Here is a 262,550-nt window from a genome sequence, read left to right on the forward strand (position 1 = left end):
GCAAGGTCTGCCTGTTGCTTCTTATACTTCAGGCCTTGGGGACACGGTCAAAAGCCACCTACTGGGGCAGCCTGGCCACATGAAACCTCCATGCCCTCAGGATGTGGTTTATGAGACAGCAGAAGAAAGTGCAGACCCTGGGGAAAGGCCTCTGAGCGTCTCCGTGTGGCTGGGGGGACATCAAACTAACCTGCCTGGCCTCAGAGCTACACAGGGGAGGAAGCAACTGATGCTGAGGGCTGAGGGCCTGCCCCTGCGCCCTGCCTTATAGCTGAGCCGCTGTCCCAGCAAAGGGCAGCATAAAACCAGAAAGAATTTCCAGAAATTTATTGGAAACAGGATACAAATTGATTAGTAGATGGCATCTACTTACAGACAGACGGTCCACACTGTAATATCACGCTCTGAGTGAACTATCCTGGGTAAGTACTCATGAGCACTGATGCATGGTCTGGGCTGGTGTTCTCTGGCAGGGAAAACCAGAGATTGGGGGAAGGGGAATGGGGAGGGGTGGGCAGAAAACTGGGATGCAGCTTTCCTGAGGGGAATGGTGAGGTGGGGCTGCTAAATGGCTAAACCCCCCCAAAGGAAAACTGGGACAAGTGTTAAGAATAAAGTCCCCCCGCCTCCCCAAAGCACTTTCCTGCCTAGGCAGAGCGAAAGAGAATCTACAAAACACATCTACCCTCACCAGGGTCTTAGGACAGCATGGGACATAAACACCAGGCTCGGACATGACACAGAGAGGACCAAGGCCATGCACGTCCTGGGCCTGTTTGCCCTCTGACCTGTGCCCCCCACCCTCCCCTGCTCTGCTCTGAGTGGTGGGGGGCTGACCACAGGTTGCCTGTCCCCAGCTCCCAGGTCAGCTGGCTTCCAGCTGGGTTTAGCTAACAAGAGGCAGCTGCAGAGATCTGGAGGGCAAGAGGAAGGGAGAAGCCAGGCTATTTCTGTTCCCTCTCTGCCTCGGGGGACCAGGCAGGGACCTGTTTCTGGCACGGACCATGCCTCTTCATGGCTCCAGCTCCCACCACATTGGCCCTCTGTGGTCCCAGGCCTCCACAAGTGGCCGTGACTCCTGAGATCCAGTAACATGGCCTCTCCCCTCTGTCCTACCAGCTGTGGTTCCCCATCTCCGGGTTGCCCCTCACGCCCCTGTCTGGCATCTCAGCTCTTCTTGTTTCTGTATTAAACGATTCACTGATTAAAACCCCTCTGGGTTTTTAAAAAAATTTATTTTATTTATTTATTTATTTTTGGCTGTGTTGGGTCTTTGTTGCTGCCCGCGGGCTTTCTCTAGTTGCGGCAAGAGAGGGCTACTCTTCGCTGTGGTGCGCGGGCTTCTCATTGCGGTGGCCTCTCTCGTTGCGGAGCACGGGCTCTAGGCACGTGGGCTTCAGTAGTTGTGGCACACAAGCTCAGTAGTTGTGGCGCACGGGCTTGGCTGCTCCGCGGCACGTGGCATCTTCCCGGACCAGGGCTCGAACCCGTGTCCCCTGCACTGGCAGGCGGATTCTTAACCACTGCACCACCAGGGAAGTCCCCAAACCCCTGTTTTAAATACACAGACTGATTCCGTTTTCCTGGCTGGAGGCCGATAGAAACCAGGCTGGGGACTAGGTACAGTTGTGAGAGGCAAGCTAAAAACCGCTGTGTCCCCCTCCCTTGCACCACCCTGGGGATGCAGGGGGGTGCGGGCGATGACGGGGGGAGAGGGAAGATGGCTTGCGGGCTTCTGCATCCTTGTCCAAGGGAGCACAGACCAGGCTCAGCACAGCACCACTGTGCACGTCTGCTGGGAGCTGTACACACAGGTTCTGCATGTCACCCCACAAGCTCACTGCTCACAGTGGTGACATGCCACTGACACTTACAATGGTGACACTGCGGCCCCAAGAAAGGGGGTGGCTGGGAAACCCTCTCCACACCAACTGCTCAGGTGGCAAAGGCAGATACTAGAGGCTCCCTGGCGTCCCTCCTCCAGTCCCTGGAGGTTCAATCCTGGGGGACTTCGCAGAGGTGAAGTGAGAGCGTGAGATCTTTAGCATCCTCCCTGAAGGAGGATGGGGCTGCAGAACCAGGAGCTTTTACCACCCGGTGAAGGAAGAACTTCCTGTGGTTCAAAATGAGCTGCACTTGTCCCACAGCTAAACATGAACTGGAACCGGGCTAGGCCTCCCTCTTCTTCCTTCAGACCCGGCCTGACCCCAGTCTCTAAATCTCCTGGCCTGGGGAAGGAGGGCCTCCCCCCAAAAAGCTGACAGCAGAGTCACGGGCAGCTAATTGCTCCTTTAACCACGAGTCACCATTTCACGTGGGTCAGGAGAGGAAAGGGAAAGGGTGAGGGAGTCATTCCACCTTCTACGTCCATGTGCACAACAAATCCAGGGCAGGGCACAGGGACACAGCTTTGTCGTGTCTCTTTCTTTAGAGGAGAACGTGGCACATGACAGGTGATGCGAGAGCTGGTTGCCTTCTCTCCCTGGATCTTTTCAGAAAGAGCTTCTCTGTGAGACCCCGAGGGCAATGCCTGCCACCCTGCCCGGCTCACTGAGCACCTCTGACACAGGCCCACCCATGGGGCCCCAAGCCAAGAGCCGGAACAGCTCCAGGAGTTGGCAGTGGTGAGAATGTCCCCAGGGTCACCCCGCCAAAGCCTAAGATGAGAACCGACCCCTCCTGGGAAGAGGAGCCACGACGACTGCAAGACTGGAAAAGGAAAAGGCGGCTCAAGCCCCGAGAGTCGCCCTCAGCCATCACACATCACATCCTCTCTGCTGAGCTGAACCCACCCTCTGAGGATCTAGACATCTAGAGTGTCATCGTCATTTTAGGGATACCGCACTCGGCTTGGGTGGCGGTGGGGTGTTCAACTCAATTGGAGCCACTCTGTCCTGCAACCACCTGGCCGTGTAGGGCACCTACTACCAGCCACCCAGCTGTCTCCCAGCTGCAGACTCGAGGGATGGCTGGGAGGCCAAACTCCAGCTGTCTTCCACTCTGCTGGGACCCTGTGCCCTGCAGCCTGAACCTGCAAACAGAGGCAGGGGAGTGCCCAGACTCACACCTGCTCAGGGAGCCAGTGGGGCACTAAGTTATTCCTGTCCCCGCGGCTGTGTACACAGAGCCGCAGAGCACTCTGCCTGTGATGCCAGCAGGGCCAGTGCCGAGCGCAGACACTGTAGAAACCAGGTCGCAGGCAGGTCTCCCGGGGCCTAGGCACAGGGGCTCACAGATATGTTTGGGTTGGAAGGGTCGGGGGCGCTTATGGTGTCACACACACAGACTCACCCGCAGACACAGTTCTCTCACTTCACCCTTCTAGGCCACACAGATCCCATCTGCTTAAAATCCACCTGGGTGAATGAGACTCACAGAAGGGCCGACCTGGCTGCAGCTGCTCGTCAGCTGGTTTGGCTGTGAAGGAACAGGGCAGGACACGATGGCTGGTCACAGCGATACCCACACTCAACTCAGGCTAACACCTGCTCTTGCTGGAGCTGCATGGAACCGAGCAGAAGGCCAACCGCTCTCCAAAGACAAGTACAGAGGACATGAAGAGTGCACAGGCTTCCCAAAGATGACTTTCTTATGTTTTGTCAGAACCGCAGGTAATTCTGTACCTTGGCGGGGGCGGGGGGGGTGGTGGTCAAATACAGGACGCAAGGGGTGAAGGAAAAAATTTCCCCATTAAAAAAATGGGGAATGAAGCCTCTTGACAAAAAGCTGAGTGACAGTGACAGCAAGGATGTGGGGAAATATCGTGAACTGCATAAACACTGGCACATTTCTTAAGAAAAATCCATTCAGAAAGATGCCATGTCCCTCGTGTACACATCCACACAGCTGATGACAGAGCTGAGCTGGCACATGCAGGGCAGCAGCGGCTCTGAGCCCGCAGCAGCCCCACTGCCCCAGGAGCCGCAGTGCCCAGCGTGCGGAGCGCCGGAGAAGCGGGGACGCGGAGTGGCTCCCCGAGCCCCTCGATTCCCCAGGCAGGTCCCCCCTGGGGCAGCGAGGTCTCTGAGAAGCAAGCAAGGTGACACTGATTCACACGAGGAGACACAGCCTTGGGGACGCACACTCCTGCAGTCTCTTCCCCTGCCCCATCGAGTCTCCATGGGGCGCGTGGAGGTCTCCCACTGAAATGCTCTGGGAAAGGGGCTGCCTCGTGGCATGGCCGTAAACATCAGCAGGACAGAGTAGCAAGTCTTGGATTATAGGATTAAACAGGGATAGCTCAGTCTGACACGCAGCATGTGAATTCTGGAAAAGGAAAGAAACAGGGTCGAAGTTAAACAGGTTCCGATGGCGGAGGCAAGGTGAGAGGAAGGGTGGATCAGGCCTCCCACCACCATCATCACAACCTTCAAGGAAAGGAGGTTGGGCATTGATTCAAATGAAAGCTCGCAATGTCGTTTAGGGGTGGACATAAGGAAAGTTTAATTGAGGCCAAGAAGATATGTGAATGACACTGAAGTACCTTAAAAGCTGGGATTTGGATGGGCAGGTGTAGTGGTTACCGGCAAGGCACTGCAACACACCAGGCAAGTGCTGACATGCGTATCAGAGCAACATCACGGAACCTCTCTGACCGGATGCTGAGAAATGGGGAACACAACTGGCCTGTAGGAGGCACACCCTGATCCTAGGTAACCACAATTAATCATATGATGTGGGCACTCGGAGGCTAGGGACATATTTTTCTGCAGAAGGGGAGTGAACTCAAACACCCACAGTGTCACAGTGTCTGTCATTCCCACCCCCTCCACTTGCCCCCAAACCTTCAACTCTCCTGTCCCAGAGCTGGGCATCCAGACACTCTCAAGAGAAACAAGTAAATGCAAAACAGAAGTGCTGGCAAACTACGTCACCATCTGGTGTTACACAGTAGGTTGTGAAAACTTCTGCTCGGTTATCAGGAAAGTGGCTAAGAGGGAAGTGCGGGGTGTCTGCTGAGATGGGATCAGCTGCTCGGGCCAAGGCAGGGCTCAGATACTCTCTCTCATCACACGCTCTGCAACCAGGAGAGGACACAGGGTTAGGACACAGGGACGCTCACCTTCACAGCCTCCCGCCATCCTGAGGAAGGTCTGCAGGATAGAGCAGAGCTGCGCCTTCACTTCATGAGCCTTTCTAGAATAGGGGAGATATATGCACACAGCCTGGTATTTGATAGGGCTCAGCACATATGTGTTAAATTAAAACCCAGACAATTCAGTTCAGGACTGGGCTAACTTGCTTTACTGATAGGTTATGGAACTGCCTTATTTAACTCTCACCAGAACACTGTGAGAGTCAGAAAGGTTAGGAACTTGCTCAAGGTCACAGGGCGAGTAAGTTGAGGAGTCAGGGTTTGAACTCAGATCTTCTTAATTCAGGTCAAGTTTTTCCTACTACTCCAAGCCGCCCCATTCTCCATCCATCCCAGTAAGAGCATACTGCTCTCTTCAGTGTCTAAATTAAGGGTTATGTGTGTGTCAGTATCTCCAGTATCTCTCAGAAGCCTCTCTCTTTTTGTCCACCCCCCTATGGAATTAAGCCATCTGCCAGAAGAGTCGCTTGTAAATAGTTTTCCAAGTTTCTGACCTGCCATGGCAAATTATGCTTTCTTCTATCTGTGCTAAACTTACCTGCTCCAGGTTCAATAGCAACCCTCTCCTCCCAGCAGCTCGGGATCTGGCATCCAGGATCTGGCATCGGGATCTGGCATCACACCTGCCTTCTCCACGCTGGCCATGGTTTTAAGTTGAAATATGCCACCTCTTTGCATTCTGGGCTGAAGAATCCCAGTGCTTACCACCTGCCCTTGTACCGCTTCAGGTCTCCCTGCTCAAAGCTTCCTCAGCCCCACTGTGTTTCCATGAAGCAAGGAACCAGAGCCACGTGCAGGGTCCCAGATACAAAGGTCCCCAGCATGGCAGAGGGCCCCAGGAAAAGATCTATACCCATTCTCAGGTCTCCTTCCTAGATGATGTAGCCCAAATCATTTCCCTTTATGCTTATAAATAAATTCTCAAATGTATCAATCTGCATACGCTACTTTTGTCTATACTAACCCTGATTCATAAGCACTTTTTTTTTTTTTTTTACAAAATTCTCCCTTTTGGTTTGACTATTCAGAAGTACATAAAGTCCATGGACTTGGAGATTCTGTGCTCTAACCAACTGATGCAATGGGAACAACCTTTTTTAAGGTTTCCAGCTACTGGTGTCTGAGTTAATTTCCCTCCCTTCTAAAACCCAGAGGAGAAACCATTATCAGGATTTTGGAGCCCAGAAAGCAGATAAATAAGTGACAACAGACTAGGCACTCAAGAAAGCCAAAGCTGAAGCTGGCAGTGTGAAAAGCTGAGATCCCAGTTTATACAAAGGAACTGACACCAGACACCTCTGGAAGTGGGGGAGGGAGACTGCAGTAAGGGTTAGTTGAAGGCTGTTTGAGAAGCTGCTGGACTCCTAGAAGCTCTCCTGACTCCATACCCCCAGGCAACTGCCCACCTCCCATAAGTCTGGATGTTTATTCTCTAAAGAGGACCAAACAGAGGGTCTCAGGTCTAAGGGACACAAGGCACCAAGCGCAGTTGAGGGCAGAGCTACCGATCCCCAAACTGAGGGATCAAGTGAACATATGCCTACTGAATGGTGAGACCGCCAGCCTTCTTCCCCTTGAGTTCCCAGAAAGCAGGTAGCCAAAACTTTATTCTCTGGAAAAGAGACTGCGCTGTGGTCTGAATGTCCGTGTCCCACAAAATTCGTATGTTGAAATCCTAATGCCCAATATGATGGTATTAGAAGGTAGAGCCTTTGCGAAGTGCTTAGATCATGAGGGTATAACCCTCATGAATGGGATTAATGCTCTTATAAAAAAGACCCCACATGCTTCCTAGCTCCTTTCATCACGTGATGACACAGCAAGAAGATGGCAGTCTGCAACCTGGAATAGGGCCTTCTCCAGAACCCAACCGTGCTGGCACCCTGATCTTAGACTTCCCTGCCTCTAGAACTGTGACAAATTTCTGTTGTTTATAAGCCACCCAACTGTAGTATTTTGTTACAGCAGCCTGAATGGACTCAGATAGATGGGAAGAATCTTCTCTGGGAAACTTGACCAGTCTGTAGAAAAAGACCTGAAGATATTGACATTTGGGCCACCCAACAAACAGCTCAGCCTGATCACCATACTGTGAAGTGCACTATAGGCTCAAGCACAGAGCTTTCATCTTATTTTAGTCTCCTACTCTTAAACATTATTACACAACCAAAGGTCACCAGGAAGAAACCTCTAACACAAATATTAGAGACCAAAACAAAGAGAAGAATGCAAATTGGATGAAATAGATTATTCATGGAGAAGAAAACTCAAGAAATGAAAAACACTATCATTAATATCCTCAAAGAAATAAGGAAAGATACAGTATCCACAAAACACAAACAGTATACTATTAAAAAATAAATTGAGGGAACCAAGGGATTTGGTAGAGAGCCTGCAGAAGAACTGAAGAGTTCTGCTTCCTTTAATCGTGGGCTAATTTATCTTGGACTAACCCTCCAGCCAAAAACAATGATAAACTCTGTATAAAATATAAAAAGTAGGTACTTCCCTGGTGGTCCAGTTGTTAAGAGTCCGTGCTTCCACCACAGGGGACACGAGTTCGATCCCTGGTCGAGGAACTAAGATCCCACATGCCATGTGATGGGCCAAAAAATATATATATATAATATATATATAATATATATATATTTTATATATATAATATATTATATATATTATATATATATTATATATTATATAAATAAATAAATAAATAATATATATATATAAACCACTGCTTGAAGGTACTGGAGAACAACCAAAATCAGGCAAAAACTGGAAGAAATATGACTCTTGAAAAAAGGTAAGACTAGGTGAGATCCACTCTTAATCGTACCCTTGTGAGCATTTCCATGCAGTACAAGAAACATATAGTTCAAGCAGAAAGCTGCAGTCTGATTGAGCTAAGGAATCAGGGAGAGATCAGAGTTCGAGGCTGCCAACACAGCTGGAAATTGAGGGAGGAGATCCTGGAAAGGAAGGACACAGGGAAGGGGGAGTCCCTAAATCAACATACACACTCCCCTCAAATCACTGACTGATTTTGGAACCACACATGCACAAGGTGAGACTCCAAGGAGCCCGTTGGAAAACATCAGCTAAAAGGCTGAAAAAGGCTAACCAGCAACCTCAGCAGCTGTCCAGTGCTGGGAAGACAGAGTTTAGAATTCAAGTTCTGCCAAGTTAGAAGGAAGTGGGCAAACACTGGGCAAACAATGTGGTCTTGTTTCATTGAAATCTCATGGAAGTAGGAGCAAAATTGAAATACACCAGACCTAATAAAGCTTTAAAGCAAAACTCCACAGAATTGAGGTGATCTGCCAATTTAATTGCTTGCTAGAATAAAACTCAATACAGAGGAAAAATAACAGAATCCAGAGTCTCTACAACTTATCACCCACACTGACCAGTATTCATTAAAAATTATTAGACACGGGAAACAGGAAAATGTAACCCATAATCAAAAGAAAAAACAGTCAGTAGAAGATGATTAATGGATGATTCAGATGTTAGAATTAGCAGATATGGACTTAAAGTATTTACTTTAAGTATGTTAAAGAATCTATAGAAAAAGATGGATGTAATTGGTGACAATATGGTACCTTTTAGGAGAAATATAAAAGAACTAAATGGGAATTCTAAAACTGAAAAATACAAAAATACAAAATCTGAAATGAATAATTTACTGGATGGGATTAATAGAAGATTCAGCACTGCAGAAGAAAGAATCAGTGAACTTGTAGATCTCTAAAAATTATTCAAACTTACAAATAAACAGTACATACTGCATGACTCCATTTATATAAATTCTAGAAAATGTAACCTAATCTACGGCGCTAAAAAGCAGATCAGCAGCCACCTGGGGATGAAGTGGGGAGACAGGGAGGACAGGAGGGTTGATTATAAAGGGGTGCAAGAAAATTTTTGAGGGTGACAGATAAGTTTATTATCTTGATTATGGTGATAGTTTCCTGATATATAATATGTTAAACTTATCAAATTGAATATTTTAAATATGTATAGTTTACTGAATGTCAATTATGCCTCAATAAAGCTGTTTTAAAAAGAAATGATATGGCTTCCCTGGTGGCGCAGTGGTTAAGAATCTGCCTGCCAATGTAGGGGACACGGGTTCCAGCTCTGGTCTGGGAAGATCCCACGTGCCGCGGAGCAACTAAGCCTGCGCTCTACAGTCCCCATGCCACAACTACTGAAGCGCATGCGCCTAGAGCCCGTGCTCTGCAACAAGAGCAGCCCCTCCTCATTGCAACTACAGAAAGACTGCGCACAGCAACGAAGACCCAATGAAGCTAAAAATAAATAAATAAATAAATTTATTTTTTAAAAAAGAAATGATAATGGAAAATAGCTTTATAGGGTTTTTAAAATCTCTGCTGGAACAACATGTGCTGGCTTTAGAGATGCGATAAGAATCATTCTGAGTTTAATAAAAATAGAAAAATTCATTTATAAAACTAAAAACAGATTGGGACTGACATATACACACTACTATATATAAAATAGATAACTTGTAAGAACCTGCTGTATAGCACAGGGAACTTTACTCAATACTCTGTAATGGCCTATATGGGAAAAGAATCTAAAAAGAATGGATATATATATGTATAACAGATTTACTTTGCTGTACACCTGAAACTAACACAATATTGTAAATCAACTATAATCCAATAAAACTTTTTAAAAAAAACTTATTGTTTTCCAAATTATATATGAGGAGCAGCATAAAAGAGGAATTCTAGGAATTATGTATTTCCAGACTCAGTTCTAAAATAAAATGTAAACTTTTCTCTCCATAAAAAAAAAATGCATGCATACATACATGTACGTGTATGTATGTCTGTGTGTGTCTGTGTATGTGAAAAATAAAAGGCTATTTTTAAACCTTAAAAAAAAAAAAACTAAAAACAGGAGAAAAAGAAAACTGGTGTGTTCATATTAATATCAGACAAAATAGATGAATTTAACAAATAAAAAGGATCATTTCATAGTGATAAAAAGGTCAAAAAGACATAAAAATTCTAACTACATACCCAATAACAGAATTTCAAAATTACATGAAGTAAAAATTGGCAGACTTAAAGGGAGAAATTAGACAAATCTGGTTGGAATATAAAGTTGAGTAAAGTAGTACTCTCCAGAAAGTAGAGAAAAAAGACGCAGGGAAAGAAAACTGGAGAGAAACAAGAAGAAAATTAGAAGAGCAATGCAGGAGGTCCAACATTTTGCTCCTTTTTTCTACTGTCTGGTCCCAGATGCCTTAAATGTAATCAGCCCTATTTCCCCAGACCTCGCTCTTGGCCTTGCTCACTGACTGCCCCAGAGGGGCTCCTGTAGGCGCTCAGTGCCGCTGCAATCAGACCATCACGGAAAGGGTCTTCTCAGATACCTTCTTAGGAAGCTCCATCTAATAACAAAGCTGCCTTCAAGCTTGCTCTTCAGTTTTACATTAATTACTTTTCATATTCATGTATATGTAAATAGTCGCTGATAAAAATAAATATTTGGTTGAGGGAGGAAAACGCATAAATTATAACTCAGATGTTTTCTGAGCTTAAAGAGTGCTCAGTCATCTGGAAGGGAAAACAGGAAACACTGAAGGAAAATAATGAGCAAGGTTGGGAAGCTTAAAATAAACCCAGTGGGAGTCTCCAGATCAACTAGGCTGTGACAAATCCTTCCATTTTCATTGCCCCTGGGGCTCTGCAGAAGACTTCTGCTCACTTCTTCACTGGGATCTAAAGAGACTGTGGGCGGCCGCCGGCGCAGGGAGGGGATGGGGTGGGAGGGCGCAGGGAGGGGGAGGGGGAGGGGGAGGGGGAGGGGGAGGGTGGGAGGGGAAGGGGGACGGGGGAGGGGTGGGAGGGGGAGGGGGAGGGGGACGGGGGAGAGGGGAGGGCGCGATGCCGCCGGGCGGTGCGGTGCCTTCCGCCCTCTGCAGCCGTCTGCGTCTTTTTTTTCCCCTTTTCTCAATTTTGAACATTTTACAAGACGAGGGGTTCGAGGCAAGTGAGAGCATCCTGCACGTCGTGGAGGAGCCCGCGGGCACTTGGCGCGCTCCCTGGGGACTGCATTGGGAACCCGAAAGTTTTTTGTTTTTCTATTTTTATGCAGATGTATTTATAAAGACATAGGTAATTTTTTTCCCTCCCTTGTCTCCACCGCCTTGAAAGCGAGAACTTTTGGCAAAGGACGGAGGAAGAAGCTCAGCAACATTTTGGGGGGAGGTTGGGGTTGTTTTTTTTTTAAGAAAAAAAAAAAAATTTGAGTGCATAGCGATGGAGAAAATGTCCCGACCGCTCCCACTGAATCCCACCTTTATCCTGCCTCCCTACGGCGTGCTCAGGTCCTTGCTGGAGAACCCGCTGAAGCTCCCCCTTCATCACGAAGACGCATTTAGTAAAGATGAAGACAAGGAAAAGAAGCTGGATGATGAGAGTAAGAGCCCGGCGGTCCCCCCGTCAGCATTCTTGGGACCCACTTTATGGGACAAAACCCTTCCCTATGACGGAGATACTTTCCAGGTGGAATACATGGACCTGGAGGAGTTTTTGTTGGAAAATGGCATTCCCCCCAGGCCGTCTCAGCATGACCACAGCCCTCACCCTCCCGGGCCGCAGCCGGCTTCCTCAGCTGCCCCCTCCGTCATGGACCTCAGCAGTCGGACCTCTGCACCCATTCACTCTGGGATCCCATCCCCAAACTGCATGCAGAGCCCCATCAGACCAGACCAGCTGTTGCCAGCCAACCGCAATACTCCGAGCCCCATTGACCCTGACACCATCCAGGTCCCGGTGGGCTATGAGCCAGACCCGGCCGACCTTGCCCTCTCCAGCATCCCCAGGCAGGAAATGTTTGACCCTCGCAAACGCAAGTTCTCTGAGGAAGAACTGAAGCCACAGCCCGTGATTAAGAAAGCTCGCAAAGTCTTCATCCCAGATGATCTGAAGAGCACTGGACGAAAAAGTACCTGGCAGATTTAAGTCACTGCTGTCATCCAATACCTCAGATTACCTTCAGTGATGCAGAATCATAAAATGTCCAGGTTTGGGGACCTCCCTGGTGGCACAATGATTAAGAATCCACCAGCAGGGACTGCCCTGGTGGCGCAGTGGTTAAGAATCTGTCAGCCAATGCAGGGGACACGGGTTCGAGCCCTGGTCCGGGAAGATTCCACATGCTGCAGAGCAACTAAGCCCGTGCGCCAGAACTACCGAGCCTCTGCTCTGGAGCCCGCGAGCCACAACTGCTGAGCCCGTGTGCCACAACTACCGAAGCCCGTGTGCCCTAGAGCCCATGCTCTGCAACAAGAGAAGCCACCACAATGAGAAGCCTGCACACCACAAAGAAGAGTACTAGCCCCCGCTCGCTGTGACTAGAGAAAGCCCGAGCGCAGCAATGAAGACCCAACGCAGCCAAAAAAAAAAAAAAGAATCCGCCTGCCAATGCAGGGGACACAGGTTCAAGCCCTGGCCGGGGAAGGTCCCACATGCTGCGGAGCAACTAAGCCCGTGTGCCACAACTACTGAGCCTGCACTACAGAGCCTGTGAGCCACAACTACTGAAGCCCGCGCGCCTAGAGCCTGTGCTCCGCAACGAGAGAAGCCACCGCAATGAGAAGCCCCCTCACTGCACAGAAGAGTAGCCCCCGCTCGCCGCAACTAGAGAAAGCCCACGCGCAGCAACAAAGACACAACGCAGCCGAAAATAAATAAATTTATTTTAAAAATAAAATAAATAAAAAATAAAGAGACTGTGTAGGGAGATGCCTAAATCAATTGGTTTCTGGAGTTGGTCTTTACTTCCCTGGGGCATCAAGATCTAATACTGATGTCCCAATGGCTTTCTCAGACATTTGTGCCTGCTCTTTGGATGAATGAGTCAAACCTCTGCTGAGGAAGAATTGTTTCTCAGGGACCCAATTCCCTCCCTCTGCTGTCTTCTTCCCTTTCCTTTCCCAAGCATCTACCCTTCCTGCCAAAATTGGGACCCAGCTATCAAGTCAGAGGTTCACTTTCTTTCTCAGAGGTTCACCCTCTACATCACTGAGAATGGGAATACACAGGGATAGGTTGGTTAAAAAGGTTTCCTGTAATGACCCTTGCAGGTAAACAGAGACACTTATTGAGGAGGCCAGAGCTGGCTCTCACAGTTGACGGCCCTTGCGTAACTACCACGGACTTCAGTCACTCTTCTAAGACCTCCATATTGCTGAGAGGGTCTCAAACCTAGACCTCTTACAGGCTCACACACTAGCATTTTCCTCAGGGGGCAGGACAAGAGTATTCTCTGGAAGAAACTGTGATATTTATCAGTAAACCCAGCAATGGTCCCAGGGGTGGCCAATTTGGCATCCTTCCAGAATGTGTCAAAACACCAAGGTGGGGGCTTCCCTGGTGGCACAGTGGTTGGGAGTCCGCCTGCCAATGCAGGGGACGCGGGTTCGAGCCCTGGTCTGGGAGGATCCCACATGCTGCGGAGCGGCTGGGCCCGTGTGCCACAACTGCTGAGTCTGCGCTCTGGAGCCCATGGGCCACAACTGCTGAGGCCCGCGCGCCTGGAGCCCGTGCTCTGCAACGAGAGAAGCCACCGCAATGAGAAGCCCATGCGCTGCAGCAGAGAGTGGCCCCCGCTCACCGCAACTAGAGAGAGCTGCGTGCAGCAGCAAAGACCCAACGCAGCCAAAAAGAAATAAATTAAAAATAAATAAATTAATATATCTTTAAAAAAAAAAAAACACCAAGGTGTTGATTATTCACGCCTAAGGTACCTGGGCCTGTCTTCCTCTACAACCCTTGCTCCTATGGCTTCACAGTGTGAGAGAACATCCGCTGCCCTCAGAAAATGCTTCAGCAGTCCTTAAACTCTCCAGATATATTAGATAAGCTTCTATAATTGCTTCACATTCAATAAACTCTGGGCCATAACGATCCATTATAAAAACTGAAAAAAACCTGTAAGTGGCTTCCCTGGTGGTGCAGTGGTTAAGCATCTGCCTGCCCATGCAGGGGACACGGGTTCGAGTCCTGGTCTGGGACGCTCCCACATGCCGCGGAGCAACTAAGCCTGTCTGCCACAACTACTGAAGCCCGCATGCCTAGAGCCCGTGCTCTGCAACAAGAGAAGCGCCACAACGAGAAGCCCACGCACCGCAACGAAGAGGAGCCCCCGCTCACCGCAACTAGAGAAAGCCTGCACGCAGCAACGAAGACCCAACGCAGCCAAAAATAAAAAAAATAAGAACCAATAAATAAATTTATTAAAAAAAAAAAAAAACTCCAAGGTACTTTGATATATTTAATCAGGTTATAACATTATACCTTGGGACAGGAGACCAGAGGTGAGTCCAGGGGCACTCAGTGTTCTTCCATAAAAAATGGTTTAGTCTTTTGAAATGACATAAAAATTTTGACAGAAGGCAGCCTGGGCCGAAGCATGCCTAGGAGCACCATCAGCTGCTCCTGGCAGTCTATTTTTATTGGGATTTGTGAAGACAGCAGATGCATTCCCAGAGCTCTCTCACTGGTACAATGGCCCTCACCACCGCCCATTTCCCAGGGTGGGAAACAAACAGTTGGAGCTGCTGAATCACTGATATCAGAAACAAGTCATCAAAAGGACAGTCTTCACACACCAGATCATAATATTATACTCAGAGGCGTCCACATTAGATACCCTCTTCATGGTATAAAGACATTGAGAAATGATGTTACTCAATGCAGAAAACGAATAAGAAAAATAACGATCTGCAGTATACTCACATACCGCAGGGGAAATAAGCCAGAGGAGAGCAGATTGAAAAGAAGTTTATTGTACAATTCATCAACTTCCTCGCTCAGATGACCTGACTCTGTCCCACTGAAAACTCACCTCTCTTCTGAGCCTGTTCCTTTGGTTTTCCTGACACACTGAGTCCTGCTTCAGTAGTACCCTTGGGACAAAAGCCATGCCATCTCAGAGAAAGGTTAAGAGCACCTCCAGCTGATGCTCCCTTGGTCTGTATCACTACACAGCAGAAGCTATTCTCAAGGGTCCCCATTTGATAAAGATGGAGACATAGCAGGAAGTCCCCTTGTCCCTGTGCAGTGCAATGGAAGATCCGCTGATTGACCAAAACTCAAGCATCTTGACACCGGGTGGGGAGGGGGTCCCAGGGCATCTCCTTAGGGGGTCAGGAGAAGGTGAGAGATGCCTGTACAGCCCCTCTGCCCCTCTCCTCTCTGGAGTCTTTTCTGACCCAGCCTTCACTCTGAAAAAGATTTCGCTGCCTCAGGGTGATGGTGTTCCATCCCCTTTGCTATAGGGTCTCTCATCACAGGAACCTACAGGAAGCTGAGTGAACCCTCTTTATAAACCTAATTTTGTCTTTAATACTCTTCTAAATAACTTAAGGGCAATTTTTCTTTATAGATACTGGCCCCTTTTATGTGCAAATATACATTGGAACATACCCATTTACCTTCAAGGAAATCCAAGAGTCATTTTTTTGAGAATCATACTTTTAGGTAAGAAATCAATATAATTATAAGGAAAGTACTGACATTTTATTTATATACAATTCACATATGACTACAAAAACTTTGGTTGATATTGTTAACAATTTTCAAAATAGAACATTAATAATAGTTCTTCGTTAAAGAGGGGATGGAATCTTAACACTTAATGAACACCTACTATGTGTCAAGAGTCAATGCTGGGAATATCATATAACTTAATTAAAACACATCTCACCTTTAAGTGATTGTGGCTTTTCTCTATTTCTTTTTTCTCCCCTCTCTCTGACACTAATATAGCTCCTATCCCCTAAGTTCCAGAAAAAGGAGGGGGTACGATATGGGCAGAGGAGCTTCACAGAGGCAGGAGATGGAGGTGACGGCTTTGATTAGACAATAATGGCTTACGCTTCGCAGTCTGAGCAAAGAAAAATACCCTCTACATTCCTCTCTATATTTGCAGACACAAACCCGTCTCCAATACACACAAAACAGAAACATCTCCCAGGTACATGCTGCACTCAACACACAGATCAGCGGTGCTTATTTACCCGGTGGAAACAACCTTAGACTTGGAGTTTATATCTCATCTCTGCTACTTGCTAGCAGTGTGACTTTGGGCAAATCCCTTCACCTCTTTGAGCTTCAGTTTTTCTCATTATTAAAATGCAGGTTATAACACCTACCTCATAAAGTGTTTGGAAGATCAAGTGGTATAAAGTAGGTGAAAATTTTTAATCATTATAACAATACCGTTAAGGCAAATGAAATCTGTACTTCACAGAAGGAAAAAAAAAAAAAAAAAAGTTAAGGAAACCAAGTGATTTACCCAAAGCCACATAGGAAATAATCAGAGAAGTCAGCAATTAATCCCTTCTGACTCTGAACAGTCAGATGTGCTTTTTTCCATGGCACAAATTCCATCTCCCCTGCTGCCCTCCCTTTTGGGCTCTCAGACATGCAAAGTAATGCCTCTTCTATCCCCACTGATCTCAGGGCCTTCTCTCTTCACAGCCACCTGGTGCTAGCCAAGTCAGCCAAATGTGGTAGATACTTGGTTTGCTGGCATTAGGAATGTCATCAAAGCATCTGTAAGTCAGAAAAGGAGACAGGATTTGGAAAGCACCACGATGGCATGTGGCACACCACTGGACCTACAGCCTGACAGGAAAGGCTGAAAGTAGGGGGACTGATACGGATCTGGGTAAGTCTACACTGACTCCAAAAAATGAGGCTTCTTATGTATGCAGGTTTTGTTTTTTACCCTTGGAATTTAAGCTCCATTAGGACAGTCACAGAGGTCTGTGTGTGGCTGGGTGCCACGGGTTAAGAGGACACAGAGTGCTGACTTCCAGCCCCCAGTCATACCAGGGCCTTTAAAGGACCAGGGCCAGGGCCAGGTGAAAGACAGTGACTTTCAGAAGATAAGAAGTAGCTGTCCGTCCTTTTTTTTTTTTTTTTTTTTTAATGTCAGGTAAAATCCTTTCTACCAGCAGAAATCCAGAGACTCTTTCCCCATTATGAAGAACCTCCAACTGAGGGTAGAGGCTGAGCAAAGGGGGCAAGCTGCTAAGAAGGGGACAGCTAAAGCTGAGAGACCTGGATATTTCAGTACAATCAGGCTTTGCTTCCAGTTAGATTAGTTCTGCCCACCAACATCCTGTTTGGTGTGCCCATCTGTCTGACATGCTGATAATTACAGCAGTGCTAATTGATTTTATTATTGGATCACACAGGGCAAGGCTCTTCCATGAATTTGTACCTATCAATTCCAGTGTATAATGGTATTAACTCTCCCATGAAAACGCACTATTAGCCTAACATTTTTTTCTAGTACTTTGAGTTCACCTTGGAAACTCACGCTAGTCAGGATCTTATATCCTGAGGAAACAAGAAACAGATGCATTATCCCAAGGAAAAGGTCCACTGGGAATACAAAAAATGGGGACATTTTCTAAAATATGTGTTTCTGTTCCACTGTTGCCTCTCAGCTCCACGTCCAGCCACTTAAACTCAGCTTTGTGATTCTGGGTGGGGTTGGGACTCCGTAAATCCATTTCAACTTTGCATCCAGATCCCCGTTGCACCAGCAGGGGGTGCCAGAGGGCACCTACAAGGCTGGGGGACGGCAAGAGACTTGCTCCTTCCTGTTCCTGCCAGGAGCAGCAGCAGTGTGTTTCAGGTCCCAGCTGTACTTCACACTCCCAGAACCAGCCTCATCACACTTCCTGAGTGATGCCAGCACCGACAGAGCGGCGCCCTTTCCTCGAGGGTCTGAGTTCCAGCTCCTTGGGCTTCTAGCTGTGATAACCCCAACTTGTCCCTTTTGCTCTCGCAGCTCTAGTGATGGTGGCTGTTTCCTGTCCCCCAGCCCATGCTCCCCATTTACCTATTCTGTCCTTCAATATCTGTCATATTGATTTCTGATATTACAAGAGCTGTTAAAATAACTTATGTAGGTTCTACCTTGCTGACTAATACAGCACGTTTGAGAGCCTCAACTTCATTTACAACAGTGGTTAAAAGAGCAGACTCTGAAATCAGTCACACCTGGATGGGAACCCCCAACCCATTTACGCAGTACTTGGTAAACTCTGGAAGATTTAATTCACCTCTCTGGGTCTCATTTTTCTTAATCACTTTCATTTATTCAACTAACATTTATTGAGCACCCCCCAAGTTCCAGGCACTGTGCCAGGCAGTAGAGATACCATGTTATGCAAAACAGTTAAGTCCCCTGACCTGGAACCTTCTGTCAACGGAATCAGATGAGATAATGCAGGTAAGGCACATGTCATCAGCCTTCCTCTCTGTACCATGACAGGGGAGCAAAGACAAATGGGTCTTGAAAAAAGTGTAACAGCTAGGTCTCTTCAGAAAATGAGACAAGCGTCTTTTCCTCAACAAGGCTGAAGGTCTCAGTCAACATAACACCAGGGATTCGTTGTGTGCCCCCTGTCCATTCCTCCTGTTCAGAGCAGAGAAGCAATGACCTCGCAACAGCATTCTTTCAGAAGGAAATGGGACAAACAGCCCTAGAGAGGAAACACTACATAGTAGCATTTTTTAGAAATTCCAAAGAGACAGGTTCCTGTGATACAAGGAAAGAACAAAAGGAGCTGCAATGCAGGAGTAGGACTGGGGCCCAGAATGACCATGACGATGGGGTGTGAGTGGAGAAAGATAGTAGAAAGCTGCTGTTCCAACATCAGTCACAGCGAGAGTCTTTTTACCATAAAGAATATATAAATATCAAATAAACCAGAACTTACTTTCTGCAGTAGGACTATATATCTAGACAGTCCAGGGAGGTGATAAGATGGAAAAGAAAGATTCTTTATTCCATTTAAGCCTGAACCTAAAGGTCCCACGCTGTGGGCAAGGAAAAGCTGGAAAGAAATCCAATCTCCACAGTTTGACACAATCCTTCCTTGGACTTCTTCTGACTAGACATCAGGCATGTTGAGGCAAGGATGGCCGATGTTCTCATTAGCAAGGAAGTATTTCTGCAAGACTACTGTGTAGCTAAATTCTTGAAAGCACAGTGCCTGGAACATGGTGGGTGCTCAATAAATGTTAGTTGAATAAATGAAAGTGAAAAGAAAAATGAGACCTAGAGAGGGGAATTAAATCTACAACACATTGGTATCCTATAAATGCAAACTAAACTCTTCACCCTCAATTTTTTATTCATTTTGACATCACCATGACTATCAAAAGTCATACTGAAGGAAAATAACCATGGGAAATTATTACTAGAATGTCTATTCCACATCCTTGCTCTAGGGCTTCATTATAAATAATTTACTGTCACTGAAGGAATTTAGAGTCCCACAAGGCATGAAAAGCCTGGAGACAGTTTGATTCATAAATAAATGCCAACATTTAAACAATCAAGACAGCTTCAAACTCCAGGAGTTGAAATCAATATTGAATATTGAAATTCAATATTGAATATTGAAATCAACAATATATACTGCCTGGATGATTTGTTACACTTGTGTTTATAGTCTGAATGGGAAGATAATTCAGTTCCACCTGAAGAGCCACTACATGGCCAAGCCCAAGAGAAGTACTTTGGATAAGAGGTGATATTTCTCAGTTTTTCCATTTCAAACAAATTATTATCTTTGTATTTAAGACATCACCCATGCAATTCTTTTCATGACTTGTAGTACTCTTGAGCAATTAAGAAAATTTATAAGGTGAAAGAAGTCAGGGACAAATGCCAAATTCAAAATGATCCACAGAACACCGAAGAACCCCCAGACAGCACTGCTGTCTCAGACATAAGGCGAAATAATCCCTTCTGCTCAAGAAAACATAAATGAGCAGTGAGTGTGCATCACAGCAAGAGCATTATTACCCAGAAGAGGCAACCTGCTAAATACAGACTTCATTTCCAAACAAGCCTCCTAACAGGAAATGTGAACCAAAAGGTCCCTTCTGAGGAGATGGAGAAATGTCACTTGGCAACATGTCTTCCCTGTGGCCCATGGCAGCCTTCCCTCATATCTCCCTTCCCACACCGTTCAATCAGGGCGTAGAAGAACCTGTTTGTTACACATTCCTGGATGTGGCAGACAACACTCCGGAGCAGGCAAGGGCAGAGAAGCCCTAGCCTATGGGATCAGCCCCCAGAATTCCTGGGCTTACATACCATCCAGGCCATTGTGATGACTGTAGTTTCTTTTCCCCAAAATGCTCAGAGACGTGTGATTCGGGGTGGTTAGCATCCGCTTGGTAGTTGGGGTTTGTAGGCTTGGTGTAGATCGAATTACATTAGGTTTCTTCGAAGGATGGATCTCTGACAGGGGGAAGAAAGGTTTCTCAACTCAGAACATGGTATTAAAAATCTGTGTGCACTTACATCGGCTAATAGGCACACATCTTATCTTTACTTCTTAATGAGCTAAGAGCCAGTTCCTTATGAACCAGCTTATTTTCCCAAGGACTTGCATAATGAATCAACTTCAAGTGCTGTTACCATGGCTTTATTTATCAAAAGGGAGCTGGTTCTGCCCCTGCTAGCTGAAGCTCTGAGCTTCATGTTGTGAGTACAAGAAGAAAAAAAAAAAAAAGCCACTTAAGAAGGTCACTTAAACATGAGATTTATGAGGGGAATAAGGCATCTGACTCTTCAAGGAATTAGATATTCAAAGGCTATCTGGAGAGGTAGCCTCAAAGAAAACTACCCTTGTGCTCCATCAAACCAAGAACACAGATAACATGTAGCACATCTGGTGTGTGAGAGCTTTCTGAAAAAACAGGATTCCTCTGGCTCTGCAACTAGGATATAGGACCAGGGTCAATCACTCCCAGCCAAAAACAATTTGATATAGATGAAATCTGACACCAAACTCCAAATACTAGAGTTAAGAAGTAGCAGAAGATGGGACTTCGCTGGTGGTCCAGTGATTTAAGACTCTGCACTTCCACTGCTGGGCCGTGGGTTTGATCCCTGGTCAGGGAACTAAGGTCCCGTGTGGCATGGCAAAAAAAAAAAAAAAAAAAAAAAAAGCAGCAGAAGAAAAACTTTGACGGAGGATATATCACAAAACTGTAATGTGCATGTGGTACATGTGTGTTTATGTGAAGTATGTTGTCAGTAGATGGACAGAAATTGCAACACTATAGAAATCGGATTTAAGGACCTCAGTCTATTACTAATACCAGGCAACCTCTTCGCTAAAGCTAAACCTGCTCACTGATTCTGAGTCACCACCCAACATGACAATCATGCACAAGCCACCCTGTCTTCCCAGGTGAGGGCCAGGATATTAGCCTTATTTACTGAAATTTAGGAAGGGCTGTTAGGAGTATTGGTCTGGTCAAAATCCTACACTTGCTGAAATTTAGGAATGGATCAGGTACTAACCAAAATACAGTGCTGATTTTTTTTTCAACATGGTATTGAAGGTTTGCCAACCTCATATTTCATCACAACCTCCATATGCTATGCTCCATCGGGACCAGAAAACCTGCCTTCCCTGATCCAATTTTCAAGAGCCTTTGTTCATCTAGTTCTCTTGGCCTCATAAGGGGAAAAACATTCTTTTTCTATCTATTCAAATACTACCTATTTTTCAAGCTTGAGGTCAACTATTACTTTCTTCACATAAGTTGCCCTAACTCCCATCAGAAATAACTATCCCTTCCTCCAAGTGCCCAATGCTTATTACCTGTAATTCTTTTATAGGATTTAATCCTTTGCTCAATTGTTCTTACCTGTGTGCCTTCCCTGCTAGCTGAAGATTTTTGAGGGCAAGGTTGTATTCATCTTGGTGTTCCCCGAATCACTTAGTGAAGTGTCTTGTACATAGTAAATACTCAGAAATATGTTATATAGGGAAGTGGTTCAGTTAGTAAGGACAGCACTGCTTTGGGCTTATCTGGTAGAGACAGAAACCAATTTGCCCATAGCAGGAACCCATAATTACCTATGGAAATGCTGACTAATATGCAATTATATTCTATTTTTTATGATTATAAACTTGCCCTTGCAAGGTGGGAGGGGCTTCTAGGATTAGGCCCTGCAAGGGAACACAGATAGCAAACTTCAAGGATTTGATCACCAAAAGCTAGGTCGTCCCTGTGATAACCATGTGATATTTTGCGGGGCTATCAAAGCAACTCCTTAGGCCCTGAGGAATAAAACAGGAAATAAGGTGGCAAAGTAACATCAAAGAAGGAGCTATGAACTTCTGACTCCTAGGATGCTCTGATGAGGACCAGATAATATAGCAACTTTAAGGCTACACTTTGATTTTTAAAAGACTGGATGTCTTCAGTCTGAACACTTCACAAATATAAATCTTTCTGACAGAGTAATAAGGTTCAATGCAACTCTGAGAACATACTTCACTTTTACTGAGAAGATGAAAAAGCAAGAATATTAGAAGCATAAAAACATGCCATTATAGCTTCTAGGTATAGTAGGAACCATTTTAGAAGTCATTATTTTGTAAATTATTTATCTTAAAACTTTCCAAAAAAAAAGGTTATTGCCTAGTAATTTTATATTCTTAATTATGATATTTCAAAATGTAAATGGAACCATCATCTTTGGCGACTTCCAAGTTAAATAACATGATAAAAACCAGAAAGCAATACTAATGCTTTCCTTTCAAGTAACCTTAATTGGCACATTAAAACTATAAATATTGTTTAAAGGTGGGTTAAAAGCCAGTTTTATCTGTTTTTTTTTAAAAAAAAGTAAATAAACCAATCTTTCTCTATTTAAGGGAAGGGGTGAGGTGGGTCTGAAATAGTGGAAGGATCTAAATAAAAATAATAAGAATATTCATCCTTAATTTTATAATAACCTAGAATGGTGACAGATGGTAATTAGAATTATCACGGTGATCATCCTGTAATGTGTATAAATGGCACATCACTATGTGGTGATCCTGAAACTAATATAACATTGTAAGTCAATTATACTTCAGTTAAAAAAAAATATTCATCCTCTAATAATTTAGTGATTCTTATTTTCCTTTTTGCTTAATCTGTATTTATATCCATAAATATACATTACATTTTTATTCAATGATATTTTTGGAAAAAGTAAACCTATCTATAACTCTGTATGTTTTGTGTGTGTTTTGGTAATAAAAATAAGTTTCTGAAATAAAATAAATTGACTATACATATGAAGGTATCCAATTGCAGCTACTTGAAAGGCTTGCATTTAATTTAGGTATGTCAATTTTGAATAGCCAATTATAAGATACAGAAATTGTTGAGTTTTTCTTCTATTAGGAAATACCCACCTAAATACCCAATGATACATGCCAAAGGTTTCCTAGTGCTTTTGCTTTTCAGTGGACTTCCAGATAGGTCCGCATGTCTGTCTGCATCTGAGGAGAGAGAGAAACACGGAGACAACCAATGAGGCTGATTTCTCTGCCTATGCTACATACACCGCAGAAATAAAATGTGCAAGTGGAAAACAGTGCAAAAAATCCGCCAGATTCCTCCATAATTTCCTTTGGGGCTTAAGAAAACCGTTTTTAGCTCTGGTTCAAATTACTGAATGGGATTTTACCTGGAGAATACTCACTTTAAAGTCCCTTATGAATGTAGCTAACACACATCTTACACCCACATGCTTTCTTTCTGTGTGAGATCATCTGTAAAATAGCCATGGCATTTCTACATTATAGTAGAAAAACTTCCATAAAGTATGAGGTGTTATCAGTCCTAATGGAAGATAAATCTGGCATGGAAGACAAAAATGACAGCTGACAAAGGCAACACACTTGACCATCCCTGACCTAGATGAGAGTGGGTCTCTGTGGAGGAGTCTTCATCTATCGCGATTAAATTCAATTCCATTAGATTAGAGCTTCCCAAAAGTAAAAATGGGTCATTTGGTTTTATCACTAGTTTTCTATCCTTCATATCCTACTATGATGTCATTAGTGCTGAGATTTAAAAGGTTACCTGTATGCAGACAGGTATTTCATCCAATAGTCAGAACAGTAAAATACTGTGATGGATATTAGTTCATAGAGGTCACATCACATTCCTCATACCCTACCATAAAACAGTTCAGACAGAGAAAAATAAAGCACACAACACAAACACTCTCTGCGTTTTAATTAGCTGTCATTAGATGGAAGAGTAGATGTGAAACATGGCTGCCTGTCATACCAAAGGGTTAAGCTGCAGAGTCTGAAGCAACAGAAACAATGTGTATTGAAATGTGTTTTAAATTTGCAGATACTGTCATAAAGCTTAACAGAGTAGCTTTAGCAGATATGATTCTGCTATGTTTATGCCTTTTCCCACCTTCACATTTTTGACAAAAATGTCCTACAGATTTTCTGTGGCCGAGACCACATTTCTAGGCCTACATACAGGAAATTTTCTTTGACATCCACAGGGATTCTCTGCACTATTAATGTTAAAATGTATAATTCAATCTGGAACTTCAAATGATTTAAAATTAAAAATTAACTTTTTCATTAGCTCTAGCCCTCTCAACAAGGAAACTCTTTTCCAATAACTATTAAACAGGAAAAGGTGGGAAAGCAGCATTTAAAAATATTGAAATAGACAAAGCACAAACTGCAGACAGCCTGGAATCTGAATATATATCCCAAGCACTGGCTAATTACTATGCAACCACTGACAACTATAAATGGTCCAGTTTCTTTTCCGCCTACTCAGCTGATTTCCTTTGAGCAAAACAAATTACTAAGCTATGAAGCTTTTCACCTGTTGTTGAATAATAGTGAAGATACAGTCAGAAATATAATAAGCATATTTTGGAGGAGCAATCTAAACAAACATTAAAAAGCAGCCCAAACCCTGCAAGGATCAAACACCTGTCAAATCACTGTGTGCTAACAGTAATAATTCCTTCCTCATATTACTAATTCACCTAAAATTCAAGTTCTACTTAGGAAGAGGACAAGAGAAGAAATTTCTTTTCTATTAATAAAATAAAGCTTGAGTGACTCATCTTAGTATTTGCTCAATGTTTTGGACAAAAACCATTACTATATTACTAGTAATAAGATTAACTTTGCTCTTTATTCCACTCTATAAGGCCCAAAGGAAAACTGCCAATGTGACTTCAAGTGATGAACTCCCACATGACTGTTACCTTGACAATAATCAACAAACCCATCAAAGGAGTCACCAACACAATACCCATAGACATTTCACTTTATATTAATCTGCTTTTAATTTCTCACTAAATTAGTAGGATTAATTATGTAATGTTCCAAGTGAGAATTTACAGAGCACTTGAGTGGGAGATCAAAGCTTTTTAGAAGGATCCGTACTTCATCAATCTTCATTATATTTTCTAGGAAGTAGTTGGTGGCAAGAACTATCAGTCTCAACTGTGAATAAATTAGGATGAAAGGTGGATGCTAAGACTACTGCATGACTGTTTACAATAAAAATGGCATCCCTTCAGTGATTATACCGAATATAAATAGAAAAAAATAGTTTCTGTCCGGAGGAAATGATAATAAACATAGATGATCAGGTCCACATTTGAGTTGGTTAAAAAGAATCCTGGTCTGTACGCAAGACCAGGCCAGTGGTACCTTGCTCTCAAATTATTCACCTAACTATATTTAAAGAGATAATTAATTAGTACCCATTAAAAGCACACAGGTAAATAAAGCAACCTGAGAAATGCCCGAAGAAACCAGAAGGAATCAAAATCTGGCCAGAGGGAGAGCATTTTCACCTCACTCGAATGGCTTGACTGAGCACGAGGCGTATTTCCCTGGCCTCCCAGAGGATGAGCCTGAGGTAAACCTGGAAAAAGTTACCTTTTTTTTGCAACTCATGGCTATCTTTCTAAAATGTTTTGGAAATATTAGAGGGGAAAATAAAACAGAAAACTTGCAAAAAGTACATACTGAATTAAAATTCATAAAAATATCTCACATGGGCCTTCAAAACTGCTATCAAAGTAAAACCATCCATAGAATTTTCTTATAGGAATTATAAAGGCATTTCTAAACAAGACATAAGACGCATGTGCCATTAAAAAATTTTTTAAAAAAAGATAAATTCAACTACTTAAAAAAATCTGCTTGGCAAATACATCATCGACAAAATCAAAGACAAAATGGGGGAAATATCTGCATTACAGATCAAGAGCTAACTTCCTTAAAATATAAGAAGTTCCCACAAGTCAGTAAGACTTTTAATAGAAAACAGGCCAGGGGCAAAAACAGTTGACAAAAGAGGAAATACAAATGGTTGTCAAATATATGCAAAATTTTCTACCTCATTCAAAATGAGAAATGCAAGCTAATATAACTTACATGTCACCTGTCAACTAGTTAAGGGTTTCAGAGATGGATAACACTGCTGGCAAGGTTCTAGAGAAACAGGCACTCTCTAGACACTGTGGTAGGAGTGTAAATCATAGTTTTTCTGAGGGCAACTGGGCAGTAACTATCAAAATTCAGAATGGAAGTTGCTTGACACAGATGTTTTACTTTTAGGGATTTAACCTGTAAGCTACATGCACATTTCATACATCAGTCTTAAATGATACCTGTATATTTGTTGCAACATTACTTGTAATAGAAAGGGATTGGAAACAACCTAATTTTTTTTTAAATAGGAGAAGTACTGGCTCAAGTACAAAATAGACTATTATGCAGCTGATAAAAAAAGGAGGTGGGACTTCCCTGGCAGTCCAGTGGTTAAGACTCCGCGCTTCCAATGCAGGGAGCACAGGTTCAATCCCTGGTCGGGGAACTAAGATTCTGCATGCCACGTGGCCAAAAATAAATACATATACTTTAAAAAAAAAAGAAAGAAAATCACCCACACAAAAAGAGGATGTATCTCTCAATGTACTGGTATGGAATGGCCTCCAAGATACATTAAGTAAAAAAGGCAAGGTGCAGAACAATGTAGGCATTAACGTCTGTACAAAAACAAAAAATACACCTACTTAGTTTCTTAGAGATACACAGGATGTCTCTGGATACTTTAGACACTGATGACAATGGTTACCTCTAAAAGAGGTAGGAATGGGAATGGCGTTAAGATCTGTAACCACTTTTGTACCTTTAAAAACATTTTAAGTATCCATTCAAAGACAAATTTTTATTAAAATAATAAACTACCAAAATAAACAAGCCAAAACTGTTCTCCTAATGTTAGAACTTAAAATTTCACAAAACTTTATACAATTATTAACAGTAACTTTCACTGAGAAACCTCTAGAAAACTCATAAAATATATAGCAAGTTTCCTTTGAATATGGGCCCTTGGGATAATACTTCTGAAGTCGATTTAGCATCTTCAAACAGAAAAAAAGGGCTCCAGGTATCCCTTGAAAACATTCATACTGGGGAATGGTGCTGTCATTCAAGTCTCGTGTGTTATCAACTCAGAAACTACTTAATTATCCATGCAAGCTACAGAGGGGGCAGGTAAGTCATTTGGATCCATTTCTCTGGGGACTTTTGCTTCATCTCTGAAATGCTGCTAATATACTACTTCTACTTAACCTCAGTCTCTGGATCTTGAGTTTCAAATAGAAGCCCTGTGCTCATCAGGTGTTGGGTGATTTTACAGATCTTTGACAAGTCAGTCATCCAGTAACTCAGTGGTAAAGTCTCATGATAGTAACAAAGGAGGAAAACCATCATTATATTATGGCTGTTTTTAATGAGGGGAGGGGTGTCAAGGGGAAGCAGGGGGAGGCTGTCTGAAACCTGATGCTGTTACAACCATGCAATTGGTCTGCAAATCTTGTCAAGGACATCATACTTTTCTTTATGCAACGTTTTGGGTTTTGGTCTAGCAATCCATTTTTATTAAGCACTATCTACATGGTAGAACTGGCTCAGGCACTGTACTGTTAGCAATTTTTAGCATGGACTTACATATTTACATATAAAGGTATATCATTCAAATAAATAGGTATTTGGGATTTGGTTTTAACAGTCATTTTTTACATCTGTATCTATAAAACACATGTTGGTCATAGTGTATAGTTATTTCAAGTTTAAAAAAATTTTTTAATAGGAAATATATTCCCATGACTTTTTAATAGGAAATATATTCCTATGACTCAAAATTGAAAAAGTTTAGAAGGATGAATAGTGGTAAGTCTCCTTCCCACCCTTTTCCCTCAGCCTCCCAGTTTCCCTTCCCAAAGATATTACTTCTTACATTTTCCTGCGATACTTTATGGATATGCAAACAAAGATTCCCCTGCGTACTATACTGTATTCCTTAACACCAGTTTCTTAATGAAAATAAAGGCCAGAGAGTGCTGCTGTAACAAATTAAAAAAAAAAACTTCCTCTAAACAAGTTATGACTATGCTCTCCCCCATGTAACTGAGAATTTATCTTCTCAGCTCCCCACTTCTTCACTCTTCTGTAGTCTGACACCCCATCAACTCTGGCTGTGATACTGGCTGTGATGTTGCTGCCAAGGCCAGGAGCCATGGAAGGGGTCAACTTCTACACTTCTTATAAGAGGAAGAGTCTCAAGTTCACAGGCAAAACTAGTTTCCTTTTCCAATATTATAAAGAATTATTCTAAATGCATTAATTGGAGCTCTTGATCCATCAATATCTTTAGAATTACAAACTTTCACCTGATCTGAAAGTCATTCATCATCACGGTGATTCTCAACTTTTTGGGGGAGGGACAGGGTCACCACTGCCTTTGAGAAACCAAGGAAAGCTTACCAAAAAAAAACAAAACAAAACAAACAAAAAAACAAATACAGCTTTAACCTCCCCCTGGACCATAAACACGGTTGCATACAGACATTGGGTTATTAACACCTAATCTTGCTAACAAGCCAAGATCTAGGAATCTGCTAAAGAGGTTGTGACAAGGTACAAATATAAGAAGGGAGACGATAATGCAAGAAGCAATTAGATGCTAGGAAAAGAGTTCATTAGCTGCTTGCTGGGTGAAGGGACTGGGACTGAGTAGGTGGCTGCTGAAACTTTATAGTTTTAAATTTCAAGGTAAAATTATTCTGAGAATCTGATTCTATGTGTAACTTGACCAATGAAGCTAAATACAAAATAAAATATGCTCCTTGGCTCTCATCACAACAAAGGAGTCTGTTCTTTTATTATCATTATCATTATTATAGCTATATGTTTGTAGAAATAAAATACAGGTAATTTAATCTCGACCCTTTTTTAGTAGCATGGCCTTTTAACTGAGAAAAATTAAAATAAGGTGACACAAAAACATACTTCATTGAAGAATCATCAAAATAAAGACAATTTGCAAATTAACTGAGAAATTAACAGAAGCTTAATGAGAAACAGAAGCTTCCTCAGAAGCCAATTTAGTTGGTGATAGTTTCTTTTCCATTCATAGCAACAGAGATGATCCTGGAGCCTGGCCAATTTTAACGGAAGAATTTCATTCACTTTCTTTCTCATTTCTCATGTTTTTTATTTTTTATATTTAAGAAATTATATATAAACGTGTATGTTTTAAATCAGCTAAGCCGTTTATTCATGGATATAAATATTTTCTAGTTCCTTAAAATGGTAAGAAAGTGATAACATAAATCCATGAACTCAGAAATGCTAGCACAAAACCTCAATATACATGCCTAAGTTCTCACATATACATGAGTTTCATGTAGCTAAGTTTCCCCTCCACGGGACGCAGAGATTACTTCCAATTTCTACTCACTTTACAAAGCACTTTTCTTCTTCTTATAAAGCTTTTACCTGTAAATTTTAAAGCCCTTCAACTGTTCTGTTGAAAATTATCTTTAGGAACAAAAAACACTTTTCAATCATCACTCCTTTTACAGATACCCTCTTTAAATCAAAATGGAACATCTCATAATAAGAAATTTCTTATCTCACAGATAGAGTTACCTACTGAATGTCTTTAAGATTTCCTACCTGTTAAGCCAGACAGCTAGTTTTCTCATCCCATAGGGAAAAAAAGTTGCATGGCTCTAACATGCTAAACAGGAAATGTAACTAAAAGTAGCAAGACTAGAATCAGAGTTCACACACAAATTATGGACACATTTAGGGGTACATGGTAATAACAGAACAACCTGCAATTCATCGGTACATATGACCTTTGTTCTAACAACAACAAAAAAACATAAGCAAGACTGAATGTGTTGATAATGAGTAATAAAGTCATGTAAATGTTATGTAGTAATGTATATGATTATGAAATGGAAACCAAATTGGACAAATAGAAAGAATGCTCAACCACAAATTCAGACACTAGCTTGCAAAAATTAAATGTGTTTTTCAGAAAATTCACCCAGAAAACTTTAAAATTCATTTATAATTTGCTAAATCTTCTAATTTGTTATGAAACACTGTGAATTTCCAGAATATTGTATGATAATTGTAAAAGGTTTGTGGGAAATTGAGAAGTTTACAAAGACATACAATTTCTCATTAGTGTAAATTGGCAAATTTTATTCTACCTTATAGGTAAAAATCCCTCTTTGATAAGGGCTTTCAGGTAATTCCATCACAAAACCCCACTGGATAGGATCACCTCCCACCAATCTTTTGCTGAGCACTACTTTCTCATAAAGACTGCAGAAGTTTCAATGTTTTCAGGTTGGCATTATACAAATGGCAGCAGACAAAACAATGTTAAAAAAAAATAAACCAAATAAAAGGCTGTACACAAGAACTTATGTTTATTGCAAACAAAAACAAAAACAAAAAGAGAGAGAGAGGGAAAGAGAGGAAATGGTCAGAAGCACAACATATAAGGTTAAGAATTTAAAAGCATCTTACATTCTGCCCTAATGGCAGCATAATTAATAGGAACAAACGGCCGTCTTGCTGCCTGCCGCAGCCGGAGGGTATTTTTGCAGACCTGACGAGCAAATTTTGTGAAATATGTAGTGTGAAGGAAGAAAGCTTGACGGGTCTTCACTGCAGACTTTGGGCTCCCAGTGTTTCGGACCGGCATGCCCTGCATGGCCTGGCGAGACATGTGACTTCGAACTCGAGGGTCCTATAAAATCAGATACCAACAAACATGTAAAGAACAGAACTTGTCAAAATACAATACTCCTTGCATCCTGTTCAAAGAAAAGCGCAGTTTTTAAGTCTTTCAGTGAAGAATCGATAACTTATTACGGGGGAGAGAATTTAAAAGTATGTACTTTGGAGTAGGAGGTGGGGAGTAGAGAAGGAAACTGGGTGGAGTAAGGGTGTCTGTGATCCTATATTTTTCTTCTCCTAAACTGACCTTAACAATCCAAAATCACATTCACAACAGTAAAAAATTGCCAGGGGAGAGACTATTTTTAAAAAAAAAATATTGAAGGGGGTCCTTAAATCTTGTTAGCTTCCAAAAAGAACAACCTCCCTCTGGTAGACATAGGTGCTTGATATCTGCCACCTATGAGAATTTTACCAAAATCATATTTTAACTGTTGTTCACCTCAAGATTGAGTCCATGCCTTCTTGTCTCTCCTATGATAGCCCAGGGACAGAAAGAATGCTCAGTTTGTACTTATTACCTTATGCAATAAAACACATTTTCAACAGTACTGAAAGGTTGCAAACTGTTTCCAAAAAAGCCGTTAAAACCAGTATTTAATTTGTAAGCTCTCTACTCATGCTAACACCTCCCACACACATTATTCTTCTTCTGAGTAATCTCTCAAGACCGATATTTTGAATACCTGAAAAAATTGGATTTGTCCCTGCCCCTCTCTCCATACCCACCCTCAACGTTTCAGTACTACGTTTAGCTATAATCGTTTTGTTTGTTTTTAACTTATCCTATACTGTACTTCTGTTTCCAAGGAATGATCCAGGCGCTGAAAAACACTGCATTTCTCAACACTAAAAAGACTATTGCTTGTGTACCTCTGTAGCTGGGCTGGGAGGTAACTTCTCCTCTTCCGACTGGGTGGGCATTTTCAGGCCTCCGTATTTTTTCCAATAGAGCCAACAAGTTGCACATAACCTACACTGCATATTAGGTGGGCCCCAAGAATACCACTGATGAGACTGTGTAGCTAAAGATGGAGGAAAAATAAGAAAAAACAAAGAATGCGACATAACTTGTAATATCAATACACATATGGTCAAATATTTCAAAAATATTCCAAAGCCATCTTTAGTTTACAATGTTATTTTTCTTCTTCCAGTTTACCCGACAAACAGGAAAGTCTAATACATGTATGTATTTTTCAAGTGAGAATTCATTAAACCATTTATTTCTACAGATATCAAGTGCCTGTGGCCCTTACTAAGAGGGGCCATTAGGTGAAGTGCCCTATATTATACATTGTGCTGCTGAAGGAGTTTTTGTTGGTTCATTAAAAACATTTTGTACAGTATTAAATATTAAAAATATTGTGTACATTTCTGGAAATAAGTTATCAGAAAGGTATTATTAAACTAAATCCAGGTTTTCAAACCTGTGGTTCAGAAACTACCTCAGGGTTTAAAGTGCTTAGAGGGACCCCTCAGATAAAGGTAGAAGTCTGACAGAAACAGGTATCTGTTTCCCATTCCTTTATTTTAATCAATAGATAAAATAATTATTTTACTTTTTCTCTCTTTAAAAACAGAATCCTTTTCCAGACTGTAAGTCCCCGTCAAGTGAGCATGTGTAGCCAAGATCACGGCATGCTTAAGACCTGATAGCTCGATTGATTGATTCCTGAGCTAAACACTACCAACCTGTGTTATTTTGCTCCGAAGTTTAAAATACTGCCATATAGCATTTAAAAGTATTCCCACAATGGATCTGAAGTTTAAGACAGAAAACACTGATGATGAACACTAAGTTAATAAGGTACATGAAATTATGATTCTGTAAGTTTGCCTAGGAATATCCTTCCCTTGATCTGTACGTTACCTTTATCAGGCCAAAACGTTCAAACAGCACATCAGGGTGTCAACTAACACTTCATAAACCAATGTCAAAAAGAGAAGATATAGTGATCATTGTAGTCAAACTATCTCTTAGTTTGTTGAAAATGATACTGTGACCCCATCATGTATTATTTTGGGAGGACTCCTTGCAAACAGCAGCCTAAAAACCTTTCCTCTTGTAATTTAAAAACAAATAGTAAAATAAGTTGATTTTTTTTAAAACACAAGTTTTAAGAATCCTAAATATTAGGCATGGGCTTATTTTGGATTCTGAATAAAAAATTTCACTCATATTTAAATATACATTTTCACCCAAATTAATCATGACATGTCATTTTAGTATGTCAACAAATGCCTTTCTCTTTATACAAATAACTCAAATTCAATTAAAGTGACAAATAGAAAACACCAAATTCTATCTTTCCATAAAGATAAATCTTATATGTATATTATAGTAAGATACACTTTATAATAGATATTTAATACATGGACCTAAAATACTATAAAATTAAAATTGCTTATTTGTCACACACACATAAAAATGGTGAAATAATTATTTAAAGGGATATGTGAGACTACATGTAACATGAAAGGGGTTTGTAAGGCAAAAATAAGACACATTAAGCCACTACCACTTGCCTGCAGGATTCTTCTTATTTTCATTTAAATATAAATGAAGTTCAAAATCTAATTGCCAACTCAAAAACAGTTATGCAATCCATGTAAAATTCTGACCAAAAGAATCTAATTTTCGGGCTTCCGTGGTGGCACAGTGGTTAAGAATCTGCCTGCCAATGCAGGGGACACGGGTTCGAGCCCTGGTCTGGGAAGATCCCACATGCCGCAGAGCAACTAGGCCCGTGAGCCACAATTACTGAGCCTGAGCTCTAGAGCCCGAGAGGCACAACTGCTGAGCCCGCATGCCACAACTACTGAAGCCCACGTGCCTAGAGCCCTTGCTCTGCTCCCATCCACCACAATGAGAAGCCTGCACACCGCAACAAAGAGTAGCCCCCGCTCGCTGCAACTAGAGAAAGCCCGCGCACAGCAAGGAAGACCCAACGCAGCAATAAATAAATAAATACATATTTATTTATTTATTTAAAAAATCTAATTTTCCACAGAGTGTTTCCCTTTGTTCTCCCATAGTGCAGAAAATGGTTAGACATGTGCTATTTCTACGAAGATAGCAATCTCCCTGGCTCACACCTTCCTTGGTTGCAGGAAAGATAATTATATGATTTGGCTTTAAAAGCCTTTTCCAATGCTGTAGCCTGGTGTGGAGTATGGAGCAGAGTCAAAAACGCCCCTCATCCCTATGTCCTTAGGGCAGCAGGCTACCCGCCCCCCGCCCACAAGAGCTGCTGAGAGACAAAAACTGGGCACCAAGTAGACTTTTAATAAATATGAGTGTCCTTCCCTCTTCCACCCCGGGCCACTTTGATTGGAAGGAAACATAGATGACTGTGTCACCAATGTCCCATTTAAGAGATTATACTATCGTTTGAGGTTTTAAATAAATATAAAAAATGCATCTGGGACTTCCCTGGCGGTCCAGTGGTTAAGACTCAGCATTTCCACTGCAGGGGGCATGGGTTCAATCCCTGTTTGGGGAACCCCACATGCCTCGAGGCGTAGCCAAAAAAAAAATTGTCGACTACCTAGCAGTTCATCTCACCAACCCAATTTAACATCCAGAGCAAATATAATACTGCCGGCACTGGGTAGTTTTTTTACATGGATAAATACTGATAAATAGACTGGGGCCCTGAGGCCAAAAGTATCATAAAACAGCATCTCCCAAGCCAGTGCTCTAAGGGAACCTCGTCTGAGGATTATAAATAGCAGTTTATCCACACGCAGGTCTTTCCTACAGAATTATTTGGAGCCTTTAATTTGTCAGAACATACTGAGAAACACCAAAAGGGGGTTTGGTATATTTCGTGGGACCATGGTTTGCACAAAGCTAGTAACAGCTCTGAATACAGCTTAGCACACACTGCTCGACAAACCCAGGACACCACAGAAGCAAATCAAAGGAAACCCAATACCTAAACTCAGTGTCCAGGTGGAAGGTAAGGATGGGCATCTGTTCACTCAGAGGCTACGTTATTCTGCCCTCTGCGCAGTGCTGACCTCTCGCACCTCCTGCCCGGCAGTGCCAGCACAATTCCCTGCCCTTCACCCACAATTCCCTGCCCTTCACCCACAACAGGCATCAAAGGAGCGGGGGAAGCCCTACTGGAGAAAACTTACCATAGCAGCTCTCACAGGCTCGCCCTAGGAGAGGGTTCTGCGGCTGGAATGCGGTTCCCACGGCTCCATTCACAGCACCAGGTTTGCCATTGCTGGTGGATATTTGGTTGGGATTTGGTTTGCTGCTTTCAATGAAATATAAAGTGAAGTGATAAAAATGACTTGCATAACCAGGTAAAGGCTCTATATTTCATTATTGATTTATCTTAACTACACGTAAATAAACATTTGAATGTTTGGTAAGAAGAAATAAACTGGTAAAAGTAAGGTGTTAAAATGAACCCAAACCATTTATCTTTACAAACCAACGTTATGTAAAAACCAATCTCTTAAGCCTGACACTCACAAAATAAATACACCGTATCTCTTCTCCACCCAAATACAATTTCCTTAGGACACCCTCTGATAAATTTGAAAGATACAACTTATTAAACTTTATCACCTATCATAAATTCTCCTGAGAATATAATTTTTGGATTAAATAATTAAGCCAAGGGTAGTGTGTTGTGTTTAGAGAAAACCACTGTCCCATTCCTGCTGCTGGTGTGACAGCTGCTGACTCCACACATTGGCTCTCAAGGGAACTACACGAAAGCCACATGCCCAACAGAGACACTGTGGATATCAGCAAGGCACATCTCGAGAGGTAAAAGTTAGCATTTCAGGAGATTGTGACCACTCGTGATTTCTATTATGTTTGAATTTTTATGACGAAGATTAAGTAGCACTTGAAATTAGAAAAACCAATAAATGTATTTGAGGCATTTCTGTTTAAGAGGAAAAAGTTATATCTATCAGATTTCCAGAGGCCATAATTCCTCACAAACATGCAACCCAGATTGTCTTGGTATTCACTGAGCAAACATGGCTCACTTTTTCCCATCTGGGGTAGCCTAACTCCCCTGCTTATCAGCCATGCCTAAGAATACTGTACAGGTGTACATAGTATGTCCTCAATACACTCATAATTCATTTAACATATATTTATTCAGTGCCCAGTAAACAAAAGTGCCGACATCAAGCAGCTTGCATTCTAGAGGAGTTTTCATGTCTATTTGCTGGGCAAAAAATAAGCAAAGTAAATTAGCAAATTATTTGTTAGTAATGAATGCTGAATGACTAAATGCAGACCATACTCTAGCTTCCTGTGGCTTGTGAAGTAATGAGAGTTCACAACTATTAAGACACCTGGAGTTTCAGCACAGAGTAGGCTCATGAGTTTCCTTTTTGCTGTTTCTCATTCCCACACTTACATTTACCAGTGAAAGCCTAATATGTAAACTTGGCCTGACGACAAATTAAGATTTCTTTCTGGGCTTCCCTGGTGGTGCAGTGGTTAAGAATCCACCTGCCAACGCAGGGGACATGGGTTTGATCCCTGGTGCGGGAAGATTCCACATGCCACGGAGCAACTAAGCCCGTGCGCCACAACTACTGAGCCTGCGCTCTAGAGCTCACGAGACACAACTACCGAGCCCGCGTGCCACAACTACTGAAGCCCGCATGCCACAACTACTGAAGCCCGCACGCCTAGAGCCCATGCTTCACAACAAGAGAAGCCACCGCAATGAGAAGCCCGCGCACCACAACGAAGATTAGCCCCCACTCGCCGCAACTACAGAAAGCCTGCGCGCAGCAACAAAGACCCAACACAGCCAAAAATAATAAAAATAAATAAATTTTTTTAAAAAATAAGATTTCTTTCTGGCATTGCTACTGTAATTCTTAGCTGACGCCCCATCGCCACCCCAGAAAAAATCATTTAACCTCTGTGTGCACTGAGGGCCCTATTCTATAAACAGGGCTATTATTTACACTTCAAATCTGCGCCAGCAATGTATTTTGAAGACAAATTGGTTTTAAAGACACATTTTAAACCAGACAGAACGTATTTCTCCTCTTACAGTTTTCAGTTGGAAAAGTACAAAGTTAAAAGTGGTGATTCAGAATGACTAAGATTTCCAAGGGTATGTAAAAATATTTGATTTTTAAAATCTACTATACACAGAAAGAAGTGATAGCCCCTTGAAGTCAAATGGCTGATAATGTCAGAAGGCTTTCTCCAAATATGAACATTTCTGACATTTAACACAGGGCAAAATATATGTGTTAAGAGAGCTAATACAAATTTACAGTTGAGCGGCCTGAAAAAAGAATGAGAGTAATAAACACAACTTCAGTTGTTCAACTGAATCTAGAATGTTATTTGACTGAATAAACCACTGACCTTAATTCTAATAATCACAAAAGGAAAATGAGTGTGCAAAGATGGAATATAGACAGGTGAACCACTTAAAACATGTTTTGCAAAACCAAGTACCTACAGGTTACTTCTCAGGGGACAAATGGTTAATGTCAATGTGACCATTTGAATAAAGACAAACATTTTTTTTAAAGTTTTTAAAGCTGCACTATATGAAACTGCCCTTCCTTTATCTAATGCCCAAACCTTTCCTCCCCTCATCTATGCTCCAGATTGCAGCCCTCCTGCCCTCTTGAGAACTTTGTACACTTGATTCTCTTTCCTGGACCCTCCTCATTACCATGGAAACATATTTCTCCATTTCTCCATATTTAAAAAACTCCCCCATTACTCTATCCAAACTCACCCCTCAATGCCAAGAACTCTCTCGACTGCCTTTTCCAGCCAGTTTTCCTGAGAGATGCTAATCTTCACTGTCTGCAGCCCTTAGCACTCTATTAAAGATTACCATCGACCTCCATGTTGCTAAATTCCCTGGCTGTTTTTCATTAGCATTTGACACCGTTAACCTCTTTCCCTCCTTGAAAGACACTCCTCTCTCAGGTTGTGTGATAATGCACTCACCTGGCTACCCTTTTTCAGCTATCATACTCTATCTGATATATTGAACAGATTTCCTCAAGTTTGGTCCAAGGCTCTTTTTTCTTATTACTCTAAGAAATCTCATCCATAGTTTCAACCACAATATTATATGCTGATGAAGTTCAAATATGGACCTCTAGCCCAGAACTTTCTCCTGAGTTTAAGACCAATATATCTGACAGCATATTCAACACCTCTTTTTGGAGAAAACAAACTCAAAATGACCCAACCTGGCTCTCTGCCGCAGTTTCTCATCATGGTGAACAGCACAGCAATCCACCTAGTTAATTGAGCTGGCCAGAAACCTGGGACTCAGCTTGACATCTCCCCTCTATCTCTCCATACAAGTCAATCACCTCTAAGTAGCATACCATTTCCAGGCCACAGCTCTAGGTCAAGCTACTATCATCTTTCTTCTCCAAGAACTTCATAATTGGTGTTCTTACATCCACTCCCCTGTTTCCCCATACCATTTTCCAAAATGTAGCCAGTAATCTTAAAGTACGTAGAAATTTAATCATGACACTTACTTGTTTACAATCCAATTCCACTGTTTATCAGATGGCTAACTCCTGGCCCTTGCCTACCCTATTGGCCTCCCACGGCTCACCACTCTCTTCATACCAGCCACACTGCCTTTCTCTCACCTCCTTGACTCTGTTCTGCCCCTTCCCATCTCACAATCCCATTGGCCTGGAAAGCCTCCATCACCTGACTGAGCCCTCCTCTACAGTTCACTCAAACTCACCTCCACAAGGAATCTTTCCTGACAGCATCAACTGAGTGTGGTCCCCAGAACAAACTGTCACACCATCTCTTCATCAGAGTACTCAACACACTGGGTGACTAGCTGTTTGGCATCTGTCTCCCCCACAACAGAATGTAGGCTCCAGAAGACAACGTGTCTTCTTAACTGATCTACGTCTAGTACTGAACAGAGTGCTTTGCATATATAGGAGACTGCCAGTCTCAAAAGAATGACAGTATAAAATAATTCTTGGGGATTTGCTGGTGGTCCAGTGGTTAGGACTTGGTGCTTTCACTGCCATGGGCCTGGATTTGATCCCTGGTCAGGGAACTAAGATCCCACAAGCCATGTAGTGCAGCATCCCCTCCCCCCAAAAACTTAATCTATTATTTGTTTTAAAATAATATTTCAGAGTTAATTGGGAAATTCTTCAGAGAACTCAGATTCTTATCCAACTCAACAGTACAGATTCATAACAGAATTTATTATGAATAATAAAATCATAATAAATAGAATTCATATATTCTATTTATATACATGATTTATGTAACGTTTTTAAAAAGTATGATTAGAAACTCTGTCTTGATCTTCAAAAATCATTCACTTGGATCAGGGGTTGGCAGAGTAAATGTTTTAAGCTTCGTGGGTATTATTTCTGTTGCAACCATTGAGCACTGACATTGTAGCACAAAAGCAGACAGAGACAATACATAAATGAATGAACATGGCTGTATTCCATAACACTTTATTTACAAAAACCGGTGGCAGGTCAGATTTGGCCCACATACTGGTCTTTGACTTAGTCTTTGACTCAGATCAAGGCTTAGATCAAGACCCCAAAGTCAATGCAAAACAGAATAGCAACAATTATCTGGGTTATTTGCTGAAAACTGGCTAAATGTACTTTTCCTTTGATGTGACAGCACTGCAAAGTATAAGAAAGCTGGTATGCCTGTTTTTGAAAACCTAAGACACGTGAATCACAGCAGTGTTTTCTTTGGGGAGTTGTTCTTTTATAGACGAGTCAAATAAAATATGTAATTTTCTAAAATATTAGAAACCACTCTGCAGGAAGGACATTACAGCTCTGAATAAAAATTATGGACCCTGTAAATTACATGTTATCTATCTTGAGATAAAAGATTAATAAGAAATGTAACAATTCAGTGTCTATGAGGCCTCCTGTATATAAAAATATGTATTAATATATCAAAATTCAGTAAACAAAAGGCTAGGTATAAAAAACTGTACTGAGCTCAAAGAGTGAAAAAGCTTGAATCAGTACACAGAACGCTGTAGTAAATTTCATTTTAATCCCGAAAGAACCTAGGATAGCACTATATACATGGTGCTCAATAAATTTTCCTGAACCAATGAACTGTCAAACTCATGACCTCAAAAAAAGATAATTCATTTAAAATGTAGCAAATGAAAAGAAAATTGGCATTCACTTTGATATGACAATTATTTCTAAACCAAAAGGACAATAATGATAGAATGCTAGGCATCTGAAACAACTGAAACCTATTCATTATTTATCCAATATTTACAAAGTTTGGTTCTAATTACAACCCCTAACCCTTTCCCCAAGCAAACAACGTAAAATCCTCAAGCAAATAAACAACATACCTCAAAAGGGCAATGCACATTACCCAAACAAAATACATTAAACAATACAGAAGCTTCAAAAGTTGCTAACTTTCTGAAACACATTTGCTTCAAATAATATTTTCATAGGTTAGTTTTCTAACACTTTCCCTGAAGCTTTTTATTTATTTATTTATTTATTTTTATTTTTATTTTTTGCCACGCTGCGTGGCATGTGGGATCCTTAATTCCTGACTAGGGATCGAACATGCACCCCCGTGCAGTGGAAGCGTGGAGTCTTAACCACTGGACCACCAGGGAAATCCTCCCTGAAGCTTTGATGGCATGTTTCCTCTGGTCCTTTTGGTAGCTGACTTGGGGTTTCCCCCCCCCCAGCCATTTTTCTTTCTAAAAAAGGTCATTTAAGTGGCACCATAATGGAAAGCGAACAAACAGTGCTTTGTAGTGGAAGAAAATAAGATACATAAAGAAATTCAAATTTCGCTGAAACTGACCAAAATGTACATATTTCGTTTTGAAGAGAATTAATACCATGGCAAATATTTTAAAAGATTTCCATTACTTACTAAGTTGGGATATACACTTGTTTCAGCTTACTCTCAGCTTCTGCTGCTTTTAGACGTTTCTAATTCAAAAGATAGATAAAATATTTTACACACGATGTCGAATAATTATTACCACTTCATCTGCCTTAAAAAATTCACAAGAAAATAAAACATTAAAGTATAATTCAAAAATTGCCTTTTTAAGATGAGCTTTTCTTTCATGCATGTCAACTGCAGTGATTTGTACGGAAAAAATCACTAGATTCTGAGGTACAGAACTACAAGTATTAAAAACATTTTAGACACAAATTTTAAAAATAAAGCAATGAACAACTCCATTTCCTATTCCTCCATGAGTAGATAAACAGGACTTGTAAGTAACTATTTTTACTTTTTCACATTTAGTTTCTATTTTATTTCTTTTTTGCCTTTCTCAGAGGGAAAAAAACCATACATAACCTTTGCTTTTAGAAAATTATTCAGAGACGATTAGTTTCCAAAGTCCATGAAAGAGAAGGAGACAGTAACTAATCTAAGTCCAGTTAAATAAGCATGTACCCTCGAATGTTGGGAGACATGCAGTAAGCTTTAAAGCTTGGCTGAACTCATGTGAGATTTTTAGGAACCGATTAGGAGCCAAATGCAGGGAAAGGAACGGGGAAAAGATTATATAATCACATCCAGAGAGTGATCAACACAATAATAAATGCCAGTAGGGAAGGAAAATAATGTATGGTAGATACTCAAAATGAAGACAAATCAGAATATAAGACAACCCTCCATTTGCTCAATGAGAAGGAAACAAAAACATTTAAGGAGACAACTTAAAACTTTTAAAGAAGGAGTTCAAATTTTTGGAAATAATTTTATCCAAACACTTTCAACCATCCTTGATGCCATCATCGCCACCATCTATCTTTAGGGACTCTTTTCACTTTGAATAACACAGGTTTTCCAGAGCACATGGTCTTCACGATACCTAAGTTGTCTGAAGTAAGTATTGGGGGGGCGGTGGCGGGGGCGGTGGCGGGGGGGCGGGAGAGCAACTTTATTAGGAAAGCCAACAGGTGAGAAGATGGCAGACTAATGTCCTAAAGAACCATCTTGCCTGGATTTGGATGCTAGTTTGAAATGAGCACTTTCTGAATTATATATGATGTGATTCTGGGAATTTTTCAACAAGCCATGGGTATATATTCACTGTTCACAACCTCAACAACTCACTATGGTAATTTTTAAAGTGATCTTTAAATTAAATTTTTATAGCATCTAACACTTGCCATTGGGTGATCATATACTTAGGAAAAATAATGTCTGTGTTAAATATACCTGCCCCTTTCCTTACCAGTTCTGACACGTTAACTAGAAGAATATAATATACTGACTGAGGTCACTTGAGGAAAATGTACCTTTCCCCCAAAAGTAGTATTACTCAAAATAGGTAACTGAGAGAATTACCTCAATTTGGGACATCTGGGGAGAATTTACAAATTAAGTGATTCCCTGCTTTTAGAGATAATTTTGGGAAAAAAAGTTGTGTGCTTATGTACGAAGTATCAAACTAGTTAAAGACTAACTACTACAGTTAAGGTCAAAGACTTAAGGGGTATAACCACAAAAATGTCTAGGAGGGTTCAGAAGATCTTTTACACATTTTAAGTCATTCCTGTCACCTATATTCACAAAGAGATGAAGCACCAGGCACCTACAAGGAAAATAATACCTCTCTATTGGTATCTTTCCCTGTTGTCTGTCCAAAATATTTATCATAATGGAATCTGAAGTAAAGAAAATATCGAGACTAAAATCTTAAAATAATATGTTAAAGATATGAAATCACGTACTTTAAAATGGTCTAGAAAAGATAAAGCAAACAAAACAAATTTAAAACTAAGCATATTGCTAAGAAATATTAATGTATAAATAGAAAGTTCATTTTAATGCAATTGTATTGGTAGCAATATGAAAAAATTACCTGCTGCACATATCTGTCAGTAGTTTTCCACATGTAATAATATTCAATGATGCTAGTCAATGATTTCCAAGGGAGCTGAAAAAATATTTAACATGATAATGAAAACAAGCTACCGTAGAAACTCTTTTCCTTTAAAACCACTTCTTAAAAATAAGCAGGTAATAATCCACACGGAAGATGCATTCTAGAAGAAATGTTTGAAAAACTGAAATTAATTCTGAGCAAAAGGGTCCCCAAACAAGTTCTATTCAGCCAGAGATGCTGATACAACACATTCCATTTCTCAACTCCCATTTTGTTAAAAATTATAAACCTTACGACTGAAAATATTTCATGACTTACTCAGTTTTTCTCGGGCTATAGGTGGGGTGGAAGTACAATTTTTAGAAATGATATTTTAAAGAATCTGGACTGAGTTCTTCAACTTCCAAAGATGCCACCTACAACTGGGGGTCATTGGTCTCTGGTATAATATTTCTCATCCTTTCCAAAACTGCTCTATTCTGATCTATTTTGTTGTAAATAAAATGAAAACCTAAATCTCTGAAAAAGAACATAGCCAAGTGCGGTACATATTAGAAAAATAGGAAGCTTGTCTGCTATTTTATACAATTATTCAAAAATGGCCAAATGAGCCTTTACTTATGAGACCCACAATGAAAGAATATATTTAATATGTCCCTCTGTAAAGGGAGATCTGTTAGTCTTCCAAGATATGTAAATCAGGGCAGATCAAACAAAATGACTGATCACATTCGATTTTTAGCTGTTGTGGCAGATTTTACTGATACGTGACTCAGCACCCTCTGACTCCCAGCTTGCCCTAATGCACTGCTGGGGTTAGAGTTAAAATAGTTCTTCCCAGACCCCAGTGCAGCTAGGGGTCTGTTTATGGACCACATGTACAACATCCATGCAATTCCTATCATCTCCACATTTAACTCACCTGTTTGGTCTGAAGAGAAAAATAAATGGAGTTTAGAAAAAGGACGTTATTTTAAAACTTAACTGGGTGGCAACTTCAACAAATGTGGTCTCACTTACAGGAACAGATTGGCACAGCTGGCATTTGGATTGCAGTTAAAGCAAATATAATTTTCTCCAATTTAACAAGCAATCTAATGGAGCTGAAAGTGTCTGAGGGATGGTGTTAAGGAGCCAACTACGGCAACACCTCACAGGACAGCTGAGGCATAGTCTCCCAGGGTTTTAAGCAAGCCAAAACCTCTTATCCCCTAATTATTCTTCTTCTGGGAAAGAGGCCCGGGCATGCAATTTACCTGGAAGCCTGAGGAAAGAAAACCAAGTGACCCTGTAACCTGAGCTTCCTCACGAGCCAGATTTTATCTAAGCCATAAAGTCCTAATCAGCTGTCCTCAGCACCAGCACACTCATCAAGGAGTAGTGTAGGTCACATCTCAGTGCGTCTACTCCTGATGTAGTATCATTTCTCCCTCAACCCTCACTCAGCCTTCATGGGAGTTCCAACACGTCAACTGAAGAGGAAAAAATCCGAATGTGGCAGATGGCTCCGCATGATGTATTGGCACCGACTGGAATTATACTGCTGCAGCATTTCAGCCCCAGGCAGGAGTGACTGTGAAGCCCAGTGAAGACGGGAGATCCTTTTGGAGGGCAGAACATTTGAGTGGACATCTGGTTTTCTACTTTGCGTTGCAAGAGAGATGGCCAGAGGTACTAATCCATACCCATCCGTGGACAATGGTTATTTACTTGTCACAGTGATCAGGGACTTGAAAGGAATGAGATTAGAGGACTGGTAACAATGAGGCTTATAAAAGAGGTTTGTGGGACAGACATCTGAGGGTGGGCCTGGCTGTGAGGATATTTGAGCCCCCATGTTCACAAAGTCTCCTCTACAAAGGAGGTTTTTCACTCGTCTGCTGGATAAGATGATCCCTCTGGCTATAAGCCAGCCTCTTTCCCTAGTTACCCAATGACTGCTCAAAGGACACATAAACAAAAGGGACACACATGTGGATGCCACCACAGGGATGTCCTCTCACCCACTCTGATCTGATTACTCCAAGTGTCTAATCTGCAAGGAACAGAGTACACTGGGCCTCCAACATGGCACCATTCCTGGTAACATGTCAGTTAGATTAGACTCTCAGCATACTGGAATAGCAGTTACCTGTTTTTATTGAATGGACAATTATTCTAGATATGATTTGCCTTTTCTGTGCTATTGGCTAGCAATAGCACACACAGACTTATGAATGACTTACTCCCACAAAACGTTGCTTCTAACCCAGGGCCCAGAACCTGCAAGAATGAAGGTTTGGGTCACCCCACCAGACTAAGAACTCTGGTCATCTAAGATACGGAAGGGAGAAGAGAGAGAGAGAGAGAGAGAGAGAGAGAGAGAGAGAGAGAGAGAGAGAGTGTGTGTGTGTGTGTGTGTGTGTGTGCGCGCGTGTGTGTGCGCGCGCTGTTCTATCCTGAATGACAATGAAGGCATCACGAAGAGATTCACAAAGGGAGAACGGAAGACTAACGAAGCTATCTATGTTTTCTTCCTTGCTCAGTGTAATTATTTTCCTTCTGCACCCAATTCCCTCTCTATTTTTATATAAGGTCTGTTGGTGGTGGTGTTTTCACCTTTATAATTTAATGCAGAAGTTACAAGCTATAAAGACAGGGCTGTGGCTAAAACCAGAAGAGGAATAAACAGCAACCAGAGATGGATGCCGTGATATTAAATTTAAGCCTCCCCATTTAAGGAAATAGTACCATATTTTCTAATGATTCAGGGATAATTACTATTGTTTTAAAGTTGATGTCTGGAAAGGAAGCATGTAGAGACGGCAAGGATGGATGTTAAGTAGTCAAAGAAGTGGGTGGTGGCAGAAACTGTACACCCATTTCCAACCTACTTCCAGCTTACCTTCCTTGAAGCTCTAAATACATTTTCCCCAGATACTCTTGAACAAGGATGCAGACATACAGGCCAGGTTTAGCCAAGCTGACAAATGTGAATGACATTTAGATATAGGAGTTAGCAACATCAGAATAAGGCTGCATGCAGGGAGACTGGATAGTTTGGCAAGAACAATGGCTGGGATATCACGTTCTTCTGGGGCATGTGTGTTGACTTTTCTGCCATCCACGTTTGACATCATGGATTCCAAGCAGCAGAGGGCATGGGTCTTTCCACTGTTTCTGGAAGTGCAGCATCCAAACCTGGTTCTCTAGTCTTCCCAGAGATTTTATGAGAACCTAATATCCTATATGCCTTTCGGTTTAAATTATAGTGAATTCTGTACTTACCAATAAGAACCTTGACTAATATAACCAAAGTATCTATCTTTTATTCTAAACTAGATGAGGTTGAGTTTCTCTCACTTATAATCAAAAGTACTCTAATACAAAAATTGGTCTATTCTAAGAATAGACCCTAGATACATGGCACTTACTGACAGAGTCAAGGTAGAACAGAATCATGCAAGATTGCTGAGTAGAGGCAGCAGATGTTGTAGTGGGGTTCCTGCTAGAGCACTGCCATTGTGGGGTTAGATACTGCTCTTAGCTTCACAAGTCCTGTCTGTGAAGCATCGAAACGTGGATCCCTGGCTAACGTCTGTTAGCCTTCTGACACTCTTTAATAAATTTCTTTCTCCTCATAATAGCTCACTCGAATGGATTCTGTCATCTCTAATTATGACTTGCTCAGTATCCTTTCCAACTTCCCTCTAGTTCACTTGCTTATGTTACAAAGGCTAGAAATCCAAACGTCATATTTCCAAGACCCCCTTGGATTTACTTCTGCCAATCAGATGTATGTGTATAAGACAAATTCAGAAGTGAATTAAGCAGGCATAGAGTGGATGGTGCACAAGGGATCCACTTTGCTGCAGTAGAAGTAGGAGGCACAAAATTGTTCTAGAGCCAATGACGTTGCTAGAGGTTTCCTGATCTCAAGATCACGGCTAAAGGAGTGTGATCCTGGCTCAGAAGTTAACCCAGCAGCTTCTCAATTTCCATATGGGGCAGAGGTTAAGAGCTCACTTGTGGAACCATTTCTGTGGGACTATTCTGAGGTCCAGCTTGAGCCTACTTCTCCAACCCTATCAATGAGTTTAAGCATCTAATTTCTAAAGTTAAATCCCATTCTGTTTAAAACAGCTCCAATATTTTGTTATCTGCAACTGAAGTCTAAATGATACAACAGCCAGGAAATACCCTTTGCTGAAAGGAGTTTCTATGGCAAAGGACTCCACTGTACGAAGGGGGAAAGACTTTGCTATTTTGCACTTTGAATTTTTCAGGTTCCTCTGCATATTTCAGGTCCTGTTTAGGATGTAGAAATCCACAAGAGAATGTCATCCCCACTCTAAAGATGAGGAAAGAGAAAATTTATAAACCCACACCAACTCTTTAGTCCATCAGAGAGCTAAGATTACAAGACAATCAACTGAACTAAATTCCCAAGTCACTCCAAGGAGAGACAGGACTCTAAGTATTTTTACTTTGGCAGAGCATAAAACAGGTGATGAACAACAAAACATTTACCAGATTATTAAAGGTCAACAGTGGGCTAGGACAACTGTTTAGCATCTGTGGAAGCTCTAGACACAAGGGGAATCCAAACACATTTGCCAGAGATCTCTATCAGATCTTCATCAGAAAGAACTGAGCCAGTGGAGGAGACCTGAGAAATCCATAGGTGGTGGTGGAAATTTGAACGTACACAAAGAAATGAAGAGGGGCAGAAATGGTAAATTTTTAAAAATAAGTAACAGTAAGTAAATAAACATGGGGGGGCATTAATCTTTTTAAAAGATGACTGATTGCCTAAAGCAAGAAATAGTATAATGCACTGTGGGACTTAGAACATGTACAGAAATAAAATGTATGACAACAAAAGCACAAGAATGGGAAGGAAGAACTAGAAGTGTACTGTTTCATGGTTCTTATAATCTATGTGATCTAAGCAGAATTTGATTGAAGGTAAACTGTGGTACATTAAAGATATATATTGTAAACCACTAAACAAAACAAAAGTTTAATTAGTAAGCCACCAGGAGAGATGAAATGGGCGTCATAAAAAATTAATCAAGAAAGGGGGAAGAGGGGCTTCCCTGGTGATGCAGTGGTTAAGAATCCACCTGCCAATGCAGGGGACACAAGTTTGAGCCCTGGTGCAGGAAGATTCCACATGCCGCGGACCAACTAAGCCCGTGTGCCACAACTATTGAGCCTGCGCTCTAGAGCCTGCAAGCCACAACTACTGAGTCCGCGTGCCACAACTACTGAAGCCCGTGCACCTAGAGCCCATGCTCCGCAACAAGAGAAGCCACCGCAAGGAGAAGCCCGCGCACCGCAACGAAGAGTAGCCCCCATGCAGCAACAAAGACCCAACGCAGCCAAAAAAATAAAACAAATAAATTTTTTTAAAAAAGTGTGTGAGGGGAATAAAGAACAATGGGACAAATGGAAAACTCATGGTAAAATGATGGATTTAAACTGATAATTATATTATTAATAATTATATTAAAGGCAAGTGGTCTAAACACTCTAAATAAAAGGCAGAGATTGTTAGATTGGTTGGGGGGGAAAAAAAGATTCAACTGTATTCTGTTTACAAAAAGCCCACTTTGGAAATAAATAAGATAAAAGTAAAAGGATGGAAATAAAATATATCATGTAAACAATAAATCCGGAGTGATTATATTAATAGGAGAAAAATTAGACTTTGTCCCAAGGAATATTACCCATGGATAAAGAAGCATGATGTAAAGATAAAAAGGTCGAATCATCACAAGAGTATAACAATCCTAAGTATGTACGTGCCCACCAACAGAGATTCAACATATTTAAAGCAAAAACCTAATACAATTGAAAAGAAAAATAGAAAAATCTACAATTATAAGCTAGAGACTTTTAATACTGCTCTCTCAACAAGTAACACAACAAGTGGGCAGAAAATCAGTAAGGCTCCAGAAGACTTGAACAACATTATCAATAAACTTGACCCAAGTAGCATTTATAGAATATTATACCTAACAGCAAAATATCTGTTCTTTTCAAGAGCACATGGTGCATTCACCAAAACAAACCATATACTGCGGTAGAATCAATCAAGTCTTCAAAATGTAAAATTTGTGTGTGTGTGTGTATGTCTGTGTGTGTGTGTGTGTATTTAACAAAGTACGTTTTCTGAACACAATAGAATTAAACCAGAATTCATAACCAAAAAATATATGGGGGAAAAAACCTACAAATATGTGGAACTTACTTCTAAATAATCCATGGATCAAAAAGGAAACCATAAGGAAAAATGAAGGAATGAAAATGAACACACAACTTATCAACCTTGGTAAGAAGATGAAGCTAAATAAAGCAGTGCACAGAGGGAATCGACACACCCCCTTTCCTCCATCAGATGTCCAGCAGAAAGAACTGGGACAGGGCAAGCAACCTGCCCATTGGTGGTGGTGTGAGTGTGCACAATGGTGATCAGCTGCCACTGGGGACCAGGCCAGAAAACCGCTTCCCAGATCCTTCTCTTAGATCCTTCTCTCATACAAAGCAGAAGTGTCTGCCACTGGAGACGGACTAGAAACCATCCCACCCCCAAGTCCCAGGCAAAGTGCAGTGGCCAGTGGAGGGGGACTGGAAATTTGCTCACATCCAAAAAGCCCTGCTAATAAAAGGCTACACAAAGCAGAGACCGGTTGCGACAAAGGAGCTGGGGGAAGAACAGAATTGCTGTGGGAGCTCCACCGCTGAGACTCAGGCACACAAAGGCTACCAAAGTCTGGGCAGGAACAGGACAACTAAGAAACTCCCTGCGCCCTCACCATGGACCTGCAACACCATACTACCACAGGCGGAAGGGCAAAATGTGGAGAAAGGCTCTGCAGTGCAAGGCCTGCTAATAAGGATGGGACAGGAACACAAGAAAAAAACCCTTCTGCTTTCCAGGCCCTACATTAAGCATAGGTAAGACTATGAAGTCTGTGGATGCTCATTTCACCTCCTATTCATCCCACCAGAGAGGGAGGGACCCGCCCCTCAAGACAGTGGAAGGTGGTCAGACATACAACACATGACACCGGAGACAAACCAGATGAGACTGACAGCAGTTTATTAGTCACTTATACTCACGGTCCGGGGAAAGAGGACACTACACACCATGTAGGGCCACACAGGGGTTGTACTTGGGAATAGTGAGCCCAGTAGGGGCTGTGGAAGTGTGGCTTTGTGTAACAAGAGGGTGAGGTATGCCCTGGTTCTGGAAAAAGGTTCCCACAGGAGGAAGGATGTGACTGGCTTGTGAGAATAATTCTGCCTGCTAGCAAGGGAAGTGAAACCCATTAGGTTCAAGGCTGGGTGGGGTGTAGGTGAATTAGCCAGGCAGGAAAGGATTTTGCATATCTGGCAAAAATGGGGAGATTCAGTTAAGCTTTTGGGGCCCTGTGAGGCTCAAAGATATAAAGGTCATACATGAAATATTAAGCCTTCCAGTAGAGTGGTACACTGAAGGTAACCAGAACAACAATGAAATCCAAACCTGGCCAACTAGAGACTATATTAATATACTAAAGGATCTAGTTGAAAAGGTAGACAATGCACATGAATAGATGGGGAATTTACATAGAGATAAAAAGCATAAAAATAAAATATGACTGTTAGGAAAATATGCTATCATATTTGAAGAATTTCTTTAACAAGTTTATCGGTATACTGGACATAGTCGAGAAAAGAGTTAGTGCACTAGAAGACAGATCAATACAAATTATACAAACTAACACACAAACAGCAAATCTCAGCTCTAGGAAACTCAGTGAACTACAAGTAGAATAATTATAAAGAAAAGCCTGCCAGGGCTTTTGGTTTACTACTACAGGTTCACACTGTAGTAGTAAACCAAAAGAGAAAATCTTGAGCACAAAGAAAAAGAAACATGCACATACATAGGAACTTCTCATCAGAAACTACGTAAGCCAGATAGAGAGACATCTTTAGAATACTGAAAGAGGAAAAGAATTTTTAATGAATTCTATAAAGAATGAAATATCTCTTCAAAGGGGACAGTAAAGTTTTTCGGACAAGGCAGAAGTCATTCTCAGTCAAAAGCTGAATTCATTGTCAGCCAAAAGTGTATTAACAATAAATGGTTACATGAGAAGCAAAGTTTCAAATTAATGATCTAAGCTCCAACCTTAAAGAAATACTAGGAAAAGACAAAAGCACATAAGCTCAGCGCAAGCTGAAGGAAAAAAATAATAAACATAAAAGCAGAAATCAATGGAATAGTAAACAGAAAAATCAATCAAATCAAAAACTTGGGATTATTGGGGTTCTTGGGAATTCCCTGGTGGCGCAGTGGTTAAGAATCCGCCTGCCAACGCAGGGGACACGGGTTCGATCCCTGGTCCAGGAAGATCCCACATGCCACGGAGCAACTAGGCCTGTGTGCCACAACTACTGAGCCTGCGCTCTAGAGGTCGTGTGCCACAACTACTGAGCCCGTGTGCCACAACTACTGAAGCCCGCGCGCCTAGAGCCTGTGCTCCGCAACAAGAGAAGCTCCCGCTCACCACAACTAGAGAAAGCCGACGTGCAGCAACGAAGACCCAATGCAGGCAAAAATTAATTAATTAATTAGTTATTTTTTAAAAACTGGTTCTTTGCAAAGATCAATAAAACTGATAAACCCCTAGCCAGACTGATGAGGAAAAAAGTAAGAAAAGCTAAATTACCAGTATCAGAAATATCTGAGGGGACATCACTACAAATCCATCCCACAGAACTTAAAAGTATAATGAAATTATGAACAACTTTATGACAACAAACTAGACAAAATGGACAGGAAGAGATATGCCAGCAAGAGAGAGGAGGACATAGCAGCCTTTGTAACCCCACAAAAAACAATAATTAGATAGCTATCAACAAATGAAAATTGCCCTGGGAAGATGCAAGAGTCAAAGAAGAACCTACAGCAACACAGTGCAGCAAAAAATGGAGAGTAACTGCACAGAGAGTACACAGAGAGGATCACTGAGGACACGGACTGTAGCTGAGACATCTGGAAACAGCTAAGAACAACGAAGGGTGGAGGCTACCAGTATAAGCCACACACTGGATACCACTGCAGTCACCAGTGGCCTGCTCTGCAGACGAGCCTGGCAGCCCTGGTCACTGAGGACCTCAGCAGCACCCGAGACAGCTGCTGAAGAATCCCTACAGCTCGCACAGTAGAGGACTCTGTAGTGTTTGTTGGAGTGGACCTCAGCAGGCTCCTGTGCAGAAGAAACCGGCAGCTCCTGCCACCGAGGTAACCAAGAGCCACTGCTGCTGCTGGCCTCCTAGAGAAGGAGATGCTGCTGCACTCCTTGCAGAAGATGTGCACACCCCAGACCCCAGAGCCCTGGCTGCTCGACATGCACTCACATCACAGGCACCAGATCGTATGCTTCAGTCACTGTGTGAGCACACACTCCACTCCCGGCTCAGGGGCTGATCCAAGCATGCCCACGCCTCAGGCACCACTGCCACCATGAGGGCACTCCAAGCCAGACCCAGAGCCAAGAGACATCCCCTCGCCCATGACATACGCTGTGGGAGAAAGAGAGATCAGGAGGTCCCCAGCAGCCTTTGCCACTGAAGACCCCAACAGCCCTCTCTGTTGCAGCAGACACCTGCACCCTTGGCCGTTGCAATCTTTACTGACACTGACCTCAGCTGATAAAGCTGAATGTGCGCTATGCCAATGGGCCTTCCCAGGAGCTAGAACCAATGCACTCCACTTGCCTGGTACCCTTGCACCCACCTGCAGGTGAAGGTCTTTCCCCACTAAAACCAGTCTGTAAAATCTGCAATGTCTGCTCAGCCAAATGCACAGAGATTAACACGAGGTTATGAGAAACATGAAAAATTAAAGAAACCTGACACCCGCAAAGGAACACAGTAATTTTCCAGGAACTGACCCCACAGAAATAGAGATCTAGGATTTCCCAAAGAATTCAGAAGAATTGTTTTAACGAAGTTGAGTGAGCTACAAGAAAATGCAGATAGAAAACTCAATGAAATTAGGAAAACAATATACAAACAAAACAAGAAGTTCAACAGAGAGAAATTATTTTAGAAAACCCAAACAAATTCTAAAGCTGAAGAATACAATGAATTAAATGAAAAATACAATGCAGATCATCAACAACAGACCTGATCATGCAGAAAAATCTGTGAACTCAAAGACAGGTCATTAGAAATTATCCAGTCAGAGGAGGAAAGGATAAACAAAGAATGAAAAGAGAGTGATTCCAATTAGCAGAAAAAGATCACAGCAGAAATAAATGAAGTAGAAACAAGGAAAACAACAGAAAAGATCTATAGACTAAGAGCCGGTTTTTTGAAAAGATAAACAAAATTGACAAACCACTGGCTATACTAAGAAAAAGAGAGAAGATTGAAATAAATAAAATCAGAAGTGAAAGAAGAGACATTACAAATGATATCGCAGAAATCATAAAAGGATCCTAAGAGACTGCTATGAACAATTACATGCCAACGAATTGGATAATCTAGAAAAAATGGATAAATTCCTAGAAATATATAACCTATCCAGACTGAATCATGAAGAAATAGAAAATGTGAACAGAAGACTGAATCAGTAATCAAAAACCTTCCAACAAAGAAAAGCCCAGGACCAGATGACTTCACCAAACATTTAAAGAAGAATTAATGCCAATGCTTCTCCACATCCTCACCAACGTCTGTTATCTCTCATTTTTAAAAAAATAATAGCCATCCTAACAGGTATGAGGCAATATCTCATGGTGGTTTTCTCTGATGATTAGTGATGCTGAACACCTTTTTTGTTTGTTTGTTTTGACCACACCACACAGCATACAGGACCTTAGTTCCCCGACCAGGGATCAAACCCTCACCCCCTGCAGTGCAAGCAAGGAGTCTTAACACTGGACCACTAGGGAAGTCCCTTGAACACCTTTTCATGTACCTGCTTTTCACCAATGAGGATGATGTTAGCTGTAGGCTTGTCAAATATGGCCTTTAGGTTTATACATTACTTTACAAGTGTAGGGTGGTGGAAGGGAGAGATAGTAAGTTAAAAATACCAAAACGGGGTTAGCAAATGCAAACTATTATATATAGAATGGATGAACAAGGTCCTACTGTAGAGCACAAGGAACCATATTCAATATTCTGTGATAAACCATAATGGAAAAGAATATTTTTAAAAATGTATGTGTGTGTATGTGTGTGTGTGTGTGTGTGTGTGTGTGTATATATATATATATATACGTATGACTGAATCACTTTGTTGTATAGCTGAAATTAACACTGTAAATCAACTATATTTCAATAAAAATAAATAAATAAAACAAAGCCTAAAGATCTAAAAAAACAAACACCCAAAACTACACAAAACACAAACCCTCTGAAGAGTTAGCCTCCTGATGGTCTATCTAAGCTTTTTGACACTGGCGGCCAATACCAAGCTCCAAAATACAACAAACCTAATGTGGACTGTCTCATCAACAAGCATTCCAACCACCTTCAGAAAACTTTATCATGCCACAAATTTACAAGAATTTTGTTAGATCATGAAGGTAACAAAAAACCATTTAACAGCATTATGGCTGTTACACTCATTTTCACACCGTTATTTTACCTTCTATGAATGCCAGCCTCTATGTCCAAGTATATTGCACCAAGCTACTGTTCAGAGTTATTTCCTAGTCCTGTATTAAGTGCCCAGGAGGGCTGTCTAAAAGTTTCACAGCTCAGTGTATACCCGTCAATCTGCTGTTCTCTCCCTTTACCATCAGAGGTCCAGCTGAAATGCCAGTTAACTCCGTGAAGACACTCCTGAGTAGACTGGCACAACTAATAGTTCCCTTCCCACCACTTCCATAATACTCGTTCTTACTACTGACAGAAATAATTACATTATATTTTATTTGAGGGCTTATCTTTCAATCTCTTGATCTGGACTATGAATCATTCCCTAAAGTAAGGACCACATTACATTTCTGATGCATGTCTAGTGCACACTTAAGGGCCTGGTATGTTGCAGATGCTCAATAAACATTTGTTGAATTGAACTGAGTTCAGAATGGTGATCAGGGCATAAAATGAGCATGTCACACTCAGTGCAGGGAAAACTAGTTTCATTTTAGTATTTCTCATCTTCTACTCCTTTATCAGGCCTGCAGCCTTTGTTCTTTAGGGGGTTTTGTTTTTGCGGTTTCTATTTAGTGGTGTAGCTATGTTATATTAGTAGCATTGCACTGTTGTGTTATTCTGACCACCTGAAGCTAAATGCCACCAATGCATTTTAAATTCCCAGCTGCACACCCTGTAAATTGAAACCATGACTTATGGGTGTCAGTAAAGTTTTGCCAAAACAAATGCCAGTGACACTAACAGCTTTAATTATCATGTTTAGGATTTAATATATCAACTCATATAGATAAGTAAAATTTTCCTTCAGAAATAATTAAAAAAAGATGCAACAACATAAAAGGCAGGATCCTAGTTCACATTAAATACTTCATAGGCTATAATGAGTCTATTTTCATAATTTTTAAAAAAGAATGGCTGCTGGGGCTTCCCTGGTGGTCCAGTGGTTAAGAATTGCCTTGCAATGCAGGGGATGCTGGTTTGATCCCAGGTCGGGGAACTAAGATGCTGCATGAGGTGGGGCAACTAAGCTGTGTGCTCTAGAGCCCGCTTGCCACAACTAGAGAGCCCATGTGCCAAAACCACTGAGCCCGCACGCTCTAGAGACCATGCACTGCAACTACTAAGCCCGTGAGCCACTAGAGAGAAGCCTGTGCACTGCAACAGAGAGCCTGCGTGCTGCAACTAAGATCCCACACGCCGCAACTAAGATCCCATGCACCACAATTAAGACCCGAGGCAGCCAAATAAATAAATGAATAAATAAATAAATATTTTTTTAAAAAAAGAATGGCTGCTATAGAAAGCTATTTATGAACTTCTCAAATAGAAATTTCCCCATTTCAAAGAGATTGTAAGCTTAATTAAAGCCAGCAATTCCATAAATACAAAGAAAAAGGAAGTACATAACAGTAGACAAGATTACCTAGTATTTAAAATGCAAGTAAGATCCTGCATATCATCAAGAAGAGTAAATATCGAAAACCCATAAAGCAAATTCTTCTGCTCTGCTTGATACAGGTCGTTTCTATAATAGAGGTCTGTATCAAATTCAGGCTCAATGATTAGTAAGATAACTAGAAAAATACTGAAGGCCTAAAGGAGGACAACAAGCTTAAAAAGCAGAGATCAGAAATATTTAGTGCAAATGGTTAGAAAAGCTGTGCATATTTTTAACTTGGAACTCAGAGAGAGGTGAAGAGGATTAATTCATATTGCCAAGGTTTATAGCAAGAACTCAGGGCCTCCTGACCCTGAGTCTTACAATTACTGCTCAAGACAAATGTGAATTTCTCCCTCTACAACACTGGCCTGCATTCTACGTTGAGCAGATGAAAATTACTACATCACAGGCTTGCTATATGAATAGTTTAAGATTTACCAAATTTTTAAAACAGATAAAATATTCCCATCCCAACTTTTATTAAATTCACAATTTTCTACTTACAAAGTCTTGACGTATGTCGTTGAAGTCTTTGCCATACTTTTCCAGTGCCTCTTCAAATAAACTAGCTTCAGAGGCCGACCATTCTTCCATTTCATCTCTGCATAAAACAGGTCCCCCAAGTGGTACTAAGACACTAATTGCACTGCTCAAATCATAGCTGTGCCTATACAATGTATCCATAGCATGAAACTAAAAAAAAACAAAGAAAATGGAGAGAAAAGATCAGCCAGAAATGCAAACTTGCTAGATTATTTAAGAACAGAAATATTAAAATGCATGATGCACTTAATTAGCAACAATATACTTAGTATTTACTTTTTTAGTAACACAATTAAGAAAAAAATTTAAACAATGGATTTATTCAGTTATTTATAACATCACATATTGCTTTTAAGAACATGTTGATTTGTACCTTTTAAGGTATGTATTTTTTTAAATGCATTTGTTTGTTACAGCAACCTAACTATGAAGATCTAGGACCTCCAGAAATTAAAATGGGAACCCAGTAAGTTCCATCATCCTTTTGGTTAAAAGTGCCAGAGTCACTTCAGCTATTGTATAAGGTTGGCACAGCCTTCCTTGACAAGGGAAAAATATGTAGACAGAGGATGTATCAGAGTGAGAAAAAATATTCTTAGGTTGGAGTAAGAGAATAATATACTAAGAACAAGAGATGGATAAAAACCAATGAAACTGAGAATGATGGTTAAGACAAAATTACACATCCATGTTAAACAAAACAAAACAAACAAAATTATATATCCATGTAAAAACAGTAACTTGGTTGAAATTCTGTAAGACCAAGAACAGATGACCAGGCTTGCTTGGAACAGCTACCTAGGCCAGTGTGGATTTCATATATATTTCAAGGGTGAGTGATTTGAAAGGAGGAAAGATAGATTAGGATAATATAAGTGGCTTTTTTCAGAAGTACCTTGGGTCTAGCTTATTTTGAAAAGATCTATTCATAATATGCATGCGTGTTTGTATGTGTAGCAGGAAAACTGCTGAACAGGACAATCAGTTGTGTCTGGATAAGCATATAGGTGTGGTACAGATTTGGTTGGTGATCAAATCCTTGCCAAGTGTGAACTAGTTCTGTTTAAACTTTCTAACATGTGAAAGCCAAGTTTTACACCTTTTACACAAAGTATCTTCTGATAATTATTAAAAATTTCATAAATGAGGATAGAGTCACATCTGTTTCTTAAAAATTTAGCTTATAAGTGATCCCAAAATATCTGGTAGGGGACAGTGGACAGTTCCCTACTGGTACAAAAGCATAAAATAGGCTCCAGTATCAACTAACATCTATTAAAGAGAAAAAAATTATTAGCTAAAATACACATTAAAAGTATGTATTTATACTGTGATACATAAAGCTGCTGAATATGAATTTGCTGACAGAGCTAAAGGCAGGATTTAGGACATGATTAGGAACAGTAACTAACTGCTTTAACAAGGGTTGACATCTCCCCTAAAATAAAGCATTGGATTCCACAAAACAAAAGCAAGTAGGGATTTCATTATCAATTTCCTAGTTATAATCACAGCTAAGACCATACTGACCATGTGCAGTCTTTTGCTATATGTGTCACAATCATGGAATAATAACTTCAACTTTCAAGTGAATTTCTTCTCACCCTTCTGCAGCAAGGGTTACAAAAATGTTAGAACTGATCTTGATTCTTCCCTTATGCTCTGCAAACTTCAGAATCAACTAAATTCCACTTCTCTAGCTAACCTCTCACTTGACAGATTCAGCAGTTTTAACTGCATGTTACAGTTATACACTCTTAACACCATCCCTGAAACTAAAAAACTATTGTTTCTAGATACCTGATCTATGAAAATGCAAAGATCAACAGCATTGAGGGGTCCCTTCAAATAATAATATATTTCCATAAACAACTATTTTTAAAACTCCTAAATTTACAGTGGATAACTAAAAACAAAATAGTATTCAAAATCAATAATTATACAAATTAACTGCTGCTGAGATTCCTCAGGAGATACAAGTAATTTTTATATTGAACAGGTGCTCTGAAACCAAAAGTCACAGAATTAAATGAGCTTTTCTCAGCTGTTGTTATACCAACCACTCAAAGCATGAATGGATTTTCAGTCTTTTGTTCATGTTAGATGAATGCAAATGCCTTCCTTATAGGCACTTTTTAAAATGACGATGGGCTATTATCTAATAAGGCTTCAAGTACCAAAGTAATATCCTAGCCTCTATAAGTGATTGTGACCAAAATCCCAAGTGATCAGGTTGTTTTTAAAGGTTCTGTTCTTTACAGAGTGTGTTTGTGTTACTGAACACTTAAGTAAGCATTTGCTTTTGAAAACTAGCTCCTGCATTGTGTCACAAATCAAATGGAAAGAGTGAGTCGGACTAAGGCTGACCACAGCTATGAAACCTCCATAGCCCACACATTTAGACCACAGCCTAGGGGAAAGTGCAGTAATGATCAGTATGTGTAGAAAATAAACATCCCATGAGACACAGGTACTGTGGAATGCCTAAGGAATAATCCTGTTAAAAATCAATGACCAGCTTTACAAAGGAAACCAGAGGATCACATTGTTTGCTAGGAGTCCATATTAACTCCATCTTTCTGACATACATAGAAGCTTCTTCTGAATGAACTTTTGTATAGTCTAATCCAACCACAAAAAGCTAATAAGTAAGTAAAACACAAAATATAGTTTCTAAAACAAAAGAGACAACATCCAGTGAAGACTCACAGAAATAAGCTAAGAAAAGACATAGGAGTTTGACAATGTAACCAACAACTTATAGTTTATCAGTTAAGATAAAAACTCAAAGAGCCAGACATATAAGAGAACATACTGGCTGATTCCATTTTTATGAATTTTGAGAAAAATAACAATTAATTTATGATGAGAAAAGTCAGAATAATGATTACCTCAGAAGAGGGGATCATTGACTGGGAAGAAGCATGAGGGAACCCTGTTCATCATCTACATCTGGGTGGTGGTTATATGGATGTAGACATAGGTAAAAATTTATAAGCTGTGCACCTAAGTGTACTTAATACACTTTATTATATGTATACCTCAATTTAAAATAAGATAAAGAACTTGAAACTGAAAATCCTCCCTCCAGATAAATACTTTGCAAAGATACCATCTTTTCAATAGAGATATAGATAAACACAAATCCATTCAAATCTAAATTTTAAAAATCATAAGAACTCAGCACAAGCTGTTCTCTCTGCCAAATAGTGGTGAAGGTGTTGTCACATTTCATCTCATTCAAAACAGATGGAGATGACAAACAGAAGTATTTTAGGAGAAAGAGTGACAATGAAATCTTGGCAGTGGAATTCTCATCTTTTGTTCATTAAGCAGAATCACACTTGGGTAAACTGGACCATTGTTTGGCAAAAATTCACTCCCTCTCCTGGACCTCCAAGGGAGCATATTCTTCCACTCTGCTGAGGTTGGGCCTGGCCATGTGACTTGTGTGGCCAACTGGCTGTTAAGATGTGTGACATAACAGAGCCCTGACATGAGTCCGTGCATTTGGACTTGTGCTACTGACTTTTGTCAACAGAGGATGAGAGATACATGGACCAGATGTGGACCTAACCTGCAGCTTCTCACCCGAATCAGCACAGTACAGTTCAGCAGAATCCTAGACAATCTGTACAGGGGTGCATGAGAAATTAATGTTTGTTGTTTATAAGCCAATGAAATTCTGGGCATTGTAAAAGATACTGCATTTTCCCTTTTGAGAATTAAGAGCTTATTCACCCAATGCTTAGAAATGCTGTGAGCAAACAGCCTACAGCTGCTGCTCCTCTTTGGAATGATCTCAAATTAAGAAAGGTTCATCGCGGGCTTCCCTGGTGGCGCAGCGGTTGAGAATCTGCCTGCCAATGCAGGGGACACGGGTTTGAGCCCTGGTCTGGGAAGATCCCACATGCCGCGGAGCAATTAGGCCCGTGAGCCACAGTTACTGAGCCTGCGCGTCTGGAGTCTGTGCTCCGCAACAAGAGAGGCCGCGATGGAGAGAGGCCCGCGCACCGTGATGAAGAGTGGCCCCCGCTCGCCACAACTAGAGAAAGCCCTCGCACAGAAACGAAGACCCAGCACAGCCAAAAATAAATAAATAAATTAATTAAAAAATAATAATAATAAAAATAAAGTGGAAAAGAACAACCTTCTTTCTAAAAAAAAAAAAAAAAACAAGAAAGGTTCATCGCCCAAGGTCATGCCCTCTTCCTGGGGCAGCCAGCTTCCAATGATGCAGGAGTGTAAAGGGTGAGGCCTTCACTCACACTGTATCAGAGCCCACCTTCTCCCTCTGTTCAATCCTGCCTCCTTCCCTTCTCTTCCACAGGTGTTGATCCCAAGAGTACTCCCTAATAAACTTCCAGCATGCAAATCTCCTCTCAGAATCTGTTTCCCAGGAACCCAATCTGTAACATGTAACATTATTTTGGCAATGGCTAACTGATACCCATATATATTCAATACTACTGATTTGCTCAGTTAAGAGTTTTACAAAAATTTTACATGTATAACTCCAGCACAAATTATAGCATTCAGACCATCAAATCTATTTTAAAATTAATGAGCATATGGTTTCTTCCAAGTAGAAATATAAACTCTCATGAGTAAACCTCAAACCACGATCAAGGCAAAAATTTATATATATGAGAAGTATGCCATCCAGTCAACTTTTGCTTCAATGCACAGTACTCAAAGCAAAATCCCTCACTCCTAATCAGATTTGTTAAGACTTGGTTGTCATTCACTCAGATCAATCTATAAGACACCCAAGAGCTATGTTCTTATGTGTACTCATACCTTTTGATTATTATCACGAGAAAGCTCCAGGGGCGGCAGGCCATAGTAGCCCCATGGCCCTAATGTCACTTCCAAACCTACCCTGAGCATAACTGTGGGTTCTTCCCCCCAGCTCTGATTCCAGACACAAACCAGGCAAATATGGAATACAACTATGTGGAGACACTGGAGAATAAGCAATGCAGGCAAGAAGGAGAGGCTAAGATCGTTCAGGAAGAGGAAGTATGAGAGATGAGCTTCCACACTGACCCGAGCTTTAACTTTGAGGTGTTTTCTAAACTGCTACAAGAGAGAACAGACCAAACAGAAAGTTAGCTGTGACTAGGCTGAGGTGAAAGTGGGCAAGACCTAGGGAGCAAAAGCCTCAGGAAGATTATATTCCAGGCCCTAAAGGAAATCACGATATGTTAAAATAATTGGTGTCATACATGTTCTCTGATCACAACCCCCAAAGCAATTTAGATTTATTTATTTAGATAGAACCACATTTCCTTGGAAATTAACTCTCAGTCAAATGCAAAATTATAAAGTAAATTAGGAAATACTTAGAACCAAGTGATAAAGAAAATAATACATATAAAAATATGAGATACAGAGGGACATTTATAATCTTAATTACTAATAACAGAAAAGTAGATAAATGAAATTAATGGGCTAAAAATTGGTCTTGTAAAGCTGGTATAGTTAATATCAGGGTAAAGCCAAAGAAAGGTAGAAGGAAGAAAATAATAAAGAGCAAAACTAAATTAAATAGAAAACAGACATACAATAAAGAAGATCAACTAAACTCAAATTTCATTCTTTTAGACAACAAAAGAGAAATTCCTGGCAAAACTATCAAGGAAAAAATGGGAAATGACACATAAACAATAACAGGAATAAAAAGCTATTTATAACTACAGGCATCAAAAAATTTCCTAATAAAAAAACTATCAGGGAATTCCCTGGTGGTCCAGTGGTCAGGACTCTGTGCTTTCACTGCTGGAGCCCAGGTTCAATCCCTGGTCAGGGAACTAAGATCCCACAAGCTGCACCATGTGGCCAAAAAAAAAAACCTATGAAAAATTGGAAAACCCAAGGAAAAATGGAAAATCTCCTGATGTAACTGACCAAAAGGGACTTTAATAGAATAAAAACTTACTCTAATTATTAATCAAATTATAACCACAACCCAAATGGAGGGACATGCTACAAAATAAATGGCCTGTGCTCTTCAAAATGCCATGGTCACAGAAGAGAGAAAAAATGAAGAACCGTTCAGGATTGAAGGAAATTAAAGAGATATGACAAGTAAATGCAGTAAGTGATTCTCAAGTAGATCTTGAACGAGAAAAAAAAATTTTTTTCTCTTATTATAAAGGACATTACTGAGACAACTATGAATCTGACTAAAGCCAGATTTATAGTACTATAAATTGTTAGTACTTTTAAATCGTTATAGTACTATTGTTATAGTACTATAACAATGTTCATTTCCTGAATCTGCAAATTGTATTGTGGTTAAGTGAGAAAATATCCTTGTTCTTTTAGGAAATACCTCCTCAAATAATACTTAGCGATAAAGGGACATCCATTCTGTAACTTACTCTCAAACTGTTCAGAAATAATAATAATATGTATACAGAGAAAGAATGATAAAGGAAACGTGGTAGATGTAAACATTTGGGGAATCTGGGTGAAAGGAATACAGGAAGTCTTAGTACTATTTTTGTATTGTCTCAAAATACAAAAATAACAAGTTTTAAGAAATTATAACAAGCCTTCATTAACTCACACTTGTAAAATCCAAATCTCTTCACCCTAGACAAAGAAGTTAAAACAATTTTCATTACATTTCTCCATAGTTCAATTCTACAGTGACTTTCTAATGTTTCTTGTATTAGTTGTCAAATGCATGGGAGAAAAGTAAAGTAAAAGGCGACATACACTCAAAACAAAAAATAAAACAAAAACAAATTTAAGCTTAAATTTAAAAGAAAGAGATGGATAAACAGACCTTAACACAAGCAAACAATTCCCCCTAAGACAGTCTGCAGTGTCTCTAAGCCCGTTTAATATCATTTTAAAATTCTTATCTGCAATACATCATCAGACAAAAAGGAAATGTGCCTAATGTAGAATATTATTGCCTTAATGATGTATTTAGAAGGAAGGAAAATTTCACGTTTCATATTTTTTACTGCAGTGGTAGTCCATTTGTTCAAATTCTAATTTTACAGTCTTGGAAACATGGATAGTACTCATAAGTTTTAGCAAACTGAGTTTTAAAAATTATATGAATTCTCATTTAATCAATTTTATATTCATTTTGAAGACTAGATTTTTTTATGTAAGTTGATGCCTAAAATGTTAATCAAAAGATTCATATATTCTGCTGAGTACAATTTCTATAAACGATGTAATGACTATGATTTCCAAACTGTTCTCAATTCCTCAAAGCCCTAAATGAAGTGTGTGATTTGAACAGGAATCACAAATAAAGAGAGTGAAATGCATGGTCAACAGCTGGCATTTTTACAAAGAGTAACTGAAGAATAAAACTATTGTCGGTTAAATCAACTTTCTCTTATCAGAAAAATAAGTTAATTATCTTTTCTAAGTTCTTCTTGATGGGAAAATTTTTATTGTAAAAAGTATAGCTTGTTTTAAGCGGAAAATTTTAAACTGTATAGTGATTTCCTTGTAACAATTATATTAATATGTGTGGTTAATTATAGCCTAATGACCATATTCAAACTTGATAACCTACTACAATGATAATAAATATGGCATGAAAAAACCACTTTCAGACAATCGATAATGCTATAAAATCAGAAGAAAGTAAATGAGACTCAGCAAAGATGTGGGGGGCGGGGAATGCATCATTGTTATCATCAGCTCAACAATAACAACTAATATTTATTGAGCTCTTACATTGTGCCAGATACTGTTCCAAATGATCTACAAGTATTATCTTGTTTAATCCTCAAGTTGATATCACAAGGTAAGTCAGAGACAGACTTTTCCAGAGGCTGGAGGAGGACACTGAGGCACCACCTACTTCCTCTCCTAGTGAGGACGGGGCCTCAAGAGCCAGAAGAGCCCAGTGTTTGCAAACATTACCTTAAATGAAGGTGCATAAACTGCTGAAAGTAATTTCTTCCAGAATACTGATGGAAGCTCAAAAAGACTTGTGACATAGCAGTAAATCAGTTGTCTTCCACCCAACCTGGACAGCCAATGGCACAGGGAGCTCTACGCCGCTCCAGAGAACGCAGGGGCCCAGGCCCAAGGCATGCTCTGGGGAGCCAGTGCAGTTCCATCAAGTTCTATATGCTTGGATACATATATCAGCAACTTATAGGGGTATGTCTGCATACCCTCTTCTTGTCAATCCATAACCTCAGGGCAGATAGATTTTATTTCCACTGCAGATGAGGAAACTCAGACACAGGGAGGTTATGTAATTTGCATAAGGCTATAAGGATCAAAAGCTATAGATCTAAGGGGAAAAACAGAATCACAAAAGTAAATCCATTGGTACACCCAGGTCCATAGCAGCATTATTCACAATAGCCAAAAGGTAGAAGCAACCCAAGTTTCTATTGACAGATGAATGGATAAACAAAATGTAATATACACATACAGTGGATTATTATTCAGCCTTAAAAAGGAAGGAAATGCCGACATATGCTGCAACATGGATGGCCTTTGAAGATGTTATGCTAAGTGAAATAAGCAAGCCACAAAGGGGCAAATATTTTATGGTTCCACTTATATGAGGTACCTAGAGTAGTCAAATCCAGAGAGATGTAGAGTAGAATGGTGACTGCCAAGACCTGGGGACTGTTTTAAGGATCTGGGTTTTTGCCCTAAGTGCAACTGAAAGCCACTAAGAGGATATAAGATAGGGGACAGCAAAATCAGAATGGCATTTTTAAAAGACCGGATATAATACAGAATTAGAGATGTTCCAGCATGCAATTTCCTCCTTACTAATCAACATAGCCTGACCTTTCTTAGAACCAGAATTTAGCATGAGGAAACCTAAGTTTCTAGTCTTATATAAGTTACTTAACCATTATCTCTAATATAGTCTATCCCAGAAGATTTCTAAGGCCCCCAAAAACTCAAAAAGCTTTTATCTAGAATCCTACCCTCCAACCTGCTTTAGTCCTCAGAGTCCAGACAAAAGAGAAATCCAGTATCTCTGCAATTACCTATTCTCCGAGACAGAGGCTTTGTTCCAGCAATAGCTCCCTAACAGTGCACATGGCACTTGGCCCTTCCAGTCATGAACAGGAAGTAACAGGCTAGAAAGGCCAAGAACTACTACTTAAGTAACTACTTCAGGGTTTACTTTGTTCTAAGTAATTTTGTATCCACAATGCAGGGGGACAGGGGAGTGAATGTAAGTATTACTGCACACTAATTTTTTTTTTCTTTGCAAATTGCACTAAGTATACTTCCCATTTTACTGAAACGAAGGTGAAATCTATGAAGCCTCTGTGGCTTTAATGTTTTAACAATTATAAATCTCATTATATGTCTTAGACTAGCCATGTTTGAAATTCACAGCCCAGCTACCTGAAAATGAGGAAGTTATATCCAACAATCCTGCAGTACCTGCTCCCAAAATATTACTGGTGATTTGATAAGTGGCATATATTGTCTTGGATAAACAGATGTGTCAGATAGGAATGATGAAAGCCAACTGCAGTCCTCACAGGACAAGCCACAGAGAAAATCACCTGAACAAGCTACCCAGGTCCCAGCAGTTCCACAACCCTGCCCTCTCCATGGTCTCCAGATCCATGGTCTGGTCACCTGATAGAGAAAAGTACTAACCTGACCTGTGCAGGCCTGTGAACACTGAAAGAAAAATAAGAGCCCAATTCTTCAAATTCAACTAAACAATGAATCCATTTTCATTTAATGGCACAAAACAACTTAGCAGCCTTTCATATGTTGCTCTTAGAAAACACTCTGCAAAACTCATCAACATATTACTAATTTTTAACCACTTCCATTCATTTTTACAGAAATGCCTCGAGATCTTATATTTTAACATCAAATTAGAAGTCATGATACCACCAGACAAACAGGATTAAAGGTGCAGGTCATGGCATCTGAAATAACAAGAGACAATGACTTCTTCCTGCTTTTGACTTCTAAAAGATGTCAGTTTTCTGCAACTGAAAATAATATAATCTCAACACAAGAACATACAGAAAGAGTCCAAGTGAAGTTGAACCTAGAATAGTTAGAGCAGGAAACCAAGACCCATAAATGGTGACTCCCCTGGTGGCACAGTGGATAAGATTCCACACTCCCAATGCAGGGGGCCTGGGTTCAATCCCTGGTCAGGGAACTAGATACCACATGCATGCTGCAACTAAGAGTTCACATACCACAACTGCGGAGCCCGCTGGCCACAACTAAGAGCTGGTGCAACCAAATAAATAATATTAAAAAAAAAAAAAAAAAAAGGACACATAAATGTTGCAGACAAAAGAACAAATCTTGGGGACTTCCCCGGCAGTCCAGTGGTTAAAAATCCACACTTCCACTGCAGGGGGTGTGGGTTCGATCCCTGGTCGGGGAACTAAGATCCTGCAAGCCGCGCGGCGTGGCCAAAATAAAATAAAATAAAATGAATTTTTAAAAAAGAATAAGGGGATTAGGAACCAAGACGGCAGAGTAGAAGGACGTGCTCTCACTCCCGCTTGTGAGAACACCAGAATCACAACTAGCTGCTGGACAATCATCAACAGGAAGAAACTGGAACTCACCAAAAAAGATACCCCACATCCAAAGACAAAGGAGAAGCCACAATGAGATGGTAGGAGGGGCTCAATCACACTAAAATCAAATCCCATAACTGCTGGGTGGGTGACTCACAGACTGGAGAACACTTATACCACAGAAGTCCACCCACTGGAGTGAAGGTTCTGAACCCCACATCAGGCTTCCCAACCTGGGGGTCCAGCAACGGGAGGAGGAATTCCTAGAGAATCAGAATTTGAAGTCTAGTGGGATTTGATTGCAGGACTTCGACGGGACTGGGGTAAACAGAGACTCCACTCTTGGAGGGCGCACACAAAGTAGTGTGTGCATTGGGACCCAGGGGAAGGAGCAGTGACCCCATAGGAGACTGAACTAGACCTACTGGCTGGTGTTGTAGGGTGTCCTGCAGAGGCAGGGGTTGGCTGTGGCTCACCGTGGAGACAAGGACACTGGAAGCAGAAGTTCTGGGAAGTACTCCTTGGTGTGAGCCCTCCCAGAGTCCGCCATTAGCCCCACAAAAGAGCCCAGGTAGGCTCCAGTGTTGGGTCACCTTAGGCCAAACAAGCAACAGGGAGGGAACCCAGCCCCACCCATCAACAGTCAAGCGGATTAAAGTTTTACTGAGCTCTGCCCACCAGAGCAACATTCAGCTCTACCCACCACCAGTCCCTCCCATCAGGAAACTGGCACAAGCCTCTTAGATAACCTCATCCACCAGAGGACAGAGAGCAGAAGCAAGAAGAACTAAAATCCTGCAGCCTGTGGAACAAAAACCACATTCACAGAAAGATGGACAAGATGAAAAGGCAGAGGGCTATGTACCAGATGAAGGAACAAGATAAAACCCCAGAAGAACAACTAAATGAAGTGGAGATAGGCAACCTTCCAGAAAAAGAATTCAGAATAATGATAGTCAAGATGATCCAGGACCTCGGAATAAGAATGGAGGCAAAGATCGAGAAGATGCAAGAAATGTTTAACAAAGACCTAGAAGAATTAAGGAACAAACAAACAGAGATTAACAATACAATAACTGAAATGAAAACTACACTAGAAAGAACCAACAGCAGAACAACTGAGGCAGAAGAACGGATAAGTGACCTGGAAGACAGAATGGTGGAGTTCACTGCTGCAGAACAGAATAAAGAAAAAAGAATGAAAAGAAATGAAGACAGCCTAAGAGACCTCTGGGACAACATTAAACGCAACAACATTCACATTACAGGGGTCCCAGAAGGAGAAGAGAGAGAGAAAGGACCCGAGAAAATATTTGAAGAGATTACACTCGAAAACTTCCCTAACATGGGAAAGGAAATAGGCACCCAAGTCCAGGAAGCGCAGAGAGTCCCATACAGGATAAACCCAAGGAGAAACACGCCGAGACATAGTAATCAAACTGGCAAAAATTAAAGACAAAGAAAAATTATTGAAAGCAGCAAGGGAAAAATGACAAATAACATACAAGGGAACTCCCATAAGGTTAACAGCTGATTTCTCAGCAGAAACACTACAAGCCAGAAGCGAGTGGCATGATATACTTAAAGTGATGAAAGGGAAGAACCTACAACCAAGATTATTCTAACTGGCAAGGATCTCATTCAGATTCGATGGAGAAATCAAAAGCTTTACAGACAAGCAAAAGCTAAGAGAATTCAGCAGCACCAAACCAGTCCTACAACAATTGCTAAAGGAACTTCTCTAAGTGGGAAACACAAGGAAGAAAAGGATCTACAAAAACAAACCCAAAACAATTAAGAAAATGGTCATAGGAATATACATATCGAGAATTACCTTAAACGTGAATGGATTAAATGCTCCAACCAAAAGACACAGGCTTGCTGAATGGATACAAAAACAAGACCCATCTATATGCTGTCTACAAGAGACCCACTTCAGACCTAGGGACACATACAGACTGAAAGTGAGGGGATGGGAAAAGATATTCCATGCAAATGGAAATCAAAAGAAAGCGGGAATAGCAATACTCATATCAGATAACATAGACTTTAAAATAAAGAATGTTAAAAGAGACAAGGAAGGATGCTACATAATGATCAAGGGATCAATCCAAGAAGAAGATACAACAATTATTAACATACATGCACCCAACATAGGAGCACCTCAATACATAAGGCAACTGCTAAGAGCTCTAAAAGAGGAAATCCACGGTAACACAATAATAGTGGGGGACTTTAACACCTCACTTACACCAATGGACAAATCATCCAAAATGAAAATAAATAAGGAAACACAAGCTTTAAATGACACAATAGACCAGATAGATTTAATTGATATTTATAGGACATTCCATCCAAAAACAGCAGATTACACTTTCTTCTCAAGTGCACATGGAACATCCTCCAGGATAGATCACATCTTGGGTCACAAATCAAGCCACAGTAAATTTAAGAAAACTGAAATCATATCAAACATCTTTTGTGACCACACGCTATGAGATTAGAAATGAATTACAGGGAAAAAAATGTAAAAAACACAAACACGTGGAGGCTAAACAATATGTTACTAAATAACCAAGAGATCACTGAAGAAATCAAAGAGGAAATCAAAAAATACCTGGAGACAAATGACAATGAAAACACGACGATCCAAAACCTATGGGATGCAGCAAAAGCAGTTCTAAGAGGGAAGTTTATAGATAGACAAGCCTGCCTTAAGAAACAAGAAAAATCTCAAATAAACAATCTAACCTTACACCTAAAGGAACTAGAGAAAGAAGAACAAACAAAACCCAAAGTTAGCAGAAGGAAAGAAATCAAAGATCAGAGCAGAAATAAATGAAATAGAAACAAAGAAAACAATAGCAAAGATTAATAAAACTAAAAGCTGGTTCTTTGAGAAGATTAACAAAATTGATAAACCATTAGCCAGACTCATCAAGAAAAAGAGGGAGAGGACTGAAATCAATAAAATTAGAAATGAAACAGGAGAAGTTACAACAGACACTGCAGAAATACAAAGCATCCTAAGAGACTACTACAAGCAACTCTATGCCAACAAAATGGACAACCTGGAAGAAATGGACAAATTCCTAGAAAGGTATAACCTTCCAAGACTGAACCAGGAAGAAACAGAAAATATGAACAGACCAATCACAAGTAATGAAATTGAAACTGTGATTAAAAATCTTCCAACAAACAAAAGTCCAGGACCAGATGGCTTCACAGGTGAATTCTATCAAACATTTAGAGAAGAGCTAACACCCACTCTTCTCAAACTCTTCCAAAAAATTGCGGAGGAAGGAACACTCCCAAACTCATTCTATGAGGCCACCATCACCATGATACCAAAATCAGACAAAGATACTACAAAAAAAGAAAATTACAGACCAATATCACTGATGAATATAGATGCAAAAATTCTCAACAAAATATTAGCAAACAGAATCCAACAACACATTAACAGGATCATACACCATGATCAAGTGGGATTTATCCCAGGGATGCAAGGATTCTTCAAAATATACAAATCAATCAATGCGATAAACCATATTAACAAATTGGAGAATAAAAACCATATGATCATCTCAATAGATGCAGAAAAAGCTTTTGACAAAATTCAACACCCATTTATGATAAAAACCCTCCAGAAAGTGGGCACAGAGGGAACCTACCTCAACATAATAAAGGCCATATATGACAACCCCACAGCAAGCATCATTCTCAATGGTGAAAAACTGAAAGCATTTCCTCTAAGATCAGGAACAAGACAAGGATGTCCACTCTCACCACTATCATTCAACATAGTTTTGGAAGTCCTAGCCATGGCAATCAGAGAAGAAAAAGAAATAAAAGGAATACAAATTGGAAAAGAAGAAGTAAAACTGTCACTGTTTGCAGATGACATGATACTGTACATAGAGAATCCTAAAGATGCCACCAGAAAACTACTAGAGCTAATCCATGAATTTGGTAAAGTTGCAGGATACAAAATTAATGCACAGAAATCTCTTTCATTCCTATACACTAATGATGAAAAATCTGAAAGAGAAGTTAAGGAAACACTCCCATTTACCATTGCAACAAAAAGAATAAAATACCTAGGAATAAACCTAGCTAGGGAGACAGAAGACCTGTAATGCAGAAAACTATAAGACACTGATGAAAGAAATTAAAGATGATAGAAACAGATGGAGAGATATACCATGTTCTTGGAATAGAAGAATCAATATTGTGAAAATGACTATACTACCCAAAAAGCAATCTACAGATTCAATGCAATTCCTATCAAATTACCAATGGCATTTTTTACGGAACTAAAACAAAAAATCTTAAAATTTATATGGAGACACAAAAGACCCCAAGTAGCCAAAGCTGTCTTGAGGGAAAAAAACGGAGCTGGAGGATTCAGACTCCCTGACTTCAAACTATACTACAAAGCTACAGTAATTAAGACAATATGGTAGTGGCACAAAAACAGAAACATGTATCAATGGAACAAGACAGAAAGCCCAGAGATAAACCCATGCACCTATGGTCAAGTAATCTATGACAAAGGAGGCAAGGATATACAAATGGGGAAAAGACAGTCTCTTCAATAAGTGGTCCTGGGAAAACTGGACAGCTACATGTAAATGAATGAAATTAGAACACTCCCTAACACCATACACAAAAATAAACTCAAAATGGATTAGAGACCTAAATGTAAGACCAGACACTATAAAACTCTTAGAGGAAAACACAGGAAGAACACTCTTTGACATAAATCACAGCAAGATCTTTTTTGATCCACCTCCTAGAGTAAAGGAAATAAAAACAAAAATAAACAAATGGGACCTAATGAAAGTTAAAAGCTTCTGCACAGCAAAGGAAACCATAAACAAGATGAAAAGACAACCCTCAGAATGGGAGAAAATATTTGCAAACGAATCAACGAACAAAGGATTAATCTCCAAAATATATAAACAGCTCATGTAGCTCAATATTAAAAAACAAACAACCCAATCCAAAAATGGGCAGAAGACCTAAATAGACATTTCTCCATAGAAGACATACAGATGGCCAAGAAGCACATGAAAAGCTGCTCAACATCACTAATTATTAGAGAAATGCAAATCAAAACTACAATGAGGTATCACCTCACACCAGTTAGAATGGGCATCATCAGAAAATCTACAAACAACAAATACTGGAGAGGGTGTGGAGAAAGGGGAACCCTCTTGCACTGTTGGTGGGAATGTAAATTGATACAGCCACTATGGAGAACAGTATGGAGGTTCCTTAAAAAACTAAAAATAGAATTACCATATGATCCAGCAATCCCACTACTGGGCATATACCCAGAGAAAACCATAATTCAGAAAGACACATGCACCCCAATGTTCATTGCAGCACTATTTACAATAGCCGGGTCATGGAAGCAACCTAAATGCCCATCGACAGACAAATGGATAAAGAAGATGTGGTACATATATACAATGGAATATTACTCAGCCATAAAAAGGAACGAAACTGGGTCATTTGTAGAGACATGGATGGATCTAGAGACTATCATACAGAGTGAAGTATGTCAGAAGGAGAAAAACAAATATCTTATATTAACACGTAGATGTGGAATCTAGAAAAATGGTGCAGATAAACTGGTTTGCAAGGCAGAAATAGAGACACAGATGTAGAGAACAAACGTGTGGACACCAAGGGGGGAAAGCGGCGGGGGGGTGGGGGTAGGGGTGTGATGAATTGGGCGATTGCGATTGACATGTATATACTGATGTGTATAAAATGGATGACTAATAAGAACCTGCTGTATAAAAAAATAAATAAAATTAAATTTAAAAATTAAAAAAAAAAGAATAAGGGACTTCCCTGGTGGTCCGGTGGGTAAGACTCCGTGCTCCCAATGCAGGGGGTCTGGGTTCAATCCCTGGTTGGGGAACTAGATCCTACGTGCATGCCACAACTAAGAGTTCTCATGCCACATGCTGCAACTAAGAAGCCTGCATGCCACAATTAAAGATCCCGCATGCCTCAACTAAGACCCGGCACAACCAAAGTAAATAAATAAATAAATAAATAAATATTTAAAAAAACAAAAATAAATTTAAAAAACAAATCTTCACTGCTGCCTGATCCAAGACAGACAACAATGATATTTAAACCCAAGCCATTTTAACAAGAATAAAACAGAAGAGGTAATCTAGTGGAGAGAACTCCTCAGCAGGAGTCAAGATCCAAATCCTGTCTCTGAAACCATCTGTACAAACAAGACAAAACAAAATTTCCTAAACCTCTGAGTATATTTTTGCTTAAAAAAATTTAAAATGTAGTAAATAATTTAAGATAATAATGTAATTAAAAAGTGACTCCAAATTGCTAAGTATGAAAGGAAATAAAACAGAAGAGACGGAAACACTGGAGGGTGTGAAAGTACTAGAAGGAGCATAACAGGCAAGTATTACAAACAACACACACAAAATGATATTTAAACCAATTAAGGTATAAAGGTTGTATGCCCTTTAAAATGTTTCTTTTATAATGGCCTTCACTGACAAAAACAAACACTGATTCTTGAAGACTCTGCCCTCTTCCAAAAGAAATTCATCTGCTGTCCCAGCAGTCACCAGCAGTGGGAAGCAGAGAGTCGCTGCAGTTGTGAACCAAGAGCCAACACACCTGCTCTTAACCTGTCAGGCCCATCTTCAGGCAAATCCCAGCCCCAATTGTCACAAGAGCTCTATCCCATCTCAGGAACAGGCTTTGCACTCTAGCCCCTCAGTGTAGAGGGAATTTGCTGGACTACAACAGAGATAGCACCCCCCTTTATAATCTGGGAAGCATTATCTCTTAAGAACAGTGTTAAGTCACAAGACACTGGCTACATAAGTAACAGTATATACAAGGCAAGATCATGCAACATTAGAAAAAAACTTTGCAGATTCTTATATGAAAGAGTGTTTATATTATACTGTTAGGAAAAACACGGGGTAGAGGGGAGACAAAATATAAAACTCTACTTTAAATAACTTCACCTATATGTTAAAAATAAAGTGACATGGAACTTGTCTTACCAGCTATTGGAATTTATTATACTGTGGTGCTTTCACAGGGACAAATAGATCAATGAAACAGAAGAGAATGGATTAAGAATCCTAAGCATATCTAGGACCATGAAATAAGATAGAAGGGGCATTACAGAATCATGAGGAAACAACAAATTAATAAAAGGTGCTGGAATAATTAATTTTCCATATGGATAAAAACAAAATTAGACCCCTACCTCACTCCATTCTTAAAAATAAAGTCCAGGTATATTTACAGTCTTAAATATGAATAAAACTTTAAAACTATTAGACAAAAATAGAATAATAATGTAAGTGAAGAATGGACAAAGGATACATGAATCTAAAATACAAAGAAGAAAAAATCTGAAGAGCCAATATGAAAATATGCTTAGCCTCATTAAGTAATCAGGGAAATACAAATTAAAATGAGGCAGCATCAGGTTAGTAAAAAATTTTAGTCTCAACATACCAAGTGTCCAAGTGTTGACGACAACGTAAGGAAATAGATGCAGAAAGAAAAACAGTCATTAACTGCTTGTGGGATTATAAATTTCTAGTATGGTGTATAATAGAATAATTTGGCAGCACGTGGTCCAACTGAAAATGAGCACCACCCTACGAATCGCTATGAATAACTATTCCAATTCTAGTTACAGCCTAGAAAGCTCGCACACATGCTCAGAAAGGACATGTGTTAGAATTGCCAATGCAGCATTATGGGTAATAGCAAAGGAAAATGTTTTTAAAGCACTCCAGATGTTCATTGGTAAGAGAATACATAAATAATGTGGTGTAGTAGTCTATGAAAGAATACTACAAATACTACCAAGGAGTTAAAAATGAGTGTAAGAGGTACATATTTATTAACATGGCTACATCTCACTAATAAGCAAATAGCAAAATGTTACAAAGTAGATTTAAACACATGTAAAACAATGTTCATGTTGTTTTTGGAAATATCAATACATAGTAAAACTAGAAAAACACAGACTAGATACACAGCAGATTTGATATAGTGGCTGCCTCTTGTCAGGAGGCAGGGATGATCAGGGCCAGGGGTACAGATGGAGGATGGGGAATAGGATTAGGGAGAGAATATTAGAGATTTCATCATTAATATAGTGGTTGAAAATCTGTTTAATCCAAAGAACTAAAATGTTAACATCTGCTTTAGGTGGCATTGCATAGTATTTTATTATATTATCTTCTGTACTATTCTGTAATTTGCTAGTATATTGTTTGCAATGCACAAAAAGTGTCTGAAAGGAAACATAAAATGGTAAGAATATTCTAATGAGGACAAAACTTTTTTTTTTGGCTGCTGCTGTACTTTACTTTACTTTTAAAATTTTTTCATAATAAGAATACACTAATTTTAGAATTGGGAAAAAAATTTTTTAAACAGGTAGTGATTAGATTCCATGTAGTTCTGGTTCACACAAATATCTGTTGACAGGATTTAAGGTTGTTACAAAGTGACAAGTGTACTCTTGCATCTTCAAAAAAGCACTCTTAAAAAAAAAAAAAAAAAAGCACTCTAAAAGTGCTAAACAACCAAAATACAAACGTATTTTGAAACCCCTAAACTTTCATAAAATATTAATGTACCAACGGAGAGAACAAAACTTGTTTCTACAAACAACATTCTAGTCTTTGAGAAAGGATAGAGAAAAGGGTTCCTTAAAGGCTATAGACTATTAATGCTTTCATCATCATCTATAATTGTACAAAAATACAAGAAAGAGTTATAAGAAACAAATTTGTTGTGCATTCTAGTACAAGTTTTTACATTATCGTGATAAATATTTTGTGGAAAACATTTCAAATTGGAATATAATGAGAAAGTAATAAAACCTATCATTGTATTCCATTCCATCAGAAAACAAAATGCTAACTTTTATTACGAGTAATGAATATCAAACAACTTAACCTTGCCATACCTCAGTTTCCTCATATGTAATATGAGCATCCTACCATGCCTATCTCAGAGGGAGTGGCAATCAATACAGTTAAGGAACTTCAACAGGCAAAAACATGCAGGTCTGCTCTTCTGGAGGGTGCAGACAAGGAAGCAAGTGCCAAGCCCGATGCCCAGCCACAGCAGGCATCAGTGGTATAATTAAGCTGAACGTGGGAAGCCTCATTTGATCACCAAGGGAAGAAAGGAAATAGCCTTAAAAGATAGCAACCATAATATAATGAAATAATTTAAGAAAACAGAACCTCTTTCTAATGAACAGACAAAACAAAACTTTAAATATTTAATACTGACTAATGGCATGACAAAAGAATAACTCCTATAGCAATGGTTTCAAGAGATGGCTACTTTCACTTAAAAAAATTGTAAAGCACTATGTGTGAGCTACAACTATTTATGTACTTTGGTGTAGATGGAATACACCAAAAAAGCACCAAAGTGAAAACAGATGAATCAGAATATTGAATTGTTTTCCCCAAAATATTTTTTATAATTTTGTACCTACTCTGTGAATAGTCATTCTTACTTGTCCCAGCTCACAAACACAAGGGGTGACTTAGGAATGAGACACCGAGTTGAGTTAATCAACCAGCCAAGCCTAATCAACCTAACAGTCAGCAGGGCTTAGAGCCAGGAAGTTCTCACATCTACAACACTGCTATATTGGCTTTTAAATTAAACAAGTAGCAGAAGAAATAATAACTCCCAAATTTCAAAAAGCATCTTACCAGGGTGATGTCTCGAGAAGCTGCAGCTGCACTCATATGCAAACTAGGCTGCCTTACAGAACTGCTGCAATCAAGGGCTCGAGCGAATGTCCCGACAGCACTGGATAAACCACACAAACAAAGAGGAACGATTAAGGCACTGTTGTTTTTTTATCTTTAAAAAAAACACATTTGGGTAGTAAATGAATGGTTGTAAAAGTCAAGCAAGTTCTTTGATGTTTAAGAATCAAATCAAACAAAAAGTATTTTCTTTGCGATTTAAGAATTGACAAGCCAATTCACTACACATATGTGTCATTACAATTAAATTAAGAAAAAGAGGGACTTCCTGGCGGTCCAGTGGGTAAGACTCCATGCTCCCAATGCAGGGGGCCTGGGTTCGATCCCTGGTTGGGGAACTAGATCCCGCATACATGCCGCAACTCAGAGTTCGCATGCCACAACTAAGAAGTCCGCATGCCACAACTAAGACCACTGCAGCCAAAATAAATAAATAAATATATTTTTTTAAAACAATTAAGAAAAAGAGGCTTGTGTGGCATAAAGAATGGGAAGATCTATAATGAAATGCCATGGAATAAACAAGTTGGTTTCCACATGTGCTTCAAAAATGAGAAATAAATTTGATGCAGAATTTGACTATTATTGCAAAGCAAGTTCTGACCACTTTTTTAGCCCAAATGGTGAAATCCCAATAACATTTTTCCCTGAAATGAGATATCATCAACTGCAGCAACCTCTTCCTTCAAGGACTCAATATATAACAGTTTCCAAAAAAAAAAAAACAATTACCACAACACTGATTTTCATTTAATGATTTAGAAGGCCTTCCCATACACAGAGAACCCTAACTTCAAGAAATAAAGTGTGGGCTTCCCTGGTGGCGCAGTGGTTAAGAATCCACCTGCCAATGCAGGGGACACGGGTTCGAGCCCTGGTCCAGGAAGATCCCACATGCCGTGGAGCAACTTAAGCCCGTGCGCCACGATTACCAAGCCTGCGCTCTAGAGCCCGTGAGCCACAGCTACTGAGCCCACGTGCCACAACTACTGGAGCTCACGTGCCACAACTACTGAAGCCCGCGTGCCTAGAGCCCGTGCTCCACAACAAGAGGAGCCACCGCGATGAGAAGCCCGCACACTGCAACGAAGAGTAGCCCCCACTTGCCGCAACTAGAGAAAGCCCGTGTGCAGCAACAAAGACCCAACGCAGCCAAAAATAAAACTAAATAAATAAATAAATAATTTTTTTAAAAAAAGAAATAAAGCGTGAAATGAAGGTAAGGCTTCCCGCTTGTTGTCTGTGTTTTAAACATGTTAGCTGAGGAAGAGATTTTTTTTTAAGGTTTTAATTAAAATATAAAACACATGCAAAAAGCACACATTGTACAGCTATTCAGTTACCACAAAGTCAATGCATCCATGTCACCAGCATCCAGGTCAAGACACAGATCATGACAGCACCCAGAAGACTCTTCCGGTTCCTTCCCAATCACTACTTCCTAGTGGAAGGGAACCAGCATCCCAGATTCTAACATCAAAGATTAGTTTTGCTCAATTGAAAACTTAAACAGAATCACACGCTACGCACACTTTTCATATCCAGTTTCTTTTGTTCAAAATTATGTCTGTGGATTCACCCATGCTGCCGGCTGTGAATGAGCTGTGTTCGTTCATTTCCTTGCTGTGAGCATTACTTTGCACGATGCCCCACCCCCACTCTATTGTTGACGGACATGTGTTTCCAAGCTGGGGCTACTATGGATAGTGCCATTACTGCCATCTGTATATGTATCTTTTTGGCACACAGGTGTATGCATTTCTGCTGCGTATATATTTAGGAGTGAAACTTAAGGGATATGTGTGTTAGATGACAGCAGTTTTCTAAGGCAGCTGTACCAACTTGCACTACAACCAGCAGAATATGAGAGTGCTGGTTGTCCCACATCTTTACCAGTGCTTGGCACTGTCAGTCTTTTAAATTTTTTTTTTATGTATTTATTTTTATTATTTATTTTATTTTTGGCTGCGTTGGGTCTTCATTGCTGCGCGTGGGCTTTCTGTAGTTGCAGCGAGCGGGTGCTACTCTTCGTTGTGGCATGCAGGCTTCTCACTGCAGTCGCTTCTCTTGTCGCAGAGCACGGGCTCTAGGCGCGTGGGCTTCAGTAGTTGTGGCATGCGGGCTCAGTAGTTGTGGCTCACAGGCTCTAGAGCACAGGCTCAGCAGTTGTGGCACATGGGGCTTAGTTGCTCAGAGGCATGTGGGATCTTCCCGGACCACGGCTCGAACCCATGTCCCCTGCATTGGCAGGCGGATTCTTAACCACTGCACCACCAGGGAAGCCCAGTCTTTTAAATTTTAACCATTCTGGTGGGATGTGCAGTGGTGCTTAACTGGGTTTAATTTGTATTTAGATTTTTTTTTAAAAAAACAAAAATTGAAAAAGATACTAGGTGCTTCTCCTTGGTGCCTCTCATGCTGGCTTCAAGAAAAAAGAAAACATGGCCCATCGTAATCAGGAAAAGGAAAAAAAAAAAATGAAAATCAAATCTGAAACTGCAAAATCTACTAAATAATACAAAATCCAGATAACCTGTCTGGAGTCTCTAGGGCAGAGGTTCCACCAATGATTCATTTCTACTCCCGAATCTTCAGTCTCCTCTATTCCACTGACTGGCTCCTCCCCAACAATGTATATATATCAAGTCTCTTCATCTAATCAGTTAGTGGCTAGGCATGTGGGCTCTGGAGTCTAAATGCCTACCCACCGATACGATGTATGACTTCCACGGTGACTGGCACTATGAACAGTGTTAAGGATGGGCTAAGACCCTTTTGTCCTTTGTATTATAAAAAACATTCAACAAAAAATTAGAGACTAGGGCTTCCCTGGTGGCGCAGTGGTTGAGAATCTGCCTGCCAATGCAGGGGACACGGGTTCGAGCCCTGGTCTGGGAAGATCCCACATGCCGTGGAGCGGCTGGGCCCGTGAGCCTGCGCGTCTGGAGCCTGTGCTCCGCAACAAGAGAGGCCGCGATAGTGAGAGGCCCGCGCACCGCGATGAAGAGTGGCCCCCACTTGCCACAACTAGAGAAAGCCCTCGGACAGAAACGAAGACCCAACACAGCCATAAATAAAAAAATAAATAAAAATAAAAAAAAAAAAAAAAAAAAAAAAAAAAATTAGAGACTATAATGAAGACGTTTGTAATCATGTCCAGATCTACCTCATTCTAATATTTTGCCATGTTTGAAGCAACAAGTATATACTGTACAGCACAGGGCAATTTAGCCATTATTTTGTAATAACTTTAAATGGAGTATAATCTATAAAAATATTGAATCACTATGTTGTATACCTGAAACTAATATACTATTGTAAATCAACCATATTTCAATAAAATAAATAAATCAAAAAAAATTAAAAAGATAATATTTTGCCACATTTGTTTTTTTCTTTTTTTTTGGCTGCATCAGATCTTAGTTGCGGCACGAGGGATCTTTTGTTGCGGCTCACAGGCTCTTTGTTGCGGTGCATGGACTTCTCTCTAGCTGTGGCACATGGCTCCAGAGCACACGGGCTCTGTAGTTTGCGGCACGTAGGCTCTCTAGTTGAGGTGCGTGGGCTCATTAGTTGTGGGGCGTTCGGGCTTAGCTGCCCCGTGGCATGTGGGATCTCAGTTCCCCGAGCAGGATCAAGCCCATGTCCCCTGCATGGGAAGGCGCATTCTTTACCACTGGACCAAGGAAGTCTCTTGGTTCATTTTTTTAAGGAAATAAATTTTATCAATACACATTCCCAGAACTCATACATATATATATAATATGCATATGCATATATATGCCCATTAATAAAATAAGACATTGTTTGCACGTTGTAAAATTTTTTTATCAGTGACCATACTGTATGTATTTACTCAACATTGTTTTTGAGGTTTACCTCTTTGCTACATATAGCCCTAATTCACTCATTTTCATTGTTGTAAAGTAATACTCCATTACTAAATATACCTCAATTCATTCATCAACTGCTTGCTGATGTACTTTTAGGTTTTTTCCAATTTTTCTGCTATTACAATGCTATGATAATCTCATTTACTTTCTGCTTTGCAGCAATTCCCCCATGAACATCATTTACTTTTATAATTGAAAAAATAAAAATAAACTTCTGTCCACTCATTTTCTCAAGAAAAGGGGTTATGGGGGGAGGGGGGGATGAGGGGGTGGGCAAGGCAGCCAGGGAGCCAGGCTTAGAACTCTCAAAGGACAGCCTTACACCTAGCCAACAGACATTACTCACACGTGGGTGCAATTAGAGGAGCACATTATTACTGACACCTGAATAATCCCTGACTAGCTTAAAGGAGATCACTGCTTTAATTAAAGATATGGGATTTCAGGTGTTGAGTTTCTACTTTATACTTTTCTGTAGTGCCTACATTTTTACAAGGAGCATTTATTTTCTTAATCAGTAAAAATTAATAAATCTATTTTCACTTTTAAAACAGAAACTAATGATAATAAACCATATTATTTAGGAAGAGGTGTGATATATATTCGGCTTTCTTACACAGTTAGAAAAAGAAAAATACAACCAATGAAAAATAGTAGAACACAAAAAAAGGAAAATTCATAAATTTTCTATAAATTCTTTTATAAAAAGAAAAGCCATCTCTTGACTCCACAGTGCCATACTCACCGTGCTACAACTAAAAACTGGTCAATCTGTCGATCTGTAAGTGGGCTATTTGGGTCCCAAACTTTCACTTCCAATTTAGACTGTTCCCTCTCATCTGATTCTCCTGTCCAAGAACAAAGAAAATGGAGTCTTGTTATTCACAAGGCACATACGTTGTCACATATGATTGATGACTGTGGTCACCACAGCATTAAAAGTATAAGGTAAATGTACATGGTTTGCATACATTCTATCAGACAGCAGATGTAGAACACTCTGTAAAGTGAACGCTGATGATAACACAACCAAACCGACCATATGATGTCTTCACTTAGTCATTAACATGTCTTTCCTGTGTATTTGTATGCGTGAGGCCCCAAGCCTCACTAAGGGATATAGAGACAGAAAAGAAAGATGCTCAAATTATGATAAAACTTACTCATAAATAACTATGATACACATGAAAAGAAACAGATGTCACAGAGACGTATAGATATGACTGTAAGATCCTGAAGATTAGAGAAATCATTTCAGGCTAGTTAGGGAACGATGTCATGCACGAGGTGGCATTCCTGCTAAGAACTGAAGGGTATGAATGCACTGGCAGGGGGAGAGAACTTAAAGTAAGAAATGAGAATGGTGCTCGCTTCGGTAGCACATATACTAAAATTGGAACGATACAGAGAAGATTAGCATGGCCCCTGCGCAAGGATGACACGCAAATTCGTGAAGCATTCCATATTTTTTTGTGACCACCTAGAGGGGTGGGATAAGGAGGGTGGGAGGGAGGGAGACGCAAGAGGGAAGAGATATGGGGACATATTTATAACTGATTCACTTTGTTATAAAGCAGAAACTAACATACCATTGTAAAGCAATTATACTCCAATAAAGATGTTAAAAAAAAAAAGAATATATCAGAACAAATTTAGCAGAAATTATCAAAAGACTGTTGTAAATAATAAAAGGATTAAAAAAAAAAGAAATGAGAATGTAAACAAAGTCATGGGGCTTTAAGATGTGGTAGAAAAGTAGCTAATTTTGTCAGGAGTACATCAAGGGGAATGAGAAGATAGCTAAAAGAAGTGGGTTATGAAAATATTACTGAAGATTCTGCACAGATTTTCTGAATAGATTTTTATTTGGAGGTAATAAGAAGCCCTTGCCTTTTTAGCAGTAGAGTGACAAAACCAGAAACAAATTTCACATCCAACACTTAGCAATGGAATAATTTGCTCTACAGAGATACGTGATACAGACAGGGAGACATGGTATTGACAGTGACAATAAAGAGCTAAGAGAGAATATTTAGAAATGACAGTGACAGACTGGTATAATGGGTAGGTTTCCAGTCTTGAGAACTACATAGATAGTGTTGGCATTAACAGAAAGAAGGAAACAATCAAGAGGCTGAGGAAAAGACTGAGGATAATACAGGATGTTTTGTTTTAGGAACGTCTCACGAGGAGATATAACCAGCAGGCAAGACTCAATGTTAGGATAAAAGATGGTAATGGAAAACAGACTTGGGAGTTGACTGGATTCCAATTTACAGCTATGAATTTCCTATCAGGCTAGGAATTGGTTTGGGCTATGTTTTGGTTTTGATCACTGCATCTATAACATCAGGCAGAGTGTCTTGCACTGACTGACATACTATGAGGCTGAACATCCCTTGGTGACTGATGAATCCAGGCTATAGGCTTATTAATGTGTTCCCTCCTAGGATGGGAGCAAGCAGGTATTAAGGCTCAAAAGGAGAAAGCGGGAGGGCAGAATCAGCCACCCCATATGCAGTCTCCTAAGTCAGCCACTGCTGTCAGGTAGGGGGCCTGCCCATCCTGCTCCTTGCTCAAAGACAGGTAGGTAACGAAAAAGTCAATTGCCACCCCCAACATAAAGAAGCACAAGCAGACCAGAATGAGTACTAGTCCAAAGACATATCAAGTGTTTAAAAGGATTTTGTTTTTCATTGTTTTTGCTTACAATGCATGTGACTACCTAGAGGGGTGGGATAGGGAGGATGGGAGGGAGACACAAGAGGGAGGAGATATGGGATATATGTATATGTATAGCTGATTCACTTTGTTATAAAGCAGAAACTAACACACCATTGTAAAGCAATTATACTCCAATAAAGATGTTAAAAAAAAATTCAATTGGTTCATTTTTAAAAACCATTTACAAACCCAAACGTTTGTAAACTGCATGAAACTTTTGAAAGGAAAATGACACAATTATACTCCCCTGTATCTCCAAGAAATACATGTTAAGTAAGATAAATAGTAAAGTAGTAAAGAAAGAAATATAATAATAAATCTACATTTGAAATCTGCATTTTTAAATAACACAAGATGAAATGATGATGCTATTCGGTATTAAGCCCCTTCTATTATATGTTCTAGAACCTAAGGGTAAAACTGATATTTACTTTTCAAATTTAAGTCAGTTAAATTGATAAACTTCAATCCTATCCATACATTCTGCAGCATACAGAGGAAAGATAATTCAGTATAAGAATTCTAAATAAATTTGCTATAAACAATAATAAAACACTCCTGAATGCATTTCTACTAACAACTAAAACATACAATACCATGGGATGAGAACAAAAATAACAAGAACATAAAAAGAATATAGAATGTTCTATTCAAACAGTCACTCTAGGGAATTCCCCATTTTGGATTCATCATATAATTACATTTATATCAGTTTAATCACTTTTTCACAAGGGAAAAACTTTTAAGAGGCTCTAGAATCTGTATAATGAAATCCTCAACTAAGCTATCAGCAATCTGTAGAATGGTCTTAGGAAATGTGGTATGAGCCAGAGACTGAACCAAGAAGAATTCTATGCTCTGGTCATGTTCATTCCAGTCATTGCAATAATCTCACTTTCCTCCTCCATTTATGATAATCTGGGCAATTACAATCTGCTCTAGTCCCACACCAGCCCATGAAGCTCTCTCTCTCTGTGAATTCCTACCAAATATATTTACCAACTACCTACACGATTATATATGGCATCCAATTTTTTGCTTCATACGTTCCTCTTCATAATTTTGAAGAAATGTAGATTCAACAATGATTTTATATGTGTTAGCCCTAACCCTTCAGCTATATTTTAAGATTTCTAGAAAATAATGGCAAAGTACTTCTTCAGTATACCCCCAAAGAGCACAGACCATTGTTCAAAGACTGAAGAACTAAGGCTGGATGGAGCTGTCATCCTATAGACCCTTTGCTGGACAACTAGAAATATTCTTTGTTCTAAATATAATTCATTTTCTCTGCAACAACCATCAGAGTATATTATATTTAATTCAGAAACACAGAAGGCTGCCATTTATCACCATTTTTATTAATGTTCTGAAAGTTCTGGGCAATGTTTTAAGTGATGCATCAAAGGAATAATACGTTACTAGAAACAAATACTGTATGATATCATTTTATGTGGAATCTTAAAAAGCCAAACTCATTAAAACAGAGTAGAATGGTGGTTGCCAGAGGCTGGAAAGGGGGTGGGGTGGAGGGGGATGGGGAGAGGTTGTTTAAGGGTACATACTTCCAACCGCTAGGTAAGTAAGTTCTGGAGATCTAATGCACAGCACAGTGATTACAGACAATACTGTTATTATAAACTTCAAAGTTGGTAAGAGACTATGATCTTTGTTCCCACCACAAAAAAGAAGTGATAATTATGACACAATAGATAGCTAATGCTATGGTGGTAACCAACCTGCAATACCTGAATGTAATCAAACCAACAAATTAAACATACACAGTGTTATATGGCAATTATATCTCAATAAAAATAGATTTTAAAAATAAATTACAAGAAAGGCACAATAAAAAATGAATATATAAAACCCAATGGCATTCCAAAGAGAATGAAAACAAAAATGTAAAAAAAAAAAAAAAATCCGATATTATGGCAACAAAAATATAAAATACTAAGAAACAAAATTGGAAGTATGTTTATATAAAGAAATTACAAAACTTTCAGAGAACATAAGATGACTTGAATAAAGAAGATTTTTAAATCTTAAGGCTGTCATTTTTGTACAAGTACTTCAAGTTAAATTTAACAAAATTTAGTTCTGAAAGCCCACAAAATAATTCAAATATTAATCTCTACAAATCAAAGAATATTATCATTATTAAAAGAATAATATAAGAGGATCCTCTAAACTGGGTGGGATTATAATATATAGCAACAGTAATCAAACAATGTGGTACTGGCACAAAAATAAACAGAATCAAAACCACAGAAATAGACCAGGTAATATAATTCATATTTGAAAATTTAAATATTACTATAACTATGTAAATATTAAATAACATTTATTTAGTGCTTACTATGTCCCCAAAACCCTTTACAGTAGGGTTCCTCTGTACACAGTGTGCACTGTTGACACTTTGGGCCGACAACTCCTTGCCATGGGGGCTGTCCCGTGCATTGTACTATGCTCAGCAGCAGCCCTGATCTCTACCCACTAGACGCCGGTAGCATCGCCCCCTCCCCCCAGGTGTGACTACCAAAAATGTCTATAGACATTGTCTAACGTCCCATGGAAGACAAAACTGCCCTGGGTTACGAACTACTGCGCTCACATGGTTGCGACCGATATCTGCTTACACTTACTCGTTACGGTCTGGTGTTTTTAAGTTGATTAACATCCACCACATTGCAGAAAACACATTCTGCAAAATTACACACTTGAAAATAATAGTGTCTACGGAAAAATAGGACAAAAATTTTAAAACCTAAGAACCAGAGCACTTTAAAAAAAAAAAAAAATCATAACAAAAATACCAACACAGTTAAATCTCCACTGACATTTGCACCAAGCACAAAGGTCAGTCAATCCTTTATCTTCTTAAACCCTGGACTTATGCTTCCTCCACCGAGATGTAGGTCACTGTGTACAGTTTCAACAAAATTAAAAATAAAATCTAGGGTATAGGTTTTTATAAACACTGGGGAAGACATTTTTCATTCCTTCATCTGTAACTCTAAGATGCGCCATATACTGGTGTTTTTTTTTCTTAAACGCTCTTCATCTGTGAGAATAAGTGCTTAGAAAAGCCTCAGATGAACTGACAATTTCCACACTATACTGACATTTTTCTATTGACTGTATATGAGCTAATTCAAGTTTAAAAGGCATGTATTTTAGCATTAGAGACTATTCTAATTTAATTCTTTAACTTTCAAAGAGAGACACACCCTAAATACCCAAATACAGACAAGAGTTACTTAATTAGTAGCAGTAGACAGTTGGTGGCCCGGGAGAAGCAACTGTAATAGAGAACACTGAGCAGCAGGTGCTGTGCTAAATGCTTTACAAGGACTTCCCTGGTGGCGCAGTGGTTAAGAATCCGCCTACCAATGCAGGGGACACAGGTTCGATCCCTGGTCTGGGAAGATCCCACATGCCACGGAGCAACTAAGCCCGTGCGCCACAACTACTGAGCCTGCACTCTACAGCCCGTGAGCCACAACTACTGAGCCTGCGTGCCACAACTACTGAAGCCTGCCGCACGCCTAGAGCCTGTGCTCCGCAACAAGAGAAGCCACCTCAATGAGAAGCACGTGCACTGCAACGAAGAGTAGTCCCCGCTCGCCGCAACTAGAGAAAGCCCACGTGTAGCAACGAAGACCCAACGCAGCCAAAAATAAATAAATAAAAATAAAATAAATTTTAAAAAATAAAAAATAAATGCTTTACAAGAATTACTTCATTTGATCATCACAACACTATGATGTATGCACATACACTATTACTCACTTTTTAAAGAGGAAGAAATGGGAACTTGGAGAGGTTAAATAATTTTTCCAAGGTAACTCAGCTAAAACATAGTACAGCCAGATTTTACCCAAAACTGTGAATCCAAAGTCATTTTTGTTTAATAATTTAATGTTATAATACTTTTAACAGTTACAAAGTTTAATATGTAAATAATTTGTTTCTTAAAATTCCAATGTTACAATACAGCTAAATAATAATTCAAAACTTACTACATATGACACCTTTTTTCTACGGAAAATTCTCTAGGTAGTTATTCAAACTCAATAAAGATTTAAAATCTAAAAAACAAACCTTCACCTTTGCTTGCAAGCTACATACTGATCTTTCCAGATCTCAAGAGTTTGCTAGATGGTGGGTAGCCATAACTGAATTTTAAAATTCTAAAGCCACAAAAAAGAAATATTCACCAGCAAGACAAATGCCACAACAATGTCTTAAATTCATCAGGACACATTCACAAAGAAAGCAAGCCTGTAATATATTCTAGCATGGAGCTGATGCTTCCACCTACTCAGGATATTAATTCAAGTTCTACATCCCATGCCAATGCAAATTGGAGTGGGTACTGGTCTAAACGTACCCACTCAAGAGTATCAAAAGGGTTAGTAAGCACAGACTGCATCAAGTCCTAAATATCTGTTCTTGAACATGATGTTTTCTACGATTTAATTTCCCTGCAAACAGGCACTGGCTGTGTATGAAAGTTTCTATGATGGCAGTGTCTGTGTTTTTCAAGTGTGGTTTAACTGCTGGAGTATCTATCTGCCACCCTACTCCTTCTTCCCAGAAAATACACTAATTAGAAGAAGGGGGTTCTTTAAATCTTACATCTAGTTGGTTTCCTGATTACAAGTGAAAAAAACATTTTGGATATGCTAAATGCTTTAAGTTGAAATAAAAGCCCAAAGTGACTTTCATTTATGTTGAAAAATACAATGTTTTTCATTGTTAAAGATGAACACGTATAAATAAAGCTAACAAGTTATAAACTTGGGACTTCCCTGGTGGTGCAGTGGTTAAGAATCCGCCGGCCAGTGCAGGGGACATGGGTACGATCCTGGGAGGATCCCATATGCCGCGGAGCAACTAAGCCCATGTAGCACAACTACTGAGCCTGCGTTATAGAGCCCGTGTGCCACAACTACTGAGCCCACGTGCTGCAACTACTGAAGCCTGCACACCTAGAGCCTGTGCTCTGCAACAAGAGAAGCCACCACAATGAGAAGCCCACGCACCACAACAAAGAGTAGTCCCTGCTCGTCACAACTAGAGAAAGCCCGCATGCAGCAACGAAGACCCAATGCAGCCATAAATAAATAAATAAAAATTTAAATAAATAAATAAATATAAAGACATAATTTTTTAAAAATCATCAAAATGTCTGTCTAAATTAACTTAAAAATTAACTGCAACCCCAATAAAAACAGGAAGGAAGATTTTTTTTTTTCTGGTGTTAGTCAAGCTTGGAAAAATAAGAGGGTAACTACCCTCACCAGATATTAACACATACTACAAAGCCTCTGTAATTAAAACATGGGTTACTAGAGTATGAACAGACAAACAGACCAGGGGAATAGAACAGAAACCTCAGAAGCAGACCCAATATTATAAAATAATCAATCGCCTCCCAAAGTAATCTTAATATTAATACAATTTCAATCAGAATCCTAATGAAATCTGGAAAGGAAGAAATTGACAAATTGATGATAAACTTTGACAGTAAGAAAAAAAAAATCTCATCGACATGAGAACCCCGCCACAACCAAGAAATTTTAAAGAACTGAGGAAAAACTTGCCCGACCATTAAACACATAAGAAATAGATAAAATAAACTTGGATCTATCACACGATGGAATACTACAGAACATAATTTCATGGATCTCTATACATATTTATATAACAAGCAGTCTGGGAGAACATGTTAAATTAATAACAGTGGTTAATAGTGGGTTAGAAGGGATGATGAGGGACTACTACTTTTTGTTTCCAATATAATTACATTTTCTACCACAATTCATACTGTTTGCAATAAAATAAATTTTAAGATTTAAAAAATGGGAAAAGGCAAAGGGAAAACAGTGGAGCCCCTTCATATACTATGTTACAAAGGGACTTCATCATAAGCGCTAACTGCAAGGACTGGGGGTTCTGACTGTGCAACGAAGAGAGAGGATTCTAATTGGCACAGTGGCCTTCAAGCTGATCCTCTGAATCCTAAGGTTCAGTAAGGTACCTCAAGAGACTCAACGGGGCCTTCTCTTCCACTTCACCCACAACAACCTGACTTCCTTATTTAAGGTCATACTGCGTAATAAGAAAGGGTTCTATTGCCTAAATAAAGTCTGTAAACCACCCACCCGGAAGACTACTAAGAGAAACGCAATGTTAAAGGCAATTAATACTTGTTAATGAATTGTAAGATCTATTATATTAATGAATATTTAGTCACATTTTCTAAATACAAAGAATGCCTTTGTCAGATAACTGGTGTAACTTCCCAAATGCCACAAGCTGTTAAGAATCTTTCCTTCTACCTGGAAGAAGAACTGCAAGGTTCTTACCCTCAAGAATTCAAATCCTTATTGAGAAGTACTGTAGAATAAATTATTGCATTTTATATATGATTTCATTTCCTAAAATAATTTTTTAAATTCTAAGCTAGGTAGATATGCTTTCCAAATTACTAACTCTAACCAGCTTTATGCTTTTCAGGGGCAATATCATACGTAAAAGTTTTGCAGAGAAGTGGGAACTCATGAGATTCCATGATCTGATTTTTATGCCCACTGTTACTTGAAATATCCCAACTTTATTACTTGGTTCAGCATTTATCTTTACATGAGCAATACACAAAATTTTCTAGGCTTTCTATACACCTAGGCTTATTTCAGTGCTCAAGAAAGAACCAAACATAAAAAAAAATTAGGGAGTTCCCGGTGGTCTAGTGGTTAGGATTTGGAGCTTTCACTGCCATGGCCCAGGTTCAATCCCTGGTCAGGCAACTGAGATCATGCGAGCCACGGCGCACCCAAAATTAAAAAAAATAAATTAAAATTAAAAAACAAATTAAAATACTTCAATAAAATATATATATAAATTTAAAAATCAAAAAAATTAAAAAACACAACACTGTAAATCAACTATACTTCAATAAAATATATATATATATAAATTTTTTTTTTATGAAAAAGAGAGAGAGGACCACACAATCAACAGCTCAGGCAGTCCAAAATTTAAAAGTCAAATAATAAAAATAGCACACAAGATTACATGAACGACACAGTCTGCAGAGTTTGACAAGCAGAGAGATCAAAGTTCAGGGAGGAGTAACAAAGGGCTGCTTAGGGGATGTAGAACTTGGGCCAGGCGACAAGCACACATGAGCACCAGGGTCACTCCTGGCTTTTGGCCTGTGCATAGATGGACTTGCTGAACTCTCTCACTAAGAGTGTATACATTTGCCCAAAACTCAACGAACTGTCACAAAAGAGGGTGAAATGTACTACATATAAATTATACCTTAATTAAAACCAGGAAAAAAACCACCTGTAAATAATTACTTGGAAGACAATTACCATTTTGTATAAAATTTCAGAAACACATGCCTTATGACTTAGCAATTTCATTTCTGGGAACATATTTTCCAGTTATATCCAGAGTACAAAATTATGCATTATATAAAGGATACTCAATGCAGCACTATTTGTACAACTTAAAAATCAAGTGTTTTTAAAAATAAAACAATAAATATTTAGTGAACACTTACATGTAGTGATAAAAGTCTAAGATCAAACATTAAGGACTATAAAACATCCAAAATTATTTCTGGAAGAAAAGATGGTTTGTACAGAACAGAATGCTAATAAATGCAATCTCTCAGCCTATAATAAACTGAGTCACTACTTACAATTTCTTCAAAAAAAACTTCTAAACACAGATGAGTGCAGACATGGCATTCTGTTCTCAAAGCTTAGTCATTACTGACTGACCTTTCCTGGTACTGAATTCATGAAAATGCAGAAATCTGCAACCTGTTATTATTCACAGCCACCCCACCTACCCACCACTGACAATGACAACACAACTCTATCCTGAGTTGATTTAACTTTTCTGCATATATTTCCTATAGGTAAGGCAAGGTAAAGAATGCAAATTATATAAACCTTAAGGGATAAATTCTAAACTTCTGTATGACAAAAATTCTCAATTTCTGTATAACAAAAATAAATAAAACAAATTTAAAATCATTAACATTTTTTAAGTGAGGAGGCACTATGTGCAACACTCATAGGCAAAGGGCAGATACTTTTATATTTGTTTACCTTTAATATGCAAAATACTCTTGCCAATACATATAAATAACCAAATAGAAAATACACAAGAAATTTACAGAAGAGCAGTAACGGAAAGCATAAGTAACTTTTAAAAATTAAAGAAAAAAAAAAAACAAACAGCAACACCAAAAAAAATGAAAAGCCAAGACAATAATATCACAAAATGGGCAAGGGGGGGTTCTTTAATAATCTATTGGTGGAAGCATCTGGTTCACTCATATGAAAATTAACAGCTTTTTTGAAGGGCAAAGAAGCATTTTCAATATCTTCCAGGGAGCTATGCTTGAAAAACATTTACACAGCATAAGTATATGTAAAGCTTTTCTGGAAGCATCATTTGTAATATCAAAAAATGTAAACACCTAAATGTCTGTCAATAGGGTACTGGTAAAGGAAATAAATTGTGGCACATCCATGCAGACTTAAGAACTCTACAGTCACTGAAAAGAATAAAGCCACTCTACTCATCAGGAAAGATGCTAAAGATACAAACACTATTAACTGAAAGAAGCAACTGCAGAGCAACGTGCAAGTTGCCATCCCACAAAGACCACTCCAGAATGGATTACGAGCCAGAGCCTGTACCAAAAAAAAATACCCTGAACAATATTAGTAATTAAATATGGGTTTGGAAAGAAGGAAAGGGGCTGGTGTTCATTTTCTGTATTACACGTTTCTTTGTGTTTCATTTTTTAACGGTAAGAATGTTTTACTTTTGACATCAGAAAATAAAGGTTTTAAGTATATAATTATGACAGAAGAAAGAAAAGTCTTGCTAGGAAGACCTGTTTTTAAAATGCAAAGTTCTGAATCTCTCTGGTATAGAAACTACTCAGATCAGTCAAAATCCCCACCAAAATGTAAATGTTCACTAGATTCCAAGGCTACCATAGATAGATGACATGAAGGCACTCAGGATCTCAAGGCATGAGCGTGTCACATTGAAACACAAGTTCAACAACACTAACATTCTTAAAGTTGTATTTAAAAGAAAAACACAGGCAGAAAACTCATGAAAGTGTGAAATAAAAAATGAATAACTGATCGATTAAATTATTTTTCATTGCTGTTTGTTGTATTTCTAAAGTTGGAAGAGCCCGTTACTTTTAAACTTTAGCCTGAAAGTTGTTTCTTCCATATGAGGAAAATATTTGAGTTCAAGGTACATTTGTTTTCATAGGATTTGCAACCCAAAGGAAAACATACCTTCTAAGAGCATTTCTGGAATGTCTGCTTGATATCTAGGTCCCACTCTGATTTCACCTTTGTCAGCTAACAATGTCTTCACTGAAGGATCATAGACCAATGAGTAGAAAAAAGTATCCTGGAAAAAAAAAATGACAGAAAATACCTAGGTAAACATAATTCCTTCTACTTTTTATAAAGCAATAAATCCAAAGTCACAATAATGAAACCATAAAACTCCAGAGTATAAAATTTCATTTTGGTGAATAAATTCATATATCTTTAAGAAGAGCATGATGTTACTATCATCAGGTAAACAGTATAAAATTAAATGAAACCAAAACAAATAGCTTACAATAAAAGTGGATAATAAAGTGTTATTATTATTTGTTTTAGTCTAACAGAAAACCATTAACTGCTCTAAAACTAAAAGCTAGCAAAGTTAAGCAAAAGTCAAAGGAAGACCCCTGAAATCAAGTAATCATTTAAAGCTGTAAAGCCCCCACCAAACAGTAAGGATGCCTTCATAGATACCCGGCACTCTTACTTAGTGTCCAGCCCACATTTATCAAAAATATTAAAATGCACACACATCTCACATTAAATAAACTATAGAAGAACTTAGTTTATATGCCGTTTACTAATATGTCACACTGTATACATTCAAGTAAATATCTATTAATTATAATTCTGCAGTTCTCCTTTAAATTCTGAAACACTCATATGTACCTATAGGTAGGCATATAAACATAACTATACATGCTACCACCACTGGCATACCCACCTAACTTTCCATGGACCCTTAAAGAGCAAAACACCCTAGTTACTGGACCTAATGGATAAAATGACCTATAGCCACAAATCCTTAGCTGAATTCTGCATAACCACTGGAGATCATCTGAACCAGCAAAGTCTTGTCCCTGCTTCCCACCATGGTTCTGAGGGTGACCTACTGCAGGATTCTCTGTATTATATCCTGAAAGGGCCTATCCCTAAGAACAGCAGATTGATAAAGGACTTAAGTGGTCAAAAAGCAAGTGGATAGGAAAAAAATCCTAAAGACCTTTGCAAATTTGCATCTACTACAGTCCTTAGCATACACAAATTGCTAATAAATTAGAAGGCATAAATAGCACCTTTAAAAAAAATTTCAGGGAATTTCCTGGCAGTCCAGTGTTAGGACGCAGTGCTTTCACTGCAGTGGCCTGGGTTCAATCCCTGGTCAGGGAAAGAAGATTCCAGAAGCCATGCAGCACAGCCAAAAATAAAACAAAACAAAACAAACCACTCTCTTAACAGCCAAATACAATAAAATACACTAAAACATATTGAATATGTCCTCTTTTTATTTCTGCTTCTGTGAGCAAAAGCTAATTTCTGAGCACCATCATTACCCATATTATCCATCATTCTGTTAGACAGACTGATGACAAACCCTACCCTTCTTTTCCAAATTCCATGAGTCTATTAACCCCTTTTTTCTGCTTCGAATACTTATTTTCATTTTAGTTTTCTTTATTAGGCTTCTAATACATAGTAGTTCTACATGTTTGTATCAATCTTTTTCGGCAATGTTTACTTCATTTGAGATAAGGGAACAACAATTTTGAGCATACTAAAATATTTTTTAAAAAGAAAATATGTCCCTTTAATTCTGTAAAAAAAAAAAAACCTATGTGTAATAAAGATTTTGGGAAAACAAACACTATGAAATTATAAAGGTTAAATACTGAAACATTATCAATAGTAAAATATTTTCCCCACAACACAAATGATAAAAGTCACATAAAACTGCAAAATGTGGAATAGTCTTGCTTATAAGAATTTCCTCCCTTCAATGAAGTGCTTGCTCTAATTCAACTTGTTAAAAATGTTTAAAATGTTTCTTGAAGTTTACAGAAAAATATATTTTTAGTTGACAAAGTTTATTAGGATTCAAGGAAAGAAAGCAGACCACCAATGGTAAAATCTCATCTGCAAACAGTCTAAAAGAAAAGCTATTTATTTAAAAAGAAAAAAAAGGGAGGAGGACCAAGTATACTGAAGTCATTTATTTCATAAAGCCAAAAATAGTTCTTCCACTACCAACTAAATCATGTGCTATACTTTACAAGCTTTTCATTACCAAGCAAAAGAGACAGACAGACATGGGAGTTTTTGCCAACTTTTCTCTCAGTTAACCAGAAAAATAAAATTACCTGAATGCAGTCCAGTCATTATACTTTTACCATAATACTGCTATCATTGTGCAATAATTTGTTAGAAGAAGAAATAATACAGAAGTATGGGCTTCGTATGAAATAGAGGGAAAAACAAAAACAAGTATAATTGTGAATTACCTCTTTATCAAGATATGACAATACAGACTCTGTCTCATTCAGAAGGGCAACACTGCATTTCCCCCTGTTGAAAGAGGAGAAAAGTGAATAAATAAAGGCCACCTCACCCTCACAGTGATGATATATACAAAGTTAGGAATATTCAAAATGTAAAGGTGGCATTGAGAAACTAGATGGCTTTTAGGAAAATCTATGTATGTATATACTTGGACTCTCTACCATCTTGGTTTTGTGTAACCTAAAAAATAAGGCTGTGTTTGTAGACATTTATTGAGAGGCTAATCTGGGAAAGGAACAGTATTAGGCAGTAAAATCCTTGTAACATAAAACACTTTATAGGTATTTCCTAATTTTTCAAGAAAAAAAAAAAGAAGAGTACAATGCAATCTTCAGACTAAGAGCTAGTTTCTGAATCTGTAAAGAGTTAATATGAGGTAATTTTATACAAGGGATTTTCAAAGACATCACCATACAAACCAGTGCCTGAAATAACCTTCAAATTTTTAAAGTAGCCACTGCATATGAGAACCTAAAATAATACACATTCACATCAGGATTAACTAACTTACATTTTTTGAAACTGCTCTAAAGTCTAGTTAAAATTTAAATACAAGAAACTCCTATAGAGCAAGGGGCAAATAAGATTCATGGACCTTGAAGTCTCATGGCATTTACCTTTGATCATAGCTGGGTGTGTGCTTGGAAAAGAAATGTCTATTTTAAAAAAGGCTTACAGGACATGGAAGCAACCTAGGTGTCCATCGACAGATGAATGGATAAAGATGTGGCACATATATACAATGGAATATTACTCAGCCATAAAAACAAACGAAATTGAGTTATTTGTAGTGAGGTGGATGGACCTAGAGACTGTCATACAGAGTGAAGTAAGTCAGAAAGAGAAAAACAAATACTGTATGCTAACACATATATATGAAATCTAAAAAAAAAAAAAAAAGGTTCTGAAGAACCTAGGGGCAGGACAGGTATAAAGACGCAGACGTAGAGAATGGACCTGAGGACACGGGGAGGGGGAAGGGTAAGCTGGGATGAAGTGAGAGAGCGGCATGGACATATACACACTACCAAATGTAAAATAGCTAGCTAGTGGGAAGCAGCTGCATAGCACAGGGAGATCAGCTCGGTGCTTTGTGACCACCTAGAGAGGTGGGATAGGGAGGATGGGAGGGAGATGCAAGAGGGAGGAGATATGGGGATATATGTATATGTATAACTGATTCACTTTGTTATAAAGCAGAAACTAACACACCATTGAAAAGCAAGTATACTCCAATAAAGATAAATAAATAAATAAATAAATAAATAAATAAATAAGTAAGTAAGTAAGTAAGTAAGTAAGTAAGGTAAAAAAGGCTTTTCTAGACCTGAGAAAACGCAAGGTTATTCAGGTAGTTGTACTTATTACCACTTTTAAAATTATCCTCCCAGCTTGAAAACTTCAGTATAGCTACAAATTTGACAGAATTTTGATAGACTATTCAAGTTACAGATATTGGTCAGGGCTCACAAAATATTTTTAAATGTCATAATGTCATTTGATTATCTAAACAGAAGTCACTACTTGCTCCCCATGAAATAACATGTAAAAACAAATGCATCAAATATACATTAAATAGGAAGCTTGTTGTTGGATTATCAGAGTGAAATACAATTCAAAGGAAAAAATTACCAAAAGCAAAACTTTTGTAAAAGTAAAATATTAACACATAAGTAAAAAATTATAGTTTACTAAACGTTTTGCAACTGTATATTCCTTAAATCTAAAAAACGATTTCCTCTCATCAAAACATCTTTCTCTGTTAATCATCTTAGGTTGTTATCACTTCAAAAGATTTCTCTCAGGGACTTGCCTGGTGGCGCTGTGGTTAAGAATCCACCTGCCAGTGCAGGGGACATGGGTTGGAGCCCTGGTCCAGGAAGATCCCACATGCTGCAGAGCAGCTAAGCCCATGCGCCACAACTACTGAGCCTGCACGCCTAGAGCCCGTGCTCCGCAACAAGAGAAGCCACCACAATGAGAAGATCGTGCACCACAACGAAGAGTAGCCCCTGCTCACCACAACTAGAGAAAGCCCGCTTGCAGCAAAGAAGACCCAATGCAGCCAAAAATAAATAAATAAATTTATTTATTTATTTAAAAAAAATTAAAGATTTCTCTGTGAGCATGTGGTATTCCATATTATCCTGTGAAATCTCTAATTTGATTACCAGGATCTATAAAGGTTTTCTGATTCTCTAATATATTTTATTCATGCATATTACTGAAGCAGAAAAATTAACATTATTACTTCAATGCATATAACAACACATAAAGTCAACAATTACCTGACAAGCTCTTACAAAGGACAGAATTACGAGCAGGGAAATTGCTCTGTTGCTGTTACTGCATCTACAGCTGCCATAGAAGAACCTCTTATGACCTGTGAATACATGCTCACACATCCAAGAGTGTTTAAGCAACAAACGGGATTTCCAAAAATAGTTTCATTTACTTCTCTTGCCTCAATAACTGCTGACAAAGCAGTATTTCTAACATTTAATACTTAATCACCTAGAAAAAATATATTTTTTAAGTTCTCTAAAGTCAGGTTTTTTTTTTTAAATGGAGAGGAGCAGATGCTGTAAATGTTATTCTAATAGATACCACTTGAATTTTATAGGATAACAGACACTGAAAATTCATAAAAAGAATATAGCATAAAGTGGCCTCCATACTGTCTGAAATGACAAAAGAATTTAATCACTAAACCATTATTTTCATATTTATATCAGGAGATAAGGAAACATTGATTATACTGTTTTAGAGGCACAACATGATTACAAAACCAATAGAAGGATAGATATCCCAATCAATCTAAAATATAAATTATTTTTGGAAATGTAGATTTTATGCAAAGAGGAAAGGATAATAGGTAATTTTAGTTCTCAATTTTTCTTTAATGTAGTATATTGTACCTTTTCCCCCATTAAAAATGAAAATGTGACACAAATTTTCATGTACATATATTAACAGCTAACAAAGTAAGAGGTTGAGTCAGAATTATTTTATGAAGTAAATATGAATATGTAATTAACACATGTACCACCACGCCAAGAGTTGTTGATAAAAGTAGTTTAAAAAGAGGTTTAAAGTGTTGGCTTCCTTTATGCTGAACAAATCTTGGCTCACAGGAAAAAGCATGATAAATTTTAAGCTAACGGCAAACTAAAGGAACTATTATCAAATTCTGAATATAGGTAACCCAATTGTTTTACCCTGAACCTCAAGCAATGAACCTAATTGTAACTTTGTATGGGGACAGATGATTACTAGACTTATTGTGATCATTTCATAATGTATGCAAACGTCAAGTAACTATTTAGTACACCTGAAACTAACATAATGTTGTATGTCAACTATATTTCAATTTTTAACATATGCAAAAACAAACTATTTGCCAGTGTGGCGGGGGGAAGACGCTTAACATTCTCAGCCATTAGGAAAACGCAAACTCAAAACCACAGTGAGATACACTTCACAGAAAACCACAAGGATGCCTACAATGAAAAACACAGATGATAAGAAGTGTTGACGTGGATGTGGAGAAATTGGAACCCTAATACTTTGCTGGTGAGGATATAAAACTGTGCAGTCACTTCTGAAAGCAGTTTGGCCATTCCTCAAACTGTTAAACAGAGGGACTTCCCTGGTGGCACAGCGGTTAAGAATCCGCCTGCCAATGCAGGAGACACAGGTTCAAGCCCTGGTCCGGGGAGATCCCACATGCCGCGGAGCAACTAAGCCCGTGCGCCACAACTACTGAGCCTGCGCTCTAGAGCCCGTGAGCCACAACTAATGAGCCCACGTGCCACAACTACTGAAGCCCACGCGCCTAGAGCCTGTGCTATGCAACAAGAGAAGCCACCGCAATGAAGAGTAGCCCCCGCTTGCTGCAACTAAAGAAAGCCCACACGCAGCAACAAAGACCCAACACAGCCAAAAATAAATAAATTAATTAATTTAAAAAAAAAAAAAATGTTAAACAGAGTTGCCCTCTGACCCGGCAGTTCCATTCCTAAGCGTACGTAATACCATGAGAAAAGAAAACATACATCCACACAAAAACCTGTGCACGGATGTTCACAGCAGCATTATTCATAACAGCCAAGAAGTGGAAACAACCCAAATTTCCATCAGCTGATGAATGGGTAAACAAAATGTGTAGTTCTGGTCCAAGTCCAAAGGCCTGAGAACCAGGAGTGCTGATGCTGTAAATCCCAGTCCGAGGGCAGGAGACCGAGGTCCCAGCTTAGTCAGTCACACAGAGAGAGAATTCTCCCTTCCTCTACCTTTTTGCTCTTTTCAGATCTTCAACTGATTAGAAGAGGTTTCCCCCACGCGGGGGTCGGGGGGAGACAATCTGCTTTACTCAGTCTACTGACTCTAATAATCTCTTCCGGAAACACCCTCACGGACACACTCAGAATGCTTAACCAGATATCTGGGCCTCACATAGCCCCAGTCAAGTTGACACATAAAATTAACCATCACAATATCTCAATAAAGTTATTATTAAAAATATATATAATATATATATATTATTCTTCAAAACTGTCAAGGTCATGAAAAACAAGGAAAGACTGGGATACACACCAGAGGAAACTATGGAGACATGATGCCTAAATGAAATGTCAGGGTAAATCGTGAAACAGAAAAAGGACATCAGAAAAAGAATGGCACTATCTGAATAAAGTCTGGAGCTTATTAGTCAATAGTAATACATCTATGTCAATTTCTTGGCTTTGATAAAGATGTAATGATTATATAAATCATCAACATTAGGGGAAACTGAGTGAAGAGTACACGGGAACTCTCTGTACCATCTTTGCAGCTTTGTTTGTAAATCTAAAAGTATCCCAAAATAAAATGCTTCTTTTTTTTAAGACCCCCCCCCACAAAAAAAGGGGCATTTGTGTCATTGGTCTTATGAGTCTTATATTAGCCACAAACTGAATTCTGAGCATTTTTTCATGTAAAGAACCATGCCTGGTTCTGTGATTGGAAATTCAGCAAACAGTTTTATACAGCATTTAATCCACTGAATACAATGAACAAATTTTTAAAAATTAATGAAGTTCAAAGATCCAAAATGCTTTCATAAGCTTACATTTCTCAACAGCAGCAGTGTAAGATAGGTCAAACGAAAAGATTCAAAATTCTGAGGGAAATTATTTCCAAACCAGAATTATATGCCTAAACAAATCATGAGTCAAGTGTGAAAAACATTTTCAGATAAGCAAGGACTAAAATATTTTACATTTTAGAAGACTAATCAAAAGGAAAAGGCAAAACAATTATTAACTCCAAGGAAACATAATATTGTACAACAATGAACTATGTGAGGAATATTCATGCATTCATAAAATACAAATACTGATTATTAAGTTAAACAAAATTGTGATATACTGGAAATACAAAGGAAAGGGAATGGAGAAGAGAAAGTGAAGAGATTTCTAAAATTTTTAGAAATGAACAGTAGCAGTATCAGAGTAGTATAAATGCCAAGGTCAATCAGAGAAGTTGAAAATGATTGCAAGGTGGCAACCAGGCACATGACTGCCTTGGATATTACCAGCTAGCTATATATTGGGTTGGCCAAAAAGTTCGTTCGGGTTTTCCCGGACAGGTTACCAAAAGCCCGAACGAACTTTTTGGCCAACCCAATACATACGTACGACTTCAAAAAATATTGAAATTTAAATTTGAAGTGAAGGGGGGGGGGGTCCTAATTAGATAAAGTGCATAAATTTGCACGAATATTATACATACCAAGGGAGCAATAATTATTTATGGTGGCACGACAACAAGTTTTCTCAACCTTGGCATTACTGACCTTCTGGGCCAGGTAGTTCTTTGCTGCAGGGGCTGTCCTACGTGCACAGGACATTTAGCAGCAGCCCTGGCCTACAGCCACTGGATGGCAGGAGCAGCCCCACACCCAGGTGTGACAGCCAAAACGGTCCAGACTTTGCCAAATGTCCCTTGGGAAACAAAATTGCCCCTGGTTGAGAACACTACAGAGCTGATGAACCATGGTTTTCTTAACTGTATCTTAGTAATAAGTATTTAAGGACTGCCTATATAAGCAAAAAAATATAATTTTATGAATTTTTAGATTATAAAAAGGAGGAAGAGGACAAAGAGCAAAAAGAAATCTAGAAACTTTCAAATATTTCTATTCAAAGATACATTTTCTGCTGTTAATACGATGAATACTTTAACAGATGTTTACAAACAGAAGTTAAAGGAGGCCTCCAAGAAACAAAACAAAACAGAAACTGGAACATCTGTGTGAGTAGGTAAGACAGAAGAATGAAAAGCCAAGAAGAGAAGTTTGAGCTTAATGTGATAGCTCAATGGATTTTGTGAAGAAACATGACAAGCAGTGTTTTGGAAAGCCCCTTCCGTTTGTGGCATGTGGAAAGAAGCAAAGCAACAAGTTATTATTAACCCATGATCCTGGAGATCTGGTAACAAACATGAAAGAAACTATCAAAGAGGAATTCAAGGGGAAAAAAAATCCTCTCTTGGTGCCACTTTTCCCTTTTATAACTAGGAGAAAATAGAATGTTCAAAAGAAGGTGCTAGGATTAGGAAGCTCCTCTTCTCCATGACAGGATGACAAACAAATTGTTTTGATTACTAGGAAAATCTCACAAGCATTTCTTTCCAGAACCATGTGGAACACCAGTACTCGGGACAATATGTAGGCTATCCTGTGATACAGCCCAATGCATTTCTGCATTATGATTTTAGTTGGAGAAGAAAACACTTCAACCCATAGGGTTGATCATTTCAAAGGAAAGATTACATAGTATAAACACAACATTCAAGAAAAAGTGTGCTAAACATGTAGACTTTAAAATGTTAAATTGTGATATGATTTTTCCCCAGTTTCTGTGTTCTTCCTCTAGTCCTCCTTCTCCTTAGCAATCCTAAGAGCCTAAGCATACTAAGTAAATAACTATCTTTATGTTACATTCATCTCTTAAGTAGCACTACTTATAGTCTCAATAGCACTCTTCTGGCTAACTTAAATTTTGTTTACAGATACGAAGAAAACTGCAAAAATCTAACATCTTAAAATAAAAATATTGGCACAATGAAATGTACAGGAAGAAAACTGCCTTTGTTTGAATTTTGTTTTAAAGATTCCAAGTAAATTTCTTTAACGTTAGTAGCCAAACTGGAGAGAGACTGCTAATCCACAGTGGAGTTCTATTTTATTACTTATATACTTAAAACTTAGCATTACTACTTATTTATCAATAAACATAAATCTGTAAAAATTGGTTTTCTCTGAAGATTTTTAAAAGGCCTCAACACGGACTTCCCTGGTGGTCTAGTGGGTAAGACTCTGCGCCCCCAATGCAGGGGGCCCCCCGGTTTGATCCCCAGTCTGGGAACTAGATCCTGCAAGCATGCCACAACTAAGAAGCCTTCGGGAAGGGAGGGGGGAAGGGAAGGGGAGAGGGAGGGAGGAAAGAAGGGAGGGAGGAATAAATATATTTTTTTTAACCGTTAAGCTTTAAAAAGAAATAAATAAAATAGAATAAAATGATCTACCAAATATCCTCACCATTGAGGCATCCCTGAAATTTCAGGATACAATGGATTAGAGAATTCTAAGATTTAAAAGCTGGAAAAAACAGGTAATATGCAGAGTATGGAGACTCTATGTGATATAAAACTACTTTCAATGACAATAGATGTTTGAGGACAATGGGGTTAGTCATCCTCAACCCAAAATTAAATTCCAAGCCAAACTATGTATCACATGTGTAGTAAAAATTATCTATGAATTTCATTCCAGAATAGCATAGGAAGTATTAAAAAATATGTAAAAGAGAGGTTGAGTCTGATAAAGTTGATAGCCTCTGCTGTAAGTTGTTATACACTAAAACATAAAACTAAAATTAAGAGTCATAACCAAAAAACACAGAAGCCTTCCAATTAGTATATGAAGAAGAACAGTATAATTAGAATATCACCACTCTATAACAACTGTGATTAAAGGAATTCCAGGCAATAAGCATCAAATAAATGCCAGTAACATCCAGAAATGAGAGATTATATACCTCCTAATGTACACCACCACCTATGAAGAAGTTTTTGTCTCTTGTACTTCACTCTTCCCCACAGAGGAAGGAGGCAGGGCAGGAGGAATGAAGGAAACCACGTCCTCTATTACCAATTCACGAGAAATATGAGGGAGAGGAGAACATGGTTGAACACAGGGGGATACAATCAGCAAAATCCAAACGGTGAGAAACAAAATCCTCAATTCATCAACAAAAAAATAGCGGGGGTGTGGGGGGGGAGCGAGATAGGGAGAGACAAAGGGAAGCCTTCATTTATTTTCCCCTAGGGCCACCCAACTGATTTGGCACCATATACCTTTCTCCACTACACTGTAAAGGCACCTTCATCAAATATCAAGTTGTACTATATATGCTGGTCTGTTCTGGCTTTTCTATTCTGTTCCACTGGTTTATTTCACAATCCACTTACCCGTACTACCCTACATTAATTACTGTAGCTATACAAGTGTCTTAATATCGAATGATATAAACCTCTAACATTTTTGTTCTTCAAGACTGACTTTATCAATGGTTCTCAAACTTTTTGGTCTCAAGATCTCTTTAAGTTCCTAAAAATTATTGAGAACCTCAATGAACTTTTGCCTTTGTGGGTTACATCTATCAATATTTACCATGATAGAAATTAAAACTAAAAATTTAACATCAATTAATTAATTTAAAATAAAAATAAACATATTAGCAAATATTTGTTATTAATAATTACTATATTCCCCCCAAAAAATTAACGAGAACAGTGGCGTTATTTTACATTTTTGCAAATCTCTTCAATGTCTGGCTTAATAGACAACTAGGTTTTCACATGAGTAACTAGTTTACTTCATTTTCAAAGAACATCCATCAAATACTCATGTCTCAATAACCACAGTTCGTCTCTCAGTGGTTATTTCAGGCAAAAATGGTGTTCCGTGAAAAAGGTAGCTAGTTTAGCTCATATTTCAAACAAGCCCATGAGTTTTTTCTCAAAATTATCATCACACTTTCATATGCAGCAGAAATTATTTATGCATACTTCCCATTTCAGCACACGGAACATTAAAAGGATGTGTAATCTCTTTTTTTTCTTCCAGTTTTATTGAGGTATAATTGACATACAGCACCATATAAGTTTAAGGGGTAGAGCATAATGATTTGACTTACATACATCGGAAAATGAAGATGTGTAATCTCCTGAAATAAGGGAGAAGTGATGGTTGCACAACGTTGTCAGTATACTGAATTTTTTATACTGAATGCCACTGAATTGTACCCTGTATACTGTACAGTGGTTAACATGTTGTGTGAATTTTTCCTCAATTTAAAAAAAAAGGCATTTGAGACTTATTAAAATTAATAAATTGTACTGTTTTGCCAAGAACATTCTTAAGTGGAACTTGTCTTTTTTTTCTTTTCTTTTTAATTGCAAACGCATACAATACAGTGACGACTATAGCACAGTTTGGTGACACTGCCGTGATTCCTGCTGACTTGGTGCCAGCAGTTTACCCACCATTGCTTTTGCACATGATTTTGTTTTTGCAAAATCAACACGGAGAAAAGGCAAATAACATCTTATGTTGTTATGAGAATAGTTTTGATCTCACAAAGGCCCTCTTGAATGGGTCTATGGGGACATCCAGAAGTACACGAAACATGTTTTGAAATGTTCTTGGTCCTTTCGATTCCCAGAGATTTTGGACTCAGCTTCTCAATTTATACACAAATACACATACACAGACACACACACACATACACACACAACTCTGCTAAGCTTTTCTTTGGAATTACATTGAATCTTTGGATCAATTCGGGAAAAACAGACTTACTGTCATTTATTTACTTAATCTTTAATTCCTTTAGCAATACTCTGTAATTTCTGTGTGGAGTTTTTACACATCTTTCCCTTTTTTTAGACATCTTTTATTTTTTTTAATTTATTTTTATCTTATTTTTGGCTGCGTTGGGGCTTCGTTGCAGCATGCGAGCTTCTCACTGAGGTGGCTTCTCTTGTTGCGGAGCACGGGCTCTAGGCACGTGAGCTTCAGTAGTTGTGGGACGCAGGCTCAGTAGTTGTGGCTCACGGGCTTAGTTGCTCCACAGCATGTTGGATCTTCCCGGACCAGGGCTCAAACCCGTGTCCCCTGCATTGGCAGGCGGACTTTTTTTTTTTTTTTTTTTTTTTAATTTATTTTATTTATTTATTTTTGGCTACATTGGGTCTTTGTTGCTGCACACGGGCATTCTCTAGTTGCGGCGAGCGGGGGCTACTCTTTGGTGAGGTGCACTGGCTTCTCACTGCAGTGGCTTCTCTTGTTGCGAAGCATGGGCTCTAGGCGCGTGGGCTTCAGTAGTTGTGGCTCGCGGGCTCTAGAGTGCAGGCTCAGTAGTTGTGGTGCATGGGCTTAGTTGCTCCGCGGCATATGGGATCTTCCCGGACCAGGGCTCGAACCCGTGTGTCCCCTGTGTTGGCAGGCGGATTCTTAACCACTGTGCCACCAGTGAAGCCCTAGACGTCTTTCTTTAGATTTATTCCTAGGTGTTTGATATTGTTTGATGATACTGTAAATAGTATCTTTTTAAACTTAATTTTCTAACTGACCTCTCTTCACACCATATGCATAAAACAGACCTAAATATAAAAGGTGGAAACTTCAAGAAAACATAGAAGAATATCTTCATGATCTTAATTAAGAAATCTCTGCCCATTATAAGATCGTGACACTTGGATTGGTTTTTGAATGAGCACTCTTTCTGAGTAACAAAGTATTCTTTTTTTGGTTTTTGGTTTGTTTGTTTGTTTTTTGCAGCTTGCGGGATCTTAAGTCCTGTGCCGTCCCCCTCCCCCACCCCGTCCCCCCGCAGTGAAACCATCAAGTCCTAACCACTGGACTGCCAGGGAGTTCCCCAAAGTATTCTTACTCTAGATTCATTCTGCTCCTTCATATATATCAAACCTATCAGGCATGTCTATTAATGTCTCAAGAATGGAATTTTTCCAGCCTTTATTTAACTGTCCTCCTCCCCTCCTCCTGCTGTTCCATCATTCATTTTCCTACCAAATTTCTCACATATTTAAAAACAAACCAACCAACCTAGAAAGAGCAAAGATGACAATAGCAGCACTGAAGAATAAGCACTGCTTAACGGGAGGAAGCTGCACACAAGGAATGTAGCTCCTCTGCCATTCTGAGTAAACTCCAACAATGTGCAGCCCAAATCCAAAGAATGCACATAAGATTAGGAATGAAAATACACTGAAGATACACCAAAATGTCAGTGCTGCTGGGTGGAGGGATTACAGGGGTGTGTGTGTCTTTTTTGTGTGTTTTTCCCATTTCAACAATAAATTATAATCCTTCCATTATCATAAAATAAACAATAAAAGTTTACTTTTAAATTTTAATATGCAGTGATGTTGAGGAAACAGCAAAATGGGCATATTCATAATATACTGTGGTGGGAATATAAACCGACGGAATAATTCTTGAAGGAAACAGCATTTTGCAACAAAAACATTTGGAAAATGTACCCCTAAATTAGAAACAGGTCTGCTATCAAATGGTAACAGTAGCTAACGTTTCTATTGTACTTTACTACTACTGGGGAAGGGAGAATAAAGAGGAGTTTAGTTTTTAGTAGATTCCCATCTATTCTGTCTTCATCAAAACCAGCCAGGTGGGCTTCCCTGGTGGCACAGAGGTTGAGAATCTGCCTGCCAATGCAGGGGACACGGGTTCGTGCCCCAGTCTGGGAAGATCCCACGTGCCGCGAAGCAACTGGGCCCGTGAGCCACAATTACTGAGCCTGCGCATCTGGAGCCTGTGCTCCGCAACAAGAGAGGCCGCGATAGTGAGAGGCCCGCTCACTGCGATGAAGAGTGGCCCCCGCTTGCCGCAACTGGAGAAAGCCCTTGCATAGAAACGAAGACCCAACACAGCCAAAAATGGATAAATAAATAAATATTTTAAAAAAAAAAAAAAACAGCCAGGTTGTCACAGAAGGCAGGGGATTAAAATGGATGCAAAACGGCATTTTCCCTCTCTAATGTCCAAATGTACAAACTTTTAAATAATACTTTTTCCATTATATATCTAATGTGTTTTCATTTCAGACAAAGTAGAAATATAGAAAAGCATAAATATGAAAGTTGCTTGCATTTTCTGATAGTAGTGCAATCCTGAAATCTATCAAATACCAAGTTCCTACTTACATCTGTGATGCTGACTCATATTTATGAATGAAAATGACCTCATTTATTTGCAAAAAGATCTTTAACTAAAAAAATAAAACAAAACAATTCTGCAATAAACATATCAGTATATATATTTCTACACACTTACATGAGAACCTCTGTTAGATAAAATCAAAAAAGTGGAATTGCTGGGTCAAAGGATATTCACACATTAAAGTTTGATTTCTCTGATTATATTAACATTCGAATATAGAAGAGTTATCTATTTCCCCACCCTCATCAACACTGAGTGTTAAGACAAGAACTTCAGTATTCCATCCCCCAAATACCTCTTGTTGGCTAGAAACTTTTCCGTTTCTCCCTTTCTCATGGTTGCTATATATGGTTTATAAATTCATTTTGTTTGGTGACAAATAATATGTACACAAAACAGATTTCCTATCCTCTGCTTAGCCCTCCATGTAAACGCTTGATGTTGACTCTGAGTCACTCTCCCTCAGAGTCCTAAGCAACCTGTGATTCCATGTATCAATCTTTAATTTTCATGAAAAGAGAAAGGCACACAATCTAAAACTTCATTTAAGGTCAGCAGTAATTGAGAGGAGATTATTCTACTATCTGTTGATGACTTTTATTTCCTTAACAAACAAAAATTTTAAAAATGGAAACTATGCAAGCTTCCAAGTCTAACTGGCCATTGAGTACTGTGCTCCACAGCAGGCAGGAAAAAGGAGAAACAGGACATACTAAGGAGCTTCTAGAATCTCACACTCTAAGGTGATGTCTGACTTGAAGAATCTAAAAATTACATATATGAAGAACCTATGAAATTATATATAAAACCCAAGATTTCTAACAGCCACTAAAGATACTTTTTCAACTGAATTAAGAAAGCTCTTCATTTTGGAGGGCAGGAGACAATGTAGAAGCAACATGGCATCACTTAAACCAAGAAAAGTTCACGACAAACTGTGGTTGCAGCCAGTCTTCTATGAAGCAATAATGGTGATTATGGTGATGATGATGTTCATACTCTGGAATCCTAACCTAAAAACTGTTTAAGAGGAAAAGAACGTAAGGCTTTCTCTGAAGCATACTGCCATTAAGAGACTGCTTGAACACTATGTGCACCTAGGTCTTCAAGACCTATTCTACTACTGACACTAAATTTAGGTTCTGGAAGAGCTTCTTTGGACTTTCTTGAGGTGAAATAATGAGGTAGACAGGACGCTCAACAGTGATGCTCTGAGCAAGGGCCAGGTCTAACGACATGGATATAATGGTTTCTCTATCACCACTCACTCCTTGCGACAAGACTTGGAGATCAAATCATCCAGTCCAAAAGCCCTTACTATAGGACACACTGAGGCCACTAATCAAGAGGTACCTAAGGAAATGCTTTTAAGACACAATGAAGCATAACTTCCAAGGCTGTAATCCAGATCCCAAGGTTGGCAAGCAGGAAAAGATGGGCTCTGTTTAAATACGACTAACTAGCTACACCAGAGGCAGGGAAGAGGTATTAATCACTACACATACAATGCTGTAACTAGCAGCTTTTAAAAAGCCAAGCTTTGTGTGTTCAAGATGAAGGAAAAATGGCATTGGACCATATATAAGACACATCCATAAACTTAAGCACCCAATCAAGTAGGCAGTTCCCAGTCGCTATTTATATCTCTAACGCTGTAAAATAGTATAGTTTGTATGCTTGACTCGGTTTTTAATTTAGTTCTGCCCATTTGACTTGAGTAAATAGAAAAATTATGTGAAAAAAATAGAAAATCAAAGAGCCTATCTATTCAACAAGCTTCTAAATAGCTGTCTTTCTGTCTCTGATGTTTTTTAACACTTAGAGTCATGTATATATCATAATATTGTATATTTGCAGCCACATGATCTGAGTTCAAGATCTGAATCTGCCATTTAAAAGCCGTGAGACTGAAAAGTTATTTAACCTTTTTGTGTTTCAGTTTCCTCATCTGTAAAATGAGGATAATAACAGGACCTACATTACAAAGTCATTGGGAAGATCAAACAAAATACATGTAAAGCAATTGAAATAACACCTCTCATAAAGGTTCAATAAATGTTAGAATTTTTAAAAGCCAAGTTCAATAAACATGGGCTCTATATAACTGAACACAGTATTCTACACACACACACACACACACACACACACACAGTGACAGGTCTAGCAGCTGGCATAACAATAAATTTTATAGTGCTTTATATCCCACACAGCATATAATCTATTATTAATGACCTAAGGCACTGTGCAAGAAGCATGCTGTCTCTCCCCTTCACCCCAAAAAGTGTTCCAAAGGAATTCTCATGTTCAAATCCTATCTATCCTAACAAGACAGATACAAACAAATCCTCAACAAGAGAGAGGTGAATCACTAACTCTACCCAGAAAAGTCCTGGTCCTATTCATTCTCTTCCAATGAAATCAGAAGGAAGGAAGAGTTGCCTCCCTGCCACTTTGGGAAGCTTGTAGCACCCAGTTAGTATTATAGCTCACAAACTACAAAGGACCTCAGGAATGCCTCAGTCAGGTTTTCTCCTCTGTTCCATACAGCACCAAGGAAATTCTGGGCACTTAATAATGCCCCTAAGGGCTTCCCTGGTGGCGCAGTGGTTGAGAATCTGCCTGCCAATGCAGGGGACACGGGTTCGAGCCCTGGTCTGGGAAGATTCCTACATGCTGCGGAGCAACTAGGCCCGTGAGCCACAATTACTGAGCCTGCGAGTCTGGAGCCTGTGCTCCGCAACAAGAGAGGCCGCGATAGTGAGAGGCCCGCGCACCGCGATGAAGAGTGGCCCCCACTCGCCGCAGCTGGAGAAGGCCCTCGCACAGAAACGAAGACCCAACACAGCCATAAATTAAATAAATAAATAAATTAATTAATTAATTAAAAATGCCCCTAAGAATAAAAAACCAGTATTCATCAAATTACCCCTCTTTGCTGCCAAAGAACAATGGGACTTAAGTAATTTTCTCCTGTTAAAGCACAGATAAATAGGGCATGACTTCAACATTAGCAAAATGTCAAGATCACGCCAACGTGCACTTGTGCTACATCAGCATGAGGGCTGGTTAGCACAGCTTTGTGCTTTGGCTGGAGACTGCCCCTAAATCCATTCAGCTGTTTGAAAATGAGAGCCATAAATGAGAAAATATGGCTCCACACTACTCCTTCTCAACTTGGAGAACAAAAAAATTAAAAAAACAAATGCTTCAAATGTCTATATCTCTTCCTCGTAATTCAAAAGAATTGCCACCAGGTAAACTCCTTAAGTTTACAAGCTGGGGAACGCTGTCTTATTTATCAAGCAGTTAGCCAGCTCCCTAATTGAGAATATACTCAGGAAATGTGTTCAACATGACTGAATGATCGTATATTCTATATAATTTCTATGTTCAACAAAGGGGTGTCTTGATAATTACATTTCAATATATTCTCTCAGTCCTTATGACACATGAAAAATACTTCACTAGTTCTTCCATTCCAAGCAATCTGTTAAAGGAAACCAACATTACTTATAAACAGATTCCAAGCTATCAGGAGGGTAAATTAAAAATATACTTGCGTGTTTTGGATACATTTTTAAAACCATTTGTCAGATTCTTGTTCTGGCAAGAGTCTTATGACTGGCCACATAACTTCTTGAGCTTAAAATGAATCTTTATATTCTAGCTTCTTCCAATTAAGTGATAAATGCATATGGCTCTTCAGCATTTATTAGTTACCTATATCTTTAAAACAATTACAAAATATGTTTGCATGTTTCATCTCTCTGAGCAAAAATTAACTTACTTTCCTATTTCTTGAAATACCCCTATTTTTAGGTTGAATACTATTCCCACATTATCTGGCCTGATTATCTTTTCTAACACAGGACCTAAGTCACACAGAACATACTAACTCTAGCCAATCTAAACACAGTGTCCCCATTTTTACATACTTTCTTGAATCTGATTATTTTCTAGTTATCAATATACAATAGAATTTTTCTATAACAACAGAAATCTAATATTCTGTTGTAGTTGTTGTATCATAATTCATTTAACCAATTCCCTACTAATGGACATTTACTTTCAATTTTATACTACTAAAGGCAATTCTGAAACAAAAAATAAATACAAGATAAACACAGTGTCCCCTAAAAAACCTAAATAAAGCAATGATATGATGTTAACTACTGAGGAGGATCAAGTTATCTCTGAAAAGATTTGGAGAAAGGGGATTCTGGTATCTTTGTGATACACTTCTTGCCTTAGAAGATCTCTGTGTCCATTTCTGAAAAGAGAAGTATAAGAATACACAAAGGTCTGGGGAGTTGGGGCATGTGTGTTTGTGTTACAAAGACCAGACTGGAGCTTCAGGAAGTCTCCAAACATGTCTGAGCCCAAAAAAGACAGACTTAGATACAATACCAACATTCAGAGCTAAAGAAGAGGGGCCAATTTTTTTTAAATAAACAGTTAATACGTTTTATTTCCACATATAAACAGTTTTTAAGACAATAATAACTAGTGAAGAGTTGAATAAAAGAAGTAAAGACTGTGAACAACAGTTGAAGGAATTCCTTTAACGTTAGGGGACAAAAACACTGCATCCTGGACACAGGCTGTTCCCTGCACACACCCATGCTTACCTGTTCCCTTTACCTGAAACATGCCCCCCAATCTCTCGAAGGCTGAGTAAATGCCAACTCCTTCTGAAGTTTTTGAGTTCAAACATTTTGTTATACCTCCAACAGGCACCTATTACAGACAGCACTCAGAAAGAGCTCAATTGTATCTATGCTTAAATCTTACCACTACCGGATCAAAAAGACCACCACCATTCTCCCAAAGCTACAAACCAGGGACTGGATTTCACTTTTACATCCCATCATTGCACAGATCAGATGCAAGTGAGTGAGTAATAAAGAATATAAAGTTTTCATCCCAGAGGACCTCAAAAATAAATCAATCAATCAAAAGCCTTGTATCCTACAAGGTCAAGAGACAAGTGCCTGGGAACCAGATCTTGGGTTCTAGTTCTTGGACTCCAATGACTGTATTATTTTCTAGGAATCTGGAGAAGACCAGCATTTCCCAAAATGCTATCTGCTGGACACTGTTCTGCAAGATGCTAATACATACGTAAATAAACTGGAAAAGTCTGGATTAAAACAAAGCTAACATGGTTACTTTACTGCAGAACATTTGCAGGGCTTTAAAATGCTAATATACACTATAAATTTCCAAGATAAGACTACATAATGAAGCCTTTAGTGAACTAATTTGAGCAAGATTGTTGGGGAGAGTTTGGAAAATGCTTCAAAAAGGTTGTTTTAGTTTGTTTGTTTGTTTTTCCCTATTGTCACAATATTACTGAGTACTTCAGATCAAATTCTAAAAAGTTCTTACCTGATATGTGTTGCAGGCAGAGATTCGTACTGGCGTGACAAAAAGAGCTCCCTATGTTTCAACTGATGTTTCTGTTTATCAGTCAGGTCAGCCTCAATTGTTGTTTCTGATTCTTCCTCAATTTCTTCTACACAAATAAAATTCAAAAAATGCATTATTACAAAGTACATTACCTATTTGGTTATTAAGATAGATTGAATCAGCCTTTCATTCAGTATTTTTTTCAAACGAATTGATTTTAAATTTACACATTTAACTTGTCATTTGAATTACAACCATAAAATTAAGTTAGCCAGGCCTCAAAGGAAGAACTCCAATTTTAAGATGCCAGATGGAACATATGCATCTATCTCCTCTTCCCCCATGAAACTACACCAAAATATCAATGAAAATGTATTAACATTTCAATGACAATAAAAAATGAAGCAACAATGGAAGAAAGATTTTCAACAACAACAAAAAAAGATGGAAAGTAGATTTTAAAAAAAAGGAAAAGTACGCACGTAGTCAAGAGAAGGAAGTGACAATCTATGTGCATACAGAGAGGGATGCCACGGAGAAGGCGGGCACAGGGCGTGTACTGACTTATCCCTTGAAGCTACCAAGTATTATGAGAAAGAAAGTAGGGTGAGAGCAAAAAAGCAGGAGGAAGGGGTTGAAAGTCTATCTATAACACAGTAACTTAATCCCAACAATCCAGTTAAAAAGAGTACAATCAGAAACAAATAGTATAACACATTTCAAATTTGATAACACAAATAAAAAACTAATAGAAGGATTAGAGGATAATGCTAATGAAATCTCCTAGAAATTAAAACAAAGAGATAACTGAAAACCAAAAGATTAAAATATTAAATTAGAATGCATGCGGTCCAACATCCCACTAACAAAAGTTCCAGAAAGAATAGAGAAAACAGATTCTTTTACCTCTTTGTTTGTTTGTTTGGGGGTGGGGGGTGATGAGGGAAGACCTATCAAAGAGATGATTCAAGAAAATTTCCCCTAAGTGTCCAGTGAGACTGAGTGTCCCGATTGAATTCCTGTCATACTTAACTTCTTTTTTTAAGTGACAGCATGAGAAGATTGCAACCATTTACAGGAAAGAAGTGTAGGCACAAGCAAAGAAACCAGAATCCGAGTGGAATCACAGATGAACAGCAACACTGTGTGCTAAGACAGCACAGCAATGCCATCCAAGAGGAAAAATGGCATTCAACCTAGAATTGCATAGTAAACTATCAAGTCTGAAAAGAGAGTAAGGACAAACTTCTTGCATTCATTCAACCAAGATTTACAGTTCACCCTTGAACAATGTGAGTTTGAACTGCATGGGTCCACTTATATGTGTATTTTTTCAATAAATACAGTACACTGGAAAATTTTTTGGAGGTTTGCAACCATTTGAAAAAATTCACAAATGCGGACTTCCCTGCCAGTCCAGTAGTTAAGACTCTGTGCTTCCAATGGAGGGGGCGCGGGTTCGAACTCTGGTCAGGGAACTGAGATCCCACATGCTACGCGGCCAAAAAAAAAAAAAAAGACAAAAAATTCACAGATGAACCATGTAGCTTAGAAATATCAAAAAAATTAAGGAAAAGGTATGTTGGGACTTCCCTGGTGGCACAGTGGTTAAGAATCCACCTGCCAATGCAGGGGACACGGGTTCAATCTCTGGTCCGGGAAGATCCCACATGCCGCGGAGCAACTAAGCTTGTGCACCACAACTACTGAGCCTGTGCTCTAGTGCCCATGAGCTACAACTACTCAAGCCCGCGTGCCTAAAGCCCATGCTCTGCAACAAGAGAAGCCTCCACAATGAGAAGCCCGCGCACCGCAAGAAAGAGTAGGCCCCGCTTGCCACAACTAGAGAAAGCCCATGCGCAGCAACGAAGACCCAACGCAGCCAAAAATAAATAAATAAAATAAATTTTTTAAAAAAGGGATTTTTCACCTAAATGTTTATTAAAAAAAAAGGTATGTCATGAATTCATAAAACATGTGCATACTAGTCTATCCTTATATAGGCATAAGGTGAATGATATTTAATAAAAACTACTGTATTAGTTTTCTTACTGTTTCATAACTTTCCTTTCAAAGAATTAATTACCATTCACTATATTATATTGCCTCTCTCTGTAGTAACTGGAAAAACTGCTTATCAGCATATTATCACAGGTAGGTGGGTTTATTTTTTAATTGTATCAATGTTTCCAATAGTGTATTATGAATATAACTGTAACACTCTATGCCATAAAAATTTTTAAATGATTCATTCACTATCATATAGGCTAGGCTACTGTGAAGCAATCATATCAATTACACTAGGCTACCATAAAGAATCATATTGCTGGGCTGCCTTGGTGGCGCAGTGGTTAAGAATCCACGTGCCAATGCAGGGGACACGGGTTCGAGCCCTGGTCCTAGAAGATCCCACATGCCGCAGAGCAACTGAGCCCGTGTGCCACAACTACTGAGCCTGTGCTCTAGAGCCTGTGAGCCACACTACTGAGCCCACGTGCCACAACTACTGAAGCCCGCGCGCCTAGAGCCCGTGCTCCACAACAAGAGTAGCCACCGCAATGAGAAGCCCGCGCACCGCAACGCGGAGTAGCCCCCACTCACCGCAACTAGAGAACGCCCGCGTGCAACGACAAAGACCCAACACAGCCAAAAATAAATAAATAAATAAATAAATAAAATTTATTTTTAAAAAAATCATATTGCTGATTCTTCATTATCAATGCATGGATCACTATACCTGTAAATAAACATGAACTTCTTTTTCACATTTTTTTTTTCCTTTTTGATGTCTAGTGTTAGTAACACACATAACATCTACAGTGTTTTGTACTGTATAAGACAATACTGATGTAGGTACTGACAGACGATTCATCTTATAATCAGATAACAAACTTATGGTATCAATAAATACAGCATAGTACTGTAAGTGTATTTTCTCTTCCTTGTGATTTTCCTAACATTTTCTTTTCTCTGGCTTACTTTAAGAATACAGTATATATTCTGTATGACATACAAAATATGTGTTAATCAACTGTTTATGTTACGCATAAGGCTTCCAGTCAACAGTAGGCTATCAGTTAAGTTTTGAGGGGAGTCAAAAGTTTTATGAAGATTTTCAACTGTGCAGGGGGTTGGTGTCCCTAACCCCTGCATTGCTCGAGGGTCAACTGTATTAGGCACCAAAAACAGGCACTAATCAAGGTGCTGGAGGCAATCAGTGAGCAAAAAAGTTGCTACTAAGAAGAAATAATTCAAAGTGTTTGCCTCTGGGAAACAGGGTTGGAAGAAAAGGACGGAAAGGGGAGACAAAGTTTTGCCTGAGATTTTTTTTTTAATGCTGTATTTAATATTCTTTTTAAAGAAAAAAATTATTAGATGTCATTTACAGATATAATTCCAAATAATTTTAGATATAAAAATTTTTAAATATAATACCTGTAGAGGCTCACAGATCCTCTGCAGCCTTACCTGGACCAGACCAGAACAGACTGTGTAGCTATGGGAATAGCAGGAGTATTAAGAACTCAGAGTCAGGGAGGGGGGTGACTGGATTCTCACACAGGAAGTAAAGCCCAAGGTTAGGCCTCAGAGCCTTAATTTTTGGACAGTGACAAAACACACACACACACGCACACAGCAACACATTTCTGTTCCTCACAATTCTTTCTTATAAATTTCTTACGTACGGACCCAGGACCACAAGAGATTTTATCATATGTGACCCCCTAGTTGTAGTTCTTCTGAGTTGTATGAGGGCAATTAATAGGCTAAGTATCAAATCCTTTCTACCTTCAAACTTTTAAAACTCTGAATTGAAAATGAACGTGTAAAAATTAGAAACTGATTTAGAAAAAGACCCACCTAACTCAAAAACAGAATAATGTGATTTAAAATTCTTTGATTGTTCTTTATAATGAACTACTCAAAGAGAAATGAAGCACTAAAAGAGCCATTTACTTGCAAGTCTAATAACATCTCACCAGTGGAAATCAATGAAGTTATTGCTGCATTGGCACTATTAGCACCAGCAAATATCACATACAAAATTATACTCTTTACCTAATTAGGATTTGATAAATTGTTGTTCCATAAAACACAGCTAACTGAATTCTAACGTGTACCCTATAGAGCTAAAACAGCAACAAGCTCTAAAAATAATGGTAACAACAGCAAATCTTATTTTCTTGTACATTCTCTTGATACTGGGTGAAAAGGAATAAAATCTCTCAAGTTCAATCTAACCAAACACAGAAATCACCAAAACAGCATCTGAAACTCATTTTTTCAAATTTACAAGTTAAATTTCATTTACATATTTGTATAAATTTCTATTGGCTTCTGAACAAGAAATGATTCCCATGCCATTAACATCCTAAAAACATTAACCACAATGGCAAAAACTGGCATTTAGACAATGAAAAATTTAAAAGAATAGAACTATCATCAAAAATCACGGGGCTTCCCTGGTGGCACAGTGGTTAAGAATCGGCCTGCCAATGCAGGGGACACAGGTTCAAGCCCTGGTCGGGGAAGATCCTACATGCCGCGGAGCAGCTAAGCCCGTGCGCCGCAACTACTGAGCCTGCGCTCTAGAGCCCTCACGCCACAACTACTGAAGCTCGCACACCTAGAGCCCGTGCTCCACAACAAGAGAAGCCACCACAATGAGTAGCCCCCTCTCGCTGCAAGTAGAGAAAGCCCGCGTGCAGCAACAAAGACCCAACACCACCAAAAATAAAAATAAAAATAATTTTTAATAAAATAAAATTTAAAAAAAAAGAAATTAAAGAAGACTTAAGTAAATGGGAAAACTATGTTCACAGATTGGAAGATTTAATATTGTTAAGATGGCAGTACTGCCTAAATTGATCAACAGATTCAATGCAACCCCTACCAAAATTCCAACTGTCTTTTTCACAAAAATTAGCAAACTAATCCTAAAATTCATATGGACATGTAAGCAACCCAGAATAGCCAAAATAATTTGAAAAAGAACAAATTTAAGAGTACTCACACTTAAAAAAAAAAAAAAAGAAAAAAAAAAGAGTACTCACACTTCCAGATTTCAAAGCATTCTTCAAAGCTACAACAACCAAGACTGTGGTACTGGCAAAAGGATAGGCATAGATTAATTAGAATATAACTGGGAGTCCAGAAATAAGCCCGTACACTTATGTTAAATGATTTTGGATAAGGATGCCAAGACAATTCACTGGGGGAATGAATAGTCTTTTCTACGAATGGTGCTGAGAACAACTGGACATCCACATACAATGAATAAAGCTGGACCCTCACACCACATACAAAAATTAATTCAAAATGGATCAAAGACCTAAACGTAAGACCTCAAACTTTTATAAAACACTTAGAATAAAACACAAGTGTAAATCTTCATGACCTTAGACTAGGCAATAGTTTCTTCACTATGGCACCCTAAATAAATCACAAGCAACCAAAGAAAAAACAGGTAAATTAGAATTAGTATTAAAATTTTTGTGCGTAAAAAGGTACTCTGGGGCTTCCCTGGTGGCGCAGTGGTTGAGAATCTGCCTGCCAATGCAGGGGACACGGGTTCGAGCCCTGGTCTGGGAAGATCCCACATGCCGCGGAGCAACTAGGCCCGTGAGCCACAACTACTGAGCCTGCGCGTCTGGAGCCTGTGCTCAGCAACGAGAGGCCGCGATAGTGAGAGGCCCACGCACCACGATGAAGAGTGGCCCCCGCTTGCTGCAACTGGAGAAAGTCCTCGCACAGAAACGAAGACCCAACACAGCCAAAAATATAAATTAATTAATTAATTAAAAAAAATAAAATAAAAAAATCGTGTTTAAAAAAAAAAAAAAAAAGGTACTCTGAAAAAGCAAAGAGACAACCCATAGAATGGGAGAAAATGTTTGCAAATCATGTAACTCATAAGGTTCTAGTATCCAGAATATATAAAAAACTCTTTTTTTTTTTTTAATTATTAGTACCTTTAATTATTATTTATTTATTTATTTATTTATTTGGCTGTGTTGGGTCTTCGTTTCTGTGCGAGGGCTTCCTCTAGTTGCGGCAAGCGGGGGCCACTCTTCATTGCAGTGCGCAGGCCTCTCACTATCGTGGCCTCTCTTGTTGCGGAGCACAGGCTCCAGACGCGCAGGCTCAGCAGTTGTGGCTCACGGGCCTAGTTGCTCCGCGGCATGTGGGATCTTCCCAGACCAGGGCTCGAACCTGCGTCCCCTGCATTGGCAGGCACATTCTCAACCACTGCGCCACCACGGAAGCCCATAAAGAACTCTTAAAACAATAAAAAGACAACCCAGGGCTTCCCTGGTGGCGCAGTGGTTAAGAATTCGCCTGCCAATGCAGGGGACACAGGTTTGAGCCCTGGTCTGGGAAGATCCCACATGCTGCGGAGCAACTAAGCCCATGTGCCACAACTACTGAGCCTGCACTCTGGAGCCCGTAAGCCACAACTACTGAGCCCACTTGCTGCAACTACTGAAGCCTGCGCACCTAGAGCCCGTGCTCCGCAACAAGAGAAGCCACCACAGTGAGAAGCCCGTGCACCGCAAGGAAGAGTAGCCCCTGCTCGCCACAACAGAGAAAGCCCGCACGCAGCAACAAAGACCCAACGCAGCCAAAAGCAAAATAAATCAAAATAAATAAATTTTTAAAAAACCATTCACAAAAAAAAAAAAAAAAGACAGCCCAATTAAATAATTGGCAAAGGATCTGAATACATTTCTCCAAAAGATATACAAAGAGCCAATTAGTACATGAAAAGATTTTCAACATCATTAGTCACTAGGGAAATGCAAATCAAAAATACCATGAGAGGACTTCCCTGGTGGCGCAGTGGTTAAGAATCCGCCTGCCTACGCAGGGGACACGGGTTCGAGCCCTGGTGAGGGAAGATCCCACATGCTGTGGAGTAACAAAGCCCGTGTGCCACAGCCCATGCGCCACAACTACTGAGCCTGTGCTCTAGAGCCCATATGCCCCAACTACTGAAGCCCACGTGCCTAGAACCCGTTCTCCGCAAAAAGAGAAGCCACCGCAATGAGAAGCCCACGCACTGCGACGAAGAGTAGCCCCTGCTCACCACAACTAGAGAAAGCCCACACGCAGCAGCAAAGACCCAACACAGCCAAAAATAAAAATAAATGAAATAATTTTTTTAATTAAAAATTAATTAATTAAAAACTACCATGACATATTTCACATTGACCAGAATGACTATAATCAAAAAGATAACAAGCAAAAATGTGGAGAAATTGTAATCTTTGTACATTATCAGTAGAAATGTCAGATGGTGCAGCTGCATTGTAAAACAGTTCAACAGTTCCTCAAATTGCTGAACAGAGTTACCATGTAACCAAGCAATTCCATTCCTAGGTATATACCCACGAGAACAGAAAACATGTCAATACAAAACTTGTACATGAATGTTTATACAGCATTATTCATAACTACCAAAAAGTGGAAGCAACCCAAACGTCTGATAAATGGATAAATAAATGTAGTATATCCATACAATGGGATATTTATCATTTAGCCATAAAGAGGAATGAAGTGCTGATTCATGCTGCAACGTGGATAAACCTTGAGACATTGTATTAGTTCGAACAAAGGAACTTTCTGGCCAACCCCATACTAAATGAAATATTACAAAAGTGAAAGACACAAAAGGTCACATATTATAGGATGCCATTTATATGAAAAATACAGAATAGACAAATCCACAGAGACAGGAAGTAGCTTGGGGGTTGCCAGAGGATTAGTGGGGGGAAATACAGGGACTGCTAATGGGTACGGGGTTTCTTTTTGGAGTGATAAAAATGTCCTGTAATCAAATAATAGTTATAGTTGCATAAATTTGTGAACATACTAAAACCCACTGAATTGTACACCTTTTAAAGTGGTAAGTTATATATGGCATATGAATTACATCAAAAAGAGAACAAGCTAAACCTTAAAAAAGGTGGGGGAGGGTGCAAATGAAATGCAAAAAGTCAAAAGAACAATGGGTAAATTTCAGCATAGTCATGGAATGGGATTCTACTCAATAGCTAAAAGTTAATGAGTGAATCCACATATCAACATGGACAGATCACAAAAACTTGATATTGAGCGAGAAAGCAATCTGTAGAAGGACACATATGTAAAACACCATTTTTTAAAATGCAAAAACAATGCTCTAAATACATACATATGTAACAAAAGTATAAATACACGAATGGAAAAAAATAACCACACACTAAAGTTAAGACAGCAATTCACCTATGGGGAAACCAGGAAAGCAATGGAGTTGGGAAGGGATGCACACAGCACTAAAAGAATCTGAAGCAAATATGTATGTCACAATAAGGGAGGACAAAGTTGGTTGGTAGGTTCATAATTAGCACATTATTCTCTCTTTTCTGCTTCCTAAAAATACCTCAAAATAAAGAGTGAATAGGGGGCTTCCCTGGTGGCGCAGTGGTTGAAAGTCTGCCTGCCAACGCAGGGGACACGGGTTCGAGCCCTGGTCTGGGAAGATCCCACATGCCGCGGAGCAACTAGGCCTGTGAGCCACAACTACTGAGCCTGCGCGTCTGGAGCCTGTGCTCCGCAACAAGAGAGGCCGCGATAGTGAGAGGCCCGCGCACCGCGATAAAGAGTGGCCCCCGCTCGCCCCAACTGGAGAAAACCCTCGCACAGAAACGAAGACCCAACACAGCCAAAAATAAATAATAAATTAATTTTTTAAAAAACAACAACTAGGCATGTCTTTAAAAAAAAAAAAGAAAAAAAAGAAACGTTCACAGCAGACCAGGTAAAAATTATCAGTAACACTCAAATCAGCTGCTGCGAGGACAGACTCACAGAGTTACGACATAAAACACCGCAAAGAGTAACCATCAAAAGGTTACTGTTCAAGGGCTCTGTCACATCTCATCCCAGTGCTTTCCACAATTCTTCCCAGATCTAACACAGGGTGGATGGGATACCAGGCTTCAGAGTCACACTTGAAATCAAAGTCTAGTTCCACCCCTTCCTAGTTGGGGACAAAATTATTTACTCTCTGTAATCCTCAGTTTCGTCATCTGTAAAATGTGGACATAATTTCTCCCTTATAAGGTTATTGTGAGAATTAAGATAATGCACATAATTTGCTTAGCACAGTGCCTAACACAGTGCTAAATTTTAAAAACTGCTATTACTATTTTTTAATGAATTCATATAATTTTCTTTTACATCTGGAAAACAATTCTTATCTCCTAAGACAATGGTTCCTAACTAAGAAAGCAAATCATGTTAAAATTGAAACAAATTAAAAATTTGCTTTCACTTTTTATAAACAACCAAAAACAGATATCCAGACCCCACCCCTGGAAATCCTGATTTAAAAATTCTAGGGTACAGTCACACCAGTTAAGCCTCAGTTAAGAATCATTATTATAAAGCACTAATTTTAAAACATTTTTATGGCAGAACACCTATGCCAGCAACTCTCAAGCTTTTTAGTCTCAGGACCCCTTATATTCTTCAATTCTACCAAGGATTTCAAAGAAGTTTTGCTTACATTGGTAACACATCTACCAATATTGTGTTAGAAATTAAAACAAATAAATTTTGAAAATACTGGAAATCACAAGCACACAATGCATTATCATGAGTGATGAAGTCATCACATGTCATACAGCCTAGAAAAACTCTGCTATATACTCCTGAGAGAATCAGAAAGACAATTAAATGACAGCTTAATATTATCAAGAAAATTTTCACCACAGACACCCTGAAAGATATTCAGGAAAAACTGACTTATGCAAAAGAAATATTAACTCAAAGTCTAACTTGAAAAGAAAAACAAGAACTGGCTAAAGCAACATTTTTTTTACTTTATTGGGTTTAAGAAACCTGTCACAGAAATTTTATCTTCACATTGTGAGATACAATGACTCATAAGTTGTTATATAGCAAGTTAGGATCCCATCAGAAATTTAAGCTATTTCTGCTTTACATTTATTTATTCAAAGAACACTGCATCTGGCAAAGGCTGCCCAATCTTATAATATATTCAAAGTCCATCTGGAATTTTATGCAGCCTTAACATGCCACCATGCATTTTTCCATTTGCTATCAATTTTAAAACTTAAGAAACAAAACGATTTACAAGCAACCAAATTTTCCGGCACCACAAGACCACCACCCTTCTCCCATTCATTACAGACACAGCAGCCAGCATTTTCCCACAGTGCAACTCATTTCTCTTGCTTTGATTAATAAAGAGTCTCATGGTTTATAAATCTTCTAATGATCTGCCCTGCCATATGTTTTACCTACTTCCCCCACAACTACACCCCATTCCCAGGGGAAAAAAAAAGAGCGGCCCCTGCTCTCCACAACTAGAGAAAGCCCGCGCGCAGCAACGAAGACCCAACACCGCCAAAGTAAATAAATAAATAAATTTATTTTAAAGAAAAGAATATAGCCCGGGACTTCCCTGGTGGTCCAGTGGTTGAGAATCCACCTTCCAATGCAGGGGACCTGGGTTGGAGCCCTGGTCGGGAAACTAGGATCCCACATGCCACAGGGCAACTAAGCCCATGCGCCACAACAAAAGATCCTGCGTGCTGCAACTAGGACCCAACGCAGCCGAATAAACAAATAAAATAAATAAATATTTTTTTAAAAGCAAAGAATATAGCCCAACTAGAATTCACATAAATTGACAGAAGAAGTGAAAATTGGTCAACCACTGTGGAAACCTGTTTGCAATATTCTACTAAAGTATATTTATACCCACCCCATAAACCAACAATTCCCAATCCTTCGTATTTATCCAAGAGGAATGAGAGCTTAAGTATACCAAAAGAATGTTCTCAGCAGTTTTATTCACAGGAGCCCAAACTGGAAACCATTTGAATGTCCATCAACAGGAGAATAAATACTGCTGGGCCAGAAAAAAGAACAAGTGATACAAGCAATAACATAGATGGATCCCACAGACACGGTGCTGAGTGAAAAAAGTCAGGCAAAAGGGTAAATACTATAGGTACTCCGCTGAGATGAAGTCAGAAACCAGGCAAAACTAACAGGTGGTAGTAGACATCAGAGCAGTGGTTATCTGGGGAGGGGGGAGGAAGAGGGTACTAATGGGCACAAAGGAATCTGCTGAGGTACTAGAAAGTTTTTCTATCTTAATCTGAGTGGCAGTAATAGAAATGTATACATCTGTGAAAATCTCTTGACCTGCACACTTTACCTATTACACTGTATTTTATACCTTGATTTTTAGATATTTTTTAAAAGGATTAGGATTTCTCCTTCTAGACAATGTAATAGGGATCAGATCTACCCTCCCGTATGAAACAACCAAAATTTACAAATTTTGGTTTCTACAAATTTACTCCCCAAAATCAAAACGTAATAAATAAGTTTAAAAGCAGAAAAAATACATGAAGCATCAGGCCACGGGCACATCAGGCAATGAAGAACAGTGATCCCTGAGAGACAGAAAACAAACAAGGTGAGCCCTAACACTGGCCCTTACTTATTGCCGTGGCAGAGTTTCCAGGCAACAGTGAAGGAGGGGAAACTGAGGCAGAGCCTGGCAGACTCCCAGAGGTGAGGAGACGAAGGTGAGAGACCAGGAAGACCAAGGCAACTAGAGTTCAAAAGATAAGAGTACCAGAGTACCAGCGTGAAAAAACCTGGAGATCACAGATGGTGATCCTTGAGCACAGCACCCATCAGTGAATGCATGTGAGGAAACTGCCATAAAACAGGGAAAGAATCAGCGGGAACAGTGCCCAGTGCTCACACGGGGCCATGAACAGTGCTTGTTTGCAAACAACCACACTGGTAAAACTCATAATTCACGGTGTATTGGGTAGAGTACACAGAAAGGTCTTGCCTAAGTAATGGGGAACAATTAAAGCCCTAGACTGAGCACTGACTGCTCTGTACCCACTTAACAAACAAATGTACATTAAGTCATAAATGCAACAACCAAAAAGACCAAACTGTTTCCAAGTAACCTAAGTGCATCACAGAACAAGGCTCAGGAAGATTTACAATAGCATAAAAATACCCAGGACACAAGAAGGTAAAATTTACAATAACTGCTACATACCTATTAGGAGGCCTAAAATTAAAAAGACTTACCTTATGAAGTGTTGGCAATGATGTGCGGAAATCAGAACTCCCCTACACTGCAGATTAGAATGTAAAATGGTACAATCACTTTGGCAAACAGTTGCAGTTTCCTAAAAGGCTAAAAATATCCAGACCATATGATAAGGCCACGCCAGTACAAACCAAGAAGAAATGCATATCTGTACAAAGACCTGCACCAACTGTTCAAAGCAACTTTGTCTGTAATAGCTAAAAACTGCAAACAACTGAAATATCCATCAACAGATGAGTAGACAAATTGTGATACATCCACACAAAGGGATACTACTCGACAATAAAAAGGAAGAAACCAGTGACCCATGTGTTCAAGGATTAGAAGACTCAGTATTGTGAAGATGTCAATTCTCCCCCAAATTGTTCAACGGATTTAATGCAATCCCAATCAAGATCCCAGCAGACTTTTTGTAAAAACTGACAAGCTAATTCTAAAATTTATATAAAAATGCATAAGATCTAGAATAGCCAAAACAACTCTAACAAAGAGAAATCAAAGTTGGAGGGCTAACATTACTTGATTTCAAGAAGTATTAGAAAGCTAAAATAATCCAAAGTGTGTTGATGGTGAAAAGAGCGACAAGTGGATCAATGGAACAGAACAGAAAGGCCAGAATAGAGCCACACATATATGACCAACTGATTTGACAAAGGCACAAAAGCAATGCAATGGAGAAAGGATAGTCTTTTCAACAAACAGTGCTGGAGCAACTGAATATGCATGCACCCCCCAAAGGAACTTAGCATGGACACCTTGTACCATAACACAAAGAGTAACTAAAAATGGGTCATAACTTAAATGTTAAATATAAAACTTCTACAGGAAAATATAGAAGACTAAATGATAGCAAAGTATGAAAGTAAAATGATTCATACTTTCTGGAAGACTCTTTAGGAACACTTATTAAAAATCTTAAAAATTGTACATGCGCTCTGATCTAATCATTACACTAAGAAAAGACAGATAAATTCATGAAAATGTATTTGCTACACAGTAACTGAAGCATTTTTCTACTTTTTTCCTGTAAACTACTAAATAATCTAAAATAATTCTACAACGGTACATGCTATTTAAAGTTGTGAATTATGTGATATATGAATTACCAATATAAGAAACATGGGTCACCTCATACTATAGGATATCATCTTTTTCAAAGCTTGAAACACTCAGGAAACCAAGGGTCAGAAAATTTATAGTCTAGCATGGACAAAACAGAAATAAGAATGAATCACAGAATACAGGATTACAACTACATTTCTTACACACATTTTCTGCAGTATCTTCACTCCTGAGAGCCTTACACTAATGAGCTTCATAATTTCTAAAAATTTCATTTAATTCTGTCATCCTTTGCTGTCCTGTTTATAGTAATTTATATGAAAAGATATACAACCCTGAGCAAGCTTTTTAAAAGTCTTTTTAAATAGGGAAGAATATGGAAAATATTTCTCCAACTGTAGAGGACTGAGTAACCTGAAAACGACCTCAACAAAAGAAAAAATGGATTTGCTCCTTGAACTATGAAAACGCAACAAAGGAGTCAACCATATTACACCTTAAAGGCAAAAACAATTATTAAAAAAAACAGGAAATAAAATCTTTTCTTTATTATCACAAGAGATGTCTTTCTAACACCCTAACCTTCAATAATTTTCTACCAGGTTGAAATTAATTCCTCGCAGGAATTGCAGTTTCACCCTCATGAATTACCAATACTCTTAAATATAAAGCAAGTTGGGCTAACCAGCTATTTTTATAGCCTTGCCACACAAAGACTCACAAATCCCCACAATGTGAAAATATTCATGCAGCTTTAAAGACTATTGTAGGACTTCCCTGGTGGCGCAGCGGTTAAGAATCCACCTGCCGGGACTTCACTGGTGGCGCAGTGATTCAGAAGCCACCTACCAATGCAGCAGACACGGGTTCACGCCCTGGTTCGGGAAGGTCCCACATGCCACGGAGCAACTGCACCCGTGCGCCACAACTACTGAGCCTGCGCTCTGGAGCCCGTGAGGCACAACTACTGAAGCCCGCACACCTAGAGCCTGTGCTCTGTGATAAGAGAAGCCACCGCAATGAGAAGCCCGCGCACCGCAACGAAGAGTAGCCTCCACTCACCACAACCAGAGAAAGCCCGCGCACAGCTACAAAGACCCAACGCAGCCAAAAATAAAAATAAAAAATAAGTAAACTTATAAAGTCCCCTACTATGATGGTGTTACTGTCGATTTCCCCTTTTATGGCTGTTAGCATTTGCCTTATGTATTGAGGTGGTCCTATGTTGGGTGCATAAATATTTATAATTGTTATATCTTCTTCTTGGATTGGTCCCTTGATCATTATGTAGTGTCCTTCTTTATCTCTTGTAATAGTCTTTATTTTAAAGTCTATTTTGTCTGATATGAGAATTGCTACTCCAGCTTTCTGTTGATTTCCATTTGCATGGAATATCTTTTTCTATCCCCTCACTTCCAGTCTGTAGGCGTCCCTAGGTCTGAAGTGGGTCTCTTGCAGACAGCATATAGATGGGTCTTGTTTTTGTATCCATTCAGCCAGTCTGTGTCTTTTGGTTGGAGCATTTAATCCATTTACATTTAAGGTAATTATCAATATGTATGTTCCTATTACCATTTTCTTAATTGTTTTGGGTTTGTTATTGTAGGTCTTTTCCTTCTCTTGTGTTTCCTGCCTAGAGAAGTTCCTTTATAGCATTTGTTGTACAGCTGGTTTGGTGGTGCTGAATTCTCTTAGCTTTTGCTTGTCTGTAAAGGTTTTAATTTCTCTGTCAAATCTGAATGAGATCCTTGCTGGGTAGAGTAATCTTGGTTGTAGGTTCTTCCCTTTCATCACCTTAATATGTCCTGCCACTCCCTTCTGGCTTGCAGAGTTTCTGCTGAAAGATCAGCTGTTAACCTTATGGGGAGTCCCTTGTATGTTATTTGTTGCTCTTCTCTTGCTGCTTTTAGTCTTTTTTCTTTGTATTTAATTTTTGATAGTTTGATTAATATGAGTCTTGGCGTGTTTCTCCTTGGACTTATCCTGCCTGGGACACTCTGCGCTTCCTGGACTTGATTAACTATTTCCTTTCCCATATTAGGGAAGTTTTCAACTATAATCTCTTCAAATATTTTCTCAGTCCCTTTCTTTTTCTCTTCTTCTTCTGGGACCCATATAATTCAAATGCTGGTGCATTTAATGTTGTCCCAGAAGTCTCTGAGACTGTCCTCAATTCTGTTCATTCTTTTTTCTTTATTCTGCTCCACAGTAGTTATTTCCACTATTTTATCTTCCAGGTCACTTACCCGTTCTTCTGCCTCAGCTATTCTGCTATTGGTTCCTTCTACAGAATTTTTATTTCATTTATTGTGTTGTTCATCATTGTTTGCTCTTTAGTTCTTCTAGGTCCTTGTTAGACGTTTCTTGTATTTTCTCCATTCTATTTCCAAGATTTTGGATCACCTTTACTATCATTACTCTGAATTCTTTTTCGGGTAGACTATTTCCTCTGCATTTGTTTGGTCTGGTGGGTTTTTACCTTGCTCCTTCATCTGCTGTGTATTTCTCTGTCTTCTGATTTTGCTTAATTTACTGTGTTTGGGGTCTTCCTTTTCGCAGGCTGCAGGTTCATAGTTCCCATTGTTTTTGGTGTCTGCCCCCAGTAGGTACGGTTGGTTCAGTGGGTCATGTAGGCTTCCTGGTGGAGGGGACTGGTGCCTATATTCTGGTGGATGAGGCTGGATCTTGTCTTTCTAGTGGGCAGGACCGCGTCCAGTGGTGTGTTTTGGGGTGTCTGTGAACTTATTATGATTTTAGGCAGCCTCTCTGCTAATGGGTGGGGTTGTGTTCCTATCTTGCTAGTTGTTTGGCATGGGGTGTCCAGAACTGGAGCTTGCTGGTCATTGAGTGGAGTTGGGTCTTAGCATTGAGACAGAGATCTCTGCGAGACCTCTCGCCGATTGATATTACGTGGAGCCGGGAGGTCTCTGGTGGACCAATGTCCTGAACTCGGCTCTCCCACCTCAGAGGCTCAGGCCTGACACCCAGCCAGAGCACCAACATCCTGTGAGCCACACGGCCAGGTACGGGGAGAGTTTCTTGCCTTTTGGGAAGTCTGAGGTCTTCTGCCAGCGTTCAGTAGGTATTCTGTATGAGTTGTTCCACGTGTAGATGTATTTTTGATGTATTTGTGAGGAGGAAGGTGATCTCCACGTCTTACTCCTCCGCCATCTTGAAGGTCTCCACTTGCAGTTCTTTTGACCCTGAGTTTAATTATAGGAGTTGAAATCTTTGCAGTTTCTGTGATTACTTGTCCTAGAAGTTTCCAGATTTGAAATGTGTAGCAACCTGCAAATCCAAGAGCTGCAATACCCAGCCCCACAGCTATCGAACTCCTTGTCAGTCCCCGGTCAATGTCGGCGTCCAACCGCTTGGCGGGGGCGGCGAGTACTCAGCATGGCACAGGCCCTCACCGGCGGTGGAAGAGCTCATATTCTAATTCCACTAAATGCTGCTCTGACTTTTGGTAAGTTACTGAATTCTCTTTGGGCCACTGTAGAAATAGAGCTAATAACAACCTAAACTAACAAATTCTAGTAGTGATGATTAAAAGAACAAAATGAATATGTGTCTAGTGTACCATCTGAAACACAGAGTTCAAAATTGTTAGTTTTTAGGACTTCCCTTGTGGTCCAGTGGTTAAGAATCCACCTTCCAACGCAGGGGATGTGGGTTCGAACCCTGGTCAGAGAACTAAGATCCCACATGCCGTGGAGCAACTAAGCCTGCACGCCATAACTGGAGAGCCCACATGTCACAACTGCTGAGCCCGCACACCACAACTAGAGAGCCGCCTGTGCACTGCAACTACGAGCCCGTGTGCTCTGGAGCCCACGTGCCACACTACAGAGAAGCCCACACACTGCAACTAGAGAAACCTGCGTGCCACAATGAAGAGCCCGTGCGCTGTAACGAAAGATCCCGTGTCGCAACGAATATCCCATGAGCAGCAACTAAGGCCCAACGCGGCCAAATTAATTAATTATTAATTTTTTAAAATGTATTAAAAAATTGGGGGCTTCCCTGGTGGCACAGTGGTTGAGAATCCACCTGCCAATGCAGGGGATACGGGTTCGATCCCTGGTGCAGGAAGGTCCCACATGCCGCGGAGCAACTAAGCCTGTGCGTCACAACTACTGAGCCCATGTGCCACAACTACTGAAGCCTGTACACCTAGAGCCTGTGCTCCACAACAGGAGAAGCCACCACAATGAGAGGCCCATGCACCAAAGCGAAGAGTGGCCCCCGCTCACCACAACCAGAGAAAGCCCGTGCGCAGCAACCAAGACCCAACGCAGCCAAAAATAAATAAATAAATAAATAATTTTTAAAAATTGTTAGTTTTCCTTCCTTCTCAAAGATAAAGTATTGATGGGTTGAAAGTGTTAAAATCTCTTCTGATATACAATATAGGTTATTATCACATTTACTGAAAAGCAAAGTCTGTGAACAAAAGGCCAGATAAAATAATACTGATTTACAACCAACAGAGCAAAGATATCTTAATTAAGCTTAAAGACTGTACAAAATTAGAACTACATTCAACATCCTGTAATCAACCATAATGGAAAAGAATGTGAAAAAGAATATTACATATATATGTATAACAATCATTTTGCTGTACGCCAGAAACTAACACAACGCTGTAAATCAACTATGCTTCAGCAAAATTTTTAAAAAATTTAAAAGACTGCACAAAATTAAAATCAAATAAAACACTGTAAAAAAATGTACATTTATTAATGCTTCCTGGATTTGTAAGTCCGTTTTAAAAAATAATGATTTATATCCATTCTCTAATACAGAGGCAATTTTGACACAAGTTATGATCTTCTTTTCCTACCTGTGTCCTCTAGACTTGAAGACAACCACAACTGGCTGCTAAGAAAAACGGAAAATGAACAAGTAAGGCCCTTTTCAGTGCCTAAAATTTTTATGACTTTTTATCCTATACGTGCAGTAAACACATAGAATAAAAGTAAGGAGCCCCTTTCTCACATCTTGGACAAAGAAAATGAAGATAATAGGGGAAAGGGTCAGAGAACATCTGAACGTCTGGACTGTAGGCCTAGAGTGAGAGTTATGCTGTGGGTGCCTGCTTGGATCTCCAGGGAAGGAATAGGGCCCCTGGAAGTCCTCCAGGTGAAGATGATAAACGGGTGATGGAGGGGGCCATCAAAGATGCCTCCTACCTCAGCTCCACAACAAAACTGGCCAGATCCAAGAGGATGTTCTTCTCTTAAGTATCCTCTCCATCTCTTTACAAGAAGAATCTCCCATCTATACTGTCCTGTTCTTACCAAAACTTGTTATGAAAACAGTTCTCTTTACTCTTTTATAAAATGTATAGGCAATTGGGGTACTTTAACTTGTGAATGATCACTTCCTAAAAGGATCTGGTGTCACTTTAGAAGCCCCCCTGCTAGGGGTCAGGAGTCCTTCCTGGGTATGTCACCTCTACCACAGCATTTACTATACTGTAGTAAAACAGCCTACGCCTGTAAACCCACAGGACTAAGCCTTTCTGAGAGCAGGGACAGAGTCTGGTCACTGTAAACATTCAGAGCATCCAGAACAGCCATCTGCTCATACTGAGATGCTCAGTGAATTACTTACTTAACGAATAAAGAATAAGATATTAAAAAAAAAAAAAAAAAAAAAGAATAAGGTATTAGAAGGAGTACAGCCCACTGAAAATAACTGCATTTGGAACTTCCAGTTCTAGTTCTAGAATATCACCCACTTGATACATAATTCTGAATGAGGTATACTGAACACAGCAACAATAATCCTTATCCACCACCAACACTACCATCCAGCTTAATACCACTACCGTAAATACTCGGATTTTCTCAACCTCCTTCCTTCCCTTTGGAGAGATCAGAAAGCTTAAAATTAGTTCCCAGCTTCCCATGCACCCCGAGTTGTGCATGGGAACTGGCATGCAATGTACTGGGAGGCTATGAGACAGGGGCCATCTTCCTGAGACTATTAGCCATCAGCAAAGTTGAAAGTGAGGCTTTTATGCAGCCATGTCCATTCTCCAAGTTCCTAGGTGTCAAGAATGCGGCAGGCATCAGCAGCTGCTTGATATGACTTCTAAAAACCTGGACTGAGGCTTCAGGTGACCATTTTCCAACTTCCTGGCTGTGAGGGGCAATCAAAAAAGCATGGTGCTTGCTAGCTTGGCTCCAGAGGGACCAGCTTAGCACGTGGGTCAGTTCTTTGTACTGTTACGGGAGTCCTCCAGGGGCCCAGCCTAGGATATGTTCCTTCAACCATTCCACCATTTGGGAAGCACTTAATTCCCAGTAATAGACCAAATCCAGATTGGTTTCTGTTTCTTTCAGTGACACTGATTCAAAAAGCTACCATTTTCTGTACACCTCATGATCTACCAGACACTTTATTCACTTAATTCCTACAACAACTCTCAAGACAGGGAGGGTAATAGGTAGAAAGTATTAGTAAGCCCCTTGTACAGATGAAGAAACTAAGGCTCAGCAAGGTTAACTAATGTGCCCAAGGCTACATGGCTACTAAATGATAGAACCAGCATTAATAACCAGGTCCGACTCCAAAACTCCTTTTTTCCCAAGGCCAAATTGGACAAACATAAAATGAAGTATAGTCATATTTATCTCCTCCAAAATAAATTTTAGAGATAAATAAAACAAAGTGTAGAAAAACAGGAATCAGAGGACAGATCATTAGTCCAGCTAGGTAACCTTGGGTCAAGAACTCAGCTATAAAACAGAGTTTAAACAGATTATGTATAGGGTCCTTCCAGATTTAAAATTCTAGAGTTTGAAATGCTAATGAAAACATACTTTGGGCTATTCTAAATAAAGACAATATGTAAAGGTAAAAGCACTAGTAGAAACAGAGGTAGTAGTAGGAAGCTACAGAATTCAATATCTATACTATACTTCAATGGAAAGATTTTTTTAATGATAACCTGTGGAAAATTTTAGATAAGCTACTCTGACTACAAAAATGATATTCATTCAACCAGTCATATGAAAATATAAAACATGAAGTCTATATTGTTCCATCCCACAAATTAAGTAAAGCTAACACAAAGCCTTTAAAGAAGCTTAAGAATATCTAATTATTGGAATGCCTCATTTAATAATCAAAAAGCAATGTGACATCAGTTTTAAAGTAGTAATATAGTACTTGCTTTGTTTAAAAAGATAATAGCAATCATTAACATTCAAAGTAACAGATCAATAAGAAAATGTATATCATAAAACATAATTAACTTGCCAAATAATAAACCTCTGTAATATTTACAGTTGATAATAATCTGATTAATGAGACACAAACTTGCCATAACTACTAATTGTAAAATGTCATTCACAAAAATAAAAACATTATAAAATAGCAAGAGAAAAATGTCCTTATAAATGAATGTTTATTACTTTTAATGCAGTGACAGAAAATAGATCTTTGTGCCAACTCCAATCAACTGGTAGTAGCTGCCTGGAAAAGACTGAGAAGTTTCTCCAGGGGCAGAGTTAGGGCTCAGTGCCTCAGATTAGCCAGATTTGGACCTGGATTCAAAAAAAGGAAAGTGTTGGGACTTCCCTGGTGGTCTAGTGGTTAAAACTCCACGCTTCCACTGCAAGGGGCGTGGGTTTGCTCCCTGGATGGGGAACTAAGATCCCACATGCTGTGCGGTGCAGCCAGAAAATAAAATAAATAAAATGTTAAAAATAAAATAGAGAGAGAGAGAGAGAGAAAGGCTGAGGTCTATGCACCTAAATACTTTATAGACTAAGATACAACAGATCTATGGGCTATGTTCTCCTAATGTCAAAGTTCAGAAGAATACACAACAGATATCTAGAAATCAAGTATGTTTAGCCTTCTCCCTACTAATAAAATTTGTGGTCAAAGCACAAAAAAAGGTTCTTCAAATACCAGGGTAACTTTCTGTTGTTGTTTGTGTTTCCCCTTCTCTCTTTAGTATTACTCTTGGAAGTATTACCGTTTCAACAACTGAGCTGAATGAATCCAGAATAGATACAGCTGTTGATCAAATAAGTGAGCTGGAGTATTAAATCAAAGAATTCTTCCAGTAAGCTACATAAAAGGCCTAAGAAATGAAAAGAATGAGATCAGTTAACAGAAGTCACAACTTTTGTTACTAGGAATTCCAGAAAGAGAGACAACAGAGGGACAACAAAGAAACAGAAATCCTAGAAGAAAACATCCCTGAGCTGAAAACAAATTACAGGTCCTCCCTCATTCCAACATATTCACCAAAAACACATAGAATGGTTTACTGAAGTAAGTGCAACATGCAGACATATTCTGGCATGGCATATTCTGGCAAGATTTCAGAATGCCAATTCTAAAGCTGTGTTTTTCCAGAGGGAAAAACATGTTAAGAATAAGAAGAATTACAAGAATAAGAATTATATTGACATCAAGAATAAGAATTATATTGACATCAGAGTTGTTATCAACAACACTGGATTCCAGAAGACAATGGAGTTAATTGTTTCAAAGTTCTGAGAGGAAACTATTTTGAACCTAGAATTCTATAAAGAGACAAACTAGCATTAAGTATGATGGTAAGATTTAGAAAGTTCACCACCCACAGACACTTTGTGAAAAAAATTTAGATAAGGGCAAAGCAAAACATAAATGTAGTTCAAAAATAAAGATAGCTTGGATTCCAAAAAAACAAACAAACAAAACCATATTTATTGAGTTAACTGAAGATTTTTTCCACTACACATTAATTTAGCAGAAGTTACTCAATATAAAAAAGGCAAATGATATAAACAGTTCACAGAAAAGGAAACAAAAGTGGCTTTTATAAGAAAGCCACATTTTCATAAGAAATGTAAAATAAAACTATACCAAGGGGGACTTCCCTGGTGGCGCCGTGGTTAAGAATCTGCCTGCCAATGCAGGGGACACAGGTTCGATCCCTGGTCCGGGAAGATCCCACATGCCGCGGAGCTGCTAAGCCCGTGAGCCACAACTACTGAGCCTGTGCTCTAGAGCCTGCGAGCCACAACTACTGAGCCCTCGTGCCACAACTACTGAAGCCCGCATGCCTAGAGCCTGTGCTCTGCAACAAGAGAAGCCACAGCAATGAGAAGCCCGCTCACCGCAACGAAGAGTAGCCCTGCTCGCCGCAACTAGAGAAAACCCGCATGCAGCAACAAAGACCCAGTGCAGCCCCAAAAAATAAATTAAATAAATAAATAAATAAATAAATAAATAAATTTTTAAAAGACTATTATAAAAAAAAAAAAAAAAAACTATACCAAGGTATCATTTTTTTACCTATTAGGTTAAGTAAAGATCAAAAGCCTGATAGTAAACTATATTGGTAAGGGTGGGAGGGAATAGACACTTATTTGTTGCTGATAGGTCTAAACTGATACCCTGTCTGAGGCAGGCAATTTGGCAATATCTATCAAGATTACAATGCGTAATCTTTTGATCCCACAACTGCAATTCTAGGAATCTATCCTAAATATAGATGCTGTGCTCATAACATGTGCTAAATGATAATGTACTCTGCAGAACTATTTGACAGCAAAAGATAAAAAACGCAATCCTCCACCAGTACAGACTGGTTAAATTATAGTAAAAACATCAAACTGTGGAATATAATGCAGCCATTAAAACAAAGTACATGCAGATATGGAAGGATTTCCAAGATAAGAAAAAAGCAAGGCCCAGGAAAAGTGGTATAGTGTTAACAGAAGTCTTCAAAAGGTGAGCCTGAACACTTCTAAGGGTACAGAAGACATTGTAAGGGATACACAGAAACACATGTTTAAGGAAAACAACTTGTAGATCAAATTCCACATGTACTAGCCTGAGAACTAGCACAGGGTCCTTCTTTTCTCATCTCCACCACTCTTCTCTTACCTCTCCACCACTCTAAATCTTAAAGTACAGCACAGCCCAAGGGAGTAAAAACCACCAGAGCACCAAACAAGGAGACCACTGGTGACAAAACAGGGACACGATAAAGATATCAGAAATTCACAGAATACGGTTTTGTGTCTTACACATACTTTAGTCACAGCAAAGTGTGGTATTAGAACTGGGGTGTTTTGGCCAATGTTAGCATGTTATGAATTCAGAAGTATGTGAGACTGTGGCATCAGATATCTACCTGTTGATCAACTGACAGATATATGAACAATTTATACTTAAAGATTCACTTTTTCCAACCCCTTGATGGTAATCAAAAAATACACCACTCCTGGGCTTCCCTGGTGGCGCAGTGGTTAAGAATCCGCCTGCCAATGCAGGGAACACGGGTTCAAGCCCTGGTCCAGGAAGATCCCACATGCTGCGGAGCAACTAAGCCCATGCACCACAACTACTGAGCCTGTGCTCTAGAGCCCGTGAGCCACAACTACTGAAGCCCGCACGCCTAGAGCGCATGCTCCGCAACAAGAAGCCACTGCAATGAGAAGCCCGTGCACTGCAGTGAAGAGTAGCCCCTGCTCACCACAACTAGAGAAAGCCCACGTGCAGCAACGAAGACCCAACGCAGTCAAAAATAAAATAAAATAAATTTATTAAAAAACAAAAAAACAGGGCTTCCCTGGTGGCGCAGTGGTTGAGAATCTGCCTGCCAATGCAGGGGACACGGGTTCGAGCCCTGGTCTGGGAAGATCCCACATGCCACGGAGCAACTGGGCCCATGAGCACAATTACCGAGCCTGCGCGTCTGGAGCCTGTGCTCCGCAACAAGAGAGGCCGCGATGGTGAGAGGCCCGCGCACCGCGATGAAGAGTGGTCCCCACTTGCCACAACAGAGAAAGCCCTCGCACAGAAACAAAGACTCAACACAGTCATAAATAAATAAATAAAAGAACGTGAATTTCTAAAAAAAAAAAAAAAAAATTAAAAAAAAGAAAAAAAAAACAAAACAAAACACACTCCTGAGAAAACAGTCCCAAGACAAAAAAAAAACAGAGTCTGCAAAAAATGCTGATGGCCTTAGTCCATCACAGCAAGGCTCTGAGCATTATCCAGGAATCTATCTTAGAATTCAGAAGGAGATGGTTGCCTCGGGGATGCACAGTACTCATTTATTAAAATTGGAAAAAAAAGACTGACAGAAAGTATGATTTAGCTGCCTGGTTTTTGTCAATAAGGACTGGCTTTGTCATTAAAGTTTTACTGTTAGTCATTTTCCATTGAATAAATGAAATCCACAGTTCCAACAATCTGATGTAAATATATTTAAATACAGTTCATATTATACATTATATATCAATTTACATGTCATATATATTTAAATACATAAGTACACAAATGGTGTAAGAGCCAAACATTTTATCAGACTTAAATTTAAAATGCAAAGGTTTATTTATTTATTTATTTTTTGGCTGTGTTGGGTCTTCGCTGTGGTGCGCGGGGTTCTCATTGCGGTGGCTTCTCTTGTTGCAGAGCATGCGCTCTAGGCGTGCGGGCTTCAGTAGCTGTGGCTCGCAGGCTCTAGAGCACAGGCTCAGTAGTTGTGGTGCACGGGCTTAGTTGCTCCGCGGCATGTGGGATCTTCCCGGACCAGGGCTCGAATCCGTGTCCCCTGCATTGGCAAGGGGACCCACTGCACCACCAGGGAAGTCCCACAAAGGTATATTTAAATGAACATTATTTCAACTTTCCCAAACCTTTCTGAGTATACTGGTTTAAATAAGGTCCCTATGATGGTTAGTTTTGTCTGTCAAATTGGCTAGGCTATAATCCCTAGTTATTCAAATATTAACTAGGTGTTGCTGTGAAAGTATTTTGTAGATGTGATTACCATCAGCTGACTCTGAATAAAGGAGATTATCCTCAATAATCTGGGTGGGTCTCATCCAATCAAATGAAAGGTCTCAGGAGCAAAACTGAGATTTCCCTGAGGAAGAAGAAATCCCACCTGGCCAGCCCCACAATCATTTATTTGTTTTGCAATAAATAAATCTCTTTATATATTTATACAAACCAGTTGGAGATTACATATGTGTATAGGATATTATGTATTTATATATACATAAAATCTCCAACTAGTTGTTTATCTGGTAGACCCCTAAGTGATACAATCTATGTAGGTCAAAGAGTAGGAAGTAAAATTAACAGTCATTTGTTAGGTCTTGGTAAAGCCTTTTTATTCTGCTTCTCAAAAAATGAGATCATGAATGACTAATGACTGGTTAACAAACCTCTTCCAACTCTGGTGGTTTCAAATTCTCTGCTTTCAACAAGACTGAAGTAGGACATAATTGAATTGTCAGCTGCTAAATCATTAAAAATGACTTTTGATGAAAAACTGCTATATGATTTTTCACATACAACTCAGAAGAACAAAGAGACACTTGTGAACTCTGAGGGCAGGGATTTCTGCTTGTTCAGTGCTTATCACCAGAACTTAGAGGAGTCTCCATAACACAGTAGGAGCTCAAAATATATTTGATAAATGAATAAATGAGGAAAACGCCACCATTCTCATCTACTTAGATGAAAAAATTTTGTCAGAAACTACACCTATATACACAAAAATCAGGAACAGAATCAATACCAAACCCTCTCATTCTAGCAACAAGTTACATTAATGCAAGGATTTGTTAACTAAATGAGGTGAGAAGAATCCCCACTCATCTCGTTAAGAGATGATTTCCAGTAAAAATGTATTTTTATGTTTAGTAATTATCAAAATTTTTACAGTATGTGTACTATAATTATAATAAATCCAAAAGAAATTAAGACTCTGAGCCTTATGAAGTCAAGACATACAAAGTGTTTTAAAATTTTAATTTATGTTTAATTTTTGTTGCAGACAATAATATGATGATAAAACTTTTCAAGCATAAAATACATTAGGCTAGAATTCTGCAGAGAAAGCAAAATGGAAAAGAGCTCAAGGAGACAAAAGGATCACCTAAAATTTCAAACTGTTCAACAGGAGCTTGTTCATGCTTTTTTTTTTTTAAACCTGTGATGGTGGGCAAATTGTTACAATATTTCTTTTTTTTTTCTGGCTGTGCTGCACCACTCAGCTTTCTGGATCTTAGTTCCCTGACCAGGGATGAACCCCGGCCCCCAGTAGTGGAAATGTGGAGTTCTAACCACTGGATGGCCAAGGAATTCCATAGCCATTTATTTATTTATTTATTTATTTTTAATTTTTGAATTTTATTTATTTTTTTATACAGTAGGTTCTTATTAGTCATCAATTTTAAACGCATCAGTGTATACACGTCAATCCCAATCGCCCAATTCATCACACCACCATCCCCAACCCCTGCCGTTTTCCCCCTTGGTGTCCATACGTTTTGTCCTCTACATAGCCATTTATTTTTAAATGTCACTATTTGCAACACACTAGATATTATCTCTTTGCAACTATTTAAATTTTTGATGAAAAATTTTAGATGTCAACTTTCAAATGTATAAGGGAGGGACTTCCCTGGTGGCGCACGGGTTAACAATCCGCCTGACAATGCAGGTGACATGGGTTCGATCCCTGGTCCGGGAAGATCCCACATGCTGCGGAGCAACTAAGCCCATGCGCCACAGGTACTAAGCCTGCGCTCTAGAGCCCACGAGACACAACTACTGAGCCCGTGCGCCTAGAGCCCGTGCTCCGCACCAAGAGAAGCCACCAGAATGAGAAGCCCGCGCACTACAACGAAGAGTAGCCCCTGCTCGCCGCAACTAGAGAAAGCCCGCACACAGCAATGAAGACCCAACGCAGCCAAAAATAAATAAATAAATAAATAAATAAAATTTTTTAAAATGTATAAGGGAGTGAAAGTTGTTTACGTTATTATGGGAAATTCTAGAGTAAAAAATATTAAAACCACCATACTGCGCCATCATTTTTGTAAAAAAAAAAAAAAGTTGGGGGAAAATATGTGTATACACATATGTATGATTTCCTTCTATGTACATTGATTTTCTCTGGAAAAGATACTAGAGACTAGTAACAATGATGATCTAGGGGGGAATACTGGGTCTTCGGAGACCTGATGTGGAGAGTTTTTGCACTGAATATATACTTTTGTACCTTTTAAATGTTGACATATTCAAATATTACCTTTCTAAAAACAAAAAGTTTTAACAATTAAGTAAAATAAATAAAAATGTGAAGGTGACCACTATAAGACTACAAATAGGATGGATACCTTCCTGACAAATAGAAAATCTGATAAAACCAACACAAGGAAAGGAAGGAGAAAACACATACACACAAACACACACATACATACATACATACACACAAAGGAATTAAAATATAATTAAATGTAAAAGAATTAAATATCCTGGGAATTCCCTGGTGGCGCAGTGGTAAAGAATCTGCCTGCCAATGCAGGGGACACAGGTTTGAGCCCTGGTCCGGGAAGATCCCACATGCCGCGGAGGAACTAGGCCTGCGCGCCACAACTACTGAAGCCCGTGCACCACAACTACTGAAGCCCGTGCACCTAGAGCCGGTGCTCCACAACAAGAGAAGCCACTGCAATGAGAAGCCCACGCACTGCAATGAGGAGTAGCCCCCACTCGCCACAACTGGAGAAAGCCCGCACGCAGCAATGAAGACCCAACGCGGCCAAAAATAAATAGACTAAATAAATAAATAAATTTCTTTTTTAAAAAAGCCCGTATCAATCCTAGCTGAATATAAATAACTTTAACTTTTAACTTTTTTATTACTTGCAACTTTAATCTCTAATTTGGAGGAATTAGGGAAACTATTAAGAGCTTTTTTTTTTGTTTAATTTGTACATACCGAGTAACTTCCATGTTCCCAAAGTTACAGTGAATGTCAGCAAATGTGTTAGTCAACAATACAGACATAGTTTTTGTTTTATTATACTGCATTTAGTGCCCTGGTTCTTAAATGGGTACTAGTCTACACCCCAAGGACTCCTTTGGAAAGGGTGAGGTGGTGGCAGTACTACCACAATGGGAGCAGAATTAACATTTCACAGATGGAAAACAAGGATGTTAGATACCCCATAGATATATAGGTATAAAGCAGAGGACAGTCCATGATTCATATGACTTTGAAATGTCCCTCTGGACATTTATGTAAGTGAAAAACATGATTCTGTTACCTGAGACTAGAGCTAATTCCATTCTATGTATGAGAACACAAAATATTTGGGGTATGGTTTTAATATAACTGACTTTTCCAGCAATGTAGCCATCATATAAAAAGAGAAAAGACTGTATTTTGTTTTGTTCAAAACTTACCAATAGTACCATTTTGAAAAAATATCTCAGGAAATATTAGAGTTCCTAGTACAAAATATCAGTCTAATTTATAACCGCTGCATTGCTAGTGATTCTATGCATACATGCAAACATTTCACAATTTCGTTACAGCTTCCACTATTGTCATGCCTCAGCATTTACACATATTGAAATACAGTATATATGATCCTATTATATATATTATATTATATTATAAATTTTTTCTCTTTTATATTGCAGTTAGAACATAATACTGAGTTTTAGTTTTGTTTTTCCATTATATGTATAAGTTATACTATCAATAAATTTCACTTCAGAATAATAAAGAGGGCATTTTTCCTGACTTGTGCTCAAAGTGGCCAAAAATCATTTATAAGGAGTAAGGCATTGGGGCAAAATCCCTTCATTTAATCAGTCTGTCAAAAGAAAATGAAGTTTACTTAAAGAAAACTAATAGTTCATTAAATACTTTTAGTTGGCAGTCATAAGCTTAAATATTGATTTTAAACTGTCACTGAAAATATTCCCTAACAGAAAAACCTATTATGATCCTATTCCAGTTATATCGTCTATTGTTGAGTTACAAATCATCCCAAAACTTAGTGGCACAAAACAACAATTCTACTTTGCTCACTGATTCAGTGGGTGAGGAATTCAGACAGGGCACAGCACAGAACTCTTGCTTTTGCTTCACAATAACTGGGGCCTCAAGAGGAACTCAAATGGCTGAGGCTGGATCAGCTGGTGGCTCCTTCAGGCATATGTCTGGCACTTGGGCTCAGATAGGACCATCAGCCTTAGCACCTACAAACGGCCTCTCCACGTAGCCTGGTTTTCTCACAGTATAGTGGCTGAGTTCCAAGCAGAACTATCCTGAGAGCAAACATTCCAAGAAAACCAGGTAGAAGCTTCATGGCCTTTTCTGACCTAGCCTTGAAGAGTCACACAGCATTACTTCCACAATACTGTGTTGGTCACAACCCCACCCAGATCCAAGCGGAGAAGACATGGACTTCATCTATCAATGGAAGGAATGTCAAAGAAGTTGAGGACCATGTTTTAAAACACAACAGATAGATACATAGATAGATAGATAGATAGATAGATAGATAGATAGATAGATAGATAGATAGATAGATAAACACACACCACAGACTCTTTTCAGCAAACCAAGATGCTAAAACAAAACAACTGGTAGCCCGGCTGTTCTTCAAATTTGTTCCCTTGGTAAATTTAAAGCTACAAACACTTGTGGAGCAACTATATATATATATAATGAATGAGACACACGAAGGCTGTAAAGATGATCAAAACCAACGTTAAAGAACTTAACACTGGGCTTCCCTGGTGGTGCAGTGGCTAAGAATCCACCTGCCAGTGCAGAGGACACGGGTTCGAGCCCTGGTCCGGGAAGATCCCACGTGCCACGGAGCAACTAACCCCATGTGCCACAACTACTGAGCCTGTGCTCTACAGCCTGTGAGCCACAACTACTGAGCCCGCGTGCATAGAGACCATGCGCGGCAACAAGAGAAGCCACCGCAATGAGAAGCCCGCAGACCGCAACGAAGAGTAGCCCCCGCTCGCCGCAACTAGAGAAAGCCCACGCGCAGCAACAAAGACCCAACGCAGCCAAAAATAAACTAAATCTAAAAAAAAATGTTTTTAATAATAAAATAAATAAATAGAGAGAAACAGGCAACGATACATTACAGACCTCATGACAGAAGTACACCATGCTACCCATGAAGTGATCTTGTACCCACACCCCACAAAAATAAACCTAGATTCGGTCCTCTAGAATCTGCATATAACTATCCATCTACAGAGAAGCATGGTAAAGGACACAAGAGAGATGCAATGAACAAACTCCAAGCCAAAAGAAACTCAACAGGATTAACCACCTGCTATCTTCAACAAAATACTGAGAGAGAGAATATGAAATAATATGTATCTGTAAATTAAAAGACTGAAAGATGTCCACACAAAAACTTGTACAGGAATGTTCATAACACCATTATTCATAAAAACCAGAAAGTGGAAACAATCCAAACGTCCATCAACTGATGAACGGATAAACAAACGTAGTACATCCACCCAGTGACATCATTAAGCTATAAAAAGGAATGAAGTGATCTCTTGGTTATTAAGTAATACACTGTTTAGCCTCCATGTATTTGTGTTTTTTACAGTTTTCTTCCTGTAACTGATTTCCAATCTCATAGTGTTATGATCAGAAAACATGCTTGATACGATTTCAGTTTTCTTAAATTTTCTGAGGCTTGATTTGTGACCCAACATGTGATCTATCCTGAAGAACGTTCCATGTGCACTTGAGAAGAAAGTGTATTCTGCCACTTTGGGCTGCAATGTTCTATAAATATCAATTAGATCTATCTGGTCTATTGTGTCATTTACAGCTTGTGTTTCCTTATTTATTTTCTGTTTGAATGATCTGTCCATTGGTGTAAGTGGGGTGTTAAAGTCCCCCACTATTACTGTGTTACTGTCCATTTCTCCTTTCATGGCTGTTAGTTAGCATCTGCCTTATGTACTGAGGTGCTCCTATGTTGGGTGCATAAACATTTATAATTGTTATATCTTCTTGGATTGATCCTTTGAGCATTATGTAGTGTCCCTCTTTATCTCTTGCAACAGTCTTTAAAGTCTATTTTATCTGATACGAGTATTGCTACTCCAGCTTTCTTTTGATTTCCATTTGCATGGAATATCTTTTTCCATCCCTTCACTTTCAGTCTGTATGTGTCCCTAGGTCTGAAGTAGATCTTTTGTAGATGGCATATATATGGGTCTTGTTTAAAAGATGCTCAACATCACTAATTATTAGAGAAATGCAAATCAAAACTACAATGAGGTATCAACTCACGCTGATCAAAATGGCCGTTATCAAAAAAGCTAGAAACAATAAATGCTGGAAAGGGTGTGGTGAAAAGGGAACCCTCCTGCACTGTTGGTGGGAATGTAAATTGATACAACCACTATGGAAAACAGCATGGAGGTTCCTTAAAAAACTAAAAATAGAACTACCATATGATCCAGCTATCCCACTACTGGGCATATACCCTGAGAAAACCATAATTCAAAAAGAGACATGTACCACAATGTTCACTGCAGCAGTATTTACAATAGCCAGGACATGGAACCAACCTAAACGTCCATCAACAGATGAATGGATAAAGAAGATGTGGCACATATATACAATGGAATATTACTCAGCCATAAAAAGAAACAAAATTGAGTTATTTGTAGTGAGGTGGATGGACCTAGAGTCTGTCATACAGAGTGAAGTAAGTCAGAAAGAGAAAAACAAATACCATATCCTAATACACATATATGGAAGCTAAAAAAAGTGGTTCTGAAGAACCTAGGGGCAGGACAGGAATAAAGACGCAGACATAGAGAATGGACTTGAGGACACGGGGAGGGGGAAGGGTAAGCTGGGATGAAGTGAGAGAGTGGCATGGACTTATATACACTACCAAATGTAAAACAGATAGCTAGTGGGAAGCAGCCACGTAGCACAGGGAGATCAGCTCGGTGCTTTGTGTCCACCTAGAGGGGTGGGATAGGGAGGATGGGAGGGAGATGCAAGAGAGAGGGGATATAGGGACATGTGTATGCATATGACTGATTTGCTTTGTTGTGCAACAGAAACTAACACAGTATTGTGAAGCAATTATACTCCAATAAAGAGCTATTAAAAAAAAAGGAATGAAAGAATTCATGCTATGACATGGAAGAAACTTGAAAACATTAGGCTAAGTAAAAAGAAGCCAGACACCAAAAAACACATACTGTATGATTCCATTTATACGAAATGTCCAGAAAAGGCAACTCTACAGAGAAAGAAAGTAGATCAGTGGTTGCCTGATAGCAATAGGGGAGAATAGGGAGTAACTGGCCTCTTTTTGGGGTGATGAAAATAATCTGAAATTAGTAGTGGCGACGGTTATACAACTTTGTGAGTATCCTGAAAACCACTAAATTGTGCAATTTAAAAGCATGGATTTTATGCTATGTGAATTATATATCAATTATTTAAATGGACAAGAAAAAAAAGACAAGAGTCTTACCAACCAATCATACTCAACTTATTTGGATCCCAATTTAAACAAACTATAAAAAAGAAAAAATATTCTAAAAGAAAAAATGTGAAAACTAGATATTCAAGGACAGTAATGTTTACACAGAATCCTAAATGATCAATGGATGCTAAAACAAATGCATTAATGTTTGACCAAAAACAAGATATTTACATAGTTGCCAGGTACCTCCCCCAAAATAACTTACTGGATACAAAGGAACACCACCTTTACCAAGTCATCAAACTTAATATCACCATTATTAAGACAAACCCAATTACATGGGTTTGTCCTAACGGATTTAGAAGGACACATCATCACCTGTATACCATCCCTACAAAAAATACATAACCTGAATCTAATTATTAGGAAACATTACACAAACACAAACTAAGCCACATTCAACAAAATAACTGGCCTGTTTTCTTCAAAAATGTTAAGGTCAAAAAACACAAAGGGACTTTCCTGGCAGTCCAGTGGTTAAGACTCCGCTCTTCCACTTCCAGGGGCACGGGTTTGATCCCTGGTCGGGGAACTAATCCCGCATGCCGCATGGCGCGGCCAAAAAAAAAAAAAAAACAAACACAAAGACTGAGCTGGTTCCATATCAAGGATACATGACAATAAAATACAATGTGTGGGGACTTTCCTGGTGGCGCAGTGGTTAAGAATCCACCTGCCAATACAGGGGACACGGGTTCGAGCCCTGGACCGGGAAGATCCCACATGCCATGGAGCAGCTAAGCCCATGTGCCACAACTACTGAGCCTACGCTCTAGAGCTCGCGAGCCACAACTACTGAGCCCGCGTGCTGCAACTACTAAAGCCTACGTGCCTAGAGCCCGTGCTCCGTGACAAAAGAAGCCACCGCAACGAGAAGCCCGCGCATTGCAACAAAGAGGAGCCTCCACTGGCCGCAAACAGAGAAAGCCCACGTGCAGCAATGAAGACCCAACGCAGCCAAAAATAAATTAGTTAATTAATTAAAAAAAAAAATACAACGTGTGATTCTGGATTTTATCCTAGGCTAAGGAAAAAATACTCAGCTACGCAGAACACTGTTGAGACATAAAATTTGAATAAGGATTGTGAATGAGACAATAGCTTTGTGTAAATATTAGGGTTCCTGAGATGTTTACTACACTGTGGTTATGTAAAAGAATTTTCGTATATTTAGGAAAACCACTCTAAAGTCTCCAATTTACTCTCTAATGGTTCAGGAAAAATATATATATATAATAAAGAATATATATATTATATATATAAAAAATGACAAAATGTTAATTGCTGAACCTGGGTAAAGGGCATACTGGAGTTCCTTGTATATTCTTGGCATTTCCTGTAAGTTTGAATGAGACCATATTTTTCAGAAATACATTCTGAAATATTTACAAATGAAAAAGTAAGATTTCTCTGATGAGCTTCAAAATAATGGGACAAGTAGGGGTCTAGATGAAATAATTGGTCATGTAGTAATAACTGTTAAAGTAGAATAATGGAAACATCAGGTGTATTATACTATTCTCTGTACTTTTCTATGTTTGAAATTTTCTGCAATAAAAAGTTGTAAAGAAGTCCACAATGAGGGACATCCCTGGTGGCACAGTGGTTGAGAATGCACCTGCCAACGTAGGGGACACGGGTTCGAGCCCTGGTCTGAAAGATCCCACATTCTGCGGAGCAACTAAGCCCGTGCGCCACAACTACTGAGCCTGCGCTCTAGAGCCCGAGAGACACAAATACTGAGCCCATGAGCCACAACTACTGAGCCTGTGTGCCACAACTATTGAAGCCCACACACATAGAGCCCATGCTTCGCAACAAGAGAAGCCACCTCAATGAGAAGCCCGCGCACCGCAAGGAAGAGTAGCCCCCGCTCTCTGCAACTAGAGAAAGCCCGCACACAGCAACGAAGACCCAATGCAGCCAAAAATAAAAAGATAAAATAAATTTATTAAAAAAAAAAAAAATAAGAGCCACCCACATCCAGGACTCTAGTTTTGAAATGTTCCTAATATATGACACGCTCTCCATTTAATCCCCCCTTAAAACCTCTTTATAAAGCATGAACCATTCAGGCAATTTTATTTGCCCCATGTGAAGTTTTAGTCAATACAAAAACAGAAACACAGTTGATACCTCTAACTCTACTGTACATGGACATATAGTTACCGTTGAGAGTAAAATCAATAAATAATGGAAGAAAACAGGTAAACGTAGATAGAAGTAATCTACCCAAAGAGATGATCTACAAATCACAGAGAGAGAAAAACCAACTGACATTTGTTAAGCACCCCATTATAAGCCATTCCTTAGGTCATTTAAGCTTCACATCAATGCTTGCATAATTTTTCCCTTAATTTTGTTTTTAATTTTTTTCCTTAAAGTATACAATTTTAGATTTTTTTTTTTTTTTAAATTTTTGGCCACGCTTCGTGGCCTGTGGGTTCTTAGTTCCCTGACCAGGGATCGAACCTGTGCCCTTGGTAGTGAACACACAGAGTCCTAACCACTGGACCACCAGGGAATTCCCACCTTTTTTAACTGTGGTAAAATACATATGATTCCAAATGGGGACTTCCCTGGTGGTCCAGGGGGTAAGACTCCGCACTCCCAATGCAGGGAGCCCGGGTTCGATCCCTGGTCGGGAAACTACATCCTGCATGCATGGTGCAACTAAGAAGTCCACAGGTCCTGCACGTTGCAACTAAAAAAGATATCGCATGCCGCAACGAAGATCCCGGGTGCCACAACTAAGACCCAGCGCAGCCAAAATGAATAAATAATAAATAAATAAATATTTACTTTAAAAAAGAGGTGATTTTTTTCAACCTCATTTTACAAATGAGGAAAATGCAGATGAGTGAGAAGTCAAGACATTTTCCTAAGGCAAGCAGCAAGTCACCAACCAGAATCTGAACCCAGGTCTTTCTTTAAACTGCATGACTACCATTATATAATTTCATTGGTTCTTAAGTTTCTTAAAATTTCATTTCTCTGAGTCAATACTAAGAGCCTCATCAATTCTAAACAGCCTGATTTTCTACATTTACAAGCCTAAAATAGACAGCACAAAAAAGGCAGCCATGCTGAGACCCTCCATGAACAGTCAGCAGACGCCCAACCATCTTTACACCTCACTACCTTTGCAACAACAACTTTAGAAGCTACGTTAGAAGCTAAATTAAATCCAAAAGTACATGAATATAAATGAGACATTTTATCTTTCTTAAGTTTATGTTGCAAATGGTGAATAAAATCCAAATAATTTTGCATAGATACTTTAATAACACACTGAATTTCTAGATTTCAGGTATAGCTAAAATAACTGATTAGTATGTCATTTTAAAAAGCAATACTTTGGTCTCATACATGAGGAACAAATATGATTACCCTGAATCTGTGAATATATAATTTGTAAATACTACAGAATAACCCATATCATAATTAACACTTTCTCTACAAAAATGGAAAGAAACTGAAAAACTCTATGAACTACAGCAGAAAATATAGTAGGAATTTAACTTATGAGACAGACAACCAGTGGGGAAATCATTCTCAGGCAGACACAGAACAAACCTGTGTGCCAAGAGCCTCCCTTCCCCCATTACCAAAACATTTCAAAAGCTTCAGGAACCCCAAGACCAGAGTTTGAGACACCACGGTATTAAACTGAAAAATACATTTACATATGGTCCTAGTCTCATTACATATTTTGTAGGACAAAAATGGCTTTCAAAATAAAGTACTTATACTTCTTTCTTAAAATTTAGATCACTTTTTTATTGATTGTTTTTTGTTTAAAAAAAAAAATCAAAGGGGCTAAAATATGTCAAAGCTGTTGACTGTGGGGGTGGGGAGAAGCACACAATGAAGATTAAACTACAAAGAAATGCTCAGAGTTGCTATCTGCAGGAATTTTTTTCCATATCTATCACACTGCACTTCTTTCTTTAGCACACTTTTTTTTCCACACATACCTAATACTATAAATATATACTAAATACTCAGAATTTTAAAAACTGTAAATACAACCCAGTTGTTTTAGAGAGGAGGGAAAAAGAAGTCCTCCAAAATACCAGTGAAGTATAAATTTCCTCATATTCAAACCTTCAAACCACCATGGAAAATTGGAGATGGCAAAACACTGCTCCAATTGTCCGCTAAAGCCTATGTGCAAAGACTTCTATTTCAACATTTTGACTAACTAATAAACATATGTTGCATCCTAAAAAATATATACCAAAACCAAGAACCACCCAAAAACCTACTCCCATCTAAACTAAGAGGAAGACAAATGGGAAACCAAAAAGCTATAGGTTACATAAAGTACTTTTCCTCATATCATGGAAAACAAAAGACTCAAAACACATTTTAATTTTCCAAGAAAAAGACAATTAACTTACTAGCATGCTTGTCTGCAAGCATTATAAGCGTGTTGGAAATATCTCGTCGTCTATAAAAGCACACTACTTTTGCTTCCACGTTGCCAGTTGCAGTCTAAGAAATAAGAAAAATAAAAGTCATCTATACTGAACATTAGATTCAAGTAGTTTATAAAACAAAACTAGAGACAGCATAATTGTAAGATCACTGTCATTTACTGTGCCAACCACAACTGCAGGATAATCAGAGAGCTTAAAAATTCAAATAAGGACAAGTAACATTTGTAAAAGTTCTAAGTGAAACAAATGTCAAACATAAAATAACTCACTGGCATCAATTAAAAATTAAACTAAAGTGATCAGAGAGCTTTAATGACTAAAGCCATAGTTAACTCTGATTAACCTTAAGAAACTAATCCCCAAAATTTAAAAAGCCACAACGTAACTTAAAAGACAGTTAAACATAGTCCTCCAAACCCTCTTCCTTAGGCACAGGCTAAGTGCAAAATCACCCAGCCCCATCCTAAACACCCTCACGTTCGACTGATGGTGAAGCTCTGCAGGTGCAGGGCAGTCAACATGTGAGGTGGACCAGATAACTTGGAAAAGCATTCTCAGCCCAAGGGAGTCCATGAATCCATAACGGTCAACATTCTTAGTAGTACTTAGTTTACCTTCGCATATGAAAGTATTAAAAACCTTGAGTTATGAACACTGAAGCTCTTATTTCTTTTTGACTACAGTCTAGAATACAATCAATATTCAGTTAGGCTGTAATTTACTGCAGCTGGGGCCCAGGCTCCCACCCTCCTATTCTTTATGAATTCTGAGAGCTTTCAAGGTCAATTGTTCACTACAAAGTTCACTGTAAAAACACACAGATTACAATAAAATGCTATTGTGATTTCCAATTTCAAACAAACTTGAGAACAAATTTTCAGAATTTCTCTGGGCTTACAGATACACTCAGACAAAAAGAAATAAGTATATGTGCTGCAGTAAATTTGTCAGTCTTATGAAGTTCAGCAGTGGCAGTATTTTAAAGTGAGAAATCGTCTTGTAGAAATATTGCCCCTTAAAACTGAAATCATATTACATCCTAACCAAAGTGCTTCTATACTTCACAATACTGTGATCAAATACATCCTCCAGAAGTAATGATCCAGCAATCTGCTAAATGAACAGGCCAATATTCCTATGTAAATAAAATCTATCAATGACTTCAATTATCAGTGCTTTATCATTTTTGTCTTCTTGAGACAAAAGCATGTTAATGGATGACTAATAAGAAAATAAATAAATAAATAAACATTTAAAAAAAAAAAAAAAAAGCATGTTAAAAACCCAAAGCAAGAGTTTTAAGGCATACGTGTTTTTTTTCTACCTTACTGGTGAGTTCCTCCAATAGGGATACTCTGTAAAGCTAATTAAATTCTTATTTAAACCTGCTTGGGGTGGAGGGGCATAGTTCAAAATAAATATTCTCTTCTGAAACATGTACACACTTGGCTATTAGGTAGTTTACAGTATTACTCTTCTCTACTGTACACACACACACCCTCCCTTTGAGCATTCCTCTAAAGTTGAGCTACTAAAATTGTGGTCCAAGGCCCAGTCCACAGCTGTTACTATGTAGTGAAATGAGTACAGAAATTAAATGAATTATAGTATTTGAGAGTTAATTTTATATCTATTGAATCTAATAATGAAAAATGGGGCTTGCATTTTTAAAAGCCTACTTTAAATTTCATCTTTCTACTCTCATTTTTAAATTTTACAAAAGCAGTCTAAGATATTGAAAATTCTTAAAAATCCTCCACCACAAATAATTTAAGAAGTATAGCTCTGAAGACCTAAGTTAAATATTTTGTGTATACAGAGTCACCAAATTTCTTGTGTGCGAAGGCTTCCTATGTGCCCCTGCACAAGCTAAGCACCACGGATGCATGGTGCCTGCCCTCACCAAGCCTCCGCTCCAGCAAAGATGCCTGTCCACGTGTCATCTCGTCTCCAATCTTCCAAAGCCCAGCTGTAATCATGTCCCTCACCCAGAAACCTTCACCGGTTCCCCACAACTGAAGCATAAGAGTAAAACATTCCTGACAAATTCCCAGCACTACTGTCCTTTACTCCTTTCTTTTTCCCCTCCAGACTTCACTTCTCACTCATGGAGGCAGGAAGTACCACCTGTTGAGGGAAGAACAGAAAAAGCTTCAAGGAGGAGGAAAGGGGGCAGAAGGTCCCTAGCTAGCTAGGAAAGAAGGAAAGGAGTCCAACAGGCGAAGCCTGGAGGACTGAGTAGTCTTAAGAAAAAAGAAGGACCTGAACAAAACCCACAGGTGGGAAAAGTGGAGACAGGTATAAAGAAGAACCTACAATGAACAGCAATTTCTTTCCTGTGTTCTTTTCTCCATTTAGGTTGCAGCCTCTTAAATCTCTATTCTGTCAAACACGTTTAGTAAAACATCCTCCAGCAATAAGGGGCTTTAAGTCAACCTCATACTCACGTCCATTTCTATCCCAGACTTAAAAAGTAAGTACATTATTAAAAAACAAAAAACCAAACACCTTCCATTTTGGAAAGTCCATGGTCTGCTCGAACTAAAGAACAAATGGAAAAGAACTTCCTTTTCCCAATTTCTGTCCTTCTTCCCAACAGATCCTAAATGTCAGGAGGGGTCTTAACTTGGGTTCTATAAAAGGGCTTTGAAGGGATCTCCTGAAATTATATGCAAAATCTTGTATGTGCAAATATAGATTGGGGTGGGGGACAAGGTTAGATGCTCAAAGAAGTTAGTGGCTCCCTTCTCCCCACAAAAAAAAGACCCTAAACATTAAAATGAATCTCAGAACAAATTGGATGGCTAATAAAACATACAGAATATGAAGAAACATATAAATTATACAACGTAACACACCAAAAAAAAATCAACAGCAAATAACATTAAATTTATCCATAAGCACAACTTCTAAAACTTCCTGAGACTGTATAACTGCTATGCACACAAAGCCTTCTTTCAACATGTGTGCAGACTAAATCTTTAGAAGAGCGACACCCAAGCTAGATAGTGACTAAATAAAATTTACCGTGAAGCTGTTTTCTATTTTAACTTTATATTCTTCCTCCAAAAGATCATCATCACTGTATCTGAGTACAGTTTAGAGGAGAGGAAAAAAGGGTATGTAAAATAAACAATGTCGGTGAGAAGCGGCTGCAGCTCCGGGCAGTGGAGGCAGGAACCCGAAGGCGAGCAGGGTCCGGGCGGGCACCATGGCCGGGGTCACCACCACCGAGGCGGTGAAGCGCTGAGACCCAGGTTCTGCAGCTGCAGGCCGGTGACGCGGAGGAGAGGGCCGAGCGCCTCCCGCGGAAGTGGAGGGAGAAGGGCAGTCCGGGAACAGGCTCAGGCTGAGGCGGCCTCCTTGAACCGCAGGATCCAGCTGGTTGAAAAGGAGCTGGACAGTGCCCAAGAGCACCTGGCCACTGCCCTGCAAAAGCTGGAGGAAGCTGAGAAAGCTGCTGATGACAGCGAGAGAGGTATGAAGGTTATTGAAAACCAATCCTTAAAAGAGGAAGAGGGGCTTCCCTGGTGGTGCAGTGGTTAAGAATCTGCCTACCAATGCAGGGGACACGGGTTCAAGCCCTGGTCCAGGAAGATACCACATGCCGCAGAGCAACTAAGCCTGTGCACCACATCTACTGAGCCTGCGCTCTAGAGCCTGCGAGCCACAACTACTGAGCCCGTGTGCCACAGCTACTGAAGCCCACGCGCCTAGAGCCCGTGCTCCGCAACAAGAGAAGCCACCGCAATGAGAAGCCCACACACCACAACGAAGAGTAGCCCCCACACGCCGCAACTAGAGAAAGCCTGCGTGCAGCAACGAAGACCCAACACAGCCAAAAATAAATAAAATAAATAAAAATTTAAAAATAAATAAATAAATAAAAAAGAGGAAGAAAAAATGGAGCCCCAGGAAATCCAACTCAAAGAAGCTAAGCACACTGCAGAAGAAGCAGGTAGGAAGTACGAAGAGGTGGCTCGTAAGCTGGTGATTATTGAGGGAGACTTGGAAGGCACATAGGAGTGAGCTGAGCTGGCAGAGTCCCGCTGCGGAGATGGATGAGCAGATCAGACTGATGTGGCAGAACCTGAAGTGTCTGAGTGCTGCTGAAGAAAAGTACTCTCAAAAAGAAGACAAATATGAGGAAGAGATAAAGACTCTTACTGAAAACTCAAGGAGGCAGAGACCCGTGCTGAGTTTGCTGAGAGATCGGTAGCCAAGCTGGAAAAGACAATCGATGATTTGGAAGATAAACTGAAATGCACCAAAGAGGAGCACCTCTGTACACAAAGGATGCTGGACCAGACTCTGCTTGACCTGAATGAGATGCAGGCACCCCAGGCCCACCCTGCCGCTGCTCCTCCCTCTGACCCCGACTCCGCTGAGGCCAGCCTGCCCGAAGCTGACCTTTAAACTGACGGCTGATCTTTAACTGGAAGGCTGCTTTCTCCTTTCGCCACGTCTCCCACCCCCACCCCTGTGTCCTTTTCGCCAAACTGTCTCTGCCTCTCCCCAGAGATTCCATTTGGGCTAGAGGCTGAGCATCTTTGGGAACAACGTTTAAGGGAATGTGAGCACAATGTCAAGTGTCTTGAAAAGCATGCTGTGATGGACACATTTTGTAATTACCTTTTCTGTTGTTGTTGATGTAGCAGCCATTTGTAAAACATTCCAGATAATTCCATAGTTCTGAAGCAGCAGTCTAATCCCTTTCTCACTTTTGGAAGGTAACTTTTCAGCTTAATGCATATTGCCCTCTCCGTAGAGGAGGGGAAAAGGTATGGGCCTGCCTTGCTGAGAGCCAAACAGCCCAGAGAAGGACTCCATTTTCGGAAGCCTTATTGCTCTGTAAAAAGTACCTGCCAAACCAGAAAGGTGATTCCAGAAGGGGTTGGCCAAAAAAAAAAAAAAAGAAAGTGCTGTTCAGGTTTTCAGCTTTACGGTATCTTTGGGCAACTTTTTTTTTCCATCAGAAGTGACCAGATGAAATTAAGATGGTGAGACCTCTGAGACCAAATCCTTGTCCCAGCTCTACCCCGTTCCCAGCCGCTCACAGAATGGATCATGTGCCCCTTATTTTGAGGTGACCACTTATTTGCTCTCCCGCCTCCTTGAAAGAAAGGAAAGAAAATTATGTTCTACCACTGATTTAGCCATATGAAATTCATCTCATCACCCTTTTCTGGGTCTGAAGCTGCTGTCTCTAAAACTGCCATCTCATTGTGTGTTGTTATCAGTTAGTGCTGGAGAAATCTTGAATAGCTTATGTACAAAATTGTTTTTAAATTTTATATTATTTTGAAACTTTACTTCTTTGGGGTTGGGGCACACTGGTCACCCCATCTGGCTGTGAGAGCCCTCTACAGTCTGGGCTGGCAGTGTGCTGATCTTTTAAAGTTTCTTTCCCTACCCAATCTCCCCTTTTTGGTGAGGTTTCAGTGAGGTCAGTTAGGTGTGCACCCTACAGCTTAATTGGCTTAAAATGTACTCCCCTTTGGTGTGGTCTCTTTGGGGGCCAATTGGGGAAAGAAAAAACAATAGTGTAACTGTTTTGATACTGAACATTGATAAATGTCTTTTTGAAATAAAGAACCAGTCCCTCCAAAAAAAAAGAGAGAGAGATAAAACAATGTCGAACTGTATTTATCAACCAAGATATTCAGTTTGGCACCTAAAAGTTCTGGGGAAAAAAAATTGAGACAAAAATCTATTTCAGGACTTCCCTAGTGGTCCAGTGGTTAAGAACCTGCCTTCCAATGCAGGGGATGTGGGTTCGATCCCTGGTCAGGGAACTAAGATCCCACATGCCACAGGGCAACTAACCCTGCACACTCTAGAGCCTGCGTGCCGCACTACTGAGCCTGTGCGGCACAACTAGAGAGCCCGCTCGCTGCAACTACTGAACCCATGCGCACTAGAGCCCGCTCGCTGCACTGAAAGATCCCACATGCCACAACTAAGACCGGACACAGCCAAATAAACAAATAAATATTTTTTAATCTATTTCTTTAATTTAAAAAAAAAGAAAAAATACTGTAATTCTGCTTTCTAACTGAGCAAGTAACATTTCAAATAGGATTTAAAAAAAAAAAAAACAGGGACCTTCATCCTATAAAAGTGAATTTTCTATAAAAATAATGATTGATACCTTATCCTAGGAATTTTGTTAAAAAAACACATCCTGTTTCTTTTTTTCTTTTTTGGCCTCGCTATGAGGCTTGCAGGATCTTAAGTTCCCTGACCAGGGATTGCCCCTGGGCCGCAGCAGTGAAAGCACCCAGTCGTAACCACTGGAACACTAGGGAATCCCAAAACACAGCCTACGTATTCAGAAGAAAGTTAATAAAATAGGTTAATATCCCTTCTCTTAGCTTATCAATTAGAACATATCAAGTGTTGGGACTTCCCTGGTGGCGCAGTGGTTGGGAATCTGCCTGCCAGTGCAGGGGACACGGGTTCAAGCCCTGGTCCGGGAAGATCCCACATGCTGCAGAGCAGCTAAGCCCATGCGCCACAACTACTGAGCCTGCACTCTAGAGCCGGCGAGCTGCAACTACTGAGCCTGTGTGCCCCAACTACTGAAGCCCGCATGCCTAGAGCCCGTGCTCCACAACAGGAGAGGCCACCGCAATGAGAAGCCCGCACACCGCAGCGAAGGGTAGCCCCTCGTTCGCCACTAGAGTAAGCCTGCGTGCAGCAGCAAAGACCCAATGCAGCCAAAAATTAATTAATTAATTTTAAAAAATAATAATATATCAAGTGTTCTTAAATTCATTCTTTGGATTTTCTAATCATGTTAAATTTCCCCACTTAGCCAACTTGACCTCTGACCCGCTCAAGGCCTTTCTGGAACTCCTGTGGCCCCTCTTCCCAAGGCTACCTCCTTCTCATCCTTTAGGCCTCAACTTCAATGTCCTTAAAGTCCTTCACTCCCTATCCAAAGGAAGCAACCTCTGTTATTCTCTATGTCAAGGCTCTTGCTTATTTCCTTTCTAGACGTTAACACCATTTATCGCTATTTTCTTTACACCTGTTAACTCATCTTTTCATGTGTCTCCCTCATGAGAACGGAGACCCTGTGTGGGCAGAGACCATGTCCATATTGGTCACTGTTGTACCTGAGCCTAGCATAGTGCCTGCTACATAACAAGTGCTCAAGAAATATTTGTTTAATTAATTACTTAAAATGAGATCTCTCACATCCCTTCAGAAATAAAGGTCCTATGTAAATATTTAGTAATTAATTAGCTTATCGCAGTTCCTTTTTATCAATACTCCATCCAAACTGCCACTCTCTGAAATTACAGAGACTCTGATCTCTCACAGTTTAGTCACCCTCAGTCCCGTAAGGACTGCTCGTATATTAATGACTCTTTGAGAAAGCAGAGGGGCAAGGAGAAGGGGAGAATGTCGGGGAGGGGAGGGACTTTTGAAGTGAATAGTAATATAATGATCAAGAAGTGTGAAATGATCCAGGTTCCAGCTAGATGTGTAACCCAGGCATTTAAGTGACTTAACCACAGTGTGCTTCACAACAATCCATGATGCATCTACCTTCAAGGTTTAAGGTATTGTGAGGCTCAAAAGAGGTGACAAACGTGAATCCCCAGATTATATGCTTCCAGAGCACCATGCTCTGATGTTTGTAAATTTAGCACAGATGCAATTTTCCTTCTGCTTGTGGAATTATTTAGCTGATGTCCGTCTCCACTACTAGACCTATCTTGTTCATCCTTCAATTCCTAAAAGTGCATCTCTAAAAGTAGCAGGTCCTTAGAAATATTTGTAAAATGAATGAATCAGAGTACTTTGTAAACAGTAAAGCCATGTACAAGTATGAACATCAGACATCTGAGAAATTCATTAATTCAAAAAATGTTCACTTAACTATGTGCCAGCCACTACTCTAAGGCACTTGGGATGCATTAGTGAACAGAAGAGATCACTACACACATAGAGCTTACATTCTAGTTTGGGAAAACAGGCAATGAAAATATGGGCACAACTCATTTTATTGCACTTCGGTTCACTGCACTTCTCAGATATTGTGTTTTTTACAAATCAATGGTTTATGGCAACACTCGGTGGAGCAAGTCTATCAGTGCCATTTTTCCAATAGCATTTGCTTACTTCGTGTCTGTCACATTTTGGTAAATCTTGCGGTATTTCAAACTTTTTCATTATTATGATATTTGTTATGGCAACCTATGATCAGTGATTTTTAATATTATTTTATGACCCACTGAAGGCTCAGATGATAGCTAGCAACTTTTAGCAATAAAGTATTTTTCAATTAGGCATGTACATCTTTTTTTAGACATAATGTACACTGAATAGACTACAGTATGGTATAAACACAACTTTTATATGCACTGGGAAACTAAAAAATTCATGTGACTCGTTTTACTGCAATATCTGCTTTATTGCAGTGGTCTGAACTGAACCCACAATATCTCTGAGGTATGCCTGTAAACACATTAATTAAGTATATTTGAAGGTGATAAATGATGTGGGGGAAAAAAGCAAGGTATGGGGGGCTGGAAACAACCAGACAGTCCTAAGGTGGGTGCATATGAGAAATAGCCAAGAGGGTCCAGTGGTTAGGACTTGGCGCTTCACTGCCATGGCCCTGGGTTCAATCCCTGGTCAGGGAACTAAGATCCTGCAAGACAGGCGGCGCAGTCAAAAAAAAAAAAAGAGAGAGAGAAACAGGCAAGAAAGAGCTTACTGCACTTAGAACCGAATGAACAAAGCAGGGAGCAGCCAGAGAATACAGGTCTCATAGGGCAATATTTCTCCTTGAATCCTAGTTAACTTTCTAAATAAGCTGATGCAGTGAACAGTGTGGAATTGCCTAAATTTTTTTTTTTAAGCCTTTTATTTATTTATTTATTTATTTTTTTTTTTTTTTGGCCATGCCGCGTGTGGCTTGCAGGATCTTACTTCCCCAACTAGGGATGGAACCTGGGCCCCAGCAGTGAAAGCACCGAGTCCTAACCACTGGACCACCAGGGAATTCCCTGGAATTGCCTAAATTCTTATACCTTACATCAGTAATATAAAAGAGAAGCACATCAGGAAGACATCTCAACAGTTCCCACCCACAGACTGACCTAATCCTGAGGCCATTTTCTTCATTTGGTGGTGGTCTCAAATACTATGGAAATTTTTTAAATGCAAGGTCCCCAGGGTATCCCCAAAAGTGAACCAAGACCTCAACGCTCATAAGCCAGGCACGCCCTTGGCCAGATCTGGTTTCCTGGGACTCAGAACGGGACCAGTCTCCAGATGGTATTTTGGGGGAAGGGTATTAGCTAGACAGCCCCCAAACATTTTAACAATGTGAATTCTCACCAGCTACACAAGTAACCCTCAACCATCAGAAATCTATGGTCCATGTCATTTATGATTGTTTGAGTGCCTCCACTGTAAAAGCTCAGCTACTGCCAACAGTCATAATGCTTCTGATGTCCTGGACACCTGCGATCAGGGACAAACCTTGATGTAAAAGTTTTATTTACTTGGGCCTAAGGGACAAAAAGTCACTTTATAATTATACCAAAACTGTATTCTTATTAGTTAGCCTAGCCTAGAATTTTACAAATTCTCTTAAATATCATATTCCCTAACTTCCTCCTTCTCAAGCTGAAAGAAGAAAAAATTAATTCACTAAAAAGGGAGAAACACAAATTATGACTTCAAATATAAAAAGGGACTGAGTTACAGGAGTGACCTGCTCTGAGAAGCTCCAAGCAATTTGAAGAAATCTTAACAGATGTTACATATTCAATATCAACATTTAATATCAGAGGTAATTATAAAAAGCAAAAGAATATTCAGAATCCTGCATAATTCTCTAATCCGAAATCTCTACTTTCAAAGAGTCTGGAACTTAAAGTAAAATCATCTCTTATGCCCTTTACCCAATTACCCTTCAATGGGCAACAAATATTTCTTAATATTAGAATCAAGAACACTCAGTGTATACCTTGTTGAGTTCTTCTATCCTTCTGATGAGGTACGGATTGCTAGAGGAATTCTCAAAGTAGACATAATCTGTAATTAAAGGAAGTAAAGAGCTTAATCTTTTCAACAGAAAGTTCACATTTGTCAATTTATGACTTTTTATATCAGGTAATTCACATTCAAAATGAAGCATGACTTTTTATATCAGGTAATTCACATTCAAAATGAAGCACGCCCGTGATTCATTTCCTGGTAAAAGCAAACTGAGTAATGCAGCCTTAATATATTATCTTTCTTATGTGCTTACCATTCACAGACCCTTATTTTCCTGGCATTTTCATTTCAATTAATGTTTTATTCAAGTTCTCCTAGACTTCTGTCCCACATGTGTCATTTCTTTAATAATAAACAAAAAGACACCTCTTATCATTGAGTAGTCAGAGCTGACTAAACATGTGTCTTTCATACAATAACTGCTTCCACATCTTTTCACTCCAATCCAATTTGCCCTGGAGTAGGCTTCTCACATAAAACTATTGACCTAAGACAAATTCAGAGCATCTTGAAAGGCTTAGCAGCCCAAAGTACATTTCAATCACCAACTTAAAAAAAAATCAGGTGAGCAGAGCAGAAGCACATTGACAAACTTTTTCACAGCTCTATCCAGGAAGATGAGGAGGCGAAAAAGGAGAGGGGTCACTTTTTGAGAGGCAGAGCTCTGTGGAGGTGATACCAGCCTTTTTAACACCATATTTACCATATTTAATCCAGATCCATTTAGGGTCTCGTTATAAAGCAACTGCTGCAGCCTTTCAACAAAAAGCATATAAATTTTCAAGTGTGGTTTTTCCTCTCATCTAATAGGCTCACTGGAAACTTCCCACTGTGTGTTTAGTTGAGAGGCTGGGCTGCAGTGTTATTGTCTATCTTAGTGGCTCTTTCCCGTCTCCCTTCTGCAAAGTGGCCTCATTTAGCCAGGCCGTTCCCACCACCATCCATCAAGGAGCTCGGCTAATGAGCAGAGAAGAGCCAGTCTCACACACAAACACGTCACTTATCTGAATTATTATTTTACCAGGAAAGAGGGAGGAGGGCGTCGTGAGTAGGGAGAAAGTTTGTTTGACCTTATTTCTCTCTTCTGCAGAAGGCTGGGAAGGAGGCAGACAGCAGAGCAAACGTCCAGGCAAAGCTCCACTCCCCACCCAAGGCTGCGGTGCCCCGGCCCCTCTAAGCCCCATTTCTGGGGGGGGCTGCACAAGAAACGTAAGGGAGAGGGACGAAGAAGAGGTGCAGGGCCCTGTCCCCGCAAACAGGCCTATCCAGCTGTGCCCCTGGCTGGGCCCCCATCGCCCCCACCCACACCCCCAATGAAGGGGAGCAGTAGAGGAGAGATGTCCCTCCACTCTCTCCAAACCCCCAACGCCTAGAAGTCACGCGAGGAAAGACCACCCTCTTAGGGGGCTCGACGGCCCCTGACCCCCATGGGGGTTTCACGGGCTGAGGGGGAGGTGGCGTCTGATAATTCATACCCCCAAGTACAGGCCTGGCCTAAAACCCTGGTTGGGATGCGGGGGTGTGGATGGGCCCCGGTCCCTTGTGGGCCACGGTGGGGGAGGGGAGAGGGGAGGGGGGGCAGCCCCGGCCCCCTCCGCAGGCCCCCAGCCCCATGCGCCCTCAGCCCGGGCGCCCGCGGCTCCCAGCGGTTAGGGTGAACTCGCCCCTACCCCCCACTCCCGGAGCCCGCTCCCAGACGGGCCGGGTCGGGCCGAGCCTTCCTACCTCCGACCCGGTACATGTTGGCCGCCATGTCCGCCCGCCCGCCCGCGGAGCCCGAGCCGAGCCCCGCCCGCTGCCGCCGCCGCCGCCGCCGCCGCCGCCGCCGCCGCCGCCGCCGCCGCCGCCGCCGCCGCCGCCTCAGCCCCGGCCGCCGCCGCCGCCGCCGCCGACGACGCCGCGCCTAGCCGCGGGGGGGAAGGGAGGGAGGGAACAAGGGGAGGGGGAAGTGAAGGGGAGGGGGAAGTGAAGGGGAGGGGACGCAGAGGGGTGGGAGCAGGTGCCCGCCCCCAGCGCCGGGCTAGCGAGGCAGAGTTCCCGGTCACCCGGGAGGCCGGAGCACTTGGGGCCAGCAGGGAATTGGGGAGGGGGGGCGGCTTGGGGGACCTAACTGGAAGTGGAGGGTCCTAGGACAGGGGTCCTGGCCCAAGCCGAGGCCTGCACCCGCAAATGCGGGCCAGGGGCTATCAGAAAATCGGGGTGGCGGCAGGGGCTCAGCCTCTCCGGAGCCCTTATCGTCCCAACCAGCGTACCCCGGCACCTGCCCACCCCGAGACAGGGCTTCCTCCCCGCTTCTGTCCCTGGAGAGCCCCCGTCTGTGTGACCTCGAGCACGTGAGCCCCTGTCTCGGTGCAAACACTTGGATGCAAATAAGTGCTCGCAGCAGGGCGCCTTCCTCGTGGTGATGGTAATGCGGCGGGCCTGGAGCTGGCAGGCCCTGGAGCCAAGAGGACCCCAGGTGCCTGCAGCTTCTCCGGGCAGAGACTTATCTGGGGACAAGGCTAGAAAAACAGGTCCCTTCCAAGTCTACCGTAACTACGTTGTCAGGTCTATCCGCGTTCACCCCAAAACCGGGCTGAATAAAACCTATTTCCCCACACCTGGAGGCCTTGCCTCTAGACAGGCTTGCAGTGCAGCCCGGCTGGGAGAAGAGACCATTAGACGAGGGGGGCTTCCTTTGCCCTTACGGGAACAGGGCCCTACAGTTCATCATCACCACAGCCCCTCAAAAAAGAGATCGTGCCAATCAGCTTACTGTTAATGGACTGTTAACTGGTTATGTACCTAAAGCTTTTAAAGTTATTATTTTCCCATGCGAATTCTCTAGACAACCCCTGTTTTCTCAGCCTTCATACCCTCACAGAAACAAAGAACCAAGTAGAGTTGAATCTGAGCTGGCTCTCCCCCAAAATGAACACAAACAACTTTCTTTAGAGAAGCCAATCCATTCCAAACTACTCCCAGACATTGTTGTAAAATAAACATGAAGATGATCCCTTACTGTTGTAGGTTGTTTGGAGTTCCTGGTGCTTTACAGCTGTGTGTTGTTGACTCTGGGTTTGGGGTCTGTGCAGGGATGGGAAGTGTCCCCAGAAAAGAAGATTGTGTTTTGTTTGTCTGGTGATGGCATTTGTGACGGTCCATTATCACAAATTACTGAGGTGAAAAAAATAATTTTCTACATAGCTGAGGGAAAGTAAAAAATAAAATAAAAAATAAAGCACCTTTGCCTGAATTACCTTGATTGACTGTGTGACCCAAGTTTCTTTAAGTATAAAATGGGGGCACACTAATTCCACTTCACAGATGGGGTAAGGATCAGTTGTGATATCTTAAAATGCTTTGTAAACCAGCATAGAGCACTATGCAAATACAGGTGTCTGTTGCTTTTTTTTACCTCAAGAAAGTTTCACATTCCCAAAGGTTTTATGCCATGAGTCAAATTGTGATCCTGCATCAGCTCTTTTGACCTAGAGAAAAAAGCAGAAGTGTTTTGTTATGCACACTGCATAACTGTTATTTCTCATAACCCTTTTACTGGAGATCCCACAGAAAACATATTGTGACGTATCTGACATCACTCTCTCCGTTTCTGAGCTGACACATAAATAGGTTGAATAATTTAGCTGGAGTCAAACCATAAACTGGCAGCAGTATTGGGATAATTCAGCCCTTTCCTTTGGCCTAGAAATCTCTAAACCAGGAAGAATTTCTGCAAGTGAAAAGGCCACCTGGAAACCATAAACTGCAAAGGAATAATAGATCGCAAGCTCTACTAAAGGGTTTTCCCATTATTTTTGAATAAATGAGCAATTTCTCCCCTTCAAAATATTTCTCTGTTTCTGTTAGTTCCTTGTCTCATTTCCACAGTTTTGTGCACCTTACCAGGTATTAACCACAATAAATGGGCAAAAGTGCCAAGAGAACTCCCTCCATCCGTACCTATCTCCTCCCCTTAGGAACAACCTTATCCAGAAGCCCCAACCCCACGCCCCCATGAAAGGGCTCAGAGTTTGGGGGGCAGGGGATGAGTAGTAGGAGGTAATGATGGTGGCAGAACCCAGGCTCTGCCTTCCTCTAGATTCTGTGTATTTTTTTTTTAATTTATTTATTTATTTTGGGCTGCTTGGGTCTTTGTTGTTGTGTGTGGGCTTTCTCTAGTTGTGGCGAGCGGGGGCTATTCTTCGTTGTGGTGAGCAGGCCTCTCATTGCGGTGGCTTCTCATGTTGCGGAAGCACTGGCTCTAGAGCTCAGGCTCAGTAGTTGTGGCACACAGGCTCAGTAGTTGTGGTGCACGGGCTTAGTTGCTCTGCAGCATGTGGGATCTTACCAGACCAGGGCTCAAACCCGTGTCCCCTGCATTGGCAGGCGGATTCTTTTTATTTATTTTTTATAAATGTATTTATGTATTTATTTTTAGCTGCATTGGGTCTTCATTGCTGTGCGTGGTCTTTCTCTAGTGGAGGCGAGCAGGGGCTACTCTTCGTTATGGCGCGCGGGCTTCTTGTTTTGGTGGCTTCTCTTGTTGTAGAGCACGGTCTCTAGGTGCGTGGGCTTCAGTAGTTGTGGCATGCAGGCTCAGTAGTTGTGGCTCATGGGCTCTAGAGCGCAGGCTCAGTAGTTGTGGCGCATGAGCTTAGCTGCTCTGCAGCATGTGGGATCTTCCCGGACCAGGGCTCGAACCTGTGTCCCCTGCACTGGCAGGTGGGTTCTTAACCACTGTGCCACCAGGGAAGCCCAGATTCTGTGTGTTTAACCTCTTTCATCTCCAGATCCTGGACCAGTGTCTTCTACATAATAGGTGCTCAATATCTGAAAGAATAAGTGCCCGTGAATGATAGGCTCAACATAAAGAACCAGATGCAGAGTTGAATGCAGGGACTTTTGTCTATGAAACTTTTATACCTCCTAATATCAAAGAGGTGTGCACATAAGAGAGTTCAGCAAATGTCTCTAGATTGGAGAAAAAAAAAAAAACATACAAAGAAGGGTGGAAAAGCCTGTGCCTTCAAAGAAAGCAAAGGCACTTCTACCTCCTCAGGCTGCATGGCTCAGATCACAAACTTGTCATCAATCAGCCCAAACTTCACTCCTAGTTTGACTGTTCAGCTTTAACACCTTGAGCAAGTTGCTTAACCCCTCAGATCCTCAAATTCTACAAATCATGACTAGTGATTGACACCTATGGTGAATGCTTATGCTAAAAAGTGAAATATATAATGTGTTGGGCACATGTTAAGCTTCATACTTATATGTCATTTCTCTCTATTCCAGCCATCCTCATTACTAAGAAAGAGGGGTCTCTCAGATCATGCCAGAAACCCCAGGGAAAATCCAGCCTCCGCAAGGGTAAAATTTCCTGGCATGGCTGTTGTGATTAAAGAACCACGATAAGGGATTGCCAAAAGGCCCAGAATCTTCCCTGTGCAGTCCCCAGCATCCCGCAGCTTAGCTGAAAAAAAGTGGATGCCGCAAGAAAGCTATAGATAAGACAGAGGGTTGGTTTTTGTCTCAACATCAGGATGGAATTTTTATACATGCAAAAAAAATAAGGGCTGGCCAGAGTCTGGGAACTTTCTGATATTGAACTCAAGAAAGGAGCCTGGGGGTCTAGAATGTAATTAATCTGAAACCAGATGCCAGTCTTCAGATAAGTACCATATCTTGTCCTTCGTGTTTTCTTTGATTTCTCTCTCTTTCTCTTTCCCTTTTCTTTCATTAACTTATGTGTTATTTAGTAAAAATTCCTTTGGAAAAAGGCCAGTCTCTCTCAGCTATTCCAAGGTGGTCCTGGGTTTTACAAGCAGATGACTGTATTCCAGGAGAAAGCAAGAATCAAAGCAATGGAGCCCCTAAGGGAAAGGAAACCAGAGTTGGAGTTTCCTAGCTTCTTTAGCCATGGAGCTTCTCCTTCCATTGATCCCCTGTGCTAAAAACATGAAACCCAGGACCAGTCCCAGATCTTGATTTTTGGAAGTGTGTGTTTTAGGATTCCATGGTTCTCTCATGCCCTCAAAGAGGAGTTAGCTCAGCCATTTGGTTGCATCCACAAGGAGGTTCCTTCTCTAGCGACAACATTGCCTCCAGATACTGGAAAAGGGACTGGAAATCACAACGTAGACAGGGATGAGCCCCTGGAAGGGTAACCTAATTGACGTAAGTGCTTTTTTTTTTTTTAATCTATAAAGTGCTGGAGTGCTGTGGATTTGAATTGGCGATGATGACAGCACAGGGTGTGGGGTCAGGAAATAGAATCCTAAAAGGCAATGGGAAGTGTTGAAGGGATACAACAGGGAGTGTTTGTAGGAATGACTCAGATAGCAGCAAAGAGAGTGGATTGGAGAGGCTGGAGAGTCGAGGCTGTGAGATCAGTCGGCAGGTTGGTGCAAAGGGATGATGACCTAGAGTAGAGGCAGTGGGATATGAGAGATGTAGATGGGTTTGAGAGAGACTTAGGGGGTGGGAGCTACAGAATCTGGTGCCTTTGGGGAGGTTTGGAGTAAAAGGGTAGCATCTGGTTATCAGCAAGTGGGTGGAGAGAGGTGTGATTCAGTGAGTAGAAAGTACAGGAGGGGAGGCAAGTTGGGGGGAAGAGGGGTGGTTGACAGGTTCAGTTTTAGACAAGTTGTGTGCAAGGTGCCTTTTGAGGGACTTCCCTGACAGTTCAGTGGTTAAGACTCCACACTTCCAACGTGCTTCCAATGCAGGGGGCATGGGTTTGATCCCTGGTCGGGGAACTAAGAACCCACATGCCGTGCGGCACAGCCAAAAAAAAAGAGGTGCCTTTGGAAACATGCAGGTATGTTTCCTTGTTAAGAATGAGGTGGATGAACAGACCTGGAGTTTGAGAGATCTGGGCTAGAAATACCCTCTTCTGTGTCACCATCAGCTCAGAGCCAGGTCTGTCTTGTCTGAGGAGTAAACCAAACCCTGCCCCCAGGGGAAGAAGCAGGTTCCCTGAGTCCTTCAGCTTGGGAGAAAACAGGTTTAGCCGGTCTAGGTCCAGGAGATCAGGGTCCAGGTCCAAATGTGCAAACAGGCAGGGCACGGGCAAAGAGCCACGCAAGTCACTGACCAAGACAGATGGTGAAGACAAGGGGGAATGCCCAGGGCTGACCTCTCCCACAGGCAAAATTCTCAGCTGGAGAAAGAGAGTTCTGCTCCCAGGATGAAAAAAGCAGCTGGGGTGGGAGGGTGGGAGTCGGGGATGAAAAGAACAGGAAGAGAAGGGAAGGGACACAGCCTAAAAAAGCAAATCTGCCTATTTCCTAACTTAACCCTCTTGCCTCTAAGATGGTATAGTGGGTTGAATGGTGGTCCCCCAAAATATATGTCCACCTGGAATCTGTGAATGTGACCTTATTTAGAAAAAAGGTATTTGCAGATGAAATTAATGATCTGGAGGTAAGATCATCCTGAATTAGGGTTGGCCCTATATCCAATGACAAGTGTCCTTGTGTGAAACAGAAGAAGAGAGGACACAGAGTGAAGAGGAGAAGGCATGTGAAGGTAGAGGCAAAGACTGGTGTTATGAGCTATAAGCCAAGGCAATGCCAAAGACTGCCAGCAACCAACAGATATTGGGGGAGAGGCATGGAATAGATTCTCCGTCAAAGCCCCCAGAAGGAACTAAGTTTGCTGGCACCTTCATTTCTGGCTTCTGTCCTTCAGAACCATGAGGGAATAAATATCTGTTGTTTGAAGCCACCCAAGTTGTGGTAATTTGTTATGGCAGCCCTAGGAAACTCATACAGATGGTAACCACCCCTTGATTTTAAGTAAACATAGATTCAGCCAGAAAACACTGAGCACTATATACAGAGACTTAGGGACATGGAAGCCGAATAAAAGAGAGATATATAGAGAGAAGAGGGCCCAGCACCACTCCACTTAAGTCCTGCTCAGATCCTTTAGACAGAGCTCAATTTATCTCATATTGGTTTGTCTCTCCTTCTGGCTGACATGGTTGGCTTAGTAGTGCTAAGAGAAAAGAACACCCAGTTGCAATGCCCCTCAGCTAAGTGCCAGTGGAAGCATCCCCCAATCTTTTTCTTCCCCAGCACACCTGTGAGCTATCACACATTCCCATGAGCAACAGCAGATTACCAATAAGGTAATGCACCTTTTAACCCCTTAATTGTGTTTCTTTGTCAGGAAGCACTCTGGCTCCTCAGATCCCAATCAATGCTTCTATGGTGGGGAGTAGGGTGGAGGCTACCAAGAATATGTCTCGTCTACAAAAATGCCCTTTTCATTCAACAAATAGATAATGAGTGCTGTTAAAGGCATTGAGGATACACCAGTGAACAAGATAGACAAAGCACCTGTCTCCCTGGAGCTTATATTCTAGTGGAGAAGACAGAGAATGACCAAGTAAATCAATCAATAGATATGCTAGTATACGATGGTAAAGGTTCTACAGAAAGTAAATCTGGATAAAGAAACAAAAAGTTATGGTGGTGGTCAGGGAAGGCCTCTTGGATGTAAGAACTCAAAAGAGACCTAATGATAGGATGAAGTGAACCACTGGGACACGTGGGGAGCAACATGCCAGGACAAAGGAACAGCAAGTGCCAATTCCCCAAATCAAGACTCAGCCTGACCTGATCGTGACCTAGGAAGACCAGTGTGGGTAGGAGATGAGATCAGGGAAGTGAGCAGGGTCCAATCATGTAGGGCCTAGGAGGCCATGGTAAAGTGTTTGAATTTTGGTCTAAGTATAATGGAAAGGTTTTTAACACAGGAATAACAGGGATCTGATTTATGTTTTAAAAAGATCACCTGGAATATGAAGAACACAAAGTAGAAAGGGGCCAGTCTTGACTTCCAATTCAAAAAAGCATGACTGGGGACTTCCATGATGGTCCAGTGGTTAAGACTCTGTGCTTCCACTGCAGGGGGCTCGGGTTGATCCCTGGTCAGGGAACTAAGCTCCCTTGGCCAAAAAAACAAAAAAGCATGACTGTGTTCTCTGGAGGCATCAAACCTCCTCTGGGCACTAGGAATTCAAAACTCACCAATCCAAAGTTTATGTGATGGAAAACCAAAACTCCTCCTGTGTTTCATTTGACATAATAGCGAGAGAGACCCCTTCCAGCTCAAACTGTGGTACTGAGACCTGTACGTAATGGCAACATACACTGGCTACCTTTTTAAATCCTATACCAAATCATGTTGGACAACATCTAGTCATGTAGGCTGTAGTTAGTTCCCCTTACACCCAATACTGTCACTGAGTTTTTCCTAGGCCATTCACCTTTCTTTCAGCTGAACTACATCTTGGTCATGGGGAACATGGTAAGACCAGTGAATTCCATGAATATGAGCCACTTACTGCATTTTTTCATGTTAAATAAAGTGTCTTGGTTATAAGTCATGCTACATATATCATGACCTGAAATAAAGCCTCCTGAAAAGTTCACACAAAAAAATAAACCCCAAAGACACCAAAAGTCACTTGGGCTGCTGTACAGAGGATGGACTGAGGGGAATGGAAACACAGAGGCTTGTTAGGAGGCTAACTAACATACTTCGAGAGAGAGGTAACAAAGGCTTGGAATAGAATGATAGCCGTCGTGGCTAATAAAGATATATTTTTGAGATAGAGCCAATAGCCCTGGCTGAAGGGTTGGATGTAGGAGACGAGAGGGCAAAATCCAGGAACATTAGTACTTTCAGATGCTTGTAGATATCTGTTTGGAATAGACAACTGGTTCTGGGCTCTGGAGCTCAGCAGAGAGGCCCAGGCTAAAAATGCAGATCTGGGAGTCACCACTATGTAGAAAGTCTGTGAAGCTGGGGACTGGTCAGATCACGTGGGAGAGAGTATAGATGGCAAAGAGCACAGAAGCCTGAGCCCTGGGGCAAGCCAGCATTCAGGGCAGAGGTCAGTTCTGCACCCTGGCTGCACCAAGGAAACTGCTAGTATAATACCCAGGCCCCACCCCCAGAGATCCTGATTTAATTAGTTTGCAGTGGACCATGATGTTCAGTTAAGAGAAAAAAATCCTCAGGTGATTTTTTTAATAAATTTATTTTATTTTATTTATTTTTTATTTTTGGCTGTGTTGGGTCTTCGTTGCTGCGCGCGGGCTTTCTCTAATTGCGGCGAGCAGGGGCTACTCTTCATTGTGGTGCACGGGGCTTCTCATTGCGGTGGCTTCTCTTGTTGCAGAGCGTGGGCTCTAGGCGCACGGGCTTCAGTAGTTGTGGCACATGGGCTCAGTAGTTGTGGCTCGTGGGCTCCAGAGCGCAGGCTCAGTAGTTGTGGCGCACGGGCTTAGTTGCTCTGTGGCATGTGGGATCTTCCCGGCCCAGGGCTCGAACCTGTGTCCCCTGCATTGGCAGGCGGATTCTTAACCACTGCACCACCAGGGAAGTCCCTCCTCAAGTGATTTTAATGGGCAGCCAAGACTGAGAACTATTCAAGTAGTGATCAGGAGAGGAGAGCCGCAAAGGGGGACTGAGGGAGCAATGAGGGAGCTAGGAAAAAAGCCTGAGGAGTACAGGTTCCAGGAGCCATGTGACAAAAGGAGGGGCCCAATTGTGATAAACCAGAGCAACCAATCGACCACTGGATTTGGCAAGATGGTGGTCTTCAGAGACCGACTCCCCTGCCATCTTTTCTTTTGGTGGTTTCTGACTGTCCAAATCCTAGGCAGCTGGAAAAAAATTGGTAGGGTTCTGGCCTTAGACATTCTGCAGTGTAGATGACTCCAAAAGCACAGAGGGGGCCTTACAGCCCCCCCCCCAGACTGAGGGATGGAGACTAGAATTTGCTCCTTTCATCAGCTCCTTTTATCTTTATCCATAGGTTTGTAGCTGCTGCCCTTTCTAAAAGAGACTGAGGGAAGTTATCTGCATCTTAATTTCAAAAAGGACGGAAAATGTTGGAGGGCTCAAAGCAAAACTTTGAACTCTCGGATAAATAAATCGTTGTTTATGTTTCCTTTTATTTCTGCGAAGTTTTGGAGGAAAAAACATGAGTAGTACAGAGCTGCCCCAAGGAGCTTCTTTTACAAAGCCAGGACAGGACCATATTATTAGTGGCAACTGACGCGATGTTTCCCGTTTAATTGCCCAGATCAGAGCGCTGAGGACCTGGCGCCAAAGAAAGGGCACCTGGAGGCAGTATAAGCTTTTTGAGGTTTTGGTAAAGGATGCCCAGGACCCATCCAGCCAAATCCTATCATTGGTTGTTTTCTGTAAGAGGGGACTAAGTGTCCATCTTCTGGAAGCCCTGACTCCCCTCCGCCCCCGACAGGCTTCTGGTTTAGTGGGTGAAATTTAGACTGTGTTCGTGGAATAGAGGGTGGAGCCCACGTTAGGAGCCAGAATTCTGGAAGCGGAGGGAAGAGGGAAGGCTCCAGCATTTCACGGAGTCTCCTTCCTGTGCCCTTGAACCTGGCTGCTTCCTCACGTCAGGTGTCCCCGGTCTCTGCTCCACACTCACACAGAACCTATGTTGGACCCTTTCTAGGGGTGGCCTGAAGTCTCTCACCAGGTCAGAGCAACTTCAAAGGCAGAGTCTGAAGACTCTGTGACCTTGGTGTTCCCACCTCTTCCTCCCACTCTCCCCACCAACACACACCCCCTCGCACCTCCACAAGGCCCCTCAGATCTGGGCTGGAGTGGGGACTGCTTGCCTGTCACAATCACTGCCTCCAGGAGAAGATTTGAGGTGAAGATTTCAAAGCTCCACTGACTTCTGCATGGTAGCCCAGCTTCTCCCAAAGCAGCTGCAGCAGAGGGCAGGCCCTGAGACTTGAGGGATGGAGCGACTCCCAGCCAGTGGCATGTTACTGGGATCTGATGCATTATTTATGATGCTGGTGTCAGCGTGGCTCCCAGGCACCAGGGGAAATGGAAAAGGCACTTGGGCCTGTGCTGATTAAACTAAATATTTAAACAGGAATCAGGAATTGAGGCAAAATCCATTTTTCTTCAGTAAAGCAAAGAGCACCACAAATGATTTCAAGGCTGAGGACTTTATAAACACCATGCAGATCATAGGGGAAGGTTGGGTGCCCCTGGTTCATGGCTTTCCTCCGCCGTCAGATCCCAGTTCCCTCTCCAGGGCAGATCTAAAGGGTTTGCAGGGAACTTCGGAGTCGAGAGGGAAAGGGGAGTTGGAGGAGCAGAGGAATTCCCACCAGAGCCAATGTGGGAATGAAATTAGGAGACACCAGAACAAACTCCGTCTGGATTCATGACTCTGCGTCATACCCTTTTGCACCATTCCTGTCTCGCGATATCTGTTCTTCCCGGTCTGGAGCGATCTGTGCTACAGCATCTGCCCACGTGATCGCACTTACCTTTTGATTAGCTGGAAGGAGGATGACGGGATGTTGGGCAAACATGGACCAACCCTCTTGTCTTGATTCTTATTATTCCACCTGAGACAGGTCCCAATTAGGAAGCCAACCTCCACCCGCTGCACACAAACACAGAGGAAACCGTACACAGAGAAGACACAGGGGAACAGGGCCCTCTATTTACAATATCCAGAAATCTCCAGATATGAGGAAAGAAGGATCTCAAAAGGTGATTTCCTGGTGGAAAGAAACAGTTGTCATTTGGCCTGGCTTCTCCCGCTGTGTTTTTTCCTCCCGGGGGTTTCCCTCACTTGTATTTCTACAGCAGTCACCATTCCTGGTTCCCAGGGACGTGCTTTTTCTCAGTCCCTGCATGAACAAACACCCTTACCCTCCTTTCCTCTAAAGATAGCGGAGACGGCTGACATTTTCAAAATTAACTTTTATAAGAACTTAGGCAAGAAAAGGAAGTAATTGCAGGAAGTACAAATGCAGAAGTTCAGTTCAAAGTTTATTGAGATTGTGTGTTTAGTCGATGTGCTGTACTCTGGGTTACCTTGATAGATGAAAATAGATTTCTGATCCTCAAGGAGTTCACTGTCTGATGGAAGAGGCAGGCAATTCGTATATGAGGAGTTACAATCTAATAAAATAAAAGCTATAATTGCTCAGAATTGGTAGCAATTAGTATGGCCTGCTGCAGGGGCAGGGCTGGTCAGAGAAGGCTTTGAGAGAAGGTGATATTTTGATCTGGACCATCAATTAAAATAAAAACTTTGCATGGTAAAGAGTCAAAAAGGACATTCCAGACAGAGGGAAGAGCATATAGGAAGTACATGCATGACATATGAGAACCAACAAGAAACTTGGTTCAAAGCCAGATTGTAAAGGCCTTAAATGCCAGGCTAAGGAGTTTGACCTAATCCTATAGGGCCTAGAGGCCATGGGGAGCTAACACTGTTATATTTGTATTACGTAAGAAGGATAGCAGTGGTTAAAATTTAATAAATTGGCATTTTATTTTTTGGCCACATTTTGGGGCTTGCGGGATCTTAGTTCCCCGACCAGGGATCGAACCTGTGCCCCCTGCAGTGGACATACAGAGTCCTAACCACTGGACGGCCAGGGAATTCCCCATAAATTGGCCTTTTAGTTTTTCTAAATAAAATGTGAGTTCGGTTAGTATAAATACATAAAATTTCTGGGTCTGCAGAGCTGACAATAGAGCATAGGCAGCCGTGCTCCCTGTAAGACTTATCTTTAAATTCAACAGAGAAGTATTTGAAAAGACAAGGGGTAAATTAGAGCTCATCGTGCGAGTTCCATTCTCTTTTATCTTGGTATTATGGACTGAATATTTTTGTCCCTGCAAAATTCATATGTTGAAATCCTAACCCACAATGTAAAGGTGTTAGGAGATGGGGCTCTTTGGGAGATAATTAGGTCACAGAGTGGAGCCTTCATGAATGGGATTATAAAAGAGACCCCAGAGAGCTCTCTAGCCCTCTTCCTGCCATGTGAGGCTACAAGTGTGCAACCCAGAAGAGGGCCCTCACCAGAACCCGTTCCTACTGGCACCATGATCTCCGACTTCCAGCCTCCAGAACTGTGAGGAATAAATTTCAGTTGTTTATAAGCTTCCAGTCTATGGTATTCAGTTATAGCAGCACAAACTATCTAAGAAAATTTGGAAAGGTGAAAATGACCCATATATGAGGAGAAATGGTATTATTGCCTGAAAACCCTTCCTATGTGTTGGCTCCCACTTCAAAAATCCCAGCTGTCTGAGGTCTCAGGAGTCCTGGAGGATGAGGTCACCTATGCCCTAGAGAATTTTTGCCAGGGAGAAGCAGATGAAGGTTTTGGGGCTCCTATGAGAAATGATTATTTAGGTTTAAGAATTGGAGAGAGGTGGTTATTCAGGCCTGGTGAGACTTCAGACGATAGGAACTTGGAGATGTTTAGGAACCAGGAATCATTCAAATTTGAGAAGTATGCAGACAGAGTTTGCCCAGGCCTTTGGAAAATTAACTGAAGAGATAACAGATGGCAAATTATAACAATTTTTTGAAAGGTAAGTATTAAATAACTTGAGAAGAAATGCTGGCTGAGGAGTGACCGACATTTACACTAGTCCCAAGGATATGGCCCTGTGTTCCCTTTGCCATCTCTCTCTGGGCACTAAAGATGGAAGAGTTTGCACCTTCAGGTAGAGGGGCCCTGATCCCCTTTCCTGAATCAAGTATAGAAACACACATTTTAAAATGTATTTGTTCACAGAGACAAGGTTGGACATTTCCAAGATAATTTAAATGTCTAAGAAATTTAGGAAAATACCTACTCCCCCCACCAAAAAAAAAAGGTAAGAAATATATAATATTAAGTGAAAAAAAGCAAGCTGGATTAAAATACATATGGTACAATTGCATTTAGGAAAAACCAAAAATTATATATTTGTAGTGTAAATACATAGGCAAATAAATGTATAGAAGATTGGCTAGAAAGATCTGCAACCAACAGTAGTTACCTCTGGGGACAGAGTGTGGGAGGCATGTGAAAATAACTCGATTTTCTTCTGTGTACTTCCATACTGTTCAAAGTTTTTTACGATGAGAATGCATTACGATGAGATGCATTTTCATCAAATACATTTTAAATTTTTACTTACTTACTTATTTATTTATTTAGTGGCTGCGTGGCATGTGGGATTGAACCCGTGCCCCCTGCATTGCAAGCACGGGTTCTTAACTACTGGACCGCCAGGGAAGTCCTGAAATACATTTTTTTGATTTAACAAAAAAAATTAAAAAACTAAAGACACAGACAGAAAATTATACAGTAGAACTTTCTGAAGCCAAGTTGATTAGTCAGTTCTCTTGGGTGTCCAGCCTGTACCCCTTTGCACCAAATCAATTTTCCTTTTTTTTTCTTAAATTAACTTAGTTTACATAAACCAAAAACAAACAAACAAACAAAAAGAAACTACTATAACTAAGAAGATGCCATATCATGAGCGCCTGTGTACACCAGGCTAAGATGAAACTTAATTATTATGTAGAGACCACAGGGAACTACCGAAGGGTTTTAAGCAAGGATGTGACACGCATTTTAAAAATACCTCTCAGAAACATTAAAGAGGACCAATCTGAGAAGGGCCAGACTGAAGCAAGGAGGCCAGTTACAAAAAGCTTTTTCAGTAGTCCAAGTGAGAGATGGTTTTAAGACAGGCTTCTTCATAGTCTGCTCTAAACTTGCTGATTGACTTAGATTCACTTGCATTCTGAATTAGTCATTAATTTACCCAAGAGAGAGAAGGAAAGAATAACTGAATCCCTACAACAGCTATAAGAACTTACACTATTCTATCAAGGTATGGGTGTGCATAAAATAACCTTCTCTGGTTCTCCAGTCTCTCTACAATCAAGTCCAGACTCCTTAGCACAATATTCAAGGCTAGCCCTTTACAATCTGGTCCCAACTCCCCTTTCTCAGTCTTATGTCCCACCCTTCTCCCCGTGTACTCCACCAACTTGGAGCCACCGTCAGCTCCATGAGCAGGGCAGAGGCTTGCCTTGGCTTCAACTTCTGCACCTGTGTTTCCATGACCTGGCCTTCCTTCCTTCTGCTCTGCTGGGCGAACCTCTTAGCTTAAATATAAGCTTCTCCCTAGAGCACTAACACCCCCATAGCACCCCTCTATTATAACCCCCCCCTTGGTTATTTGGGCCTGTCCCCCCACTGTACCAATGGGCTCCAATGGCTGATCATCAGAAGCACAAGGCAGTTTGTTTTCTTGTTGTTGTGTTGTTGTTGTTTTTAAATTTATTTTATTGAAGTATAATTGATTTACAATGTGTTAATTTCTGCTGTAGAGCAAAGTCAGTTATACATATATATATACATTCTTTTTCATATTCTTTTCCATTATGGTTTATCACAGGATATTGAACATAGTTCCCTGTGCTATACAGTAGGACCTTGTTGTTTATTTATTCTGTATATAATAGCTTGCATCTGCTAATCCCAAATTCCTTAACCATCCCTCCCCGACCTTCCTCCCACTTGGCAACCACAAGTCTGTTCTCTATGGCTGTGAGTTTGTTTCCGTTTTGTAAATAAGTTCATTTGTGTCATATTTTAGATTCCACATATAAGTAATCTCACATCAATTTCTCTTTCTGACTTACTTCACTTAGTATGATAATCTCTAGGTCCATCCATGTTGCTATAAATGGCATTATTTCATTCTTTTTTATGGCTGAGTAGTATTCTATTGTCCATTCAACTGTTGATGAACATTTAGGTTGTTTCCATGTCTTGGCTATTGTGAATAGTGCTGCTATGAACATAGGGGTGCATGTATCTTTTTGAAGTAGAGTTTTGTCTGGATACATGTCCCAGGAGTAGGATTGCTAGATCATACAGCAACTCACTTTTTAGTTTTTTGAGGAACCTCCATACTGTTTTCCATAGTGGCTGCACCAATTTACATTCCCACCAATAATGCAGGAGGATTCCCTTTTCTTGACACCCTCTCCAACATTTGTTATCTGTAGTTTTTTTTTTTTTTTTAATTTTTTTTTTTAGCTGTGCCAAGTGGCACACGGGATCTTAGTTCCCTGATCAGGGATCAAACCCATGCTCCCTGCATTGGGAGCATGGAGTCTTAACCACTGGACCACCAGGGAATTTCCTGTAGATTTTTTTTTTTTTTTTAATTTATTTTTGGCTGTGTTGGGTCTTTGTTGCTGTGTGCGGGCTTTCTCTAGTTGTGGCGAGTGGGGGTACTCTTCATTGCGGTGCGGGGGCTTCTCATTGTGGCGGCTTCTCTTGTTGCGGAACACAGGCTCTAGGCGCACGGGCTTCAGTAGTTGTGGCTCAAGGGCTTTAGAGCACAGGATCAGTAGTTGTGGTGCACGGGCTTAGTTGCTCCACGGCATGTGGGATCTTCCTGGCCCAGGGCTCGAATCCGAACCCGTGTCTCTATCATTGGCAGGTGGATTCTTAACCACTGAGCCACCAGGGAAGTCCCCCTGTAGATTTTTTTAATGATGACCATTCTGACCCATGTGAGGGTGTTGTTGTGTTGTTGTTTTTCCGTAGACTTCCAGAGCCCACCCTAGAACTAAAAAATCTGATTTTCTGGGGGAGAGGCCAGAGAATCTGTATTTTTTTTAAAAGTCCTCCATTGACTGTAGTCATCACTGAGAAGTGGGGGGCGGGCAGTTGGGGGCGTCTCTACAGCTCATAAAACTGTCGACTGAAAAAAATGCACAACCTAAAAGTTGAAAATTATGTTTTATTTGGCAGACAAAACTGAGGCCTTAAGCCCAGGACGCAGCCTCTCAGTTGACAGAACACAACACTGTGAAGCCTCCCAGACCAACCCCACTGGCTCCCATAGCACTTTGCTCCCACTTTTGTACAGCTCTTGCTGTGGGATCCATGTGACACGTGCCCCATTCTGCTGTATTGTATATTTCTTTGTCTACCATGTCCCACCCTGATTACTTTCTGCCTCCTGTCTTTCCACACAGTCTATCTCCCATCCAAACGTGAGCCTTTGACAGCAGGGAACCCATCAGGTACCACAGATTCCATGCACATGGATGCTTGGGGAAGACTTGCAATACGCATAAGGAATAAAAGCAGGAAAAACTTCTAAATACAGTACAGCGCATGTAAGAAACTACAAACAATTGTTTTCAAGTCTTTCTCGTTTGACTAGGAAAAAAACATGATCAACAATCTGGTTGCCAGGCTGGACTGTAGGCGTCAGCCACCCCTAGAGTTGATTATATACCTTTTACTTAAAAAAAAAAACAAAAACAAACCCACAGAGGTCCAGGAAAGTGCAGGGTCTCGCTCCGAGTTACAAAGCTGAGTCGGACAGAGGAACACATTCTAACTCTGGGCCCAGGACTGCCACAGACTTCTGACCCAAAGTGGGACCAGGCCACACCCTCCACTAATCTCCCTGTGGCCTTTGTTTGAGTGAAGCCACTTCGTTAGCATATAACAATGGAGACAACCAAGGTGCCCTCCCACTTTCATTTACATTTAAGTGCCCAAAGCAGTCACCAGGTGCCTCTATTATCATTGCTATTAGCTGAAGTTAAGGGTTTTTTATTAAGACTCTAAGACCCTCCTTCTCTCCCTCCCTTCCCCCCACCAGGTTATCTACAGAATGAATTTCCAAAACAGTCAATCACTAGTACTATTATCATGGTGATCAGCATTATACACTGAGCCCTTCTTTTATATCGTGGAATCTTTCTGGGAAGGCAAGTTCAAGATTCCCTGCTTAAAAGAATTTCAAAAACCAGAATTTCCAGCTGAAAGTACTTCCAAAGGTGTAGAGGTCTCAGGCAGAAGGCCTGATCTGGGATCTCAAGCCCACCCACCACTGACTTGGGGGAGCTGGAACCTCTGGGCCTCTATTATTTTTATATCTGAAAGTCCTCTGCCCTTGTATTCAACACTTCTGAGGATCATATCATGCAGTCTCTGGAAAATGGTTTATCAACTTTAAACCCTCTCTAAAATCTGCCAAGCACCAGCCACAAAACTAGAAGCCTGACATATTTTATCGAATGAGTGAGGAATTATATTGCATTCTTATCTTACATATAGGAAGCTAGATTCCTCCTTGACACTACTCCCCATGCACGAGCTCCCCCCTCCCATTTTTTATTAACTCTAATTAATTGATTCTCTCTGGGAACCCCCACTCTCCCCTCCATCCCAGGAGCATATCCTTCAATGCCCTAGTTCTCATCTCACCCAGAGCATTTCTCTCTGGAATTAAGGAAAAAGCCTTGTATTTTCTTAGGTTCCTTCTGCCTCTCTAGAGGGATCTCTTTGTCCTGCAGATCTCTTGAAGCCACTCCCCTAATATGCTCCATTGTCTTGTCTACAGTTTAGCTGGGCTAGAACCATCACCAGCCCCTTGCCTTCCTCCCCCCCACACACACACACTCTGCTACTCTCCAAAGATGCTCAACACTGAAAGCCCCCTTTTGTTCCTTCCATCTTAGTATCTGCTGCTGATCTTCTCCCCCTTTGACTCCACGTGGTAACTCCTGCTCTGGGCTTAGAAGTACTTCTTTCCCAAGCACGGAGGCTGATGGTCGCTCCTCCTCTGGGTCCCTTAGCACTTGTGCATAGCTCTATTATGGCACATTACATTTCATTACCCTGGAATATACATTCTGGCATCTAGGTTGGAAAACTCTTGTTTTGGGAAGGGTGAGAAATTGACATTCATAGGGTGTAAGGAGGAGGTGAGGTATAATGCCTGGCACATCTGGTAGATGAAGCTGGATAAGCAAAAGCTAGAAAATCTTAAGAGCCTTGATTGTTCAGAAGCTTTGGGTTTCACTCTGTAGGTGATCATGTTTTTATGCAGGGAGCAACATTGGGTTCATCTTTTTAATGAGATAATCTGATTCTAGCATGGAAAATGCACTGGAGGACAAGAGGGAGAACAAGTAAGGAAGTTAATGAAGAAGCCATTGCAATTGTCCAGACAAGACACAATAGTGCTTAACCAAAGGTGGCACTTCTGGGGCTGGATAAAGGGGAGAGATGGAGAGGATGCAGGAAGGTTTCTAGCTTGACAGTAGTTACAAGAAATGCCACTGAGGGACTTCCCTGGCCGTCCAGTGGTTAAGACTCTGAGCTTCCACTGCAGGGGGCATGGGTTTGATCCCTGGTCAGGAAACTAAGACCCACAGGCTGAATGGTGTGGCAAAAAAAAAAAGCAAGAAAGAAAGAAAGAAATGCCGTTGAGTGCTTGTTTGGTAATGTGGTAAGAGCAAATTTGTGGGAAAAGATAGTTTTGTTTTGGTCCTAATGAATTTGGAATACTTATAGCAATATCCAGTGCAGGTGGAAACAATACCTAGAGCTAAGTTTAGAGGGGAGGGCTACGGTTTAGATTTGCGAGTCTTTTCTGTGGAGATGACAGTTAAAACCATAGGAATAGAGAGAATCACTGAGGGGGAAATTGTCGAGTGAGATAAGAATCTAGCACTTTTTCACCTATATCTCTTCTTGTTATTATGTCACAAATCCATAAATCAAGTGCCATTACTTAGTACACTAGAGAATTCACTTAAAAATCTTTTTTTTTTTTTTAAATTTTTTTTTATTTTTTATTTTTAAATTTATTTATTTATGGCTGTGTTGGGTCTTCATTTCTGTGCGAGGGCTTTCTCTAGTTGTGGCAAGTGGGGGCCACTCTTCATCGCGGTGCGCAGGCCTTTCACTGTCGTGGCCTCTCTTATTGCGGAGCACAGGCTCCAGATGCGCAGGCTCAGTAGTTGTGGCTCACGGGCCTAGTTGCTCCACGGCATGTGGGATCTTCCCAGACCAGGGCTCAAACCCGTGTCTCCTGCATTAGCAGGCAGATTCTCAACCGCTGCGCCACCAGGGAAGCCCTACACTTAAAAATCTTGATGGTCTCATGACCAAGCTGTTTTCTGTTGCTGTCATCACTGGGACCTGGAGTGCTAGAGGCCTCTAATCTCTGTGAGACTTAAACAAAGCATTCTGCTGATCAGAGAACGGGTGGTTCAAGGTCAGATATCAGTTGGTCATCAAATATAGGCTGCTGCCAGCTAGTTAGGCAAGAAATGGAGGGAGTGGTCCTTGGTATTCAGTGCTACTCTCTTCACACTTGGGGATCTGTAACAGGAAGTTCTCAGGAAGATTCTAACAATGTAAGCCCAAGACCTGCATTCTCTGAGAACCCACTCACATTCCCAGCCACCACACAGAGCTGGGCCATGTTTATCATTTGGGACTCTGTTCCCCTGACCATAGATGACTGGAGTAGGGAGAAGAACACTGACTCAGGTGGGCCAGTTACTCAAGAACCTGTGGATGGGACAGGTACTTGGGAGTCTGTGTACTTGATCGAGGAGTACATACACATTTTGGAATAATGGGGTGGAGGGCAACTATTTTCCCCATGAGCACAGAGAAAGTTCATCTGCAGGGAAAGCAGAATAAGGCAGGGGTCATCAGTGTAGAAGGGAAGAAAAGAAGAAAGAAAGACAAGAAAGAAAGAAAGGAAGAAAGAAAGAAAGAAAGAAAGAAAGGAAGGAAGGAAGGAAGGAAGGAAGGAAGGAAGGAAGGAAGGAAGGAAGGAAGAGAGAGAGAGAAGGAAAGAGAGAAAGAAAGAAAGAAAAAGAAAAAAAGGGAGCACACACTGGAAAACTGAAAAAAATGGCTGCCTTGGCAGCTCACAGTTCCCCCATTTCCAGATTTCAATCCCTCCTAAGCCCACTTTTTATAACTTATGAGTTCTGTCTTCCTTTTTGCCTAAGTTGATCTGAGCAGGGTTCTGTTATTTACAAGCAAGGAGCCATCATTAATTGACACGTCCTGGGTAAGGGCCTCAGTGGGAGAAGTGGCTAGAATAGATATTACTGAGAAGACTTTGGAAATACCTAAATCCTATCAAGAGGCTGAAGTATATCCTTAGGACTGAAATGGATTTAGTGAAAACTGTAACCTAATCAACTGTTACCATGACCAAAGAAAGGATACCGAAGGACACAGGAGTCTTGTGCAAAATGAGTGCTTTGCAGTGTTTATTAAATGACTAAAACTAAAAGGCAAACATCAAATTGGGGAAAAAAACTCACAACAAAGGGAAAAGACTTTTTCTACCTATATCATTTTTACCTCTCAGTTTAGCAAAGATTTCTACAAAGCTAACACCTAATATTGGCTGTAATATTGCTTTGTCTATCCACAGTTGGACCCCTTTTCCTCCTTCACCAGACTCAACCCTTGATGACTGAATACGGCATGTGATGTACACCAGAGCCCTCCCCTGGTGTTTTTTTTTTTTTTTTGAATTCCAGCCAGAGAAAGGGAGGAAAGTGGTAGATGTGAGGCTCTGAGGCTGATATGACAGACAAATTTCCAGTTGAGCAGAAGAAGCCATTCTTCAGCAGGAAGCAAAGACGCAGACAATGCAGAGAGAAAGTGGCATTTGAGTATCTGATTCCAGTTGTCTCTGAGGCCAGCTGCCCCTGCCCTTCTCACAGTTTGGTTACATGAGCCAATAAAGCCTCTGGTTGGGACATCTGTGCTCTGGTCAAACCTGAGCCATGAGGGACCACTATAAATTCCTAATCACCTAATTGCCTCTGAGGCAGAAGTGCTGTAGAGATGGTCTACAACCTGCCTCTGTGCACAGGCTTGATTTACTCTATGCCCTCTCTATTGTAAGAGGCCCAGGGGGAGATCTTTGGAGGGTCAATGCTCCTATGGTTTATCTTTTGTCTACATGCTCATGCTGAAAGCTGCAGGACCACTCTGTGGGTCCTTTCAGAGGGATGCAGATCATCAACATGTACCCAAAAGGTACAAATGTATTGCTTATGCCAACATTTATTTTCTCTTCCTTCTTAGTTGCAGAGCTCTGATTTTATTCAAGGCAGCAATTCACCTATCTAAAGGTATTTCCAGGAGGAAGGATAAATTGGGAGATTGGGATTGACATATTCACACCACTATATATAAAATAGATAACTAATAAGGACCTACTGTATAGCACAGGGAACTCTACTCAATACTCTGTAATGGCCTACGTGGGAAAAGAATCTTTTATTATTTTATTTATTTTTTCACACACACACACTGTATTTTATTTTTACAAGAGATAAATAAACTGACAACAAGCATTGTAAATGGATGACCACAACAAAAGCAACAATGATTGCAATTACCAAACACGAAACACACTCATACTATGTCATAATATTGACATTCAGTCCAGTAATCCTCCACTGTAACAGCTCCTTTACTTTGCAGTGAAAATTGATTTGAGTCCTTGTGGGATTTTTTTTTTTTATTCAAACAGAAAGTCACAAAAATTATAATCATCCTCATCAGTTCACTCAGTCCCATGTAATTAATTTTTTTTTATCTTGATCTTTTGTTAGCACTTTTATGAATTCATCAGTTTTCCATTAGAGTTCTGAAAATGCTTATTCATTCAGTTCATCAGTATAGTCAGTTACCAGAAACCTGTACTTGTCAGAGTCTTTTCCATGAGTTCCTTGAAGATGAAACCCTTTTATAGGAACATTTTTGCAAAAGCATCAGAGTACACCCAGAACTGTCTGTAAATGACAAAAGACTTAAAAATGACCACAGTTAAAGATTTGATGAAAGTTCATAATAATGCAATTGACAAGGAAATTTAGTTATTTCTGAGATATACATTTTAAAGTAATAACTAGAATTATGATTTATAACATTATACCAGAACATATAAGATTTTTAGAAATTTCACGTAATGGGGAAAAGAATCTTAAAAGAGTCGATATATGTATAACTGATTCACTTTGCTGTACATCTGAAACTAATGCAACATTGTAAATCAACTATACTCCAATTAAAAAAAAAAAGGTGTTTCCCATCCTCTCTTGAAGCTAGGTGTACCATGTGACCAAGTTCTGGCCAAAGACATGAAAGTAGAAATGTTGTACGGTACTTCTGGGGAGTCTCCTTAAAAGGGAGGAAAATGTCTTATTCCCTCCTTTTTCACCTTTCTCCTGCTTCAAACATGGATTTCTAATACCATCTTGAATCATGAGACAATAAACCAATGATAGCTCCACTACCATCCAGGACCTGGGTTCCTTCTACCTTGCTGTTCACCTTCATTAGCTCATTGTCTCAAGGTCCAAGATGGCTGTAAGAAGTCCATGCAACACTTCCAGTTGCACATAATAGACAAAATCAAAAAAAAAAAAATAGTGCATAAGCAAGATTAAGGTTTGTCTCAAATTTTTTTCCTTAAGAGATAAAGTTCTGGGAATTCCCTGACAGTCCAGTGGTTGGGACTCTGCACTTTCACTGCCAAGGGCCTGGGCTCAACCCCTGGTCGGGGAACTAAGATCCCATAAGCCTCGCCGCACAGCCAAAAAAAAAAGAGAGAGAGAGATAACGTTCTGTCTTGTTTATGCTACTGTTATTTTGAGCTTTGTGTGTTATATGCAACTGAACCTAATCCTCCATCAAGTAAACTAGGGTGGGCACTGGAATGTACTGGAGTCAGTGATGGGTTCAGTTCTAGGCTGACTGTGAGTAAAAAAGTACTGCCTCATGGGAATCTGCTCTCCACCTTCAGAATCCTCCCAAATTTGCTAGAATCTTCCACCAAGCAAACCGAATAGATAGACTCCATCTGAGCTCCTTGTGACAGGAAGAAGACTGAGAGAGATGTTGCTCTTTCTTTAAAATATTTATTTATTTATTTACGGCTGTGTGGGGTCTTAGTTGTGGCACACGGGATCTTTCGTTGCAGCACACGGGCTTAGTTGCCCCGCAGCATGTGGGATCTCAGTCCCCCGACCAGGGACTGAACCCATGTCTCCTGCATTAGGGAGGCAGATTCTTTTTTTTTTTTATTTTAATTTATTTATTTATTTATTTATTTTTGGCTGTGTTGGGTCTTTGTTACTGCGCGTGGGCTTTCTCTAGTTGTGGCAAGCAGGGGCTACTCCTCCTGGCGGTGTGCGGGCTTCTCATTGGGTGGCTTCTCTTGTTGTGGAGCACAGGCTCTAGACGCGTGGGCTTCAGTAGTTGTGGCTCGTGGGCTCAGTAGTTGTGGATTGTGGGCTCTAGAGCACAGGCTCAGTAGTTGTGGCATGCGGGCTCAGTAGTTGTGGCTCACGGGCTCTAGAGTGCAGGCTCAGTAGTTGTGGCACATGGGCTTAGTTGCTCTGCAGCATGTGGGATCTTCCCGGCCCAGGGCTCGAACCCATGTCCCCTGCATTGGCAGGCGGATTCTTAACCACTGTACCACCAGGGAAGCCCCTGGAAGGTAGATTCTTAACCACTGGACCACCAGGGAAGTCTCCAGGTGTTTCTCTTAAAATTTGTCTCCTTATTGAGGGCAAGACTTCAGATTTCCTATAAAAAGGCCCCTGCTTCTTTGTTTCCCCACCTCAGGAGATCTCTCTAGGGCCCAGAGTCTAGACTCCCACTACCCAATAATGTGAGCCACATATGCATTTAAAAATTTTCTAGTAGCCACATTAACAAAAGTAAAAAGAGATAGGTAAAATTAATTTTAATACTATAGTTTGCTTATCCTGTATATACAAAATATTACCATTTTCGACATAAGCAATGTAATCAATACAAACAGAATGATTATAATTGTATTGGATCAAATGTAATCACTATAAAAATTATTAATGAGATATTTTACATTCCCTTTTTTGTTCCAAGTCTTTGAAATCCAGTGTATATTTTACACTTACAGTGCATCTCAATTTGGGCTAGCCACATTTTAAGTGCTCAGGAGTCCCATGTTGTTGGTCACTACCATATTGAATGGAGCAAGTCTAGACTCTGCCTCTTCTCTCCTTCCAAGCCAGCCAGTTCCACCGTTTTGTCTCTGGTTGTGATCTCATCGTGAGGTTATTGTCTGTCTGCCTGACTCCTGAAACCTTTTAGATCTTCTTTGCCTCCTAGCCCATATAGTCATGGACCAGCCCATCTCCATTCTTCTCCTATAGCCTCGACAAGCCCAGTTGTTTGAAAGGGAAGTTCAGAGGGGTGAAGTTCCTTAGGTGCTTCTCAAATACTCAGCTGATCCTTCACATGGGCAGTCTCACACTACTGCTACCTAATGCCAAGGGTTAAGATCTTGAAAAGGAAACAGAAAGAGTGGGAGGTAAAAATCACCCGATGAGTGAGCTTATTCTTCATGTCAATCACTTGGAAAACTGACAAGTCCTCAGATTGGAAATAAAAACTGGGATACAGGCAAGGTGAAGGCAAAAGGGCTTTCTCGCTTTTGGACATCAGTTGCCCATGGGCAGGTGGTTGTCATATGGCCCTTGGTCCCTAAAGACAGGTGAGGCCCTGGAGCATAAGGGCTCAAGACCAGGGGCTGGTGAAGTTGTAATTTCTGTGGGTAGAGCAGTAATCTTCAGGGAATTCCTGGGAGGTCCAGTGGTTAGGGCTCTGTGCTTTCACTGCCAAGGCCTGGGGTTTAATCCCTAGTCGGGGAACAAAGATCCCACAAGCCATGTGGCGCAGCCTAAAAAAGAAAAATACAAACAACAAAACACAAGAGCAGTAATCTTCAAACAGTGCCCTGTGAAGTTCCCATTTGCAGAGATCTCTGGGGGCTGCCTGGGAAAAGACACAGGGGGAGAAAAGGGGAGGCCTAGTGGGTAGAACTCTGTGCTCTCCAAGCTCCGCCTCAACCTAACCGGGGCCTCTATTATCTATTTAAACATTAAAGTTTTACATACTCTTTCATTTTTTAAATGGCTTCACTACTTAAAAAAGCCAAACAAAACAATCGAAAATGGCTGAGAGGGCTTCCCTGGTGGCACAGTGGTTAAGAATCCGCCTGCCAATGCAGGCGACATGGGTTTGAGCCCTGGTCCGGGAAGATCCCACATGCCATGGAGCAACTAAGCCCGTGTGCCACAGCTACTGAGCCTGCACTCTAGAGCCTGTGAGCCACAACTACTAAGCCCATGTGCCACAACTACTGAAGCCTGCGCACCTAAAGCCCATGCTCTGCAACAAGAGAAGCCACCACAATGAGAAGCCCGCACACTGCAACAAAGAATAGCCCCCGCTCGCCACAACCAGAGAAAGCCTGCACACAGCAACGAAGACCCAATGCAGCCAAAAATAAAATAAATAATAATAATTTTTTTAAAAAAGAAAAAAAAGAAAATGGCTGAGATGCATGAAAAAACTGATGCTCAGAGAGGGTAGGTGATTTTCCTAATATCACACAGCCAATCATAGGGAAAGCCAGGATTCAAATGACCAGGTCTATCTCCTCATCCTAAACTCTTTTCACAAGAGAAATAGGTAATTTCTTTGGCTGGCTGTAAAGATATGTGCTGCCTAGAGAGTCATGGGACCATGGAGAAGGCCCATGCTATCTCATGGAAGGATGGATCTTTAACATGTAGTGATAGTAATTGGGCATTACAAAATCCTGCTGAGAATGTGGCCCTAACAAGCAGAGGAGAGGAAGTCTTGGGACTCCACAAGAGAATACTGACATTTTATTTATCAAGAAACAGCACTTTGGGACTTCCCTGGTGATCCAGTGGGTAAAACTCTATGCTCCCAGTGCAGGGGGCCAAGGTTCAGTCCCTGGTTGGGGAACTAGATCCCGCATGCATGCCACAACTAAGAGTCCTCATGCCGCAAGGAAGATCCCTCGTGCCGCGACTAAGACCTGTGCAGCCAAAATAAATAAATAAACAAATAAACAAATATTTTAAATATCTGTCTTAAAAAAAGAAAAGGCACTTTTTTTTTTCTTTTGGCTGCACTGTGCGTCACGTGGGATCTTAGTTCCCTGACCAGGGATCGAACATGTGCCCCCTGCAGTGGAAGCACGGAGTCTTAACAACTGGACTGCCAGGGAAGTCCCAAAAAACAGCACTTTTTTATAAAAAAGAAAAATTGTTTGAAATACGTGAGAAGGTTGAACTTTGAGTTAACATACCTTCTCTGGGCTCTTCAAGCCTGTATTGTCTCTGTCGACCTACAACACCTTGGAGGTCAAAAGGACTTACGCCTTAAAGGGTTCGTAGCTGCCCATGAGTGTGGTCTCAGGACCACATCAAGCCATTCTCCTTCCACTCTGAACATTAGGACATGTTTTCAGTAAAGAAGGTAAGGAAGGAAGAAAGGGAGGGAGAAAGAGAAGAGGGGAAGGGAGGGAGGAAGGAAGGGAGGGACAGACGGAATGACCAACAGGAGACATAGTTAAGCAGGTCTCTGTATACCTCCAACACGCTAAGCATGTTGCTGCCTCAAGGCCTTTGCACTCCTTCCCTCTTCTCCAGAAATCCTCACACCTTACTCCTTTCCTTCACTGAGGTTTCTGCTGAATGCAGAGGCCTTCCTTGACCACCCTAACTAAAAGAGCACCTATCACTGTGACCCTGCTTTTTCTTTGCAGCACTCATCAGCATCTAACATATTGTATGCTTACTTTAAGAAAATTATTATTTTTATTTCACAGTTGTGAGGAGTACTGGCAGATATTTTGTATATTTACTTTTTTTTTTTTTTTTTGGCTGCACCGCATGGCTTATGGGATCTTAGTTCCCCAACCAGTGATTGAACCTGGGCCCCAGAAGTGAATTGCTGGAGTCCTAACCACTGGACCGCCAGGGAATTCCCTCTACTTACTTTTTAATGTATCATTTCCTTTCTCCACTAGAATGTAAACTCCCAAGCTACAGTAACTTCATTTTGTTCTTTTGTTCAGTGATTTCTTTTTGTTCTATTTTCAGACAATAGAACAGTGCCTAGTACATAGGAATTTCTGAATAAATGTTAAATGGAAGAACGAACAAAATGAACAAATCATCGTACAGACATAATGGGGGTTTGGGAACAAATTCTAGCACAGGCCATCTTCCAGGGTGCCCAGAGATGAGGGTGAATATGGCTGTCCTCAGGGTGCCTGTCATTTCTCTGGATTCACATGGCAGAGCACACTGAGTATTGGCAGGGCCAAGAGACATTCCAAGGACTGCGTTAGTCATCTTGGCAGGAGCCTGGAGGCCTCCAGGGAACTGTGGGACACAGGCAGAACCATGAATCCTGGCCTCACCCAGAAGGCAAACAACCAGCTATAGGAGTTGGCAGCCACCCCTGCACCTGCTTTTCTCTGGGGCTGTGTCTGGACAATGGAGCTCCTGGGTATCAGACTGGTGTTGGTTCTGAGCAATGATTTCTAGGTCTGGGTGGGGTTATCTGGCAGTGGACTTCTTCAGGTGGCATTTGGAGTCCTGGGTACTCAGGCTACCTGGGAAAGCATGGACTGACATGGCAGTTCTTTCTCTGTGGCAAAGGAGAGGTTGAAATTGAAATGCAGAAGGAATAGGACTCCATGCACCTGTCATGCCTCACCCTCAAGAGACCCAAGAGGGTTCAGGTTTTGGTAATTCAATTGCATGTCCTAGGGTATTGGGACCTTCAGGTTGAAAGTCGGCCTTCAGACCTGGAAGGTAGCCTTACTGCAGGTGTCTCTCTTTTTTTTTAATAATAACCAGAAAAAAAAATTTTTTTTTCTCTTCCACCAGTGCCAAAATACAAGGTTTTAGGGCCGCAGTGCTTGCAGATTCTGAGAGAATGTAGCACCACCTCAAGACTGGATGCATCTATCTTTAGTATAAATCGTAGATGAGGGTATGTGCAGACAGAAACAGGGTGAAGAGGGTCTTAAACTTCCCAAAATTATGGTTGCAACCATTCCAGGTGAATAGAAAGCTTTTTTTTTTTTTCCGGAGACCAATCAAAGGGAAGTTGTCAGAAAGAGAAGAATCAGACCAGAGGTATAGTCTGCAAAACCCAGGAACTGTTCTGTGTCTTTGATGCCTTCAAGAGTTTCCAATCTAGAACCATGATCATCTTTGCTAGGCAGCATGCCCTGGCTGAGGAAGTACCTTAGGATGGCCACCTCAGGCCATGATAACACAGTGTCTCTGTTAATGGAGAGGTGATTGTATTAGTTGTGGGAGAGGGGGTTTCTAAATGACAACTCGAAAGAGAATCCCCAAATTCCATGGCTTAAAGATCAAAGAAGCTGATTTCCCTCTTATATAACCTCAGAGATGACTGTTTAGGTCAGCAGGTAGCTCTGCCTTTTTTTTTTTTTTTTAAGGTAACTCTGCTTCTTGAGGTCATTTAGGGGCCAGGTTATTTCCCCCTGTGGCTCCTCCATCCCCTCTGGCTTACCTTATCTCCCTGGTTGAAGCGGGGTCTTTGCCTTGTCCAGATTCCAGCAGCAGGGAGGGAGGAAAAGACCCTGTGTCAGCCCACATCTTTTTTTTTTTTTCTTTTTTGGCCATACTGAGGGGCTTGCGGGTTCCCTGACCAGGGATTGACCCATGCCCTCGGCTGTGAAAGCGCAGAGTCCTAACCACTGGACTGCCAGGGAATTCCCTTTTTCTTTCTTTCTTCCTTCCTTCCTTTTTTTTTTTTTTTTTTAACATTTAGCATTTTGAGGCCAAGTTCAAAGAATAAAGGTTGAACTATGAACCCCTTTAGGGTAAAGACTAATTAAAAACTCATCTTTGTATCCCCAAATTCCCAGAATCTAGCACCGTAACTGTACATAAAGGGTGTCCAATAACTATTTGTTGAAGTTTGTGTTAATTAAGTTTCTTTTGGTTACAAGAAAATATTATTGGGAGTTTAGTGGAAAGCTCCTCTAGAACTGAAATACAGGAGCTAAGTACTCAAGTCTCGGAAAGAACAGGAACTAGCATAGCTACAGGAATCTGGGCAGCTAGAGGTCATGGACACTTTCTCTAGGGCAATACTCTGGATTCTGCTCCCCAAGCCCTCCGGCTTGATATTGATTCATTGAATGCTCCAGGTTTACAGGCAGGAGAACGTGACTGCTCTAGGCTGGACCAGCTGTCAAACGCTATCAGCAAGCCCCAGCCTGGAGCAGGGAGGAGAGACACAGAAATGACCCCTGCGTGCCACCCATGTATTGAACCTGTTTCCAGAGAAAGGAAAACTGTCAAATGAATTATTATCCAAATGCCTGACCATATCCTGGTTCAGGAAGCCTTACAAGCTTCAGTTTGTGAAGTGCTGATGCCCAGCAGGGGAGCTGCAGCAGCCAGGGTAGGACAAGTCACTCAAAGTAGCTGAGCCTCGGAGGTGGTTTTGAGACTGTGGATGAGTTCGGCACACACACTGGGCAGTGGTGATCTTGGCGGAGCCCCAGCTTGCCACTTTTACGCCTTACAGCTTTCCCAGGAGACTCTGGGAGGCACCTTGAGGGTCTAATAAACCCCAACCAGGGACCTGCCGAGTCCTGACTGCTGGACTGCTGGGGAATTCCCAGTTATCTCAGTTTCTGGGGTCAGGAATCTGGGCATAGCTTAGCCAGCTGCCTATGGTCCCGAATCTCTCACGAGGCTGCAGTGTATTTGTTGACTGGGGCTGCAGTCATTACAAGGCCCTACAAGGGGTAGGATCTACCTTCCAGCTCACTCCCATGGCTATTAACAGACCTCGGGTCCTCTCTGACTGTTGGCTAGAGACATCAGTTTCTTGTCATGTGGGCTTCTCCGTAGAACAACTCAGAACATGACAGCTGACTTCCCTCAGAAGATGGAAGCCACAGTCTTTTTGTAACCTAATCTTGGAAATGACACCCCATCATTTTTGCTGTATTTTATTTGTTAGAAGTGAGTCACTATGCCCAGTCTACACTGAAGGGGAGAGGATTACCCCAAAAAATCATTGGGAATCATCTTCCAGGAAGCCTACCACAACCAGTCCCAGAGATGTGATGTCAATAAGGGGTTTGTCACTGGTCTGTCAGTTCTAGGAGATGCCAGGACAGAGGAATGAAGATATTTATCGAAGTCAAGGACTGGAGGTCAAAGCTAGGAGCTGAGATTCCTGGGTGGAGAGGCCAGGCAAAAAAGAACCAAAGAATGAGGGAGAGCCAATAATAGAAGTAACCTGAGATAGGAAAAAGTACAAATGATTCAATGGGGCACTGAGAAACCAGTTTTGGGAAGCCTGCTCATAACACACAGATGTTCTCTTATGCTTATAGGGCAGAATCTTGAGGCATGAGGCTGGGCAGAACAGATGCAGGTGAGTGGTGGTACAGTTACACAAGCTAGGAAATAATGAGGGTCACTGATTTGTTCTGAGACAAGCTGATTTTGTAGTGCCTACGGAACATCCAGGTGGAGATGTTCTCTGGGCAACTGAAAAAGGATGGAAGATCTAGAAAGAGCCTGCACGTGTAAGGTTGGGAACACAGTTAGATATGGGGACAGAGGCAAGAGCAGTGGCCATCAAGGTAAACTGAGGAAAAGTCAGATCCTTGGGCAACTACTACTAAAACTGTCTCTAACACACTTACCTTCCCCCTTTGAGACCTGTCATGAACCTGCTACTACCCTGATTTGTGTCTACATTTTTCTTGAATTCCACTGCATTTTTTTTTTTTTAATAAATTTATTTTATTTATTTTTGGCTGTGTTGGGTCTTCATTGCTGCATGCGGGCTTTCTCTAGTTGCGGCGGGCAGGGCTATTCTTCGTTGTGGTGTGTGGGCTTCTCATTGCGGTGGCTTCTCTTGTTGCGGAGCACGAGCTCTAGGCGTGCAGGCTTCAGTAGTTGTGGCTTGCGGGCTCTAGATCGTAGGCTCAGTAGTTGTGGTGCACTGGCTTAGTTGCTCCACAGCATGTGGAATCTTCCTGGACCAGGGCTCAAACCCGTGTCCCGTGTATTGGCAGGTGGATTCTTAACCACTGCGCCACCAGGGAAGCCCTCACTGCAATTTTTAAAAGAATAAACTTTATTTTTAGAACAGTTTTAGATTTACAGAAAAATTGAGAAAGTAGTACAGAAAGTTTCCATATACCCCACACTCAGTTTCTCCTATAATTAACAACTTACATCAGGATGGTACATTTGTTACAATTAATGAACCAATACGATACATTATCATTGACTATAAGTCCATAGTTTATTTAGATTTCCTTAGTTTTTTAACCTAATGTCGTTTTTGCTGGCCCTGGATCCCATCCAGGATACCACATTACATTTAGTTGTCATGCCTCCTTAAGCTCCTTTGGCTGTGACAGTTTCTCAGACTTTCCTTGTTTTTGGTGACCTTGTAGTTTTGAGGAATACTAGTCAGGTATTTTTAGAATGTCCCTCTGTTGGGATTTGTCTGATGTTTTTCTCATGATTAGAGTGAGGTTGTGGGTTTTGGAGAGAAAGACCACAAAGGTGAAGTGCTATTCTCATCACCTTGTATCATTGGTGATGTTGACCTTGATCACCGGCTGAACTTGTTTGCCAGTTTCCTCCTCCTGAAGTTACTCTTTTTTTCCACCTTTCTATACTGTACTCTTTGGAAAGACGTCACTATGAGCAACCTACACTTAAGGAATGAGGAGTTGTCCTCCACCTCCTTTCAGGGTAGAGCACCTACACAAGTTATTCAGGATTATTCTGCATCTGAGATTTGTCTTTTCTCCTTATTTATTTATTTAATCAATCATTTATTTATATTAGTATGGCCTTATGGATATTTATTTCATACTCTGGGTTATAATCCCATACTGCTTTATTTTTTTACTCCAATTGTTCTAGCTCTGGCCATTGGATGCTCTTTCAGTTGACTTCTCTGTTGCTTGGACATACCACCATATTGTGATAGTTTTTGTTTGTTTTTGCTTTTGTTTTTTATAATAGTACTTCCTTACTTTCTGGCAGTTTCTTGTGTATATTTCCTGCCCCAGTCGTAGAATCAGCCATTTCTCCGAGGAGTCCTGGTTCCATATATTGGAGAATGGTATTAGAAACTAAGATCTGGGCAGTGGGTGGGCTCAACTGTATTTTCATCCTTTACTATTCCCTGACTTAAGGTAAAGTGTGCTACACGTTTGCATAAGCCTACTTTTGTTTCCATTTTGGCTTCTAATTTCTTTGTATACTTTTCTACCCATTCTCTCATTTGCTTTCTCTCTACATTTATTTTATTTTATTTATTTTTAAATTTTTGGCTGCGCTGCATGGCTTTCGGGATCTTAGTTCCCTGACCAGGGATCGAACCCGGGCCCCAGCAGTGAAAGCGCCAAGTCCTAACCACTGGACCGCCAGGGAATTCCCATCTGTCTACATTTTAAAGCTACTTAAATGGGCTTTGGCTAGACTGATGTCCATGGGTTGTCACCACTAAATTCTTCAATCACATTTACTGTTTCAAGTCTAGACATAAGATCCTGAAGCCATTTTCTTCCTTCCTAATGTAAAGGTATTGCCATTTTGTAAAATAAAACTCTAACATTTGCCTTGAGTTTGTAAACCTGTAAAAATTAGAATTCTATAAAACCTTTGTTGGGGAAGGAGGGAGGGAGTCATCTGGACACCTAGAGCGCTGGGTTGGGTTGGGACCCTGAACTAGAAAAGGTTTGAGTTTCACAAAGATATGTCCATTTTCTGTGCTTAATAAAAAGCCTGGACTGAAGGAAAGGGGAGCAGTATTTATGGTGCTTTTAATAATTTATCTTTGCTGCTGCCACCCTGAAACCAAAGCATGGCCAAAAATCCCTCTCCCTTCAGTTTAACACAGACTGAGCTTTTACATAAAGAGCTTTTTAAAATACACACACACACCCACACACACCCCACGCACACACAAATGAAAATGTAAAAGTATAGATTTTTTACAAATAGCATAGAAATAGAGAGCTAACAGAATACAATTTTTTTTAAGCACAATGGAAATGTGCAACTCTTTTATTTAAAAAATTATAAAATATTATTAAAGGACATAAAAATGCATAAATCTATAGTTAAATTATACCCATCAATTGACCCAATATCATGATGGTGCTAATTCTCCCCAAATTACTATGTTCCATTAAATATGTTCATGTCCTATGACCCAATAATACTTCTAGGAACATAATCTATAAAAACTTCCTCAGAGACATGTGCAAGGAAATTTTAGCAGCACTGTTTGTAATTGCAGAATACAATTTTCTTATCCTAAGGTAACCATGATTTGCCCAATTGTCATTATTGCAGACCTGGGATTCTCCAAGCTCTCACTTCTGCCTCTCAGCCTGAGGTGAAGGAAGGGGACCAGTGTTGCTGGGTCTGATGGGAGTCTGAGATCCTTCCAGGGCTTTCCTGGGCATGGGTCCCCATTTGCCCCACGGAACAGCCTGGGTACCTGGTCCTCTCTGGTTCTCCTAATTCTCAGCTCCCTGAATCCAGCAGTCTGGGCTTCAGGTCAGCTGGGTCTAATTTTCCAAATATCCCTCCAGGTGGCCCTCCTTCTCTGCCCTGGAAGTTCTACCCTTTTCTCTATCCTGTGATCACTATCCAAAGAATACTTCTGAAGGTCCCGATAAGCCTGGTTATACTCTTCCTTATTGCTGAGTCTCTGGCTAGCTTTATTTATTTACTTATTTTTAAATATTATTTTTTGTTTTGTTTTGTTTTTTAATTTATTTTTTTTGGCTGTGTTGGGTCTTTGTTGCTGTGCACAGGCTTTCTCTAGTTGTGGCGAGCGGGGGCTACTCTCTGTTGCACTGCATGGGCTTCTCATTGCGGTGGCTTGTCTTGTTGCAGAGCATAAGCTCTAGGTGTGCAGGCTTCAGTAGTTGTGGCATGCAGGCTCAGTTGTGGCTCTTGTGGCCCTCAGGCTTAGTTGCTCCACAGCATGTGGGATCTTCCCGAACCAGGGGTCGAACCCGTGTCCCCTGCATTGGCAGGTGGATTCTTAACCACTACGCCACCAGGGAAGTCCCTTTATTTTATTTTTATTTATTTATTTTGGCTGTGCTGTGTCTTAGTTGCGGCACGCGGCATCTTCATTGCAGCATGAGGACTTCATTTTGTGGCATGTGAACTCTTAGCTACAGCATGCATGTGGGATCCAGTTCCCCGACCACGAATAGAACCCGGGCCCCCTGCATTGGGAGCACAGAGACCCACTCACTGGACCACCAGGGAAGTCCCTCTGGCTAGCTTTAGGTGTATTGTCACCACTGTTCACGTGGCCTCTGGAGGCCGCTGACTTCTTAACTTGGAGTCCATCCCTTTTCCGGGGTGCTGCCACTGCTCTTTCCTTCCCATGCCTTCTAGTGGCTCTCTCAGGAAGGTTCTTTTTTTAGCTTCTGAAATGCTCAGTTCTAATGATACTTGTTAAACCAAGAAGATTGACCTACTCAAGTTCAATGACTACAAATCCTTTCTTAGTCAAATTGTGAATAGGGACCAGGTATTCCAAGTAGTTCTCATTTTATCCCTTAGAATCCCTCCAATCCCAGTTGGTTTTTGCAATATAAATCACTGCAGTTTAACATCAAAAAATACTTTAAACATCTAACAAGGTGCTTGCTAAGACAGAGATAAAATGGGGTGTCCACTGAAGGGGTAGCTGAAAACGCTAGCCTCTCCTATGTGCCTAGTTGATTACTTAGCAGGTGAGAAGTGAGGGCAGAGTGAACATTCTTCTGGGGGAATCTCATGGTGACTGAATCAAATTAAGTGGCAAAATTACTTGCATACCTCACATTTTCACCGTCTGAGAGAATTGACTGCTTGCGTGGCACCATTAAAACTAGTTTTCTTAAGGGTTCTATAAGTAAGGGGATGTCTCGTCTCAGTAATGTTTAATCTATATAGAATATAAATGTCATGCTTGAGTTGGTTACTAGGGTGAAATCACAATGAGCTATAAATTGGAAGTCTTGACTAATATTGATTCAGTGGAAGTTGTACTCACAATTTCTCCCTTCCCATAGTACCTGTCACTATTGAGATAGACCACTAGTTCAGTCATTCACATTGTCAAAGTTAAAGGCGCACTGTATCTAGAGAAAAGAATGCCTTGTCATCATCAAAGGAAACCTGGTAAACCTATTTGCTTCTTTCTTTATAGATTTACGTGGACATTTGCTCTGCTGCCATTGTTCTTGCAATTTCATCCATCACAATAGAAGCTAGTGAAAGGATATAAAAAGCTTCTCAGTGTCTTGATACAGAGATTTTTATTTGTGATTACTTTCTTCTGAAAAGGAAAAATCCTACTTGGAAGACCTAAGGTACTAGCAAAACTTAAGCAGAGGGCAAGGTTCCTTGCAGGCAGAGGAAGGTCCTATGGGGACAGGATCTGAGGTTGCACATCCACACAGGCACATGGGGTTAAAGCCGATACTTACTTCAGCATTTTTTGCTGAGCCATAGGCTCTGTTCTCTGACCCAGGCCTGAGACAGGCTTATACCAACCTAATTGCTTTGGCTCCAAACCTTCTTTTAAAACTGCAAATCTTCCAGATTGCTATACCTCTTAGCTTTCCACTAAGAGCATGAGAACATGTATCTCAGGGAAAACTGAGGCAAATGCCTGGGGTTTTTGCCATAGTAGGGTAATGGGAATCACATACACCAGAATTGAATTATTTTATCTCCAGTTAAGAACTGGAGAAAAATAGTCTGTATTCTAAATCCTGTACCCTGGAGAAAAACGCAGTTGCTGTTGAAGAGTAGATCAATTATTAAGTGCGGAACCAATGCTATTTTGGTTGCATCTACAATGAGAAGATCATTTCCAGGAATATCATACGCTTCGCTTCAGTCAACCCCAACCCCAGTCTTTCCTCTGAGGCAGAAATAATAGTGCTGAGCATAGAGGGGGAGGAGGGCTGGATTGTGGGGCAGGGAAATAGATTGTTATAGGGACATAAGGATAAAAACAGCAGGTGTTTTTGAAAGCTGACTCCTAAACCAGTTAATTTTGGTTCATTAATGTTGATAAAGGCAGCTCTCCTCTTTGCAGAATGGATAGAACAGAGCAGGGAACTTTCCATTCCTTCTGAAAATGTCTTTGATTTTTCTTGTGAGTAGAACCCTCTCTCAGGCTGTCTGAACATGCCCTGTGATGTGATAAGGGGCAGAGCCCGGGAATTCCTCTCTCTCTTACTTGGCTCTCCCACTTCCTTCTCATCTGGGCTCAAGACCTGCTTTGCTAGAAAGCTTCACCTCATTAATCTTGAGCATCCAATCAAGCAGCTGCGTCTCTGCGATGTCCATCTACCACCAGGGCAACAGCCTTTTAAATTTCTTTCCTTGTTTCCTATAGTTTGTGAGCCAAGACACACAGAACTGCTAGATCCACATCCAGTCCTTTCTGGACAGTTTATTTTTTTGGAAACAATTTTATTGAGACAGAATTCACAATTAGCCCATTTAAAGTGTTTAATTCAATGGCAGACACTTCTTTCCTTGCAGCCCCTGCTCTGCTTCCACACTCTCTCCTTCCTCCAGGGACAGGAATGGGTGGATGGTGGAACACAGACATGACTGGAGCTGATTCTAAGAACTTTTCTAACTAAAGCACCTGCTGGGTAAGGAATATAGGGGCACCCACTGACCCAGGGTTGGGGTCAGCTAAATGAGTAGGGCTTCCGCAGGAAGCTGGCATACACTGTAGTACAGGGGGAAAGCAGTGCCAAGATCTCTGCCAGGATGCCAACCAGTTAACAAAATTGAAGTGGTTTTTCAGAAAGAGCCTGGATTTCTCAAGTTGGTCAATTCCAGCCTCACTATACGCACACACTGATACTGCCAGTTCAGCACTCAGAGAACATTTATTTATTTATTTATTTTAAATGTATTTATTTTATCTTTGGCTGCGTTGGGTCTTCGTTGCTGTGCGCAGGCTTCCTCTAGTTGCAGCAGGCGGGGGCTACTCTTTGTTGCGGTGCACGGGCTTCTCATTGCGGTGGCTTCTCTTGTTGCGGAGCACAGGCTCTAGGCGTGCGGGCTTCAGTAGTTGTGGCACGAGGGCTCAGTAGTTGTGGCACACGGGCTTAGTTGCTCCACTGCATGTGGGATCTTCCCGGACCAGGGCTCAAACCTGGGTCGCCTGCACTGGCAGGCGGGTTCTTAACCACTGCGCCACCAGGCAAATCGCATTTAAAATTTTTAATAGACACGGTCAAATGTACTGAGCTTTTTTACACTCTGGAGAAATTGAAGGGACTCATCATGACAGATACTATGAAATAGTGCATTCAGGTCCAGTCTGAAGCAATAATTGTCAACATTCAAAAATAAGCTTAGGGACTTCCCTGGTGGTGCAGTGGATAAGACTCGAGCTCCAAATGCAGGGGGCCCAGGTTCGATCCCTGGTCAGGGAACTAGATCCCACACGCGTGCCACAACTAAGCAGCCTGCCTGCAACCAAGACCCGGCGCAACCAAACAAATAAATAAATATTTTTTTAAAAAGAAGTTACATTCTGATGAAGAAACAAAAGATTAAAAAAAAATAAGCTTAAATGAAGCTCAAGGTTTAAAATAATTTTTTTAAACTTTTTTATTATGGACAATTTCAAATAAATACAAAAGGGGAGAGAGTAATTTAATGAACCCTAACACCCAGCTTCAACAATTATGAACTCAGGGCCAATCTATTTCATCTATACTTCCAATCCACTTGCCCCTGCCCTTGACTATTCTGAAGCAGATAGCAGACATTATATCATCTCCTCCTTAAATATTTCAGGATATGAAAGCGACTTATTGAAGATTAGTTATCTTACAGAATGACCCACATTCAAGATTTGTCAGATTGCTTCCTCTGGTATCGCCTAACTTGTTCCTCCCTTCCCAGGGGTGTTTGATGCTGGGTAGAGAGGAGAGTTGGTGGTGAGCCAGGTGTGAAGCATGAGAGCCTGCAGAGACTTTGGGTTTCAGTACTGGGTCTGGTACTTACTAGGAGCTGTGGGTTCTTGAGCAAGTCTAACCTTTTTTTTTTTTTTTTTTAATTTTTATTTTTATTTATTTATGGCTGTGTTGGGTCTTCGTTTCTGTGCGAGGGCTTTCTCTAGTTGCGGCAAGTGGAGGCCACTCTTCATCACAGTGTGCGGGCTTCTCATTATCATGGCCTTTCTTGTTGCGGAGCACAGGCTCCAGATGCGCAGGCTCAGTAATTGTGGCTCACGGGCCTAGTTGCTCCGCGGCATGTGGGATCTTCCCAGACCAGGGCTCGAACCCGTGTCTCCTGCATTAGCAGGCAGATTCTCAACCACTGCGCCACCAGGGAATCCCAAGTCTAACCTTTTGAAGCCTCATTTCCTCATCTGGAAAATGAGGGTAATAGTTAGAGCCTTTTTGTGGAAAGCTGAGCTTGTGGTGCCACATAGAAAGGGCTCTTGGTCACTGTAAGAAGCAAGAGACCTGGAGTGATGGTGGGCAGAAGGGTGGTCACATCATAATGCAATATAGCAGCAGGATGGGAGTGAGGGTTGGGTGAAGGTAAAGGGGAGGGGTCTTTCTGTAATGGCACCAAAAATGTATTTTGCTGTTAATGATGAAGGGTAGAAGAATGTCGCACCCTAAAATATGTCACTTTGGCATAAGGATTATTTTGAGCACTTAAAAAACATCAGGTACATAAAGGGTGCTCTGACCTCCCCCTTTTCTTTCTAAAAGCAGGAGATAAAACCGCAATTTGAAAGATGTCTTCCCTGTACCAGGAGGAAAGTACCATTCTTATCATCAAGGACAGAAGTCGAAGCTGAGAGAATTCTGTATAAACAGACTTTGTTAAAATAATTCTTATCTTCCTTTAGCCTCCCCATATATTTTAGTTACTTTTCTACAGTTGCCTCTCTATGTTCAACCTTGTATAAAAGGATTTAGGGGGCTTCCCTGGTGGCACAGTGGTTAAGACTCCGCCTGCCAAGGCAGGGGACGCAGGTTCGAGCCCTGGTCCGGGAAGATCCCACATGCTGCGGAGCAACTAAGCCCGTGCGCCACAACTACTGAGCCCGCGTGCCATGACTACTGAAGCCTATGCACCTAGAGCCTGTGCTCCGCAACAAGAGAAGCCACTGCAATGAGAAGCCTGTGCACCGCAAGGAAGAGTAACCCCTGCTCACCACAACTAGAGAAAGCCCAAGCACAGCAACGAAGACCCAACGCAGCCAAAAATAAGTAAATAAATAATTAACAAACAAACAAAAAAAGTGTTTAGAGCTGCTGAAGGACCCTGAACACATCCAGTCGTGCAGTGCAAAGTGATGGAGGAATCCATGTTCAATCCAGACTCAGCAGTACATGGGTCACAACTTCTCACTGAATTTTTGATGTTTCAGGTTACTTTTTGTGATTGGTCACATTTTTAGATGAATCAGTTCACTTGTCTGATTTGTATTGATTTACAACCCAGGAGTGAGAATGAGCATGACCTGCTTGGGCTGGTGGAGGCACACACGAAGTGAGATTTTTTTCCAGTGTCATGCTTTGAGCCATCTACCACCCTTGCATCATCTCATTCAATCCTCACATCACCCCTTTGATGGAGCCATGTTATCTCCACTCTAGGGATGAGAAAACGGAGGCCCAAAGAGGTTAAGGAACTTGTTCCAAGTCACTTAGCAAATAAGTTGTACAGCCAGGATTTGAACCTAGAGACAGCCCTTAGAACCATTGTGGACTTTATTGTAAGGACAATTTGTAATTGTAGATCCTTAGCCACTTTAGGTTCTTGAACTGGGGAACGACTTGATGAAATTGAAGGAAAGGAAGAGCTGTCCAGTGGCATAATACAGGATTCACAGACAGAGGAAGGAACTGGAGTGCAGAGATCAGATAGGAGGTTGTGGCAGCAGTGCAGGCCCTGGAGACGGAGTGACTAGGGTTTGGAACTAGAAAATCTGGTTCTAGCCTTGTCTCTACCGTGATGCTGCTGGTTGGGGAACCTCGGGCAAGTTACAGCCACATCTCTGAAGCCGTGTTAGTCCTCCCCAAATAATGGGCTTATAAATTGAGACAAGAAAATCTCTTTCAAACTCTAAAATTCTGCCTGATGCCTTTAAAATTTAATGCAGTTTAAAGATTTATATTTGAAGACCCTAAATATCATCCAGAATCCAGAAAAGAAATTAAATGTAGTAATTCTCAACATAAATCTCTTTTTTCAGAGTTCAAAGGAAGAAAATTGTTTTTAAGAATGCTTTTTAAACCAGATTATATTGACACAAGCCAATCATCTCTGCATCTTATTGTTTTCTTTGTTTAAAAAAAATGACTTGGGGGGACTTCCCTGGTGGCGTAGTGGTTAAGAATCTGCCTACCAATGCAGGGGACACGGGTTCGAGCCCTGGTCCGGGAAGATCCCACATGCCACGGAGCAACTAAGCCCGTGCACCACAACTACTGAGCCTGTGCTCTAGAGCCTGTGAGCCACAGCTACTGAAGCCCACGTGCCACAACTACTGAAGGCTGCGCACCTAGAGCCTGTGCTCCACAACAGTAGAAGCCACCGTAATGAGAAGCCCGCACACCACAATGAAAGAGTAGCCCCCACTCGCCGCAACTAGAAAAAGCCCATGCGCAGCAACGAAGACCCAACACAGCCAAAAATAAATGAATAAATTTATTTATTAAAAAAAAAATGACTTGGGTATTGTTGTTGCAGTAGTGGTTGATGATATTAAAATCAAATAAGAATATTACTCTTGAAACAAATGAAATGATTTAAACCTATCTCTCTAAGTCATTTTATGAAAATATACCTAGGAGACACAAACTGAATTGTCATCAAATTAATTAATTTGCTTTCCTTTTTTTTTTAACATCTTTATTGGAGTATAATTGCTTTACAATGGTGTGTTAGTTTCTGCTGTATAACAAAGTGAATCAGCTATACATATACATACATCCCCATATCTCCTCCCTCTTGCATCTCCCTCCCACCCCCGCATCCCACTCCTCTAGGTGGTCACAAAGCACCGAGCTGATCTCCCTGTGCTATGCGGCTGCTTCCCACTACTTATCTATTTTACATTTGGTAGTGTATATATGTCCATACCACTCTCTCACTTCATCCCAGCTTACCCTTCCCCCTCCCCGTGTCCTCAAGTCCATTCTCTATGTCTGAGTCTTTATTCCTGTCCTGCCCCTAGGTTCATCAGAACCTTTTTTTTTTTTTTTAGATTCCACATATATGTGTTAGCATACAGTATTTGTTTTTCTCTTTCTGACTTACTTCACTCTGTATGACAGTCTCTAGGTCCATCCACCTCACTACAAATAACTCAATTTCGTTTCTTTTTATGGCTGAGTAATATTCCATTGTATATATGAGCCACATCTTCTTTATCCATTCATCTGTCAATGGACATTTAGGTTGCTTCCATGTCCTGGCTCTTATAAATAGAGCTGCAGTGAACATTGTGGTACATGATTCTTTTTGAATTATGGTTTTCTCAGGGTATATGCCCGGTAGTGGGATTGCTGGGTCTATGGTAGTTCTATTTTTAGTTTTTTGAGGAACCTCCATACTGTTCTCCATACTGGCTGTATCAATTTACATTCCCACCAACAGCGCAAGAGGGTTTGTTTTCTAAGCTCAAATTTAATTTAAAATACGATATTTCTTCAGCTGGTTCAATCAACAGATTTTGAAGGGATTTTAGATAGAGAACATAGGAAATAAATATAGCAGTGTTGAAATGAATAATCGACAAAATAGTTGTTTTGTGTTCTGCTGCCTGTGATGCTTCTAGAAGCCAGGCTCTTCACTCTGCTAGCAACTGCAAACTTTTCTCCACCCTCATATCCTATAACAAATCCATTTCCAAGCCCTGCTGAGTTCTTGGTCTCAGTGTTTCTCAGAAATAATCCTTCCTCATCTACAAAGATTTAGGGGTGGGGTTCCCATTCCTTGGTTGCAGAAGTGGCCTTCTCCTGAGGGCAAATGGCTCTTCCTGAGATAAAGTTGGTTCTATTATTAAAACCTTCAGGGATCCCATTAGCTTGTAGGATGAAATCTAAATTCTACAGTGGAGATCCCCATCCTTTCAGCCAAGCAAATGCATTAGCTTTTTTACGGACTTTAGTCCTCCACACCTGAGATTTTGCTACTCGGCAGGCTCTCCTCTTTCTCTCTACCAGCTTATGACCATCACCTCCTTTGATTCTGTCTTGAAACATTTCTTTCAGGATGTTTTCCTGGGTTAGTAGATATTTAGCAAGTAAACAACTTCGGTTTTTGAGTTTTTAATCACATTGAGTGCATTTAAGATAAATTATCCAAGTCTAGGGATAATATCCAAGTCTAGGGAAAAACAACTTATAGAGATTTTCATTCTTTAAGAAATCACCCAACAAGAAAATATATTCAATATCTTGAAAAAACCTTTAATGGAAAATAATCTGAAAAAATTATAGACATATTATCTATCTATATCTATATATAACTGAATCACTTTGCTGTACACTTGGAACATTGTAAATTAACTTTACTTCAGTTTAAAAAAAAAGGCACACAAAAAAATCACCCAGAGTGATTTTACTTTGTGAGGAGAGACCACTCCAATTTTTTGGTGTCTGCCTTTTCGCTAGGAATCCACATTAGAATAAGAGCAAAACGACTCTTGATGGTGACCTCTAGTGGGCAGGGGACAATCCTACGAAATTATGAAAAGTGAAGGGCAAAGTAAAACCTTTCCCAAGTAACCAGCTGGGTTTACTCTGAGGTCAAAAGACCGCATCCACTACATCCCACCCCACTCTTATTTTTTCTTCCAGTACTTGTTTTACATTTAACATAGCTTGCCTTACAACTCACCTGTTTCGCCTCTGGCGGGTACTGCGCGGGCAGGGCTGCCTGTATCGGGTGTCGTGTGAATTGCTGGGAGCAATTTAAAATAATCCCTGCCAAATGGAGCCCACTCCCAGAGCATTGAGCAGTGCCCCGGGCAATTCGCTCTGCAGAGCCTTAAAGGGCTCTTCAAGCTCCGAGGGCCGGTGCTGCAGCCGACTTGGAGGTGCATGGGGGAAATCAAGACATTATGAAAAGGAGGGGGCAGACGAAGGCAACGCGAAATTCTGTTCTTGCCAGTGGCAAGGCAATTCTCCCCAGACTTTCACGCCACTCTGCAGGAAGCGTCACGAGAGGGTCCAGCGGCGCTACACTTCGGTGCTCTCTTAGGACCCGCGCCCCAGAAAGCGGGGGCTGGAGCCGCTCCCCTCCGAGACAGGGCAGGCGGGAAGGCGGCACCGAGACTGGGTGCTGGGATGTGTGGCCGCCTTCGGAGCACGCGGTACGTAAGTCTCCGCGCCGGGAGAGGAAGAACAAAGTCGGCAAGAAAAGAATTGCTGGGGTGCCTTCTCTGAGAAATCCTTTGGGGCGGTCTCAGAAACCGAGCTGGGCTCCGAATAGCTTCTGGAAAAAGCTCTCCCAACGCCGTCTGTCCCCGCCCCTCATATCCCGCACCCCAGTCCTCACTCCTCCTTACCTTCCTGTCGCCTCCCTTTGGGGGCCGTTAAAAGGGCCCTTGGAGACTCCCCAAGTCATCCCGATGGTCCGGGGCGGGACGCCGGAGCCGAGACCCCGGCCGCGGGGCTTTGCTACCCCTTCCACCCGGGGCTCCAGGCTCGGCGCATCCTTGCTCCGCGGACCCCTCCTGGCCACTGGGGGCGGGAGCGGAGCGGGAGGACGGCGTCACGAGGCGGGGAGCCCGAGGTCCAGGGAGGGGCGCCGGGGAATCCCAGCCCGAGCGAGGTGAGGGCGCGGATGGGAAGAGGAGGGCGGCGCGTGGAGGGAGGTGAGCGGAGCGGAGCCAGGAGGCAAGGAGGGGGAACCGCGAGGAGGCCCCGCCCCCGCCTCTCAGAGCCGGCTCTTCGCCGCCTCCGAACCCGCTCACTTTACCTCTTGCCTCTGGACGGTGGCGGGGCGCGTGCTGCAGCCGCGGCCGGAGGGAGCGCCAGGGACCCAGAGACATCCAGCGCCGGCGCCTCCTCTCGGCACGCACGCCCCCCAGGGGGGAAAGCGCCGCCGCCTTGAAAGGGCACCCCGGCCTCGGAGGGGGCATCCCTCAGACGCGAGGGGCGGCGGCGCTGGCAGCTTCGTTCTCGGCCCGTGGGGCGCAGCGCTGGCGCCAGAGGGGACTCCCCGGCCACCTACAGGTACGGCCGTGCGGAGGGAGCGTCGCTAGCAGCCACGCCGAACTGCCGAAGAGCCTAGAGCCGAGGGGCTCCCGGGCCAGCGAAGGGCAGCAGCGGAGCACGGAGGGAGAGCCGGCGGTATAGCCTGCGGGGCCCGACGGCGCGCTCCCCGGTCGGCCAACAGCAGGCAGGCCCCGCGCGGCGGCCGGGGGGGCGGCGGCGGCGCCGTCGGGCTTCGGGGCCTCTGGGCTGCCAGCCATGACCTACAGGCGCAGCGGGGCGGCCTCGGTGGTGCTGAACGTGGGCGGCGCCCGGTACTCGCTGTCCCGGGAGCTACTGAAGGACTTCCCGCTGCGCCGCGTGAGCCGGCTGCACGGCTGTCGCTCGGAGCGCGACGTGCTCGAGGTGTGCGACGACTACGACCGCGAGCGCAACGAGTACTTCTTCGACCGGCACTCGGAGGCCTTCGGCTTCATCCTGCTCTACGTGCGCGGCCACGGCAAGCTGCGCTTCGCGCCGCGGATGTGCGAGCTGTCCTTCTACAATGAGATGATCTACTGGGGCCTGGAGGGCGCGCACCTCGAGTACTGCTGCCAGCGCCGCCTCGACGACCGCATGTCCGACACCTACACCTTCTACACGGCCGAAGAGCCGGGCGCGCTGGGCCGCGACGAGGCGCGACCCGGCGGTGCCGAGGCGGCCCCCTCCCGGCGCTGGCTGGAGCGCATGCGGCGTACCTTCGAGGAGCCCACGTCGTCCCTGGCCGCGCAGATCCTGGCCAGCGTGTCGGTGGTGTTCGTGATCGTGTCCATGGTGGTGCTGTGCGCCAGCACACTGCCCGACTGGCGCGCCGCGGCGGCCGACAACCGCAGCCTGGATGACCGGAGCAGGTACTCCGCCGGCCCTGGGAGGGAGCCCTCCGGGTAGGACGCACTGCTTCTCTGCCCGTCCTGTCCGTCCTGTCGAGTCTGTCCGTCCCGTCCGTCGGTCCGGTCTCCGTCCTGTTTGCCTCTGGGAGGCCAAGCCAGGCCGGGTTCTGGGCCGAGCGCGGCCACAGGCGAGGCCAGCCAAGGGGTGGGTTGGTCCTCACTACCCCCCCGCCCCTTTCCCCAGCTCTAGCCGGCTCTGGTCCGCCCACTAGACGCCCCTCCTGAGAGCGAATCGCCAGCCTTGGGGAGACGCAGATAGAGATGAACAAGCCTCCCATGTTTGTAGTTTACTTTTGAGCAAATTAGCAACCGGTTAATTAGATTTCTCTAAACTTTCATCGTTAGTATTCAACAATTTAACCTTGGGCTAAGAGCAGTTTGAATTATTTGTCAATTTCTGATGGTGTTTGAAAAGATGAAGTCTTGTTATCATGGAGTGTGGTCTGCTGTACACTGCCCACACACTCTATACACTCTGCATAACATGAGTTGTAATGGAATTGTTACAAAGGAGATTAATTTAGCGATAGATTCTAAGTAATGGATGTCCGTGCCCTCTTCTCTCTTCTTTTCCTACCAAGTATGGAGTTAGCAAAGCACCTGTCCATCGTTTGTTACCAAAGATTCACACTATGACTTCCGGAAGATCTTCAGGCTGGGGAGGGAAAAAGCCATGGGAAACTGCCCTAAATTCAGAAACAGTATCCAGTATTTAATGGTTTTTCTTTTCGCCTTAGTAGGATGAAAGGAAAATATTTTGATCTTTCCTTTGATGTTGCTTACCTTTCAATAGTGATAGCATACTTCTGTTTTTAGTTCTAGTGAGTTTATTTTGCATATTTGGTGGGAGGAATAAACAGTAAAGTTGGACTTTCAAGGGAGACAGCCTCTTTGGGCACAAACACAAAATTGTATCATGTATTTTACCTTGGATCCTCTTTTAAGATTCACTCTCCATTCATTTTAAAAATTTGGTTGCTTGCCTGGTAATCTTTTCCTGATAGACATGTGCATGGTTCCACTGGTGCTATGTGCCTTGATACTGGAGTGGATTACTTCCACATAATATTCTTCCTTTGGAGAGTAAAGATTTTTATTTAAATCTAAGAAGTAAATAAACTGTCTGGAACCATGGAGTCCATTACTGATATGTTATCTTGACATGAAATCTAAGACACATGCTTTGAAAGGAAATTAATTAGAAAACTCATTTTGTTTAATGTATTAGTTTCTGAGTTTTCAATTTACAGATAAGAATTACTTATTTGGTATTCCATCAGTACAATGAAATTAATTTATGTACTTATGAAAGAAATGAGAGACATGAATAATAATTTTAGGGGGAGAGAGAGAAAGAAACCAAAAAGGGAAGAGACAGATGGAAAAGAGGAAGACTGCAAAAGAAGTGAAGGAAGAAGATAAATGTTTTATTTGTGTATATGTATTTTATGTATGTATATAATTATTCACGTCAGAACTGTTTCCTAGATACGCAGATATTTCAGGCAGAAACATGTTTTTCTTGGCTTAATGGCCCGGTTTTAAGCTTCACTCTGAGTGTAGGTATATGAAAACCATTATCTGTAATCCCAAACAGATAAACTGAAGGATGACTGAATGACTTGAGGAGGCTGCACATTACAGAGAGAGCCTCCCACAGGCCCCCTCCAACAGACAACTAAGGTGGTACTTTGAGAATAGTGTCTCAAACCCTGTTTGCTTGTAGTTGCTGAAATTAGTCTTTCTTCCTAAAACATCTTTCTGATCATATTTGTCATCTCCCAAATGAAGTCGGAACTTCTCTCTTGGCCTTCAAGGCTCTTTACCTTTGGTTTGGTTTGTTTCGTCTTGTTTTGTTTGGCCGCGCTGCGTGGCTTATGGGATTTTTAGTTCCCCGACGAGGGATCGGATACCGGCCCTTGGCAGTGAGAGTGTGGAGTCCTAACCACTGGACGCCAGGGAATTCCCCAAGGCTTTTTTTTAAAAAATTATTTATTTAATTTATTTATTTTTGGCTGCATTGGGTCTACATTGCTGCACTCAGGCTTTCTCTAGTTGCGACGAGCGGGGTCTACTCTTTTTTGTGGTGCGCGGGCTTCTCATTGCGGCGGCTTCTGTTGTTGTGGAGCACGGGCTCTAGGCACGCAGGCTTCAGTAGTTGTGGCTCGTGGGCTCAGTAGTTGTGGCTTGCGGGCTCTAGAGCACAGGCTCAGTAGTTGTGGTGCCCGGGCTTAGTTGCTCTGTGGCATGTGGACCAGGGCTCGAACCCGTGTCCCCTGCATTGGCAGACGGATTCTTAACCACTGGGCCACCAGGGAAGTCCCTCCCCAAGGCTTTTTGCCCGTTAACCACAATCTGCCTTTGTTGACTTACCCACTGTAACTTGCAAGCATCTTTTGAGTATCCGCTGTGTTCAAGGTACTATTGGTATTCCACATATTGTAACATTTTTTGGTGAGGAAACCGTGTCAAGCTGGCAGTTGATGTAGGAATTAGAGGCACAATTGATCAACAATCGAGTTGAGTTGTTCTGGGAAGGTCTCAAGGTGGGAGAGGATGGAAACAAGCTGTCTTTGGAAGGTTGCAGAGGTTGTGCACTGCCCAACACTAGCAGGCAGTATCATTTATGTAAACTACAGTGTTTGAAACCTGTACAACCATGTGTACCCCACCTGGGAACAAAATACGGAGATTTTCCGGGTAATAGGAACATCTAGGGCCTAGGCATGACATTTGTATATTACGTTTAGGGAGTGTGAGTCCAGTGATGGAGTGAGAGATGGAGACAGGGCAATGTTAGAAGGCCTGGAATGAGAGGGAGAATAATTTTATTTTGCAGGCGGTGGTTAGCTGTTGGCAGGTTTGGGGTGAGTGGATCATGAGTATAAAGTAACAAATGTCATGAGTTGTACACCATAAATTGGAGATGGTGGAGACTGGAAATAAGAGGATTAATTTGGAGATTTTTGCAGAGGGAGGGAATGAGAGCTTGGATTGCTTTGAGGTTGGTGAGAATGGAGATGAAATGACAACTCTGGGAGATAGTAGGAAGAATCAAAATAAATCCAGGGCATTGGAAGGATACAGGCTCAGGGACTGAATAAGTGGATTTCCAGGAGCTAGGAGCACTCCCTGCCACCTGCAGGCTCCATTTGTCCAGACCAGCCTGTTCACTTGTTCCTGAACCACCTGGATGTCCCTTACTGTGCAGTCAGTCCCTTGCCTATTGAAATTAGATCATCCATCAAGCCCAACTCTGATTCTGTTTCCCTTTTGAAGCGTTTCCTGACTACCCTAGTAGATGTGATATTTCCTCCTGAGTTTCTTGAGAGACTGCTTACTTGTGTGACTCATTTGGCAGCTGTAATATTCTTCCTAGCATGGTGGTTATTTTTTTATATAACCATGTCTTAGCCCCCAAACTAGATGAGATGAAAAGCCCTAGAAGGCATCTAAATTCTCTTATTCTCTTGTACTATTTATTATGATAGCATCTTTTAGAAAAAACTATTATTCAGGCACAATAAATATCTATTGTTTATCTTACATTTCAAAACATAACCTTCCAGGAATATATCTTCTCTTGCATAGATTGAAAAGCTCTGTGGGTTAAGGCTGAGGCATTCAGGTGGTGGAACTCTTAGTTGAGGAGAATGGGATCCTGTGCTAGAATGAGAAAAAAGTCTGGTAAGTCAGGGAATAATTATTTATCAAGTACTTACTGTGCAAAAGGAATAAAGATAAGAATATATGGTTTGGGGACTTCCCTGGCAGTCCAGTGGTTAAGACCTGACGCTTTCACTGCCAGGGTGGGTTCAGTCCCTGGTGGGGAGCTAAGATCCGGGGAACTAAGACCCCGTAAGCCACTCTGCGCAGCCAAAAAACAACAACAAAAAAATCCCAAGAACTGCTCAGTTCTTTTATGCAGCTGCATGACGTTCCATTGTATGAATGTCCTATAATTTCTGGACACTTAACATTGTTTCTTGTCTGTAGGGAATGCTGTAGTGAATATCCTTGTACATGTACATTATTTTGCTTTCATGAAAGTATATCCATAGGATAAATTCCTGAAAGTAAGTCATTGGGTCAAAGGACATTTGTACTTGTCTTTTAAAAAATTATATATATATTATATATATATATAATTTTTAAAATTTTTACTGAAATATAGTTGATTTACAATGTTGTGTTACTTTCAGGTATACAGCAAAGTGATTCAGTAACATATATATGTATTCTTTTTTAGATTCTTTTCCTTTATAATTATTACAAGATATTGAATATAGTTCCTTGTGCTACAGTAAGTCCTTGTTGGTTATCTGCTCCATATTTTGTACTTGTCATTTTCATAGATAATTCCAAATTGCTCTACAAAAAGTTGTATCAATTTATACTCCCACCAGCAGCATGTGAGAGACCATGTTTTTTCATACTCTACAAAGCATTATTAAACTTTTGATTTTTTTTTTTAGTTATTTCTGAGTTATACATTTTAAAGTAATAACTAGAATTATGACTTATAACATTATACCTATACTTTTGATTTTTTATCATGCTGGAAGGTGAAAAATGGTGTCTAACAGTTTTAATTTACTTTTGCCTTGAGTAAAAATGTGCATCTTTACATATATTTAGGACTCAGTTATTTTACTTTTCAGTGAGCTGTGTGTACTGTTTGCCCATTTTGGCGATGACTTTCTTAGTTGGAAGATTTTTAGAAAGAATTAAGAAATTAGCTCTTTGTTAATGACATGAGTTGCAAATATTTTATTCTCTAATTTAGGACCCCATTCAAAGAAAACTACAGGGACTTCCCTCGTGGCACAGTGGTTAAGCATCCACCTGCCAATGCAGGGGACACGGGTTCGAGCCCTGGTCAGGGAAGATCCCACATGCCGCGGAGCAACTAAGCACGTGTGCCACAACTACTGAGCCTGCACTCTAGAGCCTGCAAGCCACAACTTCTGAGCCCGAGTGCCACAACTACTGAAGCCCGCGTGCCTAGAGCCCATGCTCCACAACAAGAGAAGCCACTGCCATGAGAAGCCCCTGCTCACTGCAACTAGAGAAAGCCTGCGTGCAGAAACGAAGACCCAACGCAGCCAAAAATAAAATAAATTTCTAAAAAATAAATAAATAAATAAAGCAAAGAAAAAAAAGCCTCTGTGCTCCCAATGCAGGGGGCTTGGGTTTAAAAATAAATAAATAAATAAATAAATAAATAATAAAAGATGGACCAGATATAAATAAGTTGTGCCTTTTACTTTTTGGTCCCTCAGTTATCTCAGCAGCAGTGTTCTCTTTTTTTTAAACTTTTAAAAATTAATTAGTTAATTTTATTTTTGGCTGTGTTGGGTCTTCGTTGCTGCACGCGGGCTTTCTCTAGTTGCGGCGAGCAGGGGCTACTCTTCGTGTGGTGCGTGGGCTTCTCACTGTGGTGGTTTCTCTTGTTGTGGAGCATGGGCTAGGTGTGCGGGCTTCAGTAGTTGCAGAGGGTGGGCTCAGTAGCTGTGGCTCACAGGCTCTAGACTGCAGGCTCAGTAGTTTTGGCGCACGGCCTTAGCTGCTCCACGGCATGTAGGCATGTAGGATCTTCCCAGACCAGGGCTTGAACCCATGTCCCCTGCATTGGCAGGCAGATTCTTAACCACTGCACCACCAGGGAAGCCCAGCAGTGTTCTCTTTTGAGCTTTAAATCTCTTTAGCATGCAAAGCCTTGCTGTAATTTTAATCTGTTCTTTAGAAATTATTTCTAAAAGTTGCTTTGTGTTGTAAGACTTTGAGATTTAAAGATATTTAAATTTCTTTAGGTGTTATTTTAAGCCCAAGTTTAAAAAATGAAATCAAAATGAAACAGCAGGTGATGGAAATTTAAAACTCAATTGTATTATTTCTATTGCCTTTTAGGTCAGTATTATATAAATGCAATAGGTTTTTTAAAGTACTTTAAAAATAAAAGCAATATTTGAAACTGAAGATGAAAGTCTCAGTGCTTTTACTTTGCAGATAAGGTGGATATTTTTGGAAGCCAGTAATTAATAGATCTCTGATAGGATTGAACATAACCCAGAACCTCAGTTAAAAGTCTGTTCTTTCACAGTGGACTGTTTCTTTTAATATGTGTACAGGGTTTTTCTATCTGCTGCCAATTTTAGAATTCAGTGGAAACTTCCTTTTGTTAATACCTTTTCTTTAATCAAAGTGCTTTTATCCTCCCTTTTGGTAAGCAAGTTATTTTAAACATTATTCTTTTTTTTTTTCAAATGAAAACTTTGCTCATTGGAAAAAAGTATGGTTCTAAGTGTTACAGAGTAAAGAGTAAACATGCCTCTTTCTCCTGCATCCTATTACCCAGTTTCTGAGTATTCTTCCAGAAATTTTCTTTGCATATATACAAATACACACACATATATATGTGTGTATATATGTGTATATGTATACTATCCACATATGCATGCATATATAATTATATATGCATATTGTACAGATGTCTCTTATTTATTTATATATTTATTTATTTGATTGCACTGGGTCTTTGTTGCAGCACGTGGCCTCCTTAGTTGTGGCATGCAAACTCTTAGTTGCGGCATGCATGTGGGATCTAGTTCCCTGACCAGGGATCAAACCTGGGCCCCCTGCATTGGGAGCATGGAGTCTTATCCACTGCATCACCAGGGAAGTCCCTACAGGTGTCTTTTTATTTTTTATTTCTTAATAAATTTATTTATTTTTTATTTTATTTTTTGGCTGTGTTGGGTCTTTGTTGCTGTGCGCGGGCTTTCTCTGGTTGCGGCGAGCGGGGGCTACTCTTTGTTGCAGTGCACAGGCTTCTCATTGTAGTGGCTTCTCTTGTTGCGGAGCATGGGCTCTAGGCACACGGGCTTCAGTAGTTGTGGCATGCGGGCTCTAGAGCACAGGCTCAGTAGTTGTGGCTCACGGGCTTAGTTGCTCTGAGGCATGTGGGATCTTCCCAGGCCAGGGCTTGAACCCATGTCCCCTGCAATGGCAGGTGGATTCTTAACCACTGCACCACCAGGGAAGCCCCCTTACAGGTGTCTTTTTAAATTTATAACTGGGATCATTCTATAATCTTGTTTAGCAATTTGCTTTTTTCACTTAACATCTAGGAACTCTTTCCACATCAGTTAATATAAATCTTCCTCCTTCTTTTTAAAATTTGTGTAGTATTCCATTGTATAGATGGGCCAGAGTTCATTTACAAGTGTCTGTCCTATCAATTATAGTAATGGCTGTAATAGTCAATATTTATTGAATACTTAATAATGTGCTAGTCACTTGTTAAGGTTTTACAATTATTTTATCATCTAAGTCTCATAATAATCCTACAAAGTAGCACCATTGTTATCCCCATTTTATGACTGAGATTTAGATAGATTAGGTAGTATGTCAGAGTCACATAGTGGTTAAGTCGTGACCTGGCATTTGATTCCCAGGTCCCTGCTCTACTCTGCTGTGGAATGGTTAGCTTGACTGTAGTTTTTCAAAAATGCAAACAGCAGGGCTTCCCTGGTGGCGCAGTGGTTGAGAATCTGCCTGCCAATGCAGGGGACACGGGTTCGAGCCCTGGTCTGGGAAGATCCCACATGCCGCGGAGCAACTGGGCCCGTGAGCCACAACTACTGAGCCTGAGCGTCTGGAGCCTCTGCTCCGCAACAAGAGAGGCCGCGATAGTGAGAGGCCCGCGCACCGCAATGAAGAGTGGCCCCCACTCGCCGCAACTGGAGAAAGCCCTCACACAGAAACGAAGACCCAACACAGCCAAAAATAAACATAATAAATAAATAATAAATAAAAATTTTTAAAAAATGCAAACAGCAGTGCAGAACACAGTCTTTTTCATGTTTATTTGCAAATTGGTATAAGTACATATGTTGGATAAATTCCAAAGTGGAAAAATAGCTGGGGACTTCCCTGGTGGTGCAGTGGTTAAGAATCCGCCTGCCAATGCAGGGGACATGGGTTTGGTCCCCGGTCCAGGAAGATCCCACATGCTGCGGAGCAACTAAGTCCGTGAGCCATAACTACTGAAGCCCGTGTGCCACAACTACTGAAGCCCGCGTGCCTAGAGCCCGTGATCCGCAACAAGAGAAGCCACCGCAATGAGAAGCCTGTGCACTGCAACGAAAGAGTAGCCCCCGCTCGCTGCAACTAGAGAAAGCCCGCGCACAGCAACGAAGACCCAACACAGCCCAAAATAAATAAATAAATAAATAAATTTATAAACAAACAAAAAAAACAGTACCTTATGCAATGGGCTTTTAAAATAAATTGTCCCTATTTCTCATTTAATCTGCATAGTTTATTTAAATGGTGGATGTTGGTGCTTCAACATTTCTACAGCGAATGCTCCAAAGAATTATTTTTAACTTAGGAGACTACTGAAAATAAAGCAAAATTTAAGCATTTTTTTAAAATGTAGATTTCTTTATGCCAATCAAAATTTGTTTTCTTTGAATACAATTACCAAAAACTTAAAAAGCAGAACAAATCAATCTGTGAAATAAAGGAAATGCATGTTTTACGAAGGCAGAAGAGGAAGTTATGCAGAAAACCATCATAAAGTCTTTCAGGCATGTAAAAAAGTATAGATTATAGTACATCGAACGCCTGTGTACCTACCACCCATCTTAAGAAATAAAACATAAAAAGTACAGTTGAAGTCTACTAGGTGCCTTTTGCCCATTGAAATCATTTCCTTTTCCACAGATATAGCTACTTTCCTGACTTTGGTGTTACTATTTTATGCATTTAAAAACACTTTTAGGAATGGTACAGATGAACCGGGTTGCAGAGCAGAAGTTGAGACACAGATGTAGAGAACAAACGTATGGACACCAAGGGGGGAAAACTGTGGTGGGGTGGGGATGGTGGCGTGCTGAATTGGGAGATTGGGATTGACGTGTATAAAGTGATGTGTATAAAATTGATGACTGATTAAAAAAAAAAAGAAAGAAAGAAAAAAAAAAAACCCAGCAATAGGTATTCGAAGAACAGAGGATTTTATGTTCTCTTTGATGATGATCCATTAAAATATTTTGCCCATGGTTAAAAAACAAAAACAAAAACAAAAAAACACTTTTAGGGACTTCCCTGGCAGTCCAGTGCTTAAGACTCTGTGCTCCCAATGCAAGGGGTGTGGGTTTGATCCCTGATCGGGGAACTAAGATCCTGCATGCCGCAGAGCTCAGCCAAAACAAACAAACAAACAAAAACACATTTTTTAAAAAATTGATTTATTTTTTGGCTGCTTTGGGTCTTCATTGCTGCGCGGGAGCTTTCTCTAGTTGCGGCAAGTGGGGGCTACTCTTCATTGCGGTGCGTGGGCTTCTCATTGCAGTGGCTTCCCTTGTTGCAGAGCATGGGCTATAGGGGCACGGGCTTCAGCAGTTGTGGCACGCGGGCTCAGTAGTTGTGGCTCGCGGGCTCTAGAGCGCAGGCAGTAGTTGTGGCACATGGGCTTAGTTGCTCCGTGGCATGTGGGATCTTCCCGGGCCAGGGCTTGAACCCGTGTCCCCTGAATTGACAGGTGGATTCTTAACCACTGCGCCACCAGGGAAGCCCACACTTTTTTTTTTAAGGAAGCGTGTTTTAATCATTGCTCATAATTGGAATTAACATAAACATGACAATTCTGAGTACAGCTACAAAAAAGTTCCTTAAGATAGTATGGATTCCCTGAAAAGAGATTTCTAATTGAGAAACCTGTCAGTAATCCAGGAAAGGAGAGACATACGGAATGTTGTGCCCCACAGTCTTCCAGGCTTATCCCAGAGCAAGGCGGGGCCCAGGGGACGAGTCCAGACAGGCATAACGAGCCCTCCACTGGGATGACCCAGGCCCCAGGCCAGGGCATGGGTTGAAGGGGCGATGTGGGCCAGGCAGAAGGCCGGGATTCTTCTCGTTGCCGAGTTCCACAGGGCTTCAAGCCTCTACAGGGTTTCCGCAGCTCCGGGGTGTGGGGTGGGGAGCGGCCTGGGCACTTGGAGGCGATCTGGCCGCGTGTCTTTCGGCCTCTGCTGCTGCTGACATCTCCTGGCTATTCAGGCCCTATTGTGCCCTGCGGTGTTTGGCTTTGGCCTCTTCTTGACGGGACTGTCGCTCCATCCTGGATTAGCCACTGGCTCCTGGATGTGTGGGTCTCACCAGCGTTTTTGGCCGCTCTCCACCTGGGGACCGTCTGTGTGTCCGGTGCAGGCGTGACGCAGCAGCCCACATGCACAGTAGTGTGCGTTCCCACAGAAGTGGGGGCTTTGGCAGGAGGGGCAGCTCAGCGCAGGGAAGTTATCCAGAGCCCAGGCCCAGGCCTGTTCTAGGTTCAGGCCTGGTGGCATGTGGGGCTCTGGAGTGCCCTCCTCCAAGACAGCTATTCCAAGGTGTAGTATGCGTGGGCTTCCATGGTTTCAGCCTCCTCACCCGGCAGGGACGCCTAGCAGGTCTAAGCAAAGGGGCGAATCAAAAACACTTTTAATATATGCTTGTACATACGTATGTATTTACACATAAAATATAGCGTTGTTTTGCATTTTTAAAACCATTTTTAGGGACTTCCCTGGTGCAGTGGTTAAGGATCCGCCTGCCAATGCAGGGGACATGGGTTCAAGCCCTGGTCCGGGAAGATCCCACATGCTGTGGAGCAACTAAACCTGTGCACCACAACTACTGAGCCTGTGCTCTAGAGCCCGCGAACCACAACTACTGAGCCCACATGCCACAACTACTGAAGCCCATGCGCATAGAGCCTGCACTCTGCAACAAGAGAAGCCACCGCAATGAGAAGCCCACACACTGTGACGAGGAGTAGCCCCCGCTCGCTGCAACTAGAGAAAGCCCCCATGCAGCAACGAAGACCCAACACAGCCCCAAAAAATAATAATAAATGAATGAATAAATTAATTAATTTTAAAAAAAGAAAAGAATTGGGGGAGGGAAGGACTTGGGATTAGCAGATGTAAGCTATTTTATATAGGATGGATAAACAACAAGGTCCTACTGTATAGCACAGGGAATTATATTCAATATCCTGTGATAAACCATAATGGAAAAGAATATTTAAAAAAAGAATGTCAAAAAATAAATAAAAAAACAAAAAGAGAAAGTAGAAAAAAAAAGAAAAGAATTGGTATCAGTTTTTATAAGATGATCGTGTCTGAGGAGGGTGGTCTCTTGATATCATTTCTTTTTTAAGAAATTCTTTTACTAATGCACTGCCAGTGAAATTTAAAAAAAAAGTAGAACCCATCGGGTAGTTATATATGGATTGGGAACAGATCAATTCTTGCAGTGAGTTGATCTTCTTGCATCATTATTTAGATGGATTAGTGTCTCTTTGGAGTGGAGGTGAAGGTGCTGGGGGAGATTATTGTACCTGCAGGATGAAGGGCACCCACCTGGAGTGGAGAACGCTGGTGGCCTGGATGGGCAGGTGTTGATGGGTCTGGGTTTCTGTTGCTCTCACCTCTGGGAAGTTTTTTAGTAGTGAGAACCAGGACCACAGATTTTGGGTCTCTCCACTTGTTATGTGTATGTTCACCTAGAACATGGTGGTTTACTGAAAACTCATTCCTCAGCATCTGGTGAAGAAAAGCTGCCCTGGTGTCCCTGACTTTGAGAGCATCTGGTAGAGATACACACAGAAATGTGGATTGTTTCTTCAGAGTCAGCCCAGAGCCAAGTCCTCGATTACAGGGTAATGAACACAAACACTGAAGCATGGTGTTGATGAAATGCTTTTCATAATTTGGCTCTGGAAAGATGATTTCTGTCTTTTCATCTGTTAGGAAAATCAAGAGACTGGTTCAGAGTGGCCATCTCTTGTAATAAGATTTTGCTGGGTGGTTTTCTTTTCTTCGCTTGCCTCGAGGCATCTGCCGGGTTCCCTCTGACCCACGCGTCTCTCCGAGGTCCAGGATGGTGGTGAAGGTCTGCTGAGTCTTGGGCGTCTGCTCATATCCTTGCAGCTGCAGCTCTTTGTGCCCTTCACAGCCAGCCAGTGGTAGGGTCTTGTTGAAGTCTTCTGCCATCTATCCCCCATTTCATTTCATTTCATTATTTCATTTCATTTCATTCCCATCATCCGCCAGTTTGGGCCTTCCATTTCTCTTGCCTGTGTCACAGCCTCCTGACTGTCTGCACCCTCCAGTCAGCCCATAAACATCTGCCCGATGTATATTGCCACAGTACACCTGGCCTCTTCCCAGCTCACAGGCCTGGCAATATGCCCAGCACACGGTAACCTCTTAAGAAATGCTTATTCAACGAATGAATCCACCTGTTGCCAAATCTTTAAGGGTTTCCCTTTGCCTTTAAAGCTATAACTTGACTTTGAAAATCCATCAGCTTTGCCATAAGGCTTCAGTGTTGCCATAAGGCTTCCAGCCATAAATCCTACAATCACGCCTCTCTCCACTGCACATCTCACTTGGCAGCCCAGTGAGGATCCCTGTTCTCTGCGTACTGTGCATTCAGTTGTGAGAATTAAATGAATTAATATGTATAAATTTACAGAAAAATGCTTGGTACTCGAGTAAGTACCTAATGTATGTTTTTGTTTATTTTCATTACTGATCTAGAGTACAAAATATATGAGTGGTATGGATTTTTTCTTTCTGTAAGGTAATTACAATACATAAGAAAAAAATCAAGTTTTTTTTGTTTGTTTGATTCCTGCCTTTTTCCCCCGTTGAACTTGTGGAGAAAACTTTTATAAGGACATGAAAGAGACTGTAGAGAATTTGGTGGACGGTGCTGTACAGTTTGTTGGTGATGTACAGTTTATTACACCATGCATCATCACACTGTATAGGCCTGCTGGAAATGCCTCATACGTTCAAGCCTGAAAGCTTGGGGTAGGAAGGGTGCAACTTTTCTTTTTGTGCTACTCCTGGGGGTGTGCTGGTTGATTCAAGCCACTGACAACTTCATCATGGTGATTGCTCTTCTAGTTGGGCATGCTTTTCACTTTTTCTTTAAAATTTTTCTTAATTGGAAAAATAATATGTGCACACGGTAAATCATTTAACAGCACAAAAGGTAATAAAGTAGAAAGTGAGTTTCCATCCTGCGTCAGGCTCCCTCCCTAGAGTCAGCAACTGGTATTAACAGTTTCTTAAGTATCCTTCCAATACACACGCACACACACACGCACGCACATGCACACAATTAAAGCATAATATATGTACTGTTCTGCACCTGTACATCTTGGAGACTGTTTCACATCAAAGCTCAGGAATGCACCTTAACTCTTTTTCGTGGCTACATGGCATAAGGTAGAGTCATAAAATTTCCAATGTCAATTGCATATGGTTCAACCTAATAACTTTGGGAAATACATTTATATAATCAATCTCCTCTGGATAGATGTTTATATATTTTTTTATCCTTGGGTATTACAAACAGTGGATCTCATTGTACATATTCTTATGTAAATATGCAAGTGTGTTTGTAGGATAAATTCCTAGAGTAGGTGGCTGGGTTTCATGTGCAGTATAAAGCTTGATAGATTCTGCCAATTGCTCTTTTAAGTGGTTTTACCAGTTTATGCTACAGCCAGCAGTGTGTGAGAATATAGGCAGAATTCTTGGGAGAAGAGAGAATGAAAGGATGGAGCTTTCATTCTTGCCTTCTCTTTGCACTCAGGAAAACACTGAAGTGATCTCCTTTTGAGTGTGAAGGGAAGACTGCAAGCCCAGAGATGGTTTGTAATAATGATAATTATAGACACGATTTATTGAGCACTTACTATTATTTCATATTAAGTCATTTAATTCTTAAGACAATCTGAGAGATAGGTCTTACTGTTATTCTCATCATTTAACCATTGAGGAAAATTCAGGAAGAGAGATTAAATAGCTTATCCATGGTTTCACAGCAAGTTACAAGTGGAGAAGGGCTCCTTGCTTCAGGAGCCTCCTATCTTCTTCCCTTCGTTGGACAGTTTCATGTACGTATTTTTATTTTGGGCAAAAAGTACATAACATAAAATTTACCATCTTGCAAATCTGAAACTGTGTTAAGAACCAGCAGTATGAAAAATGCTACTCTAACACATAGACCATGGAGACTAAGAGATTGACATATTTAATATTAACAATTAACATTGTCATAAAAATCATTAGCATTTTCAGATGTTCCTTAGTGCTTCAAAGCCCAGTAGATCCGTGTTTTATTACCCGTGCCACTGCAATTTCTTAGTTGTGTGATCTTGGAAAAGATGTTTGACTTTTTAACCTCAGTTTTGTAACCTGTAATATGGAGATATTAGGGGAAATATCCATTAAACAACAACTTCTCTTTTTCCTCTTCCCTCAGCCCCTGGTAACCACCATTCTATTTTCTGTTTCTCTGAATTTTGACTACTTTAGATACCTCCTATAGCTAGAATCATACAGTGTTTGTCTTTGTGTGTGTGTGTGTGTGACTGGGTATCTTTCACTTAGTATAACGTCCTGAAGGTTCATCCATTTATTAGCATGTGACAGGATTTTCTTCCTTTGTAAAGCTGAATAATATTCCATTGTAAGACTGTGACACATTCTATTTATGGAGTCATTCATTAATGGACATTTAGGTTGCTTCCACCTGTTGGCTATTGTGAATAGTGCTGCTATGAACACAAGTGTGTAAATATCTCTTTGACACCCTGCTTTCAGTTCTTTTGGATATATAACCAGAAGTGGGATTGCTGGATGATATGGAAGTTCTGTTTTTAATTTTTTTTTTTTTTTTTTTTTAGAGAAATATGCTCACTCTCTCTTTTTTTTTTTTTTTTTTAAAGTATTTGTTTTTATTTATCTATTTATGGCTGTGTTGGGTCTTCGTTTCTGTGCGAGGGCTTTCTCTAGTTGTGGCAAGCGGGGGCCACTCTTCATCGCGGTGCGCGGGCCTCTCACTATTGCGGCCTCTCTTGTTGCGGAGCACAGGCTCCAGGCGCGCAGGCTCAGTAATTGTGGCTCACAGGCCCAGCCGCTCTGCGGCACGTGGGATCTTCCCAGACCGGGGCTCGAACCCGTGTCCCCTGCATTGGCAGGCAGATTCTCAACCACTGCGCCACCAGGGAAGCCCCTGTTTTTAATTTTTTGAGGAACCTCCTTACTGTCTCCACAGCCGCTGCACTATTTTACAATCCTACCAACAGTACACAGAGATTTTAATTTCACCACTTCCTCATCAATACTTGTTTTCTGGTTTTTGTTTCTAATAGTAGGTATCTAGATGTGTGTGAGGTGATACCTTCTGACTGGTTCTGACTTGCATTTCTCAGATGATTAGTGATGTTGAGCATCTTTTCAAATGCTTGCCGGCCATTTGTATACCATCTTTGAGAAGTGTCTATGCAAGTCCTTTGCTCATTTTTAAATTGGGTTATTTGATTTTTTGTTGTTGAGTTGTAGGGGTTCGATATGTATTCTGGATATTAATCCCTTATCAGATATATGATTTGCAAATATTTTCCCCTATTCTGTAACTTGCCTTTTCACTCTATTGTTTGTGTCTTTTGAGGCACAAAAACTTTTAAGTTCGATGTAGTCCTATTTGTCTATTTTTGTTTTTGTTGTTTGTTCTTTTGGTGTCATAGCCAAGAAATCTTGGCCAAGTCCAATGTCATGAAGCTTTTCCCCTATGTTTTTTTCTAGGAATTTTTTAAAAACTTGTTTTAGGTCTTACATTTAGGCAGTTAATCCATGTTGAGTTAACTTTTTTGTTTTTAATAAATTTATTTATTTATTTATTTTTGGCTGTGTTGGGTCTTCGTTTCTGTGCGAGGGCTTTCTCCAGTTGCGGCGAGCGGGGGCCACTCTTCATCGCGGTGCGCGGGCGTCTCACTGTCGCAGCCTCTCCCGTTGCGGAGCACAGGCTCCAGACGCGCAGGCTCAGCAGTTGTGGCTCACGGGCCTAGTTGCTTCGCGGCATGTGGGATCTTCCCAGACCAGGGCTTGAACCCGTGTCCCCTGCATTGGCAGGCAGACTCCCACCCACTGCGCCACCAGGGAAGCCCTTCAGTTAACTTTTGTACTTGGTGTAAGGTAAGGGTCCAACTGAATTCAGCATGATTTTTTAAAAAATAAACTAATTTTTATTTATTTATTTTTGGCTGCACTGGGTCTTGGTTGCAGCGTGTGGGCTTTTCTCTAGTTGCGGCAAGCGGGGGCCACCCCTCGCCGCGGTGCGCGGGCTTCCCATTGTGGTGGCTTCTCTTGTTGCGGAGCACGGGCCATGGCACGTGGGCTCAGCAGTTGTGGCTCGCGGTCTCTAGAGCGCAGGCTCAGTAGTTGTGGCTCACGGGCTTAGTTGCTCCACGGCATGTGGGATCTTCCTGGACCAGGGCTTGAACCCATGTCCCCTGCATTGGCAGGCGGATTCTTTTTTTTTTTTTGGCTGCGTTGGGTCTTTGTTGCTGCGCGCGGGCTTTTCTGTAGTTGCAGCGAGTGGGGGCTACTCTTCGTTGTGGTGCGCGGGCTTCTCATTGGGTGGCTTCTGTTGTTGCAGAGCACGGGCTCTAGATGCACGGGCTTCAGTAGTTGTGGCACACGGGCTTCAGTAGTTGTGGCTCACGGGCTCTAGAGCGCAGGCTCAGTAGTTGTGGCGCACGGGCTTAGTTGCTCCACGGCATGGGGGATCTTCCCAGACCAGGGATCGAACCCGTGTCCCCTGCATTGGCAGGCAGATTCTTAACCACTGTGCCACCAGGGAAGTCCCTTCAGCACCATGTTTTGATGACAGGCTTCAGTTATCCCTTAAAGCTCCCCAAAGAGCCATTCCAGTCCTTCAAGTTCTATCAAAGTCACTACATTGTACTGGACAAAAAGCTGTTGAGCGCTTGTTGTATGTCTGATGGGAAGTAAGGGCAGGAGATACAAAGATGAATAAGGCAGGGAACTCTCAGGTGATGTGACTGCTCTATATCTTGATAGGAGTTTCAGTTATAGAGGTTACGCATTTGTCAAACCTCAGTGAGTGTGCACATAAGGTTTGTGCATTCCATTGCATGTAAAGTTCAAATCAAAAGAAAAAAATGAAATATTGAACTCTGGTTAATAATATGCACTCTGAATTTTTTAGATGGAAGTGCACCGATGTCTGGATTTATTTTAAAATGCATTCAAGAAAAAAAGGTTAATAGATGGATATAGGGATGAATAGGTGATAAGCAAGTATATTTAAAATATTAATTTGTTCCATGTTTGAAATTTTTCACAATAAAATGTTGAGGGAGAAAGATGAGAAGTTAGCACCCAGAGGGAGACTGATCTACACCTCATACAACATAGTTAATGGCTTTTTATGTCCTGTCCTAGTCTTATTTGCAGGCAGGAGGGGATGGTTAGCACTAAAAGCATTTGTTCTCCTGTGGAGCCTGTTTGTAAACCTCTGAGTCATTGCCAGAAGTGCCTTCTGTCATGACGGATCAGTTAGGGGAATTAGAATGACTGATGATTGCCAGCAATTTTTGAGGTCCTCCAGTGCCTGCGGAAGGGAGTACATTTTACATCGTAACTTAGTACACAATTATATGTAACTGAAACAAAAGTTTTATGAAACTATACTTTGATGCACACTAATATTTCTATTTAATTTCCAAAAAAAAACCACCATCAATTTTGATCCATTAATGGGCTAAGAACCAGCAGTGTGAAAAATGCTGCTCTAATACATCAACCATGGAGACCAAGAGATTGACATATATAATTTAATATTAACAATGAACGTTGTCATAAAAATCATTAGCATTTTCAGATGTTCCTTAGTGCTTCAAAGCCCAGTAGATCTGGGTTTCATTACCTATGCCACTGCAGTTTCTTAGTTGTGTGATCTTAGAAGAGATGTTTAATTTTTCAGCCTCAGTTTTGTCATCTGTAAAATGGAGATATTAGGGGAAGTACACACTCCATAAGTTCTTGAAATGGGTTAAATGAGATGATGTCTACAAAGTGCTTAGCACAGTGCCCAACTGAAAGGCCTCTCTCTCTCACTCACTCTCTCTCTCTATATATATATATGTATATATATATATATATTTAGCTGTGAATTCATGAGCTTCTATATGTTTGGGCCTCAGAAGAAATCAGAATGGGCTTCAAAGGATTCTGGTATCCTTCAGTATCTTCTTCCGTTCTTTTTTTCAGTTTGTTTTTTATAGAAGTAGCCCTCGGAGTGCCCAGTCATTTGCTGTAGTGCTCAGTAAAACACAGCACTCAAGTTTTCCAGCAGTTGCTGGAGGTGGCACTGGCAAGAGTGCCATTTGGAAACATGGGGAGTTTTGGCAGGCTTAGTGGTGTTTGTTGTTGGAGAATGCCTTGGCATAATCCTGGGTGAAAGAGGGATGCCTGGGGTTTCTCACTTATTCATCTCCTTAGTGTGGAATTCTGGATAAATTGTGGCTGACTTGGGAGGTGGGCAGGAGGAGCCCCGTGGGCCTCATTACAGATGAGTTTACCTCTTTGAAATTCCCTTACTGAGAGATTATTTAGTGTCATTTGGATTTCCTCCTTTTTAATCTGAACAGTTTGGCTGCTGGTGGAAGCAATTAGCTGAAAATGTTCTGGTGTTTCTGGCACAATTAAAATTTTTACTCTTCTTGGGCTTCCCTGGTGGCGCAGTGATTGAGAATCCGCCTGCCAATGCAGGGAACACGGGTTCGATCCCTGGTCTGGGAAGACCCCACATGCCGCGGAGCAACTAAGCCCGTGTTCCATAGCTACTGAGCCTGCCCCACGACTACTGAAGCACAGCCAAAAATAAATAAATAAATTTATTAAAAAAAAATTTTGGCTGCGTTGGGTCTACGTTGCTATGCGGGGTGCTTTCTCTAGTTGCGGCGAGCGGGGACTACTCTTTGTTGCGGTGCGCGGGCTTCTCACTGTGGTGGCTTCTCTTGTTGCGGAGCACGGGCTCTGGGCGCACGGGCTTCAGTAGTCGTGGTGTGGGCTCAGTAGTTGTGGCGCAAGGGCTTAGTTGCTCCACGGCATGTGGGATCTTCCCGGACCAGGGCTCGAACCCGTGTCCCCTGCATTGGCAGGCAGATTCTCAATCACTGCGCCACCAGGGAAGCCCCTACTCTTCTTAATTTAATAGGATCTTAGGATTTTATTGCTGGGAGAGCCCTTAGAAGATCAGAGTGAGAAGAGCAGCAGGGCTCCCGGCATCAGGTCCAGTGCTCTTCCTCATGTCTGGCTAGAGAAGAGACATAGTACTTTAGCTAGAGAACTGGTAAAAACCACAGCTGATCAAAGAACACTATTACTGTGACTGCTTTGTGCTCTTGCAATCCTTTTTGAGTGTGTATCTTATTACTTACTGAATTTACCAGTTTATTACTTAGGATAGCAACCAACTTAGAAATTCTGGTGGCTTAACAGAACAAGGATTTATTGGTTGCTCACATACCATGTCCAATCAGAGTCAGGATGGGGAATGTCTGTCTTTCTTTGAACATATACTCAGTGACTTGAGCTGGTAGGGACCCCACCATCTTGGAGCCACTTAGGACACATGCCTTTCAGGTTGCCACGGCAGGGAAGAGAATTCACACCTACTCTTCCATGCCTCTGCCCAGAACTGTAGTCATTTTGCTCACAGCTCATAGATCAGAACTGGTCATGTGACCTTGCCTAACTGCAAGGGGCTAGAAATATGGGGGAACATATGGAGTATTTGATGAGCATTACCAGGGAGAAGGAATGCCTGGTATTATGTTTATTAAAACTGAATATTGAAAAAATGCAGCCTCCTATCTTCCAGATCTACCAAGTTTCATTACCCTCCCAGTTTTCTAAGCCTCCAGGTTCATAGAGGTCATTATGGCAGCAGCTTTTACTGATAGCCTGGTGGGGATAGAGAAGCTGCTCCCAACCACAGAGTAATGGGGTCTCTGTGCAGAGCAGCAGGTAATACAGTAGAGAAAGAGATAGGGGCAGCTGTGACTTCATCTGCTGACCTTCCTCACTGGGCGGTAGGTTGGATTACTTTCACTGTGGGCTTTATCTTCCTGTTTAGTTTGTGTGTAGGCTGAAGAATAATCCCTCCCTCCCCACAAAAGATATCAGGTCCTAATCCTTGGGAACCAGCGGATATTACCTTATATATCAAACGGGATGTTGCAGATATGATTAAATTAAGAATCTTGAGATGGGGGATTGTCCTGGATTATCCCAGGGGCTCTGAATGCTATCATGTGTATCCTTACAAGGTGGAAGCAGAGGGAGATTTGACACGGTGAGCACAGAGGCAGAGATAGGAGTGATGTGGCCCCAAGCCAAGGAATGCCAACCAGGAGCTGGAAGAGGCAAGGAACGGATTCTCCCCTAGAGCCTCCGAAGGGAGTGGGCCCTACTAACACTTGATTTTGGCCCAGTGATAATGATTTTGCACTTCTGACCTCTGGGTATGTGAAAAAATAAATTTCTGTTGTCTTTAAGCCGCCAAGTTTGTGGTAATTTTTTACAGCAGCCACAGGAAACTAATATACTCAAGTTACTACTTTCTTGTTGGTCAGTGGTTCTTGCCCTTCTGACCAGTGAGGAATTGGGACTGGAGTGAATACTGGGGAACCAAGTGACTGGGGAATAGGGTGAGAGTGAGAATTTTCTTTCTGTACTCTTTTTTTTTACCTTGGAAATTTAAACCATGTGAATGTACTACCTATTCAAGACATAAATCAAATTAACCTCTATGGCCCTAGGAACCTCCATAGTAGGGGAACATGGTTAATTTTATTTATTCATTTCCCTGAGAAACATCCAGTGCAATCTGTGTTCTGTGCCATGCACTTTGGGTACTTCTTTTCAAAATGTTGCCCCACAGACCTTACCATCCCACCTGCTACATTTTCTTCTCTCGCCATCATACTTCTCATGTTTGGGTCTAGGTCAATAGTAGGACAGAATTATGTGGAGAAAAATGAATGTTGGTATAAGGATTGTAACTTTAAATTTGAATTTTAAAATGTAATTTAATTATAATTTTTTTAAATGCCATGTTTAAAACATTTTATTACAGTCATATTTGCACTGTACTGTAGAGACATGTACTGTAGTGCATTTTCTTCTTTTCTAAAGCTACTGCATGAAATAACTGAAATGAAAATATTTACAAATAAAAAAATGTAATTTAATTAAAAATTACCTTAGCATTACCTCTCACTCTGGGTCAGGGCTTCCTAACCACTGTGCTGAGATTTAATTCCTCAGCCTTGGGCTTCCCTGGTGGCGCAGCGGTTGAGAGTCTGCCTGCCAATGCAGGGCACACGGGTTCGAGCCCTGGTCTGGGAAGATCCCACATGCCGCGGAGCGGCTGGGCCCGTGAGCCACAACTACTGAGCCTGCGCGTCTGGAGCCTGTGCTCTGCAACAAGAAAGGCCGCGATAGTGAGAGGCCCGCGTACCGTGATGAAGAGCGGCCCCCACTTGCCACAACTAGAGAAAGCCCTCGCACAGAAACGAAGACCCAACACAGCCATAAATAAATAAAATAAAAATAATTCCTCAGCCTTGGGGAGTGTGGGGCGAGGCTGGTGGCTTCCACTTCAGGAATGCTACCCCTTGACGCCAGTAGGCTATGTAGGTAATATTCTTTTCAATGTGTGCAGTGACTTAGAAGGGTTGGTAAACACTGCTCTAGATTAAATGTGGCCCTATATTTTATTTACTTATTTATTTACTTATTTATTTATTTATGGCTGCGTTGGGTCCTCGTTGCTGCGCACGGGCTTTCTCTAGTTGCAGCGAGCGGCGAGCGGGGGCTACTCTTCGCTGCGGTGTGTGGGCTTCTCATTGCGGTGGCTTCTCTTGTTGTGGAGCACAGGTTCTAGGCACGCGGGCTTCAGTAGTTGGGGCTCACGGGCTTAGTTGCTCCACGGCATGTGAGATCTTCCCGGACCAGGGCTCAAACCCGTGTCCCCTGCATTGGCAGGAGGATTCTTAACCACTGCGCCACCAGGGAAGTCCATGGCCCTATATTTTAAAGATACATGTTGAATAAAAATAGCTATGGAAAACAAACAGACAAACTTGTTGGATCTTAGTGATTGTTTTGCTCCATTGCAGGATTTCTCAGCCTTTTTTCCACTGTAACGCTTGTGATGAGGATGGTCATGACCTGGTGCTCTCCTGGTGAGGGCACTGGCATTCCTGCAGAGCCCAAAAGGCAGGCTCAGATTCAGTGTCTCCCACACAAGCCTGTAGGAAAAAAAAAATACAGTAACATTTACGGAAATGATCTTGAGTTCACTCTTATTTACCAAGAAGTAAATCATTGAAAACTTGGGTGTGTCCACTGTCTGTAGGAACCAAGCCCTTCTGACCTACCTAATAACTTACATCACAGTAGAGAACCACTGTCCTCATGGAATAACATTTCATAGTGTGGCGAGCTGAGTATAAGTTAATTTCAAGCCACCAAGTAAGAGAGAGTTTTTTTTAAGCATTAGTGACAACAGGCAAACAAATGTTTTTTTCAATACTATTACATGCCATATATAAATAAGAACTTTATCAAGTTCAGTTTTCATTTGTTGATGTATTTGTTGTTCTCTTGCATCCCGGTGGGTCTGATGATGTTGGTAATGCTGTCTGTTTTTTATGTTTTCTGGAAAGGTAACTAAATTTGTATGTCAGTGTAGTACTATCTGAAGAAATCTAAGAGCTATTAAAATGCTTAAAAATAAAATGATCAATTCTCCTTTTGTTCTCCTGACAGGATAATTGAAGCTATCTGCATAGGTTGGTTCACTGCGGAATGCATTGTGAGGTTCATCGTCTCCAAAAACAAGTGTGAGTTTGTCAAGAGACCCCTGAACATCATTGATTTACTGGCAATCACGCCGTATTACATCTCCGTGTTAATGACAGTATTTACGGGCGAGAACTCTCAACTCCAGAGGGCTGGAGTCACCTTGAGGGTGCTTAGAATGATGAGGATTTTTTGGGTGATTAAGCTTGCCCGTCACTTCATCGGTCTTCAGACACTTGGTTTGACTCTCAAACGATGTTACCGAGAGATGGTTATGTTGCTTGTCTTCATTTGTGTTGCCATGGCAATCTTTAGTGCACTTTCTCAGCTTCTTGAACATGGGTTGGACCTGGAAACATCCAACAAGGACTTCGCCAGCATCCCTGCTGCCTGCTGGTGGGTGATTATCTCTATGACTACAGTTGGCTATGGAGATATGTATCCTATCACAATGCCTGGAAGAATTCTTGGAGGAGTTTGTGTTGTCAGTGGAATCGTTTTATTGGCATTACCTATCACTTTTATCTACCATAGCTTCGTGCAGTGTTATCATGAGCTCAAGTTTAGATCAGCTAGATATAGTAGGAGCCTCTCCGCTGAGTTCCTAAATTAACACATTGCAAATCAATTCTTGCATACACTTCATTTGATCGAGTTGACGCTACTTCATATTCATGCATTTCTCGTTGGGTGAGCACTGCAGTGGTACTGTCATCACCTTGGTAGAGTAAAAATTGTCCTTCCCAGCTGAAGGGGTAAAGCAGTTTACTTATTATGGAGTAAATATGATTGAGACTGCAAAGGAAAAGGAATGACTCCTAGAGTAAATTTTAGGATCCTGTTTTATTTAGACTTGTCTCTTCCTTGCCTTGAACAATTACACTTTTTGTGTTTGTTTTAAAGTATATTATTTGAACATTTTAAAACCGAAAGCTACTATTTTCCAAATGTTTTTCCATCTTGTGAATGCAGAAGAAGCTTGGAAGTTATAGTGTTTTTTGTTGGAGAGTAACATTTTCATTTCTAAATGTTTTATAATCTCTCATATCAATGTCAGAAGTACCCTGGAAACATATGTCAGATGCAGGAAGTGTTTAACAACTACTTTAAAAATTTGGCCAGATTTTAAACTGTATAGTGGAGCTAGTAGATAGAAGCAAGAATAGTATTTGAAAAACTTCTCCAGCATATTTCTCAATTATCTGATTTATGTTTGTTTCTATTATTCACCTTATCATACACCTTCATGGAAGGTTGAGTATGTTCTTCCTTTTCCATTTTGGATTTCTTTTTTCTCTGTCCTGATATGACTCAAAAGGGTATTTGTATTGGTTAGCATTTTATTGGAGTTCATTCTATTTGAATTCATTGCTGTTACTAGGTGATAATTATCCTAAGATTTGGATGTCCAAACAAGATTTCCAACATTAAAATGATAATGGAAATAGTTTGATATTACAACCCATATTTATCTTCTCTGCTCTTAATTTTTTTTGCCAAAAACACCATGGGTTTAATAAGACTTAAGATGAAAGGATATTTATGTAGCCGTTTTATACCAAAGTCATACTTAGATGTTGTCACTAGATTATCATAAAAGAAGAAATTATTTCCTTGCTCTTGGTTGCTGTGTAGCCAAGCCAATTGTAAGTCAGCTAAAAACAATAAATACATAATTATTTGAGCTGATCTTCACCATTGTCAATTATAGCTATGCCAAAACTTCTTGTAACAATATTGAATAATATGCCATACTAATCTGGCTAGGTTATTAGGACTAGATAATGTAAAACTGATGATTGTTTAGTGCTGAATTTTAGCAATCTGAATTAGGATTTTGCTTTGTTAACCAGTTGCCATAAAGCCGTCAGTATAGAAACACAAAAAAATTAAAGTCATAGATTCGTGAATAATTTAATGTTATACACTGTAATTTAGTGGGGGTGGGAGGGGGAGCAGGGGAGTTGGAAAGGGGACCTGGATATATTTATCAAAGAAAAGGTTACCAGAAGTGTTCATTAAAGGAATATTAGCCATCATCTAGTTCAAACCTCAAGTAGTATGGGTAGAAAACCAGGGCAAGAGAGGATATGATTGTGAAGGAGTTGGGGCTAAAACCTAGATCTCTAGGAACCTAGCCCAGCAGCTTATTCTTAACACACCTCTGGGTTTCAAGAAAAGCCTTGAGAAACCACACTCTTTGCTGTTGGCACTGCTGAGGTAATAATAGCGAAACCATTCCTTTTCCCTAATTTCCTTTCCTGAGTTTGGGTGATATTTTGGCCATTAAGACTCTCGCCCCATCTTGCCTACTATTGCACACTGGTATGTTACTTATTACATACTCAAAATAAGCTCTGTTATGTATTGTATATTTATTGTATTTTAATATATTTGAAATAAATAGCATGGATTTATTTTTTCTTACCTATTTTGATTAAGGCTATGTGATTTATGCAAATAATAGGCAGGTGATAGCACCCCTACATTACTAACAAGAATAAGACAGCCAGCAATTTTTCTGGCACTGAGAACTCTTCATGAGAATATATGTCTTATCTCCCCAAGTAAAGTATAACTATCTTGAGGGCTGGGATCCTCTCTCTCACACACACCTTCATGTCCCCACAGCATATGTGATAGACATAGACTTGGGTACAAACTGTTGACTGATTTGGGAAGAGAAGCTGCTTTTTGAAGAGACAAGGAGAACTGTATACCTGTATGGGAATGTGTAGAGTCACACATGTAAATACACAAGCAGACTTTGAGGCTGCCCTTAAGTAACTAGTAAGAAATCTCTTGTTGGTGATGCCAAAGTTTTCATAGGACCAGTTCTCATAAAGGAGCATGTTAGATAAATGCTGATGGCAGTTCAGTCACCCGTGTAGTAAGGATGATGATGAGACCTGATAGAATAGTTCATTCATGAGTGAAAAAAATATATATCATGGATGTTGTAGTTTTTTAGGAACAGAGGCATTTTCTTATAGCTTTCCCTGAATGTTACTGCCTTAAAAAATAATAATTGAGTAGCACTTCTTTCATAGTTGTACTTCTAGAAATTTCTCATAACTCAGTCTTCATGGCAGAAATGCTTTCATTAGGGCCTATATTAGTCTTAGTAAGTCAGGTATCTTAAATTAGAATGCCCAAGGAGGAAAGAGGAATCCCGAATGTTTGTTCTCATTGTACCGCACGTGAGCTTATGTGACTTGATCTTATATATGACTTGTTTTGTATCCTCTTAAGTGGGATTTTTCAGAATTAAAGATCCAAAATTAGGAAACATATTTGGAAGTGAATATACTCTAACAATTCAAGGTCTTCTTTATCTTTTATTTATTTATTTAATTTATTTATTTTTGGCTGCATTGTGTCTTCGTTGCTGCGTGCAGGCTTTCTCTAGTTGCGGTGAGCAGGGACTACTCTTCATTGCAGTGCACTTCTCTTGTTGCAGAGCACAGGCTCTTTATGACTTTTATGTTATTGCTGGTTGCTACAGTTGCATTTGCTTTTTCTCTTGCGTTTTGTAGTTACTTGTAAGCACATCTTTCTAAGTTCTTACTTTCTTAAAAATGTGGAAATGTATTCTTTCATGGTGGCAGTAAGTCAAAATAATATTTCCTGTTTTTAAACTTTTGTCCAGATGTCCTAGGTCTCCAATGATCTGGGAGGAGGAGAGATGGGATTAAGTTGGATGTTGGTATTGGAAGAATTTTCTCTGTTGGCTTGATATTTTCTAGAAGCAGCTTATTTTTCCTCTTTACTATAGAAATGAAAAATAAAAAACTGAAAACTCCTAGCTCTGTTTTGCTATTAAGCATATATAACTCCAAATTTAACACATAGCTTCACAAAATATTTCCAGCGCCCTCTGACCCTACATAAAAGTACATTCACTTATGGTATGAAATATACATTCCAATCAAATGTGGTATAAATATGTCATAGGGTCATAATAAATTACAACTAAAGGGCCCTGGAGACCTTCTGGTTTGCCTTGCCCCTTCCTATGTCCTGTATCCCATCCACACGTTAGCAGTCAGGCCACTGTGCTCCCAGTGGGTTGTGATTTAGCTGTCATCACCCATAGGGAGACCAGCTTACCCTGGTTTGCCTGGAACTTTCTTGGTTTTAGCACTAAACGCACCCCCATCCTGGGAAATCCCTTAGTCTCAGGTGAACTGTGACACTTGGTCACCCTAGTGTCAGAGCACACCTCAGAAACCTGGTTTTCAGACTTTTGATTCAGTACTCTTTGGACATACTTTTTTTTTTTTTTTTTTATAACTTCAGAAGGCATGAAGGATTTCTCTTAAAAATATTTTCTTTGGGACTTTGGGGCCCCTTTTTATAGGTCATATAAAAATCAGATGTTGCTTTTAGATGTCAGAAAGGAGGACTTGGGACCAGTGTACAGGGAACTCAGATTTTCAATAGAGTTGTTGGTTTTTTTAAATTAATTTATCTTATTTATTTATTTTTGGCTGCATTGGGTCTTTGTTGCTGCGCGTGGTCTTTCTCTAGTTGCGGCGAGCGGGGGCTACTCTTCGTTGCGGTGTGCAGACTTCTCATTACGGTGGCTTGTCTTGTTGTGGAGCACGGGCTCTAGGTGTGTGGGCTTCAGTAGTTGTGGCACATGGACTCAGTAGTTGTGGCTCGCGGGCCCTAGAGCACAGGCTCAGTAGTTGTGGCGCACGGGCTTAGTTGCTCTGCAGCATGTGGGATCTTCCCGGACCAGGGCTTGAACCCATGTCCCCTGCATTGGCAGGCGGATTCTTAACCACTGTGTCACCAGGGAAGCCCTTCAACAGAGTTTTTAAATTGCAAAACTTCACAGTTGTGCACTCATTCACATTCATGCAAATAAGTGCAGTTATTTCATAGTTTATCATTGCATTATTTAGAAGGGCCAGGTTGAGAAATGTCATAGCTGAAGAGGAAGTAACATGGGTTGAAGCTTTAATGGCATGTTCTGGAAAAATTCCATTTTGGTCAGGGAAGGTTTCATACACTTCTCTGTTTGTTCAGCATGCTTTCATATGGTGTTTTGCTTCCTGCCTTTCCAGACCCATCTGTACTTGGAGGACTGGGCATATCAGTTCTGCCCCTGAAAAGTAAACTAATAATTTGCTGCCCCATGCTGTTGAGCCTTCCATAGACTTGTGAAATGTCATCCACAAGCACGATTATATTGTCCCATTCTGTCATTAACTTTTATTTTTCTTTTAGCAATTCCACACTTACGCCTAAACTTTCAGATTTTTCCAATTCTCCCAGACATTCCCAATAAGCACTTAAACTTTTGACTGTTGGTGTAGCTCAATTGTGAGTTTATTATTTGTTACGGAATTGAATTGGATAATCTGCATTTTTGCTATAATTTGAACAAATTAATTTTACGTAGCTTTGATGAGCATCCTTTGATTTATATTTTAAACTATCAACACTATACCAATATACACTTAGTGGATGAAAGCCAGAGGGAGTATATATTATTTGGAGTTCACCTACCAGGACTAAGTAATGCTATATCATTTATGTCTGGAGTAGTGTTTTTACTTAATTTATGCAATGTTGTATTGAAACTAAAACTAAAATTTACCATGACTTTGTACTTGGTAGGTTTTCCCCTCCTAGACTTCAATTATTTTAATTGTTTTGAAATAATTCTATAATTCTGCCCATGACAGAGTGGAGGCCATTTGTAGTGTTTATTGTTATAAAATGTTTTTTTTTTTTTCCATTAGAGAAAAGAAGTGTTAGTAATGACAGGTGTTTTGCTGTATTAAAATACAGGGATTTTTGCTCGCTTCAGCAGCGCATATACTAAAATTGGAGCAATACAGAGATTAGCATGGCCCCTGCACAAGGATGACACGCAAATTCATGAAGCGTTCCATATTTTAAAAAATAAAATAAAATACAGGGATTTATTCAACTTAACATATTGCTTTTTAACTGTACGTTACAAACTTGATCTTGGAGCTCCAGTGGAATTCCATGCTTTCCTTCTCTACAATGCAGAGGGCAGGAGAATTTTACTGCCTTAGTGGAGAGCAGTATTTGAGTTTAAATCCTCGACTCTGATACAAGAGAATTGTGTGTGTGGCCATAGCTGTGCATATTTTTTTTTCCTCATTTTTTTAGCCATAACCACTCTTTCATATGAAACATTTGGAAGTAAAATGCAAAATTATGAAATCAATATAAGGCTTAGCTTTCAGGTCCATGTGAAAGGCTGTTTATTTTTGTTCATTGAACAGAAGTGGAAAGTTTAGATTTTTTTTTGCTTTGAGATAAACTGCCTAACTTCTTACCTGTGTTTTTATTCATTCGATAATCTTTACCATTGGAAGGTTTTTTTAAAAAAAAAAAATACAAATTATATAAGTATAGTATAGTTTTATATAAATAATAGTATAGTTTTAAAATTAGAATAATGGGCCATCGTCCCCTTCTTGAAAGCTTTGGCTTACATAAGGAAAATCACCTTTAATTAGCTCTTCCAGTCACTTAGTTTAAAAAGGTCGGAAAGAAATTGAGCATATGTATGTTTGTGTCTTTTTCTTAAATACAGTTTTTATTTATGCACTTTTCTGTGCTGCAGTGCATGGCAGAGACAGGAGCATTGTAGCATGCAAGAAATAATTAGGTGCATCCCCTTTTTGTAATAAATAAGTTTCCAAACATTAGTATGAAAAAAATTTTTGTAAATTTCATCATATTTCATGTACACAATAATGGATGTGTATAGGAATTCGGTTAGGGAATCCTTTTAACCTGTGAGTCATCCTTCTGTTGTGTTATTGTTCCCTGAACTGTATGTTTTTTAGATTTGACTTTTCATGTATGTAAGAATGAGGTCTCTTGTGAAGAATATACTTGCATGGGGATCAGACTCATATCAAATTATTGAAAAGCTGCTATGTGTGAAATCAGATTTGAGGAATTAGAACATTTAACTTAATGAGAATTGTTATCAGCTAATTTTTATTAGCTTTTGGATGTGATTTCCTGATCCCCTCAAAAGTTTTCTAAGGGGTAGCTGAAGATGAAAGGGTGGATACCTTCTTTTTATTGCCTCTTCTAAATCTTTTCTGCCTTTCCCTTTCTCAGTTTAGTAATTCACATCTTATTCTGTTTAAAACCTCACAAGTGAGGTTAAACATGTCTTCACCATGCCAAGAGGCAAGTGAGTGGCTAGGGAGGGGAGTGAGAAGTAGTTACTGGGTATTTGACTAAACTGATGGATCAGTTGTAAGCATTGTGGTTTTGTCAGCTTTAGGTGATTTTGGAAGGTTAGTTAGGGGAGTTAAAAAGTGGAACTAAATAAATATGAGGTGGTCTTAATAATATATTTATGTATTTTTTACAAATTGAGATATAATTCACATACCATAAAATGTATCATTTTAAAGTATATAAATCTGTGGTTTTTAGTATACTCACAGAGCTATGTAACCATCACCACTAAATGTTCGAATTCTAGAACATTTTCATGTACCCCATACTCATTTGCAGTAACTCCTCATTCCTCCCTTACCCATCTCCTGACAACCATTAATCTACTTTCTGTATCTAGGGATTTGCCTATTCTGGACATTTCATTTAAATGGAAACATGTGGCCCTTGTGTCCATCTTCTTTCACTTAGCATAATGTTTCAAGGTTCATCTATATTGTCACATGGATCAATACTTCATTCTTTTTATTGCCGAATAATATTCTATTGTATGGATGTACCACATTTTGTTTATCTATTTCTCTTTTGATGGACATTTGTGTTATTTTTACTTTTTGACTGTTGTGAACAATGCTGTTATGAACATTCATGTACAAGTTTTTGTGTGAACATAGGTTTTTCATTTTCTTGGGTATATACCTAGGAATGAAATTCCTGGTCATATGGTAACACAATGTTTAACTTTTTGAGGAACTGTCATACTATTTTTCAAAGCAGGTGAACCATTTAGCATTCTCACTGGCAATATATAAAGGTTCCAATCTCTTCACGTCCTCCCCAACAATTATTCCTTGTCCTTTTTTTTTTTTTTTTTTTTTAAATAATAGCATTCTGGTTGGTGTGAGTTAATATCTCACTGTGATTTTGATTTGCATTTTCCTAATGACTAATGACGTTGAGCATCTTTTCATGTGCTTATTGATTATTTATATACCCTCTAGGGAGAAAGGTCTATTCAAATCCTTTGACCATTTTTAAAAAATGGATTTTTTTAATTGTTGAATTTTAGGAGTTCTTTATATATTCTGGATACTGAACTTTATCAGATATATGATTTGCAAATATTTTCTCTCAGATGAAGGGGTTGTCTTTTCATTTTCTTAATGATATCATTTGCAGCATACAAGTGTTTTAACTTTTGATGTAGTCCAGTTTATTTTTTCTCTTGTCTTTTGTGCTTTTGGTATTGTATCTTAAAGAACTCAAGGTAATGAAGATTTACTCTTCTGTTTCCTTCTAAAATTTTTATTGTATTAGCTCTTACTTTCAGGTCTCTGATCCATTTTGAGTTAATTTTTTATATATGGTGTGAGGTAGGGGTCCAACTTCATTCTTTTGGAGGTGGATATACAGTTGTCCCTGTACCATTTGTTGAAAAGACCATTCTTTCCACCATTGAGTAGTATTGGCATACTTGTCAAAAACTGGATGACCATAAATTTGTGGGTTTATCTGGATTCTCAGTTCTTTTCCATTGATCTACATGTGTACTCTTATGCCAAAACCACATAGAAGACTGTAGCTTTATAGTAAGTTTAGATAGAGGTCAGGAAATATGAGTTCCTCTTCTTTTACAAGACTGTTTTGGCTATCTGGGTTTCTTGCATTTCCATATGAATTTTAGGTTCAGCTTGTCCATTTCTGCAAAAAAGGCAGTTGGAATTTTGATAGGGATTGCATTGAATCTGTAGATCAATTAGGGGAGTTTTTCCATCCTGACAATACTAAGTCTTCCGATCCATGGACATAGGATGTCTTTCCATTTACTTAAGTCTTCTTTAATTTCTTCCAATGTTTTATAGCTTTCAGTGTACAAGTCTTGTGCTTTGATTTAATTTATTCTTGTGTTTATTCTTTTTGATGCTATTGTAAATGGAATTGTGTTCTTAATTTCTTTTTCAGATTGTTCATTGCTAGTGTATAGAAATACAACTGATTTTTGTATATTGATCTTGTGTCCTATAACCTTGCCAAACTTGTTTGTTAGTTCTAATCGTTTTTTGAGGATTTTTTTATTGTTTTCTATATATAAGATAATGTCATCTGCAAAGAGAGATAGTTTTACTTTTTACTTCCTTTTTTTCCCTCTCTTGCCTAATTACCCTGGCTAGAACTTCTAGTACAATGTCAAATAGGAGTTGTGAGAATGGACATCCTTTTCTTATTCCTGATCTTAGGGGGAAAACTTGTAGTCTTCCACTATTAAGTATAATGTTAGCTGTGGGTTTTTCGTAGATGCCTGCAATCAGGTTGAGGAACTTGTATACCTAGTTTCTTGAGTGTTTTTATCATGAAAGGGTGTTGGATTCTAACAATGTGTTTTAATGAAGAGATGGGCAGATTTTGTTGTGAGTTGAGTTCTCGTACTATTTATGTCAGGAAATAATTTTCTTGAAGTGAGTTTCTAAATCTATACAAGATGCTAATCAGGTTGAAGCCATAGAAGTGCTTCTTGATGGTTTTTACAGTTTGTCAATTGATACACATTTAATGGTTTCTAAGACTATTAAACTGATTCTCTTCATTAACCCAAGTTAATTTGAGTTTGTGTTCACTTGCCTGAAGATACAGAGACACACAGACACGAGAGATAATTTGTTTCTGTTGGTTGGTTTATTTTAATGCCTTTTTATTACCTGACTTTTTGCTTCTCAGACTTAGATATTACAGGAGTACTAGGAGAATGCCAGAGGGTGTGGATAAAGGCGGACTCCATCTCCCTGAACAGTCGGGATTAGAGCTGTTGCAATTTTCTTCTTCTGCCTATCTTGGGGATACCTTGGTAGAAAAGCTTGAGAACCAGCTTCCTGGAATTGGGTTTCCTAGTGTGTTTGTCTGCATCTTTTCATAGTACTTACAGGAAGTGCAAGTATCACTGAATTACTGGGATGGGGAAGAAGCCATCTCAAAAACAACACTTGATAGTTGATTAACCTGCAGCATTGCTGTAAGAAAGGCTTTCAAAAAAATTATTATTCTTATTTTTAATCCCTTGTGTGCACGTAGTAGGAGCTTTTGCCTGACTTCCGTTCTGGGCCCTGTGGGGCACACTGGGATGACCATCAGCTGCCCTTGCCCTGGCAGATGCCCTTTGAAAAAACCCTCCTATTCTGCTCAGAAGACCTATTCTGCGCTTCCTTTACACAAATACTAAGCCCAGATTTTTTAATGTAACCCTAGCCATGAATATAGTCATTCTGAAATTCCTCTAGGAAATTATGTCAGTAAAATAACTGGTGAAAAGTTCAATGTTATTTGTAAACAACGCTTCCCCAAATGGTTTGGAAGATCACCTGCAAGGTCGAGTTTTCAAGTCTGACTATCTTTTAATGGACAGAGCTCCACTGGCATTTTTTTTCATGAGTAATATTGCTAATGTAGTATTTGAATACTACAGTTCTCTAATTTTGTACATATGCCCCAAGGGCCTTTGGTTAATGGCTACATTTTTAATAAATCTCATGAATGTGCTGGGTGAATGTTAATAATCTTCAATGGAAATGCAAATATCAAACCTAGTGGAGTTATGATCCTAGATTTTGGTCATGCTACATCTGTAATGTTACATGTTTACTAAAGATGTTTGGGAAAAAAAGGTTTCAAAGAGAGGTGTACTTTCCTACAAATGTATTCAGTACTATGCTTAACAGCTGTTCTTAGAAATAATAGGATTTCCAATTACTAGTCATCAAATGCTTGAATAATAGCCACAATTCCTAAAATTTATAGAGCAATGTAAATTATGGCAACTTTTTCTTAAGAAATAATGTACTAATGTTTCATAATTCTTTTATTTTTCCTTAGTACTTTTATTAAGTATTCTGAAAATAAATCTCAGACCCTAGTTGGTCATCCCAAGAAACAAAATTTGCTAAGAGAAAAAAAAAAGTATAACTAGCAGTATATACAGGGAAGCACGCAGGGCACCGAGGTAGTAGATATTAATTGTAAAGATGCAGCAGCAGCTGCCTGACCAAGTCTGGCAGTTCTGATGTCTCTCCTCCTGCCTCTCAGGGTTGGCATTACTCTCAGCAGTGTGGCATCTCTGCACCTCTTCCAGTATCTTCTCTGCTTGTTGATTTCCACTGGTTGAATCTATTCTTTTTTCCCTGTTCAAATTCCAGAGTAGTATTAGCTTAGCCTTACTGTCATACGCAGGTTGGAGGGTGGTCTTCCAGGCTTGGGGAAAGCAGTCTTTTTGAGGTGGAGATGTTGCCGTGGGCAGGGTAGCTATAGGAAGGACCATGATACGGTCCGCAGAGCCGCTGCACAGAACCACACCCTGGGCCACCACGTTTATGGTTTTGCTGATTGGATGTGATGAGCAGGCAGTAGTAGCAGGCACTTAGTGATTGGCCTTGTCTGGTGTACTCAAAGGAGAAAGCTCAGCCAGAGCTCCAGGTGCGGTTGTGATTAGCCACAGGTATGAGAGTGAATGGTCCTGTGGACAGAAGCAGTGGCTGGTTGAGGTGTTAGGAGTGTGAGTGACACAGGAAGGCCCCGTGTAGAGCAGAGCGGGGAGCAGTGCGCTGAGGCGGGCGTGGGACTGAAGAGAAAAAGAAGCAGTGGCTGGTTTGTGGCTGTCTCTAGAGGTGCAAGTGTTTGAAGTCAGTGGTATGTTGGGTTAATTACAAAATAAGCAGATTTCTAGATCCCTTCAAACAAAGGAGCGCTTAACTTGGTATCTACACTTACCACTCCTTTCCTCCCACCCTCTGCTGTTAACCAATCAATGTCAGGACATTTTTGCAAAGAATCGAAAACTTGAGGGTGCTTTGTGCCTGTTCCTGTAGGAATTGGCAGGAGGCTCCACAACCAGATGATGCCTGACATCACTGTGGAAGTGGAATTTAGGGGTTGTGAATCTTTCTGGTTACTCTGTGTATTCCTCTTTTGATGGAAACTTCCATTTTTCCATCCACAGTCTTAAATTCCTTTTTGTTCATATGCCATCAAGAATGAGGTTACCAAAATGTTTTGCTCTTAAATTTTCCAAATTTGGGATATTATTTGTCATTATTGTTTTTATTTATTCAGTTACATGGTCTAATTTTTTGAACCCCATTTTGTTTTTCTTATGTTGATCTAATTTGGAAATGTAATAAGCAATTCCTGCTGCACTTCCTTTAGAACAATATTTTTCTAGAGTATTTGGTTAAAGTATTAGGTGAAAATAATTAGAATATTTTTTCTTGTTAATATCACCGGGACTTTGACAGAGGAAATGAATGCTGTAATTGTCAAACTTAAAAAAAACCCACCTTGTCATTAGTTTACCTTTGTATTTAAGCATAATGAATACGGTCAATTTGCATTTTAAGGAAAACATTTTAACGTGAATACAGTTAGTAATCAGATTTTTTCACTGAATGTCATTGCATCAAACTATTCAATAGTTAAAAATACTGAGGGACTGTAAGTTTTTGGACTAGAGCAGAAATCTGGGGTACATTTTTTCCACTTTATGTGGTATTAATCATTTTTTCTCTTTTAGGGCCCCAAACTGATGGCTTACATGTTAATGCACCGAATGGCCTATGACAGATTTGTATTATCTCTCATTTTATACAGCCATTGACTGGAAATATCCAAAGATAAACTGTTACACTGTTTCTAACTTGAAAGTAAAGAATAGATCTACTTTTGTAAAGGTCACAGAGTGTAGATTTTTAAAAATATATTATATATACCAAGTTATAGATTATATTCCATTTAAATTATTTATGTAAAGGTGTGTCTGTTTTGCCCTAAAAAGTACCTTACACATTCAGTCATTTTTATATCACAATAGTTCAGCTTTATGTTAAAAAAATGATAGGAAACTTTTTATTTGATGTATTTTAAAATTTGCTTTTTCCTAAATTTAATTTTGCTCCATAAACTCATCACCTCACTATCCCTCATGAAACCAAGTCCTCTCTCTTTAGTTAAGAATAGCTTGAATTTTGGTGCACATTTTTGCTATTTTCAGACCAAGTTTGAAGTAGCCTTATATCAAAGGTAGCCTTATGTGGAGAGCCTTATTGCAAAGATTTTAGAGTATTTAATTTCTAGTATTTTTTCTAGAATTCAGAATCTTGGGTATTTCTGGACATATAAGAACTTTGAGAAGAGTTCTCTATTTAGTTTTTGGTGAAATATGTTAAGCACACTGAGAATGTCCTTACACTTTCTGACATTTGTATTTATGTTAAGTAAAGTTATACCTCAGTTTTTCTGTTGAATTTTGTACTGTCATATGATAAAGTTCACCAATGAATAAATTGTTATGTATGTGTGTGATAAAGATACTTGCCTTAAAATAGAGCACTCCTGTTTTGCAAACAGTCTACAGTCAAATCGTCTTTCCAGTTACTAATATTTCTGTGCGCCTGGTGAATGCAGGCCTGTTTAAGTCCATGGAGGTAGGAAAGAAGATGAATATCTTTTCACTGTTAATAATCTGAACCTGGATTGAAAAGTATCTTGGACATGTAAAGATTTTAGGGAAAAAATAATATGAGTGTTGTGTGGCGTTTACTCCTAAAGATAGCAAATGACTGAACAGATAAAATGTCCGTTCGTTTTAATCATTATTTTCATTGACCCTATTCTCAGTAGGAGTAGTGATTCAAAAATGTGTGTATGTCAGTTGTACCATATGGTCTATACTTCTGCTGTGTATACATAACTACTGCTAATTGTCATCGTTAATGGCCATTGCCTTTATCGTAGAGGGATCAGATGTACTATCAACCAACAGAGAGGGTAATTTGGATAGTGAAGATTGTATCGTAGTTTGGAATTTAAGGTAATAATTTTATTGTTTAGAAGCTCTCCTAGGAATGATGGTTTAAATGGACATCACTTTTATCTTCTAATAAAAAGATTCTTAAAATCAGCTCAATTTATGTGTCATAATTTTGTTTTCTACTTTAATATGGGATTAGTAAAGTATGCAATCATATGGGTCATAGCTTTTCTGAATCGGCTATGTGACTTACATATTTATGTCAAATCTTTAATAGTACCTATAAATGTGCATCAAATATTTAATTAATTAGTGGCTCCTTTAGTCCCTAAGGAAATAATATTTTATTAAAAAATAACTTTGTTATGATATACATATGTTGTATGTACATCTGAAAAAAATCTGTACAGCTTGACCATTTGAATAGTTAATAAATTTTGACTTTGAGAACCACCTACAGCTGATACTAAATACATGTTCCTGTCTGGTGTGTTGACTTCACTGATTAGTGTAAATCATTCTTGGTAGACTTATTTCCCTTTTGTTTTGAACCTAAACTTCACTTTGCAATAAACCAATGGTGGATGAAGCACAAAAGGTGTCTCCTGGCTGTGACGGTGCCTCTCATGGTCGTGAGGCTTTGAATCAATCATTTGATCTTCTTCTGACCTGCTTTCACATTCTCTCTTTCTCCCTTTTAACTACTCTTCTCTGTGGTAAGAACATAAGTAATCTACGTGAGGTACGTTTCCAGTCGATGATGATGGGTACCTGTAGGCACGTAATATGTGTTGAGTTGAATAAAAAGTCTTGGACATTGAACCTTCTAAATGCCATACTTGTTTAGAGTGTGTTCTCAGTGATACAGATGCCTGCCAGACCCTTTCAGTTTTCCTAGTGAAAAGGCCACATGACCCCCTCCAGCTCCCCTCTTACCCCATGTCTCTCTCCTCTGTGTGATCCTTGCCCACACCCCACACCCACAACTTCCAGGAGAAAAGGGAGTCCAGATTTGACCTTCTTGTACTCCAGTGGCCCCTTTGACTTGGATGGTGCTCTAGCCCCACTGGCAGAAGCACCTTGCTCTGGTACCGCCAACGCTTGGTGGAGTCATTCCCAAGGATGGAGGCCAGCCAAGACTCAGGCCAGGATTCCCTGAGGGCAGAGGTCCTGCTTGTCCTGATTGTCTCAGCAGGCTCTAGCAATGGGCTTAATTGTGAAGCTTACCCCTCCAGGAGCCAGATGCAAGGACTTCTGAGGGCAGAGAAATAGGTACCTTCCTGGACAGCTCTTGAGCCTGGTTTGAACACCTCGTTCCATGGTCTCTGTTGACTGAGGGAGGAAACAGTCTAGTCAGCCTGAGTGCTGAGGTGAGGTTTCCTTTGCTTTATTGCTATTAAAGTTATTGCTTCAAGAGCTGGGCATAAACTATAAAAACAGTGGGGATCACGAGAAATTTGTTGATAATTGCATCTGAGATAAGAATCCATTCATCAGGTAACACTTATGTGTTGTTAATCAGAGTGATGATTTCTAAGCCACAGGGTTTGCTTCTCAACTGAGCTTTTATGTTTTATTTTTGGAACTAATCAGGTTTTTGTTTTCTTCTAAGGGAAAATAATAGCAAATGTCAGACTGAACATTATATGGTTGGCTTATTCCTCACAAATTTAAAAGAATTACAAGCCAGTGTGCATGGTTGAAAGTTTTGATATCTGTCTGAGAGGACAATGTTTCAGAAGAATTTTCAGAGTTTTTTTTTTTTTTCTTCCCTATCTTTCATTGATGTCTCAAGTTGACAAGGTGGTGGATATATCACTCAGAAGTTCCATCATCTCCATCCTCTTTACATCTTAGTCAGGGTCTGTGAATGTACCTCTTCATTTGTGTTAGGCTGTGAATACAGTGAGGGTCTGATGAATTTTTGGCCAAAAATGGGTTTTGGCACTCTGCTATTAGAGCAATGTAACCTTTTCAAGGCCAAGGAGTTTATGTGTGTGTGGGTGGTCCTTCTGTCTGCTGAAAATGTTGAAGTAACTGTTTCTACTTTGCTCAGTTCTGAAGAATTTGTGGAGCTTGAGGTCTTGAGCCAGAGGGAGCTGAGGAAAGACAAACTTTACTTAGGCAGCAAGTTCTCTTATTGGAGCTCTGTAGGAGAGACTGGATACATCTTAAAAATGACCTGATTTTTTTTTAAAATGTATAAAAATAGTATAATCCACATACTAGAACACATAGGAAACAGGAAGAGAAGAAATAAGCACATGGTTCCCTGTGTAACAAGTTATTGTCATTTCTTGGCTTTATTTTCTTCTTTTTGCCTGATTTCTCTCTGTGCTCTGCTCTAGACACACATGTGGAAGATGTGCCCCAGCCTTGAGGAGCTCCCAGTGGGGAAAGTGACCAGTAATAAAACATTAAAGAGGTCTAGGGGTAGGATAAAGGTTATGAAATGGCTGCTGTGGATCCTGGAGGATGGTCACCTCACTCAGCTCAGGAGTCTAGGAAGGCTTCCTGGAGGAGTGATTCTTAAATTCAGTTAAGGGAGATAGGCCCTTAAGGATTTACAACGCTTAGAGGGTTTAGAACGCACCAAAGCAAGAGAACGTGGCTTGTTTTGGCCATTTCACTCGGTCAGCTAGCGCACAGAGGAGTGTGTGAGGGGTACAGTTGGGTGGGTAGAGGCCAGATTAGGAAAGTCTTTATGTGCCAGCCAAGGAGGTGAGCTTTACCCTACAGGCACAGAGCCATTGAAGGATGTAAGTCAGGGGAATGGCATGGCAAGGTTTGTCCTTAAGGAGGATTGCTGGGAATTCCCTGGTGGTCCAGTGGTTAGGACTCTGAGCTCTCACTGCCAAGTGCCCGGGTTTAGTCCCTGGACAGGGGAACTAAAATCCCACAAGTGCATCGTGGCCGGGGGAAAAAAAAAAAAAAGGAGAATCGCTCTTTCAGGTAAGTCAAGGGTGGAGAGAGCCTGGGAACAGTAGGACCAATTAGGAAACTATTGTGCTCATCATCCAGGCAGGAGGAAGTGATGAGAGAGGACCCAGTAGCAAAGACGGAAGACACAGGGCAAGAGTGAGTAGCTTTTGATGGGAATACAGGAAGTAACCTGGATTCTGCTCCCGGAGACTGACAAATGGGGCAAGAGGAGGAAAGGAGGTTGAGGGGCCCAGCAGGGAGGTGGGGATGTTAAATGACTCCCAACAATCAGGTGAGTGGAGAACTGAAAAGTAGTCATTGGATTCAGCAACTCGGAGCTCTAGGTGGCTCCGCTGAAATTTAATCCTAGGTCTTCTCAGACTAAATCCTCATTTTATATAGATTGCCCCATGGTAGTGAGGGGATCTCCAGTTACTACTGACCAGCAGCCTGAGCTCTTAGGAGTTGAGCTGGCTTTGAAATCACTTCTGGGATTTAGCCCCATAGCACATGATTGCTGTCTGGTCTTTTCAGTGCCATCATTGGTTAGTTGTGAGTAGTTATTTATTCTATTGCAGCTGCATCCAACAAGCCCGGCACATGAACTAAATGGGAGATCTTTCTGCTAGTCAAAGGGCTGAAAGTGTAAGTTGCATTGAGTAGAATATGGAAGTAGTTGGGCACTAAGCCCAGGCTTTCCAACTCTGATTTAGCAAACCTTTGATTCAAAGTTTCCATTTCCCTGAGCCTAACCTTTTCCAAGATATCAGGAAGCACCATTTGAACTTTATTCTAATCACCTGGGAAATTACAGCACATGAGAATGTCCTGTGGGCCTGTCAGGAGCAATGTTAACACAGTTTGAACAGCGGAAATCACAGTAGCATTTTCAGTTAAAAAACAAAGGGCAGTTCCACAAGGGTGGCATTTTACTACAAATGATGTAGCTGAAACTGGGTATATTCTTAATCACATTTAGAATCTGGGAGTGTGGTACTATAATAAGCTTCAGCTTTGTTCCAAAGGGACTGTTATTACTAATAATCATTCATCATTATGAGCCATAAAATCTGATCCAGAAGAATACGAGGAAAAAAGTGATAATATTATGTGCAAGAGTCTCATTTAGTGATATACGGTTTCCAGCAGTGTGATTTTAATTTTTAATAAATGCTCTTCTTCATTTATGGATGTTCTGCGGCTGACTGACTAGTGGAACCACCCTGAGCTTTTACTAATAATTTTTAAAAACACATTTGTAGTGATTCGTTATGTTTCTTGTTAATCCCCCTTCTGATCAAAAGGAACTAATTATTTTTAAAACCCCTTATTAGTTTTTTAAATTGCATAAAAATTATTGTAACTAAATAATTTTGGAATATAAAAAATGAAGAGTAAAGGTTTTCTCTATTCCATATTGAGCCCAACAGGCACCAACTGATAGTGGTTTTTGTGTAATATTTCAGGCTTTTTTCTATGATAGCATGTTTTTGGCTGCTACTAGATCAAAAAACACAGTGACAATAGCCATAAAGATGGACACAACTCAAATGTCCATCAACAGATAAATGGATAAACAAAATGTGGGGTGTATACACACACAGAGACACACACAAATGGAATATTACTGAGGCTTAAAAAGGAATGAAATTCTGATATATGCTACAACATAGATGAACCTTGAAAACATTATACTAAGTGAAGTAAGCCAGATGCAAAAGGACATATATTGTATGGTTCCACTTATGTGAGGTACCTGGAATACACAAATTCATAGAGACAGAAAATAGAGCCGAGGTTACCAGGAGCTGGGGGTGGAAGAATGGGGAATTATTGTTTAATGGGTATAGATATGTTTCTGTTTGGAATGATGAAAAAAGTTCTGGAAATAAATAGTGGTGATGACTGTACAACATTTTGAATGTACTTAATGCCACTGAATTGTACACTTAAAAAATGGTTAAAATGGTAAATTTTATGTGTATTTTACTATGATAAAAAAGAAAAGCACAGTGACTATGTAATTTTTGCATCTACTCTAAACACTTAGAAGTTATTTAAAATGTGATACAAAATATTTTTAAAATGTGGTTATACTTGACAGCTTGAAGTTTGTATCTGTCACCTTGGTCTAAGTTATGCAGTGATAACCAACACCCCCCAAATCTTAATTTCTTACCACTACAAAGGCTTGTTTTTTGCTCATGTTGCATGTCTTTCACAGGTTGGCTATGATTCTATGCCATATCCTCTTCATTTCAGGATCCAGGATGAAGGCATGGTCCCTGCCTGGGATGTTGCTATTCTTGTGTCAGAGGACAAAGAGAAGATGGTGGAAGCACTCAGACCCTTAGAGCATCTACTCAGAAGTGTCACACTTCATTTTAATCCACATTTTTTATTGACAAAGCTAGTCACTTGACCCAGCCTGACATTATTGGGGTGAGAAAATATAATCCTCCTATAGGGAGGGGCAGTGAATATTTGGGAGAAATAATACAATTACCTTAGGTTTGTAACTAGAAATATGACATTTGTCTGTGGCCATGGGAGGAACAGAAGGCATCTGTACATGTGAGACCTCACTGAGCTGGTGAAGGGTCTGGAGTCACACTATCCAAATGGGGCAAAAGCCCTGAGCCCTAATGCGAGGTCTAGCTCGGATCTCTGTACTTGCTTAGGCTGGATCATAGCACCAGAGAAACCAGTTGACAGGAAGGGGCACAGCAGGATAAAATTCCCAAGATAAGCTCTCAAACATAAATTACAAAGCACTTGTGGTCCAACCCTATGGAAGAGAATCAACAATTCCAAGAAATGGGAGAATTTCTATCAGGAAATAGAAATAATAGGCCAATTCAAAAGATTTTAAAATAAGTATATTTTAAAATGCTTAGATATAACAGAGGGATAATTCAGTGGAGTAAGATCTAGAGGCAATGAGACAAGAACAGGTATATGTAAAAAATATAGCCATCAAAATGAAAAACTACTAGGCTGGACACATTCAAAGGAGAATTAGTAAAATGGAAAATGGAACTGAGAAAACCTCTTTAAGTTCCAGAAGGAGAGACTAGATAGAATGACAAAGAGACAATATTTGAAGACAATACAGGTGAGAATTTTTCAAGATTTAAGAAGGGCTCAAGTTATCAGATTGAAAACACTTACTGAATGCTGAGGCAGATTACAAAAAAATAAAGAACAAAACAAAAGAAAAAAGAAAAAGTAAACAAACTACACTTAGAACATTGCGGTTAAACTACAAAATATTAGGAGTAAAGAGTCATCTTAAAAGCTACCAGAGGGAAAGAACAGATTATCTGGAAAAGAATGACAATCAGAATAACAGTATGCTTCTTCTTAGCACAAATAGTTGCTGAAAGACAATGAAATAACACCTTCAAAGTACTGAGGGAAAATAATTTGGATGTAGAATTCTATACTCAGCTAACCTATCAATAGTGTGTGTAAAATAGAGATCTTTTAAGACATGAAAAGGCTAAGAGAACTTACTACCAAGATTAAAAGAATTTACAGACCCTCACTGGAAGGACAGCTAAAAACTATGCTTCAGCAGGAATAAAAATGAATCAAAAAAAGAAAGGGCATGATCCCAGAAGTAAAGGAGGAAAAAAAAGAAATTGGTAAACCATGTTGGTGAACTTTGAATGCAATAATTATTATTATAACAACAGGTTTTTGTGTGTGTGTTTAACGGCAAGCAATTCTTCACTGGAAGAATAGAAACAGAATATAGCTTCTTAATCACTAGAAGAAGAAAAATGGAATAAAAATTTTATCAGGTCAATAGACAGCAGGAGAGAGAGAGAAAAGCAAAGAAAAAGTATAGTAAATAGAATAAAAACAAGATGGCAAATATACACCCAAATATATCAGTAATCATAATTAATATGATGAGATTAAATTCCTCTATTAAAAGCAGGGATTCTTTTTTTGGATTTTGAAAAATCCAGCTACATACTGCTTATAAGAAATAATTCTAAAAAACTTGATATGGAAAGGTTAAAAATAAAGGAATGGAAAAAGACATTCCAGATTCCACTGAGGGAGAGAACTGGGTAGCTGGTAGCTGCCATGGATGGAAGACATCACTGGATAACCTTTTAAATTTTGAATGATATGAATGTTCTGCTTTCTTCCAAAAAAAAAAAGAAGGCAAAACCCCTCAATTAGTAGGCTAAAGAAAGTTGGCATATAACAATATAGTATTATATCTAACAAATATAACAATATCAGACCAAAGGAATTAAAATGCACAAAGGTTATTTTATGCTATTGAAAGAAACAATCTACCAAGAAATTATAAGAACCATATATTTTACACCTTACAAAAGAACATTAAAATATTTAAAGCAAACCTAATAGAATTTGACAAATTTACAATCATAATGGGAGATTTAAATGTAGCTATCTAAAGAATTGGTAGATCTTTGTGTTTACAAACACAAACAGAAGATATAATGCCAGAAGAAGACCTTATTATTCAATAGTCACACAAAAGATAAAATACTGAATCAGGGTTCCATTCAGGAAACCAAAACCACTCCCAAATATTTCAAAGCACAAAGGAATACAAGGAATTTGGAGCTTCCAAAATCATTGCCAGGGCTGGAAGTAGCGTAAGTAATCACAGATATAATTTTAAAAATTTGCGTATACCAGCTTCTGGCAGATGGCATGTGCTATACGAGTGTTTATTAGATAAAATTTGAAAAGATATATGAAGTTGAGGGCTGTCATGGGATTAACGATTTCAAAGTCAAATCGTCATAGCCGTAATTCAGAGGTCAGGAAGCTGTTGCTGCTTCTGCCACCACAATTTCCTCATGTCCTTACAGGTGGTGACTAGATACGAGAATATCGAGTCCAGGGCCTGGAAACACTCGTGTCAGTCCAGCCTCACATCCAGCCACCACAGGGTCTCCACCTTCCTGCTCTTGTAGGTACACGTGTGATTTGTCAAAGCTAGTTATATCCAGAACTCCAGCTGTTACAGTCTGGGAAATGTGTGTTTTTTTTGTTGTTGTTCTTTTAATATTTGCCTTTCAGTCCCAGCAATTGAGAGGGGAACAGAGAGTTAGGTGGGAATGAATGTCAAGTGCCAATTAACTGTATCAAGCACAGATACCTAAGAATCCACCTAATAAGAAATGTGTAAGACCCCTATGAAGAAAACTTTAAAATACCGCTGAAGGACACCATAGGAGACCTGAATGAATGAAAAACATTCCATGTTCTTGGATCAGAAGGCTCAACGTCGCACTTAATTTATAAAAGTGATGCAGGAGCAATAAAAATGCTAACTCTTATTTACAACTGGAAATGGTGATGCTGTGATTCATATGGAAATAAGAACAGTGTGGAAAACTGAAAAAGTAGGTCAGTGAATGGCAAATAGCCCTTCCAGGTCTGAAAACACACAAACTCTCAAAAATGAAAACAGAGTATTGATGAATGAATAAAGACAAAGCAATGAAACCGAATAAAAATTTTTAGAGGATTAAAATACATAAGAAAATGTTTATATATGTTAAAGGACTATCCCAAATCAATGGGAAAAAAGATTACCATATGGAAAAAAAAAAGTTGAATCCCTACCACAAAGCGTACACCAGAAAAACTCTAAATAGTTAACGATTAAAGATAAATGTACAACATAAAACCATAAAAGTAGAAGGAAACATAGGAGAATTCCTTCATAACTGACATGAAGAAAGTCTTTTCAGCTTTGACCACAAAGTTCTGAGTAGGAAAAAAAAGGAGGGGGGGAAGAAAAGAAAGAAGCCACCATAGTAAGCAAATCAAAGTCAAAAGACAAATGAGAAATTAAGGGAAAACACTGACAACAAAACCCTATAAAATACACAAAATCTCAAACATTGAGGGATGCAGATAAAGCAGTGCATTTAGTAGGAAAAAAGGAAGATTGAAAACATATTATTTAGGGTTCAACTTAAGGCTAGAGAACAAAAAGGCTAGAGACTGAACCCAATGAATGCAGAAAGGACAAAAGGATAAAGATGAAAGCACGAATTGATGGAACAAAACAAAAGAGGATCAATAAAACCAAAAGCAGGATTTTCTAAAAAGACAAAATAGGCAGATATCTAGCAAACCAATTGAGAAAAGAGAGAGAGGAGGCAGGGATAAACAATCTTAGGCTAACAGAGTGCACATAACTGCACATAAAGTAGATTTTTAAAAAATCACGAGATGGATTAGATATAGTTGGCTGGCAGCTGGCAGTTATTTGCACCTGCTTCGAGTGTGTCTTCCTGACTACAGAGGCTGCAAAGCTGAAAACAGTATTTCAACGAGCTTTCTAGATGAGAATTAGATTTTGCCAGTAGCTGCACTTGTGTGAGATTTGGTTGGCAGAAGAGAAGCAGTGGCCATGATCCTTTTGACTCACTTCTTTGGCTGCCAGACAACGGTGTGGAGACGCGGAGTCCAGGACCCAGCTTTGAAGGTGTCGGTAGGTGTAGCCACTCTGGTGGACGCTGGAGTCAGTCATGGCTTCCTGATTCTGGGTTGCAGCCATTGCTGTGTGTACCTGAATTCACCTGTTGCCATGGCAGCCTCTGGCTCCCCACCTTCCTGATGTTGGCATAGTTGGCAGTTCCTCTGGAGGGTCAGTTCTAGACTCTCCTGGGAGTCATTCCTGGGGGCCCCACCCAGAGCTCACTCCTCCAGCCCTTTCAACAATTTCGTAAGCAGCTGGTTTGTTGTGTTAAATCAGTAGTTCCCCTTCCCTGCACTCAGACACGACTGATGAAAAGAACACTATCAACGATTCTGTGCCAAGAAATGTGAAAACTTGGGTGAATGGATAACTTCCCAGAAAATACAAATTACTAAAATGAACCCACGAATATGAAAACCTGAATAGACAATAACAATAAAACTGAATAGGTAATCAAAACTGCCAGCTCCCCTCCCACCTCATACAAAGGCTACTAGGCCTCAACATTTTTATGGGCTGGTTTTCCAAGAAAAGATAACCCTTATATATCATGCAAATTGTTCTGGAGACAAGAAAAATAGGGAAAGTTACTCAATTCACTTTGTGAATATTGTATATAACCTTAGTACCAAAACTGGATAAAGAAAGGACAAGAAAAGGAAATTAAAGTCCAATCTCAAGAACATAAATGCAAAAATTCTAATTAAATTAGCACATTAAATCCAGTATTGTATTAAAAAATTCATCGGGACCGTACAGGGTTTATTTCAGGTTATTAGAAAATATATTAAATTAATTCATTATATTACATTAACAGATCTTTTTCTGGTGCCAATTTTAAATACAGTTGTATTTAAGACATTGCATTTTCCACTTACAATACAGTGCTCATAAAGTGCAATGCTACTTCCTTTCCCTGTGGTCATATTCAATATTCACATATCAAGAATGTCCTATTCTTTTTTTTCTAGTTTTACTGAGATACAATTGACGTGCACCACTGTATGAGTTTCAGGTGTACAGCATTAAGGTTCGATTTATATACTTGTGTAATGAGTATCACAATAAGTTTAGTTAATATCTGTCATCTCATGTACACACAATGAAAAGAAATGAGGAAAATAAAGAAAACAATTTTTCTCCTTGTAATGAGAGCCCTTGGGATTTACTCTCTTAATTGCTTTCCTATATAGGAAAGCTTATGGCAGTGGTAACTATAATCATCATGCTGTACATTACGTCCCTAGTACTCATTTATCTAACTGGAAGTTTGTACCTTTTGACCACTTTTGTCCAGTGCCTCCTCCCCCTATCCCCTGCCTCTGGTCTGATAACCACAAATCTAATCTCTTTTTCTATGAATTGTTTTTTTTTAAAAAAGATTCCACATATAAGTACTGGATCATCCAGTACTTGTCTTTGTCTGACTTATTTCACTTAGTATAATGCCCTCAGGGTCCATCCATGTTGTCGCAAATGAAGATGGCCCAGTTATTTACTATAGCAGCTCAACTTTAAAGCTACCATGGAATTTGCTACAAATTTAGGTCCTTCGATGCTTTGTGTGGAACAATGCTCAATCTATGCTCAGGTTGCCTTAATCGACCTCTTCTATGATGGACCCCGGGAAGACACCACCAGATGGAGCAACTCCACCACCAGGGAAGCCCCCAGGCATTCCTCCTGGCATGCCTCCTGCGCTCCGTACAGCTCAGTTATGATGGGGTTTGCAGACTCTCCAGCTCTTTCTGCTGATGTTCAGATTCTTCCTTCTCAGCAGCCTGGTTCTCATCAAGCCAGTTGATGATTTCATTACACTTGTCAAGGCACTTCTGTTTATCCTCATCATTGATCTTTCCTTGAAGTTTTTCATCTTCAACAGTTGCTTTCATGTGTTTTGTTGTTGCTGTTTTGTTTTGTTTATTTATTTTCTTTATTTCTTGGCTGCACTGCGTGGTATGCAGGATCTTAGTTCTCCGACCAGGGATTGAACCCATGCCCCCTGCAGTGGAAGCGTGGAGTCTTAACCACTGGACCGCCAGGGAAGTCCCAATAATAGTTGCTTTCACGTTGAATGCACAGGATTCAAGCAAATTCTTGGAAGATACCTTGTCCCATTGCTTATCTTTAGCTTTGTACTTTTCAGCTTCCTGGACCATATGCTCAATGTCTTCCTTACAGAGAAACACCATATGATTTAAGTAGATTCAGAAAAGGCATTTAGCAAGATTCAACACCCATTCATTACATTTCTTGGCAAACAAGGCATCATAAGGGCCTTCTTAGCTTGATAAACCAAAAGCCCACAGCAAATGTCATTCTCAGTGGTTAAACTGTAGAAGCAGTTCCACCAAAGTCAGGAACATGACAAGGACGCCTGTGCTTATTACTAGTATACAGCACTGTGCTAGTGGTCCTAGTCACACAATGTTACCAGAGAACCAAGAAACCAGGAAAGTAGCAGAACTAATAAGGGTATTTGCGAGGTGGCTGAATTCAAGGTCAGCATAAAGAAAGCAATAACATTTCTTTGCATGAAAAATAACCAATTAGAACATGTGTAAAAAATAAGAGAGAGGGAGACACTTATTAACCAGATTATACATTATTTGGGAGCATTATCCTTGGAGCTGTGGATCTAGTCCAGGTCCTAGTGTAAGCAGGACTCCAGGGGGTCTGTCCTGTTGGCCCTGAGTCCCTAGAACAAGTCCCCTCTCCTGTCCCCAGGGCACCTGGAAACCTTTTCCCCCTCCATCTCTCACCTTTGTGCACATGTCCACAGCTTGTTGTCATCTTGTGATTCCCCTCATTTACAGAGCAGAAGGGATATACCTACTGTCGCAAATGGTATTGTTTCATGGCCATTTCAGAATTAATAATTATATTACATGTGTCAAAAATACCCACTGCTTTAAATTGTAATGGGGTTTCCTTTGGAAGCAGCTGCTACATTTTGCGGATTCTTTTTCTGTGTTCTTTGTCTCTAAAGGATTGGCTTCTGTTGGAAGATTTTTTATTTAATTTGGAAGGTTATGATAGTTATCAAAGCCATTCTGAGTCTTCTATAATGTGTGTCTCAAAAACCCATTGTAGAACTTAGGTTAGTCACAGGTGGTGGAGCCAAATCCCTGTTCCCCAGGCATTTCCTGGGGGGCTGTTGTCTCCCCTCTAGCCAGAGGAGAAGGCTGGATGCTAGGAGGATCAGGCTGAGCGAAACAAAGGCCACGTGAATGCTGGAGGCAGCAAGGCAAAGAGCACTAATCTCAGGGTCCAACTACAAAGTGTTATTATCTTGCCTTGATTTTTTTTTTTTTTTTTAAAGCTCCCTCTGGCTGCTGGGTGCAGAATGGATTTTTTTAATTTTTATTTATTTTTATTTTTTTATTTATGGCTGTGTTGGATCTTCGTTTCTGTGTGAGGGCTTTCTCTGGTTGCGGCAAGTGTGGGTCACTCTTCATTGCGGTGTGCGGGCCTCTCACTATTGTGGCCTCTCTTGTTGCGGAGCACAGGCTCCAGACGCGGAGGCTCAGTAGTTGTGGCTCACGGGCCTAGTTGCTCCGCGGCATGTGGGATCTTCCCAGACCAGGGCTCGAACCCGTGTCCCCTGCATTGGCAGGCAGATTCTCAACCACTGCGCCACCAGGGAAGCCCCTGATTTCTTTTTAATTAATTAATTTATTCATTTATTTAATTTTTGGCTGCGTTGGGTCTTCGTTGCTGCTGCCAGGCTTTCTCTAGTTGTGGCAAGTGGGGGCTACACTTTGTTGAGGTGCACGGGCGTCTCACTGCGGTGGCTTCTCTTGTTGCGGAGCACGGGCTCTAGGCGCACAGGCTTCAGTAGTTGCGGTACGTGGGCTCAATAGTTGTGGCTCGCAGGCTCTAGAGTGCAGGCTCAGTAGTTGTGGCGCACGGGCTTAGTTGCTCTGCAGCATGTGGGATCTTCCCGGACCAGGACTCGAACCCATGTCCCCTGCATTAGCAGGCAGATTCTTAACCACTGCACCACCAGGGAAGCCTTCTCGCCTTGATTTTAAAGACAGTGTCTGCCTGTTAGAGTTGTGAGAATTAAATGATGGGATATGCATAAGAGTGAACTGTAGGCTCTAAAAGGGCCATAGAAATGCAAGGTTTTCTAATATATAGCACAGTCGGCCACGTCTTCTTAAAAATAGATTCTCGGGCTTCCCTGGTGTATCCTTTACAAATTCCTTTACTGATGCTTTAGAGGAGTGTGAAGAGGGAGCAGGAGTAATACATGTATTTACCCACCAGCTTTATCCCCTCTTTCATTTAGAAAAATGCTTTGATTGGTCTGATGAACTTGTTGGTTGAGAAAGACATGTGTCCAGGTATTCAGATATAGATGAGGGCAGTGCCAGGGGGAAGCCACATTGCCCAGCATCACACTGAGGAGAATTTTGAATTTCTGGAGAGAAGGAAGTGTCTGAGACTAGGGAGAAAGGGGAAGGTGTGAGAAGGGTGCAGATGTGACAGAGGTCTAGAGAGACAGAGACAGGAGCTAAAATGATGCAGGTAAGTTAGCGCACAAGGAAAGAAAGGTAGCTGATGAAAACTTTCCTGTGGGAGGGGCTCGCTGAGGAGCTTTGGAAGACATGCCTAATATCCAATTTTAGGTTGTGTGCTATGCTGTGATGTAGTGGCAGAGATTGTTTTCTCTCCCTACATTTATTCTTCCCTCTCTTTTTCATGGTTCTTGGCTGGGCATGTTATCACCTGGAATAAAGAGCACATTTCCAAGCTTCCCTTACAGCAACTCATGGTCATGTGACACAGTTCTGGCTAAAAAGATATAATCAGAAGTGTGAGGGCTTCCCTGGTGGCACAGTGGTTAAGAATCCACCTGCCAATGCCGGGGTCACGGGTTTGATCCCTGGTCCGGGAAGATCCCACATGCTGCGGAGCAACTAAGCCCGTGCGCCACAACTACTGAGCCTGCGCTCTAGAGCCTGCGAGCCACAACTACTGAAGCCCATGCACCTAGAGCCCATGCTCCACAACAAGAGAAGCCACCGCAATGAGAAGCCCACATACCACAACGAAGAGCAGCCCCTGCTCGCTGCAACTAGAGGAAGCCCGCGCACAGCAACGCAGACCCAGTGCAGCCAAAAATAAATAAATAAATTTAAAAAAGAAGTGTGACTAAGTTCAGGCCAATAAATGTAAACTGAAGTGTTAGGTTGGAATCCCAAGAGGGATAATTAAAGGAGAGCTCATTCAGCTGGGTAAATCTCTTTTTGCCCATCTGCCTTTTGTCCTTCTTCTAGACTGCGATTTGGATGCAATGGCTGGAGCTCCAGCAGTTATCTTGTGTCATGGGATAACACTGAGGAGGGAACAGAAAGACAGGAGTATGGGTCTAATAGTACCACGAAGCTGCCAGCAATACCAGCTCTGGACTGCTTACCTCTGAACTTTTTTTTTTTTTAATGTAAAAGAGAAATACAGTTCTTTGGGTTTTCCCCCCTGTTTTATTGTAATAACCACTTATCACATGACAAGTAGTGTTCTAAATGCTTGGCTTACATGCTAATCTAATCTTTACACTGCCAACCCTATGAGGTAGGTACTATAATTATCTCTGTTTTACAGATGAGAAATAAGGAACAGAGAGATTGACTTGCCTATAGTCACAGCTAGTAAAGACTAGTAACTAGGCAGTCTGGGCTTGTAAGCACTATGTTATACTGCATAACTGTGGCCAAACCCAATCCTCATTGATACAATTGTGCAGTGCCACCCCAGAATCTGCCACCCACCACAGCCATATATTCTCAGTGAATTTTCAGTATTCCTGGTGAGTGATTTACAAGACACAAGGCCCACCACCCCCAGTACCCCCAAGTCACCTGTCCCCTGACACTAATGTGAAGAAAAGAGATCCCGAAGTTTTAGTTTGTGACCAGTAGTGGTGTAAGCAAAGGCCCAAGGAGAAGCAGAGACTGTAGGAAGGAACCAGGTGACCTGAAAGGGCAGGGGAATGTGGGCTGCAGGGGGACCAAGAACAGATTTCCCCAAATATATTAGAGGAAGGTGGCCGAGAAAGATGCTTGTATTCACGCCTAAAAAGCATTTCCAACATTTAGCTTCATTTCCTCAGGACTACTTCCCAGGCATGGGCTTTGGTACATCTTGACTTCATTTGAATCGAATTGATGGAAGAATTCTTTAGCCAATTTCAGATGCTCTATTTGTTATAAATATAGTGATCACCACAGATTCTGCTATATCCCTGGTAGGTAAAATTAGGGGCCAAATTTTAAGATACTAATAAGAGCACTTGACACCATAAAACCATCTTTATTGATTGAATTAATCAAAAACAAGAGATATAAATCATTAAAAGAGAGATCAGTGTTTGCTAGACATCACTCCTTGGATGAATGCCCAGCTTTCTCAGGAGGCTGTAGTGAGAAATTTAGGCTGTTCCTGTGCTGCCTTCTCTCTCTGATACTTCCAATACCCAGGGGCATAAGTTCCAGTCGAAGCTGATTGTAAATAGGCCAACTTCAAGGACACCCTTTGCAAGCTAGCAGGTGCTTGGGGCAGAGTTTGAGCTCATGCTAATTAGTTGCAAGGGGGCTAAGCAGGTGCCAGTTTGCCCCGGGTCGTCAGGCAGCTCTCAGGGGCTTGTCTCCTGGTCACAGAAGTGAGGAGAGTAGAGGAGGGCAGACTTCTTTGGGGGCTCCATGAGGAGGCTGAAGGATCTTAGACATGCTCTTCTGCTCTGATTTTCCCCCTCATTCTTAATAAAGACACAAAATACAATGAGGCAAATGGGCCCTGCATTTGGAAAGCAAATCTGGCCTGCAGAGCCACATTCTGGCAGAGCTAGCTGCCCTGGGAGGAAACTAGTCACAGAAGCTCTCACCAGAAGAGTCCTTCTAGAAGGTTCCCCAGGAGAACCCCGAGCTCGGGCCACAGCACTTTCCCTCTGAGGGAGGGGGATGGCGATGGCCTGGAGGAAATCAGAAGCCAAAGCTGGCCTGCCTGGAGAAACAAATGTGTGTCCCCAAGGAATCTTGCTGAAGAGTCCAAATTGGACTCTCACAGAAAATGAGAGAAAATGAAAATATGAGTGAATCAATCATGGCTTCAGACATATTTGGAGCTGGGATGATAACTCAGGCTATGAATGCTGGGCCGAGGATTGCTCTAATAGCTCACTAAATATTTGTTAAGTTTTCGAGTCACCTCAGAGAGACAGGCCTTTCTAAGGAGAGAACAAAGTCTCTCAAATAGACAGTTTTGAGAAAGGCACAGAGCTGCTTCACAGATCAAAATGGCCTTATTCAGAGGAGTCTGATAAACAACGCAGCAGCCTTTTCTTCTCAGCTTTTCTTTTCTCCCTCGTGATCATTCATGTACTTCATGACTTCTTCCTTCATTCACTTTAATCCCTGGGGACAGAGCTGTGGAGAAATCAGGGATACATCCAAGGACAGGATGTTAAGGGTACCATCTTTGTCCTGCATTAAAGACAGAACATCGTAGAGCCATGGAAAATGAAGCCAATCATTCACCTAGGACGGCTCAGAATAGATCATTCCCTGGGCTCTGCACCCACCATTCATAAGCGAATCCAGAGCTTTTCTACAGGAGCTTAAAAGATTTTATTCCTAATCCATTCCCCCACACCCCACCCCAGACCTTTGGAAATATGGCTCTGTAATTTAATGATTACAGGAGATGAATGAAAGAATGAACTAAATAAGCTAGCATCAAATTTGTAATGAAGGGACACATTTTCCAAACATAGAGTAAAATCCAATTGTGGTGCAGTTGTTTATGTTTCCTGCATAGCACTGACATGAGAGACCCCTCGGGAACGCACACATGTCCTCGCCCACATAAGGAGCCTCCCCTTTGGCTCTTTACAAAGTTTGGGGAAGAAATCCACCCTCACTGCCTTGTACCATAGTAACTTGGCTGATGGAACAAGCATAAGCTGGAACAAGTCATACCCCGAAGCAATGAACGATAACCACTAGTTAACATTAGAGACAGCATGCTCCCAAAACACCACGGGACTTTTCTGCGGCTGATAAAGAGTAAGCTTTAAAAAGCGATGCCGGGACTTCCCTGGTGGCGCAGTGGTTAAGAATCCACCTACCAATGCAGGGGACTCTGGTTCGAGCCCTGGTCTGGGAAGATCCCACAGGCAGTGGAGCAACTAAGCTTGTGCACCACAACTACTGAGCCTGCGCTCTAGAGCCTGCGAGCCACGACTACTGAGCCCACGTGCCACAAGTACTGAAGCCCACGCGCCTAAAGCCCGTGCTCCACAACAAGATAAGCCACCGCAATGAAAAGCCCGCGCACCACAACGAAGAGTAGCCCCCGCTTGCCGCAACTAGAGAAAGCCCGGCAGCAGCAACGAAGACCCAACGCAGCCAAAAATAAATAAATAAATAATTTTTAAAATGCACATCAATATATATTAACTTAGTTGACTGCTACAGCAGTAAGCAGTAAGCAAGGCAGGTAATATCTCTCCTCATGAGTGAGGTTTGGGAAGGTTGCATGACTTGCCCAAGGTCACCTGCCTAGTGATAATGGAACTAGGACCAGGAACAGGGCCTCTTGACTCCAAGACCATTGCCTGTCTCTGCTATCAGTTACTGACTGTCTAGCTCTTTCTTTTGCAGCAGCCCTGGGCCATCTCATGAGTAGAATTCAGAGAGCTGGCTCAGTCCTCCTGAGTCCCCCCAACCCCCAAATCCCTAGGCAAATTCTGGTCTTCATACATTTCATATTGGAAATAGAAAGATGTTAGGTTCTCCCACTTCCATGCCAACCACGAGCTATTTCTGGGTCGTGTGTTTTCCAGAACCTCAAAGGCTGTGAAGGTTTTGATAGAGTCTCGAACAGCCAGCCTTGATTTACCCTGTGCATCCACCTGGCTGCAAGGTGAAGCCTGGACCCTGGGCCCCAGAAGGAAGGTGGCACTTACTGAAAATGGCTCTGCTAGAGAAGGAAAAGCCAGGATCTGTCAGTGTTGGGATCTAGCTCAATATCTATCTATTTATGTATTTGTTCTGCACTGGCAAGTATGAGCTTGGGTAACCATCTTTAAATCCTCTTAGGGATTTTGCAGTTTTTGCATTAGTGAGTGAGAGCAGTTGCAGACATTGGCACTCTTTGCTAGATTTCTTAAAGTTAAGTAAAAAATTTGATGACTAAATGGAAGAACCAGGAAGAGATTATTTTGGCATGGGGATTGCTATTGCTCTCTTTGACTATGGAACTTAAAAAATGAGTTTACTTATTAAGTAGGAAAATAAAAAGAGCATCGTACTATATGTGCATTCAGCAGACATATCGGTGCTTGAAATGTGCAAGGCATTGTGCTAGGCTTATAGGAAAAAAAGCTGCACTCAAAAGTAATACCTGCTCTCAAGGTACATGCAGCCCACTGGGGAGATAGACATCTACACACATCATTGTTATCCAAGGCAGTAGTGTTTTCAATCCCAGAAGGTGGTTGGAAATGTGAAGGGGATCATTTTATTTTTTAATTTTTATAAACTTAATTTTAATTTTAGTTTATTATACGTTTTTTAATTGAAGTATAGTTGATTTACAATGTGTTAATTCCTGCTGTACAGCAAAGTGATTCAGTTTTACA

At 40.7% G+C, this 262,550-nt stretch overlaps 2 protein-coding genes, 3 long non-coding RNA genes and 2 pseudogenes across 12 annotated transcripts; 4 read left to right on the forward strand and 3 right to left on the reverse strand.

Moving 5' to 3' along the window:
• Positions 1-3,617: 3,617 nt before the first annotated feature.
• On the reverse strand, positions 3,618-161,915 carry MTA3 (metastasis associated 1 family member 3). 5 transcript variants are annotated; one of them, XR_014254271.1, is made up of 18 exons: positions 161,762-161,915; positions 160,005-160,072; positions 149,975-150,068; positions 112,995-113,121; positions 95,242-95,305; positions 92,924-93,041; positions 81,592-81,694; positions 76,894-76,993; positions 56,565-56,753; positions 42,944-43,018; positions 40,990-41,048; positions 35,223-35,347; positions 31,950-32,101; positions 30,864-31,086; positions 23,379-23,465; positions 20,267-20,413; positions 5,063-5,136; positions 3,618-4,266 (listed from the first exon to the last, which is right to left on the reverse strand). XR_014254271.1 is itself a non-coding variant. In XM_082427753.1 (17 exons), exons 1-17 carry the CDS (start codon positions 161,787-161,789, stop codon positions 4,241-4,243), a joined length of 1,785 nt encoding a protein of 594 aa, XP_082283879.1. In that variant the 5' UTR covers positions 161,790-161,915; the 3' UTR covers positions 3,619-4,240. The 5 variants fall into 5 exon arrangements, 4 of the variants coding, with proteins under 4 accessions (XP_082283879.1, XP_082283878.1, XP_082283877.1 ...); XM_082427753.1 differs by lacking the exon at positions 5,063-5,136 and having other exon boundaries at positions 3,619-4,266; XM_082427752.1 differs by lacking the exons at positions 3,618-4,266; positions 5,063-5,136 and adding an exon at positions 16,625-16,695 and having other exon boundaries at positions 35,223-35,344; positions 161,762-161,846.
• LOC309644228 (hepatic leukemia factor pseudogene) lies at positions 11,071-12,201 on the forward strand (annotated as a pseudogene). Its single transcript has one exon. The product of its transcript is annotated as a hepatic leukemia factor pseudogene (transcript).
• LOC309644260 (tropomyosin-like) lies at positions 150,075-155,628 on the forward strand (annotated as a pseudogene). Its single transcript has 2 exons — positions 150,075-153,551; positions 153,906-155,628. The product of its transcript is annotated as a tropomyosin-like (transcript).
• Positions 161,916-162,230: 315 nt separating the features above from the next.
• Positions 162,231-170,990, forward strand: LOC309644291. Its single transcript, XR_014254355.1, has 2 exons — positions 162,231-166,415; positions 170,850-170,990. It is a non-coding gene; the product is annotated as an uncharacterized lncRNA (long non-coding RNA).
• Positions 170,991-204,721: 33,731 nt separating this feature from the next.
• On the forward strand, positions 204,722-231,934 carry KCNG3 (potassium voltage-gated channel modifier subfamily G member 3). 2 transcript variants are annotated; one of them, XM_082427822.1, is made up of 2 exons: positions 204,722-206,763; positions 229,485-231,934. In XM_082427822.1, the coding sequence occupies exons 1-2, from the start codon at positions 206,099-206,101 to the stop codon at positions 230,128-230,130; spliced, it is 1,311 nt and encodes a 436-aa protein (XP_082283948.1). In that variant the 5' UTR covers positions 204,722-206,098; the 3' UTR covers positions 230,131-231,934. The 2 variants fall into 2 exon arrangements, with proteins under 2 accessions (XP_082283948.1, XP_082283947.1); XM_082427821.1 differs by having other exon boundaries at positions 204,722-206,730.
• Positions 223,150-229,535, reverse strand: LOC309644285. The gene is made up of 2 exons (XR_014254349.1): positions 228,277-229,535; positions 223,150-227,979 (listed from the first exon to the last, which is right to left on the reverse strand). It is a non-coding gene; the product is annotated as an uncharacterized lncRNA (long non-coding RNA).
• Positions 231,935-233,176: 1,242 nt separating the features above from the next.
• Positions 233,177-252,867, reverse strand: LOC309644290. Its single transcript, XR_014254354.1, has 3 exons — positions 252,854-252,867; positions 248,597-248,722; positions 233,177-233,187 (listed from the first exon to the last, which is right to left on the reverse strand). It is a non-coding gene; the product is annotated as an uncharacterized lncRNA (long non-coding RNA).
• Positions 252,868-262,550: the final 9,683 nt, after the last annotated feature.

The sequence above is a fragment of the Balaenoptera physalus genome (assembly GCF_965194825.1).
Source record: "Balaenoptera physalus genome assembly, chromosome: 15".
In the NCBI taxonomy this organism is placed as follows: Eukaryota; Metazoa; Chordata; class Mammalia; order Artiodactyla; family Balaenopteridae; genus Balaenoptera; species Balaenoptera physalus.

What these genes read in the sequence shown, in the direction of transcription:
- MTA3 (XM_082427751.1), bottom strand. Translation starts at nt 161,789, where the DNA reads ATGGCGGCCAACATGTACCGGGTCGGAG. An exon ending in CAGTTTTTAGTTGTAGCACG is followed by an intron (nt 76,994 to 81,591) that starts GTGAGTATGGCA and finishes TGGTTTATCCAG; the next exon opens with TGCTGTCGGGACATTCGCTC. An exon ending in ATGTATCATTGGGTATTTAG is followed by an intron (nt 20,414 to 23,378) that starts GTGGGTATTTCC and finishes TCCCCCTGTCAG; the next exon opens with AGATCCATCCTTCGAAGAAA.
- KCNG3 (XM_082427822.1), top strand. Translation starts at nt 206,099, where the DNA reads ATGACCTACAGGCGCAGCGGGGCGGCCTCGGTGGTGCTGAACGTGGGC. An exon ending in CCTGGGAGGGAGCCCTCCGG is followed by an intron (nt 206,764 to 229,484) that starts GTAGGACGCACT and finishes TTCTCCTGACAG; the next exon opens with GATAATTGAAGCTATCTGCA.